The sequence below is a fragment of the Clavelina lepadiformis genome, chromosome 6, assembly GCF_947623445.1.
Source record: "Clavelina lepadiformis chromosome 6, kaClaLepa1.1, whole genome shotgun sequence".
NCBI classification, from domain to species: domain Eukaryota; kingdom Metazoa; phylum Chordata; class Ascidiacea; order Aplousobranchia; family Clavelinidae; genus Clavelina; species Clavelina lepadiformis.
Genome location: NC_135245.1, coordinates 1,307,724 through 1,583,933, shown reverse-complemented (window position 1 = coordinate 1,583,933; position 276,210 = coordinate 1,307,724). Strand labels below are relative to the sequence as shown.

Here is a 276,210-nt window from a genome sequence, read left to right as displayed (position 1 = left end):
TTCGACTTAGGAAATACCTTTAAATTACCTTTTAACTTTACAAGTCAAGTTGCCCAAATATATATCAGACAAAGACTACCTTGGAAAGATGTAGAGACTCGATTCATTTCCGAAATAAGATTTGATGCGTCTTGGCTTCTAGCCTACCGGTTACCCACAATTAAATATGTTCTTTTCCTTCTTATAATCTTTTCCGAGAGGAAAAATACTACTGGAGAAAATACTAAAGACTAGGCATTTGCCGAACCCGAACTCGAACGTCACCATTTTGATGTGTTCTCAAAAACCCGAGCTTTGCTTTTGGTTTTATCTGAACGCTTGGTTTATCGACCTAAGAGCAAAAAGTAATAACTTTTCCAATACTTGGGAATAGTTTCTATAACCTTGCTGTGCCCGCCATTAAGTTCCATAAGTTAGTGCATAATATGTCACACATATAGGCGGTGTCACTACAAAAATTTTTGTTCTTTTTATTAACGACGTAAGAGCAAATACGTTATACACACGATGTACACATACAGTAGTTTATAGCCTTGAAGAATATCATTTTGCAATCGTTTCAGTTATTGCTGCGCGTCAACTGCATAAGTTGTGCGTATATACCGAGGACATGTGCTTTGAATGTAGCCAACTACAGAAATCAGTTTCTTTGTTGTTTTATAATGACGTCAGGCACGAACTCAAGCTTTTTCATTTTTCCACAACCAGGCTAAAGACTGCTATCTGAAGCTGAAAGTTCAGTTGCCTTCAACTCCATGTAAATCTCAAGCAAAATAAAGCAGCGAACTACACCAGTTGCTCTTTTGTTGATCCCGACTGGAAGTCAATACACAGGCGCGTCTATTTATGCGCACTTGAAACCAAACCGCGACCCTTCCAAAGTCAATTATATTTGAGAGCAATTGTATCGACATCATCGACAGCATCGACAGCATCGACAGCATCGACAGCATCGACAGCATCGACAGCATCGACAGCAGTAGTTGGTGAAGTTAAAGATCAAGATGAAACCCTATAGTGCACATTTCAAATTCTTGTCCTATCTATTCAAGGAGTTATGATATGAAGTCGAATGGTTTGTTTCCTGTAAGTCTTTGTGCGCTTTGTGTTTAACACCCAATACGCAACACCTATTTGGTATAGAGGATAGTAACATTTCGTTTTTTACCGCGTGCTGGGTGACGTTATGGAAGAGGTTTTACATTTTAGGCGCAGAGTTACAGGACCCCAAACACTGGGAATATATTATCGCCAAACGGAAAGGGGAGCTTTTAAAACACTACCACAAGTGGGACGCCGTCCCACTATCGTGAAAAGATATATGTGTCATTGCATATCCATATTTTTTTGTTTAAACTTGTTTCTTGTTTTGGTTTGAACTCTTTTTCGTGATTTAAAGACTGTTTTTATCGTTTTTCATTTATTGTATTCTTTTAAATAACTTAGTTTAAATTTTTTTACAACACATTTGCATGCTCTTGCCGCCCGCCGGCTTGGACTTTGTCATGAATGACGTAACCTAACGCTTTGTTATGTTCGACGAGGGAAACACCTGTGTTTTCAAACAAAACACCAAGTAGGCCTACTGCTTTAACAGAGAAGTAAAAACAAAAGCAGTAAGGGAAGAAATAGTAATATTAAGTTTTTGATAACAATACCAAAGTTATCCCTTTAGAAACTAATACCAAGCCAAGAAGAAAAAACGAATAAAAAACTTCAATTTATATTCGTCGTCAAATGGTCAAGAATAAGCAAAAATGACAAGAAACCTAAACTGTATGAAATATTTGCAATAGCGAAGAATATGTTCTGTGGCGGTGCGTCCACTATCGCTTGTTGGCATTTTTTCCAACTCTACCTTTAACATTAGAACGGCCGATGCGGTCATTTTGACCGTTTTAGAATTTGAAAATACGATATATTTTTTTACGGAAATCGCATGATTGCAAAATTTCTTGAATTTTCCTAAGTACAGTAATAAGCAAGAATGCTCATGCTGAGTGTCAAGCGGAAGATTGTTTTCAGAAATATTTTAAAGGGTGGTTTACATCCTTTTTCCAGCCGTTTCCAACAAAAGTTAGTTTTAGATTCACCCAGCCAAACAAACCAGACAAATTTGGCCTAAAGTTCTGGCTGGCGGTTGATGTGGAATTGAAGTATATCCTAAATGCTATTCCATATCTGGGCAAAGACGAGTCGCGTCCACCCACCAAAAGGCTTAGTGTTAACGTCGTCATGAATCTCATGCAACCATTTATGGGTAAAGGCAGAAATGTTACAATCGACTACTTTTTCACGTCGTTTTTACTTGCCAAAGAGCTGAAAAAGAAGAAAACTAGACTTGTTGGAGCTATGAACAAGGTTAGACGTGAGCTGCCTGCATCTGCAAAATGCTCACAAGCAATGCTATTCTATAGTAAGCTCATGAAGGCAGGCGATGTGGCAACTCTGGCTGTGTATCAGTGTAAGCCCAAGAAAAGCGTTTGTATTCTTAATTATGTGCATCAGTCTGTTGAACGTGGTGCATCTGACAAAAAGAAACCGGAGATAGTGGAATTTTATAACAAGACCAAACGTGGTGTTGACGTGGCTGATCAAATGGCCAGTTAGTATTCAGTCAAAGCAGGCGCACATCGGTGGCCCGTTGCTGTTTTATATAACATTTTGGATTTGGCATCAATGCTTTTGTGCTGTATAAAAAACGAACAGCTGACAAGGTTTCAAGACGAGATTTCATCTTTAAGGTTGCTACAGAACTACGTGAAGATTACATCGTTGAAATATCAAGCAGAGACGCTGCGATTGCAAGACCTCACACATTGCCGAACGCTCGTGAAAACAGCAAAGTCAAGAAGCGTAAACAGTGTGAAATAGCTGCAAACTGCATGCAAAATAAATCCGAGCTTTTTGAATGTATTACATACGCGACAACGCAAATGTGAGAAATTTTCCAATTTCGTGTCCAAGTATTTGCCCATTATTTGAAATACTCTTTTTGGTGGATAGATTGATCGAGTTATGTGATTTGAATATTTTTTCAATAATTTTGCTGCAAACACACAACGCAATTCCTAGCAAAAACGAATTTTTGGAGAAGCGGTCGAAATGACCGCTAGTGGCTGCTGAGAGCTTATCGCAAATCCGGCCGTTCTAGTGTATAATTGATAGGCGGTTATGTTAGGAGAATGAGTACGCATAAAGCTAATTTAGGATTTAGGTTTTGTTTAGGATACTACGTTATAAAATTTAAGTTAAGGTAACAAAACCACGATAAATAAATTTGAATGCACGATTTTCTCGGGTGAAATAGTGACAGCTTTTTGCTTTTCTCAAATCTTACCACGGAACACCTTGTACCCTTGTACCCTTGTACCCTTGTACCCTTGTACCCTTGTACCCTTGTACCCACGCATAATTGTGAATGGATCGGGTAATTTCCTGTCTATTCAGGCAATTTATGTTTTTCCTACTTCCATTTAGTTAAAGGATTCTTTGAAAGCAAAAATACCACCCATTTTATTTTATCCCTAAATTTCCAGAACTTGGATTTCTCAATTTTCGTTAGCACAAAATTCCCAACGACACAGCTGACCCAAATATTTACAAATATCGTTATACTGCTTTCGTTGCACTGATCACAACTGTGTTGATTAAAGCATGAAATTAGGTAAACTTTGCAAGCGTAGGCGATGCAATGAGAAACGTAAAAAAATCAGCAGAAACGTTTCGTTTTCAAAAATTTCTGTAAGGTAGTTTCCCATGCAAGTTCCCATTGAAATGTTTGATTCTACGTTTCGTATCTTTCGAATCCGCTGTCAATTTGTTTGTTTCGGATACATTTAATCGTCTTTGTTCTGCAGTATAGGTTCTTAAACTGAGATACATTTATCTTTAGGAGTAAATTTTACATATCCTAGGGGTAAATACGCTAATTGAGTGGTCACAAATAACATATTCAACAATACAAATATCTTGAAAGTTTATATTGTATATTGGAAGTTCATATATACAGTACATTTAATTGTTTGTCATGCCGCAACAGCTTGAGTTATTTTATTGAATTTATCCGCTTGCAAGTATGTAATTTTGAAAAAAAAATTTACTAATCTTTGCTGTCGAAAAGTAGCGTAATAGGAGGAATAATGACAGAATATTAAAAAATCTGTTCTAAAATGTTGTTTGCATCCGTTTATGTATTTTGTAGCGTCCATCATATGCCCTTATTACGAATTTTGCCGCAACTTTTCTTGGATGCAACGTGACAAGAAATTGAGTTTATGTTTTGCTTTATAGCCCATTTTATGCAGAGACCGTCCGTTTTTTCGCAGTTATTGCCACAATTGCTGCAAAATCTTACGGTTTGCTTTCATTTACAGCTGCTTTGAAACTTGTACTTGGATTACAAAATGAAATTAGAGAAATTTTGCAAACGTAAGCTATTTTCGATTTGATAAAAGCCCCTCATAAATGTTGCGGTTTCAAAAATTTCCACCAGGAAGTTGATCCGTAAACATCCTTTCGAGATGTTGTTTATACGATTCACACGTTTAGAATCCGTTTTAAATTTGTGTGCTACATTTCCCTCTCATTGCTTTTGTTCGCCAGTTTCGTTGTTTGCATTGCTCTTGCACTTTCCTGAGTTTATCTTTCTTTCCTCCGTGGAAAGTCCGCCCCAGTACATTGTTTCGGTGATTACTTCCAAGAGCAAGTATCTTATTAGGAAGATATAACCCAACTTGGTGAGAAGTTGTTCTCACCAGAATGTTTCTTGGCAACAACATCCTGCTATTTTCGTATGTTAATTGTTTTGATGAGAAACATTGAACTTTATAAATATACATATGCCCCACTGTAAAGTTTATTCTGACGGCACAGCAAAGTAACACAGATTTTCAAGAACCTTGTTCACGAGACAACAGCAAACTTTGAACGGGACCCGATAGCAAAGAAAAATCGAAAATGGTGAGAGACATCTTTTTAAATCGTAAATTATTCTGCAGGACAAAATATAATAAGCGATTTGTAATTGCAGTGGCATTTGCTGATATTGACATATATTACAGTAACTTTTTAATTACAATACCGGTTGAGTTTGCCAGACTGACTTATTATATTTTGAGGAGTAAGCAATTTACTACGATGACGTTATTTGATGACGATGATGACGTTATTTACTATGACGGCGTCATACTCTGATTAGGAAAACCTACTAAATTAATGGCTTACTTTAAGACCTTCAACATTAAAATACCTTTCTTTTGAATATCTTGCCAATAACTTGAGACGTAAATTATAACTATATTTCTGTGCATATGATATAGGTATATATTTCAGCATTTTGAATTCTTTATTACAACTATACTTGAGGTTCTTACGGGTTACACAATTATATAATTTTGATGCATTTTTTACAAATATATTCATTCTTGAGATGATATTTTGCAGTCGTTGGAAACAAATTTCGTTGTATTGCAAAACAATAAAGTTTACATTTCAAATGAATAAATAAATCTATTTTTGTTAAATAATAATTAAACCAAGAAGTCGTATTCTATACAAATTTTTAATTAGAAACCTAACATTAGCACAAAAAAATTTCGAAATCAAATAGCCACTGTATAATCCTTTGTCTAGGTAAAATTAAGCGTTCTTTTTGCCGGATTGGTCACCATCTTTTTGTTTGTGGACGAAGCTTTGTCGATCAGATTGAATCTGGACAAGTAGGTCTTTTGTCAAGTATTGTAAACGTCAAACTACTTACCAAAAGATTTTGAAGGTGGAATTTTTCTGAAGTTCTTATTTCTTAGAAGTTCTAATTTCATTACAGCTAAGTTAATTGCTTTATTGACATTTGTATTTTTAACAAAAATCACTGTTTTTGTTTTAAATATGAAGCTGTAGACGATGCTCCTCAACAAGGGAAAGCGTAGATGTGGATTTTTACGTCCGACGCGTAAAAGTTCGCTGTCGAGGGATAAAACCTTTCAATGTTGCTGACTGCCGAGGAACTTGCATCAATATCCGCGGAAAAACGGTCCAACTCCGCCCCGTATGGCAGTCCGTGGAACTTCGCGCTTATGGCTACTTCAGAAAAATGTTCGATATTCCGGTCAGCTGTTACTGCCCAGTCAATGGGTTGGCAAAAATAACTTGTTAGAGAGAGTGTTTTTTTTGGGAGTTGCTTTAGTTTTTATTACTTCTCCTCTTCACTGTTTTGTCTTTTAAGACTCTGTTACCTTGCGTATTCTACACTTTGCATTCCTTGCTTTATTTGGCCTGCCCTTTGTAAATTATATTTATTTATATCGCAAGAGCAAACGAAAAAATAAAACTTTGAACAAACGTTGCAGCCCATACGCATGGAACAGCTAGGCTGAAAAGGAAAACCTTTACGCAACATTTTGCACTGAAACTACCGCCAGATATCGGACATTTTCGAGTCGCAGGATGATCTTTTCAGTTTTATCGTTATTTGATGTTTTGTTTAGACTTTGCAGTGTTGTCTTCATACACTTTGGTATTTGAGTTGCGGTTGGTGACCTAAGTAGGAATTTTCCTCGTAAATGTTTACACTAAAACTAAAACTTTTTTGACTTTCATTGTTTGTTTTCTTTGAGCTTTACTGTCTTGCTTATTACATGCATTTATCGTAAACTTATCACATGAATTACTTTTAGTAAAACATTTTACAGTATATAAATTTTTGCACAATCTGTGAACGCAAGCAACCAGTCTTCATGTAGCCTGACTTAAGATAAAACTCGTATCAGCTGGTCGTTTTCGAAACAGACCTTTACCCAAGTGAGAACTATTCTTTTGAATGGGAAACAAAACCTTTGTTTATAACCATACTGTAATACGTTCCCAATATATGGCTTTATTTCAGCCTACGACGGTAACCATGTTTCTTGAGTTTCCACCACATATTGTACACATTGAAATTTCACATCACTCAACTTTGAACGCTGTTTGTTGGTCTAGGACACGCTGGTAAAAGTGTAGGCGTTTAGAAGGCTCGGTAAAATATATTTAGATCCATCTAATTGAAACTTGAGTAATGCGTCAAACCAAAATGAACTATATACAAAAAATCACTTGATGTACTTTTGTAACACGCACGGGAATCGCAGTCAATCAACAATAAGTGTATATAGTATATATATAGTATATAGTGTATAGTGTATATATAGTGTAAGTGTATACTCATTAAAATTAAGCTTAATTGATTTATCTAGTTTAATCTTGAACTGGAAGGAGCGGACAACACGCAACTATTCATCGCAACATGTCGAGTTGATGTTGAATTTGTTGATTTGCAATTGCACTGTTGTCCCCCAGCCTCGGCCAAACCTGTAATAAAAGTTGTAACATCCTCTATTTTTGTTACCCAGGAGAATTCTTGTTGGATGTTTAGAAAATTTTTGGATGACGTAACATCATTTGAAAACGATTTTCTTTGGAAACAAGATGTTTGTGGCCAACAAGAGCTGTTTTTACAAAACCGGCAGAGGGCGCTGGCGATCAAACTTTCCTAGTAAGCACAAATGAAGAAAACTCAAAACCAACGTTTACAACCTAAAATTGTACCGGCAACGCGCGACACAAATAGCTTAGTGCGAAATACAAACTAAGTGGAAAATAATTTTGCCTTTTTATAACAGAAATCTACAATAATTTAATGACCAATTAATTATCAACACACATATAATCATTTGAAGTATTTATTTATTTAGTTTTATTAGTTGTAGTTATATATACTGTACCTATTCCGTCATACAAACAATCATAAAAGTATTAATGCATGGGTTTGTGAAGAGCAACGAACGTTAGATAAGTTTTTGGAAAAGACAAAGTTCAGTGTTGCCACTCAAAATAAGAAATTAACCCTACCAGCACAGCTAAAAAAACCCTACATCTCCCTACGCAGTTTAAACAAAAAAAAAAGAAATTTTGGCAGTTTTATGGCACTTAATAACTACTTTAGTTTCAGTTCAAAAGCACCAGAACTAAAGTAGTTTGATTGATCCTTTGATAATTGATCCTTCGATATAATTGCTTCACTGCCTCCCTATACCATTCCCTATATCTTTCCAAGAAACTTTCTTTCTGATGAGGTAGCAATTCGTTGATTGTGTCACTTGCCATCAAGCCTGGATAAACCTCTTGGATAGAAAGCCAGCGGGAGCTGCCGTCAACATTAAGATGGTGGATATGACTATCTTTGATATAAGATCGCTTCATAAAGTTCAAAGCAAACATTTTCATGACACGGACCACTTCGGGATAAAGATTGTGCAGCTGCATTGGATTGAAACAGACGATTCAACCCAGTGAGTTCATCTAAAACAAAGTTCATGAATTCAAAAGCGGCCCTCAGATAAGGTGCTTTTAGACCATTGAGCACTCTTTCAGCAGTTGCTGATTGATCCTCAAATACCTCTGCAGTAAAAAACAATTGCAGTGGTTTCCATTGTTCTACTATCCTTGAGGTGCACATTTGTAAAGAAAGCCACCGGGTTTGACACATTTTCAACATCTTGTGTGGTTCCGTTTTGCAAAAATGTTGAAATTCTTTCAATGACTCCTGTTTGCTGGATGAATTTTTAAAATAATTATAGATGTCTTGCACAAGTTGTTCAGCTGTTTTTGAAAGCTTTTTGCAAGCATGATTTGCCACTAGATGGATGCTGTGGCAATAACACTTCAATACAAAAATATCAGGAATCTTTTCTAACATCCGTGTTAAAAATGAATTACTACCACCTTGCATCAAATTTTCTCCATCTGAAGCATATCCAACCACTTGTTGCCATGTGAGTTTGTCTTTAACCAATGCTTCTTCCAAGGCAGCAAATAGAGCTTCTGCGTTTCCCCTTTTTAGCCTAATGAGTTGGTATAACTGTGTTCTTGGTGATCCATTGTATAAGTAGCGGACGTTTATACAAAAGATTTTATTCATTGATATATCTGATGCTTTATCACAGAGAATTGAAAAGCCTTTAGCTTCTTGTAGCTCTTGAATTAACCTTTCATGAGCATCAACAGCTAGACATTCTGTTAGTAGATATGTTGTTTTTGTCCGACCACAGGTCATATCTTTTATTGCTTTGGAATCACTAGCAATTTGCTTCAGGGTTGGTACCATGTATGCCATGAAATTGAAAGAAATATTGCGTCTTGCAATTAAGGCCACAGTATTTAATTCAGCTTTGATGCAGCCTTGACTACTTGTGATATATTGCTCCATCAATGTGCTACCAAGAACTTGTACAGCATTTTGACAATGTTGAGCAGTTTTTGCATGCCTCATTGGTTCTGATTTCCCAGCAAGAATGTTCTTGTCACAAAATTGACAAAATGCTTTTGATGCACCCTGAGACGAAACTTTTAACCATCCTTGTGCCCAGTTTTCCTTTTCCCTTTCCTTTCTGTAGCTTTGCGATCGAAACCTAGAATTTTTGGATCTCACCTCTTTGGGCATTACCGTTGTCAACTTGTCAACAACGAGAATTATTGTAATTTAATGATAAAAGTATCGTATTCAAGATCACTTGACTTGATCAAAACAAGATCACTTGATTCCTGTAATCCTGTCTGTTCAATCTGCTGATTCTGCTCATCTGCTGTTTCACTCTCCAGTCTCCACCTGCTGGGCTTCTCCAACTCTTTTTGCAATTTACAATTATTACTTATTAGTATAACCAACGATATAAAGAATCAGATAATCGTAAGATAAGAATCTTTATATCGTTGGTATAACCATAACCATGACTTAAAACTAGGTCAGCCCTGACGAACAGCTTCAATCTGACAATTTACTTAACTAAAGTGTCCAACTGTCTATTGTTACAACAAACAGTCCATTGTTACTACAGGAGATAGAACGCATTGTTTCATAATCTGATCAAACAACTCGTCTAGACCGGGAAAATGCATGTCTAATTCAACAATGCTAATTCATTAAAGAGCCGCATGCCGCAGTTTGGCCACCCCTGGCTTTGACTATGTTTTTGTCATTATTCAGTAAATTTATTATTTGAATTTATTTTTATTTTACTTTAAACAAAAGGAAATCTATGAATAAAGGTGAAAAACACGTAGGGTCACCCTACACCCTACAAGGGGCCAAAAAACCCTACCGTAGGGTAAAATCCCTACGAGTGGCAGCCTTATTGATAGGATATTATGAATAGGTATAATGTGACGTTTGCGTAGATGTCAAAGTTACACAAAATCAACAATACCAGCAATTATTACGTTTCGTACTTTTGAGTAAAAAGTGCTTCTATGTTGTGGTGCACAAAGAAAATAAATACACTATTCTGAAGGGGCGACACAATTCCGAATTTTCCGTGATCCACAGGCATCTAAGTTTTGGTGTTACTGTCAAACGATTGCGTAATAAACTTTTACTATATGGAAAATTTAAAAAAGTTGGAAATTTTTATCGGCTGTTAATCGGCCTCATTAAGGCTCTTGGTGCCTCATTAAGCAGCTGTAAGATAACAAAGATCTCTCGCAACTTTCTGCACTGCAACCTTGGACACTTGTGTTTGGTTTCGTTTACGTTGTTTGTCTTATCTTGATTTTGTTCTTGATTAGGTAATGGTATATATGTTGTTATTTAACCTAATACTTTAAACAAATTTTCAGTAAGTTTTCTTGCATGCACAAATCCTACACCTTTGCCAGCAACCTTCATAACTTGGAAGAAATCACGTATCAAGTGGTTGTGCTGGAAGAAAACCCCGCGCTCAAGTTTAAACTTTCTTTTTTCTGTGGAAATCAAAACGTTTATTTATAGAATAAACTACGCCCTGAGGACTTTTCTTTTCAACCTGTGAGCATGATCATGTTTTTTGAATTTCCACAGAATTGTGCTTATTACAACTTTACGCAACTCAACTTCTGATTCTGTTTGTATTTCTTTTCCACCCTGTAAAGGTTGTATGAGTTTAGATGTCTCAGTAAAATTTCTTGCTTTCGTTTATCTGATTGCAATCTAAGTAATGCGTCGTCAAACCGAAGTGAAATATCGAAAAAGCAGTGGCATTATAGGTATACTTCTACAACAATTACAGCCAGCAATTACAGTCAAGAAATACTACACACAAACATTATAAGCTTACTCGTACTCAAAACGCGTTGGCTGATACTTGTTATTATTGTAAACATAGAAAGCTTATAAATATTTTTCTCGCGCTTCAAACTGTTTTAAGATTTGGGTTCTTACAATTCCTTTTCGCACCAGTGATTTGGTTGTATTTTAATTTAAGGCGAGTCTCAGCAGCACGAAACAACAGGTTTGCGGTAAACAACTTCAACAGGCAGTCATACTCTAGATTCTAGAGTCTAGAATCTAGATGATATGCTTTTGCTGATAAATTAGAATTAAATGACGACAAGATTCAACTAACAGACAGATGTATTGCATAATATCAAGACAGACAAAGACCAACGAAAATCACAGGTTGCAGTAGATCACAGACAGTTATTTAAACCTGTTTGCTTTGTTGAGTTTGTAAAGGGAAAGGCAAAATGCATAACAAACTCTATTGGGCCGCACTGGGCTGCTGTATTTTGTCTGTCATCTTTATAATCCTCTCCCTTGCAACTTCAGACTGGATGAAGGTATAAGTTTTGATTAAAATGTGCAGTTCACTGCATTTTCAAACCACAGTTAGTATCAAAGGTGTATCTCGTTTGAATTACAGTCTCCAAATTGGTACCAGATGTGGTATATTCATTAAACACCAAATTTATTTTTCACAAGCACAACATTAGTAGTTAAATATTGGCAAAACAGTTTATTTCTTATCCCAACTGAAGTGGTCTGATGAAATGCCAGCAATTTATCGATGGGTTCTTGGGCAAGATGTTTATAGTTGGGGATACACTACAGTGTGTTTTAATAAATTAAAAATAAGCGTTTTTACGCAATCTAGGCGGCATACAGTTTAAGATTATGCTCACCTTTTAGCAATTTTTCGTTTCGTAAACTGTCTCTGTCGGACTGAAGCTGTAAGATCCATCAATGCGTTTGCTTTGTGCGGGCAAATTAATCTGTGCTTGATTGTTCAACACTCCACTTTTTACAGTTGAGCGGCAACAGAACTTAATAGTTATCGCTTCTCTATTGTTTAATTTATTTACGGTGTTCTTTGTGACTATAAGTTCAAAGAGGGGTTAGGTTTTTTCGGCAGAATTGAATTAAGTTTAACCGTACGAGTCAAGATTATGGGTACAAACACAGACCTTACAGACACAAGGGGTGACGTTTACTCATCAAACTCGTTCTAGAATTGAAACTAATTAATCTAACCCAGCGCTTCTGAATTTGAAAGGAGTTGTTGTCACCTCCTACTAAGGGTCTCTGAGTCAGGTTAAGGGTCGCTTTGTGACGTAATCACATTCTGTAGTATTTCAATGACGTACAACATCAAAACCATTTCTCAAACGAATACCTTACAAATTTATCAAACACCTGATTTCAATTTCATCAGTTGAAATTCAATAATTGAATCTCATTAAGATACTCCGGGTTGCTTCAACCCGAAACTTCATTTCTGTTTTTGAAGTAAAATATGTCATCTTACTACAGGCCTGCGCAAGTACTGCCAAGTTATTTGATTTACCCAAATCATCGGCTTTTGACAACTCGACTTACGACAAAAAGAAAATATGCTGGCACGTTGGTTTATTCGAGCAATCAGCAACCGCGTACCCTGACATTTCAGTCACCATTTCAATGAAAGGTTACTTGGAATTACTAAATACTTGGCGCTATGGATTGTTTAATAGAATTACTTGTTTTAGCAATTGCAAGATAAACTCTAAACAACGCTTTTGATCATTCCATTTGAGTTTTTCGTTTACTTCAGTTAAAGAAATTGGGAAGAAGTCTAAAAACTGTAGTTTTTCAATGTTTTGCTTTTCTTATTGCAGGAGACCCGTCTATTGACTCTCAAGAAGTAACTGCTGGGTTAATTAACTTGACCATTCCACTCTTACTCTTCGCCATCGGTCTGATTGGACTTGGTGTCCGCTCGCGTTCCAAAGGCAGCGTCTCAAGCCAAATTATAGCAAGAAAATATCATTTTTACGGCACAATGGTTATGGTGTTAGCAGGTAATAACCAGCAGTTAAACAAAACGATTTCTGTTTTTTTTTTTTATCAAATTTTAAGTAAATCTAAACTTTTGGAATAATTTATTTAAATTTTATTGTAACCGAAACTTCCTTAATACGTTGTGACGGTTGGACATTGATTTTGCAGCGTTTCTTGTGTCTTTGGCTGCGCTGATATACTATCTAACTCTAATGCCGGTAGTCGACAATAGCCTTTTTTTCTTGTATCGAACCAAACCCAGCTCACTTGAATGCTTGAAGAGAATGGAGACGAATAAGAACGTTTCATCACCGCCAGTGTCTGAATCTGCTTTTTACATGTTTTTGAACGAGATTAATTTTCGTTTTGTTCAATCCAATAAAAATCTTCCGACTACGCTGGGTCCAGAACGAACTCAAGTACTTGAACACATCAAACCAAGCTTCGGTTTTTCCTTGTATTCGCTCTGCTTTGCGTCTTTCATAGTCTTTCTGGGATTTATTGTGGCGATGCATGCATATTTTACTTCAATCGGGTTTTGGGATTTTCTCGTAACGCCTACGACCTAAACTTATACGCATGTGTTTATCTAACATCATATAATATAAATTTTTAGCGATTTCTTTTGCGTTGGCTTTGAAATTTTATTCCCATCCTGCCCAGTTGCATTATTTCTGTAAATTCTCTTGTTTATGCTTACATTGTACTGTACGTGCTGCCTGTTCCCACGACTTTTGCGCTTATAAAACGCAATTTGAAGATTTCATAAGTTTCTGGTTGCATTCGAAGCACAGAATATGGGTATGAGGTTGTGAAACCATCTACTTTTACAACAACTACTTTTACCATTTACGTTTACAAAACAGCTGTATCTATGCAATATGATTGTTTTTCTTGGTATCCAAACCCCTGAAGTATCCAAATACCGGCAATTACTCTTTGACAGAAGTGGCATAACTTGTTGTTGTAGACTTGTAGACACAGCTGTATTGGTTGTAAACGACTCGTTGCCTCGAAGAAAATGTTATCTGGAAAAAGTAGCCAAATGCCTTTTCAGAAACATAGTTCACTGTCATAAAACAACCAATCGCAATATTATGTTTGATTGACGAACAAGACGACACCTAAATCGCATTAAAATAATCCGTTTTGTGTTAAGCTAATGTTAATTGCTTTCATAGCATGGTTCGAGAAGCGTTTGTTAAGCATACTAAGCAAGTGTGATCTCTTTTCACATATTTGCGTAATTCGTTTTATACAGAATCGCTGTTAATGTTAGTTTTTGTGAGACTTTTTCACGTTTTAATGTAAATGCTGTTACTTTACTGCATATAATAGAATCTCTTGTATTTTTTCACTTTCCATGTTTTGGGTCTCTTTCGTCTGCGCAAGAATAATCTTGGGGTAATTTCTAATTCTTGTGTTTCCAACCATAGACCAGAGTTGAAATTCGGACCTTACAGTACACTAGACAATTTGTAATAAATTTGTCAAGAATTAGCTAAAGTTATTGGAATGATTGATTGGAATGCTGAAGTACGTTTTCCATGACAAATGTAAAAAGACTTTTGCTTATTAATCTCGCAGTCAACTGACACACGCAACATCCACGTAAAATGAACATATTAATCTCGGTCTCTACTGTATTTTCGTTTTACATATTTAGGGAAAAGATTCGATTGCCACCGACTAAACTTTTCCCTATAACTTTCTAAAGTCTAAATTGATATGTGCAACATACTTTTAGTGAAACGTTTTCTAAAACAATGAGCCAAAATTCCGATAGCTTTCTTCTGAGTTGCTTGAATATAACGATAAGTGTGACGTCAGGTTCTGACAAGTGATATCTGATATATTTCTATTGATGAAAACAAAAGAAGCGGTTACAATGACAGTTTGGTTTCGTATGTAAAGATATGAACGCGACCAAGACGAAAGCAACTTAACAAGCGTAACCAAATCTAATAGATTTTAATTTCAAACTTTTTTGTTTTGGACATATTTCTTTGTTTTTTTCTTTATTTTCGCTCTTTTCTTTGTTTTTATAAATTTTTACTTCACATTTTCTGATTTTAAAAATTGTTTAAACCTTGGATCTCGGTTCTCCAGTGACAAGTAATATGAGCTCAAACGCTCTGCTTAATGGAAAGCCCGTTCGAATACATACCCTCGGTTATTAATGGAGTAAGATACTTCATGTTCCTGAGGAAATTTGGTTGTTTCTATTCTGGAAATCTTTCACTTTATTCAATTTTCTAAAAATGAAAAAAAATTACGTCCTTATAGTTTCGAATCTTTCACGTGAATTGTTTCGATGAGAAGCAACGAAGTCTTTAAATACGGTTGCCATTCTGTAATATTTATTCAGAATCAAACAGTACTAGAGTGAAGAGTAACGGAAATTAGCGAGGAGAACCTTCAAAAGACAACAACGAACTTTGAAATTGAGAAAAACAAAAAAGTTGAAAATGGTGAGAGCTATTGTTAAATCATAAGTTTTTTTGAAATTCTGTAGAATATAACAATGTAGAATATACAACTTTATAATTTTTGTTTTCATCTGAATAAAACTCACTTTTATTTAAATTAAAATTTGCTTACAGCGATTTCGATTAAAATGACAATGTACTTATAAATAGTACAGGTTGAGTTTATTTAATCGACTTTTGTTTAAATTAATTTATTATCCTTATTTAATTTCATCAAGCAGCTTGTTTAACTTAAATCAATTTGAATTGAGCTCAAAACAGGTTGTACGAACAAGTTTTGAAGAACCTTTCACAAATTTATTTATACAGTAGCTGATTACTATACCTCCTTAAGGTGTCGCTGTTCAAAAACCTACAGTGCTGTGAAAACATTTATGATTAGTTGTTCTCTGAATTAGTGTTTCGATTAACAGAGGAATAACTAAAGAAAAAAAATGTTTATATAAAATTCTTACTTAAACATAACAATGGCAGACAGATCCGTCCACTATATCTGCTGTTATTGCCTATACTATCCTATTTACCGGATTGTTAACAACTAAAGAAGCCCTTGACTTGTGCGACCTGACTTGACTTTACGATAATTGAAAATAAGAATGATCCGGTATATAATTTCTACCTTAACAACAGGATGTAACTTGAACTATGATAAGATTAATTTTATATTTAGGTGAAGTTAAGCGCTCTTTTTGCCGGGATGGTCATTATTTTCGTTTTGGCTGTAAACCAAGCCTTGTCGATCAGACTGGACCTGGGCAAGTAGGTCTATATACCAAATAAATATAGCACTCAAATTGAAACCTCGTTATCAATACACAGTAGTATATTTTTTATCTGTTATTTTATGAAGTTTCTTGAATTTGAGTTTTAAATATGCAGATGCAGAAAAAGCTCCGAGACAACGGAAGACTCGAACATGGGCACTTGCTATCCACATGTAAAAGTTCGCTGTCGAGGGATAAAACCTTTCACTGCTGCTGATTGCCGAGGAACTTGCATCAGCATCTATGGAATAACGGTCCAACTCCGCCCCATATGGCAGTCCGTGGAACTTCGTACTTATAGGAAATTCAGAAAAGTGTTCCATATTCCGGTCAGCTGTTACTGCCCAGGCAATGGGTTGGCAAACCATGCATTCTAGAGTAAAACCTGTTATTTTGTCGATTGCGTGTTATTTCATAACGAAGCTTACTTATTTATTTTTTACTTAGTTAATATTTAAACTGGATTGTTTTTTTACACAGTCATTTTCTCTCCGTATAAACTGCGCGTTGGAAATTATATTTGTTTTCATTGCAATAGCAAACAAAGGATTTATCTTTGACCAGCAGTTATTGCTTAAGACGAAGGACAGCCAGAATGAAATAAAAACGTCCTCGCAACTTTTTACACTGAAACTAAAACAAGGGGGATTACCCTCTTTGAAACTTGTGTGACGTCACTATAATGATTATTATGTTTTCAGTGTTTCATAATTTCTAAGTTTCTAATTTGCCGTATGTTGTAATTGGAAAGTGATTCTAAACCTTAGCGCACTTGGAGCCATGTGGCGAAAGAGCCTTGATCACATAAAAAATCTCACCAATAGTCTTACCCCACGCAGATTTATTCCGCCTTATTTATTCAATGGGCGGCAAACTTCGATGACAGCAAGGTCTTTCGCCACCCCACCACACGCCACGCCACGCCACGCCACGCCACGCCACGCCACGCCAAGCAACTGTTAATTTTTGTTATTTGTTGTTTTTTCTTTAGTTGTCTTATTTATTTATTTATTTATTTATTATTTGATTGGGGAAAATAATTCTCTCTCTCTCCTCCCGCTTATTCGGAAAAAGCCATAAAATCTTATAAATAAAACATTCTTATGTCAAGTTGGCATTCAAATAAAAGCCACTTAAAGTGTGACGTCAGAATTGAGTCATCGAGTTACCAGCAAAAGCATTTAAGGTAAACATACGTCAAATGAGCTTGACGTGGTGCCTAAGTGCGATTGCATTTATATTATCCTGCTTATTATCGCTTAAGATGTGACTCGAGTCATGCAGAATCATTTAGCAAATGTGACTCGGGTCTCTCAAACCAGGACACACAGAAAGCACAACCTTCAAATATCATAATATCAATATATAATATCACATATTTCCTTCAAAGACTTTAATCAAGTAAAGCCGTTTAAGTAATTTTCTAGATAGGGTCACAGGCCAATTTAAATCATTGCAAAAACTGACTTAAGTCATTAGAATTCACTTTCTGGTATAATCTATGAGCTGCAAGCTTCTTTTCTGGTTATTATTGTGGCCACGCAGTCACATCTTTTTCAGTTTTTGAGAACAGTATCTCAAATTATGGCAACTTATAGCTAAAGACTTATAAACCAAAGGAACAAATACGAAGCGATTATGATGAAACGACGACGATACGTGCAGGATATTTCTAAATTTTGTTCATGGCTTTTCTTAATCGTGACGAATCGAGGGGAAATTAATTTTTTTCTCTCGTTTTTCTGCTAGCATCAAATTAGAATTTAAGCAACAACAAAAACCCGACTGAATTGATTGATGAGCCATTTATAGTTTATTCAAATGTGCTTGTAGGCTTAGACACTCAACAACCGGCAAAAACTAGAGAGTCAGAAGACACTTATATTTTCCAGAATAAAATGTCGTTTAGCTACAGATTTGTCATTTTTCTTTTTGCCGCACTGTTAAGCTGTACAACAGGTAAAAGCAACCGGTTTGATAATTTACGTGTTTATACTTTCACTGTGTTAAGATCTAAAACTGAATTAAAACTTATAAAAAAAATTATTTACTGTTATAGAAAATATATTACAAAAATAAATATACAATATATATATTTCAAAAAATATATAAACTATATAATGAAAAATCAAGCGAACGTTAGGCTAGAGAGGCTAAAACAAGACTGACGTTTTTCTCTGATTACTTGCAAGGCACCGCGCTGCAATGTCTGAAATGCCAGTCATGGACTAGCCGTAGTTCAGGTCCTGCTTTGCAATGCTACACCATGGAGAGCGACGAAGGTATTGCGAAAACAACTTGTTCCGCCAAGAAAGGGAGCCCGTACTGTGTGACGGAGATTAAATTAGCGGACGGTGAGCAGTAAATTGAAAGTTCAAAATCAAGACTGATTTAAGCTGTTTCGTTTTAGAATTGAGTTTCTGTATAGTAATGGTTGCAAGTCAATGATGATTGACAATGTACTAAGTGTTTAAATTGTGTTTTTTAATTTCATTTTATCGCTTTACAGGATTGATAACTTCAATAAAAAGAGGATGCGATTCAAGGCCAACAGCTGATCATTCTAACCTGGAAACCTGTTCAACAACGTTTTCGAAATATGTCAACACAGAGTCAACAACCTGCAAAATTTATTGCAATGAAAAAGACAATTGCAACATGATTTCTCCACGTGAGCTCAATTTTCCTAATCGACGTTTTACCAATATCTTATTAAATATGAATAATGATTAATGGCACAAGAAAATACGCACACACACACAAAACGTTTTCTACCAACGATCAAACAAAACACATAAACAATATTTAATCCAGATACACTCAAGCCTTGCTCTACAAGATGTCGCTATGGAGGTTGTGACTATTTAACTGGGAAATGTAAATGTCAAAACGGTTATTCTGGCGACGATTGCTCGGAAGGTAAGAGCCAATCTTATATTCTACTCAGTACAGCATTTGCTGTGACGATGTAAGAAGATAAGAGCATTGGTTTCGTGCTTTTGAGAACTTCAAATTAAAAACAAGACCGGAAATGAACAGTTGAAAATTAAATCGTGTTTTCTTAAATCGCATCGTTCTACTTTTGGGTTTGCGTCACGTTGTGTCACGTCTTTTGTCAATATGCTAAAACTGAAATTAGATTTAAATTCACTTAGAACGCTCGGCCCTTATCCGTGGTGCTTTAATAAGCAACTGCAGTTTAACATTACGAGTTACAATATGTCTATATTTACAGAGGGTGGGACAGACGCAAGCTCACCAGAAAACTTCCGAAGGTGTATACAATGCAACGGAGCTACGGATATTAATTGCAAAGACAAGACTACAGGCTCAGTTTGTACTGACTCCGCTAACCAATATTGCTCTGTAAGCAGGACTACTACCCTATCGCCAGGTATTTGCGCATAGCAATAACATAATTCAGCAAGATTGCCCCTGTGTGGTCGACTTTTGACCGGAGGGTTTAGATTTATAGCTAAATTATGTTGTATGCAGTAGAGTGAGATGGTTTTCAACATGAATTTTCTCAGACGAAACTGTCGTGGAAGGTTTCAATAAACATTAAAGTTATCGGGTATGAATAGGCCATCTTCTTCATTACAGACGGACAAATGTTAATGGAAAGCATCACACGAAGCTGCACACCGAAATATTTCGCCTTTGATGAATGTTTCATTTCCCGAGAAGATTACCGCAATATCCCGGGCTCAAACTTTCAATACACTTGCGTGAGGACTTGTGATACTGATAATTGCAACACAGGCCTGCGTAAGTCATCAAATAGCAATAGCCACAAACTGGAAAAGTGTTTTTTGTAGCCGATACTTTCCCCATAATACATGCAGGCTGCAAGCAGAACAGCACATAACACAACTCGAACAACTTAAGACCATCAATTAGAGAATTTCTCGAGCATGAACGATAAAAAATTATATATAACAACTGTTTTTCTTTACACTGCAGCGGGTAAAGCGATTCCCAACCCAAGTCCAACGAACCGCTTGCAGTGCATGGTCTGTAATGCTAACACTTGCTCCAGTCCATCAACTTACCGGGACGCAAGAACCTGTCCAGGGAAATCTACGCACTGCTTTTCTTCCGTCACATACGTCATCACTGATAAAAGCTATCTTCCAGTTAACTGTAAGCTAAGGGCCTATAACGCTTCTAGAAGACATTTGAGTGCCGTTACCATGGGATGGTGCTTGCTATAGTTTCATTACAATAAGTAATTATTTGCTGAACAATTGCTTTAAACATTACTCACGACGAAATATATTGAAATCAACAGCAACCTCTCCAGGCAATTATTACCTGCAAAATGTGGAAAGAAAATGCGTAAATTCCGCCGTTAATGCCGGTTGTACCACCGTCTCTATTGGATATGGCCTAAGCAGAGTCACGTGTGTAGAAACATGTCAGGGAAACTTGTGCAACATCGGATGGCGTAAGTTGACGTAGTGACACTTATAGCTGGATAATAACATTAAAATAGCTACCACGCAAACTAATTTCTTTGCTACGTTGCATTACGCTTGGTTTGCTAATTGTATGCAGTGGAATGATACCAAAGCACAGCACGTTCAGACTTGGTAGATATAGCCTACCTACTCTGGAATAATCTTACCAGACAATAGATAGTTTAGAAACAAATGAACAGTGAAAATGGTTGTAGTATCGGCCGACACGTCTGACTAATAAAGTATTTTCTACTATTTTGGCTCTTGTATTCATTCTACGTATGAGTCGTAGCTCACATTACTTTACTCATAAAAATTGAACTCTTATACTTTCAAATATTATGAGATTTTGGTTAGAGCTGGGGTAGGTACCCGTAGTTAGGGTTCGTACCACGTGGTTTAGATTCTTTCGGTTACCCCTCGTATATATGCCACTTAAGTGCAAACTCTGCAAGCTTCATATACAATACAACGATCGTTCGTGTGTACGCAGCCGCACGGCCCCGCTGTTCAAGTTGCAAGGCGAGACCGGGCAGTAGCTCGGATTTGTGCAAAAATAATCCACCTCTACCAAGAAAATGCCAATACCCATATCACGAGTATTGCATCATGGAGGAAACAAGTTATGTCTTCGACAAAGAAAGTCAGTTTTTATCTTATTGTAGGTTTATGTCATAAGTTTTACATTACTGTATTATTTGAAACAGATACCTATGATAACAACGACGCTCTTGCGTTAGCACGCGACAGCTTATATCCACAATGGTTGTAGAAATTCAGATAATACCAAGAACAGAGTTTGGTATAAACCTGGCAGAGTAATAAAAATGGCAGGGTGTAAAAACAGTATCTTTTAGCTTCCGACCGGCGTCAAATGAGCAGCATATCGAGGGGCTGCAGCCATCTCCCGTTGAGAAATGAATGCGTGAAGATCGTACAGGACGGGTTAACTTTGATGAACTGCACGAAGAGCTGCACGTCTAATTCTTGTAATCTTGGTAAGAGCAGCTAGCAATGTTTGCACTGATCATATTCAAGGTTATCTAAATATGCTTATATAGCCTATAATATAGTACTACCGGTTTTGGCTGCCAAAGTTGTTCCGGACATGGTGACAGAATTATGTCGCATGACTCAGCGTAAATTTTCAGAACAAAGGCTTTGTTTTCTCTTTAAGTTCGTAAGTTTTGTTTTCTTGTTTATAAGTTAAATTTCTTACTGTGTTGTTTTTTACTAAATTTCGACGGCAATCTTCAAGGTTTTTGAGAAGAAAACCTACGCTAAATCATGGCAAATTCCTTCGTCACAATGATAGGAACAAATTTAGCACGACGCCGGCTCAAACTATAACTAAATCATGCGAATAATGAAGCGTGATTTGTTTTCTTGTGCAGGACCTCTGACGTTTACTGGTTCTTCCGCATCACTTACGCAACCTTTCGTCAAACTGTATTTCTGGTGTGTATTCATCAACGCCATAGCTTTGACAATGAGCTTGGAAAAGTGTTTGTCTTAAAGCAAAGTTACACGGCATACAAAACAGCTTCTATGATGTAACTAAAACGTTTTCCTTGTGCAATAATGGAAAATCTCATGTGTTATACCATTTAAAGTCATTTTGACTGTTAATAAAGCATTAATACAAGTACACTGGTTTGTTTGGTTTATTCGTGAAGTCTTTTATGCCGAAGGAAACAATCAAGCAGATTGCACCACTATTTTCCTGAAAATATTTTACATCACCGAAAACTGCTCGTTACGCTTGGTAGTTAATATTTATGACGTCATAATAGTGTTGTCATTTTGTGGCAATTGGCTGCGTGACCTACTGTACTTACAGTGTAATAATAATTAATCACTCTTTCAAGTTGAAATGTTTCACATTGGTTTAACTACTGAGTGAAAATCTATGATTGCCGAAAATAACGAAAACAAATATTTCGATTGCTAAATCGACATCAAGGCTAGTTTCATTGGCTGTAATCAAAACATGCCCAAGGGCCAGGCTTTATTTTACTGCTTCAGAGACAGTAGCCTAGGTCACCTCTGAATACTTTAGCTTTAAAGCATCTGATGCTTCTTGCTTACAAGGGAGCCGTTCAATGTGGAATAATCGCGGTCCTGAATGGAAGAATCGATAGGCACTTGCACTGACAATTGTGCACGGTAGGCTAGGCTGCTTATCGCCTTTCCAACTGGTAGACTATATTATTAGTCTTAGGTTTTATTTCAGTTTGCTTATGAACATTTAAGCGCTAAGTGTATATCTGTTCTGTTTGGTTCTTTATTGTGTACCAAATTGTATTGACCATGAACAGCAAAACTGGCGTATTTTAGAAGATCGGTCAATATTATGATGGACGTTTCGTGAAGCTGTGACGTAGCCTACATTGCGTAATGCGTGTCAGTATTGGCCAACTTAGTAATCACTGTAATGCCTTGATTACGTAACTGTGCGATCTATATGACCGAGACATGCTGATCTGCTAAACTTCTCTCCTACAATCTGCCATAGCTAGCAGAGTATACAGTACATTTAAACTGTAGGGTAGGTGGTCCTTGCTGGTCGCTGGCGAGTAATAACTAAAGAGATGTGGGCATGTGGCCAACTTGCACTTCAAAGGTAGTAAGCAGCCTTGGGTTTATGAAGTGATGTTTGGAAATACTGTATAACTCTTTGTTTTGTCGTACCAATTACAGTATATAAGCCTAGTTGCAGCGACAAGTGGAGCGCTACAAAACAATACGTTGAAACGGTACCACTGTCACGAAAATCTCATGTTTGTCTATCACAATCTAGGCCTATATACTTTGTGTACGTTATGTATTACTTATAGCGTTTAGTCCTGTACCGCACAATTTTAGGTCTTTGTCATTTTCACGTTCGCTAAACAAACCTATTTGGAATTGGAATATGTGGCGTTATGTTTGTACAGCTAATTACAATCATATGTTTTAGGTTTTTTTTTCGGGTTTATATTATTATTTTTGAGCACTTTTGCAGACAGTATCAATTGCTTTGTATTTAATGTGTTTTGCTATGCACGAACTCAACCTAAATAGTTTTGTATTTTAGGGATTGTTTGCGATTGGCTTGTTACCCTTTTGTTGTTTTATATAGCTTTCATACATCTATACGGTCAGCTTTTTCCCTGGTATTCTTTAACTTCCCTCAAGGCAGAACACGCCGATCACAATTCTCTAATCTTGTGCCTTGGTCGCTTATTAGGCCGTGTTGATTCTTAGTCCAGGATGCATTCTACGTTGACGTTTGACCAGGATAGAATCTTGTTTACCGTGTTCTGATTCGGTGTCAAACTTGTTCAAGCGGTGATATTAAATTGATTTTATGGGGAATGTAGTTCGTGTTGCGACTTGCTGAGAAGACGGTTCCAGGCTCCTGACTAGCCGTTAAAGCGGAGATACCTGGGTAAAGAACTTGGCGGGACACCATAGTATAGCGTAGTGGACTTGCACTTTTAAAATCGTTATGAATGTTTCAGTCAGACAGCAAACGATTTTTTCTTGTAAACCTGGCAACGTCTTACTAATGCAGTCGATATAGATACTTCTTGCTTATTTTGCAACATTTTTAGTGAGGCGTGTGATTGTGAACATGTGTTAGATTAAAAATCCGTACTTAAGTAACATTTTTTATTAAAATAAATAAATAAAACCCCAGCGTTATAGCCTATAAATATAAATATCATTCAAAGCAGCCCAGACATTAGCAAAAAGTAGAGGTAGAAAAATATTATACAACGTATAAAATATAGCAGAGAAATTCAACGTGATAATGACCTGATCACGAACGATATACTTTAATAATTTTTTTCAGTTCAACCCTGCATATTGGGCAAAATTTTAGCGCGGAAGCACATTGCAGACAACAACACAAATGGTGACAGGGCGAAAACACGCATTCGCTATTGCGATCAAGGCACACTTTGCACAAAGCGTCCTTCTTGAGAGTTTCTAATCGTTCTTCTGTTTTATCAGAACTTTGATGAAAAGCTAAATTTTCTGTGTCCATTGGCCCTTCGTTTTTGTCATTGTCGTCTCTTCGTTCATTGTTACGATTTTCCAGTACAAACTGCTTTTTAGAACTGACTATATCTTGTTCTACTTGTTTGTTCTTCAATCCCTCATGAAGATTTCTTTCGTGTTCATCTTTTTGCAAATCTTCTACTAGACTAGTCAAGTTGGTATATTTGTCGCCAGAAGTATGAAGTTTCCTGTCAAATTCAATCAAAAAAGTATAAGGTGCTATGTTGCTAGCGAGAGCTTTTTTTCTTTGTCGTAGATGAAAAGTCACAATTTTACTCTATTCAAAAGTATTTTGATTACCTTTCTACGATTCTCCTTATAGATTCCATTTCAAACCCCATAAGAGAAGCAAGTTTTATTATCTCCGAGGACATTTCTTCTTCCACTCTCTCTACAAACGCTTCCTTGCGAGAATATGTGTCGGCTTCAGCCGGACGTGATGTATGGCAAGAACTAGTAGAGTCGCCAGAAGAGCAGCAAACGGCATTACTTGCCGATGGCCGAGATGGTCGCAGGGCAGGATTGTTTGTGTTTGGTCGGTTTAGATTGGGAAACCGACTTGCAACGCTTTGGACGTACTCTACTCCTTTTCGTCGAAGAAGATACTCGCAGCTGAAATAAGAAAGAAAAAAGTTATCGCTACGTACTAACGTTAACTTACGGAACCCTTTTAACTTGATGCAACCGATTATTTATTGCATTGTGCGAAGTCCAAATTATAAAACATGTTCTACTCACTTAGGGTACCATTTTGCGTGTTCGAACCAAGGCTCTTCGTTGTAACTCCAGAACTGGAGTCCCCCGTTGCAGTAAAAACATTTCGTGCGGTCTCCTTTATTCAAATAAATAAATCCTGCATCGGCGAGCTCTTGTTTCGTTGCACGTATGCGATCCGGCCAGTTGCTGAAAGTACGATATCGGGCGTCGAAAGTCGCCATGGCTGGTGTCCAGGGATTGAAACATGGAAACATCCTATTGCGTTGTTCTTGCACTCTGTCACGAACAAGTAGAGGGAATAGTTTAGAAAAGGTTGCGTCTTAAAAGCATCGGACCGGCGGCTCTGTAAATCAGTTATATCTTCTTACTTTTGCTCAGTGAAGTAGTCTTTTGGGAAAGATGGCAAAGATCTTTCAAAACTGCGAAAAAAATGTTTCTTTACGACGTTGTACTTGATAAATAGCAAAAGAGTGTGTACACGAAAGTTTACATTATACAAGATTTTTTAAAACTTTTCAAGTTAGACTAATGCATACCTTTGACAATTTTTTCCTGCAACAAAATGGTGCGTTGACTGATGGAAAGCCATTTACACAAGTGCACCCACTGGAATACGCGTTTCTTTTGTCGGCGTCAAAAGCTGTAACGCGCTGTTTTTATATTGATCTGTTTCGAAGGGAAGAACCCGAGGCACCAGCACCGACGCCATGAGTGATGACGCAATATCTGGATTTAATGAAAGCTTTTTCGTTTACAACAGATATCGTTTTAATAAACTGTTCCCCTTTCCATTTCCTTTGCTTACAAAACACTGAGTATGTCATTGCATTTTGTGTTGCACTACTGACTGTAACTTCACTATGTTCATAAAGTAATAAATCATAATATTTCCACAGAATGTACCGTAGGCGTTGCACAAGTATGTGAAAGTGGTTGCTTTATTACTGCAAGGCTGAATGCAGGCTATTTTAGGCTTCTGGCCGAGAAGTCAAGTTTTTAATTTTTGAATATTTTTGTCCCAGTCTCTCCCCGCCCGTCCAATCTGACAAATCATCATCATGTTGAAGTTGAAACATATGTCTCTACATTTTACTTACTGCCTTTAGGGAACTGACGCAGCTGTTACTGTGTACTGCAATAATTTTCAAATTTTAGAATAGACATAACATACATACTGAAATAGGGAAGTAGGACGTGTGTGCGTTTATTTTGTTGACAATTGTTCGTTTAAAATTTACTGTTTATACAGTACGCTTTCGCAATTGAACGTATGGCGAAATACATTTTCAAATTAATCTATAACCCAACGAAGTATATGCTCGTTATATCGTTGCTATGCATACTATTGTAACCAAGATTTTCCTTGGCCGGGAAACCTCCCGCTTTTACGGCTAGTCGATTAGCCGGTTTCTGTTCTCCTATCTTTTATGAGCATTATTTAATAAAAACAAAAGTCTTTCTTGTATTAAAACCAAATATAGACTGAAACAACTCTTCTCCAACAAACCACAGCGTAATCAATTTATTATCATTAGGGTGTGAGATTGGAAATTGCGGGCAGCGTAACATACCTCGGGGGGAGTTATGGGTAAACGAGTAAACCGTGTATGTGTGTAGAAAACTTACTAACAATAAAAGGCGTCACAAGTGGCAGATCGATGAATTACTAATACTACATAAACACGCAGTCACACATTATGGCCACAACAATACGGGTGGAATACATCTTAATATAAATCTAAAAACACATCGTGGAAAATACATCTAACTATACAACTAAATACATACCAATGTGCAGTGTCACACGCCTGTCAGCATGGTTAATATACAAAGAATTACCAAACGTGAAATTAGGTGACACTATCATCAGACACCTGGGACATTACCTGAGTGGCTTTCACAAACTCAAAATGTGTAACTTCTTTGTGGGTTTTAGTTACGCAAATAAAATCGCGCTTGGTAGTGTCATGTGAGATTTTTTCAATTCAAAAGTTCTCCCAGTGTCAATTTTCCGCATGCTTTAGAAACGTTAAAACCACACGATTGTGTTTTGTAATTAAAGTTCGTTCAACCCGTTGTTACGGTATGACTTGCCTAGCGGGTTAGTTTACTGTTTTGGGGCAACCCCCTTTAAGCCAGGAAGTCTTATATGCTACCTTTGTATTGTGTAATGTGATTAAATATCATGTAATCTTAATACAGAAAAAGTTAAAATCAATACCGTACAAGTTACAAACTGGCTCGCTTCATAAAAGTCAACGTATAACATTTTCTAACAATGCGTGTTCTTTCATCCTGGTTTGATAACGAGAATGGCTGATTGCGACACCAATAGCGAACTTGTATCTCACACGCGACGTGTCATCTGACCATAATTGTACGTAAATTACATTTGGGTTTTCTGGTTTTTATTACGCTTTATTATTACTTGGCGATGTTTGAAATTCTCGGTTTATCATTTCGGCTAAAATTTTATTCAAGACTGTATGAAAGTTGTTGAGACTATTTTTATTTGGGATTTTATCAGGTGTGTTTCTTCGCAATAAAAATAATGCTCTTCAGGAAAAACGAAATGTACTTTTTTACTTCCTGTCACTCGTATCTTTTAAACGCAGCTTGCTTGAAGTTAAAGAAGGTAAACAAAAAGTGAAACCATTTGTGGAACTGCGAAGGTGTTTATTTTTAGCAGAATGTTTTAGAACTGGTCCATCTTGGTTGCGCAATCCTCTGCAGTATCACGCGATTGAGTTTCGGCAAGAACCAGGGAATTCCCCTCGGACGCTGTTAGTAAATAGTGTTTACACAGACGTCATGATCTAAAGAAGGCTAAAGGCTAAATTTAAGAAGTCTTATACGAAAATAGAGAATACCGTTACACCGAAAATGGAAAGAGCATATTAACCCTCTTAAATAAGCTCTAAGAACTCATCAATACTAGCTTTAATTGTTACGCAAGTTTAGTTTCGCTCCTGTTTGCCATTTTTCGTTCTTAGAATAGGCCTGTTGTAGTGATTTTTCTACAGTCATTTGCACGTGATGTCCTGTACCATTATAAATACAGCCGCTGAAGATTGTATTCATTACTTCGCGTTTGGTTTCCCTGATAAAGCGTCCATATATATATGTTCCATAGCTATTCAATTATACTAGGTTCACTTTTATCCGCTGGCAATTATTCACCATCTGGTATTTGCGAGCTGCAATCCGTCAAGTTGATATTAACATTGTGATCTAAGATCTTATTCCACACAAAGCATTGACGAAACATAATGATATTGATAACAATAACGCCAACAGCATATTTAACGTACTAGCAAAGGGTAACTGTTCAAATATCCTTTCGTGGCATTGTACATTAACTGTGGTCAACCAGTCACGCTGTTCACGCACGGTTGCCATTGAAGTGATTTTGTTGCGTAATGGCAGTAGCCTTCCCGTTTTAAAGCATGTAAGCATTGTTATTGCGTAATTTTAATATTTGGTAATTCGATTTGTCTTGAAGAGTAAAGACCTACAATACTAAATTGAATAAATACTTATGTTGCGCCAAACCTTTAACAAGTGGAACCTGCTGATCAACGGTGCAAATGGTTGTGTGTTGACCTGTTTAGTGTTACAGCAGTAACTATCACTGATTTGTATATGTAATGCTTAGGGCTGTCGTTATAGTGTGGACATACGGACTTAAGATAGAAATGCTTACAGCAATGCTTCTTCCCGTTTCATAAGCTGTGTTTGATTTCTTTCTCACTTACCCAGGGGAAGTACCCGTCAGGACTTACCCGTAATCCGTACCGAGCCGGTTTTATAACAAGAAATGTTTTTCCTGCTCTAATGTACACTACAAATTGAATTTCTGTTTGGCAATGGACCATAATGCCATCTACAAAGTTTTACCATACTACATACTTACGTTTATTGTTTGAACTATTACGAATGTATAACGTACTTGAGTGATATGTATTCAAATAACGTATTCATACGATCTTCGCTATGGTTTTGCTTAAAAATATTCATAATTAATCAATATTGGTTATTTTTTTCATTAACTATCCGAAACAAAAAGTACGTAGGTAACCGTTGTAGTTCAATAAAAAGAAAACGCGATCACAAACCACTGCAATCAATGAACGAGCAAATGTGCTTTTTTGATTATGAATTTGATTGTTCAGGGTTGCTGATACCCACGGTCGCATTATCGCAAGTCAGCTTGTTGCGTTGATCAAAATCTGATTGTGTTTACTTGTGTAATTATTTCAACTTATTTTTAACCGTTTGCCGTAACAGTTCAGTTTAGCTTTGGGGTATTGATAGGTGAATTCCCAGATATATTGTGGTTAGAACTCGGCTTTATCAACCGCGACCGTCGCTTTGTAACCGATCTATTTGTCGATGGTAAATAAAGTTGCACCACCAAGACGGACCAATTTAACGGCTCTACAGCAACGTCGCAAGCGGCCCCAAGTGTTTAAAAATTGTTTTCAGATATCCACAATTGGAAGCTTTTTTTCCAAAAAAAATACGAACTACACACAAGACGTTAATGCAAATGGTAATCTAATGGTAATAGTAAGGTAACAGTATTAATTAATAGGTGGTGGTGGTGGTATTAGTCTAATGGTAATACTAAGGTAGTATAGTAATCTTATTAGTGACCTTAATGGTAATGAGTAGACATCTTTCCTTTCTGAAAAATTTGGCCTTTAGTCAACAGTGAATTTAAGTTTAAAACTAGTTCATGTTTTGATCGATTAAGAAACTTAGTAAGAAACGTACATATCATGAAACTTATACCCAAACCTAAAATAATTAAAACCAAGTTACTAGAATTTGCAGTTTAAATTTTTTTTATAAACATATTTGTATTTAAGCTGCTTCTGTTTTTTGTATTTGAAAATAGTTTTGCACCGGACAAGGAAAAATCTTACTCGATAAGTAACCGACATACACAATTTGTTCTGTAAAGGAAATTGAAAAACTTTTACCATGGTTGCACTCCCAATCTCATGAAGGTAAAGGGGCAAAAAGATCTCTTTTGGAGTTTCATTCATAATTATCATATAGAAAATATACGTAATTAAGTTCATGCAACATATTTGTCCTTCAGCGTCTTACTTACCGTACTTAATCATTCACTTATCGTTAAACGATATTAATTACGAGCAAGGTGCTGCATGAACCGTGTCATTTGCGATTCTTAAATATAAAGCACCCGTCGTTTCACCTAAACTCTAAAGTTTTGAAAAATGTTGTATCTAAACAATGTAAACATACGGCGTTGTGGGAAGGCCTTTTGTATTGGCAAATAGTCTTCCAACGTAAGATCTGGCAAGTTGAAGTGACAATGTAACGGGAATGTCGGTATTTATTCTGTCATGTATATGATACCAGTTATCACTTGTGCGCTACCACACCAACCACTGTGGGTAGAAAATCCGCCGAAAACCTTTATTGGCAACGATATACAGGGAACGTACAAGCGATCTTCCAAGAATAAGTTTATATACAGGCCTCTGGTGCGATGGAGGCAAAGAGTGGTGATAAGTGAATGAAGAGATTAAAACAGTTCAAATACAGTAGAATTAAAAGTTACAACAATTACAGTAATAGGATCCTGACGTCACAATTCGTGTGTGAAATGTATCAAGTAACCAAAAGCTTTACAGAGTTTAAAAACGGAGCAGAGGTAACAAATTTTTTGCCACAATGACGTAATCCTACTTCAAACGTTTCGACTAATAATAATTCACTGCAAGCGCAATGCAAATTCAAAAATAAACGACAATGGCGTAAAAAGAGAATAATGTCGTGAAAAGAGAATAATGTCGTGAAAAGAGAATAATGTCGTGAAAGACGTGAATAAAATTTGTTCACTCCGCTCCAGTCTATGTCCATTGCTAAAGCATGCCGTGGTCAACATCGCCTTGTGCGTTTCCGTGGATTCGTCGGTTGAAGCTTTTCATTTTTTTCTTGTATTTCTCCGAGCAAAATACCAGCAATCCTAGAACAACGTTGTATGTTCGTTGTTAATAGGTAGGAGATATTGTTACGGTATTTAACGATGCAGTAGGCTACAACCTAATAAGCTCATCAGCATGGCATACGCTAGCAACTACATCATCGTCCCATAATGGTTCGTTACTATGTATGTTCACGCAGAACCAGCAAAACAGCCAAACCTTGCTTATTTTGCTAATTGCTCCTAGCACCTGCAATTTTGTCCTTATCTTTATGTTTGAGTTTGCGGTTACTCTCAGCTAATATAAATTGAGCATCGTACAATGCCCTAGTCATCGACAACTTATAATTAACTCCATCTCACTAGAAATTGAAGAATTATGGTTTTCATATTTATGTTTGTAGTAACTGTCGAATCACAATCGCGTGAAATCTTACCTATGTTTATGAAGAAGCATAAAGGCAATAAGACCTGAAGTACATGAACTTGTAAATTTAGGCTTTGGTGTGTTCTCTGCGAAGTAAAATTAGATACTGTCAATGTTTCTCATAATTGTATGTATGGAAAATACTACCTACTGTTTTTTCCTTGAGTTTCTTACCTGGTTTTCTTCGTCGTGTTTTTTGAGAAATTTCTTAAATGTGTAAACTGCACAACAACATAAGATGAAACGTCACTTAGTGTCAAAACAGTGTTTAAGAAACAACAGCAAGCTGATAAATCAGCAAAGAGCGCCACAGTACTCACATTTGCATTTGTGGTAGCATAGGAAGTCTTTCTCGGGACAACTTGACGAACAGTCTCTGCAGCCACCAAGGAAAGGATCGTAGAAGCCGTGAGATTCAACCAAAGAACTCTTCCAATCACAGCGCGCGTCTTTCCAAATGTATCGCTGTCAACAACTTTGTGTTAAAACGTTTGTTCGAGATAACAAAGTGGTCAGTTACTATTTGTCCATACCTCGATTTCTTTGTATTGCATTTGTTCGATCTCGTCTCTACGTCTATCGAATTCCGAATTTACGATGTCTTTTATATTTTGCTTTTCGTTATCGTAGAATAAATCGTCGTACGTAGAATAATAGTCGTCATCGTTAGAGTCGTTTAACTTTTTAGTGGTTAGCGCTCTGTATAAAAGCAACATAAAATTATTAAGCAAATAACGTCTATACCTGACATATCGTTAAACTTTAAACTACTTTATTTTAAAGCTTACTTGGTGGTGTTTGTGTTATGATTTTCCAGGATATTGTTTTCTATAGCTATAGAGGATACCACTACGACAAAAAACAGACAAAAGAAAACAAACGGAACGAAAATGTGTAATATACCGGACATGGACATGATAACTATAAATGAAAACTATCGCTAAATAAAATATAACGTAAATAGGTTAACGTTACAATGTTTTTAAGCACAAACATTAATCAACCGGGGCCTCGTCTTGTTCGTTTAAACCGGTCACTGGATGAGCTAGCGATGGTTAACACTGAACTCTGCAACGCACTGTTAAGTTTTTTTTCAATTGTCTAGTTCCTTTACATTTTTTGATGCTTCTTATATTTGTTGTTTCAAAACCATTGTGTTTACACGCACTATCCTAACCTCTGGTTCTGAAAGCAGCTAATCCCAAAGATATAACATGATTGTTACAAATTCAACAGCTCTCTGCGCTCGCGACTGATCTGTTCACCGCTGCCATTATAATGAGACACTGCCACACGCTCATCTCGTCATTTGTATAGGCTGCCCCGGGCAAGTATATGCGGGATATTCCCTGCTAGGACTATATGATTACAGCGCTCAACAAATATTATACTAATCTTTGTTTGGTCTGTGCAAACACTAAGTTATTTGCGTAAGAACTGTTACAAAAGAATTGTTAAAGCGCATTTCTTATCAGGGGAATTCTTTTTTGCAATATTCTTAGCTTGGTAGAATTGACGCCGATAATAATATAGATACTTGTTTGTGTGATAAGTCCAAAGAAAATATGAATTAATGTACAAGGTTAAACTTGTTGCTTTTAGAGACTTTTAGCCGTGAGGAGCTTGTCAAAACACAGCTCCAATATTTGACAAAATTTAACATTAATGTTCAAGACATGAATCTTCTTACCGCACATTTCATCTGCAATTTTAAACGTCGTAGAGAGTCTAATGGACGAGCACGTCGCACGCTAGACTTGAATATTTCCTCATATACCCACAAATTGGCAAAAGTGGTACTACATCATTTTTGGACAGAGACTATAGCAGTGAAATATCAAAATAAATTTTAATTCCTTGGAAAGCATTAAACACGTCATGGATATGTTGCAATATTATTTGCAGTGTGCCTATATCAATATTCACAGATGATGAAGCGAATTCAAATATTTAACGTACTGACGCCCGGGGTAATTCCCTGGTTCTTTTGCGATTGAACTCGCTCGCGATTGAAATCGTGCGTAGAATGTTTCGCTGTTTCTCGTTCTCGTCTTGTTTTCACCTAAATTGAATGTTAAAGCATATAGTAACCTAAACCTTTGAATCGAAATCTACAGTAGCTTCTAAATTTAAATTTAATTGTAATTACACCATTAAATAGCTAAATTTAACTTTTCGCCTACCCTTTCTCCTAACCTAACCGTCGATCTCAAAGCTAACAACGAGCCACGTGACCTACTTTTGGTGAAATTGTCTCTTTCTTCATTATTATGACATAACGCCGGAAAACATTTGTTAAACTTCACATTACAACATAGTGGTTTAAAAGAGGATTTGAAGGTGTTTTTTTGACTTGATCGTTCTGAAAACATAACGATCTTATGCTGATAAGTGGTAATAACCTACTAACCAGTTACCAAGTACGATTGTCTAACCCGAGTAAGAAATTGATCTTTTTTCATGTTTGGGTTTTATTGTATTACGATGCACTATAGGAAATGTTTCAAATAATGACCGTCATTATATACAACGGACGGTCTATCCGATTGGTGGCGGTTGACGCAGTGGGTGTGATTAACCTTTTGAGTTGAATCGTCAGAAAATTGTCATTCTAATTATCAATCTATGGTGGAAGAACCCGCATTTTTTGGAAAGAGTTTATGAGGACTTTTATGAAGCGAGCTAATTTGAAAAGGTGAGGCGGGCCGGACAAATTAATCTTGCGGGTCGGATCTGGCCCGCGGGCCGTAGTTTGGTGATCCCTGGACTAGAGCATATAAGCGCAGAAATATGTGCCTTTACGCAGAATATGGCAAACAACCTAAAATTGAGTCAACGCATAAAGTTTTATACAAAATTTGTTTTGCGTTTTCACGGTTTGAGGATATAACCACGTCTCGGTAAGCCTAATTGGTTCATAGTGCGGCTAGATAAGGTAGGAAATTGCAATGCGGTTGTTTTAGTTAGTCTATTTTTTCGAGATTGCGACGATTCCTGTTACGGCCGTTACTGTATATATGAACGAACAACTAAGTCTTGTGTTGTTATTGGTGTGGTCGCTCAAAGAATTGATTAAGAAAATCTTCAGTTTAAAGTAGATCGTTCTGGGTTTAATCGTCCTTGGGTTGAAACGACCTGGAACCGACAACTAAAGAAATAAACTCCAGGAAATAATACGTGCGATGACTGCAATTGACCGGACCAAGCGAGTTTTGCTTTCTACTTCTGAAGTTTGAAAGCGATCTTTCTGTCCAAGCATATTCTGATTTTCTACTTTCTTAATTCATGCACATCTTCCTTATTACGCCACCGATTCAGTAACAGTGTAGGCCTACGCTAACTGAGCAATTGTTGTATGTTGTATTGATTACAATCCGTGTCAAGCAAAATTTGGTTTGGAGAGACCGGGGATGGATCGGACGGTTTTTTTGAAAATAGCCCGTATTTTTTCAAATTACGTTTGAAATCCATCAAAGCTTTTTCGCTGTAAACAATGAAGCTTTGTCGAAAATATGTAGCAGGGTCGTTTGTTTCAGGAAACCGAAAGTCCTTATAAAAAACCTTACCTGTTCATCCGTCAAGTGTCTGAAGTCGCCCCCGGTACCAAGTTAACTTCGTACATGCTTGGGATCGTCTCGGACAGTATAAGTTTTACAGAGATTTGGTATTTATTTAATGAATTAAAAAAATTAAAACCAGCGAAAAACGAAAAGCCTTTTGAAAAGCATTAGCACGTCAGCGCATGCTAGTGGGAAATCTTAGGACGGCCATTTGCCGTTTAGATGGTCTCACTTGTACAGGGTTTGGCAACGCCAAGACAATCCGTGTAACCCGCGGCATGGATATCTTCCACTTGCGGTTCAGTATATGAACTTTGGGGTTCTTTCTCTAAATTTAATGTCGAGATATTTTTCCTTAACTTCATCGTTGCAGTTTTCGAAGTAAACCACTTCCCCAATGTAGAAGACCGCTTTGTACAGGATACCGCGGACAGAATGGCCGAGCCATCGCCGACCATGTGCCAAAATGTAAATAAAACCAATATTGCCGCCTGACAAACTGCTGGTCAAATTTATCATTTGCTTATCAAAGTATTCCTATAACTACTTGCTCTAACTATTGCTAAAACTACACTCATCTAAGTATTGTATAACTACGGTCTTCAACAATAAAAATGCAAATTAATTTTGGGTAGTTGCACATGAACTACAGTATGATCTTACACGTGTAATTTTAAAAACTCAGTTTCACTAATAAATTTACTTTTTTCATTTTGCTGTTTTCAGCAAACCAGACATGCTTGCAAACTTTACACTGATTCGTAGTGGAGGTATAAAGTTTTAATAAAAATGATTTAACATTACTCCATTGTGACGTGGAACGCCTTATCCGAAGTATCGTGGTTCTCTCATACAAGCACCAAGGAAGCTAGGTTTAGGATATACCTGGTTGTGTTGCTTGCAAACATAAAAACTGAGCTTAAATAATGTGGAACGAAACGTATTGATGGCACTATTTTCAATAACGCAAAAACTGTTTTTCATAATATGCTGTGACTTAAGATGAGATCTTCATGAGCGTGATGTGATTCTAAACAACGGTTTATTTGTGATGCCAAGAAAACGTTGTTCTTATGACTCAAAAAGTAACTTGGAACAATATTAGGTAAAACTGCTCCAACAGTTTTAAAGTGAAGACATGTCACTATAGTAGGAGTTTAAACGTGTACTACTGAGAGACTTTATACATTTGCGGTAGTTTGTCATTTTAGACGGATTATGCATATACGTGCATTTACGCAACATGTGAAAAACATCCAATGTTAGAGTCATTGCATATACTTCCAACAGATAGAGCACGTTTGGCCGCTTGGTCTTTCCACACTACCACAACGTTTGCTGCTGTAGAACGTCATAAAATTTTAGTTTCTAAACGAAAGCAGAAAGTTCTCAGTGCAGCTGGTTTAGTCTTGTTGCGTTTTTGTAAAAATGCTACCTACTAAAAAAATACGCTTGGAGATTTTGTTTTTTATTGTTTTTTACCAAGGTGAGTACTTGTTTTTAAGATGAAAACTGTAAATAAGTTTGCTATTTACAGTTGTTGCATTATTATCAATGTCACGCTGTTGGCAAAAGCAGATTGTTCCCGCGATTACAAATTACAGACCACTTGAGTAGAGAGAGCAAAGTTTGATTACCAAAGAATGTGATGTAAAGTTTAGACTGAAACATGTTCATAGCAAACCTGGGTTCAAACATGGTCATGTAATGTCTATTTACATTCAGTTTGTGGCTACAACGAGGAGTTGCTGTACAGAGCATGCAGGCAAGAGGATGGCTTGTTTCTTTGCAAAGACGGATCAAAATGCATCTTGAGATCGGACGTGAGAGATGTCGATTATGATTGTGACGACAAAAGTGACGAGCATTTGGGTACGCCAAAAATCCGACAAAGTCTTGTGCTGTTACGGTTGTATCGCGAACTTATCGGAGCATTTAACGTATGTTGTAAATACAGGCTTACTGAACTGTACCGACAGCGAACTACGATGTCGCCTTTCTAACCAGTGCGTGCCTCATTCAAGAAAAATTAAAGAAAAAGGGTGTAAGCTTTACCGAATCATACTTCGCTGTATGTCGGAAAAGGGTGAGTGGAAGCGGATTGTTTGTCATACGGAAAATGATTCAGCTGTACTTCAAGCATTTAAATTTGCCGATTGTTAAACGGCCTTCTTTATTTTGCAATTAATTTTTCGTATGAAATGTCAGCAACTAATTAGATCTACACACACACTTACTAATTTTTTGTTTAGTCTTTTACTTGTTTATGAGCAGAGTTCACTTGCGCGAAAACAAAACTCTGCATTGAGAGATGGAAAGTAATGGATGGAAACGACGACTGTAGCAGCAACACCGTACGAGATACAAGCGATGAACAAACTATGTTGCCTTCATGTAACGATCTCGAATACGCTTGTGACGTAACCGGGAATCAACCACGTCGTTGTATTCCCAGAGATTGGGTCATGGACGGGGCACAAGACTGCTTGGCGGGCGATGACGAAAGAACGCCGTTTAGTGATTGTTTCAACGAGACCGAATTTCTTTGTCCGAAACAAGGCAGATGCATTCCAAGATACCGTGTCATGGACAAGTTTGAAGACTGCAACGACGGGGCAGATGAGCTTGGCCCGCTGCTGTGCAACTCGACACTGGAGTTTCGTTGCCAAGTGAACGGTCGTTGCATTTCCCGTTCTTGGCGCGGAAATAAACTGAACGACTGTTTTGACTGGAGCGATGAAGGAGATCTGTATTCTAACGAATCTTGTCAAACTCACGAATTCTTATGTCATAACAGGAAGAGATGTATACCAACGTCATATCTCTGTGACAGCATAGACCACTGCGGAGACTGCAGTGACGAGATTGAGAATTGTGAGGAACCTAGGATGTTTCGGTGTTCGGGAAATGAAACCGGAAAATGCATCAATCGGGAGTATTCGTGCGACCAATATCGCGATTGTTCAGATTTTTCGGACGACATTACTTCGATAACCGGATTTAAATGTGAATCTAAAGTAACTGCAGATTACAGTCGTTATTGTGTTATACCACAGTGGACCCTTGAGAGTTCATACTCATCTTGCAATGACAACTCAGATATTTGCTACAGAAACGACACGTTTCAGTGTGCCCGGTGTCTAAACAACAAAACTGTGATTGCACCGCGACAAATCTGCGATGGTGTCGTGGATTGCCCAGATCTAACGGACGAATGTCTTTGCTTTCAATATCAACACAAGCAAACTAACCAGGTCTGTGAACGAGTTTGTTATGGATTCGATTCCAACGAATGTTCGCAATGTGGACCCGGAGAACTGTTGTGTCCTGAAGATGAAGTTTGTTTATCTAAGAAGAAGATATGCGATGGTGTTATTGATTGTCCGCTGTCTGGACTGGATGAAAAAGCTTGCACAGATCAAAGAACTGCTGGGACTACGTCAATCGCTACTGACTTCCGCTGTCCGGATATTCAAACAAATGAAAAGGCACTTCTTGAGATCTTAAATCTGCCTGTACCTTTAACGATGTTAGGTCCCCGTGAAGCAATAAGGTAAAGTTTTTGATGTATTTGCGTTTCTTTTATCTTAAAACTTCAATGTGAACACTTCAATGGAAATGTCAATTAAATCTTTTATAAAATATTTCATCCAACCACTTATGCTTATTCGTTGAAATCTGCTATGAAATTGAAGATTATCTGCAATTGTTTGGTATCCATAATTGTTTGTCTTGTATGATTGTCTTACATGAACTTTTTTGCACCTGAAATGGACTTCCTTCCAATTAGACCTTTCGCACGCATTCTTTGTTTTGCATTAGATGCAACGGTATTGTTGAATGCGGCAAGTTTGAAGACGAATGCAGCGATGAAGCCAATTGCACTGACAAGCCGCGAGTTTGCAAGGAAATTCCTCTGAATGAAGTAAACATAGCTTTTTTTCTTGACGTTGTTAAAAGTTAAACAAAGCAATTCTTTTTTAAAGGACACTAATTAGCAACGTTTCGAAGAAAGTTTTTCAAGATGTAAAAATTTCTGTAATGTGAACGTTCTTTTTTTTCAAGACAAATATTCCCAATTTCAAATTTGGTTCTATCCCTTTGGAGTTCACTTCACGCAGATGTAAACATCTTCTTGAGGTTATATTTGGCTGGTCGGTCTGTAATGGCATTCTAGAATGTTTAGAGAGTGGTCTTGACGAAAAATACTGCCCGGATAGAATTAAATGTGATGCAGGAGATATACACTGGCCGCTAGGCAAGTGCAACTATTTGTCTTTCCTTAAAATTATGTTAATGAAATTTTAATGCTTTGATATATATTTTAACCAAGCTAACCAAATTGTAAATTTTTGCAAATTATGAATATGTAAATTTACATATGTAGGCTTGATGAATCATTTCTTACAGGTGGTCGAAGAAAATTAGTCAGCGTTTCAAAGGACAAAGAATGCGACTTGGTGGCTGATTGTCTCGATTACACTGATGAAAAGAACTGCAGCACAGACACACATTTTTATTGCGAAAATGGAAAACCGCTTTTTGTTCCGAGGACAAAAGTAGTCGACGGTAAACCGGACTGTGACGACCAGTCGGATGAGTGTCCTGAATCTTACTTCATACAAACCGGTATCTCGTCAAGAGAAGAACTCATCAAGCTGCTCGCGTTTCGAATTCTTATCTGGTTCATGGCGTTGTGCGCTCTCGTTGGTAACGCTCTTGTTGCAATTTGGACCATAAGGTCACTGGACTTTAAATCGTTCGGATCCTCAGGGAAGTCAAGTGTTGGAAATGTGAACAAACTACTGATTTTGAACCTGTCCATATCGGATTTTCTCATGGGCATCGCCCTGCTTATAATCGTTATTGAAACTGTGATATTTTCCGGTAAATATTGCTTGAACGATAAATCATGGCGGAGTGGACAAACCTGCCAGTTAATTGGAGTATTAGTCGCTTTATCAAGTGAAACTTCCGTGCTGACCTTGGTTTGTCTTGCTAGTTATCGTCTGTACATGATATACTGGCCTTACCAAAGTCGGTTTATAAGGCTACGCATGTTGGCAATCTGGTTGTTACTCGTCTGGTGTACTTCGCTTACGGTTGCAGTTTTGCCATTGGCCGCTTCACTGTCACGTGATATGATTACTAGTATGTGGATCGAAAACAACAAATTCTTTCTCACTGATATTCTTTCGTTTTCTGACTTGAAGAAATTTGCTCAAAGGATCACGATTTTGAAAGGAGCGAATTCATCAGAACATTTACCAAATGATTGGTATGGTTTGGCAGATTATCTAACCATAACTTTCCCGGACGAAGCGCCAAAAGTGAAAGGATATTTCGGTTATTACAGTTCAAGTGGTTTGTGTATTCCTAGGTTTTACAGAACCACAGGAGACACGTCTGATATCAACACTTTGTCATCGGTTGTGATCACTTTTAACTTTGTGGCGATGGTCTACATTGCTGCTTGCTACACAGCTGTGTTCAAGCGAACGACAAAACAGCGAGTTGACCAAAGCAACTCAGAAGCACAACAACGCAGACAACGGCACACACAACGAAAGATCACCGCTCTTATATTAACCGACATGTGTTGTTGGCTTCCTATTTGCATCATGACGTTTCTAAGCATGGCAGGTGTTTCATTGGAACCTGCAGCTTACGCCGCATCAGCCGTGATATTACTCCCGATCAACAGCTCAATCAACCCGATCATATACACGGATGTGATTCCTCGACTCGTGAAAGCGTTTAAAGCAAAGTGTGCCAGGGTCAAATACTCACAAAAGAAAAACCGAAAAAGATTGAAACAAGTTTCCCAAACTTCAAACCAGAGCGCACCAAACACGAAAACGGCCCAAGCCTCCTCTGTTTTGTGAAACCTTTCAACCTTTTCCACCGAAACAGGTTTTAGGTTAGCAAAACCTATTGTATATTGAATAACTGTTTTCATGGGCATCGCGTATTACTCCTACCTGGGTAGTAAGATTACGGGTTGCGCTTCACTCTTATATTTTATTCAGATATACTATTCCTTTTCTGTGTCATAAGCTTGTTTCATTTGTGGATTGTAATAAAGTATCTTTCGTCATAACGCACTTTGTGTTTTAACGTAGAAGTCTTTGGTGATACTTCCCTAATCAAAGTGATTTCTGAAGCTCTAATCCATGAAAAGTGTTTCGTGCTTTTATTGTGTAATTACATTTCACCTTTCAACATTTTAAAGATGTTTAGAACACAGCACACCAACCGCTTGGTGGTATATTTTTCTATCTAATATTAGATTTAACCAAATTTTATCAATTATTGTTTCACCGTATTAGTTTTTGTCAGTAATTTTAACAATAATATCCCATACTAAGTAACGTGAGCGGACCAAACATTGATCGAATTCGAACGAATAGTAACTGTTCCCCCTGGCAGTATTTAGGCATTAGAACTACAAAGGTGTAGAAATATTGACTACGATTTCAATGTAATACGTTGCTGTGCGTAGTTTTGGCGCATGACAATAATTCTTTAACGTCTTGTGATGCATTGCTAACGTACTTGAAAGTACTTTATAACAGCAGGTGTATTATAAGTGCATAGTCATACAGCTTATACCGAAGTTGCAAAAATATTCCAGATCTTCAAAGTTGTATCGTTTTTTGAAGTTTATTTCAATGTTCTGTCACCGCTAAACGTCATTTGCAGAGGAAACATCAACGTTGCCTTTTAACTGCTGCCTGTGAGGATACCCTGAATGACGTAAGCTTCAAGCATACATGATTTGAAAATATCATGTAATGACGCAAACGGGAAGTTCTGGCGAATGTTCAACCGGAACTTTCTAATTTACCTACGCGTCAATTGCTAGGGTTATTCTTACACTAAAAACAACAACGACCATACTGCTCTCTGATTAGTCTAAACAGATGTTTTGTGACCTGCTATACGTTAGAATGATTAGACTTTCAACAGTGCCATAGAAATCTTACTTATTGACACGCCTTCCACACACCGCCCTCGCTTTCAGTTATGTAGTGGATGATTCCTCGTTTTACACCCAGCGACTGCACGGGTCTGGACTTGGCATTTTATGGATTGGTAGATACCTAGATATGTATAGTTGTGGATATGGTATTGCACACAGAGGTAAATTAGAGTTACCCTACATGCCAGATTGCACACAAGAAAGTCAAGCTTTGCTACAGATGAAACGTGGACACCTGTAAAAGCAAAGCTGTTATGACCCGTTAAAACACTTTTGAAAATTTGAGTTTTACTCATCTTAAATTTAAAAGATATTTTCATTGTAAAGATTGTACTGTAGGCCAGGGTTTTTCAAACTTTTTAGTTCTGCGACTCCTTGATAGGTAGCCTACAAGTGAAAGATATTAAAACAATAAACTTCTAATTACAGACATCAAGTGGTGTTTTTGTCTCTGGCAAATTTACAAATGCACACAATCCAACAAAATACAGTAGCTGTAGTCTACCGTAATAAAAGAACCACGTAATGGCAATAGCAAAGCGAATACAATATTAACAAAATATAATTCAATTTATTAAAATTGAATGTGTTTCACGACCCTAAAATTACATCATGCGACACCAAACCGGGTCGCGCCCCAAAGTTTGGGAAACCCCGCAGTGTAGGCCATACTCACCCAAGTGTTTATTCTATACTTTTGTTTACCGCGCAACGCGTTTGCTGACTCACTTTGTTATTGTTGCTGTGCACAGTTTGCATTTTATCTCCCCGAAGCGTAAAGCGCTGCGTAAGATTGGATTTCGTAAGATTATCGATTATTTTGTTTACAAAAACTCGTCCACCCATGACGTTGGCTGCGAAGAGCGGTTTGCTTTGCTTGCGCTATTTTGGTGAACTGTTTTAAATAAAGTGTAGGCCGAAAATAACCTATGGTTTTATACAAGTTTCTTTGTAGAGTGTTCATTTCTTCTAAAACCAAAAAATGTATTTTTAATCGCGTTAGGGCCAAGGCACAGGAAATGTTAATTTTCATTTTGCAATCACAATATTAATTTCATAATGAATTCCTGTAAACCATTTTTTCGAAATGATTCCCTAAACGGTAAACTGAAGGCTCTCCTGAAATCACAAATAAAACAGATGTAGGCCGTATACTAACAGTAACAGCCTACTGGTAACGTCATATAGGCTGGCGCTGTTGGATTTCTTGTTGTACGATTGATACTTCTGTTGTCGCCGCGGATCAGCGTGATGCTTACAAAGAGCTATTATTAACGGTCTTTATAAATTATTGCAACATAACAAACTAATCGTTGCGAAAAAATACCAAAACTATAGAAAACATCAGTGGCCGCTTGTGCCCTGCTATTGTATCCACACTTGTCGATGTCTCGAATAAAACGCTTTAAGTGTGCCGTTGTTATTCATCGCCATCAAAACAAAGGCGATCGATAGGATTTACACGGGTTACGTTGCGGATTTATCAATCGATTACACACAGTAAGGACAAATAATTAATCAAAGCAATTGAAACATCTAACAAACAAACTTTGAAGTTGCGCAATCTTTTCGCAAGCACAGTTTTTTGAGGCGTGCTGTCCACACTTTCATTAACATCATATAAAAACAAAAGAATTAGTTTAATGAAGATCATGTCACAACGTGATTTGGGCATGATTTGTAGGGCGTGGATGCGCGTGGAAAGTTCCAGCTGGGGCAAATGAAAACTACCTTGGAGGATTCTTTTGTTATGTACTGTCTATGTCATCGAAAACGCCTCGTCGTAGCCAAGGGGATCTCCGTCCAAATTAGTCAATGGCACAAGCCGTTAAAAATAAACGTCCAAGATCGATTTACACAATAATAATAACACTCCATCTTATTAAACAAACTTTCCATTCGGTGCTGACTAAGGGAATATCATACCAGCTAATTATGCGAGAACGACATTCGCTCGTTCGGGGTGACAGCTGTGAAAGCGATGACGCAACAAGGGGAACCAATAACAATCGAATTACAACATCGCCAAACAAAGGCCTCCTGTGACTGGGCTCGTTCAGTCGCTCAAAAAGCGGGGAATCACCTACTTAAGAGCTACGAAAAAGCGAGGGCGTTGTGTATAAAAGCCTGGCAGTCACTGTTGGCAACAGTTACATAAACAGCAAGCTTACTGGAGAGCACAGGAAACTTCTGTTTTAATTCGAGTTTTTTTAAAGTTGTCTTCAGTTAGTCGTCGAATAATTATTATCAGTTGTATTCTATCGAACCTGACGATACAACATTTTCGTCATGAATATAATAGAAACATCCGGCAGAACTTCCTCTATCAACCAAGAGAGCGGCGGGTAAGGAAAAAACTAATAGTTAATTGTTTGTTAAGCTGCTGTTCGCAAAGTAGATTGAAAGTAATATCGGTTGTTTTCAAATTTAGCATATCTGTGGCGGGTTGTATATAAGTCACCACCAAAATGCATTTCGTATAAGCGAAGTTTTTGTTTTATGGTAAAGGTAAAAGGCCTAAAATAATCAACAAGCATTGCATCATTGCTTGCAGAAATGAAGAGCTCTTCCCGTGTTTCGACCCTTGCAGTCCGGCGATGTGCTCCATAGAGAGTCGATGTACTACTTTTCGTGAGTGGCCTAACCATATTTTGGCGTCACGAAGAGAGCTCGCCGAAGCTGGTTTCCTTTATTTGAGAGAAGGCGACAAAGTAAAGTGCTTCTACTGCAACGGAGTCCTGCACCGATGGAACCTAAACGAAGACCCGTGGATAGAACATGCAAAATGGTTTCCTAAGTAAGTAGGGAAAAATAAAGTACAGTAACTTGTGACGTGCACAGTGACAGCACGTGACGTGTTATGAATTTGCTGGAAAGTGTGATCTTAAAACAACGAATAAAAATCCGATATCCATGACATATCATTAACGCTAAACAGTAACGATTAGCCAGTCAAATGCATTAGGCTCGTTTAGTAAACTTCACTGTAGTAAAATCTCGTTGATCTGCAGTTGCGAATACGTTCTCCGACACAAAGGCATCACTTTTGTGGAAGACGTGGTGGCACAATTCCGAAATGCAGCCAGACCAGCCCACGCCAGGCAACGAAGAGTTCCGGTTGAACATTTGCCAGAACTTCCCCGTTCCCATCATCACGTGATATTTCACATCAAGTATGCTTACGTCATTCAGCGTACCCGCACAGACTGCAGTTTAAGTTAAAAGGACGACGTTGAAGCTTTCTCTGAAAATGACGTTTTGCGGCGACGAAAACATTGAAACAATTTTCAAAGAATTGACGCAACTTTGAAGTTGACTTGCATATGTTTGCGTGTCACTTCGGAATATGTTGCATGTAAATATAAGATATCTGCTGCTATTAATTTTAATTTTATCTTTAACGAAACGGTTCAACAGATGCTTTCGTCAGTGCAGGTTCACTGCTGGCTCGTGTTAATTCTCTTTTTATTCTTTTGTTTTTTTTTTGTATAAACTCATGTTTTACGTATAATTATTTGCATGTTGTATAATTACATTATCTTTTCTAATTTGAGTTGACCGTAATTTAACGCCACATAAAACATCGCCAAATTTCAAACAACTTCTAACTTTGCCTGTAACGAGGAAATGAATGACAAAGAAAGCAAATATCCATACCAAGGTATCGCCGAGTAACATAGTGAAAAGAAAACAAAACCAAACTGTTTTCATGGAATGAATAAAACAATTACAATGGCAACGAAGTGATCCCTGAAGATTACAACACGTTAAGTACCCAACGAGTGTAAGCGTTCGTCTTTTGCTGCTTCCCTAGAAAAGAATTTTGTAACAAAACCAAACAGTGATTCACGGCACTAAGGAAATTAGCTGCACGTTGACGTGGCTAAAACATTGAAAACATTTTCAAAGACGTGAAGCAACTTAAACGTTAACTGATGCATTCCTGTAACATATTGAATGTACTTGTACTACTAATGTACTACTCTGGAAATGGAACGATCGCGAAAGATTCGTGTGTTAAATACCCAACAAGTAATCTGATGATCGTTCGCGCCATGTTACAAGTTATAATTAATAAATGAAATGTAATACACAAATTGTTACAATAAAATGTTTCCGAACATAACATAAGTGACATTCAGACGGTATTTTAAACATAGTTGGGAGTAACGCGAGATGTTCACTAGAACAGTCATCGAATCTCAATTGGGTTCTTGCAAATCTGACTCTTCGCTAAACATTTAAAACTTCACAGAGGAGAAGAAACATGAGCTATGGATTCTTTAGATTGCACAGTTAATTTTGTGGTTTGAGAAACTTCGATCATTTTTCCTCGGTTATTTTTCCGTGAAACCTTGGCACACTTTGCTTTAAACGCTTTCACGAGTCGAGGAATCACATCCGTGTATATGATCGGGTTGATTGAGCTTTTGATCGGTAGTAATATCACGGCTGATGCGGCGTAAGCTGCAGGTTCCAATGACATACCCGCCATGCTTAGAAACGTCATGATGCAAATAGGAAGCCAACAACACATGTCGATTAATATAAGAGAAATTTTAGGGTCGTGAAACAAATTCAATTATTGAATTATCTGTTGTTAATTTTTTATTCGCTTTGCTATCGCCATTACGTGGTTCTTTTATTACGGTAGACTACAGCTACTGTATTTTGTTGGATTGTGTGCATTTGTATGATTTTGCCAGAAACAAAAACACCACTTGATGTCTGTAATTAGACGTTTATCTTTCACTTGTAGGCTACCTATCAAGGAGTCGCAGAACTAAAAAGTTTGAGAAGCCCTGGCTTACAGTACAATCTTTACAATGAAAATACCTTTTAAATTTAATACGAGTAAAACTCAAATTTTCAAAAGTGATGTAACGGGTCATAACACCTTTGCTTTTACAGGTTTCCACATTTCATCTGTAGCAAAGCTTGACTTTTCTGTGTGCAATCTGGCATGTAGGGTCTAATTTACCTCTGTGTGCAATACCATATCCACAACTATCTAGGGATCTACCAATCCATAAAATGCAAAGACCAGACCCGTGCAGTAGTTGGGTGTAAAACGAGGAATCATCCACAACAGAGCTGAAAGCGAGGGCGGTGTGTGGAAGGCGTGTCAATAAGTAACATTTCTATGGCACTGTTGAAAGTCTAATGCAGAGGTCGGCAACCCCCGTGCACGTTATATCACCTTAAGAAAATGTAGAAAATGCCTTACAAAATGTTTGGCACGCGAGTTGTTGATATTTTGACATTATTCATAAACTGGCACACTGCATACGAAAGGTTGCCGACTCCTGACTCTAATGTATAGCAGGTCACGAAACATCTGTTTAGACTAATCAGAGGGCAGTATGGTCGTTGTTGTTTTTAGTGTAAGAATAACCTTAGCAATTGGCGCGTAGATAAATTAGAAAGTTTCGGTTGAACATTCGCCAGAACTTCCCGTTTGCGTCATTACATGATATTTTCAAACATGTATGCTTAATGCTGACGTCATTCAGGGTATCCGTACAGACAGCAGTTAAAAGGCAACGTTGATGTTTCCTCTGCAAATGACGTTTAGCGGTGACAGAACATTGAAATAAATTTCAAAAAACGATACAACTTTGAAGTTCTGGAATATTTTTGCAACTTCGGTATAAGCTGTATGACTATGCACTTATAATACACCTGCTGTTATAAAGTACTAGGATTAGAGCTTAAGAAATCACTTTGATTACAATACACCTGCTGTTATAAAGTACTGTCAAGCACGTTAGCAACGCATCACAAGACGTTAAAGAATTATTGTCATGCGCCAAAACTATGCACAGCAACATATTACATTGAAATCGTAGTCAATATTTCTATACCTTTGTAGTTCTAATGCCTAAATACTGCTAGTAGGAACAGTTACTATTCCTTCAAATTCGATCAATGTTTGGTTCGCTCACGTTACTTAGTATGGGATATTATTGTTAAAATTACTGACAAAAAACTAATACGGTGATGCATTAATTGATAAAATTTGGTTAAATCTAATATTAGATAGAAAAAATATACCACCAAGCGGTTAGTGTGCTGTCTTCTAAACATCTTTAAAATGTTGAAAGGTGAAATGTAATTACACAATAAAAACACGAAACACTTTTGATGGATTAGAGCTTAAGAAATCACTTTGATTACGGAATTATCACCAAAGACTTCTACGTTAAAACACAAAGTGCGTTATGACAAAAGATACTTTATTACAATCCTCAAATGAAACAAGCTTATGACACACAAAACGAATAGTATATCTGAATAAAATATAGGAGTGAAGTGCAACCCATATTCTTACTACCCAGGTAGGAGTAATACGCGATGTCCGTGAAAACAGTTATTCAATGTACAATAGGCTTTGCTAACCTAAAACCTGTTTCGGTGAAAAAGGTTGAAAAGTTTCACAAAACAGAGGAGGCTTGGGCCGTTTTCGTGTTTGGTGCACTCTGGTTTGAAGTTTGGGAAACTTCTTTCAATCTTTTTCGGTTTTTCTTTTGTGAGTATTTGACCCTGGCACAATTTGCTTTAAACGCTTTCACGAGTCGAGGAATCACATCCGTGTATATGATCGGGTTGATTGAGCTGTTGATCGGGAGTAATATCACCGCCGATGCGGCATAAGCTGCAGGTTCCAATGACATACCCGCCATGCTTAGAAACGTCATGATGCAAATAGGAAGCCAACAACACATGTCGGTTAATATAAGAGCGGTGATCTTTCGTTGTGTGTGCCGTTGTCTGCGTTGTTGTGCTTCTGAGTTGCTTTGGCCAACTCGCTGTTTTGTCGTTCGCTTGAACACAGCTGTGTAGCAAGCAGCAATGTAGACCATCGCCACAAAGTTAAAAGTGATCACAACCGATGACAAAGTGTTGATATCAGACGTGTCTCCTGTGGTTCTGTAAAACCTAGGAATACACAAACCACTTGAACCGTAATAACCGAAATATGCTTTTACTTTTGGTGCTTCGTCCGGGAAAGTTATGGTTAGATAATCTACCAAACCATACCAATCATTCGGTAAATGTTGTGATGAATTCACTCCTTTCAAAATTGTGATCCTTTGAGCAAATTTCTTCAAGTCAGAAAACGAAAGAATATCAGTGAGAAAGAATTTGTTGTTTTCGATCCACATACTAGTAATCATATCACGTGACAGTGAAGCGGCCAATGGCAAAACTGCAACCGCAAGCGAAGTACACCAGACGATTAACAACCAGATTGCCAACACGCGTAGCCTTACAAACCGACTTTGGTAAGGCCAGTATATGGTGTACAGACGATAACTAGCAAGACAAACCAAGGTCAGCACGGAAGTTTCACTTGACAAAGCGACTAATACTCCAATTAACTGGCAGGTTTGTCCACTCCGCCAAGGTTTATCGTTCAAGCAATATTTACCAGAAAATATCACAGTTTCAATAACGATTATAAGCAGGGCGATGCCCATGAGAAAATCCGATACGGACAGGTTCAAAATCAGTAGTTTGTTCACTTTTCCAACACTTGACTTCCCTGAGGATCCGAACGATTTAAAGTCCAGTGACCTTATGGTCCAAATTGCAACAAGAGCGTTACCAACGAGAGCGCACAACGCCATGAACCAGATAAGAATTCGAAACGCGAGCAGCTTGATGAGTTCTTCCCTTGACGAGATACCGGTTTGCACGAAGTAAGATTCAGGACACTCATCCGACTGGTCGTCACAATCCGGTTTACCGTCGACTACTCTTGTCCTCGGAACAAAAAGCGGTTTTCCATTTTCGCAATAAAAATGTGTGTCTGTGCTGCAGTTCTTTTCATCAGCGTAATCGAGACAATCAGCCACCAAGTCGCATTCTTTGTCCTTTGAAACGCTAACTAATTTTCTTGTTTCACCTAGACCTGAAAATGATATTACAAGGTTAAAATTTTTTGTTTAAATTATTCATTTACTGATTTTTACGGTTTGTATATTACAAAACTTTGCAAGGTGTTAAATATCAACTTTAGCCCAACAATTTTAAAAATAATGTCTATATTCTTGATGTAAGTGACCAGTAGTACTTGCCTACTAGCCATTTTATTTCTCCTGCATCACATTTAATTCTATCCGGACAGTATTTTTCGTCCAGGCCACTCTCTAAACATTCTAGAATACCATTACAGACCGACCAACCAGCAATGATTTGACGAAAGTCGTTAGAACATCTGCGAGATGTGAACTCCAATGAAATTGATCCAAACGAGTAGTTGGGAGAAGACGTCTAAAAGATACAAGTGTGTGCACTTGGAATTTTTTTTACGATCGGAACTAAACATTGTTTTAGAAATATCACTGAAAAATGTTTGTACAAAAAATCGTCTTTTAACAACTTTAAACTTTTTTTTACCGGTATTAAAGATTGTAAGTTATGCCTACTTCTAGCGGAATTTCTTTGCAAACTCGCGGCTTGTCAGTGCAGTTGGCTTCATCGCTGCATTCGTCTTCAAAGAAAGCGCATTCTACGATGCCGTTGCATCTAATTAAAGCATAAGATTCCCGTGACAGGTTCGATACAATTTATTTGAGACAAAAAATGTTCATATTGCTTAACCAAGCAAGTTAAAAGTCGATCAATTATCGATTTTAAGATAACCTAAAATTTTTCAAAACGTCTGACGGTTAGACCTTGGATGAAGTATTTCGTGACAAATAACGACAACATCAAACACAACTTTACCTTATTGCTTCAAGGGGAACAAAAGTCGTTAAAGGTACAGGCAAGTTTAAGAATCCAAGAAGTGTTTTGTCTTTGGCAGATATATCCGGACAGCGGAAATCAGGAACAATTGACGTAGTCCCAGTAGTTCTTTGATCTGTGCAAGCTTTTTCATCCAGTCCAGACAGCGGACAATCAATAACACCGTTGCATATCTTATTCTTAGATAAACAAACTTTATCTTCAGGACACAACAGTTCTCCAGGTCCACATTGCGAACATTCGTTGGAATCGAATCCATAACAAACTCGTTCACAGACCTGATTAGTTTGCTTGTGTTGATATTGAAAGCAAAGGCATTCGTCCGTTAGATCTGGGCAATCCACGACACCGTCGCAGATTTGTCGCGGTGCAATTACAGTTTTGTTGTTTAGACACCGGGCACACTGAAACGTTTCGTTTCTGTAGCAAATATCTGAGTTGTCATTGCAAGATGAGTATGAACTCTCAAGGGTCCACTGTGGTATAACACAATAACGACTGTAATCTGCAGTTACTTTAGATTCACATTTAAATCCGGTTATCGAAGTAATGTCGTCCGAAAAATCTGAACAATCGCGATATTGGTCGCACGAATATTCCCAATTGATGCATTTTCCGGTTTCATTTCCCGAACACCGAAACATCCTAGGCTCCTCACAATTCTCAATCTCATCTGTGCAGTCTCCGCAGTGGTCTATGCCGTCACACAGGTATGATGTTGGTATACATCTCTTCATGTTATGACATAAGAATTCGTGAGTTTGACAAGATTCGTTAGAATACAGATCTTCTTCATCGCTCCAGTCAAAACAGTCGTTCAGTTTATTTCCGCGCCAAGAACGGGGAATGCAACGACCGTTCACTTGGCAACGAAACTCCAGTGTCGAGTTGCACAGCAGCGGGCCAAGCTCATCTGTCCCGTCGTTGCAGTCTTCAAACTTGTCCATGACACGGTATCTTGAAATGCATCTGCCTTGTTTCGGACAAAGAAATTCGGTCTCGTTGAAACAATCCATAAACGGCGTTCTTTCGTCATCGCCCGCCAAGCAGTCTTGTGCCCCGTCCATGACCCAATCTCTGGGAATACAACGACGTGGTTGATTCTCGGTTACGTCACAAGCGTATTCGAGATCGTTACATGAAGGCAACATAGTTTGTTCATCGCTTGTATCTCGTATGGTGTTGCTGCTACAGTCGTCGTTTCCATCCATTACTTTCCATCTCTCAATGCAGAGTTTTGTTTTCGCGCAAGTGAACTCTGCTCATAAACAAGTAAAAAACGTTATGGATAAATAAACGTTATAGCAGTCAAATATTTAAAATTCAGTGAAAACGTAACAAAATTTAGCAAGTATAATTTTCATATTATGATGGCATATAGTCCGTTGCTGACATTGTATAAAACTTGGTCGCTGTTTGGTAAAGAAATCTAAGTAAAAATTAACCAAAAGAAGATGCTTCAAATACAGTTATAGTTCCTACTCACCCTTATTCGAGAAACAGGGAATCATGAGTTGTTCAAGCCGACAATCCAATCCGTTATTCTTTTGTGTGCGGGCAGAACATTGTCCTGTGAATCGGCACTGCACTTCGTCGTCCGTACAGTTTAGCGATCCTGATCACAATAAACGTTGTAGATTCTTCGAGAAGGATATTTTGGATCGAACGTTGTTTTACTCGTTTCGTTATCCAACAATAATAACAACAGAAGGCTTTGTCAAATTCTTTATTTACCAAATAGCTCGTCACTTTTGTCGGCGCAGTGTGCCAAGACATCTTTCACATAGAACCTCTCCATGCATTGAGATCCATCTTTGCAAAGAAACAAGCCATCCTCTTGCCTGCATGCTCTATGCAGCAACTCCTCGTTGTATGCGCAAACTGAATGTAAAAAAACATTACAAAACCGCTTTATAACAATAGTCAACACAGCAGAGCGTAGCAATAACCAAAGTTACCGCACTTCGTGCAAACATTTGTTAAACTAACAGTTGTTCATGCGAGTACGAAATTCTTTGTATCACAAATGAACTTTGTACTAATGTACAAATGTATTCACCGTTATTGTCGAGATAGCAATAACTCACCTTGGTAAAAAGTCACAAAGAGAATCGCCGGGCTTATTTTAATAATAATATGTAGCATTTTTACAGAATTACAACTGAACTATAGTAGGCGATCTATTGACTTCCTGACTCAATTAGCTATTAAATCCATCACGACGACCTAGAGAACGTGGGGTTGTCAACAAGGGCAGAAAGGTTGAAACACTAAAAATTTTCTGCAGGTTGTCGTAGGCTACGGTAATTTTTTTAGATGTCACCCACAAGCAAGAAAACTCTTGCGTTCCGTCAGTTTAAAGTTAAAAGTAACTTTCTTGTTTGTTTCTTAATTGTGAGAAAAATATAATCATATGCGGCTGTGTCCAAACGTTTGTCGTTTAAACTTCAATTCCGTTGTTTTGTAAAATGAAAAAGGTTATATGCTTACAGAAGTGGTGTGCAACCTTTATTACAGCAGGACCAGATGAAAATAACCGGCTAAAACCACCCGGCCGCACCTTTATTTATAACATAAGCTTTTCACAAGTAGCTGACTTAAAAAACAATCTTTATTTTAGTTTTACGGCATAATTAAGGGATTGTCTCCTTACGAAAATAATTAATTAAGACGCATAAATTTCTTAAGATTACAAATTTCTGAAGAAAACTGCTATTCATATTTATTGTTACAAAGATAATGCAAAATTGGCATTTCTCCGCGGGCAGCAAAGTTTTTATTTGCGGGTCGCAGGTTACCCACCAATAGCTTACTGTGCAGTGTGCTTTCCAAGCTTTATACTTCACAGCATAATAATAAAAACTAATAAATAACTAGCGATGATTGAGCCGGCAATACAACACTAGCTAAAGTAAAACATTGATTATTAACATTTCACAAAATTTGCCAAAAGCTAGATACTTTCGCTAAATCTGTCGTTTGCTGTTTCTTTCACATAATTATAAAACCACAAAACCAAACGGTGAGTCACGGCATTAAGACACAAGCTGCATTGCCGACTTTATCCAAAAATTCAAAACTTCCGCTTACTTATGTATTGAATTTTTGACTGACCTGCACATCCCCTTGTCGTGAGTCTTTTTTTGATTTCTTGCCAAAGGGTTTTGGAAGAAAACAGCTAGAAAATAGAAAAGAGCTAGAGACAGACTCTGCTCAAAACATACGATGATTCACAACACGAATACGCACGTTATCTGTCGTGTATCAGGGTTTGATTTCGAGACTATAAAACCCTCGTGAAGGAAATGGGGGAAAACAGATTTTTCCTCAATGAGTCATTTCACCACCCAAAATTTATTTTTAAATCAATGTTTTTTTTTGTGACGATGTGTGACACGTGGTGACGCTGAAGAGCCTACTTGTAAGTGAAGACAATTATTGTATAGGCCTTAGAACAGTGGTTCTTAACCTTTTTTCCCCCAGCGCCCCTTTTCAGAGGTTTCCATAGTCTGCCGCCCACCATAATGAAAGGGCTGTGTTAAAAATTATAAATGTTTAGCGAAAAGACCGGCTTAATCACAAATCCGGTTGCCTTGTATTTGAGACAAGCGATATTATTTAATAAACAGAAATAATAAGAGAATGGTTGATACACAAAAATACACATTAATAAAGCAGGAAAAATGTATTTAATGACTACCTTGGGCCTGGTGATAACTTGCTTAACCAACTTAAGTATATCAGTTTCAATATTTGATAAAAAGAGTCTCAGATCACCCCTTTTACATATTTGCAATCTATTTCTCTGCTTAGTTAAGAGTTGCAAGACCGAACTGAATCCCTTCTCTACCAGGTATGATGAAGGAAATGCTAACAGTAATACTTTGATTTTTTCCCAAAGATGAGGATATTTAACTTGTTCCTTTGGCCAGAAAGCTTCATAGCCAATCTGCTGGAACAACACTTTACCTTCAAAGTCATTTTGCAAGTCTATAAGTTCTTCAACTAGATTTGGATCAGCATTGTTTGCATCAGCCTGGAATGGATTTACAACCCACTCTGGTATTTTTAATTCTTTGAGATCTTTAAATCTGATCAACAATTCTTCTTTCAATGCTTGAAGATGAGAGGAATAGCAGTCTAGATCAGTGTCTGATAAACATGAATCATCGGTTTGGTTTTCCTTTATGGCTTTTAGGCTAGGAAACTGATTTAAGTCTAGCCTTAGTAAACAATTTTTGTAGAAATCTAATTTGCTAATAAATGCCATTATTATTCCCTTTGCTTTGATGAGACACATTTTGGTTCCTTGCAATTTAATGTTGACCTCATTTAATTTCTTGAAAATATCAGACAAATAAGCAACGTCTGCTCTTCTGCTTTCCAAATCTGAACTCACTTTCTCATCCAATAATTGAAACTTAAAGAAATCAATAACAGAATCATAGAGGTCATGAAAGCGTTGTAGACATTTTCCTTTTGAAAGTCACCGGACTTCTGTATGTAGCATGAGCCGTTCAAATTCTTCTTCATTTTCATGACAAAGCTGGCGAAATATGCGGTCATTCAATGGATGGGCTTTAATCTTATTCACTGCTCTGATAACAGCTTGCAGGGTACTATGCAATCTGCCACTGAGATGCTTTGCAGCTAAATGCTGTCTGTGAATGACACAGTGGAATGTAAATATGTCCGGAACTTCTCTTTTAAGATGTGCCAGGAATCCACGATGGCGTCCAGTCATTGATGGTGCTCCATCGGTTGCACATGCAATAACATTCGAAAGTGGAATTCCTTTCCGTTTAAAGAATTGTTCAACTGCCTTATAAACCGTTGAATCTTTAGTGTCGACCTCTAATAGTTCAGCAAACAGAAACTCCTCAATAACTTTATGACTGGCATTTATATAGCGCACATAAGCCATTAGCAAAGCTTCATTGTCGCGTAGTGTTGTCTCGTCAAGCTGTAAAGAAAATTGTGTTGTTTTGAGTTCATCACAAAGTTTATTTTCAATGTCAATTGCCATTTCATCAATTCTGGAAGACACAGTACTATTGCTCAGTGGAATCGAAGGTGTTACATCTTTTTGAGTGGCCATCATAGTACTGTTGATTTCTTTCACAGCTGGTATAATAAGTTCTTCACCAATAGTGTGCGATTTTCCACGGGGCGTCAACAAAGCACATTTTAATGACTTCAAGCAGGTCACGGTTCACAAATCGTATAAATCATTATCACTCAGTCTTAAATCATATAATTTGAATAAACAACAATGCTGATTTGGACGTTACACCCTAAACTAGCCCAAGCAGAAGTTTAACTAACAGACTGACTGACTGACTACGTTTTGCAAATCAATTAAGCGTTTTGCGAATCAATTAAGCATCAGACCAGACAATGCGCATTATTATTAATTTGCAGTGAGGTTAATATCGTTACACCTTCTGAATATAGCGCCCCCCATAGCGCCCCCTGAGTATTTCCGCCCCTCTAAAAATCAAAAACGCCCCCTGGGGGGCGGTAGCGCCCACGTTAAGAACCACTGCCTTAGAACATGTCATTTCATGTTTGACGAGCAACCAAGTTAACGTTGTATGAAGAGCTAACAAGTGTGGGGACTGTTTGGTGGCTATTTGTTTACCATATAGCAGTGATGAGACCTGACGCGCATAAGAAGAAAAATAGTGCTCAGTACAAGAAGAAACAAGGATTGTCAAAAGGTACCATCAGACCGTAGGTTTTAAAATAATTTAGATGTCTTTTACTTTGGTTGTCCCAAGACTCCCAACATAGTATACATACACACTAAAACATGGTCCAACAGTCCTGTTACCCTGTTGGTTAAGTAGAACAAAAACAGAATTGAAAAATGCTAGCGTCATGGACTAATGGTCATCACCTAGAAGGCAAAATTTTAAATATTATTAACGTTTTTAACGATGGATTGCAACTTAGGTAAATAGACCCAGTATTGGCTTGGTTATTTTCAACATTATTTAAAGCACATAATATAACAATAATGAAAATGGGTTTCTTTACTACAGTAGTCGTTATGGTATCACAATCTGTATCCTCGGACTGAGGAAATCCTTTATACCAGTTAAACTTGGTGATGAGCCACAGCTACCAGCTTGTCTTAGTGCAAGGTCCGGTTGTCAAACATTTTTTGTTTGTTTTATTGTATTGCCCGAATTCGAAACTGTTTACCAGGACCATCGAACCGGAGCAAGAGTCATTAATACCTTGTCTAAGGACATTATCGCAATAGCGCCACTTGTTATCAAATTGTTTTGTATTTTTTCCAGCCAGGTGCTCTAACCGCTAGGCTAACGAGTTGACGCAGTTGTCATTGCACACAATATCAGCAAGTCATTTTGTGGCTGATTTGTTTAAATTTTGAAAACCTGCTACTACACTTTGCATATTAACACCTGTCACCTGGTCTCTTGCACATATTTACTTAAGTGTGTAGTTTGCGAACATATGAATGATGTGTAAACACTATTGTATGCTCTCAGGTTTCTCTTCTGATTAGCTTTAAAAAATGTCTAAATCATTTTGAGAATACATTGATAGTTGTTTGGCATATCCCAGTCTGAATCCATCCAATATCAGTATGATGCAAAAGCAATTTCATCATGCGAATTGATGGAAATGCTGTCTTGTTGTTAATCATTCTTTTTTTCATGAAACATGCTCAGGTGCTGGAAATATAAAATCAACTGAAACCAAAGAACATGACAATACCTGGGGGAACAAACCCAGTGAAAATTCTTCAAATGAGGTTCAAATTGTTATTGTTTTGTAGATACATTGAAATATATATAACTTTAAGTTCTTGTTTACTTTTTTAAAAATAGGCCTAGCTTGCAACATTTTTTTTCTAAATATCTTTTCAAAAAGCAAGTAAAATATTTGTAATAGACCTTTTCATGTAAAGTTTTCAGTTTTTTATTAGTTATGTAACATTTTTTGCTTGTAGGTCTCAAGAAGAGGAGTTGGCGAGCACAATGGTGGTGAAAATTTTTCGAGGCGTGTCATCGGGAGCAACTGGGATCGATACGATGAGCCGGAAGAAGTGTTGGAGGAGGAAACTGGATCTGATTTCAATGATCTTGTCACCGCTGCAGGTGTGTATTTATGTTTAAGTTGATTTTCAGCATTGCTGTGTAAAACTTTTATTCTCAATCAATTCTCTGTCCCTGACCTGTGTTCTAACATTACATCTGTTTTGCATTGCACAGATAGTTCTAATTGCTTAAATTATTAAGCGACCTACCATTTTCGTTACATGTAAACATGTTTTGCCTTCAAATTATTTATTAAAGCAACGCACAGATAAACATTACAGAAACATTTATGCTCGGGTTTTACACATGAAATTAAAAGAATGTAAAAAAATGAATGTGTAATGTGCTTAATTTGTAGTTTTAGTTAGTTATGATATACTTCCGAAAAAAATTTGTGGGTTAATTGTTTTATTGATAATTTCGTATCTTTTTTATCTACTATTTTTTATATATCCGATTTTATTTTGTGGGTATTCTTGAAAGTTTTGAGTATTGCGTATTAAATTCCTGTTTTCAAAAAATCCGTCTAACTTTGCTGTCACTTGTGTTGGAGTTATGTACATAGATTTCAAGATCCAATCCCAACATTTAAATTGCGACGATTTTTTGTTTCAGGTGGCTTTTACTCTCACATGAAGTTATCAACAGAAAAAGAATGGGAAACTGCACAGGTGTATAAGCTTGTTTTTATAACATTGTGTCACTGAAATTACCAATAAGTTTAGTTCCTGTCAGTATTGTTCTATTTGTGCAATACGCCTGGTATCTCAATAAGTACAATAAGTTCTTCAAACAGAACTTGGATGATATTTTGACCATCGACTTTCAAAAATTAGCCGGTTCACTCAGCCAGTTGTCATTTTTTGAAAGACTTGGATTGAATGAGAAAGAGTTTGAGGTGCTTTGGATTATCTGAAAAATTTCTCTAAATTAAATTAATACAAGATTTGATTCAACTGGAGTTTCAACTCAGACGTGTTAGTGATGTTGTCGCTACAAAAATTTCTCTCTATATATATATATACAGTAGAATCCGCATAATATGACCATTTGATACGGTCCCGAATTCTGCCAATTAGAATTTGTCATTTACTATGACCAGTCGTCGGATATTACAACCACTTTTTCAAGTTTTTTTATCAGTTTTTTTTGTGTCAATTATACAACTTGACACTGGCAATTGTGCCACATGTGTTATCAATTCATCTACTGTACTTACGGTCACTTTAATGTTAATGAAATAAATGATGAAGTTTTTGTCATTTTGAGCCTAATTATCAATTCTGGTGTGGTTAAAGAGTACTGTAGCAGTTTTGGTTATTGTGACCATTCGGAATTATGTCTAAAATGGTCTGGCCCCAGGGTGGTCATAATAAGCAGAGTCTACTGTATTATTTATGTATTGTTCATTGTTATTTTTTACAAACATGAAACTATTTTCAAAAATTTCTTTTATTTTTAGCCATCCCTTGTAGCTTTGCTGAATGGTGATGATGGTACCGTTGAAGATCAACGTACTGGCGTAAAAAGTGCTTTCAAATTTTCAAATTACAATTTTGACTTTTCAAACCCCAGCACTACAAGCACTCTCACCAGCAGTGACAATAATCAAACAAATTCAGTCATTAAAACAAAGAAGAAAGCAGCTCCGATGATTGAAGAGGGATTTGACATCGCCGAAAACCGTCTTGCCGTGGTAGAGTTTGAAGAAGTCATCACAGTTGAAAAAGAAAAGGAAGATTTTCCCGAAGTTGCGAAAAGCGCTTGTGATGACAAAAAACCTGACAGTGCTGCAGAAGATTTGGAAACTGAACTGGACGTCCTATTGTCTGGAACAGCCGCCCCCCAAGGTGATACAGAGTCTAGTACAAGTATGTTGTTCAGTGCACATCCGGATAACTCTTGTTACAGTTTTTTGCATAGCCACGGTAAATTATGGCTAACCTACTTTTAAAATCTTGGAAAATACACCCTGGACAATTTTTGTGATTGTTTTTTTATGAAAATCTTTACTTCTAGGTAAGAAAACTACTCTACAAGCAAAGCAAGGTATCGCAACCCAGATTGCATCGCCATTTACTGCTGCTACGAAAGGTGAATATTTAATGGATTCTTAACAGAAAGAATCTTAATAAAAGTCGTTGATATAGCTGTAATAGGAACACTTTCCATAGTAATCAAAAATAGACGGAATGAATTTGGTTTGCTGAATTTTTCAGAACGTGCAGATGAAAATGATGATTTAGAAGAATGGCTGGATTCAATAATATGAAGTTGGACCATGCTACAGCAAAGAATGCAATGGAACCAATTTGCCCAACTTCGCTTAGGAAAAGTCAGCGCTAGATGGCGCAGGAGAGCTGACCGCGGTTTCCAGGTAGTTTACTCAAACAATACGCAGCTGTTGCGTCATAATCAGTCCTGCTTGACGTCGTTGTCATGGATACGAAATGAAACCAGCGGTCGACCTCCTTTGTTTTGACCATCCGAATACTTTGTTTTTCTGTCCTCCGCATACAGCGCAATAAAACAAACCCAGCATGCAGTGTCTTGTGGGAGAATGACAACACAATGAAATAAAAATACAAAGACAATGCAGACAGGGAATTCTGACAGTTATACAACTCAACTGCTTACATTAGTTTGTCGTAATGGGAGACATTCAGTGTTATTAGGCGTTTTGTTTTCAAAAGCCTTAAACCTTTAAAAACTTTTCTTTGTCGTATTGCCTCGGCGGTATTGCTCTATTCATTTCGCTCATTGGAAGCCTTGTCCGCTTGGTTATGTCTTTCTGCAGTTAGCCGGTATAAATTTTTAATGCGGTTGCAATTTTCTTGGCATATTGAATTAAGTTTTTATGGAATTGGAGTACAAGCCTAAGTAGTTGTGAGAAATTGCTTAAGCGGGTTATCCACGAAACAGTCAGTAGCGATTGTCTACCACTAGCGTTCCATGCTTTTCTGAAGTTCTGGAAACTGGCAAGAACATCATTAGTCATTACAAGTGTTGCTTATAGGTTATAACCAGCTTGTTGGGAAAGAAAGGGGACTAAATTAAATTTGAAACCTTGCGTCGTAGAAAGGCAACAATTGTTTATCCGGTTGTCATGGTAATACTGCTCGACGTAATTGAAACGTTTTAAAAGTAATTGTTGGGAATTCTCGTTTTTTGAAGCTAATCATGGAGTATTTGGTAAGTTTTTTAACATTTTTTTCTATAAAAAAAGTGGAGAAAAACTTTTGCAATTTTAGTGTTGTCGGCAATAAAATGTCTTGTTTATTTGGAGGATTGTAGCCGGTCCGCAAGGAAGATAGATCCAGCTCGTACCATCCGGTACAGAAGGGCAGACCCCAGGTCAACCAATATCATCCTTGGATACGACAGAGACTTTTGGGAGACGACCAACCACGTAAGGTTTCGTGACTGACCAGGCTACGATTTAAATCAAAAATCTCTACTATAACCACATAGTGACCGCGGGTTAAACCAACGGATAAGTTAATAGTTTGAAGCCTTCAAGTTTTGGTTAGTCTTGAAGGGCGACTACTAAAAACTTTTTTTCTCTCCTGACTTCACCGTACAGAGAGTTCAGCACGAGGTAAAAAGAGGCTGCAAACATCTGGGAAAACTCGTTAAAGGCGAGAGAAGGATGACGTCAACAAGAAAGCGAGACATGCTGCAGTCTACCCTGTCGCTAGGCAACGCTGTGAATGACTGGAAAACCGAATCGAATGTAAGTGAATTTGAAACGACATAATTATGGACGAACCCGAGTACATGCAGCCTTGATGTCTCAACTGAAGTAATCGAATCACGTTTCGACAGCATTATCAAAGACACGACTTACGGTCTTGGGGCCCGCGTGCGTTGGTCCAGAAAGATTCCTACGCATGGACGGACGCCGACCGTCGGAAGCTAGCGGCGATGCGAGACGCGAAAAACTCGCAAGTGGCTCCTGTGCTTTCTCATTACGTAAAATTACCTCCGATTTACGCGAAAACATCAGGTGCTTACCCGAATGGTCACGTGACCGATTATCCGGCAAGTGTCGACCGCGATGAGGAAGAGTTGATGAAGCAACGAAGAGGAAGGAGTCGTCGCGTCAAGAAAGAAGATGAAGAGGATGATATTTGAGAAGACATGATACTGTGAAGACGTGCAGTATTTTTCGGCCGCAATTTAACTCGATCTTTTCCTACTCAATGCCGCGTGATGCGCAGCCGGTGTTGCTGTTTGGGGAAATTCTTTTCCATTTTGTGTTTAATGTGTTTGCTTGTTTAAAGATTTTTTTGTCACAATACTTTCAGAACATCTGTCATCTACTGTAACACCGGCTGATCAGGTTGTATATAAGTCACCAATATCGTTTACATGTCTAAAGCTGAAATAAACGACAAAAGCAATTAATTATGCATGGTAATGTTGTGTGCTAATCAGGTCATGAATAAATTATGAGTGAGGGAAAGAAATTTGAAGAAATCACCTAAAAAATAAAAGTTAAAAAGCTGTATTTTTCTCCGAAAAGTATCGTGCTTGAATCATATGAAAAGATGTTAACGAAGGAATTTCAAAGTCAATACATTTCTTGCAGGCTTGCGTGCATTAATATTAATCTCGCAATCTTATTGATTAATGTTACGAAGTGACTATTTCATCAAGTTATCTTTGTTATCTTGTACGAAGTGAGTATTTCAACGTATGTAGGTCACACAGCCTGTTGTTAAAGATAGGCGGTTAGATTGGGATAATGGGTATGCAAAAAGTTAACCTGAGCTATTTCAGGTTTTAGTGGAGTTTGATTTATATAAGAATGTAGATTTAGGTTAATATTATATAACAATTAAGTTACGTTAACAAGAAGCTGTGAAGAATAGCTTCGAAAGAACGATTTTTCCGGTGAAATAGCGGCAGGCTAAATATTAACCGTTTAAAAGCTGACACAAGTAAAGGTCATATCTGCTTGTGTTCTACCTAACTTTGTGAAATTAAGTCACCGCATCGCTTGCAGAGGAATGTTTTGTTGTTGTCAACGTGCATTGACCATTTTGTCAACTCTTTGCTTTCTAAAACTGAACACAATGCTATTTTTTAAAAATACATTCATTACTTGGTTGATGCTTGATTTTTTCGTTATAGTAATATACTTGGCGAAGCTTTCTGCTACAAAGCGCAGCCAGAATTTACGAACGAAACTCACGTTAAATTGGAAATTTGTTTGCCGTTTTTTTCCCATTCATTGATTGTCTGTGGGCAGGTTTGTTGTTATAAAGTTTTCTCTCTTCAGAATCGATCGCAAAAAATAAACGACACCATGTGCCAACTCGACTGTGCGTATACTGCTTGATATAGAAAATATTTAAAGCTACGTGTTCGACACCACTTCCCCGGTCGATAGAGAGAACGCATTGTGTGTTGTGGTGACTTACGCAATCCGGAAGTAGCCTACATAGAAATGGGACGCGTTCTGAACAAGGGCAAAAATAGAGCACAGTAAAAAAATAAAGAAAGCTATTCAATAGAGCGTTTAAAAGTAAAATATATAGCTAAAAATATTAAGCTATTGTTAGATCTGCACAAGCATTCCGTGGGAATAAGAGCTAATTATGACAATTAGCACAACGGAACAATCTTATAATAAGTTAATCTACTTCCTTATCATTTCATTCATCTGATAACATTTCGATGCTACTAGTGATGTATTTCGTTTATTTACTATCAAACGCTCTGCTATGTTTTTGGTCTCTATTTTAGAACGCGTCACGTTTTTATTGTATCTCCAGATTACGTAAGTTGTTACGACAACGCAAATACGTTCTCTCTAACGATCAGTTTACTTTCACGATGAAATTGAAAGCATCTGTTGAAACTGTTCTAAAAGCAGTATTCGTTTTTATATGAATCAATGCAACAACAACATCGTCAGCTTGGTTCACGTACTGTGGCCCTCAACTAACCTTTAGGAACGGTTTAGCGACTAAGTACAGCTTCGGAGCCAGATCAACGAACAACCAGTTAAACACTACGACCGCACCACAAGCTGGCCATTTTCTTGCTTGCGTTGGAAAAAAGTGTTTAGATGTTTAGAAAAAGTTTAAAAATGCCTGTTCTAACCTATGCAACCTATTTTGGCTTTGTGAATGTTACGGACGGTAACCCACGAAAATTGCAACGCAGTTTTCTGTCCCAAACCAATAATTGAGGAACACTGCTCTGCAGATTGAACAAAATGACTAGAAATATGCGGTTGATGTTGTGGTTAAGTTATCATTCTTAGCAAGTCACAATCAACTCAAAGTCTGTCATTTTGCAGGGTGAAACTTTTTTTTTTTTCATGGTTCAGCAATTATGAAATGGAAAATATGGCACTATTTATTTAGCGGTTTTTGATAACTTTTTATATGTTGTCTGCCCCATCTGGCATACAGCTTTCTAGAAGTAGCCATATTTATCTTTTCTTTTTTTGAATTGTAATAAGTGACCAGGCAGTAAACTACACGCAAAAATGCTGATTTTTAAAATCCCGGCAATTAAGCATGACAATTCCGTACTATTGGCTAGCTATCTTTACAAATATGCAATGAATTTTAATTACAGCAAGCAACATCAAAGTGTCGACAGCGCGCCTGCTGTTTGATAAATTGGTATGCATCGACCTTCCTGAAGGAAGAAATTAGTAAAACATGTGCCGCCGCCGTTTAAACACTCCAGTGAGCATGACCTTTGTACTCTATTGTGTAACAGGCTGTAATTTTTCTCAACACGCTACTGTCGCTACTTCATTGGGTTGCTGTTGGGAATCAAACAGTGTTATAAATGGTGTCGTTTATTTCAACGGCGAAAATTGTATGGTAGCGTATTTAGATTTGTATTTTAATGTAGTGGTGTAATTTTCTGGGCGCTTTCATAGCAGGCTGCCAGATATCTTTCTCAAACAATGTAATCTACAGCTGAAGTAGGCCTAGCCTAGTCCTTTTGACGTTTGGTTTCTAAGCTAACTGCATTTTCTCGTTCAACAATAAAATGATAGCGATAACCGTTAAGTTGTTGCAGGTGTTTTGATTTGAAGACAATGTTAGAAATTTTTTCATACTTACCGTATGCTAAGCACGTTTTATCAGTTCGGCTTAGTATTTATAGAATTGGCTAACTTTTTAAATATTAGGGTAATTAATTAACCATGGCATCTTTTAGCGGTAGCTGACTTGTTACGGTTTGCTTAGCTAGAATTTTACTGACTTAAAACTTTTTTTACTCATGCTGGAAACCGCTACTGGCCTACTGCCAGTATTAGCAATTTCCTGTTCCTTCAGGCTGGGAAAGTTTTTGCCATTTAATTGTGGTATGATGGACTAGGGTTGGGAAGCCGGTGTAAGAAAAATCTATATTGCTATTACTGAAAGTACAACAACAAAATTTATACCATCGCATGCAAAATTTCATTACATGCTAAATTGCATTGTTAGCTGAAAAATTTTCAAGTTAGTGTAACTTTTTTTTGCATTATACTCATTTTTTCCTGGAATGTAGCTAGTTAATGAAATTTTTGTCAGTGTACAAAAAAACAATTTATCAGTTTTAAACACTCATTTTGAGTTTGCCATTTTCTAATTGGTAGGTTTTTAAACATAGACATCAGATGTTTTCAGTATTAAATTTTTGGACGGTTGTTTGTTAGTAAATTCAGCCTTAATTTGCGAAACTATTCTTCAGACATCACCGCAAAGTGCCAGATAAACAAATTGTTACTATCATGCAGTGGTTGAAGACTTATTATATGATTCGTAGCAAATGGGAAAACCAATGGTACAACAGGAAGTTGTGAGATACTTCAAATAAACCAGACAAAATAATTGCGTCTAAGCAAAATTAGATAAACCAATGATGCGTGCGAGCCGACTGGACGAGCATGTTCTTCTGCCTGTTTCAATACTGGCAACTAAGCTATATTCGAAATGGAAAAGATTGTGGTCACGACATGGGCATATCGTCTCAATTATTTTTCAATACAAAGGTAGCTAGGAGCAGGGAGGTTGTTGTGCTCATGAAATGTTTCATTTTAATGTATATATATTTATATATATATGGTTTAAATCGGTATATAAATATCTTTTTTAATGCATCCGGTATCGTGACTCACTTTTCTGTAGACATCAAGTAACGTTAATTTGCTTTCGATAACAATGCATTATGCCATGGTCGATCTTTTTCGTACACTGGCTTCGCCACAAAATTTAGATCCAAGCAGAGAAAAGTAGTTAAAAAAGAAACTTGCAGAAAACATAGCTCCATAAAGAGTTTAAGAAATTTAATTAATTAATGTGCAAGTGTGTGATAAAAAGGCTCTCTAACTCGTCTCTTTCGTGAGATACAACTGGTTTTGCGCTGGACATCGAAATTCCATTTTTGGCTTGAAAATCAGGATTTTTAGAGGTGAGTGAGTTTGACACGAAAGAACTTACAAAGTATTGTATCTAGAACCTTGAAATTTGGTATGCAGTTAGAAGAGGGACCTGCAAAAACTCCATTAAATTGGACCAAAAATTATTATTAGAACAGTAATTTTTTGGTAAAATTCAAACAATGGGTATTCGAACATAGACTGGCTACCCAACCCTTTAGGCTGTTAACCGTAGTGGAAAGTGTGACATCTTCACGCACACGGTTCATCAACTTGTACGCCGATATATAATAAATAAACATAAGACAAATTGATTGTTTGATCACCAGTTTATAATAAATAAACAAAGAATTAGGGCTTCAGTGCATGCCATCTTGCCAAAATTTGCGTCCTTGAATAGTTACATGTATGAGTTTTCGTCAAAATCTGCTGTACTTTCCAGGCTAGGAGCAACTGTCGTCAGTGCGTTGTTTGAAAGCATTACACAGATAGCCCTACTGGGCAAGCCTAGCCCATTTTTTGACACACGAAAATCTGCTGCTCTTATTTTTATTTTAATGCTGAAATATTTTAGTGATTTCAACCAATGGCTAAAGAAGTCGGCTATAAAAGTATTGAACCCTAATTGTAAGCCGTTAACATGATTCAGTGGTTATGCAGATCCATGACAAGTACATCTTAAAAATTTTAAGGATGTGTTAGTTTCTGTTTAGTTTTTTGTCTGTAATGGTATTGTATTGGAATATTTATATTTGGACTTGAGAAAGTCTTTATACAACATAAATTTTGTGATAATTCAACAGTACACTTCCTGCTTATCATATTATCTATATGGTTGTTTCATTTGCGGTCTTGTCCAAATTGTAACTGTTCGTCGGGATCACTGAACTGGAGCAAGCATTTTATTGCTGATGTGATATAAAAAGTATGCATTGTGCAGCTGCTTGTGTTGCAATCATATCAGAAGTGTACTGCCATACCACTCACTATTAAAAGCAAGCAATTCAATGGACCTATTGTACATAGCTGCTAATCAAGAGAATATATTTATGTTGTATCTAAAGTATTAGTATCGTATATACTGCACACACAGTTTACAACTCAATCTTGATATGTAACGCTTTACAGAAAAAAGTGAAATTGATACCGGTTTACTGAAAATAGTGTTGCAGTCATATAAGGTTTCTTAAACTTAAGTAGAAATGTCAACCGGAAAAGCTTCAATTGGAAAGCCTGCTCCTCAGTTCACCGCGACAGCAGTTGTATGTGGTGATTTCAAGAATATCTCGCTGAGCAACTACTCGGGAAAATATGTCGTACTCTTCTTCTACCCGTTGGACTTCACTTTTGTTTGTCCGACCGAGATCATCGCATTTGCTGATCGTTTGAAGGAGTTCCAAGAGATTGGATGTGAACTCTTGGCTTGTTCAACTGATTCCGAGTTCAGTCATCACGCTTGGATGAACGTGCCTCGAAAGCGCGGTGGCATAGGCTCAATTCCATTGCCGTTGATTGCCGATAAAAATATGGCTATCTCACGTGATTACGGTGTTCTTGAAGAAGATTCGGGCGTCGCTTATAGAGGCCTCTTTATCATTGATGACAAGGGCATCTTGAGGCAGATTACTATCAATGACATGCCTGTTGGAAGGTCAGTCGATGAAACTCTGAGATTGGTCAAAGCTCTCCAATTCACGGATAAGCACGGCGAGGTCTGTCCTGCAGGTTGGAAGCCGGGCCAAGACACCATTAAACCTGATTTGGATGGAAGCAAGCAATTTTTTGAAAAGCAATAACTTAAACATTTGTGTGTAAATTCCAGTTTCCTTGTGAAGGAAGTGTCCTAAGTTTCATTCTTGTTTGTCATTCTTGAAAAGTTCGTTTCACTTGCATTAGAAGTTTAACCGGTAACCAAAGCAGATTTCGTCATGTTTATTGCCTTATGTCTATTTCAGATGAATCATTGGCGTCGTAGTTCGTGGTGATCGTGTGATATATGTGATGTGTCTGTGTCTTTCAATTACACAAATTACTTGGAAGTGATAGCGTTTGTTTCCATGTAGTAATACAGCGCAACCTACCTTGTAACATCTTCCGTTGTGTCACTGCTTCACGAGCTTTATACAGTGCTATCCTTATAACGTGTGCAGCTCCATGGGTATTTTTTTACAGCATTGGTTTCCAACATTATCAAGTTCTTGCCACCTTTTTCCTTTAAAGTGCGGAATAGTTCGGGCTCAATCATCTGAAGGCCGGCTATCAATGTGGTGGTTGTAAGTGTTGGTGGGCTTATGGTCAGCACTTTGTCTTTATGCGAAGCTTTGACCTTAAAACATTACACTGATGACACCGAGTATCGATTAAAGCATGATTACCTAGTTAGTACCTACCTCATCACTTCAACTTTGCATAACGGTAAATTCAAAAAAACGTTTTATAAAATCTGTAATCACGGTTTTTTGGCAATATAAATTAGTAGTGAAGTAAAAGATGTTTAGGTTACGCACCAATGTCAAGTTTACTTTCATTCTTAGTAAGAAAACGTTCTAATTTGACAACAGCTGTCCATCACTTTCATTTTAACCACTACAATATATATTGCAAAGTCTGCCTTAAAGTTTTATACGTTAGCGTCATCTAGCGAGTATAATAATTTGCATGTTTTGCCATTAACTGGCGCCCGTCAACCTAAAACAAATAAGTCTGGAATTTGTTTGCAGATAGGTAACAAAAAGTGAATGGTGACTTGTAATGGAATACTTTTGTAAATATTGTTTGAAACTATTAGACGTTAACCAACGTTCACATTGAGCTGAAATTGAATACTGAAAAGCACAAAGAAAAACTTACGTAATTTGACTACCTCGGTATAATTGTGCAGATGATTCCAAAGTTATTTTTAAAAAATTTAGAGGAAACTCTTGAAAAAGTTTGTCTTCGTGTGTGAGACATTAACAAGTTGATACCATTGCCCGGTATTAATCACTGGACTCGTGTGATCGAATTTCAGTATTAACAAAAGGCCTGCAGCAATAACGCCATCTTATGTGTGCTATTACAGCGGGCTTGGGGGAATCTTTCATCTTCGCTTGTGTTATTATATTTCGTAGGTTTTAAGCCGTTTTAATCATTAGCATGGTGATTGATTGAAATATGTAATTTAATATTTCCTATAAACTATCACTGAAATAGCAGAGAGTACCTAATGGGATGCGTTATTCTGCCGGCCAACTCAGCAAAAGCGGCCTGCAACAAGTCACTACAACGTTGTTATAGATTGCGGCACTTTCCTGAAACGTGATACTTGTGTAATAATCGACTAGTACCAGCAAAAGGGTTAGCAACGTGTTATGCTAACTTAGTCTTGCAAAGCGTTGACCGGTTCAAAAACGTTTTGGCACTTATATAGCGACTATAGTAACATTCATAAAGAATTGTACATGACCATAGTCCTATATCTACCACTGCAACCTCCAATAAGCTTACATAAGCGTATGGAAACTTGTAATATAAAGACTTCAAACCCGCCAGAAGTTTCTCGAGCGATGACTGATCGAGAATTATTGAGAAAAATACAACTTTCAGTTTCCATGGCAACCCGGGAATGAGTAAATGCGCGTACCTCTCATAATTTCAACACAATATCGCGCCAAGTCGCTGTCAACATTGTTGAGCATCGATCTGACACGTGCACGCAGGAAGAAGAATTGTGACGCGACAATCATCGAATGCAATACACAACAATCGAATTCAATACATTCATATACGAAAGAAAAAATACTACAGGGTTGTTTTTTTTGCCCTGTCGAAGCAGCGTGCATTACAATTCGAAACCATCAGCAATTTTTAACAGTCGATAAAGGTTCATTCTGCAGCCACTGGTTAGGTTAATTAGCGCAATTTCCTCTTGCGAGCTTGTCTATCCGTATAGTAGATCATGTGATCCGGATAGACTTTTTCTCGCGGTTTAGGTCGGCAGAATTGATAATGATCCAAATATTTTCGGAATCAGTTTATCCTCTCAGCTGAGCCTTGCTTGATGCGAATGAAGTTGCAGTAACTTTCGGATCGTTTTTATAAAAACCGTTGCGTCGTTTAGGGAGCGTGCTGTAAGGTTATACGAGAAAACATGAAATGATAACTGCAGTCATGTTCGGAATTAGAAAGTAACTCAGTAAAGATGCAAAAGAATAACTAAGTGACGTTTAATGTAGTAGAAGCTAGAAAAAATGAAAAAATTAAATGAAAAGTTAATTTTTTTATGAAATTGCGCAGTTTTTTGCTGCATCGAAACTCATAAGCGTTGACCAAAATTTTAGCAATAACGCTGCAGCTGTAAATATCGCAAAATATGCTTCTTTGTACGTTTAATAGTGATTTTGTTATGTCATTAAGAATTGCGGCATCAATTATATATTATTTACGCAAATTCTGAAAATTACGAAATTTAGCAAGGAAAGTCCAGTTACGTCAGAAGAGCGCAAGAAAGTCTAAATACCGTCCTTTATGGGTTTGACCGAAAAAGTTATTCAATTTGGTAAAACGGTATTAGGTTATAGTTAAGCAACGTTAAAGTATAAATAGCTATAAGTAAAGTATGCCAATGACGTAAGCATGCTTGAACGCACGATTCCACTTTTCACCAAACTCGGGTGTGCCATGACGCGGGGTTTTGCTTTTCCGGTGCTGGCAATGCTAATGATGTCAGTCTATGGTGAAAACGTAGAGTTTTGTTAAAAGTATTGAAAAACGGTTTATTTCTAAAAATAACTTCGACTGGGCACTGCAGTTTTTGCTGCATGTGCTGGGCGATAATTTATATTAACTTTGTTTGGGTGTTGCTTTTGTTTGTTTGCAGTTAAAAATACCATCAGGATAGTTAGTTCTAAAGATGGGGCTCACGTGTGTTTAAATTCTAAAAATAATTGATAGAATATAAAGATAGTGCTTAAACGTATATTTTATTTCATCTCATACGCGCCTATCTTTTGTGATGAAAATTGAATAATTTTTTTGCTTTGCTTTTTTGAGAACCTGTTTCAGGCGCTGTTTTACAAACCAGTAAAGGTAGTACAAAATGTTAAGCTTTTTTGAACAGAGCAAGCGATGCAACGCTAACTTCATCCAAAATTTAAGCTTAGTTTTTCACGTATTTAACCTTTTAACCTAAAACGTGGAAAAAATAGCTGGATCGTATTTGGTTGAGTCATTTTAAGGTGCATTGCACGTATGACGTAAACACATGGCGAGCTGTGATAATGAGATCAAAAGCCAACACTTTATATTGAGAAAAATCTTTTTTATATCTGTGCAGAAACCGGGCCAAATTGTATTAACGTTTTCCGGAAAAAGACTTTTGAATGTGAGAAGGAAAAAAACCTTTTCCACTTTCCCCAGTTTTAAATTAGCTATGACGTCGTTTGCCAATGCTCCGAAGAACGAAATCTTGCAACAGTTTATGACGTCATCAAACTTCCCAAACATCGATTGCTCTACGCAGCAGGAAAACGATTCGAACAATTTCAAACCTCAGACTGTTCTGCGGCTACCTCCCTTGGAAAAATCTTTTCTAAGCGTCGACAAGGAACCGTCGTTCGTTGCGAGTTCTGGATCGTTTAGCCGCGAGGTTGCCAACCTGATCAACGGGTGTTCCTCTGACTTCGAAGTAACGGGACCAACTGCGTCACAATATGAACAGAGATTTTCGCACCTGACATCTTTTGATCCTTATCAGCCTAATTCGGAGGACCACTCAAGCCATCCCGTAACTTACGACTGCGTACCTGCCGTCAGTAGCCTCGCGTTGACGAACAGCAGCCGCTACCCGCCGTGCTTTAACGTACCGGTTTCTGGCGATCAGCCCCTCATTACTCTCGGCGATTCGGGCCAGCATACTGATGTACCGTCGCGATCTGTTCTCTTATCCCTCGAGAGCTTGACATCTTCCATTTCGACCTCACCTATCTTGGATCCGGACTTTTTTACGACTCCAAAGGAGCGGAAACTGGTGGAGAAATCAATCAAGGGGAGTCGAACGAAGGGCGCGGGAACAAAACGGAGGCGGAACAAGGCGAGCAAGGAAAAGGATTCCGAAGCGGAACAGATCCCAAAAAATAATGTCATCTCTTTCAACGTAAACCAGAACAATATCAAACATGAGGCGTTGCCTTGCCAAAATACAATGTTCCCAGTCAGCGGGAACCCATCCGACCTAGCAATGAACCTGCCTCAAGCAGTTTTTCCGGGCCCAGTTGGGTCTCAGTGCGTGCAACCCCAGGGATCCCAGAGACACGGACCTTCAGACGACATTAACCAGGATCTTAATTTTTCCTTGATAATGTCGCACAGCGATGACGACACAGATATTGCCGCCATTCAGCCCACAGTTACCGCCCTTCACGTCACAGAGGAGCAAAATAGGTCAGCCTGGAACAGCGAAGCGATCATTTACACCGAACTCAATAAATTTACAAACACCAGCAGCAAAATGAGTAAGATATTTTTAAGTCCCTTGGTCTTAATACTTTTTGGCATAATTAGAACTTCAATTATTTGCTTGTAAGAACTATATTTTGTCGTTATAGAGAAAATTTGTAGGAGCAATTGCTAAAGGCAGTTGTACAATCTTGACGTTAATTGTTCTTGTATTAACTCATAAAATAATAATGTTGATTCGCATATTTTAGATAGCGCTGTCATACCGAAACAGTTAAGATTTTAGTAAGGTGTCTCGCGGAAGTAGTACACGCGGGGGCATGTTACTGTCAGAATATTTATGTTCGGAAAGTGAGAAAGTCTTTGTACGACTTGAACAAAGCAAAGGGCGAGTTCGAGTCCCGGAGTCCCAAACTTGTTTGCTAACTGTCCGAAACATTTGGCTTTTAAAGGTTTTAGTTTTTATGTAATGGTTTTGCCCGAGTTGTAAACTGCTAACCATAAGCCACCGAAAAGAAGCAAAAGTCTTGCCCATTACCATTGCTGCGATAGGTTAGTGCTGCCAACTTTCAAACTCTTCGGGAGGTTTAACCACGCACTATAGAACCGATAGCCGACCTTATCTCTAAGACATCCTAGTTTGTTTAGATCATTTTTAGTAGTAAGTTATATTTGAATCTAATGTTTTGGGTCATAGGCCAATTAGGACAAGAAAACCTTTTTAGTCAAAAAAAAAACAGTGCACCGAAATATAACAATGAGCTATTTTAACAAGGTCAAGCAATGGGTAAAGTTTAGTGACTATAGCTTTTACTGTGACCCATTATACGCTTCATTTTTTCAACCTCTTCTTATTTTTGCGCATTTTTGGTGATGATGCGTCCGACTTAAAAGGTCTATACTTGGTCCCGCACTTAACGCACAATGACTAATAATATCCGGTTTGATTTTTTACATGCAGCTCAACGCGGTCTATAGTTGAGTGAAAGTGCACCGCCTATGTGTAACGACGCTCTGTACTAGCCTCCAGTAAAAACTCTGCCTAGCAGATGACGGTCAGTTTTTCAGTGTCTTTTTATCTGACTTTTAAGTTGCCTACAACTTGGCCTTGAACATTCAACAAGAGAGTTTAGCATTAGCTGAATATTTGATCTTGCGATGTTAATGATAAAATCTTTTCTAACAACATGCTATTTGAAAGAAATCAAATAGTTAGAGCAGTAAATATGCAAACCAGGAAGATCTTTTTTTTGTCTGTCAGGTGATCTAAAAGTAAATGGAGAAAATTGAAAAAACGAAAGCAACTTAATATTTTTTATTGTAAATACTTTAACCTGCATATTTATGGCTTAAACCCTTTTTTGCTGTTTTGTTTGTTTGTTTGTTTGTTTGGTGGTGGCAAGCATTTGCTGGCCTTTGAACTAATCAAACGAGAAAATATGGCTTATTTGGCTTGTTTCAAATGGAACGTCTCGGAAAAATGAATTAATTCTTCTTTTTTTCACTGGATAGAACCGTAAAAAAACCTTTATTTCCCTCTATTAAAGCTCTTAAGTAAACAAACACCGTTGTGGCCTCGGATTAATGTGTTTTGAAATATCTTCGTTAAAAGGTTTCAACATCATTGAAATTTATAAAAATATTAAATGTACAACTGTTGTCAATTTTTTTTTGAAAATTAACGTGAAAGTTGAAATTGAATTGACAAATTGAACAAATTGAATTGACAAATTGAACAAATTGAATTGACAAATTGAATTTGAATCATTGAGATGGAGCCATTTTACTGAAGTTGACCCTCGCCTGAAATATCATTATATCTTGCCCATATCATTGACATTGTCTTAACGTATAATGTACTTAATAGCTTGCTGTTGCAGTGGAGTCACATTAGTGAACTTGCTGTAGTCCATCACGCAACTTTTTACTCTGCCTGCTTTTGTGAACGCCGAATACAGGAAGTCGTTCGTCATACCGATATCCACTGGTAGCCACGTTTTTTCGCTTTTTGCCCTTTAGTTGCCACTTTACGCTTTTCGTGAAAAAAACCCGAAAATTTTCTTGAAAAGTTAAAAATAACCTTGCAAGGACATATGAGTTTCCGTCGATTTCGTTTATCCCAAAACATGCGGCCATTTACGACTGGAGTTAGTTTCGCCTGGTCAGTTATACCAGCAGTTATTTCGGTTTGTTAACATTGTCAACTGAGCCTTGTTAAAGATAGCCGGAATCTGTTCACATTATTCAAAACGCCTTCGAAATGGAAAAATGTTCTCGATTAGTTACAAGTTAAACAGAAACAAGTTTTCTGTTAAAATATGTGAAAAAAAGGTCCACAAAAAGCACTATTCATTAAAACTAAAAATGTTCTAATAACTGTCATGCAGTTAAACAATGAATTAACGAGGAACGGGATAGTTGCCCGATTATGAACCTACGTTGCACGTGAACTACAGATACCGCTCGACAAGTATAGATGTTTAATGAATTCGTTTAAACAAATGTTCGTCAGCGTAATAAAAAATGATTAAGAAATGTGCGAAAACGCTTAAACTTTTACGAACCCAGAAATGTGATCATTTTTCAAATTTGCAAAAGCCAATTCAATTAAGTAGAGTCATTAATCATTATGCAGGAAAATCAATCCAAACTAAGCTATGTTCAAAGCCTTCTTGCTTACGCAAATCCACTGACGAAAGCGGATGGTAAACCTTCTTTCCTGCTGTGATGCAGTAATGTTAAAACTATTATTAAACTGAAAAAAAAAACTGGTCACGTTTTTTCAACTTTCCACGTTTGTCAGCGTCAATGTTTCACTTCTCAATCAAGACTGAGAGCCTAAGTTTGACACAACAACGTTTTTTTTTGCTTTGATTTAGAGATATTGTATAGCAGAACCTTAATTGTCAGTTTTATTGTGAATTTTAAGCCATTTTGTTTAAGACTCACTGTGGCATACAAAGCTGTGAAGCTGTTTCGGGATTTAGTTAAGTAATTGATTAAAAAGAGTTTTTCGTCCATAACTGAAGCAAAAAATGTATCATCCTACCAAACATGGTTTGTATACAACTATACTTTATTTCGATTAAATTTATATTATCAGCTTCGCGTATCGTGGCAAACGTGGCATAGCCTTGCAACACATATTGTGTTTGGCGGTTTTAAAACGGCGAGGTTGACAAAATAGGTTGCCATTTATGGGTGGTCGTGCTCTAAGTGCGGAATGTTTTGTTTTTATACAAGCCAGTTTACGATATAAATGTTAGGCATGTAAAACTAAACCAATAACAATGTTCAACAGGTCAATTGGCTGATTGCAGGCGATTTTGACCGAAGTTTTCAGCAAAAGTACGGCAATAATTTCAAGTCAGCTTTTTATGTTATATTTCAGACGGACACTGCCGTAATTCTTACACCTCCGCCCTGTCCAGTCCCGGATCAGACTCCGGCTATTCAGACCAGCAAATGGATCCTCACTGGTGCGGAACGAAGACCGACCAATCATTGCAGAGATTTTCTGCTCCCAAAAATGAATTTGACGTAAGTTGAACGAACACGTTTCTACAGCAAGCATTATAGAAGTTTTAAAAGGTTTATTGTTTTACGTGCAAAACAACTTGCTTGCAAAAAATCCAAAGACACATTTTTGAAAAACAAAACACATCATGAATCTTTGTGAGTATAAGTAACGTCATTCGAGGTTGACAGAATTATTTGTCCGTTTTCGCAATGTTTTCAAATATGAAGCTGACATTTATGTTATGAAGAAATGACATTGTCATTCGGTGAAGGGTTAATTATTCGGCTCCAATTACGCGCTGCTATTTGTCAGTCTATTTTAAAATACTGGCCACGTCACATTCACTTCCTCATCCAACCATGTCATTTCTGACAAGTTTCGGTGCTGACGTGGTCGCTTTTCTTTATTTGTTTTATTCGACCCAATCAAGGCAGGGCAGCCCGGATGCTGGAAACGCAGTAGTCGGCGCACATGTGGCGTCTAGTTACTATGCAGTGTAATAGCAATCAAGACATGGGTTTAGAAATTCTTGGGTTAGGCTTCGATTTTTTGTATTCTCTCTTGTTATACACGTATCCGCAGGCTTGTCCATGGGAAATGGCCCATGGGATGGGATGGGATGGGACAGCACGAATTGCAATTCCCATGGCATTGAAAATTTGCTAAATGAGCACAGTGACTCGGAATATGAGTACCAATGATAATAAATTGTCATAGATAGACAACTTTTCTGAACTTTAAAGTTAACAAAGTCAATAAATTTTGTCGTTTTGTATCTCTCTTTGTACATGTAGTCAATTCTAATAGACATTAGACTTAAATTTCCATAAATTTAATAACATTTATTGAATCGTATTTTGATGGGATGGCATGGGATGGGATGGGATGGGATGGGACAGGCATGAATTGCTATGGGATGGGATGGGATGGGATGGGATGGGACAGAAAAAAATGTCCCATGGACAAGCCTGCGTATCCGTATATGTAATAATCACAAGGATGTCTATTCCTATAGAAAAAATGTTTTAAACGACAAAAAAGTTTCTCTTATAAAAAGCTTTTTCTTGCTTTCAGCCACATCGCACTTGCCCATATTTTCTTTTGACCAAAAAGCTTTTAAGTTTGTTTTATTGAAAAGCTTTGTATAAAAATCATCGTTACTGTATAAAGACTAAAAATAATGATGAACATCAATAAACAGAAGTTAGGGGCGACTTTGGTCAATAAAGTGCTTCATAATATGAATTTATTTGCTGTGATAAACCCTTCGCACTTAAGTAGTTTTGTCCTTTAGCAACGGATTTTACTTTGTTATTTTCATTTTAAACGCAGGTTTCTAACAGCAAATGATCCTACCTACTAAAAATTTATTATATTTTCGCAGTTTCTTTGCCCGACTTCTGTCTCGGTTTATGCGCACAGAACCGCGGCGCAAGTTTCAAACCACAACAGTTTCTGTCACCATCCGCCGAATACATACATGGATCAGAGTAGGTCGCATTTGGAAGAACTCTACACCGACGGTCATTCATTAAGTCAAAGTCCTGGGGTCACAGCTTCTCCGCGCAGGTGTGTTTTCTATTGGAGGCTTTGCTCTTCTCTAATGATTGTTCATTGTTTATTATTTGTAATTTTTGATCAAGTATTTCGAGAATACTTTTACTTGTTTGTATAGTAGTGGATTTGCGCGTAAAATTAAAAAAATTGTTTCTTTTCCTGTACAAGGGCGTCTTCTGATCTGGAACTTACGAAATCTCAAATAAACTACAACGACAACAATCTTCTCGAGTACGCTAGCCAATCGTACACAAATCCGCCAGGAATTTACCCTTCAGCCCCCGCAGATTTTTTATCACCGTCTCGTACGCAACAATATTCCCATTGCAGCAAAAAGTCACTTGCGACTAACCAGATGACGTTTCATACCGAAAACATCCACCAAACTGCCTCTAGTTATTACCCCGGTTCCCCTTTCACAAGTCCCCAACAACAATGTACTTCGTACCGCCATCTAGCAGCAAACAATATTTCACGGCATCCTCCTTTGGAACCATCTCCCAGCCCGAAGTACTTCACTGGTGGCTGCTACTCAAGTTTCAACGAAGCTTGCTATTCCACTCCAAGCTACACGTCACGGCTTGATGATGTCACTGATCACATAGGCATACGTCATCACGAACCGTCAAAACGTGTGCAGGAAGCTATGGCAGTTAGTCCGATAATAAACATTCAGGATCTAACTGGATACACAGGTTAGTATACAAAGTAAACGAAACAACACAGCTAAGTGTGAAAGTAAATTAATATAACCAGTTAAAAAAGGTTTATGACGTGTTTCCTGTCTGGATATTCAGTATCCTGTTTTTCTTCAACCCACCGCTTCTTTTATCAACCTGTTTGTTGTTGGTTCATCACACACAGGTAATGGCCCAATTCAACTGTGGCAATTCCTACTCGAACTTCTGTGTGATCCTGGATGCAAGCATCTCATCAAATGGACCGGAGAGAACTGGCAGTTTAAGATGGAGGAGCCTGACGAAGTGGCAAAGTACAGTTTTATTAAAATATAACTCACTTAGACAATAGATAAAATTGTTACCTCACAAACAGAGATGTTGTAAAATATCTGTCGTAAGCAACTGATGATGCCACTTACTTATATTTAAAGCCTTTAAAACATTTACAAGCATTGACCGGGAGATTCAAAGCATATGCAAAAGTTGAACCTTATAATAAAATACTCTCTCATAAGTCATAAGTTAAAAGTTTATGACAAAAGTGTCGACTACGAACCACCGTAACCATTGCATGGTTCAACCGAAACCATTATTTCATCACATTTTCAAGTAGATATTAAGCAACATTCTTCATAGGATAACAGATGGTAAAAGATTTAACGAAGCTTTGTTGATTTAGACGCTGGGGATTACGGAAAAATAAACCGAAGATGACGTATGAAAAGTTGTCGAGAGGAATCCGCTATTACTACGACAAAAACATCATCGTGAAGTGCCCAGCAAGGTAAAGATCTTAGAATGTGTTTGAGCAGGTTATGAGACCCTGCTGAAGGTCGTATGGTTTGGTGACGCCCCAAAGTGTTATAGCCTACCGTTGAATCGTCATATGCCTACAATTAGTCAATTGACACGTCATTGTTAACAAGGTAACATGACCGTATTTTTCCTACTACGTAACATGTTAAATGATGCTGTCATCGTCGTACCATCGATCAAAGTTATACTGTATAACTAATCTGGGTTAATTAACCTTGGGCATTTCCCATCAATATTTAACTTCTTGTTGTCGCGTGATATCAATTTACAGAGTAATGAATACATATAAACTCCAGTTCATCTGCTTACCGCAAGTGTGGTGGCTCAACTACTGGTTACTCGAAGTTCATGTCATTGATGGATTGATTTTCTTTCCTTTCAGGCGCTACGTTTACAAGTACGTAAACGACCTTGAAAGCATATTGGGCTACTCTTCAAGGCAAATTCATAAAATGCTTGGGATCAAACCCCTTAGCCCGGGTTCCAACGATTTAAAAACGAATACGTCATTAAGTGGTGACGTCAAGGACAAAAAACGTAGCAAAGAAAATACCACGTCACCTACAAATTCAGGTAAAATCTTTCTCCTTCTCCTCTCGTTCTCTTTCTCTCCTTTTTTGATTAAGTTTTCAGTTCAATTTTCTTTAATCTCGTTCACATTATAAACTCATCACCAAATGAGTAAATACAAATATATTGACATTTGAAACCCAACAAAAGTCTGCGTTTTAACTCGGGCTCATATTGCAGATATCAAAGTGAGCAGTGGTAGAAAAGAGTTAGCTGCTGTAATGTTGGGCACTACAGCTCCCTCTTGCGACCGACAAAATCTTTCACCAGCAGGTCAAGATCTTACAAGCACGCAATCAAAAATGTCTACATCGGTTGTTTTGGGTCAAGAGCCGCCGTCGAGCTCGGAGTCGGCTTCCTTTGATCGTCTTTTGATGTTGGATGTCTCGGTGGAACATGACGAGTTAGGTAACGAAAAGTAATTGCAGTAAGAAATCTACATGCAAATTTTCTTCAAAAGGTTCAACTTCAATGAAGCCAAAATACTTTACTGTTACTTTTTCTGTTGCAAAGTACATTTGCCAAATACAGTAGCACCGCCACTAGAGCTGTAACCAAGTTATTTTTTCTGACTTGACTCGAGTCAAATCAAGTCAATTTGAGTTGTGACTCGCGTTTTCGAGTCAGTTAAAGTTGTGACTCGAGCCAAGTCAAGTCGGGAGTCATTTTAGACTTTGACTCGAGTCAAGGCTAGTCATGGCAAATGTGACTCGAAACATTACAACACTGACAGCCACGCTCAAAACATTTTGCAGATACTGAAAGGAAACGTTTTGAGATATCGAGCCATTCCAGCCTTTCCATGCCTAGCAATGATTCCAAGTTTCAAGCCTTTACACCTCCCATGCGACCTCAATCAGTGCCTGGTAGACCGAGTTCGGTTGCTTCAAGCAACAGTTTTGAAGCATCGTGTCCAGCTTTGCCAAACAATGCTTCTCGAACCTCTCCCAGGTCCACGAGCCTCTCTTCTTCTTTAGATGAAGTTCATGGTGATCATTACAAAAGCAATGATGTTGATCGTGTTGGCATTTTCACTCATGACGAAATTGAAAAGTCTCCGGAATGGGTACCACAGCTCCCGTACAATGAGATTTTATTTTGCACGTAAAACATGGGCCATTTTGTTCATTTATGGTGCCTCCAGTTTTGTCACTCATTACTCATCAAGAGTTTTGTTTCATCAGAAACACATTCTCATAGTCAAGTTCATAAAGTACAAAAAATCACTCCCTACTTCGTGCTTTCTTCATTTCAATAATATTATACGCTTCATGTTCAATTTCATCACATTCTAAGCGTTTAATTAATTTCTTTTTTGACTTAAATGGTACTACGGTTCCTCACTTCTGAGTAGATGTACTGCGTGTTTGTTTTATTATAATAATGCACCTTGTGATTATCATCTTACGGTACTCACGTATGTTGCAAATATACCGACATGTAAATCGACCTTTTTAATGGTGTTTGCCAAACAATTTTAATCGTTATATGTACACAAAGCGCTTTCTAGACTTTAGTTACCATGTAGTAATTGCTGTTTTACCAACGAAAGGCTTATGCCATCATTCATTTCACTTTTCTTAACTACTGTTATTGAGTAAAAATTTAAAAAGTGTGCTTATGTGAAGGCGTTTTTTGGCTGTATGTTTCCAAAAATGTTGCACGTACATGGTAGTATACAATAAATAACAGGTTTCAATTAACACGTAAAACTTCTAGCACAACGTAATATTACTTCAAAAGACGTTGGCGTGACGTATGTGAAGGTACAAAAGTAACTTTTAACCTTCAGATATAACCGTATTTTTTCAATACAAGTGTTGTTTTGTTGTGAAGGATTACAATCAAAGTTTTAAAAAGAATTGAAAGTGTTACTTTTGACAATATTTCAAAAATGCTTGTTTTCTTATGACCACCTTGCTGCAGTCTAAGTTAAACTTAAACGTAATCGTTACGTATAAATTCTATTATTCCAGAACTCAAAGTTAGATTGGTAATTCAAAAGTGTAATATTAATTTTAAGAAGTTAAAAAGTTAAGAACAAAAACAGCATTTCCAAGTCAAAGAAATTAAAATGTTCACCACGAAAAATTTATGCCACGTTTTTTAATTTCCAATTTCCATCACATCGAAATTTCATTTCAGTCGATTTAATTGGCTTCGAATCCAACCATTTGTTCCAAGTTATTCGACCAAATACACTTTCTGAGCCCCAGCGTCCGTTCAAATTGGAACTAAGACATTGCCGGTACCACCAACCTCCGTCTCCACCGAGATAATTTGCACAGTCGTGTCCCACTCTGCATATAATTCATCACAGGAAATAAATTTTGTGATAAGAGTCATTTGAACTTCGTCAAACCAAATGTCATCAAAATTTCAGGCGAAAGTGTAAAACGAAACACTGTTGCTCAGTGCTTTCAATCACTCAACCACCGCAACTGACAACTATATTGGAAGTATCAGAATACTTAAAGTTTAATTACGTCATCACGCAAGAAAGTAAACCTACGATGAATCGTTGTCCTGATCCCGGCTTGACAAAGCCTGATTTCTGTGGTAGCCCAAGGCGTTACCAGCTGTACCGTTGTATGCTCCGATGCGGAGACGAAAGAGGTTTTCTTCATCGTCAATTGAAAACCGACTACACAAAAATATTTTGCTTTGAAACACTCAGAGTTTCCAAAAAAGACTCTTATTCCATTGTTTGGTTGTTTTGTTATTGTTGCTAAGGCCCACGTCAAAACCAATCAACCTGTCGTGGACAATTCAATCAAACACAATCAACTCTGTTTCCTGTACACAAACTACTTTAATTACTATTAGTAATGTTAATGAACAATTGTTGAACTATGAGTTGAATTGGTGCGGAACCATTTTCCCTCATACAGTACATCGAAGAGTTTTATGATTATGGAATATTGCGCAATTGTACCCTACATGTAATCTGCGTAACCATAGTCATTATCAAAGCTCCAGAGTTCCACTCTTAATCTGCATCTGCCACTCTGTGTAAGTCGATGGACCTTGTCCAGGCCTGTTGAGATATAGAGCATAATCCATTGACACGTTGTGATACATACATATGTATGCAACTTCGAATAAAAGTAAAATATATAAATAATAGAAATGAAAACAGCACTACCCAGCCAAAATTCTCCGTTGATTTCACCGAATCCTGATCTATATTCATTCCAGTCCCTTTCAAAGCTGACACTTCCATCCACGCGTCTTTGGAAAACCTGATCGTAAAACGACTTATATGAATCATCCCAGAGCGCCAAGCTATTCTAGATCTTACAATAATAGCTTAACCCTAAGTAAGTCTATAAGATTCAACATAGGAAAAGTCTTACAGTCCATCCGTCTTCGCAATACACTTCCTCGCCACTTTGTAGAAGTTGAACGCCGTCGGTTAATGACGTATCGCATGACGGCGGGGAACACGCGTGCGTGTTGGTTGTAGTTGTGGCATTCAACAGTTTCTCGAGACCTAGGTCAACAACAACAGTATGTAGATTCTGGTTGAAGTTTAGTATGAACTGCTGTAACTTACGTGTGAGTTTGGCCATTATTTCATCCCCGTTAGCTTCGTTGATAGAAGATTGCAGCCATTGGATTAGGTCTTCATCACATATCTGATCAATATAACTCTTTTCCTTATAATGAGGAGGTCAGAGTTTTCTGATTTACATCAGTTGAAAGCTCACCTGTCTACATTGTTGCGCAGAAACCATCCAGCGACTGAATGTGATTAAGACCAAACAAATTGTCAGCTTCATAGCTTCGAGATTGTTAATTGTCTGCTTCGGAAAGTTAATTGAAGTCTATGTCAGTTCGTCTTCTAAACACCGTAGTCTAAGTTGCCTGGTTTATATAGCCAGCGTAATGTAGAAAAAGGTTTATTAAATTGTTTTTTACTTTTCTCGATGCGCAAATCCGATTACATTTATCAAAGCAAAACCGCGTTCGTCCAAAACCTGCAGCAAAACAACATTGGATCGTCAATCATAGCTTATTTTCGAAGCATGCTTGGCAAATATTTCAAGGACATATTTGTGTTATGTCAGTAACACATGTCTGTGGTGACATTTGTTATTAGTACCTTACAACGCATATACGTATCCTGTTTAGCACTTCATTGCCTCGCGCATGTTTTGCGCGGCACCATTTAGTTCACAGTTCTACTTCGTGTGGCTTCTGCTTCGGTTGTTTGGCAGTCTTCTCAGTAGCGCTACTAGATCTATTTAAGTGTTGTTATAGTAGTTGCAATGTATTCGCTTGCTAATTATTTATTTTGTTAATAGGACTGGTAAAATTTATTCTAATATAGTCCTCTTTGACTCTATATAGACCTGTACGGTTATGAAGCACGTCTCAATCTCCACTTTCGATAAATGAATTTCGAAAATTTATTTTCTGCCTGTGAGATAGTTCGTTTACTGAAAGGCTCATTTTTGTTGTTGCTCATGTTGTCACTCGCATATTGTTTCTTTACAAACTTAAGTGGATGCAATTGAGTTCAAAAAGTATTCAGAAATTAACAAAGACATTATAATTGCAAACATTTGTTTCGAAAAGGTTTACGCTTACATCTGCTTGGTTATTAGATACATTTTATATCACGTTACTCCGCGATCAACCCTTCAGTAATTGACGTCTTACGCTTATTATATCGCGCGATTTGTTCGAGATTGAATCTTGGATCTCGTTTGTTCCAATTGCTGTGTTGCGGGACCGAACCCCTTTAAAGTGCGTGTGAAGGGGTTAGTGGGTGAGTACTGAGTAGCCTACATAGGCTATAATAGAAAGTTTGGGCTTCATCACCTACTTTTAACAACATCGCCTAATAAATGTCAATTTTCCTTGTCCTAATGGCAATTAATTGTACTAACTGCCTATACTAATAAATTGCATAGCAATGTTCGTGACAAATAAACTTTCACCCTTTATTCAAGGGTGGATTTTTATCTTTTCTATTTTTATCGATTTTATAGCAAACTACAGAAGTTAATCATAACGCTGTTGACGTGTTTTATATGTAAATGTGTAAGTATATGTTATACGTATGTAAATGCAGTCAAATTACCAATAAATGCAATCAATATACAAAACATAGCAGTTCACGTAAAACTGGATATTTAATGGATACAACGTTAACAACACAATAGTTGTATGTAAATTGAAAACAACGTGAAACGGAAAACTTGACCGTAATTTAAAAAAAACGCCACATTTTTAAATTTATTTCTTTTGCTTTCGTACTGCGAATTGTTGGTTTTGAAGAGCAACAACCAGTTGCCTTCCCCCACAACCCTGGTGGAAGGGCACGTTTTTATTAAACAAGCTTTTACCAACGGGAAAAAGCATAACGACAATGAATAGGCTAAAAACTTCCACGAATGGTTTGCTGACAACAACAGGTTATGGTTAAGACGAGGCGGTGGCGTTCTAAAGACAGTTTCTTTGGATTTCTTTGGACAGAATCTTTGACAACTAAAAAAGTCGAATACACTTCTTGGTTTCAGCACAATTGGATTTGTGTGTCGAAACACGTGGTGTAAACTGTTTTGCTACGAGCTTGTTTATGTCATTGTTATTGTCCTCCAAGCCCTGAGGAGAGAATCGATCAACAATCTTCATTTAATGTCAAACAGTGGTTATATTAATAAATGATTTATGACGCAACATGCAGTGTGACGTGCGGTGCAGTGACGTGAAACTAAAAATACACCAACGGTATAAAAACTGTGAACAACATAATTTAGTGCAATTCTATACAAAAGCATGTTGTTGTCGTTCCATAGATTGAAGTGTGAATTTATGCACTGCACCAAAAGTTTTCTTCTCCACTGCAAAAATGCAAAATGTATCGATTAGAACAAAATTAAATAATTATTATTAAATTGACAAAATTAGAATTAGTAAGCCGGAATATTGAAGCCGATGAGAGTCCGCTATTAGGCCAAATATTATTTGTAGGTATGTATGACCTTTTGAAATCTAACTTTTAATTTTGCAAAATAAACGCTGAAAGCTTAGTGCATTTAGTGACAATAGTGATGGTTTCGTTTCATCGTTTCATTTCATAAAATTACCTGTAACCTGTAAATAACCGCCGCAATCGCGCAAAATGAAACAACTAAGTTGGGCCGACAATTAAGCAGTTGGGACCGGGGAAAAAGTTTTTAGATTTTAATCTAGAACAAAAGACAGACAACTCATGACCCTACCTCATCTAGTAAATGTTAGAAGGGCCAAGCTTGTTCAAACTATTCGATAATTCGCCTCGGATCTTCCAAACGTCACCTCAGGTACAACTGATGTATAACCGGGGTACCCGAAACAAAATTATCATCGCATTTGCTTTGACGCCCTCTACCGACGACAAACAATAAAAGAGAAAAGAAAAAAGAAGTAAAAAAACACACAAAAATACAAAACTTATATACGCTCATAAAAGCTATTTAGTCCGATTGATTTTCATTTCATTTTCCATAGACATCATAGATTACGGGTTTAAGCTCAAAATTACTCCTCAGCGCTAAACGCAGATAAATTTGGAAGGAAACCAGACTCTAATTAACGCGCGCCGCGCCGAATGCCAGGTGACGTCACAAACAAATAAAGAAACTCGTGGTCATTTTATTTTTACGGTGGCTGAGAAGGTCGCAGCTGTGAGAAGTTGTGCGTTGGCTTGGTTAGTTCAATATTACAGCGTAGAGTGAAAGCTTGCTCTGGTACGTTTGGTGAGTTGAACATTTAATATTTTGTTGATACTTGATAGTGATACAAATGCTTATGATAATGGTAAATTTTGTCCAAACTTTTTAGCTTGATCCTAACTTAATATATTGTAGCGCAGTTGTATTGTTGGCACCTTGCATGTTTTATAAAAGTTCGAGTTTTACCACTTTTTCGTTTTTGTTAATTGTGCGAGAGCATGTTCTTTATTGTGCTATGACTAAATGGCTGAAGATTATGAGAATGTCAGTTTTAAGTTTTGGTTTATTGAATAAATTTTTGGTTGACGTTTATATCTGTTATTTAAACTGGTTTATAGCTTGCTAGGTTATATAAGTACAAGTTAGCTATCTCAAACTGGTTTTGGCTTGTTATATTTTTGTAAACAATATGACAACATTTTTGATCAAATTTTGTAAGCTACTCTTATAGGCTTAAGTTTTTGTTGTAAAATATAATAAGTTTTTAACTTGAAAACTTTAGATGCAAAAAAGCGTAAACGATATCTTCAATCGAGCCATTATGTTTGTAGGTTCAAGCGGTGATTCTCGGATCAACAAGCCGCCAATGACGTACACTTTCTAGAAAGGTTCTGTCTTTCAGCGGAACAAAGTTTTCATTCTTATGCAGCTAATTCTCAGAATTAAGAGGCTGTAGCAAACTGTAGAACTGTTTATTACAGTTCACAAAATTAAACTGCGTTTTCTGTAATGGATCAGCTTTGTTCATGTGATTAGTGAAGTTCTCCAATCATAATGTATTCATGAAATTTCAACTATTTTTGGTGTTAATTTTTGAGCTGTCGCTATTTCAACGAAAACACCTTTCCATACCTCACGTTAAGTAAACTTCAATGTTTTATCATATACTGTTGATAACTAAACCTAACTATATATGTGTTCTAGACAAATCAAATACCCAGTAAAATCAAAGCAGCTTCGAAGACTGGCTGCGTGACCTATTTCGAGTTCGGATTTCCTTCGAAATTTCTACATCGGGAAGTCGGTGGCCTTGTCTTAACTTTTGAGCTAGCGTGCTTTCATGTGATAGGGTAGAGATTTGCAGCCAGTGCGCTCCATCACACTGCTGTTCCTGATCTAGCCACGTGACTCGTTAACTGCGTGGCAGACAGCGCCTATTAAGGTGTCAAACACCTAAAACTAAGATCTCTATGAATTTGTTGGACGTTCTACGTAGGGCTTTAAAAAACATGTTTAGACCAATCAGAAGGCAGCATGGTTGGTGTTGTTTTCTAGCCTGGGAATTACCCTAGCAGTTGGCGTGCTTCAATATCTCAGCTCGGGTACAGAATTTGGCTGAAACTTAGCATGAAAGTAGCTAAAACTGGGTTTTTTAGACCAAAAATTCTAGTGTTTATTTTGGGCCTCTGTTAAAAACGTTTGAACCATGGCTTTTTGATGGCATTTTACGGAATGGTAGTTCAACGCATACTAAATTGACATGCAAAATTTCAGAGAGCCCCATGGATGATTTTCGAGTAATCACTCGTTTAGTAAATTCACTGTATAATAAAAGAAACAAAGATTTTACGGCATTTTTTGGTGTTTGGCCTTAAAGCGTTTAACTTTCTCTTCTGTCACGTATGTGTAAGACTTTTCATTTACTAGGTTGTTTGCTTTCATTACGATTTCGTGGCGGATGTTCAGCATCGGTTGTTGGTGCTGATGACCATTGTAAACCTCCCGCATTTGTTTGCAAAATCATTCATGAGTGTAAGGCCGCTTGTCCACTTAGGCAAAGTTCTCTAAAATGTATCCTTTAGTTCTACACAAACTTTCGTGCCGTCACTTAAGTGTCTAATGCAGGCATGCACAACTCAAAACAGTACACGGGCCGTTTTAGGGAAAAAAAAATTTCGCGGGCCGCGTGCTAACGTTGTTGTAACTAACGTGTAGCCTACTTTATATAATGTGACCGATTAACCGTCGAATAAGAGATATCGTTGAGAAGATGGTTACTGTCAAGAGACGGTTGCCTCTCGCAGTACAGTATCTAGTTGTTTTTAACGCTTATCGGCGGTAAAGCATCGGATTCGTTGATTATGTAACTGTAACCGTGGAGAAAATGCCTGAATGAGCGAAATCACGGAATATCTCGTGGGCCGCACGAAAAGGTTTCGCGGGCCGCATGCGGCCCGCGGGCCGTATGTTGTGCATGCCTGGTCTAATGAGCACGATGGGTCGTGCTTGTTCTCGATACTTTTCTGGGTTAGTCTGATAGAGAAAATAAAGTCAATTGATGACCTGTTTCTATAAAGCCGTCTTATGATTCGGGATAAAAACTGTCTGCTAAGATTTATAAACGTTCAAATAGTACTCTGGCAATAACTTCGCCAACAACGCTCAGCAAAGAGATATCTCTACGGTTGTTACAATCTCCCTTACCAGCGCTTTTTTGTTACGATCTCGGCGTCCCTCATCCTTCCGTGTTCCAGCACTTGCACAGGACCGAGTGAAGAAATGGAACGATGTGTTTGACACATTTCGGGGGATCAACCGGGATGCCGTCCAAACAAGCTTTTCCAGTAGCTGTTGTTGCCACGGCACTTTTCAGCTCCTCGAGAGTTGTCAACTGTTTAAGTTCGTGCATCGGTGGAAAACTTTGTGTTTTGCCCCCGGCATGTTTTTGTTTGCTCATTAATTTCCACTGTTCCGTTTCATCACAGTGGTTATTTCAAAATTATTTGCAAAACAACGTCACACCTTTTGTTGATTTCATCCTGCCGTGCTCAGACATTCTTTAATTTCCTCAATGCTCCGCCTACTCCCCTTTTATAGATGTTAATGTGCAGTGGTGTTGCTATCGAAGTAGCCCTTTTAAGTTTTCTCTGGTCCAGTTAGTTTGAGGCTTTAGGCAGTCAACAACTTGTCCTTTTTATCGGGCTCGTAGACATATTAGGTTGAGGGGAAAAGGCAGTGCTGGCAGCCAAGATAGGTTCAGAGACATGTAGCCTACAGGCGTGCTAATTTTAGCCGACGTCTTCAATTAAGGTCGTAGCGACATCAGTAGAAACGGTGATCGGTGGATCCGCAAGATCGGTGTTTAGTTACGAAAGGACCTGTTAATCCAAGGCACCTCTTAGGTTAAGGTCGGCTGGACGGGATATATTTTATACAGCCATCTAGTGGACGCCTAAACATTTGTATCACTAAATGGCGCCATAAATAATTTTACTGCATCTGCTGCACTAGCTGGGTATCGAACCCGCTACCTCCATGCTAGCAGGCAAATTTTATCCAATAGGACACACACACAGGAATTTATTTTGCTTAAAATTTCAAATATATATATTTTTCGAAACCATTCAAATAAAAAAAACACTGTACACACACTGAATCATATCCTCTCGTCCCTCCCCATTTTTGCAGGACCTTCGAACTTCGGTCCTATACATTCTGTATGGTGGTTTTTCACCTTCCTGTATTGCATTCTTTTCTACCATGGCCGGGGATCGAACCTGCAACCTCTAGCACCGAGTACAGTGTCCAAGCACATGAGCTATGAAGTTGCACACGTATATGATGTGGTGTAACAAATATAACTAACGACGATGCATCAGTTGTTAAATTTTGAAAAGGGAAAGACACAGGTCATATGGCTCCACAGAGACCTGAACTCGGTAACTTTTGCTCAGATTTCTGTGATAAACGTCGCAAGCTACAACGCGTCTGGCCCGATCGATAATTATTAGCAAAGGTATCACCATCACATCAGTTAAAAAAAATAAGTTGAAATTTGTCGGGAATCAAAGCCAGAACCTTTGCACTGATGTCAATGACGGAAGGCGCAATCAGTTCTGTTAAGTATGCCTTGTTCCTGCTCTGCGTGCAACCCTTTGTTCGTCAGGATAACATTCATTTCAACTCACGGTCGATTCCACTCTGGTCAACTCAACCAACGTACGATGAAACCAAGGATAATTGAGCCCAAGGATTCCCACAGATGTTGGTTGGGTCATCCTGAGTTTAATTGTTCTAGAAGTATCTTCCTCGACTGTACAGAAATTGAATTGACCTGAAACCGTTCATCAGTATCATAACACTGAGATAAAAGGATAAGTGACTCCAACATGATTTGAACACGAAATCTTATGATCTGGAGCCAGACGCGTTACTGCTTAGCCACGGAGTCATCATGTTGACAAACGTTGTAGCAAGATAAATGATGACGTTAAAGGTATACATGTAATAATATCACACATTATGTCGTGATGTCAGAAAGCTAAGTTTATACGATCACGTTAAATACATATTTTCACTTTGCTGACTCAGTTCCAGTTTCGAAGATTATTATCAGTCGGAATTACGTTACACATGTGACCGTGGACCAGACTGCTTACGTTTTATTCAAGCATGAGTGGCTTAAGAGCTCAAGGCCGGAGATCGAACCTGGAACCTCTAGCACCGAGTGCAGGGTCGAGCCACACGAGCTACGAATTAACTCATGTAAACGATGTGGTGTAGCAAGTATGACCAATGTACATGCATCAGTTCGAAAAAATAAAGACACAACCATTCCACTGCAAGGGGATCTGAACCCAGGAACCTTCGCACCGAATCCTGCGATTCCTATCGCGAGCTACAAATCGTCTAGCGTGCGTCCTTAATCAACATTGATATCTTCAACAGGTGACAAAATTGAAAATAAATTAAGTTCAAGACTTTAAAAAATCGATTCCAGAACATTTGCACTGATGTAAACAACGACTTGTAGGTTGAGTCGTCCAGGAACCGTTCGTCAGTACCAAAAAACTGAGATGAAATATCAAGTGCCCGCATTAGATTTGAACACGCCACTTTCTGATTTGTAGTCAGTCGCGCTACCGTTGCGCCAAAGAGTCGTCATTTTTAAAAGGTAGTACCAGCACACTCGACGACAATGAAAGGTATACATGCAATAACAGCACATGCTATGTCGTGATGCAAGAAGGCAGAATTTGTACGACCCTGCATTCTTTTTGCCTTAAATTGTAAACACGTGTGTTTCGGAATATACGATCCAAAAAGTTCTCACCACTGCACCGCCCCATAACCCAATTGAACCCATCCTAGCAGGCGCATCAGTTCCAGGAACGTAGGTGGCTTGGGGCAGTTGACCAGATTTCTCCTCCCTGCATTGCGTTTTATTCACCCATGAGCTGACCGTCTATTCTATAGCATTGGGTCAGAGCACTGGTTTTGCTGAATCGCACCATTGTCTGTATTATTAAGCATTTTGCCTATAATGTGTAATCGTGCATTCATGGTTAAGTGAGCCAACAGATACATTCTTGAAGAATAAAAATACGCTTACAAGCAATTAGACACTACTGGCATATGTGACCCCTTGATGGGTAGCCTACACGTTAATGATATTAAAGCTTTCAAACGAAATATTTTAACTATTAAAATGAAACATGACTGCCAAGGAATCGAACTCCTAACCTATTGAACGATGAGGAGGTGTTTAAGGCCTGAGCTACAAGCCGGCTTCTGTCAATGCCGTTAATTTCAGTATCTAAATGGACAAAAACTATACCCAGACTGGAAGGGAATCGAACCCGAAACCTACTATTGGAAATCCCATTCAGACAGTGTGTGCTTGCACTACATTTTAGGGCTGTTGGGATCTGCTTTGACACGGTTGTTTTCTCTTTATATATGTTGTGACATTTGACTCATTCTAAGAAACCGATTCTTGAACAACATGTGACAAGGTTTTCTTCTTCACAATAAATTTCTCACTTTTTAAGCAGTCAAGTTGGAAACTTTTATTGTTGATTTTACAGCGAAATACACAAGTTAAACCATAACATTATCAATTAATATAACCCACACACAAAACTTACAAAATCTACACAGTAAATGTAAAGCTGAATACAATGAAACAGAAATTAGCGCAATAGATGTGAAATAAATATGATGACAACAGAAAACAGTATGACAAACTTAATTGTACCTTATTAATAAGCCGTGCCATTTATAAAGACGCGGGTTCCAATGTTTTATTAATAAAGCTTCCATCACTAAGCTGTTATACTCCCAAATTGCTAAATATTGTTATTTGTTTTCGATAGATATGTTTCCCAATTCGTTTTCTTTGATGCCAAAACCATTACTCACGAAGTGACGCGCAGTGTCACTGATGAAAGCTCGTTATCAACCAATCATCGGGCGGTTACGAAAATTTATTATTTATTTACTAGGTTTAAAACGTGCACGAATAATGGTATTATTTTGCGGACGATAGCGTTTAGTTGATGAGATGTTTGTTTCAGCGAAAATGCCAAATCACAAGTCATGGTTTCATCAGCATACCAGCAAATAATCATGGTCGAGAATCAAACGATTTGCTACAATTTGCTGCGATCAAACGATTTGCTACGATCGATTTTTTATATTTATATTGTTATTGTTACACAATTATATATTAGAATTTTACTACATTATATTTTAATATATTGAACCAATGATATTGTTTTGCGGCCACAAGTTCGGAAACACTTAATCCTTACGAGTATTTTTACGAGGTTATATATTATTGTGACAATCATTGGGAACACAGGAAAGATTTGGAAACGACCTTTAACTTGTTTCCAGCCATGTTTCCATTTCGATTGCGGTTTTTAACAAGTGACAAGTGTTACTTTGTTATGTATCATGTTGTTTGTTTCATTTATATTGCATTAGCATTATTAAAGAAATCAAGTTACCGTGAGGCTCTATTGGTTATGAGGATGGTCAACAAAACAGTGTTTCCCAGTGATATAATTCCAACCAATCATTTATATTTTTTTGTGCGGAAATATTTGGAAATGACTTTTAACCTGTTTCTCATCACCTATGAATTTCAATTTGTTAACAAGTAGTAATTTTTATTACATGCATTTGTTTAGTTCTTTATTTCTAGCATTTTGTATAAACTTCCTTATTTTGCAAATTTTGTGTATTTTATTGTTAGAATTAATTACTGTGATCTTTTAACCGATGGTAATGAGGGTAGTCTACAAGGTTAGCCAGAATCTATAACCATTAAGAGCCGAGAACCATCAGCAAGAAATTAAGACCATTTAGAATGGAACATGCAAGGATTTGCGACGTAATATGCAGTGACAAGATGTGAAACTAAAAACGCAGACGATATAAACGTTAATATATAACACTATAATATACTATAATAAGTTAATATAGAACACTTTTATAGAAAGTCATGTTGTCGTTGTTCCATCAGAGAAGCTTGAGCGAACGTTTTAGGCACAGGATCAAAAGATGACTTCTTTTGGCTGAAAAAAAAATAGAACAAAATCTTGATTAAAAGTACAAAGCCATAGAATTAAAGCTGATGTAGGCCTGCTATAACGCCAACGTTAAAAATTTGCAAAAAATCTAAACGATTAATGCTGGTAAAAGCTTAAATTGACTGCGTTTGGTGATGTTGCCAAAAAGTCGACTGCTCTTAGTTTTTGAAGCCGTTCCACCGCGTCAAGGTGGCAGTCGTCGGAACGGTTCTTTGGGAACGGAAAGAATCCCCCACTTCGCTACTGGTGGGTGTAGAGAAGCGGGATAAAGACCGTTGTTACAAGCCAAATGCCGAATTCTACTTTTGTATATATTATATATTTTATACTGTTTTAGTATAAGATTTGGTAGGTTACGATGCGACCACCTTCTCTTAAAGCCAGGGGGAGTCCGCCCAACCGTTGATCGTCGTTTCCTTTCATATAGTTACCTGTAACCTGTAAATAACCGCCGCAATCGCGCAAAATGAAACAACGGGGTTGGGCAGACAAGCATTTGGGGACCCAAGAAGAAATTTTTTACATTTTTTCTATGGAGGAAAAGGCAAAAACAAAACAACAACTCATGACCCTACCTCATCTATGAAATGTTGGAGGGACCTAGTCGGTATCGCGGTGTGGTGTGTTGTGAAAATTTTATACAAGGCAATAAGAGAAGGCAGATTGTCGCGTTGGATGTTGTGGCCTATTGCTGTTGTTTCAATTTTATTTGACTGAAAATGCAGTCAACAAACCCGAAGTGCGGTCAACCTAGGATTGTTTTACTCTGTAATACTTTACCTGATAACCTGAAAAAAGAAGTTAAAACCAACACCGGTAACTCAAACCGGCCATACAGTATGAGAATTACCTTTCTAAGATTGTGTTTATTTTAGGTTGTGTTGCGCGCGAAGGCACCGATCCAACCGCTGCATTAGGTTGGAGTGCCAGAATAAAGGAAAGTTTAGTCTTATGCCTAAAATAAGATACATATAAAAAATAGAAATATAACTGCACTGGAGTCGATGGACATAATGAGAATAACTAAAGAGAATTGTGTGGTTCCGAAAACAAAAACCCTAAAAGTTTGTTCGCAAAGTTGAAATAAAATAGTGCTGGATAACTTAAGCGAGCTACACCCTAGGAGCACTATTTTATCTGAGGACCCACAACAAATCCCATAACCGTCGAATTGTTTGTGTCTGTGGCTTAATGCCCCGTCGGACCTACTTGTTTCATTCAGTGCCGCCATCTAGGGGAGGCGCGAAATGTCGGAGGTCCCTACCCTATTCTACATGGCACTTTGTCCCCCTAGGATAGGGTTGTGAGGGTGCAGGCTAGTGTAGGGGCGCGAGGGCAAAATGTTCATAAATTGGGCCGGGGACACTGGATCGCTTTGGGCTTGGCGAACCCAGTGTTGCATCGGGTCCTGCACCCTCCCGACGATAAAACACAGTCAAAACACAACAATATAAGACAAGAAGAACTCACTGACTCCAACTATGAGAGAAATAAGACAAGCGATAAAACAATACACAACAACAATCCCACCAATTTTAAGAGATAGAGAAAGTCATTATGCCATCGACTCCAGCACCTGCACTACCTTATTGTATAGAAGGTAATCCCAGTAAATTTGTTACTGGTTTTAGATAACTGTCCTTTGGTTAAATTGCAAAACAGTTATATTGAAAAAATGTTTAAAAATTATCTTTGCATTTAAGGTAAAATGTAAATGTAACAGGTATCAAAATAAGCAATAGTTAATCTGCTCCATATTATTATTGCTATTATGTTAACACCCACAATTAATAGAAAAATTGTTGTAAAAATAATATCGTTGTAAACTATGCAACATATAAAGGGCCTAAGCAAACAAGATATTTGAAAATTCACCTCGGATCTTCCAAACTTTACTACTTGAGGTACATTTGGGATGTACCCTACCTGAAAAAAAATTACCATCGCATTTGCATTGACGCCCTCTACCGACGACAAAAATAATAGAAAAAGAGAAGGAAGGAAGTAGAAAAACACACTAAAATACGAAATTGAATTCTTATAGAAGTTATATTAGTCTGATAACATAACGTCCCATTGGTATAAAATGTCCCTTTTTGCTGCACTACAAGATTTATCATTTCTACACCAGGGGCGCAATGTGCGATGGTAATGCCGCCTGAACCGTAACCTACGATGCACTGGCGCGCCGGCAACTTGTCGTCGGAAGCTTCCTCTCTCTTCCGTGTTTGTCTCATCGCTACTTCTTCTCATCGTCCCTCGTTGGTTACCAGCGCGCTCCTAACATTATAATGCTCTGCCACTAAATATTGTTTTGGTTGGTTGGTTGAATGGTTGTTGGACTTCCATGAGATCTTAAAAAGTAACAGAACGGTCAACCCATGCTTACACAGCAAAGCCATCACCCATGATTAATAGCTTGACACCAGCAATTGATTAGATTAATTCAGGAAACTATAAGTTGCTCAAACGAGACCTACAGATGGCGAGTTATAGCTGGGTTGAGGCCACACCGCCAGTTGAGCTTTTAAAGCTATTGAAGCGAATTTGAATGTTGGCAAATATTCTGTGAAACAAAACAATATAACAAGCGATCGAATACACTTGCTAAAACTTTGAAGTAGCTTTTAATCGTAACTATGTGTCTAATAATTTCATTAATGTTTTGGTATAACCACCCACCACTGAATTGTTGTAGTGTTGAAGTCTTGTCTTGAAGCTTGTGTTTTAAGTTGTCACAGTGTTTGGGAAACGAGAAACGTGAAAATGTTTGGTTTGTAAGAGAAACTCAGGGAAATGACCTGCAAGAAATTAAAACGAGGAATGAAAATAAACATCACCGATTCTCGGTGAAAGCAATATTTAACATGGTAAGAATAAGGTATGGGTCCAAGAAAGACATTACAAATTACCACTTAATATGGGCGTAACCACTATTAGTTACTGGTTGTATGGAAGTAGACGAAAGTGACTAGAAGAAAAATTAGAACTTCAAAGTTGCCCATCTGATGGAAGAAATGTCCTGGGAAACGAGTATGAAAAAATATAAGTTTTATTTCAAGCGATAAAACAAACTCACCTGGACTATATAAATCACCGTATGAAGGTGACGACCCACAAAAGGGCGATGGAGAGGCCACAATCATTATCAAACTTGGCCTCCAATGACATCATAATTGTATTGTTGGCAATTATTAAGGCCCTGGAACTTTTATTAAATAGAAAAATTCCTAAAAATATTTTTAACATACCTTGCAAATATTAATGCCGTCGTAGAATAGACGTCATGTTTACACGTCACCACTTGCGTCATCTGAAAAAGGTGAACTTTTGGCAACGTGACCGTAATGTTAAATAAAGCTTAAAATACACCCCCAACACAATCTTACTGAACTGAACAAAGCCAACGCAGATTTCTAAGTTTCTATGCTGTCTACGTAGCCTATACTGTAGTTCTGGTACAAATCTTGACATGTTCAGTTCACAGCGAGAAATGTTCAGATTTGCAAATTCCAGATCAGCTTTGGGGAAACAAATTGTCCTGAAACACCAGATGCCAGATATCTCGACCTCAAATGTTGAACAGAATCCAGAGAAACTGAACATATTAAAACTGAAGGTCACTGCATGGCCAGGACAAAATAAATCAATGAACTCCAACAAAAAAAATCCATAAAAAATCCAAAAAAACCACCAATTTACAGGCTCCAAAAATACTCTTTAACAAAAACTGTACAAACGCCAAAGCGCAGAAACGCAACAACGAGACCATGACGCTAAAGCGCGCGCAGAGAGCAGTTGCAACAAAGCAGGGACAAAGGTTAACAACAAGAACATCGAAGTGTACAACAAAGGTCAAACAAATACCAAATTCAGCAACAAGCGCCAGCTGTGTTTCAGCATCAAACAAAATACAACTTGCAGCCCTGACCAAAACTTTATCGTTATTAAACAAGTCAGACAAACCGGCCAACAAATATGGGCCTTGAGCCAAGCAATGACGTTTCAATTCAGCATAGACAAGCTGTTACTTCAAACCAGTCACAAGGTCAAAAATATCTTACACTTCGCCTTTTTACTTACGACGCCAAACTGAACTCCGCTTTATTATTATAAATCCATTGTATTGCATCCATTGTATTGTTAATCCTAAACTACTCATAACCACCAACCAACCACCTCAACTACACGAGGTATAAGAATGAAATCATGGAACGAACACGCGCAGTGAAGATTCGAGAAATCTCGCGCAAATTCCTCAGCTGATGAAATAAGCGCGAAACTTGCTCCAAGGTTGACTCGAAGCAAAAAGGTGCCAGATTCTTGCTAGAAAACTTGCGACAAGCTGTCCTATTGCTTAACAATGCCACAGCCCTACACAATAATATAGTATATTGTTGTGAATTATATGATTCAACTGAAACGTTTGAAACTGGTTTGAGCGGAACAACGAAATGGTTTCCGAGTTTCCAAAGTATTGAAATACTCTTGCTAACATTAAATGAAAACCAATTTCGACAAATCATTTAAGCATCAGAATGACAATGCTTATATACATCGTATTTGCTAAAGAAAATGTCCGCTAGACGATGAAGCGGAGCTGCAAAAAAAGGCGCTGATTTATAAATGAGATAAAAGAATGACGGAGCAAAAGTTCCAGTTTTCGGTTTATTTGATTAAAATTAGCAGTTAACCTTTAAATTTTTTTTAAATATTTTAGCTTTCGCCGAAGTCAAACCTGATGCTCTGTCTTTGGCTGCTGCTTCATAATCATAGCTGTTACGTCATTAACGATCAGGCAATGTTTACAAATGTCATCAGCAACTGATGCGTACAAATCACATGACATTTGTTGGAAATAGCTCAGATTACTCTAAACCACTGTGACGTTTTCTTTGATGACGACTGATAAAGTCAAATTCCATTTTCACTCGGATCCGCACATGGCAACGCACAATGACGGAATAATCCATACATGCAAGATTCTTAACAACAAAATTCTCGAACCGGTATCTCTTGTGGAGTGGGATTATAACCTGGTGTTGTTGCTTTTACGCGTTCCCGTTGGTTTCCATCGCTTCCCAACTAAGCGCAAAAAGGATGATTGTGAATGGACTTTTTAGGTATGAACATCGAGGGTGGAAAATACAACAAAAGAAAATAGTACTTTTAAAATCTCTTTCATTTTAACCTGGTTACTTTTAACGTTACATTCCCGAAACTGTTTGCACTGGAGATAAACTCACTTTGTGCAATAAAGCTTAAGCGTAATATGCGAATGTTCCATTAATCAACCAATTTTCCAAAGCTGGTAATCACAAGCTTCTACATTTAAACAAATTGATTTTAATTTTTTCTGCTTGGACGACTGTTTATACTTATTATAGCCTACATCGTTTGTTGAGGATTCGAGTTAAAGGCACATTCAGTTAATAAATTAAATTATATCCATTAAAATGTTCTTTGTTTGTTCTTTTCATTACATTTTTTCGATTTTGCTTGTAGTGACGTCATTTTTTTCGTCTCGATGACGTCGTGACGTCTTACTTACATTAGCGGCGAGCACAGCATACGGATAAAAGCAAACGTTTATGTATTTGAACGAAAACTCAGAATAAACAAAGAATTGAGGCTTAAATGAACACCTTCATGCCAAAATTTGCGTCTCTTTACGCACGATTTCTCGTCGCAAAGTGCCCTACTATGCAGTCGATGGGTGATCAGGTGGATGGATGTAAGCAGAAAGCAGAAGCTAGCCTAGATCTCTGGGGTCTATTACACAAGTGCACAACCAGATGACGTCACAATTTGAGTAGCAGGGTTGTAGTATACAAAGGCATCCTGTGGTTGTGCACTTGTATACTAGACTCGATCTGTGGTGTATGCTTGGCGATTTAGCCTATACCTCTACTGGGTTTACCTGTAGAGCATAAGCTAAGCTATGATGATTAATGATACAAAGCAGAAATGAGATCGAACCAGCAAGGCTGGAAACCAACATAAGTAAAATAAACCTTCTCAGGGTAAGCTGAAGGCTAAAATCCTGTTTCAGGGTTCCCTCTATTTTATGCATGTGTAGTATTTTTGTGCTGTTTTTGATAGACTCTAACCTGACTCTTTCATTTTTGTTTTAGTGTTTGTGGTCTTAGCTTAATTTAGATTTGTTTACTTGGACAACAGAAGAGAAGCACAGACACATAAATACATACCTGAGGTTTTTGATATCACCAAAAAGTTATCAGAAGCATTCCTACACACTGATGAAAAAAATAGCATAATGGAAAATGTACCAAAGTATATTAACAACATTGTGGAACCCAACAATGTCCAGCAGGTATATACATAAAATTATGCTCAGGCCTTATTCATAAATATTCATATTATGCTATATTCATAAATACTGGTATTATTATTGATTTGTAGATTCTCTTGTACACGGATGACAGTGTGGAAATACTCTTTCAAGACTTATCGGTGCTGCAATTGTCACCATGTGGTGCCAATTATCACTACATAAGGTCTCGTGTTCATGCCCCTCTTAACAATGAAAGTAACAACATTATTCAACAGAGATGTTGCTTCGCTACCAGTGAAACCAAATGCAAAGTTAATTTTGCCTTAAATTGTAGGAACCATTTCTGTCAAAGACCATACGTTCCCTCTCAATGTGATGGCAGTACTGTGCTTTTGCATAAAGACATAGCCGGCTATCAATGGCCTTCTGTAGAAGATATTAAAGCAAACTCATTAGGAAATGTAGATGTATTAAGTGATGGCACTGTGGTGGTAAATGCCAATGATGACTACGCAAAACTTGTGCTCAGCAGCAACAAACAACATGTCTCTGTGGAGTATTTGGTCAAGATAAGTCAAAGCACAAGTCAAGCTTCAACTCCTTCAAACTCTCCAAGAGAAGAAAGATCAGTGTCAGCAGTCCCAAATCTGCTTGAAGATTCCCGTCAACTAACATTTGAAAAGCATACACGTCGTCAATATGTTTGGATTAAAAGCATATTTCCTGTAGGTTGTTGTCCTAGTTACTGGAAGTATCCAATGCTGTTGGCATTGCATATGTCGGGTGACAAAAGAGGTGATGCCTGTGCCGATATGTTATCTGAAACTCATGCCCCGAAGTCCTTAACTAGCGTTTGCAAGAAACAGTTCCGGCACAAATGGAGAGCAGAAAGGGAAGATGACAATGAAGACATGATATTACCAACTACGTTTGCCGTTGATGGTAAAAGCAGTTCTGAACACAAGCTGGTTAAAATGCTATGGAACAGTGGTATTACTTATTGGGTAACGCATTTTGGGTGCAATGAGGAAAAGCAGTCTTCCTCAGAGGCCGCGTACAGCTCTATGGAAGCTTGGTTACCGGATGGCTCCATCATCTATTCTACTCCGTCAACCAGTTATTACTTTACTCATCTGAAACCATCCGTTGTTAATGATGTGGGTGCAGCAAGCCAATCCACTAGGATGTACTCAGCCAACGCTCTTCCGATTGACTCAGAGTTAAAGACAATAATTTTACGATGCATTCGCTTTCGCTCATATACAGAACAGCAATTCAGCCTCCTTTCGGATACTTTGCATGCTCATGAGCCATGTTGGCATGGTTCTAGTATTCTTGATGTGATGCTAAAAAATGATGATCTCAATGAAGATGACAACAACTTAAACCCGGTCAATGATAAAGTACCCAGCTTGTTTGAAACGAGTGTAATCCCAAGCCTGGGTAAATTTTCTGCAGTTGGGGGGAGCGTCCAGGTTTCATTTGACGATGGAACCATGCTTAATATAGCAGTTAGTGAGAAGGTGGTTGAAAACTTATGCTCTTGTCCCGATGGATTAGCATTTGTATCCTGTCGAATCCTTTTCACAGATGGCAGTTACTCTATTTGCAACAACATTCTTTCTCCGGATCATAAAGCTTCAACCTACACCAAACCAGCCGCTGATTGGTTGCTTTGGTTGGCAAGACCGAAATCAGAAAGAATTGAGAACGATTTTTACTCCGACACAATATTTTCCAGGGAAAAAACACAAATGATTTCTCATGAGCTGGAAAAAATCAACCGGTTTAACGTATTGGCCAGTAATGACTCGATCTTGAATAAAAGCAGCGAGCTACAGATTGCCAAGGAGTTGTGTGAAGACCCAGTTTACATGGAACTTAACTTCTGTGGTCATGTACACACAGGATCGAATAAGATGACGTCAGAACTTCCTAATAAAAGCATTCCAACCCCCTTCACTGTTAAAAACGCTCTTCAAACCACATCTAAAGCAATTGACGACATCGACAATTTAATAAAATCTTTAAAAAGCGGAATATAAGTTGTTGATGGGCTTGATGTTCCTGGTTCGTAGTTCCTCATTGTTGCAGGGAGGTTTTAACTAATATTTATGTGTAGTTTTATAGTATTTAGCACTTGCATTGTATTTTGTGATTATGTGTTCATGTATACAGTAGAAGGTTGTAAGATCTAGTCAGTGTTTCCTGTATTATATGTCATAGTTTGCTTTGTGGTTGTTCAATGCGCACTTGATATTTTGTTTGATAATTGTGACTGAGTGGCTTTGGCACAAAAATATTCTTTTAAATGAGTTTACGGGACTTCTGTCATGTTCTCTTAAACGTGCGACATCTTTTTTGTTATAACTTGTTATTGGTATGGGGTCTAGTATAACTTTTAACTTGTAGCGGCCATTACGACATTATTCTCTTGACGTTGGCGGGCGCTATTAAGCTAGTTTGCGCTTGATGTAAATTGCAAAAGCTTCAAATTTTAAAGCTGCTCTTCGTATTTTAGCCCTTTCACGATTTTATCATTCTATGTTTCTGAGTTTTCTTGGGGCATGATTTGTCAATAAACTTCAATTCATAAGCAGCAACCTACGGACTAAGCATGAGACATATCCATACCACCCCGCTCATCACTACAACTATAATCGGTACCACAAACGAGAAATTATTTCTGATTGAGATCATTTCAAGAACACGTAGCTTCTTACAACCGTCAGAAACTCTCTGCCGTTCCTCATAACCAGCTTAATTTTCATCATGAAAAACGGCCGACAGAGTTCGGATGATTGACTTCAGAAGTGGAGTCGAGACACTGCTGGCACGGAAGAGTCCATTTGCGGTTACGTGTTCTTGGACAGTATTGAAGTGAACATGAATTACCAACCATCACGGCGTATCGTTTCTTAGGCCAGTAATCGTGGTGATACAAAAGCAGCTATTATGCTTATACCAAGTGTATTTTTGCGCGGTTATTAAGATGGTGGCGGTAACAGCATAAAGTGCGGCAGAAACCTTGAACATAAATTCTAAACTTTAATGCGCCGCTCCAAAACGACAGGGATAATTTTTAGGGGTTCGTTTCAATTTGTTTTGTTCGTAAGTTTTGTCAAAATATAATAAGCATCGAGAAGTTGAGCAACGCTTAGTAGTAATCTTAATGCTTGTAAACTTAGAAGTGGGGTCTTTCCATTGGTTTGCTTATTGGCTTTGATGCCTTTTTAATGTTGGTGATTTACTTCAGAATGAGTTTAAGCTAAAAGTTTAACAGAATTTCAGCTCGTCACACAAACTGATTTACCCAACACAAGCTTGCTGCTGTCCAGGCCAGCAAGCTTGCACAATGCAAATACAGACTATACAACAACAATAGCAGGAAGTTTTTGCCTCTGCTGCTCTACGCAATTATAGGCATAAACCCTATCCTAACCAGGCTCGCGAGTTTACTAAAAAACTAGGTCTGGCCGACCCCGCACACACATTTTCAATCGTTAATTACTAGAAAACTGTACGTCGTAAACTGATCGGATTTTTACAGGTTAGTAGAAAAATCATCTGGCTTCCTGTATACATCATAATTGTAACACTAAAGAAAGTGAATTTAGTGTAAATTAAGTATTTCTAAAAGTGACACATTTCTAGAAATTCTTCCTGTTACGCCGCGTCCCCGCTGTGCGGAAAACCAGCTGACCGCGAGAAGAGAACGAAAGAGAATAGTTAGTCGAGTTATTGGTGCGTAAGTGAGTAATACGCTTCAATGCGGAGAGCAGAGCAAAGCAGAGGAAAATTATGAAAATATCGCAATATCTTAAAAATTACAAAATCCAACTTTATCAAACAAGCATGGACAGATAGCTGAACATTTTTTAGGAAAAGTCACCAAATTTCAAGTTTCTACAGCAAACAATGCAACTGTACGCCACGTTTTGATATGACAGTGTGCGGGAGAAGCCAAGCCTAGTTAGAATAGGGTAAAGTTTATTGAAAACTAAGAGGTTATGAATAACCTCCGTGTGGGTTGGCTGGATTTATGAAAACACTGGCTCTATATTAAGGAAGTTGAGGAAATTATTTACCCTTAAATAGCAACAGGGACCAAAAATACCGCAAACCCACGCTGTTATATATATACGTCAATCAAATGAAAAACTTTGCACTGTAACTACCCTAAACCGATGAGTTAATAATTAAATAGATAAAAAAAGCTTTAAATATCATTCGCGGAGGCCAGAGTTGACAGTAAATGACAGAGTCTGGAGCGAAAAAGAAGTTTCTTTGAAAATGAAGTCGTTTTCTTGCGTCTTTCTCATGATGCTTGTCTGCTGCTGTCGTATCCGGGCTGGCCAAGTAAAGAACGATGGTGAAAGTGATACCGGGCAAAACCGCATCTCGAGCAGCATTCAGTCCGTGAATCTCATTAAACAGATGGCTTGTTATCAAGGAATGAGTTGGAACATTTTCGACCTTTTAAAACTTGGAACAAAATACATATCCTATGGATGCTACTGCGGGATTGGAGGCAAGGGAAAGCCAAAGGACTCCATTGACAGGTAATAATTTACGAAAAGATACATTATGCGTACATCTCAAAGTTCTATGCCTGCAATTATTGTGCAAAACATAACAAAAGTGCCTTTCCTAGGCTATATAGTTCGCTTGCGTTGTTAACTTTTCATTTATGTTATCTTATATGCGTAACTTTGCTGGATATTACGTAGGTGCTGTCAAGCACATGATAGATGTTTCGGCGGTGTTACAAAAGCATCAAACTCGCTCACAGAAGTCATGATATTTGAACCCTATGAATTTGTGTGCGCTCAAAATCAAAGGAAAACATTCTGTCGTTCTGGTAAGTCTATTGCTAAGTTTAAATGTGCAAAGTGACTTTGAATCAATAATTGTTGCTATATTTCACAAACATACACGGTGCTAATATTCGCAGACGTAGGCTATAAATTTGTCTAACGCACCTTTGAAAAAACACTAAAACTAACATTTCTTTTCTTATCGCAGCTGGCGTGACAACAGCTGGTAAGGGTTTATGTGAATGCGACAGGCGTCTATCCTATTGTGTTGCTCGTTATAAGAGGGTTTTCAACAACAATTACTCTGGTGGTCGGGTTCGCAGCACCTGCTGATGTACATTCTATCAGCGAAAGGAACTCTACCAAAAAATTTTAAACATTGTACAGTATAACATTGTACAGCATTTTTATGGGATGAATTGGAATAAAAGGTGTTATTAGTGAAATTAAAAGACTTCAAACGTCATCAAACGCCAAGGTAGCCGAGTATTGATTTGCAAATGGCTGACTACAAGCAAATTACAATTGCAAACATTTGTTTCGAAAAGGTTTACCATTTACATCTACTTGGTTATTGGATAAATTTTATATCACGTTACTCCTCGATCCCGAAGATCCTTCAGTAGTTGACGTCTGATACAAAATGCATTGTTCTTCAAGCACGCTCTAACAGGCATTTGAGTTTGTCATCTGTCTATTGTAGTAGGGTACCCGCACTTATCACCAATCACATTGATGTCAATGCATGATCAATTGATCATGCATTTTCAAAATTTGCTGTCGCCAATAAGTCATCTAAACTCTAAAGCACACATCCGCTACGTGGTAATGCAGAGCCACATAAATAGTAATTCCTTAGTCTTTTGGTAGAAGTGACTTGTGTCAAGTCGAGTCAACTGATATTCGAAACCAAGCCAAACAAAACGAAAAAACTTCCATTCTGTCAACTAGAGATGTTTGGGATAATTAGTTCAATTACAAAAGTGAAAAGTTGACACATTTCATACCAGGATGTGATGTTATTGCTTTCGGCAGATCGTCGCCTGTCATCATTTTGGCTTAGCGGCCAACAGCCCAAAAAGGCTGGAGACTCTCTGTAGACAAAACTAATGTCTTTTCATTTTTGAAAAAAAAAATGAAAAACACAACAAGTAAACCATTCGGTGTCAGTTTTTTTTCTGTTTTAAACCGTATGGTTAATGCAACACGAAGAAGGATAGTTCTTAGTTGCACATCCCAACCCAGTCGATCTACTGTGATCTATTGTGAGTTTAATCTTTTATGATGCTCCAAAGAATTGCTTGCCATTCACCAGAAGTTTATTGAATCGAAGCTGAGTGTAATAACCCGTCTCAGGAGACCGACTTGTCATCTCGTTTTCAATCGAAGGGCGTTGAAAATCCTCCACGTCAACCAGGACGTATCCAACCAGGCCAGACCCAAACAGATTGCTGACGCAGTCGTGGCAGGTGGCGTGGGACGATTTTAGGATTAAAATCCCATCAGATGTCTTTCGCTTTTGAGAGAGATGTATACCTTCTTGTTTCGGCTTGTTTTTGTGTGATGAACAATTTGATTCTTGCAAATATATAGAAAGTGATTCTTTCACATTAAACAAATCACTCTGTCCGTTGTTAAGGATAGACGGTTCGGAGAAATGGATACGCAAAGAGTTGATGTTTTATTATTGAAAGTTTAGTTAATGTACACTAAAGAACACGTCTTCGAAAACAAGAATAAGACAGGACAGGTTCATGAAACTGATGACCGTGAGATTTGGAACTACAATAATTTTCAAAAGAGTTGGTCGTTGCATGGATCCAAGTCTGGCAATCGAAGGTAGATTTAGATTAAAAGACAGAATTAAGTTAGCCTTATACGTTATAACGTTTAAGTTGAGACTTTAAGTTAATAGGAAACTGTAAAAATAAATTCTAACGTAGCCATGTTTTCAATGAAACAGTGACAGCCAATATTGTGGCCGTACATATGTCCAGTAGAAAAGCGTGCGGGCACTCTAAGTCGATCTGATAACCGGTAAAGGGCAGTGTTAAGCCCCGATACCACAAATACCGTCTTAAAATTGCCCAAGTGCTGCAAATGGATTTGTTTGCGGCTTTCTCAAAACACCAATTGTCACGCTTGAGTTGCTTTTACACAACATGTTCTCTCCTCAAGAGCTCATGACGTAATTGCTGAGTCAATACGCCAAGGATAAGTAGTTTTTTTTATTTAGGGACAGTGAGTGGGAACGGTTCGACACAAGCCAGCTTTTGAATTTTAACATAGAATAACATTTTGATCGACAGCGTTTGATAAACTGCGTTAGGCTGCGAAGACAATGCATTATTAATTTTATCAACTTTTTCGTAAATACTGTGCAACTAGTCCGGTCCCAGTGTCCACAAACTTTGAGCCCAATACACCCAGAAAATAAGGTTGTTGATTATTTTCATTAACCTACTTGACCATTGATTGCAGAGTTTATTCGTAAATTGTATAAACTATACAGTAAGTAGCAGGTAACAGGAGAGCCAATGTATCTTGTAATTAAACCGGTTAACGACTTTGTTGGAGACTTTTCAGACGATTTCCGCACGCGCGCTCAAAAAACTCTTTTAACAAAACAAGTCTTTTTCATGCAACCTGGCTCATTGTGGTCTGTCTTGTGACCTGCAATGAAATGATGAATGGCTTTTTGTTTAAAGAATTTCTTTGATATCGAAACCGCTTCCTCTAAAAATCCGCTTTTCGCTCCGTTAAATTCGAATGCGAAATTGGAAACCGGGCAACAGGCAGATTTTGTTGAATGTCAGGAGATCGCATTTACTGGAGCTGTAGCTGTTGATGGCTGGTTTTAAGTCGAAAAAGGTCATATGGTAAAATTAGTAAATACTTAAATCAAGAATGTTTTGTTTTCATAATCCCTTGAACACTGTTACTTTGATAGTTGTAAGAAAGTGCCACCAGTCTTATTAGAAAGTGCATTTTATGCAACCGATTACTTGAGCGTAGCCTATACGTCATATGCTAAAAATAACTTTTACTCATGATTACGTTGTTTATGTTGTACACGTGACACAACCCCCCAGAACAGTTTGTTACGTCACAAAAGGAAAATTGGTCGTTAGCAACTTTAACAATATGATAGAGGCTTTTGGCTGAAACAATGTCTTCGTTGTTTAGATTCGTGCGAAATGTCTTGTTCGTTAACACGGTTCACTCAACCACGTTAACGGCAAAGTACTCGCAAGTTTCTTTGTTTGTTGTTACTTTCAGTTTTAAGGCAAATCGTCGTTTTAAAAGACAACAATCAAACGACATGAGAGGCGAAATGCGCAGGAAGCAATTTCATATAATCGTCTGTTTTGTACTTGCCTTGCCTTGTAAATGCATGCAATAAAACGACATAGTTTCGTTTTAGATTTCGCTGAACTGCCCAATTAAATTTGAAAACGAGAGAACAGAGACAGGAATATACTTAAATTTGAAGGTTTTAACTGTTTGGAAAATTTCCGAATTCCTGCAGGTATGTAGTATAAAAAGAAACTGAATTAATAGTGTAACAGTATGACACTATGACAGGTTAACAGCGTCGTAAAAGTATTGAGTAAATTTCAAATTTGAAAGTCCGCCTGGTCAGAACGTGTCGAACGCTTTGCAACTGAGGTGTGTTATTTCAGCAAAACAAATGACGTCATTACTGTGTTGTGTCCACGCAATTTGATTGTGTACGGAGACAACTCGTAATTATGGTCCCATTACTGCCAGTCTGTCGGAGAAATAATCTTTCCATTGTGCTGTGTATTTTTCTGCAGTCAAAGTGCCTGCATTGAAGTCTGATATGTCGCTTTTTTCTTGTAACCTGCCTTATCGCTTTGCGCTGATAGATGTGGTGTTAGCTGTGACGTTTTAGATTACAGGTTCTGATTGTTGCTATAGTGTTGTAGATAGCCATCATTATAGAAGGGTTGTGGATGAGAACTGTACATATGTGAATAAGCTCAGTGATTTTTACGCAAAACCGCGCTTTTAATTCCTTGCTGGTCTTACTTGCTGAAAGCGATGGCTGTACACTGCGATCGGTTGGAATTGGATTAAGTCCATCTGTCATTGAGCAGCACGCAGCAGACGATAAATATGTCTTTAACATATATTATGTGCAACCACAGTGTAAGCCTACTGTATAGCAGATTCTGGTAACCGCTGTGAATTTGAATGGAAAGAAGTCTACGCTAGCCAAGCGTAGTTTTGAAGAGATTTTTTTGGTTAGGTTTGAAAGTATGAAGTAATGCCTTGTTGTTATGAAACGGTGAAGATAGGAAACTTGTCGCCTTCTATGATCTAGAAATGGCGTGGCATTGGCTTAATCACAAGGTTCCCACAGTTATGAAATGCCATTCGATAAGGTGGCAGCTCCCTATAGTATAGAGCAAGCACGTGCAAAGTTCGATTTCTTCTCAGGGCGTTGAAATCGTTTAAATCTTCCTGCAATAATAATCGCAAAGATTATACGTTTTAATCTACTGTAGAGATTATTTCGAGTGTTTGGACAAATATGAAAACAGAAGTGTTTTAGAGAGTCTTGTTAAAACACAGAATCAGCCAAAGCAAGCAGAATCAGTTCAAGTGTGGATATTGGCTAAAATCACAAGTTAGGCCGGAGACTGACTGAACACAAACAAAGGGCCGGTCTCATTGGTAACAGAACAATTCTCACTTTACAGAATAATTCGTCCTTTCTTAGGGGCCAAAGCAAGACTTAGTTAAGTTACATTTGCAAAACAGTGAAAGCAGACATTTCTAGCTGGTAACCATTCTCGGCATACTTTTCAATTTCAAGATTTTTGAGCGATGACTCGACTTTGAATCCATTGCTTCTCGTGCAGGCCACTTTCGGTCGATGGAAAATATTAAATTATCTGAAACCAATCGCAGACAAACGTCTTTAACAGGATCGTAAAGACGGTATCGGGTCGATAATTTGGCCGTTCGATGGGCGGTGTTTATTTTCACGGGGCCATCGCATTAAAATCAATGCGGACAAAATAATTTTCTTTTGCCTCCAGATACGAGGCCAGGTACTCGATATTTGAGAAATGGAAGCTTTCGTGAAGTGCCTAGATCGCGTTTGTATGACAGTTCCGCAAAGAACACGTCACCAATTGCTTTAAAACAGACAACTGAGAGGAAACGTGGCAATCAGAGGTGCAAAGGTTCTTTAACCTCTTGTCATTATGACGAAACATACGCTAATGTTATGCAAAACAATTGATTGGTTCCGCAGTACTGAAAATATCCACGAGGGATGGTCACTGTAAAGCAGTTTAAGATTCAATTGTTTCGTTTTAAGCGCTCGATGTAATGCGTTTATGTACGTAATGAAATCTCCTTTGGGACGCTCTAGTAGCTCGTCTGGAAACGCCGACTAGTTCTTTAGTCGTTCTACAATAGCCCTGGTTTTTTCGTACGTTGCCAGTGCACTACTTGACGTGACGCTCTGAGAGGAAGTTTGAGAGAGTGAAATATTTGGCATGTTTTCTATGAAGGAGAACCAGACAATGTGTATCCTATTTGGTGTTGGTGTTATGTTTATGGAATTCGACATGAAGGCAAAGGAACTCTCTCTCTCTCTCTTTTCAATCTAAGGCGAAACATCCATGAAACGTAACAAATTTTCCATTCTGCACGTTTAAATTTAGCCTATCAAAGAAAGTTGATGGGGCGGTCGTCTTGTTGAGTGAAATATGAGGCATTGCTTTTGCTGTTTCTTGCTATCACTGCAATGTTCAGTCTACTCGTCGGTTATCACTCGTTTACCAACTTTACTTGGTGTAGAACAACCTACAATGTGAGGTTCAGGATGGGAATGAGGTCGTTATATTTAGATAGGAAGTCGGCATTTTCCCGCCAACAAAGACGAAGATAACGCAGATGTCTTCCTATTCTTTTGCGTTTCCTTCTACCTATTTAGAGTCGATTGGCTTTAAGTGCGTTTTGCTTCTAGCTTAAAAGTCTTAATGTTATGTCTTTTAGAATAAAATGTTAGAAATGAGGTCGCTCCCTCGTATAAGAAAGTAGTTAAATGTCTTCTAAAAGCAATAGTGTGGTCAGAAAAAAGCCAAAACACTTTCGTTTTGAAGGTTGGTCAATATCATTTGATTGAGAACCGGTAAATACTATTCCTGACTCTGAAAAAATTTTACCTTACTTGCTTACTGCACGTCTAGTTCTGCAGTTCCGTGAATAAGTAACAATTATTCTCTAAAGTATGGGTATACCTAACTTGTACAATTAATTTGGCAGATCTGTGTAGCGGTGTTGATATAATTTACAGCTACTACGCACTTATCGCCAGTCAAAGAACATGAAGGGCGACATCAAGCCAACTGAAGAAACGGAACGTGACTCCCTCGTGAGGGCGATAGAGGACGATTTAGACCAATTGTTGTTAACCATCGAAGAAGTTGGAAGGTCTGCCACTGTCAGTCATAAAAAAGCTGTTCAACCTATCCCGAAAATACAAGATCAAATCTTCAAAGCTTGTGGTGATGCCAGAACAAAAGATAAACCGTAAGTTAAAACTAAGTGAAATTTGAAATTAGATTTGATTAAAACGCTTAATTTATTGTTTGTTTTGAGGGCTAAGTGGTTTCTCTTTAGGGTAACTACCAAAGCTGAGAATTGTTAGTTATGAAGCATATTATGAGGTAATAGTGACTTAACGTGATTGTATCAGCTGATCGTAGCTTGGCCTGTTGTTTTGCAAGCAATTAATAATTAACTTAAACGTAGAAAGAAAGCGTGTCTAACTGTCCATCAATCATTAGTCTGCCATTTTGTTATTGTTTAACGACTGACTGAAACGTTCGACCAGCTGTTCAAGTCTGTTATTGCCTTTAGTGGCAACAGTTTCAAAAGATTTTTATAGACTCTCATACGTTCTGCTTTCTGCAGCATATCGGTTGTAAGGCCAATAAAAATGTCCATTGTTTGACGCGATCTGTGTAAAAAGGTCACTCGACGGAGTGGAACAATACGTGAAAGTTATTCTATGTGCGTGGGATATGGAATAAGCTGGGTAACTTGTAAAAAGTGCATAGGCTAGCACTATTTTCTGGACCAGTTCAACAGCGTTGCAAATTCACGTGCAAATTAGTTTAAAATAAAGTTCTGTCGGTTCTGTTTGTGGTGTTTGGAACAGCACGGAACTAAGAATTTTGACACAACTACCTGTAAGTATCAATCTTTGCTAGGCACTTATTTCTGTGAGTCTAAGGCAAAATAAAATGGGGACCCAAATTACCGACGCACGATTTTTCTATTATTTTAATGAATTTTGTATGACGTAATGATCATATTTGATTAGTCTAAAATTAGACCCGTGGGTATCGCGAATCTATCACGTCTTGCAAGAACGCTCGACATAACTGAGGCCTAGATTTACAAGGCGATAAAAATACCACGATGGCAATCGACTGAAGAAAATGGCCCGAAGAGAGGTTTGAAAATGCTGTAAATGCCAGCGCGAGTTTAGATTCGTTTTTCTTGGTTTCCTTCGCTGTATCACCTCAAAAGAGACTATGTAGGGCGATCTGCGCCTGTGCGTCAGCGCAATATCAGCTGATTCATTTGTCGTGGAGGTGCTAGTCAGCTAGTGTAACTAGCCCAAAGTTTTTGTTGTAATGCGATTCGTAGCACGTGGGGTAAGGTTGTTCGTGTCAAGAACAACCGTCATTTAGTGAATGTAAGCATGTGTACAATTGTTAAGAACAGGAAGTAAAGAACACAATCTAGTTTTACTCACAGTAAAAATATCTGAAACTTAGAACTGAAAACGAAGCGAAAAGTGGCAGCGTACTCGCAGTGTAAGAATACCATAGTAGGCTACTATTGCTAATTGCTTGAGGATAGTATTATGGTCGTGGTACTACACATGTCGTTTGACGTCACCAACTCCTCTTTTATGAAATGTCTTAAATAATTAAACACTGGTAATTACTGATAGAATTTAAGTACAATAAATTTAAGTGTAACATTTTGCGTTATTTGTCGTTAGTCTTCACAATAGCTACCGTCTTAAGCTCATGTTAGCCACGTAGTCGGTACGAGCGTTTTGTGGCATACTTAGGCTGTGTTATGGTTAAGTGAGTTGTAAGTATGCATTTATAACGTACTTGTACCAATTCAGGCCGTGTTAAGTTTGGAACTGTATGATAGAGTCGTCTTGAAGATTTATGGTAATAATATATCATGGATATCAAATGTACAATTATGTTGTTAGACCTGCCGCTTTCATGTCATCAGTTTGTTACCGAACCATCTCACCCTATTAGACTTTGAGCAGCCGATAAGGCAAACATACAATTTGATTAATTATTCACTACCGTACTGTACCAAGGATGACAGGTAGAAATAACTTGCTGTTAGTTTTGTTTGAGTTACTGGCCGGTAACACAAAAGTGTTTAAACAGACATTTGGAGATCATTATCAAAGTTTGAAGAGTTATTTGGTAGCAATAAACATTTCCAACTTGGATATTTATGTTATTTCATTGCAAGTATACTTTAGAGTTTAGATAATATAAATAGATTCAAGAAGTAAATAGGTTCCATGTGTATCAAATCAATATGCGAAATTATTGTATGTAGGATTGTTGTAATTTCCAAATAAAGGATAAAAAGCGGTTTTAACCAAATGTGATGAATGCAAAGCACTTGTTCTCATAAGCTCTGTGTGATCATTTGTATTTTGCAATTGTTGTATTGTTTTATTGCTTAGTTTATTTCTTTTATTGCCCGAAAAGACTAATAAATCAAAATGTTTTTGATACCATGCCTAGATGTAATTTTAAAGCGATTAATCCCTGTACATAAATGTCTTAATCTGGCAGATTTCCTACCGTGATTGGTCATTGTGGATTTAATGAAACTTGCTGTGATTACGATAATTTAAATCCATTAATTGAGTTTGACAAGTTTGATTCAAGCAACCAAAAAACTAACGGTAAGTATGTTATGTTATAGCTGTATATTAATTACAATGAGGATTGAAACCTTGCACAATAAGTATAATAATTGGATCTATGGATGTCTTGTTTATGTGACAATTCCCAATCAAATGGAAAGGATTTGACATGTCTCATAGGAATAAATTTCTGTTTATTTGCTTGACTATTCTTATATTTTCATCTCTGATTTGAATTACTTTTTTCTCCTTAAGTGGTATGTGCCAATACTTTTAAAAAAATCAGTGGTTGCGATTTTCCTATTTTGCACTTATGTCCACTGTATTAACAGATCAACTTCAGGGGTTCAAAGTCTATTAGTTATAGATAGATTATAATAGATTACCTTTCCCATTAAGTATTTCCTGTGGTAGAATTTATTTCCCTCAATAGAAACAAAGCAAAATTGTTAGTCAACCAAATAAATGCAACAACTCAGTTGGTTTTTCATCCTTGGGTATTGGTTTTTGTAACATCAGCGGTTTCATTTCATTATTTATTTTTGCCTTCGGTTCCTTAGTTGAGGCAGTGGCATTCACTTAAGCCCTGATAAGTCTCCATAATCTAATAAGACATCATTAGACCTTATCTGAAGCTTTAAAAGATAATTTGTGCCCAGTTTAATCTTCCTGTTATCAGAAGTTACATCCTTAATGATAGATACAAGTCCTAAACTGAATAAGGTTAAACAGAGTCCTCTGTATGTTTCCAAGCAGAAAACATAACAGGTTTAAAACGCGATATTTTTGTCAATTGCCAAGTTCATTGTTCGAGTACAGGATGAAATTAAACATCTAATTCAAAGCTACGTAATGCCGAGATGACGTAAAACAATATAAGACTTAATCAAGGGTGAGATTATATGTTATGATGTATTTTAGTATTTTATTTCTTGCAGGCCGATTAAAGTCGGATAATTCTCAGTTTACCAAAGAAATCTTGACCGCTGCTATCCTACCAGCAGGAGCCAGAGAAATGACTAGTAACATTGCAGGAAGGAATAGTAAACCAATTCATGGACCGAAAGACTTCAATGTCCATCCACAATCATACACTCCGAACCTCGCACTGCCTGCGAAAAGCCCAGAATCTTCACCAAAACAAAACGGTTTTGTCACTAACGTAGAAGCAAGTCCAGACCGCCTGAGTGCGGCGACTGTTTCAACTTCTTCTACCATTTCACCGGTCGTACTTCGAAGTTCATTTGTGGAAATGAAAACTGCTGGTGTGTGTGCAAGCTACAGTGACAGGGAATCAGATTTCGAATTACAAAGGACTGCCGGTAGTGATCGAAGCGATTATTATCTAAGAAGTACAACTCACAGCCCTCACTATTTGACAACAATCGAACCAGAAGCAACTGGTAAGCGCACTGCGATTGTCAAAAGACTTGAAGTGGAATCTGTAAATATTTACAAAATTCCGTTGGTCAATGATAATGTTTTTGTACTTTAAGTGACTTATATGATGTCTTTGTACTTTAAGTAAAAGCTGCAATCTTGCGGGTTAAGCTAAGCATCATATAATGTCAGTGTATTGATTGAGTGTATTGTGTGTATAGTGTATTTATTGAGTGATTTGATTGAGTGTATTTATCAATATGTATTGATATACATATAACTTAAACAAACTTATAAACATGAAAGATCCCATTGAATCGCGAACCGTTTATAAGGCTAACTTAATGTTCCACTAGAATACTAGATATTCGTTTATAAAAAATCCGCTTTAATAAATGAATTTAATAAGATTCACACCACTTGTGGTGACTGGCATTTACGCTCAACAGAGATATGTTGATAAATTTCACACAATGCGGTCCAGACTTTCGCCATTTGATCAAGTCTTGCTTGAAAGAAAGATCGAAGATATTTTGGCAATTTCTGCATTCACAAAGTTGACAGTAATAAAGAACTTGTTGTTTCGTTTTACAGGACGTGACCAGAAAAAGCAACTGGTCATAACACCTTCTACATCAGACACAGGAATTAGTGAGACCTGTAGTTTATCGAACCCGGTCTCACCCCAGTCGGCAGTCAGTGAGAATTCAACGTCGCCAACTGTAAGTGTCTGCTGTCCACCGTATCGGCAATTTTAAATATTTCGGTTATTGATCAGCGTCGGCATAATTTATGTTATTTTAATCTTCTAATGCTTATTCACTATGCAAGTATGTACCGTATAATCAAGAGCAGAAATAATGCAGTAAGTGTTTATGTATTTAATAACGTAATAATCTTAACGTTTACTTTACGATAGACGAAGATTCTACGAAGTTTACCAAACAATTCCCAGAAACCAGTTATGACTCGTCCACCAAACGGGCTCATGAAGCCGCGCATGGTCCAAATCCAAACCAACGATCACCCCAACAATTTACCTCAACATTCTAAACAAGCAGAGAACGACAGCGCATCCGAAGCAGCTCTATCAAGGTGACATTAAATTCATTTCAAGGTGCTCTTATGAAAGGACGTCTCATGTTACATGTGGAGTGTAGCGGCCGGTTTTTAATGTAACTACACTACTCGTATTTGCCTGTGCAAAGTGTAAAGTGACTTGGATTTTAGACCACCCGCTGAGCCGTACAATACAACCTCGTCGGGGAATCCCCATTCGTCGTCATATAAAAACGCAAACGTAAGCAGATTAAATACCTTGTCTTGTTATAAGGTAAACTAATCCGGAGGTGTTTAAAGATCATTGTGACGTGTATTATGACGTGTGATTATGCACAGGCCACAAATTCCACGGCGTCTCTGTCTCGGTCAGCTAAGTCTTCCATTGCCATAGCAACAGAACAACTACGTCAGAAACACCAAGAACTTCTCGCTTTAAGAAGGGGGAAGTCGAAAGCCCGTTCACTTAGCGCACCATCCAGTCCAACCATGCCGCAAAAACTAAGTAAGGAAAATTTACGCTGTGGATCTACAATTCCTAATCCAAGCACACAGGTTTGAAAATTTCATTTTTCACAATTTCAGATATGTCAGGTTTGAAAACCACGGGCCGAGTAGGTCGAAGGCAGAAGAGATCGGGTTTTTCCTACGAGAGGACAGGGGACTCGAGCACCAGTATTGGGCGGGAACGAAGTTTGTCTCCGTCAAGGTTTGGAACCTCTTTAACCAAAGGCAACATTTGTTTTGTCTGTAAGTTCAATTAACTCGCAAATAACACACGGTCTACATTGACAGAAGCGAAATTGTGAATTCTGGAAGTAAACTGTACAGAAGAAGTTTGTCTTCGTCAACCTTGCCCGCAGATATCGAAGGAGGAATGAAAAAATGCCGTGAGTTAAGTTCGAAATTTGAACAAATCGATCAATGAAACCCGAATTAAATCACACTTACGAAGCATCAGGCGCCGCCTCCCACGATAAATACTTTTCCGAAAAACCGAGTAAACGCTTAAAAGAGAACTGTGGGTATTAATGCAATTTAGTTTTAAACGACTCATTTCCTTCCAGTGTCTGTTCGTTCACTCCGTGCGTATAATCGCGGAAGTTCCACTTCTCTCAACTCGCTCGAGTCCGAGATGTACGAGGAAGATCTGAGGGAGCTTCATGACCAAGCGGTCAGGTCCAGGATGATAGAGGAGGAGGCCGTGTCCGCCGTGAGTTAATTGAAATAGACATCTTATAACATCTGTTTGGCTTGTTGTCGTCAGCTAATTTTCGCTTTGAGCTGAAAGGTGATCCCCTAGTATGATCGCGTTCGTACTTGACATTGAGAAAGGTTTGTTGAAATTACGTCATAGAGCTTTGTTGTAAGCGTTCGATGATCTCACAGGAATGCTTTTGTGGTTTAAAGTGTGTCAGCTCAGGAATGCCGCAGTTTTACAGCAGATTTACAGCTCCGTCCTAATTACGTCAAGCTCGTAGCAGTAGCACAAATACATATTTACGTAAATTAACACAGTCGCTGGATGCTTGGAATCCTATTGTGACGACATAATCCGGTCAGTAGCCTGTGGCACTCAGCACCGATATTTCAAGTTAATAATAAATTCATCTGGTTATGGAGGGCGAGATTGATTGACAGCTGGCACGCCAGAACACAAGCAACAGAAACTGCTGCGAACGACGCTTTCATTTGAGACTTGTTGGATTTTATGCTCAAAAGATGTCCAGCGTTATGTGTATTTTTTAACGTTAAACGTATACAGAGCTTTCAATACTGCATATAAGCTTTACACCCAGCTAGAAGAGATGCAGAAGTTTGTTTTTATCGATAAATGACACGTTAAATTAAGCGAGTGACCTTGTTATGGAAATGCTTAACCAATCTTTATCTGGACGTACCAGAGTACAAACAACTACTTGAAATATTTTCCTAGTTAAATGCTATCTATATACATAGATATAGCGGAGGTCATTGTGATGGCTTTATCATCAACTTTCTTTGAACGCAGGAGAAGGCACGTTTGAAATCTATCTTGGATATGTGCGCCGACTTCTTAAATCATACGGAAGAGAAGAATGGGACCACCAATGAGAAGGCCAATAACGGTAATATAATTTGTCCAATATTTCTAGGCTGTTTAATAACTTTAATTTTTAATGATATATAGATACATTTTGATTATGTTTTGCTTCGCGTTTTATGACATAATGAAAAGTGACAAGCTTGAAAACTCGCATAAAAACCTTTCATGAGGTGCACATGTTTGGGCAAATAATGCAAACGACAAAACTTCATGTCGGGACGTTTAAAAGCTTTTTTCTGTACGAAATGCGAAATCAAAACGTTTTCCATTAAACTCGAAAAAATTAAATTACGATTCCGACGACTTCTCTTTTGGCAAGACAATTAGGCTTCAGCTTCGTGAATGCTCTGAGTGCTAATGGGTTTACAAGTCTTCAACTAATCCATTAATTTATGTACATTCTGCAACACTCCACCCTTTGGCGTGAATCTAACAGCGACTGAATCTATTTTGAACGACTGATGGGTCACGTTATTGGCGGTACGCCTTAAACTGACATTCGTTTAGTATCATTAATTTAACAGCGGCAATTATCACGTTTGGGAACGAAGCGTGTTTATTTGCACATGTGTTACGTATCAGTCAAAAGGTTTAGAAAGATTTAAATCTAAGCGTCAAATAACGTGACCATACATGCTGATTATGCTGATGTGGTTTATTGTAACAAACTTAGTAAACACTTTCATTTTAGTGTTTTTTTTCAAATGCGTTTTCGAAACCTATTTTTAAATCATAAATCGACTTTCAATTTATTTTTCAGAAGCGAAACTCGCGAAGAGCCCCGTGTCCCCGCGAAGCTCCAAGCCCCCAACCGGCAAATCAAACGCAGCGAAAACCGCGAATTATCGACGACTTGCATCTTTTGAAAACGAAATCTTGCGGCAACCAATTTCCTCCCGAAATCAATTTAGCTCCCACGCCACGGACGACCTTGGCACAGAACGAACCCTAAGAGCGCGCCAGGACATAGACAGAACTTTGCAACCGTTAGCTGGCGTTGCGGAGCAAGACAAAGCAACAGCTCGAGTGTTTCCCACGGTAAGTTCGCAATAGATTTTAGGCCAAGTCGAGTAATGAGATCTACAGGACACGACGAGGCGTTGTTGGTAGCTCTTGTATATTCTGTCGATTTAAAAATGCATGGTAGGCCAAACGTGTACCTGGTAGGCCAAACGTGTACCTGGTTGGCCAAACGTGTACCTGGTTGGCCAAACGTGTACCTGGTAGGCCAAACGTGTACCTGGTAGGCCAAACGTGTACCTGGTTTAGTTCCCATCCGGTATCAGTTCGACAACAGTTCGAATTTCATCGTCAGTGTTTGTTTCAAACCTAAATCACGTTGACCTCCTGTAACGCTGACCCCGTGGAAAGTGTTCATTGTGACTGGACAACAGGTATTTAAGCGGCCAGTGCTACAAAAGAAGTACGTTAACTGGACATCGACATGACAGTAGTTAAAGTTCCAAGGCTAGCTCAGGGTGCTTATAGGTCGTAGGCAAAGGCGGCTATTCTAAACGAAAGGAAATTCAAACATCTGAAAACGCTACATTTCTGAACAAATTTTGTGCCGAACAAAACTCTTTGTCATATGCACCATGCGGGTGATTGAGCTTGCGTTATATCATTCTGACTTATTCCAGGTAGATTTAACCCAGGGACAATATAACTGGGGCGATTAAACCCAACATGATCCAACCAACGTCTGTGGGTTGAATAGTTCGTGGGTTAAATTGACCGACTTCCCTTCTCACCAAATGTGTGAAAACTTTGATGTAGACCCAGCTCGGGTGGCACTGATTGTCTTAAAAAAGACTACGCGGGGACCGAGAAAAGGTTTCAGTGCGGTCCAGCTGCTTTTCAAGACAACACGTCGGCAAACTTTTCAGAATTATCCTATCTTTAGGGGGACGCTGCAGAGATCCGGAAACTACGTGAAGAAGGTCTGGAACGCATCGATGAGATACAACAGAAGATTTCTGATCTGGAAGGTCAACTCAGCGAAAGCGTTAGCGAGGTAACTTGGGGTTTGAATTTTTTATTAGATTTTCTGCAACCGTTCAGTTTGCAAACAACTGTTTGCTGTTTTCTCCAGATGTATTTTGTACAAGAAATGTATTTCTACTTTTCATATCTGCAAATGTGACTATAAAGTCGTCCTACCTCAAATGTACAAATGTTTACAAAATGTTTCTTGTAAAAATATTAGTAATTCCGATATCTAATTACTATATTTGATTGTGCTAAGTGCTATATAATACGTCAAGTAATGAGAATGGGATCGGGTTCGCTTCGTTTTTTTATTGCCGCGAAGGACAAAGGCATGTCGAACATATCTCGCTACACGCATGGTTAAAAATTTACTTTTAAACGTTGCTTATAACCATGAGCCGTTGTTGAACGTTTCTCCTGCCTTGCGGCGAAGATGACGATTAGCGTGGCTGACATCGCCAGTTTTATGACTATGTGCTCATTGTCAGAGAAAATTCACGCCACCTATTTAAAGCAGGTTTACGACATATTGCACTTTTAGAAAAGAAGCTGTGATTTTTAGCTGTCAGTGAACGTGTTAGCACTTTAGTGGAAAATGTTGTAGAAAACCTATAGGACATGGGCAATGTTGGTGTAGCTGAGTTATCGTACCGTCGTTGTCAGTGTTGACACTTTATCCTCAGTAGTTTGAAAGCTTTAACGGCTGGGTTAGACAATGGACAAAAACGGCATCGTCTAGCTGGCCAATAGTTTAGCGGAAACTACTTTAGACGAATAATAGTTGGCTGTGCCCCAACCCAGACTGTGCTATTTGTTCAGTTTTTCATGTAAACTACACCCTCGTTCATAGCGAATTGAAGCTGAATTGAATGTTTGTGGAGTTTTGTTTCGCCTTTGGCACAGCGGCAAATCTACTTTTTAAACTTTAACAGAATGTTGAATAGTTAAGATTAGGTTGACCGTAGCGATGGCGGAGTCTAGAGATTTTGTCAGCCAGTCGCGTACATTGATCATATATGCGCCTGTGTTTGTGGATAAACATAGTGTTTGCACAATGAGCCGTTGGTCGTTTTTAGCCTGACCCTTTGTTTAACTGCCGACTCGGTTTTCAAACGTTTCCTGAACAAACTCAAACGGTCGTAATTTTCTCACGAATAAGGTCATATTGGTCGTCATTCAAGTTCGCTGACGCAAAACGACAGATGGTCGATTTGTTATGTCTTACAGTCACAGTTCATTTGCCAAGACTCATAAGATGCTAGGTGTGCTATTTACCCGATCGTGCTGCGACAGCGCCCTGAGCGGTTTACTGTTGCGCTGACCAACCGATTTTAGAAGCTTTGAGTGATCTTCGTGATAAGTGATATACACAGAAAATGTTTATGCTTGTACTTATGCGGTGTTTCTGTTGAATTGAGATTTTCCGATGGTATTTGCATTATATGGTCAGTCGGTAGCTTTTAGCAAAGCTTTGTGGTGACCGTAGTAGCTCAGGCTTTTTATCAGTTGATGCAATGGACAATTTTGATAGGATACTGTCCATTTTTGGTCGTTGTCGCTTTATTGCTTTTTGCAGACAAATGTAGTTTGATTGAGACAAAACGTGATGCGGATTTCAAAAGGACCTGGAAATTGCTCTAATTGCATTATGTCGTTTCCTTTTGTCTTTCTTTGAAATTGAAACATTGTCTTTTTTGTATGAGATTCGATGCAGATTGTGCCGGTAGAATGATGCACAGATGTCTGGCGGAGCGACCAATTTCTTGAAGTGTTTTATGTATCTGGTATGTGAGTCATTGTAATTACACGTCGAGTGGTAAAGTCGAGACGCTTGAATCTTGCCGATATGACAGTTGAAACAGCGCACTTTAAAATGCTCATCGAGATCTACCAACTTGGTCTACGACATGTTTGTTGTTTAGTTCTGTTTCAAGTTTTACAGCTTTGTAAGTGGCTTTCAGTTGTGACGTTTCTCAGAAATAGCTCGTCGACAACGTTCAATTTACTCCTTCGTTTGTTTGGTTTTCACAAAAGACAGTTTGTTTGATACCTTTAGCAGCTCGCTCGTGAATTCACTCAACCGTGAGTCTGTCAAGTGCTCTTTTCCACTGACGTCATACTTTTTTATTTTTTCGATAACGCTCGATGAACCGTATAAGCATACACACCTGCTTTTGACCTTTTCAGAGGGGGTGGAGTCAACGAGAATATCGTCATCGTTAACAGTTGAAATTGAGTCTAGCACAACTTGCTGAATTCAGGAATTCAGGACCCTAAACTTCGTTTTATTATAGATGAGTTTATACAGATATGTAACTACATAGCCCGTAGAGCTGAGTGCTACAAATAAACGCAGGATAGCTCTTGTATTTTGCAAAGATTATTTTAATTATTGCAGCTTGAAATGGAGCGAGCCCTCATTGATGGCGAACTAGGGTCCGAGAGGAAACTGTTACAAGGCGAAGAGCATGAGTGTGAAAGGATTAAGGACCACATCATTCAGTTAGAGGAAGACTACGTCGTTCAACGTGAAAAGGTATCTCCTGATAATGTTATTATGTAACAATATATATGATGTCTATCATGCCTAACGTGCTTTTGCTCATCTGGTTTATGCTGTGATGCCACGTATGGCGCCTTAAGACGACGTCCTCACATATATCTTGTAAACCTTTGGCAGCATCAAGGTGTTGTTGAAAAGGAGAAAAAGAAGTTGACTGAACTCCAGTTGAAGATCACCGACACAAAGAACCAGATCGACAACTGCCCGGAGAGCATGAGAGGGTCCATCGAAGAGAGACTAAACAAGGTAAATGCGCGAACCCGTAAGTGTAGTCGTAAGTATAAAAGTATAAGTATTTAAGTATTTATAAGTATCAAAGTATTTATATATATAAATCGTGAGTATATAAGTACAATCGCTCCCTTTGCAGCGTTATAGACACAGTAGGAAGTCGTGAAGTCGCCTAGATCTTATCTATTGGCAATAGATGAGTGTTGGGCCTCGGGCAACTACCTAGCAGTCCTCGTTTAGCAAACAACTACCTAGCAGACTCATTCCTCGTTTAGCAAACCACATTAATATAAAGATGCCCTCTACTTGTCGGTGTTGAGTAACGTTTGGTGCCATTTCATAAATTTTTGATTCTCTTCTTCTCAGGAGCAGGAGGAATTGGAGCAAGAGGCGCGGAACTTTGAAGACACTGAGTTCCAAGCTCTTGAAACGGTGAGCCGTCTGGATGAGGAAAAAGAGCAGACGCAGAGGAAGCTGATTCGTCAAAAGAGGAAACTGGAGTTACAAATCGATGCAAGAAAGGTAACAGCTCTGAGCTGATGTCCTCAAAGATGCAGATGACTCGAGCGAAGTAAACTCACAATCACCAATCACGTTTTAGGCTCGAGTGGTCACGTTAGAGCGTCAACTGACGGAAGTACAATATCAACAGAAATTGGAAAATCAACGATTGAATAGCGAGCGCGACCAAGCAATCGGGGAATTACAAGCGGTAAAGATGCACGTTGCAAGACATAGATGCAGCTATTGTGTGTCCTGATTCTCAATCTCGTTCCTTATCTTCTAGCAAAGGGAAGAGACCACTCTTCTGGAGAAGAAGTATTACCAGCTCACTGGCGAACCTGCTCCCGCCATCAATTCCCCTGCATCAATTGCAAGATCGTATCGCAGGCTCAACTCCAGCGACGCGATGCTTGCATCACCAGAAGATCCATCCTTTGGATCTTCCTTCCTCAACCGACAGATAAGTGGAGGAAGTGGGATCTCTGGACAAAGATCGACTGAAAACGTCTCGTCGGTGAGTCAATGAATCCAATCGCAGTTTTCTCTTCCTCTTTAAAGGACGTCCCGGAAGACGCTTTTAAAATAATCTTGAATGCTTTTGACGTCCTCTTCGCATGCGCCCGAATCTTGCAGTTAGGCCAAGTTAGTGCAAGCTCCCAACCTTGTTCATTCCTAGAAATCCGTTGATGTCGTCTTGTTGTAACCCTCGATTCTACGAAAAGCATCTTTCTACTGAGAAAAATTAAATACTTTAGGATCCAAATAAATGCTTTTCCTAGGTTTTCCACCTGGGTTGGGAACCCCTGTTGTACTGACCGGGGTTTCAGTTGTCACATTTACCTTTTTACTTAAAATATCTTTCACGATATTCTTCACTTCGCAGTCCTTAGAAGCTTCAGATTTGCGACAGCATTCGCCTCCCATGGGGATGAACGAACCAGCACACAGTAACACACACCGGCGACAAGGTATGACGTAGTTAGCATTTGTTTTTGAACCGATCTTGGAACTGATCTTTGCTTGTCGGTAGACCTTTTTTTAACTTGGAGGCTAAGCGTAGTCGTAGTTGTACTTCCGCGTCTTGCTTACTCCTGTTTAATCCTGTGCATGATGCGTAACGAATTACTTTAGATCTTCTCAAAAGCTTTTCAATTTTCGTTGCTCTTGTTGCTTGCTCGTGTTTCTTTGTTTTATTTCTGCTTCTTTCCTGTACCATCACCTGCAGGAATAATGCATAAAGATGACGCCGTGCTTTCTTACCGGCCGCGAGCTGCGCCTTTTGCCGCCTCTAACAAAGCAGTCTCTCATTACAGTACGCTTAGAAAGAACGGCAACAAGCATAAGCAAGGTAGTGACGATGGTGATGTTAGGCTCATTTTTCTTTTCGTAATGCATGATGGCTTTTTGTGCCTCGTACGTTCTTTGAAATCGCACGCGGAATATTTTTTTCCTTGTTTATGTTGTTCCATTTTCGTCATATCAAACGAAACTCTGCATTGCATGCTTTCCTTTAACATGTTCAAATTTTTTATCTAATGCATTTGAATTGTCTTGGCGCTGTAGCAACCTTTTAACTAACCCGTCACTTCCTAATAGCAACACTGGCTTCATGACTCACCACACCCACGCAAAACATAATCAACACCACTTACCGTAAAACGTGGACACTGTAGCGCTTAAATGTACCGGAGCCCGACTTATATGTTCTTCTATGAAGGTTCGACTGGTTCCAGTACAACTATGTCGCCACGTTCACTGCATTCAGGGGTGGGGGTTACCGACGAGGAATTAAGCGCTTTACAGCAAAGAATCAAAGCCCTTGACACCCGACCATCGTCTGTCGCCTCTTCTGCTTCCCTGATGACCAGTCGCAACAAACTTAGTTCTGCAGCGCCATCTAGCTATGCAAGGTTTAATGGTAACAATGACCACGTGAGGACGCTGTCAAATTCAGGAAATGACGGTGAAGCTTCCAAGTATGTAGGAGAGTTGAGTGGAAATGTTATTAAGCTAAAGTCGTTACGCCCTGCTATAGTTGTGAACCCGTATTTTTTTTGTTTTTTTAGATGGCGTGCTATGGATAACATGAGTATTAGTTCCATGGACAGCATAGACACCACTGTATCAGCATGGTCTGTACGTCAGGCCGCAGACAAGTGGGTATAGCTACACGTAAGAATCATAATGTGTATATCGCTATCCGAATTAGGTGGTTGAAACATTAGCGGCGGAGTTACATTTTCAGGATCGGGAATACGTCACTTAACAGATAAAATGTTTCAACAGCCCGGACGTAGAGCGTTTGTTAGAGATGGAAAGATTGATTGCTGAAGCCAAGGCAGAGAAGAAACGACTCCTAGCGGACGTGGTGAGTGAATGACTAATAAGCGTCTAACTGCGTTTCACAAGCTACCGTACGTGAACTAATTGGTGCAAAAAAAATGCTGAAGCTTAACAAAGCGTCAACAATTGTCATTTACCAAGTTACTGCTTCCAGCACGGCCTCAACAGCAACCTGGCTAGAAAAACTTCTTTTGGAAGTAATAATGAGCTTTTGGGAGGCTCGTCGCTCGATGACGTAGAAAGCGTAACACAAGGGGTCAAACTACGTAACAACGCTGACAGGCGGCAGGTACTGAAAGACTTATGCGCTATTGTTGGCGAAAATACATCCAAATTGATGAGGCATTTGGCATTTTTATTCTTAAACCTCCGCTTCATGCGATGCTTTTCTGTGACTTAGGCTCGACCAATGACGCGTTACCTACCGGTTCGCTCTAGCGATTTCGACCTTCGCGAGCACATCGAGTCATGCGGGCATTCCCCTACCACGTGTCGTCATACAATAGTAAACACTACGTCATGCAGGTAAGTTCTGTGGGTGAGGGAGTTCCCGTTTTAAACAAGTGTAATTTTTTCCCTAATTTTTTGATAGGGGTTATCTCACAAAAATGGGCGGACGAATTAAGACGTGGAGAAAAAGATGGTTCGTTTTCGACAGATTAAAGAAAAACATCGCGTATTATAGCGGTGAGTACTTCGAATTGCTTCAAGAAAATCCACACAGAAACCTTCATTCTGCTAAAACTCTAGAAATACCACTATCGCCTTATGATTTGTATCATCCCAGTTAAGAACTCGGTTTAACGGGAGAGTTTTCAGTTTTCTTAACTTGATGCTCTGTTACAGACAAACACGAGACGAAAGTGAAAGGCATCATATATTTTCAAGCCATTGAAGATGTGTTCTTCGATCATTTGAAATCACAAAAGGTTTGTTATGTTTGGTAAAGACAGGAATATGTCTTTTTTATTCACGTTGCGTTTTGGCAATCTTTGATCTCTAAAAACGACGCAGATCAGTAACAATTAATAGATGACGAGCAATAAATAGCAGCAATTTTCAACTGAACTAAGTGACGTAATATTCCAGAGCCCAAACTCCGCCCTGACCTTCTGCGTCAAGTGTTACGACCGGGTCTATTATTTCGTCGCCCCTTCGTCAGAAGCGATGAGAATTTGGATGGACACGATCGTCACGGGAGCCGAGGGATATACGGAATACATGAAAACTCTAGAACAGTGACCCCGGAAAGATAACCGTAGTCTTAAATGGGTATGGTAGGGTTCGTCTTCAAAGGCCTTCGGTGAGAAATGTAAGTGGCAGCATGCATGGTAAAGCAAAGGCCACCACATGCCCAGGCCACACCTGTTATAAGTTTTGTTGCTGCTACGATTTTCGGCCTTCTAATTTCAACAGTGCAATCTTCATGTTACCTTTCAAGTGAATAAACAAGGTCTGCGGAGACCTTGTGCTTTGAAATCTTTTCAACACTTCGTGTCGTCACAGTCATAAAATACCCCGTTTATTTTACTTGTACTTCATGCAAAGCCAAATCGATTTTCACTTTCTAGCGAATATTTCTTTCAAACATGTTGTGATGTCTTTTCTGAACGTCAGCAATCATCCAGTTGCCCGTATCACTTCGGTTCGTTTTTATTAACAATATTGAATATATTATCGCTGGCTATCACTCTATAGCGCCCACGTACAAGAAAGATATGGAAGGAAGGTGGTAAGACATTTTAACCAGCGGATGAATATTAATATGACGAATTTGCCGAAAGGTTTAACTGTTTGCGACAAGGTTACCGTTTGTTTGTACGATTTTTACTTTTCTTGCAAATAAATTGCTATTTTTAAAATTTTGTACAATTTACATTATCCCAGCGATCTAAACTTTATTGATCAAAGGAAAAATTTATGAGATGAAGCTTTAAATTTTTCCTTCAGTAGTGAGGCCACTGTTATTTTATCAAAAATTATGTTATGACGCATACAATATCACCGACGACTACCTTACGTCGGCCACAGAAACCGATTTTGAGCTGTACCAGTTTGAAAATGTCACGCAACAGACATTAGGACCATTCTGGTCTCGTTGCATCAATGTTAATTTTAAGTCAAATTAATTCAAATCCATGAAATTTTAATTCCTAGGTGATGGTGTTCGTTCAACACCCAGGTTTTAAAATCTTTGAAATCACCAACAGCGGAAGAGTTTTTGCCGCAATTGCGGTGATTTTTCCGTGTTCAAATCCCGGCTTGGTTATATATGACGTCAGCTCGTCTTTTTTGCCTTGTGCAAACCGAATCGAGTGGAGCGTTGCGCGTCAGCGTACCCAAGTGTTGGATACAATTGCTTAAAGTTAACCACTAAACAACAAAAAACATTGTTATTAACCACTAAACAACATTCTTTCTCCGGTGCTTGTTCAGAAACCTTTTTGATTTAAGGTAAACTTGTTTTTGCACTTGCCCTCACTTTAAATATCGAACCGTCACAGGAACGCATGAGCACAATGCTTTAGAAGACGACTCAAGTTGACGCTATAAGATTGGCCTCATAACAGTTTGGGCATAATTTACTCGCTTGGATGATGAAAGGCGCTTCACTGCAGGTTCTTGGGGAAATATCACCATTTCATTCGGCATATTTATTTGCTGACGTAATATCCCGGTTATCCAAACGTCATCCATCCTGAGTGGCGTTAGTTGGAGGGAAACTTGGAAAAGTTGCCTCACTACACTCACACTGGTTGAATACATTCCTCCCAGACAATATTGCGGATAGTCTGGCCACTTGTACTCTTCCTTGGATACAAAATACTTGGATGACTTGTTCCGGATTGGTTTAGATTCCCTCACGACCTTATACATGCATATTATTGGATATTCTGGCCAACTTTCTTTTTCGACTTCACTCGCATAAACGTCTACTACTTCTTGCACTTTTCCAACATGGATGAGAAAGTCGTCGTCGGCGGATGAATACAAAAAATCTTCCGGAAGATTCTGGGAAGTCCATTGCATTCCTGCCAAGGTCTTGAGGGAAATGTTCCTGAATAACATTAACAATGTCGTTTCATAAAACTCTGCTAAAATATGTTAACTTGTTTTGCTTTTTTCAACTTACGTAGTTCGCAGAAAACATTTAGCAGAGGTGTCGTATCAATTTCGTAAGCGTTTACCTGCAGGCCCTGTACTACCGTCACCTATCCCACTACCTGTGTTTTTCACCTTCAGTGTGATAATAATAAATTACCTTTCCATCAAAAATAACTGTAAAACTTTTAATAACTGTATTATGCTTTATTAGAAATAATTGTGAATGTTTAATTCATTGTTTTACACTGACCTGTAAGATTCTGGCAGAGCAATTTGCAGTATGTCACCATACATTTCGGCTTCTGAATCGATTTCACTTTGAGAGAGGTTTTCTGAAGTTTGGCCCACGATAAAAATTGTGTAAAATCGTCCACCATTGATGTATCTCAACATCGCCCACGAGCGGCGAATTGCTTCTCATCTTTTGAAATTAGTCGCGGCAGACTTGACGAAGATTACCATGGTCCATCTAACTTCTAAAAACAACAAACATATTAAAGCGCAGAGCAAGCAATATTAGCAAATACTGTAACTGCATTTTCATCCCTTATAACCTACTTGATTCATACCAAAACTGTGCAACTGTTGTAAATCGTGCAAACTACCAGCACCTGAAGATTGGAAGCAGCCACTCTTGTCACAGGTATTATCCCACAGAAGACTTGGCGTCTTTAAATACGTCATGTTTTTGCGAAGCATTGGGCTTGTGTTGGTCGTTGCTCTACATTATTGATGTCGCCACAATCACAGTCGTATCACGTCACACACATCACAGACGGTGGTAACAATCTGTATTACCATATGATGAGTTATCTTAGGACTTAGGCAATAGCGGAATAGCCTAAAGGCAAAACATACACAGACGGGCCCAAACACCACGTATAACATTTTAACAATTGTTTTTCAAGTTAAAACGTTTACGCAACTTTGTCTGCATAGATATAAACATACTGAAAATCGCTCGGCTTATCCGGTGTGTTATACTGCTGCATAAAGGTTATGTCATATGGTGACAAATAGAATCTTGGCTTTAATCGCCTGTTTCACTATAAACCCATCATTATAAGCTGTTTTACGAGGCAGAACGTCACAAAATCAATCATTAATTTTACAAAATTAGGTTGCTCAAGACCACCAGCAATCTGTAAACTTGATCGAAAATTTAGCATGGCTCCTGTTGCTTATGGCTGTTTGAACGTTATAAAATATTGTGATTTAAGTAAAGAAAGCAAACAGACAGACAACGTTGCCATTACAATTTAAGTGTCTTTGGCAATATTTACTTCAGATAGTCGTAGCGTAATAAATCTTGTTATCATTTAACGCATTATACCACCAGTTTTTTCATTTCAACAACAACCATATAGCCTTGAGCTAGACTTTCATTTAAATTAATGGTCGACGCCGCACATTGCTGCTGCACTGGTAAGCTAAACGTTGAAAATCGAGCAAAGTAGAATGATGACAGTTTTATAAAGGCAATTTATTTTAAAGCAAGCAACTATGACTGTACGGATACGATCTGCCTTTGGTGTATTGCTGGGATTCACTATTATACTTTTATTTATTAATATGGAACAGTTGGTGGCAACAAGGTACAAGGTATTTCAGTGCTTGTAACTCTGAACATTGTGTTCTATCTTATGTGGGAAGATTAGAACCATAATGGTTGTCAAAGTTAGAATAAGTGTAGAACAACATGATGCATTTGCTAAAACGAATGCATTGTTGTTTTTCGTAGGCTATATATCGATGCATTATTAAATAATTTGACCTAGCTTGCTAGGATTATTGAGACTAAAAGTATTTGTGTTTTCAACTTTTAAGACGCTTAGCCAAGCAATTATTGAACACCAGACAAATGGCGCACCTATCACGTGATACGACTGTGATTGTGACGACATCAATAATGTCGAGCAACGATCAAATCAAGCCCGATTGCCCGATGCTTCGCGAAAACATGACGTATTTAAAGACGCCAAGTCTTCTGTGGAATAACACCTGTGACAAGAGTAGCTGCTTCCAATCTTCAGGTGCTGGTAGTTTGCACGATTTACAACAGTTGCACTCTTTTGGTATCAATCAAGTAGGTTATAAGGGATGAAAATGCAGTTACAGTATTTTCTAATATTGCTTGCTCTGCGCTTTAATATGTTTGTTGTTTTTAGAAGTTAGATGGACCATGGTAATCTTCGTCAAATCTGCCGCGACTAATTTTAAAAGACGAGAAGCAATTCGCCGCTCGTGGGGGATGTTGAGATACATTAATGGTGGACGATTTTACACAATTTTTATCGTGCGCCAAACTTCAGAAAACCTCTCACAAAGTGAAATCGATTCAGAAGCCGAAATGTATGGTGACATACTGCAAATTGCTATGCCAGAATCTTACAGGTCAGTATAATTATAATACTTTGAATTAACCATTCACAATTATTTCTAATAAAAGTCAGCTTTTACTTATACTGCAGACCACGTTTTGCGCCTCGTGTGGTCCATACTACACGTTTTGACATAAGACACTTTTGAGATTATCAACATGATTAGCACTACTAATAGCAGAAGGTTATCCATTGGGAAATTTTCTACCACTTTTCATCTCATGTGATTTCTATGAGCGGTCCTGAGCATAGCATAATATAATTCAAGATGTAGCGGGTAGTTATCTATGTTCACACCAAATACAAATAATGCAAACAATCTGTCCAGGATTCTGGTCTAGCATATCTATTAACTATGCACTGTACAACAATGGTTATTATCAGCGCCCAGAGAGGCTGTATTTCTCGTTACTGATTGTTTGTTTTTCCTGTCGACTTGTCTGTAATAATATTACGCAACAACCTAGCAGTCATCCGATTTTAGCCAAAATTTCTAGATTGCTTAGTTATGAAACAACAAAGAAGTGACTGAAGTTTTGAGATGATAAACCCAGCTGGGGACCAAGCTATGAGCACAAAAGCAGTCCAGCGTAGGACTTACCGCTCTCAACGGTATAAATTAGGGGAAAACCCTGCCCTAGCAGCCATTGAGAAAGAAGAAAAAGTACCTTTCAGATATCTGAATACATATATCGCGTCTGGTTTGTTGTACATTTTGTGGCTTTTCAAAGCAGGTTTGGTCAACTAAGACCGTTTGAATACTTTTGAGACCGAAAAATTGTAGAGTTCTACCTGAGTTCTCGCTTTAATGCTAAGTAGAGCTGTGGTACTTGAAAGAGAGCGTATATCAGCGTTTCTGCGATTTATCAAACATTCCGCAGCAACAATGCATTAGCATATATATAACCTTTAAAGTTGGTTAATAGTTCAAAACTTTATAGTTTTACTGTAGTTGTTATTAAAAATCCTATTGCAAGGTTTCATGGAGCACCGTGTATTTACCTCGATTGTAAGTAGTTTTCATAATGAACCGAATAGAAAAAAAGACAAAACAAAAATTGTTGGCTGCACCAAGTTTCCTGTAACTAAATAACAACTCAATTTGTAGAAATCATTATACCCTTATTTCACCAAAATTAGTTCTAGATGCTTGTTGACAAGAATGCGAAGGTATATATGGTGACTTGGAAAAATGAACTGTGGGTAAACTCATGAAAAAACTTTGGTTACTTAGGATTACCTGATTATGGTTATTGACAATGGTAAGCTATAAATGGCAGACGTTGAGGATACTTATAAAATAACCGATTGCGATATAACAACGTTGTTTTGTTGAAATGTAAGCCCATTTATGACGACGATAATATTTTCAGAAATATACCTTTTAAAACTTTGGCGGGAATGCAGTGGTCTTCCGAGAATCTTCCGGAAAATTATTTGTATTCATCCGCCGACGACGACGTTCTCATCGACTTTGAAATGGTTCAAAAGGTCGTGGACGCTAATTACGGACGGAAAGCTAAAAAGCAAATCTGGCAGGAATATCCAATAATATGCATGTATAAGGTCGTGAGGGAATCTAAACCAATCCGGAACAAGTCATCCAAGTATTTTGTATCCAAGGAAGAGTACAAGTGGCCAGACTATCCGCAATACTGTCTGGGAGGCATGTATTCAACCAGTGTGAGTGTAGTGAGGCAACTTTTCCAAGTTTCCCTCCAACAAACGCCACTCAGGATGGATGACGTTTGGATAACCGGGATATTACGTCAGCAAATAAATATGCCGAATGAAATGGTGATATTTCCCAAAGAACCTACAGTGAAGCGCCTTTCGACGTCTGGAGAAAATTTTGCCGAAAACGATTCGGGAAACGTATGGGAAAACACTTTGCGGCAGCGTACATCGTTAAAAAAAATCTGTTTATGCGAATATGTGCAGCGTCGAACTTAAGTTACTGTTTGTAGCTGGCCATGGGTTTTCATTTATTTATGCTTTGAATTCAGTGCAAAGCAAGTTGCCAATAGTTACGCGACTCTGTTAAAAAACTGTCACTCACTGTGGTTAGTGTTAAGTTTATTCGTTATCGTTATTCGTTCGTTATTATATCCTTGTCGTTTGTTACGTACTGTAAGTTCACAACCCACATCCACTTTACCGTGTTTGTAGCCTACCTTAACTGCATTAAGGAATGTTCAAGTAGTTAGTGCATAGTTTTGCAGTATATGCAATGGAATGCGTTTTAATACTTCAGTTCCGACACTTGTTTGCGTGCATCCTTTATAGAGGATCCTACTATCCTGATTCTATCGTTTCTCTCTGCTCTGCTTCATCGAGAACTACTATAAGGTTCACAGAGGTTCATTTGCAAGCTATTTCGCTCATCACTGAATTGGACTTGAGCAAGAACCTGGAAAAGTTAAAAACAACAAATTTAGAAATATTAGAGAAAGCAAATCAAATTTGACCTGCCATTGGTAATTCTAATACTATTTTAATGGTATTTTACAAACCCTTTGTAATATATGAACAAGATGAAAGCGCTCGTTTTCACAGTTGCCATATTTTTTTCTTTCACTTTTTTGGAATATCGAAGAGGTTAATTCTGACCTCCACCACACAAAAGAAACTAAGCGAGTCCAAATCACATGCACAAAAATGTCTTTTTACAATCGACTTGCCAATGTCAATAAACGGGACCAATGTTGTGAATGAAAAATAGCAAACTCACGTATCAACAATTTTGTCATCTTTTGATTGTTTTAACACAAGTTGCACTGAAGCAAAACTGTTTTTTATATTTCGATAACTCAAAATTTAGTTTTAAATCGTAGCCTAATATAGCCGCAAGGTCACTACCATCATGACTTATTCAAAGGAAAAATACAACTATAGCTTACGGCTACATTGACCTCGCAATTTGGTTTTTATCACAGTACATGAGTGAGCTGCGGTTACGCGACTCACATGTCTGTTAAATGTGCGATTGCTTGCGCGTTATGACTTGAGTTGCTCATATGAAATGGGCCAGCTAGGTTTCAGGTTTACGAAATGAATAGGTTTTAGGTTAGTCAGCTAGGTTTCAGGTTAATGAAATAAAATTGTAAGCTGTCCGGCTTGTTTGGCACATAAGGCCCAAATAAGAATAACATGTGAAGGAATTTGCCTTGTTTAGATGCAAGCGCGAAGAATAACGCATTTTAGGAAGCTTGTGCTGTAAATATCGGAGATGGTGATTATGCAGTCAGGCTTGGTCGAGAGATAGAACTTCTGCGATTAAATTTACTGACTCAAGTAAAAATATTCTTAATCATCAAAGAGTATACTCCACTACAAATGCTTGTATGTTTAAGCAAAATGCTAATACGACAATACATTCAACTCAAGTAAGTTACTTTGGCCTACTTTCAAGTTAGAGCAGTTACTTAGTTAGTTACTTAGTTAGCAGTTAGTTACTTTCAAGTTAGAGCAGTATTGGCCACTATCTGAGAGAAGTGCTTCGCAAAGTGTGGTGACAAGGTGACGGTACATAGCTAACTTATTTTTCAATATTTTTCGGTGTCCTGCTTAATTTCTTCAGTGTTTAGTAAAAACTTTTATTTGGTTTCTATAAAAATATCTATGAGTGCTGTATTTGACAAGTCTTACGCGCAAAAGCAATCGACCAGCGTAACCATAGCGACAAAGTAATATCGTAGACCCGTAAACTTTACACGGACCACGCAAAAGAGAATTGCAGAGAAAGTTTGTTCGATTGAGCGACATCAGCAGCTCAAGCGCTGAGCTGTTGTACAATTATAGTCAATAATAATCTGCAGTCTCTACAGAACATTTATTTTTCTTTTCTCGAGAACTTCTGGCGGCAGTTTTAAGGCTGACAAAAGGTTGTTCGAGTATTTACGTGAGTAGTTAACGGTCAGAATGTGTTCGGAACATCATACATGACCAAGTAAAAAGTGTGCATTCCTTCAAACTTGCACCAAAACTAGTGCTAGGTAAGGGAAGCTCGAGCGATGAGGAAATATCGACGAGCTTAAGTCGTGCAGAGACTTTCATCAATCCGAGGATAAAGATTGCGGTACAACACCAATGCATAATTACCCATAAAGAAAATAAAAAGTAGCGTTTTATAACACTTCATAAGAATAGAAAGTAACTACTTTAACCTAACTCACAACGGACTGCGATACGCACTCTCTATAAAGCATTAGGACATAGGCATGTTGATACAACGGTCCGTTAGCTAGAATATTGTGATCAAAGTAACCTCACAGCGTTAACAGAAAATAAAAATCGATTTCAATTGTTCATGGCAGGAGGCAAACAAATTTTGTGCGCAGCGAAGCTGTAAGAAGCGTCCTTTACAAAAGAAACCTATTTGGTGAAACAAACATGAGATTTACGATGCAATAATAACAGTCGTTCACGCGTTGATCAGCTGTTTAGCATGCAGTATTTTGTTTCCCCGTGGAGGGCTTTTGTTGATTGTTGGCGGTTTTTAAGTGGCAAAATTGTTAGTTAGAAGTGTTTGTACAAGTCGTTGACGATAGAAAAGCGTTGGACAATACGTTGCATGTTTTCAACAGCGCTAAGTAACTAGCAATTTGACTGAATAAGTTGTTAAGACCGAGAGCATGACTAAGTTTATTACTGAACAGTTTAGTTAGAAACTGTAAATCAGTAACAGAAATGGCGGGTTTCCATTTGTTTACGCAGGGTTGAAGTCCAATTTAATTACACTTCGTGCTTAGTGACAGCCAGGCGTGTTATTAGAAATTGACCGAATCTTTTTCTTTCTTAAGTCCCGAAGCTTCAGTGTAAATGTAGGCCAGTGCAATGCAGTGTTGAAAGAAGAACTGCTGTGCAGAACAGGAAATGAAGGCAATTCGTCTTACGTTCGCCCTTTCTCCCCTTCATACCATCACTAATGGGCAATGGCCAAATGATTGTGCTACTATCAAGTGCTGTACACAATCAATGATTTACTGATCGATAAGTAAGCGCATGGTTTTGTACCACGGAGAGCGTTGCTAGCTTATTACTACAGTATATGTATATATATGCGGAAGCATTGATGTAAGTAAGCGGTCAACGTGGTCAGGAAGTGAGGCATTGGCAGTTGGTTTCTGTGCCGTTTATTTATGTTTAGCAAGCCTGCATTTTGAGCTGGTTAAATAACAACATTTGCATATTTTATCATTCCGATTTTTACTGGAAGCCAGTTTTCCAGACAGGGTTCTTCAAGCAAGCAAACAAGTATGTGCAGTTTATGTACAGTGTTCGACGATACAAGAGATATCTATAACACGTAGATATCAGGAAGCAATTTGGGGCACATGTCAACTTGCAGGAACAAGTCCAAATATTAAAGGCTGTGGTGCGGAAAGCGGTAGAGCTGTCATAGTTTTTATTCTTCATTGTCGATAGAAGTACACCTCAGATTGTGTAGTTTTGTACTTAGTTTGTACATTTAGTTTGTGAGTTTAAAACCCGATAACTAAAATTAGCACAATCTTCCATTTACAAAAAAAAGCGGAAAAGAGGTATATCCTACCAGCTGTTTTTCAAGAGAACCGAAGAAGCAAAACGTTATTTCTTGTTTCTTTAGCCTGGGTTACGTGATAAGTCTCATGAAATATATAGAATATTTAACCCGTGATGTAAGGCAAGCTTTACGTGACAGCGTATGATAAAGTTCCTAATGTAAACAGACAGCGGGTAACTGCGGCAAACCAGTTTGATAGTGATGATAGTTAACAAACGAACTTTCTCTTCAACTAAATTGACGCTAAACCAAATTTGCAAAGTAATATTTTATTAAGTAGATTATGCAACGCATTGTTATACAAAATAGGCGCTTTCAATTTACGTTATTTAGGGTTTGATTGATTGAAGGACGATTTAGGTTAGGTTAAGGTTACTCTATTATAACATTCAACTTATCGGTTAACTAGAAACTATGAAAAATAGTTTTAAACTTACCATTTTCCCGTGAAATTGTGACAGTCTTAAATTAGTATCCAATCGACAATTTAGATATATGGCAGTGTACATGACAAAGGGCAACATCTTGGGTTTATTTGCAGTCAAGTCGAAACATTCTACTTAAAGTTTGTACAAGAATAACAACCTAATGCCATAGATTGGGCACAGATGTACACTAGCCTGCGTAAATGAGAATTGATCCATATTTTTGTATTCCCCCAAGATTATCTTTCCTTTTCCACTGCTTCATATCTTGCGTCTGTGCGTGTTCTACAGACTTACATGCACAGTATGTCTATACCAGTTAGTTAGTAGGAAGTACTTTGTTCACTGGTAAGTTATAATAAATATGAGTTGCTTAATTGTGGCCTGAACAGCTTTCGCAGATATATATTAGCATTGGATTTGGAACCTGTCAGAAATTGGTGGCAAAAGTGACAAGTTTGTATTTTTCCAACCTACTCGATCTAAAGTAGAAAATGTATCCTTCAGCAGTTTTACAAGCCACATACACATTACGTGTAGTGTTTGAAGTAGATTAGTGGTTGGCGGCTTTGTTTTGCATTCGATTTGTTAAAGAAGTAAATGTTGTTTTTTCTGAGTAATCTGCGTACTAAGTTATTCTAAGAAAGCGGCTACTAACAACATAATAATGTACTTTCCTTCAAATCACTCCTTGCGTAATCTTTTTGAAGATACTGTAGCCTCGGGCTTTCGACTTTTCCTTTAGTAATGAATGACTCGTGTGTTTCGTATAACGCGGTTTCGCACACAGGAGAACTATAACTTTATACTGATTTTTGATTATTACAATAATGCTTGAGTATATCGTGTGAAATAACTGTTTTTAGCCGGTAAACTTTGACTAGATAAAACCCTTAGGATTATGGGTTTTAAATAGGTACGGTATCAGACAATGTTGTTGTGTCTTGTGACGTTAATTACGTTTTAGTTTCAGATAAAATCGCCGGGTCATAGTGCACATGACGTATTATGTTTCTATTTTTTTGATAGACAGTAGTTGCTGGAGCCAGTTTTAACCAAAATGAGCTTTGTTGCCAGTGCGAATGCAGTGTTGTAGGTTAAATTAAGTATATGCAACAGTTGTGTATAATATTATGGTGAAATGGCGTAATTATGCACACTGCATTTTTATTCTGTTATGTATATGGAGCTTTATTGCTGCATGGTGTTTTGTCACGGTGGTGAAACGTACAATGGCTGACAGGTAAACTTTATGAAAACAAAGGGTATTTGCATATACAGTACATGCGTTAAAATTCGTTTCGTATTTTCTAAAGATGTTGATTTGCGGATGATTTAGGCTAGATATGTTTTATTGAACCGAAAACATCATAAATGTTTTATAGACTGTGGTTTCCACAACCTCATTCATGTCATGGAAGATGAATCGTGATTGTTAAGAATACAAAATTAAGATACAGTATTAAACCTAACCAGATAGGCTGAATAAACTTTCACGATATATCTACAGTCGTCCGAAGAGCCCGTACAGTTGCGTGGTGTTGGAGAGGGAAGACGTCAGGAGAAGGATACCTGGGTATCAATTTGAGTCCGCAAATTCCTCCTCGGTCACAAACCGAACTGTTCCACAACCTCCGATAAGTCCGGATAACTTATGCGGCGATATTGTGATGAGAAGATTGAAGTATTTAAAGGAACCCATCTTCGAAGAATGCTTCGTTGCATCACGTAAGAATATGATGCGGCTGTTATCAGAAAGTCTGCAACCTTATTGCTATCGCGGCTTTTACTACAGTACAAATAAGATATAACCGCAACCAATGTTCCCTCTAAGCTGCGCGCGTGCGCAAATGCGCACTGCCTACACGGTCTCTGCGCACAGAAATCTGTGCTGCCCACAAGAAAAAAATCCAACCTGAATTAAAGATAAAATAAACGCATAATAATGGCCACAGTGCGCACGTGGCACGTCTGATGTTGCTCACGGTGGTCCAAGGGACCGCTCAGGGAGTTAGTGTGTTTGCTCAGACTCGTGAAAAATTAGAGGGAACGTTGACCGCAACTCTCTGTAGTTAAGTATAGCGCTGTAGTCGTGAACTCATCATCAGTAGCCTGTTGCGTATTCCACGGCACATTTATGAACGAACGCTGTTGTCATTCAGAGATCAAGTGGAGCAACATGATATTTGTAAAATCAGCGGCGGGAAACACTGCTCGTCGCGAATGGATTCGACGGACATGGGGCTCGATAAAATACCTTGAAGGGATCAGGTTCGACACTGTCTTTGTCGTAGGGCGACCTGAAGGTGTCACCAAGGCCTTGGTTGAGGAAGAATACGAAAGAAACCACGATATGTTATTACTAGATGAACCTGACAACTACAGGTACGGTCCCGATACAATACTGATCTATGTGACCCTGCCCGAAACCGGATTGAGGGACTTACCTCCGCAAATTTTCCGGAATTCCGGCTCAAAACAGTTCAGTACTAAACTACACTTAATACCGGGGACGTACAAGGGGACGTACTTGACATATTTGCTTCCATAAAATGTTTCCCGGGCAACGACCTTGGTACCTACACTGCGAGCACAAAAGATCTAGCATAAGAAAATGTCAAGCAAGTTGCCTGTGTCACTGCGCTTAAGGTCGTGTCGTATCGCTGATAAATAAGCTTCAGCGGCCTGCTTTGTGGTCATGTAATCCTGCCTTGTCGCTTGTGCGTGCATTTACACACTCCAGGCAAGAGCTGCGTTGATAAGAATTTAACTTGATTAAAGAAATACAGTTCTTGCGTTAATTAAAGTTTTATAACATTTGTTGCCTGGACGAAAAATAGGATTTTTTGAATTATTTGTTTATTTAGTCTACAATTGCAGTGAGTATCAAACTAAAGATTTTCTTTTCTGTTCAGGAATATTTCTCTGAAGACTTTGGCGTCAATGCAATGGGCTTCCGAGAATCTTCCGGACGATTATTTCTACACATCCGCAGACGACGACTTCCTCGTGTACATGGACAGAGTACGCGATGCCATCGAACAATATGAAGAGAAAATGGCAGAAGCAAAGTGGCCGGAGTTTCCTATCGTCTGCATGTACGCCTTGGCGGCAGAATCACGTCCAATCAGGGACCCCGACAGCAAATACTATGTCTCCAAGGAGACTTACAGGTGGCCGAACTGGCCCAAATTTTGCCTGGGGGGAATGTACACCACCAGCGTGAGCGTTGCTAGGCAACTGCTCGATCAAGCGAAGACGGCAAAACGCATCGAAATGGACGACGTTTGGGTGACTGGGATCTTACGCCAGGGGCTTGGCATGCCGAATGAAATGGTAGTAGATTTGAAAGACGCCCCCGCGGCCGAACACATGTACGGATTTGCAGGCCGTCAAACGGACAGCGTACGTGCATTCATGCAGAGAGAGTGGGGAAAAGTTTATAAAAACCTACGGTTTAAGACTGTGTGTGCATGTTAGCTCAGGCTGGTCGCCCAAGTAGCCTGAGTCGTTACAATACCTCCTTCACAATCCGAGACAATTTTCAAAAAATACGATGTTTTGAAAGGCTGCAAATCGGGAACAAATTATTACACAGAACACATCATTTGAAACACAAACACGTAATTACTAAACATTGACCAAATTAAACAATCATAGACATCACATTTACTATATTACCACTCGCTGGCGAGTGCAAAGTTCTTCTTCGTATTAATGTTGGTTTGTCTTTAATACAACGTACTATTCTTCTTTGTGTTGTAACATACGAATCGAGCTGTTCGTTTCGTCAGCAGCTTGTAGGAATAACAGGACCCCCTTCACGGGAGTAGGACACACAGTGTTAGGAACCTTTCAGACAGGCCTTTAAAGAACTTGGCAGACAATATATAACGCAAAGGCAGGGAAACAATGCACTTACTACAAGCAGTAACCGGATTTAAAATCTAATAAAATTTCAATAAATCTTAAGGAAACCTTTGGCGAGCGCACACCCGTTAAAGTCAGAACAACCTATCACGGTCCATCGACGGACCAGGACGTTCTATCTAGGTGAGCAATCTCTGAGGCTGAGTGAGGTCGTTGTCATGGCAACAGCGTCATTGCGCAGTACTGGACACGCTCTTGATGTCGACTTGAAGTCCATGATTTCGTAAAGTCTGATGGAGGATCAGATTTTCCTGCTTCTTTTCCTCCAACTGTAAATTGTAAGTTAGCGGTGAGTGAAAGCACGACCTTAAGATATTATTATAGCGGTACCCCTTAGTCAGCTTTAAATGGCTGACAGTCTGTTAAAGTTAGTGTCAGTCTTACACATCCAACTACAAGCAAAAAGCTTTTCTAATAGATTTTAGACTGCCTAGAAAAAGCTAGTCCAATAAGTGGACAAGCATCCTGCACGTCGTAAAACATCCTCTGTGACGTCGAATTGTGCATTGCAAAATATTGGGAGTTGCGACTTATACGTGAAATGACAATACTACTGTTTCTGCTCTTGTATGCATTCTACATGTAAGATTATTATCATCGTTCTATCATAGATGGATAGTTGCAATGTCAAGGCCTGTGATATCAGCATCGTAGACCTGAATTCTGATCATTTCGTGGTCAAGTTGCATTCGTTCCATCTCCTTCAGGCTGTCTTCATATTGCTGATTGAGCTGTTGTAGTTCTGATATGTACTCACAAGTCTTTGCCAGGATCCCTCCCTTGCTCTAAAACACGGCATATTACTTGGAGACGACAAGTGTTTCGGTAAATGTAGTAGAATGTATATGTAGTGCAATTGGAGTAATATTTAATTGTGGTATATGTAGCTGTAAATTGTAATACATTCTACACACGTTTAATCTAAAAACCACGGTGCTTAATAAAAGTTCAAGCTTTGAGTCCTTATCATACCTGGCCTTGTTTACTGTGGTCTCCTTGACAATCTGGGACCAGTTTAGAGAGTTTCATGATCCAGTTGTTAATTTTATCCCTCCGCCTTCTTTCAACTGTGATGTCATAAAGATAATACAGTCAGTAGGTCATGTGATAGCACAAGGCACTATCCGAAAGGTCACAGTTGGTATTTCTAATTATTAGAGAATAGACGGCACAGTGTGATGACTGATGACACAGCATATCAAAGCAAATTACAACACCAGGAAGCCACGTAAACAATATTTCAAAACCACTGACAACGGCAGAACATGTACCATGAATATTACAGCGCCTTAAAATGTCAGTGATGTGCAAGTTATTATTAATTAATTACGTGTTATTTTACGTTAATTTTACTGCTTTTTTTACCTATTACAACTGACAACGCCTTTATTGGCGAAATATATATTTCTAAATAAAACATTATTTTGATAGATTCGAGAGCTTTGCTGATTTTTCGATATTTATATTACCTTCGTTGTGCTGCACTCGTCTGGTGGTATCCCTTACTACTACCCCGCCTCGGGTGGGGTCCATTTTCCTATAAAAATATACTTTGAATGTTGTCTTTATTTTATTTGAATTTAACTTGAAAATAAAATGTTTGCGGCAGTACGGCTACCATTAACATACGTTTTCAAACATCAAATAATGCATATAAATGCAGCCTACCAACGGTCAATAATTTCCATAAGCATTATAAAGATGACCACAAACAATCTGCAAAGGAACACTCACTGCACAAACTGACTTCTTGGGGCAAGGGGGTGCTTGGATGATTGGGTTGTCTGGAGCATATCTTGTGGGGACATCATCACATAAAACTGTCCTGTGTTTAAAGAACAAATAACGTAACCACGATAAGGAAGAAAATGTTCTGGTATTTTCAGTCTTAGCTAATTGTACTGGTCGGAACATTATTGCCAAACACCGTTCACATGTTTCAGAGATCAGTGCATGAATTGATACCCTGCCAAAAGGCAACATAGAACAAGGAAGTAAAATATTCTAAGAAGTCCCAACAAGTTGTAAATTAACTCTGCTCCGATGTTTAGAATCTATTCCATACTTTGAGATATCTACACTACTCTGACCAGCTTCGTTTCACATTACCAGCAATGACATTAACACAACATGTACGGGTTCATGTCCACCTAGCAGCAGACCTACCTTGAGCTACACCCTGCTGCTCAGCAGAGTCACCTTGTGAGGAGAGTTCTTGTGAGCTGGATGCTCCACCCGATGATGGAAAATACGCAAACTTTGCGCCTTGTGTGTCTGAGACTGTGTTTGACGAAGAGCTCTCTCCTGTCTCGTTAAAAGGATTTGTCACTATTGCTACCTGCCACATAAAAATATGGATATAATAATTATCTTATATAAAATCAATTTGTTCACTATAGTTATTATATAGATCACATTTCGCTTCAAGTGGTGTAGAAGAAACCAGGTGGAGCTTTTTTGTCGCTTACTTGGGGAGTTCCGGTAGCGCCTGGTGTTAATATGTTCTGTATGCCGTTAGTGCTGACTATGCTCAGTGTCGCTTGTTGGTTTTCATCTGATCCTCCCACTTGGACAACTCTGTATGTTACCTACAAAATAAGTTATATGTATTGTATACAGTTAACCTATAAAAGTCGGTGTTTTTATACATAAGTGTATAACATGCAAGCTGAACACAAAGCCAATTGCAATCAGAAATTGGAACACAAAGTAATCGGTCAAAAAACTTGTGATCACACTTCACAAACCTGACTATTATCGCCAGAACGGAACTGGTAGGTTTGTAATCCACTTTGTTGTCCACTAACGTCACCAGCTAACTGCTGCTGTTCTTCATGACTTAGGCCGTCACCAACATGTACTTCTAAAGAGTAAATGCAACATGAATAAATCAACGACCAGTGATAGATTAAATTATTTTAAACTGATGTGATGAAATAAGTTTATCTATTACAAAAACAGTAGCGACAAAAATAGTTCGGAGAGTGGTGATATGTACTCAAGTATGCACATCAGTTTACTCAGCCCAATTCTTATACATACCGATGTTCATAAACAATTATATATATAGACCATAGAATGTCATTAGTACGTGCCTTGCATTAAATCATTCGAACCATCGTCTTCTAAGCTGTCCTGGTGCTTGTCGCTAAAAAAAATCACCTCAATTAATAAAAAAAATTAGAAAACACATTTTATCAAAAAAATTTTAAGCATTCACTAGTACTTTGGAAAAAACAACCCATTGTTCCGTTTCAAAAGAAAAGAGCAAGCCCACTCCTTAATGACCCGTGATGCACCTACCGTTTGTTTGTATACTTCATATATTAAGGTACTGCTGTTCAGGAATGCTAATTAACATAAATGAAAAAACTATTTTCAGTGAATTTTTGACAGTCCACAAAAAGCATGAAGACAGTTCAAGACTTTAAGCAAGTCTTGATATTAGCATTAGCATTCATGATTTCAGGATGCTCCTACAGCTCACTTATGTGAAGTTTTCGGTGAAGTAAATATTGAAGTTTTGACAAAAGTAAAACAGATTTCTATATACATAAATGTATTATTATATATGTATGATACTGTAACATTTACATAAAGAAAAGTTAAAAACTATCAATTGAATTGTTGAACCATGCGGAAACTTACTGGAACAAAGTGTTGATATTTCAATTAAAAATAAATAGTTGATTCTGAAAGAAAAGTATGGCAGTAATCAACAAGAAATCAAGTATGCAAAGACAGAAATTTTGGCAAGACGGTGTGCACTGAGGCTTCAATCTTTAGTTGGTTTAATATAAATTGGCATTCAAACAACCAAATTTGCATGGTTTGTTTATCTTAAATCCAAGTAAAGATGAAAACTTTCACACGCACGTTGCTGAGTTTGAAGTGTGTGTGTGTGTGCGCCACAATGTCTACCATATGAGATGATCATATTAAGATCACGTACCATTTCATTTCATGAAGGATAACTTAAACTGCTTTCTGTGAGACAACAACATATGTATAGGTATATACCAGATGGGAACGTCTACTGTTTTTTGGGTGAGAAATCTCCCATACAAGATGAAATAATAGCCATTATATATGCAATTAATTTTGATCCCCTGCGCACTTGGCAAACACTCTAATCAGTGGCATACACTGGTAATGGTACATCAGCTTGGAGAATATTTGCAAACTGTGCAAGGTTTTTTATTCCGCGATTTTTTCCCAAAACAGCAAAGTTCTTTAATTAGGTCAGTACGTGTACAAAAGCAGATAGAATATAGCCCAGCGCTGGCTTGCCACAAATGTGCAACATAACAGGAATCATATTGTCTAAACAATCATAGTCACACTAAACAAAGCAACCTCTTATTTAATTACACAACAATCAATAGCAACGGGTTTTCGATCTACATAGACCTAACTGTTCCTAAGCTGGTGCACCGGTTTTAGGTAGCGGAATTACACAACAACTTAGCCTATAGCTTAGGCCTACACCAGTCGAAAAAGCAGACAACTTGAGACAAGGCTCATATCAAAACAAATTCGGGTGTAGTGCAGAAGTGCACAACCACAGGATGCATTTGTATTCTTGACATGTATTTTAAACACTGTATTCTAGATGCAATTGTATTCAAATTGGTTGAGTAGCTGTGTCTAGAATACAAATGTACGTCATTTGGTCGTGCACTTCTGCACTAGGCTTGCACAAATTCTTTACCATGGACCAGTAGACAATAACAGTAGACCGTAGTCAGTCTAATCGTAAGGGTTAATTTTTATCAGATAAGACATAACCAAGGTAGTCTATAACTCGCATAAAATCACATAGTTTCAACATACCTGTTATCCAAAGCTTGGTCTAAGGTAATATCCATTGATGGTCTTTAGGCATTTAAATTCTACGCAAGAAATCACGAGTTCTGGTCACGGGAACAAACAAAATCATGTGATACGGGACCAAAATGGCCAGATCTTGATTGTTGGAGCAAAATATTCATCCATCAACCAGGCGATTAACAAAACTACGCCTAACTGTCATCGATAATCTTTAAAATTTTACTTAAAACGTTACAATTAAACTTTTAAAGAAATTTTAAAAACATTTTGTAAAATATCTCCCTCTAAAATTTGTTTTTTAAGAAATAAAAATATAGTTTTAATACTGTTCCGCAATATAAGTGCACTGGTGCGTAACGTAAATCGGCAGAGCGTGATATTTCTTGTGGAGTGCGGTGTCACTCGGGGTGAAGTGCAATTCGATTGGGTAATTAGAAAGGAAAGGCGTTTGCCAGTCGTCCTATATCTCCTATGACTGTCTTGAAGGTAAAGATAGATTATAGAGCATACAGGATACATTTTCAAGCACAAAATGCCGAATGTTCCAATAAATCTTACTTTTTAATCAGAAAAAATTGTCATAGCTCTCTAACAGAAAGTAACGTTTTGACAAACAACATTTTATAGCAATGTATGTTTATGTTTCGTAAACATGAGTGTTTTTCAGGCCTCAAAGAGATCCGGGCTAGGATACGAGCGTTGCGACCTCGCTACTTTGCACCAAAACAAAAATAACAATTTAGTTTTTATTTTGCGCAAAATTCAGTGTTATTTTTCAATTTTGTGTGTAAGATTATTTGAAATCCTTAGCTGCTATTAATTGACGATTTAACAAATAAATGTCCAGCGTGACTTGTAATTATAAGCCTTTCTTGACAAATAGCCTACTAAGATTAAACACTTCCTTCGTAAAACAGCAAAATAGGACAGCACGAAAACATTAGGCTGCTATGGTGGGCTCATACATAAAAATTTACGATCAAAAATATGAACAATAAAAAAACTGATTAAGTACTGTTTATACATAATACTTATCTTTAATTCTGAGATAATTATGAGAAAGAATTAATTGTGATATTATCAAGAAACCATTACGCTTACTGCATCTAATTCTAAGAGTCTCAAGTGTATATAAGCTACTAGCAAGCTTCGAGAAAACAGTATTAAAAGTATTTAAGACATAAACGTTCAAATAAAAACTTCGGCTTACCCAATATTCACTGGTGGTAAATTATATGCTCGGTAAGTGTTTAGCAGTTTTATAAACTTGGCCCACCTAATGTCTTTGCATTATTTACAAGACGTTCTGTAAATTGTTTGAATTAAATAATGGCACACACATTGCGTTTAACTGAAAATTAATAACTGTGGTTCTACAAATATAAATCAAAATCGGTAAGATTAAAAAAAAATTATGCTAAATTTTTATTTAGGAAACCCTTTATAAAACAATCAGTAGAGATCTTTTTTTCCAGAAAGTTAAAAATTCTAGTATCAGACAACTCAAAGATGAGAATTATTCTTGTTCATATAAGCTCAATAAACTTTTTGTCGTGCTGATTTTGAATGCAACATGCATAAAATTGTACAACAATATTCACAGTTCCAGAAGTAAAGTCCGATTCCATTGTTAATTTGAGTAAAAAAAAGTTAATTTTGCATTTTTCAGTAAACTTTAGTTTAAAAGACGAAGTTCGTGTCTAGATAAATTAAGAAACTCTGTAAGAAAATTATAGCCTACTGTTAGTAAAATGTGTGACCAAGCTTAAGACACTTAGAGCCGAGTTACTAGAAACTTCACCTCAATGTTGTTTTGAAAAAGAATCGAACGTAGCCTACAGTGATCACTTTTAAACGTCGTTAAACGATATGACATAGACATCATATCATATGACATAGACATCAATAGAATCTCAGCTATGTCATTGGGCACATGGGGTTATTGGCCTGTAGGTTATTGTGATACTAAAACAATTGTGTTTACCAATAGAAGAATTCGTTGCGAATCAAAGTTAAGCATACGTCATATCCTACACGTTTTTTAAATCGGTTGCGTCATATTGACTGCTTTCTTAGTTTGCGTGACTTAGGTATCACATGAGATAACGATATAGTTTCTTAGTAATGCCCACAGGGTACACATTTATAAAAACAAATATTTCTTCCAGCAGTATAAGTACGTCTAGTTCTTTGTACTGGAATCTAATTGTAAATGGTTCACTGTCAGTGTAGCCATGAACCAGTTAGCTGATAAGACAGTCAATAAATGTTTTCTTATCATTTACTTCAGGTAAAAGCGTAGCATAAAGGTTCAATACTACTGGGAACTAATTGGCTCAGCTTGTAAGGGGGCAGGCTATTAGTATAGGAACTTATAAAGATTACAATGTTGTTTGGATTATATTGAAAAATAGCCTATTATACGAAGTCAGTTGTTCACTTACAAAGCTAGAGTAGAATTTAGTTACCGATAAATCATTATAGATATATACATTACTACACATATGTGGTGTAGGCCTTCATCCTATAGATATGAGGTTTAACTCCTGCTCGATCTTTACTTTTGATTGTCAGTTGTTGTTGACAATATCATATCAATATCCAATTTACCTTAGCTTTGCCATACTTCAATTATACAGGATGTAACAGAAAAATATTTACGTTCGACGATGAAAGACCTCGTCGTGAATCATAGATTTGTGCGTCATGCAAATTTGTAAACTTTTCGGTGTATTTCTGTTGCATGACTCATGTATCACGAGAGATGACTGTACTTTCCGGAAATGGTTGCAGGTTACTCCCACGTTTTTGAAATAATTTATTTCCTGTTAAAACGTTAGCTCTTAATGCTGCCGCTAGACTATGGTTGTAATCGTTATCTGATACTATAGTATGGCTTAGCTATAATTAACTAGAGTCCTAGAGTGTAAATGGTTACTATGGTTACTATGGTTACTACAAAATATTTTGACACATATAATCTAAACATTTCAAGTCAGGTACTGATAAATTATAATATCTCTGTACTACCTGCTACTGTACAACTACAAATTTATTAATAACCCCTGTTAATATTCGACTATAAGTTCCATAAGGTAAGATGTATGCAAAAATTAACACACTTTTTAACTTTAAAAATCTCTATTTTTATAGGGTTTTGTGGCGTGAATTATTAACAGATTAATTATGAAGACGTTTTGTATTGTCATCGCAATTTGCACAATTTTGTTGCCTTTATGTAAGTATTTACTTATATTTGCTGAAAGTTTATGACTGTGGTTGTTAATTTACTTCAACTTTTCATAAAGCAAATATTCACTTACCATTAGATAATGTTATTTTTCTAATTGCAAAACGAAAAAATAATGTATATAACTCACCTTATTTCGGTGTAGGTAACTCTTTGAGGTGTTATAAATGCACAACCCTCTCGGCCCAATAAATCAACGTCACTTGCAGTGACGGTGACATCACGCAATGCCCAGACGGCCAGAACTTTTGCTTCGTGAGGGCATCTTATTCAGGTAAATTGCTTCGTTGTATTACTTCACATTAGTTTAGATAAGTTTTGATCTGATGTCTTGTTTGTTCTTCAATTAAATCAAATCTAAAAACGCTCAAGTTTTCATCTTTTTTTCAATGCTTCAGCAACTACCGGTTACCAAGGAACAACTATTTCTCGTGGATGTAGCGCCACGCGAGGACAAAATATCTGCCCTATAATACCACAGGGTCAAAGCATCGCAACCTCATGCACCCAGACCTGTACCACAGGTAAAATCGTTAGACTTTGGTACATCTATATGTAAATCGTTTATACTTAAAAGTTAAAAAATAACAGATTGTTTCGGGCCCAATATATTTAAGTGAAATGTTTTATAGATATTTGTTTTTTAAATTTAACATAACTCTAAAATCTATTCATTGAATTATAGACGAATGCAATAAAACGGACGGCAAAGGATCTGCAAACGTGCACAAGTCTAACATTCTTTTCTTTTCGGCGTTTTCGCTATTTTCTTTGATTGTTCTTCGAAACGATCTGTAAATGAACTGGCATTTTTAGCTAAAATGGTTTTTGAGATTAGGAATAATTTCTTTTGGCTTTTTATTGTTGAATGATTAAATTTTGTTTACTTGTCATTTGAGAGTTAATTCAGCCTTATTGTTGTGAAAAGACAAAAACGTTCGCACCAAGCTAGTTTTGTAACAACAATGGCTAATAAATAATGTGCGTTATACAATTCTATAGTTATACTGTGTATATACTGTACACGTATTTTTATTTTTAAAATATATTCGCCTGCATTTTTATAAGAGCATAGGCAATTTATAAACTTTGTTAGTTTTAAGTTTTATGGATTAGTTGCAACCGTATGATATTTGTAAAAAGTTTAGATTTGCATTAACTCGATCATAATAAAAATTATATTTCCAGTTTTTAAGATTGTTTTGTTCCTGTTACTGCTTAATTGTCGATACAAGTCGTAAACTAACGTTTGCTACCACAAATCAAAAACCGAACCATTTTAGCGATGACGCACAGGTGTTTGGCAACGATAATAAAACTAACTCTCTGTTTTAAAAACCATCGGCACAAGGTTTCGTTAAACGTTGCAAAATACCTTTCGCTTGGTTAATCATAGGCAATTTAACACTTGATCAAGCAAGTGTGGTGGGAAGCTGCCCACGCAAGTTATGTTTAAGAATAACGCCCCATTCGTACACTTCGAAGAACATCAGCAGCAGCCTTGAAGACAACATCTTGGTTGCAGTCAGGTCAAAGGAATGCGCAAAACGGAACAATGCCTGATCGGATCTGCAGCGTTTAGTAATATTTTTATGAAAGCGGAAAGGTAGAAAGTAAAGCAGTTTGGTTTGAGAACAATTTACGCAAAGGGACTTACAGTTCATGATCAAATCTATGGGTACTGAATAGAGCTCAGCACAGTACTGAATAGAAATTGCCTTACAGGGTTCAACAGGATTTGTAAACAATAATTGTCTAATGGTTAACAAAACAAATTTCCATCAGAAGTTATAAACTTCATCTATGTAGAACAATTTATTATGTCGTTCAACAATTTATTACTGGCAACATCATTATGTCGGACTTGTACTTTAACCTATATCTTCGTATATTAAAGCGAGAGAATTGTTAAGTCAATGTAGTTGGAACGGATGATTTCGTTTCTGGGCTAATTTTTTCTCTGCTGTTTAGTCCAAGTTTCAAGTGAGATTTTCAAAAGATGACAAGTTTCGCAAAAATCCCAACATGTCACGTTTTTATAAAAAGAAATAGTTTCTTGAAAAATAAAAAGTACAGACATGGATCAAGAGATTTTTACATACTTTAAATTCAAGTTCTATGAACTTTGGCTTTGTTCTATATGAAACTGATGTATCTACTATAGAGCAGTTTGTTTGTGCAGGTATAATATCACGTATGAATGAGTAAAATATTTTATTTTTATTATAGTTTTAGAAACCTAAATCTTATAAAAGTTGACTAACGCGGTATTTTTAGTGTAATCATGAAAACCTTTCAAATTGCCATCACACTTTTCACACTTTTTATGCCTTTGTGTAAGTATACGATTAGTATATTCTTGCACTTGTTTAATTTCTGTCGTTGTAAACTGTATCGTTATCAGCTATTTACAAACATGCTTAAAAAAATGAAGCAATTAGATTGCATTACTGGTAGCTTTGGTCTTGTATAAATAAACATTTATCTTGATTACTAATATCCTGGCGTATATAGGTAGCTCATTGAGGTGTTATAGTTGCACAATCCTCAATGCCCAAAACATTAGCATAGCTTGTAGCGAAAGCGAAATCGCGCAATGTTCAGACGGCCTAAACTACTGCTTTGTGAGCGCAGCTTATTTAGGTAAGTTGTCTCGCTGTATTATACTTTAGTTGGCAAATGTTTTCATGAGATATTTTGTTTATTACCCTTCTATAACAAATCTAAAAGCGTTTAAGTTTTCATCTTTTTTTCAATGTTTCAGCAACTACCGGTTACCAAGGAACAACTATTTCTCGTGGATGTAGGGCCACGCGAGGACAAAATATCTGCCCAATAATACCACAGGGTGAAAGCATCGCAACCTTATGCACCCAGACCTGTACAACAGGTAAAATTGTTCGGTGTATCAATTAACCGTTTGTAGTTTTAAGTGTTTTTGAAATGTACTCTATTGTATTATACTCTGAAATCAATGCATTGAATTACAGACGAATGCAACAAAACGGATGGAAATGGTTCTATAGCTATGCATCAAGCTAACATCCTCCTTTTCCTGTCGTTTACTCTGCTTTCTGTGATGATTATTTGCAACTAACGGCGTGTTAATGAAATAGACTTCATAAAATGAATTAATGATTTCTGAAACATTTTGATAACATCATAATCTAAGCTCTATGCTTTTTCCTAATTCGGAATGGTCTTCACTTAACGTATATTATATAATCCCAGTCATGTAGGGCCTATATAGTTGTCACTTTAATAAATTTTTGCAAACACATTCATGACAGCATTTTAGTTTATGAATATTGTTAGTTTTAGGCCAATCCCAATCAAAGCTTGCGATGATACGTGACCCACAAATTTATGTTTAGAAAAAAAATTGAGTCATAAACATTTGCTGGTACATCTGCTGCTGTTCTATAGCTCCATCTATCCTGAGTTACTGGGTGGTTCACGCTGTCATAAAAGCAAATTTCAAGCATCAGGTGGAAAAATAAATAAGACAAACTACAAGCACAGGCAGCTTTGTCAGTTGAAAGTGTTAACCCAAACAAAAAGTTATTAAAAAATGGATTTTTCAGCTATAACCAACACGTAATATACCAAACAATATTCAATTATGGTTGGAGTTGGTTTGTATGGTGTTGGTTAAGATATTTCTCAAAAAATGAAGCTTATTCTTAAAACTACTCTGGCCAGCCATTACACTCAAAATTATAGTAAACAGTAGCATAAATCTTTAGTTATAACTTTAAAATCAACCTTTTCGATAATCTCCAACTTCAAATATACCAGTAATAACTAATGGTAGCAAAATAATAACTTAAATTTTTAGGTATTTTTCTGTTAACCTAAACGCCTTTTCCAGCACTGTGCTTGATGATTTTCTTGTAGCAAGCAAATGATGAAATTGCCAAACTGTCGCACAAAGCTCTCAAAAGAACCGCACGTGGCTTGAAGGCCGCACTTTACCCGCTCGCCTTCCTTTGCCTGGAGACAACAAAAAGGCTACCGCAGTACAATTGTGTTTACGAATAAAAAAATTAAATATGTCTTTTTTTAACTCGTTCGCTGTATCTGCTGAGTGCCTGTTTTTCTCAACATTCCGGGTCATTGCAAACTTATCGGGTGGATTTAGTATCAATTTAATTAATTAGTTTTTACCACTGTACTCGTAAAAGCAGGTATGCAAAGACACAGTTAAAAATCGACCTTAGAACGCCGGGATTGAATTATATTTGCTTCATGCTCAGCTTAGTATAGGCCTCGTTTGGCCTCGAAAAACGAAAGATATATGTGGTAAGAATATGAAGCCGTTTAGGTAATCATACCGGCTCAATTTATCATCTTTCACGACTTATTAATCGGTGAGAAGGGCTCGCAGATTTACTATTCCACAACAATATTTCTATCACAAGCTTGTGCAATATTAAACAGTGGCAGAAAAATAAGAAGAACCAAGACAAGGATTTTTTACAGAAGCTCATAATTCCGTCTTAACAAGTTACTTGATTCGACGCTGGGCTTCGATTCAACCCACGGACAGTTCAACCCAGAACGACCCAGCCAACATCTGTGGGTTGAATCATCCTGGGTTTACTGGTCCTGAGCTGAATCGTCAGTGGGTTGAATTGAGTTCGCAAACCAGTTTATATTAAACCTTCCAACGAGTTACAACTCATTATACACTTACACTTCAGTGAAAATCGGAATCCGCCCAAGCTAAAAATTGGACATTTATGTTGTTTGTCAGAACAGTATTTGATCGTGATTTTTTAAACGTGCGCTAAATCGACAACTCATTTCTCCCTTGTAACTTTCCTCGTTTGGCTTATATATGACGTCACAGAAGTTTCCGTAAAATCCAATTCGTTTAATTTTATGGAAACTATCTGTACAGTGGGAAGCAGCGAGTTTACCACTTTAGTTTGAAAAATTATACCATAAATATTGTTTGAATGAAATCTATTGAAATAAACGTTTGCCGATGACAAACAGATGATGACTAAACGAAGCCTGGTTATGACTAATTGAAACGTATAAACCACTATAACAGGTTATGTCGTTAAGTAAGGCTATAACATAACTCAAAATAGGGAAGCTATTAAACTTGTTTTTTGGATTTTTTTGAAACGAATTCTATATAAACGCAATGACTTCTATACGACAACAACAGTATAGTTATACGCGGAGGCGATCACTATAAGAAATAGATTGACGAGCCAAGTTAGTTCAAGGTGAGAATCATTCCCTGAAGAAATATTAATATTGTATTCTTTCTTTTTGTATCTAGATTTTATAAGTCGCAAATCATTTTAAGAACATCGACCGTTTGGTTTTGCTCACTGATCATGAAGACCTTTCATTTTGCCACCATCCTTGTTACCCTCCTGCTACCTTTGTGTAAGTATATAACCGTTGTATTTTGATCGAGTTTCATAACGATATTTACTCAAGTGAGGGGCGAGTCCAAAAACAAGTTGACCTAAAGTCCTAAACCTTAAAGCTGTCAATAAGTGGTCTTAGCTGTACTAAAACACGTAACGATCGTCGCCTGCATTCCAGTTGAAGCATTTGCTTGTGAATGTTAGGTGCTAAGCTATAGCCTACTATAGCTTACAATTTTCTGCAGTCAGTCTTTGTCGTTGTCGTTAGCCTAGTCCGGTACCGGTAATGCTTCACTGGTAGGCCTACATGCACTGCCATAATTCTATGCTGAAAATAAGCATCGAGTGTAACTATAATCGCCTATCCATCGAAAAGTGAGGTATTCACTGTCTTTGCGCTAGGTATTCACTTTAAGTTTTTGTAACACTGTAGTTAAAATATATATTGACTTGACGTAGTCAGCTTGTTATTTGTTACAAAACGAAACCTTTTTGTCCCTACTGATTAGGTAGTTCACTGAGGTGTTATCAGTGCGGAATCATCAACGCAGATTCTATTACAAGTTCTTGCACTGAAGACAAAATTGAAGATTGTCCGAATGGCCAGGACTACTGCTTTGTGAGCGCAGCTTATTCAGGTGAAATTGCTGTGGTTTTAAAAGATATTCGAAGGGCTGAAATCTTTTATCCTTCTGTTTTATAATCCAGCAACTACCGGTTACCAAGGAACAACTATTATTCGTGGATGCAGGGCTTCACCAGGACAAAATATCTGCCCAATAATACCACAGGGTCAAAGCATCGCAGCTTCATGTACCCAGACTTGTACAACAGGTAAACAAATCCAATATGTTTGCGTCGTTCTTAAGCTATAAACGTTGTTACGGGACCAATAAATTTACGTCACTTGTTTGTATATAAGTTATTTTTATTCTGCTTTATTTCTTGTTAAAATGTTTATTTCCTCAAAATCATTATTTTACGTCACAGATGAATGCAACATAACAGATGGCAAAGGATCCGCAAATATACACAAGTCTAGCATTCTCCTCTTTTCAGCGTTTTCGTTACTTTCTCTCATAATTTTTTGCAACTAATGACGTATTTACTCACCACATTAACCCCGATCGTAACCGCAATTATTTATGAGATTAGAAATCATCTCCTTTTCATACCTTTGAATGTTTTCTGTTTATTGCACTTGCTAATATTTGGATGTACATAGCCATAAGAATATTGTGTTCAAAATTCCTAATTAAAGTAAATATAAATTTAATTTGTGAATGCACTTTACAACCGCATGGCAGCGTTACAACCATAGATATCTTATAAACCTGTGTTTTACAGCATATATGTGGTTCTATGTTTACAACTCAAAAATTTAGATTTGCAAAATAGCAGAATTTTTGAAGTAAATCTTTGAATTTTTTTCAGTTTTCTAAGATAAGCAACTTGCACGTGCAAAAACACAACTGATAATTAATTAATTTGTTTCAAAATTTTATGAGTTTAAGTTTAAGTCCCCACGGCGGTAGAGACAAAAAATTAAAGATGAAACGATGATTGTCTTAATTCCCAACTCGCATAAAAAAGCGATTTAGTGTAAAAGCGGTCATTGCATCATAATTACTTTTAAAACATTCACTTTATATAAAGGTTTTAACTGACACGACGCGGTAGTCTGCTTTCAAAGACAGAAAACACTTTTTCGTTTCTTCTCTTTTATTCTTTATCACATGTTTTTTTGTACCAGAGATTGTTTTGCTTCATTGTCTGCTAAGTCGTGTTTCATAAGATGGTTCTAGATATTTTTTGGTAATTTAAATTTTCTTATTGTTATGTTGCTCGTTTTTAAATATCAACACGTGAGCGCTTCATTGTTATGACAAAATTTACAAGACAATGAAAATACAGCAATAAGATTAATAACAATGATGATAACTTTGATACATTTCGATAAATTGCAGCATTATGTTTTGTGCGTGTTAGTTCCTTTCCAAGACCAATGACTTCGTCATAGAAACATGATTCATTCATTGTTTCATTACCGCTGGATGTCCTCACAGCATGCAAAGAAGAACTATAACAACATTGACCATAGCAAAGTGGCTGACTCGCACTTGCCTGGCGGCGCCACCGCCACCTCCTTGGGTTCCTGTGTCAGAAGCGATTGTAGCTTCCTGTATTATGCCTTCGAGACTGTTGCAACCATCTGTTATTGCGATAATTTTGCTTGTTTGGTTATTCTGCATTTTTTAAGCATGATGCATGATAGGTGGACAGTAAGTTATTGCAAGATTATTTTCTCCTACCTGCAGAGCAATGTTCGATACATGTCATTACTTGGCCTAAGGTCGAACATGACGGCGTGATTATGTTTTCTCGACAAGTTCGGGTCACCGAATGAACACCGGCTTAAAACAATGTTTGGAATGAAAGTTAAGCGAATTTTTACCAAAGTTCAAAGCTATTATAATTTATTCTTACGTTCAGTTGAAGTGATTATGACGCAGTAGTTGTCCGCTGAAACAGGGCAAGGAAGTGGGGAAGCCCCTGTACACTCATCAAGAGGAAACGGCAAAGCATCGATATTCACAACCGAGCATTGGAAACAGCTCAGTTCGCTGCTACCTATTGTCAACGTCACAAACGCTGTTTGTTTGCTAGTTTTTAGAGTTTAACTGGATTAAGCATAAGTGATGTCTGTAAGTGTAGAGTTAAAAAATGTCACAAACACAACACGAAAATTAGTTACTAAATTTAAAGCGGAATACTGTACACCTAAGTAGGCCTATCAGCTTTTGACAGCAGTAACTCTTTGCACAAACCTATAATGTTGCCATGCGCTAAGCAAACACTATCAAATAACCATGTGGAGCATTCTAAATGCAAACACCCGCAGACTCGTTGTAAAAATTACTTTCGGGTCCAAGTCCCGTTGGATTTTGAGTAGGGATTTTGTCGGTTCCGGCTGAACGCTCTATCCCTCCTGTCCCTGACGGCGGTTGCGTCCCTATGATAGGGGCGGTTGTTGTATTCTGTATGCCTTCGAGACCGTTGCAACCATCTGTTGTTATCATATGTTTGCTTAGGTTAGTTATATTGCTATTGTTAGTTATATTATATTTGTTAGTTATATCGCAGTCAACAATCTATCTCGATATATGAAGCTGACTCACTATAATAATCAATGTATAGTATAATAAAAAGGCAGGATAGCACTGTAGGGTTAAATTTAATTTTCAATTTCTCTACAATAGAACTAAAAGTTAATTTACTGAAATAAAAACTAAAATTACCCTAGATTGCTTGCTATCCTGATTTTTTATTTTACTATATTCTGAATATATGAAATGTTACGTGTTTTTTGTTTGTTACCTGTAGAGCAGTATTCGGCGCATATTGTTACTTCGCCTACCATCGAACATGACGTAATGGAAATATTCGCTTCACAAGCCCGTACCACCGAATGAATACCGGCTGTTAATAAACAACTAGTTAGATTTGAGTAAAATTTGTGCGTCATACTTCAAAGCTATAATTCTACTTATTCTTACGTTCAGTTGAATTGAATATGACGCAGTAGTTGTCGGCTGATGCAGGGCAAGGACGCGGGGAAGCCCCTGCACATTCATCAAGAGAAAACGGCAAAGTATCAACATTCACAATAGAGCATTGGAAACAGCTCAGTTCGCCGACATCTGTTATCAATATATCAACATCGTTGTTTGTTTGTATGCTCGCTGGATTAAGCACTAAGCAAATGCAGCCTAGATAAGTGGAGAGTCACACACGGAACAAAAAACAACCCGATGGTTGATTACAAAATTTACAGCTGGATATTTGAAAGCCGCTGCTTTGATGCCTTGAAAGGAGACAAAGTGTTTGACCTATGAGTTCTCAATCAAACTCACAAAACGTTGTCAAAAGTATAAGCACTTTATCTACAATGCAAACACGAACACGTTACAAATATTACTTTCGGGTTCAAGTCCCGGGGTAGGTGATATTCTTGGCGGGGGTAACACTCCTGGCGGAGTTGGAAGAGAAATGATATCGGTTCCAGTTGGGAGTTGGATTTCTCCTGTCCCTGGTGGTGGTGGTATGAGTCGCGGTGGTATCAGCGGCACAAAACCTTGTGGTGGCAATAATGGCAGCAGCGGCGCAGATGGTATTGCTGGCGGAAGCTGTGACTCCGCCAACAAGGGAGAGTTACAACCATCTGTTATTTTAACACGTTTGTGATTAGTTTGAAAAGTATTTATGGAAAACATTTAACAAAACTCGTACAACCCTGTGTTACCTGTAGCGCAGAAAGAGTTGCAAACAAGTCCAACGCCATCGTTTGCACATACTTGGGACGCATCGCCGCTGTGACAGCCTCGAGCTTCCACAAAAGAATCAGCTGTTTACGATAAAACAAAAACTTGACTTGGACCTTGCAACTAAAAACGGATCAGTCTTACGTCACCGGCGCACTACATTTCAGTTGTGACGTACAGTCTTATGACATTTAGGCTACCGGTTGAGGCTGCATTAGCAGACAAACTTACGCAACGCTGAGGTATTTGTAAAGCATAAGCTGGCTTCGTCCGGGCAGGACGTGGCATTTTGTCCGATGCACGTATCAAAAATTGACAGTTGCCTGAAGCCTATTTCGCATTGGAAACAACGTAACGCGTCACCTGCGACAAAGAGGGCCGTCAATAATATTACTGCCATGTCTTTGGTTTTACAACACACAAACATAGGCCTAAATGTAGCCTAATTGCAGCCTAACTGTCGACTAAATGTAGCCTAACTGCGCTTGGTGAGCAAGACCGAGGCTGAAAATTCCAAATTTTACTTGTAAATTAATATTACACATTGTGGGAAAAAGTTTCATCGACATCTTTAAGTGGTTAATCAGTATGAACTATTAAGACAGCCTCATATAGACCCAGATAGTCCATGTGACAACTACAGTATACTCCCACGTCAACATGCTCAGTTTCACAGGAGTGCTGAAAAAGATGCTTTTTCTATCGACTTCAAGATTACTTTGATAAATTTTGTAAGGCCTACACTTCTGCTAATTTACTGGCAGTAGCAAATTCCTTTTGAACAAGAATTTGACGATCGACATTAAAATTTAAGGAAATCTTCAAAAAGTATAGGCCATTTGTTATATGGAAATCGATAAATTCAAACAAATTTATTGTTTAACCAGTTGTTAGGTCGCAAAATACATGTACAAAAAATAAAACCATCCATGACACGTTTTCCTTACACATAACAGAGTTTTCCAAGACGAGAACCGGTGTTTAGGAAATAACTCCTGTGCCAACAAGCTCTTTGGCTCGCGACCCCGGAAAAGTATATTAATGCGTTAGTGGCGTATTTACCGTATAATACTATTTTTACAAATAGTATTGCTAGCAACGAACACATCGGTTGCTATGAAATGTGAATAAAGAACTTTATGCAACTTACATATGAAAGCAGTTGAAGCTATGAGAATAGTTCCAAATGCGAGGAGCTTCATCGCTGAAGACAAAGAACGCCCTTATACAGTAAATGTTATCAAACAATAAGATAAAAACATCAAATGTCAAACAATAATAGATAACTCAAGCAGATATAAACTGTTAATTACTTTAACAATAGCCACGTAAGCTGGTTTCTGAGACTTATACTTTTTTGAAGAGATAAATACGTTTAATTTAGCATTTCTTCAAATAATAACTAACTAATAGTAATAACTAATAATAATAACTAACCAACCAGATGTTATGCCTACACAACAGGATTGATCCTATTGTCTGCTACTAAGAAAAGTTTCCAGTAAGCCTAATTGGAAAGGTTTAATAGTTATTCGTTTACATAGAAAAACTGTTTTCAAAATTATTGAATAGCTACTGGGAAGTTACTGCTACACACGTTTAAATAGCACCGAAAAGCATTTCCTGAGTAAGATTTAGCAAAAACGTGTTTATTAGTGATTTGGTCATCACGCAACATTTTTGAAAAATTTATTTGCACAAGATCGTGTATGAAGTGATCTTTTGCACAGAAGCTTTTAGGAAGTGAAGCTGTTTCCAGTAAATATTTATTTTAATCCACCTAAGTCACGCACATCGCTGCGTTCTTTATAAGGAATTACTTCTGTGTTCCGAAAGTGAAATGAAACAGCTAAATTTTTTAAAATACATCTTCTTCTAAACTTTTGCTTTTAGTCTGGAAACATTCTCCTACTTAATAATGATAGCACTATTATACTACATTTTTATCATTGTTCTAATCTTAAACACAAAAGATCTATGACATCACAATGCTCTTGGGTCTTTGCGAGCACGTTTGTACAGCGCCGTGTTTACAATTACATCGAAAGAAAGGCTAAAATGTTTTGACAACAGGGTCTAAAACAGAGGCGGCCAATATACGACCCGCTGGCCAGAACGCGGCACGCGGTACCTACTTATGTGGTTCGCCTCCCGCACAGACTTCATCAAGTAGGAAATTATTTCTTTTAAATAGTAAACTTTTTTTAAATCTTCTAAATATCTTTTAAAACGTTTTAAATATTTAATCAAACACTTTTAACTGTTGTCTGGCCCGACCAGCATCGTTACATTTGTACGTTGTGGCCCACTACGAAAAATAGCTGCCCCCCCCCCCCCCCCCCCTCCTCAATAGAGTAACATATGCGCTCGCTTCAACCAACATTTCGTTTTTACTATGTTTAAAAACCGATTAAAAACGTCTCGAAGTGAAACGTATTCTCATATTTGTCCGTACAGCGAACTTCATCAAATCATTTTCTTTCACCAAATTGCGATGAAGGCGATGAAATACATTCCAGTATTGACATGTTGCTCACCACCGTGTTCATGTTCATGTTCATGTTCATGATAACTTGTGGTTGATAACAGAGAGCAGATATAGCAGAGTAGGCCTATCTGTTTGCACCGATGAGAAAATTACTGGAGAAATGTGTGTCGGACGTTTCAAGAAAATTAGCGGATTAAAAATCCGAAAGCCGTGGATTGGAGCCGTCACCACCATCGACATCTCATATTCTAGCCCCAGGCATGGAATGTCACAGACAACCTTTCTAGCCGGTCAAAATCCCCAATTCCGTGTTGACATTTTCCAATTTCGTTTCTGCGAACTCCATCGATGCTCAGTTGTTTCACTACAGAACGTGCAAGAGCAAACGTTAAAAGTCATCCGAACTTGTGGCAAAGCTTGAAGAGAGATTCTGAACTGTTAGACAGACAGACAGACAGATAGACAGATGATGACAGCATGATAGACAGACTGCACGACGAAAAGATCTCTCACGTCTTTCCAAGGAAAATTTGTTTTCGTCCAACAATAACTCAAGGCAGGCAATACGCCGAAGCGAGGTAACATATAGGCTCCAATACAGCTCATACTTCAAGCTATGAAGTCTTGATGAAGGTTTTGGCAATTTTTAGTCTTGTAGAAACAATTGCTGTTCCAGCCTCTAGCGTTGTTTTAACAACACGTCGAACATTGCAATAAAAATGCACTGATTCATTTTTCATTCCGTTTTCAATAATGCAAAATCTAGGCGTGATAGAAAAACCTAGTAGCAGATTTGGATTCGGTACCTAAAAGACACCCAAAATCGTTTATTAGATTATTAACCAGAAACGTTTCGTTCGAGAGTGAGTTTAAAAGTGAGTGAGTTTGTAGGTAAAAAAGCTAAAACTGCACCGACTTCTTATAATTAATCCATTGACTGTAACCTTGTCTTGCACGTGGAAAGCCGATGTGAAACACTTACATTTATTCAACTCACTTTAAAAACCTTCAGAACGTACGAGAAAACGTATTGAAACGTATGAGCCAACATCGAAAAACGCGAAACAAAAACGCCAACAAGTTTAGCGTTGGGCGATCAGCGTTTAATAGAAATTTAAACTATTTGTTAACCTTTAAGTTTAAGCTGACGTATCGTGAGTAACTCGAAGCTCTGATTTCCAAGCTTTTGCCCAGGTTGAACTTGACACTTCCGCCTAAACCTTCGACCCGCACAATTCTTCCGCGTGGATCGTTGCCTTCTTGAAAGCTTGAAAAATTTGCGTTGACTGAAGTAGCAGGACTGCCTGTGTACGGTTCGGTTTGGGTGGACGCTTCATCATTTTGCCCGGACTCCAAAAGATTTCGCATAGCTGAGAGCTTGGTCGATGTAAGGCTGTGCTTTTCACAAATCGAGGCGTTTTTCTTCTCAGCAAGGTTGTTTTGTAGCTTGAAGTTTTCGATCATTGAATTCTTTTCTTCGCAAAGTTTCTCCAACTTTATATGTTCGTCTTCAAGTTGGCTTGTTTCTTCTTTTATCTTCAAATTTAGATTCTTTGAATCGTTTAAATCTTCTAACAAATCCTTTTCTTTTACTTTGAGATTTTCAATGTCGTCAAATATTTTCTTCATCGCCTCATTAGCCTCTTTTCCTGCAATTTCTTCCTTCTTCCAACAACTGTTATTACGCTCCAGTTTTCGTTGTTTTTCGCTTAAAGTTTTCCTGGCGTTTTTCACTTTTTCGTCGACGCTTTCGTTTCGTTGTTTTAATGACGTAATCTGCGATTCCAGGTCCGATATTTTGATCTCAGTTCTCATCATCGACTCTGTTGCTTCAGTTATTTGTTGCTCTTGTTTCATGGCTTCCTTTTCACATTGTTTCATCTTTTTCGCATGACCACGGATGCGGTTGTTAGAGGCTGCCAAGTCTTTTTGCAACTGGATGTTGAAAGCTTGAAGATCGCCGACCGCTTTTTGCGCATTGTGCTTGGCTGTGTAACGAGTTATGTGGAGCTGTCTTGCCAGTTGTTTGTTTTCGAACTTTAAGTTCTGAACCTCGTTTTGAAGAACGTCGATCGCTGTATCTTTGGATGCGTTTGCCGCGGAGTTTATCGACGACATATTCTAAATGCTAAGCACACAGTTGCCTGCAGTTGGAATATTTCGCACTGAATAATGCAGCACATTAACTTAATCCGCGCAGGTGCTTCTTCAGCACAAAGTCATAAATATTTCAGCAACTACATGTTTGCAATTGATGAAGCAATAAACTCGACGAGAAACTGACCGACAGATCTATTGTTTTTGTAAAATCATGACACCAACTGCATTGGTACAATTGCCATTGCACCGAATATTGTGATACATTCTGCTCTAAACAATCGCATCAGGACAAATTAATTATTTTGTCGGTATTTTTATTCTCTTTGTATACACAATAGTAAGATCTTTTACAGTTTTTACAGTTTCCTCATTTAGGCTTCATTGATCAGCAAACACGATAGACCAATAATAATTTATGAAACAGAAGGACGTCAAGATAAGCAAGATGAAGGATGGAGTGAGTGGATGCCCAACATCTGATGCGGAATTCGGCCGGTTGCAGCCATCTAGGAAAATTGCACGAACGTATTGGAGGCGCACGTAAAGAATTTTTAGCTAATTTTTGTAGAGAACATTTAGGGCAGCATGGAACGCTATTTAAATTATGTTTCCAATTACATTTAGAACTACCTTTTCCTTAAAACTATAGAATCTGAGAAACCACTCACCAGTATCACACGTTGAACTACATTCTTTGAAAGCTTCCGTTGTAACACATTTGTTGTCTGTGGGTTTCAAGGCGCACTTTCGTTCAACAGCAAACGGTTCATGACCTGTGACCATGTAGAATACAGAAAATTTGACCATTAAGCTTGATCGTCTTATTGGACGTCACACGGTTGCTATAAGTGAGTAGTCCTTTATACCTGGTACTTACAGAAGCTTTGAATTTATGTAGAAATGGCAAGCAAGGTGTAATTGGCAGTGTTATGTCTTAATGATATTTTGTAGCTCTTTAAGAGCCCATATTTAATGTCAAAAATTTCAAACAATTTTAAGCCAAAATCGAAATATAAACACTGAATGCTGCATAAAAACAAATTTTCGGGAGCGTTTAATCTTTGTGGATCACATCTTCTTACATGACCTGTTTAATATTTCTTTACGATTGTCTACACAGCAACAGAATGGACTATATTTGTCATTCACATACCTACAAAGAGAGAAGTGGTCAAGCAGTAATTAAAGTCTTCTGGGCAATCTTTGGCGCCCATTTTCATGCAATCACCGTCAACACCGTCGCCTCCCGACACACACTTATAACATTTTATAGCGCAACCTGTTACGTCATAAAATGAGTCAGTCAGTTTAGAATTCACTGTAGATAGTTAATTAGACGATTATTATTAGTATCAGTATTAACGTGGAATGAATTAGCCATTTGAAGATTTCGTAACTATAGCTAATTGATAAGTTAGCATTGTAGTTACTGTATAGTATACATTCCGTGGTATAAGTCTGTTCAAAAGAGTACAATGAAAGAACAGATGAACCTGTAACTTCGTTTTAAAGAAATTTATTTTAAAGAAGTTAACTTTTCACTCTCTGTGAAACATGCGACATACTTTTATCAATGCTAAGTTATCATTAATAGGCAAATCCGACAGATTTCAAACGACCTTGTTCTACCTTTAGAACCCACCTTTCAAAGTGAACAAAGCAACCGCTGCAAACGTTGCTAAAACTATTTTGCTCTTCATAGATGTTTTGCATTTGAAGCTCAAACACAGTTTTGTGCTCTAAATAAGTAACTCTTACCATACCTGAAAGGCCGTTGATTGCAATGAGTTTGCGGCAACGGTAAAATACCTTTTCTATTTTAAAGATTAATTAAGCGCCTGTTTGATGACTAATGACCCACATATGCGTCACTTGCAAACGCGTGACGTTTGCTGTTCGATGATGACATTGATGGGAACATTCAAGACAGACCACTGACGAATCAACTTTGCCATATACTAACAAACTGTTAACATATTAACTATTAACAAGACATATTAAGATTAAGACATGTTAACTCACTTTAGCTTACTTATAATCTACACGGATATCCGTTTCAGCAATACCGGTTTCCACTGTGAAGATTCACATCTGCGCAACTCTAATACAATGCCTTGAATAAAAAACGGAAATGATTGTGATTAATTAAACGTGATCGGAAGAACGCAGGATTACGCATTCCAAACCTAAATGACGATTTGTGTCCTATGTACATCTCCATGAGTTGACAATCTCCTTCTGTTCTCGCAGAAATTTAGGTCTGTATTATTTTAACTCTTGTCTTCATTCTAATGGGGAATTATCTTAAGATAAGCGGGAATGCATGACTTAAGTATAAATATGGCCAAGTAGGTTATAATTACAGTATCTTTAGATTTCGCTCCAGGAAATAAAAATGGCGAAAGAACTATATTATACTATAAGATGAGAGACACAGACAAAAGTAAAGAAGAAGAATATAATCACGATTGGTGATAATATGATGTTTCTATGGCATAGATATAGCAGCGATCTTGATGGAGCAACCTTTTGGAATTTTCCTATTTTCGAAGATAAAAAACAACTTGACATCGCAAAAAAAAACAAATTAATCAACTGCAAAAGTTGTTTGTGTTCAAAGGAATCTCTGAACGCACAGATCGAACAAATCGCTTTATGACGTGGCCGTAAAAGTAGATTTTGCATCACGAAAACTTTTAGAGCATTCTCTTGATAAAACATGTAACTGTTATGACTTATGACCCGACTGCTGTCTGTGATATGACAAAAATGCTAGTCTTATTTCTTTTATTATTTGTCGTTTGTTGCGTCAGAATGACGTTTTCCAATAATTAATGGATAAGTTGTTTGTTATATCAAAGATGATTTGAGAATATTTTTGAAACTTCTTGTTTAATTTTATGTTGTTTGCTTTTTAAAGACAATGATCACATTATTAATCTATGATGTTCAAGTTAACAATGCTATGAAAACAATAATATTCAAGGTGCAGTAATATTGGTAAAGATAATGATAATAATATTATAACAAATTAATAATAGTAATACAGTAGCTGTAATAACAGCAATATAATAGCAGGAATTTTATAGTTACAACAAAGAAAAAACTCCGATACACATATAGCTTATAATTAGCACTGATTACATGACTGGCACTCTGATATATAACTCATAACAAGACACAGCCGCAGATTTTGTTTACAATAGTTTTTTAGAGGAGCGATGGCTTTGTAGTGGAAACGTATTTAATTCATTGTTGCGATACAGTTGGATGTCGTCATGATAGGCAAAGGAGAGCAAAGACAACACTGAGCAAAACTATGTGGTGGACTTGCACTTGCCTGGCGGCGCCACCGCCACCACCGCCGCCGCCACCGTCACCACCGCCACCACCGACACCGCCTTGCGTTCCAGCATCAGAGACAGTTGTGGCTTCTTGTATTATGCCTTCGAGACTGTTGCAACCATCTGTTATTCCGATAATTTTGTTTTGGTTATTTATTGTGTGCTTTGTAAGTTATCGTGAATTAAATGGAAGCAAAGACACGACTTTTACCTGTAGAGCAGTATTCGGAACATACTCTTCCTTGGCCTACGGTCGTACATGACGTAATGGAAATATTCGCAACACATGCTCGTATCACCGAACGAAAACCAGCTGTTAATAAAGATTTAGTTATAGAAGACTTGGAATCGAAGCTATGAGATTTTTGTGTCAAAGTTCAAAACTATAATTGTTTATTCTTACGTTCAGTTGAAGTGATTATGGCGCAGTTGTTGTCTTCTGTAGCAGGGCAAGGACGCGGGGAAGCCCCTTCGCATTCATCAAGAGGAAACGGCAAAGTATCAACATTCAAGGTAGTGCATAGGAAACAGCTAAGTTCTCCGACATCTGTTATCAATATATCACAAACTATGTTATCTAGTTTATTCATAAGAAGTCGGGTGATTGAGCACAAAGCAGTAGATATGCCTAAGCGGCCCATAGAGTCCCACTGGGCAGGAGAAAACAAGAAAGTTTGTTACCAAGTTTACGGCTTGATTCATGCAAGTTGCGGGACGAGGTTTTGAAAACGTTGCCGCTATTTAAACGTTTGATTTGAAATAAAGGACGCAAAAATTTATCGCACATAAATATCTACATTGCAAACACATAGAAAGACATATAACATACTGTCTGGTTCAATTCCTGGCGTAGGTGGTGGAGGAGGTTCAAGTTCCGGAGGAATTTCCACTTCCGGTGGAATTTGAGAAGGAATTATATCAGTTCCAGGAGGAGGCCTTATATCACCTGTATCTGGTGATGGCGGTGGAAAAAATGGCGGTAACGAAGGCGGAATGGCCGGAATTGGTGGAGCGATATCAGGCCCTGGCGAAAGAAATTCTCCATCCGTCGGATATGGGGAGTTGCAACCATCTGTTATTGTGACGTAGTTGCGATTAGTTTAAGTACCTGCAGAAAACGTTTAAGACAACTCATGTCCTGTCACCTGTGTCGCAGATAACACTGCAATGCAACTCATCATCACCAGCAAGTACGCAATCTTGGAACGAATTATTGCCGATGTGACAGCCTAGAATATCCGAGGTTGACGCAACTGTCCACAATAAAACAATTTCGTTGAAGAAAACGTTTCTTGGACTTTGCATCAATCGAATACAGACCAGTCCCATATGTTTGCTATCGCTTTAACATTCAGTTGTGACGTGTAGCCTTGCAATATATCTACTGGTAGCTGGTTACTTACTTGACGCTGAGGTATTTGTAATGCAAAAGTTGGCTTCCTCGGGACATGTTGTTGCATTTTGTCCGTTGCATGTATCAACAAGAAAATCCAGACTAGATCGTATTTCGCATTGGAAACAACGTAACGCGTCACCTGGTACAAGGAAGGCCGTCAATAATATCACTGCTATGTATTTAATTGGTTTCATATAATTTAAGCATTAAGTTATAACTCTATAATCGTATAATATATAAAGTATATAATGAACCTTTCAATTATTATATAGAATATTAGACAGGCGAGGAATCTAAGCAAACGTTTTTATACAACTTACATGAAACAGCTGTTGTGACGATGAAAATGATTCCAAAAATGTGACGTTTCATCGTTGAGGATAGTTCGATGTGTTACTTCCAAATCTTATCAAGAAAATCCAAAAAAAATCACATCTAAAATACCAAATACCACAAAACCTAAACAAAATATAAAATATAAACATAAAATGATAGATATAATTATGCAAGTATAAATAACTATAATTATAACTTGGCGAGTTGGTAGTTGAAAGTTTTTTGAAAAAAAACATATGCATATGTATCATATGTGCTGATTTTGCTTTTATTGAAATACAGTAATAACTAACTGAATAACTAACTAAGAAGATGTTATACTGTACAGCAAGGCTGGTCTTATGGGCTGACACTTCAAAACTTTTTCAGTAAACCTAATTACTCACGTTTAGCAATCAGTCCAAAAAAGAAAAATAGTTTTCAAAATTATAAAATGAGTTCTAAAGATTGACTACTAGACACGTTTAAGAAACATTTTCAGAAAAGTATTTCATTACAAAAGTATTTCAAGTATTTCAGCCGAAAAGCATTTTCTGAGAACGATTTATGAACAACATCTTTACTAGCACAGTTGTGAGGTTCTGACGCAAATTTGTGAAAACTTTTGTTGGGCAAAATCGTGTTTTAAGTATTGCGCACGTAGTATTGTATGTGTCAAATGTAGATTAAAATACTATCCACTGGAAATGACGTCACTTCCTTATATTAAACTCCGTGCAAAGGCGCTGAAAAGCTGAATTAAAGGGACGCGTTTTGTCTTTTCAAAGCATTTCCCACAATCGTGAAATGTATATACGGGATTTTTGCACGAAACATTGCCATATATAAATGTGCATCAAGCAATGCTTTATGGCTTCCGCAAGCCATATCACGTGTGACATACGAGTCAGGCCACGGATAAACCATGAATGCTGACATAGGAACGTTCGGCTGTGATTGAGTATAGCACCTATAACGACTTGGTTGGTTTTTTAATTTACCGGCTAACCAGCAGACCAATTTGTTAGTTTTACCAATGTCTTTTTATGTATTTTTGTATTAAGCCTACGTGATTATTATTTAGTGCTTTATAATTTGTGTGTTAACTTAATACGGACGTGTAGTAAGGGTAAGCTAGGCAAAGTCTTAATTTGAAAGTTATAATCATCGTAAAATAAACTTTATCAGCATAAACATAGTTCATTTTTCTTGGCTTTTTAATTAGTTGTGCCATGCTTGCTAACAGTGCTTAAATTGTTTCTGTACTTATGATGGCGTTCACATCCACAAAACACTCTTATTGTGGCCCGGAAGTGCTTGTTGTTGAGTCGAAGTGGCTCAGCAACAAAAAGTTTGCCCACACCTGTTGCAAAGAGACACTACTCATACCGCAAAGATCAGTGAAATGTAAAGGGAAAGTAGCACAAGAAATGGCAGAACATGATAAAATTAGTTAATTATGAATGACAGCTTGTATAACTACTTTGTGTAGCGGACATCAGGACAACCATGTTTGAAGTTCCAGCAATAACTTGCCATCATGTGTTGGTCTCACGTTACTAGGCAACTTTCTTTCATGATACTTGTAGCCTGGTGAAGCCTGTCAACTTTCTCTTTGCAAATAAATTACCCAGCTTTTCAGTAAATCTACCGAAGTGGCTGTGAAGGAAACGTACTTTGATGTTCATATTTTCCCCCAGTTCTTGGAAGTTGTCCAGCTTACAATATGCTAATTCAACATAGATTTTTTGTTGTTTCGCAAGACGTTATTTACTACAATGACATAACTGGCCGAACAGCAAGCTTGGTATCGATATAATATTTCTGGTGACATTTGAGTCTACTATGAGTTTGGGAATGTTTGGCCATCAAAACTGTATGCTAAAAATTTTTCAGTGTTCAAACCAGGAAAACAATAGCAGTGGTATTTGACTAAGTCCTCCTTGAGTGAATGGTAGGCTATAAAAGTTGAAAACCTTTTGTCATGATCGTTGCAACTACCACCGTTGGCTTCCCTACATTACTTCTCATGTGGTTCTTCAGTTTTTGATTCTTAAAAATTTGACAGTTATGCCACGACAGGACCAGGAATGCCTTCAGAGTGCAGCGGTCACCTCAGTCACGCCAAGCCAAGATACTCTCCTTTGTTCTTGTTACATTTGAAATCTGTCAACATCCCTATGCAATAATAACAGTCATCGTGGTGATTTTGTGGCTCTCTCCACCATACCCCAAAATTCATGTTTTTTTATTTCCATTTTTACATCGACATCAGCGCTTCTACACAGGTTTTGCATACCTTGTGGAGCAAAACGTACCTTGTAGAGCAAAACGTACCTTGTAGAGCAAAACGTGAATGAAGTATGGAAGGACGCATGTTCGACAAATTTCGTGATGAATTTTTTTTGCTTTTGTATTATATTTTCACCACAGATGTAACAAATTTAGTCAAAATTTCTGCTGCTGTTACCCTCTAGCCGATGAGGATTCGTAAACTGACTTGGCTAATCACAAGTTATCAAACCTTTGTCAAGCACATAACCTACCGTAGCGTTGCTAGCAAGAACAGTGTGATCCAGAGTACAAGTAGTTGGAATGGAGAATTTATCGACTTTTCTTTGAATTGTCATGCTGTAAGAAATTAATCAGTCTAAAAAGCGTCTGTTGTTGTTATAATAACTATATCTGCGTGATAAAATATGACAAGGTGTATAGTTTTCTTATCAAAATGAGGTTTATCCTGTTTTTGGAATAGTTTTATATCAACTCTATCACAATATTGTGAATTTACTATACTCCATAACAAGCCAATATAAGCGGTTAGCATCATATTAAATGAAAATAGTAAAAGATGAATATTGAAAAAGTAAAGCCAATTCGGTAAAGCCAATGCCCTTTTCAGACTCAGCGCCCTGAAAATAGTCTACAACTGTTGAAAAATGTTCGACACCAGAAAGAAATTTTTTGTTTGGTTGTGTAATAAGTGCATAACATAGTAGCAGCGATAACAACAATATAATAGCAGGAATGTTATAGTTACAACTAAGAAAAAACTCCGATACCCATATAGCTTACAATTAGCACTGATTACATGACTGACACTCTGATACATAACTCATAACAAGACACAGGCGCAGATTTTGTTCACAACAGTTTCTTTATAAGACCGATGACTTTGTTGAACAAACTTGCTTCATTAGTTGTTTCACTACCGCCAGATGTCCTCGTGGCATGATCCAAAACAATATTGAGCAGAGAAAAATGGCTAATTTGCACCTTCTTGGCGGCGCAACCATCACCGCCACCTTCACCGCCTTGCATTCCAGCATCAGAGACGGTTGTAGCTTCTTGTATTATGCCTTCCAGACTGTTGCAACCACCTGTTATTGCGATAATTTTGCTTTGGTTATTTATTGTGTGCTTTGTATGTTATCGTGAATTAAATGGAAGCAAAGACACGACTTTTACCTGTAGAGCAGTATTCGGCACATGTTCTTACTTGGCCTACGGTCGAACATGACGTAATGGAAGTATTCGCATCACAAGCTCGTACCACCGAACTTATACCGGCTGTTAATAAAGATTTAGTTATAGGAGGCTTCAAATCGAAGCTATGAGATTTCTTGTGTCAAAGTTCAAAACTATAATTGTTCATTGTTACGTTCAGTTGTAGTGATTATGACGCAGTAGTTGTCTTCTGTAGCAGGGCAAGGACGCGGGAAAGCCCCTTCGCATTCATCAAGAGGAAACGGCAAAGTATCGAAGTTCAAAATAGAGCATTGGAAACAGCTAAGTTCTCCGACAGCTGTTATTAATATATCAAAATTGCTGTTAACTAGTTTATTCATAAGAAGTCGGGTGATTAAGCACAAAGCAGTAGATATGCCTAAGCAGCCCATAGAGTCCCACTGGGCAGGAGAAAACAAGAAAGTTTGTTATCAAGTTTAAGGCTTGATTCATGCAAGTTGCGGGTCCAGCTTTTAAAAAAAGTTGCAACTTTTTAAACAATTTTGATTTGTTAATGAAGGACGTAAAATGATATGACACATAAATACTTATATTGCCAACACATATAACATAGAAAGACATATAACAAGTACCTCTTTCGAGTTCGATTCCTGCTGTGGTTTGAGGTTGAGGTGCAACTCCCGGTGAGGTTTGAGGAGGAATTATATCAGTTCCTAGTAGGAACCCTATGTCACCTGTATCTGGCTGTGGCTGGGGTTGAAACGATGGCACGACTCCTGGTGGTATTACGTTAGTTGGTCCAATCGGCGAGGTTTGCACATCCGTCGAAAATGGCGGTAACGATGGCGGAATGCGCGGAATTGGTGGAACGATATCAGGCCCTAGCGGAGGAACTTCTTCATACGTCGGATATGGCGAGTTGCAACCATCTGTTATTGTGACGTAGTTGCAATTAGTTTAAGTATCTGCAGAAAACATTTAAGACAACTCATGTCCTGTCACCTGTGTCGCAGGTAACACTGCAATGAACCTCATCATCACCAGCTAACCTGCAATCTTGGAACGAATTATTGCCGATGTGACATCCTAGAATATCCGAGGTTGACGCAACTGTCCACAATAAAACAACCACGTTGAAGAAAACGTTTCTTGGACTTTGCATCAATCGAATACAGACCAGTCCCATATGTTTAACATTCAGCTGTGACGTATAGCCTTGCAATATATCTACTGGTAGCTGGTAACTTACTTGACGCTGAGGTATTTGTAATGCAAAATTTGGCTTCCTCGGGACATGTCGTTGCATTTTGTCCGATGCATGTATCAACAGGAGAATCCAGACTAAAGCGTATTTCGCATTGGAAACAACGTAACGCGTCACCTGGTACAAAGAAGGCCATCAATAATATTTCTGCTATGTCTTTAATTGGTTTCATAACCTTTAAGAATTAGGATATAACTTTTCAATCGTATAGTATATAGTATATAACATATAATATATGTATAGTATATAATGAATCTTTCAATCATTACAGACAGGCAAGGAATCTAAGCCAACGTTTTTATACAACTTACATGAAACAGCTGTTGTGGCGATGAAAATGATTCCAAAAATGTGACGTTTCATCGCTGAGGATAGTTCGATGTGTTACTTTCAAATCTTATCAAGAAAATCAAACGAAAAAACATCAAGAAATATGAAATATCACCCAACCTAAACAAAATATAAAATTAATCGAGATATTTAACTATGTAAGTCGGTTGTTGAGAGTTCTATGAAGAAACATATTTATACGTAGCCTATACACTGATTTTGCATTTAATTAAATGCAGTAATAAGTAATAACTAATTAACCAGATGTTATTCTGTACAGCAGAGCTGGTCTTATAGTCTGTCATACACAGCACACACTACACCGCTTATAATACTGTGATTTATCAACAACATCTTTATTAGCACAGTAGTTAGGTACTGGCGCAAAGTCACGGAAAACTTTAGCTGAGCAAAATCGTGTATTAAGTATAAACAACTTAGGGTTGTACGTGCTAAAGATAGATTAAAATACCATCCGCTGGAAATGACACTATTTCCTATATTAACGTTAAAAAGCTGACTTTAAGGACGTGTTTTGTTTTTTACAAAACATTGCCCACAATCGTGATATGTATGTACAGGATTTTATATTCAGGATTTTGCACAATTATCATAGTTTATCACAATTGGAACTACTGTATAATCTGTAACTGCCAATGCATATCACACCAAGTTCGTTCCCTGCAAAGTTTTCTTGCAAACTAGGTGCCTGTCTCACGTGCCATATTCGTTAGGCCACGAATAAACGATGGATGCCGACATAGGAATGTTGGTCTGTGAGTGAGCAAATTACTTTTAACGACATGATTTGTTTTTAGTTTGCAGGCTGACCATCAAACACGTTTGTTGCTATTATGAATGATTTTTCATGTATTTGTGTATTTAACCTACGTGATTAGTATATCGTGCTTTTGATTTGAGGTGATAACTCAACTCTCTAAGTTATTCAATTTCTGTTCAATGAGATTAAAGACTATTTAAAACAATGTCGATGTGCTGCAGTTTTATGATTAATTTCAGCACAACACGTAATGTGGTTTCAGTTTTGGACCTCGGTGCACTATGACTATAGGACTTACTTAATTATCGTTGCTTCATCAAAATAAGAGTAAGGAGTTGGTAGCATTGCTGTAGTCATTGACTTTGGTAGAAATAATACTTGAGACTAATTCATAAAACTCTGATTATAATAATTTTCCAAGCAACCAAAGTCGAGATATTTTAGAGCCGCGCCATTCTAGATCAAAAGTTATTACTCAAATTTGTTATAACTTAATCAGTAAATTCGGTAAAATGTAATAACAATCAAAAGTATAACATGTATGCTGCTATAAGTTCTCTGCATATCTGAGTACAGGCCGCTTTCATATCAGCAGCTTACATTCAAACCCACGTTATCAAGGAATTAACACTGCGCTTAGTGGAAGGTGAAAGGAGTAGCAAAATTGAGAATCAGGCAAAAAGAAAACTTCAATCAGATTGATTAAGACTTGACTAATGAACGAAACAGATCAATTCAATAAACAGAAAATGACACTTTGCAAGGCTGCAAGTTCCTTGATAGTTTCTCGACCATTACAAGTTGTTTATTCGATAAAATCTTCTAAACGATCTTCAGAGATAAAAGAAGAGCGATCAACGTCATGGGAGTAAGAAACAAAAGTGACACCCTTGGCAGGCAAGCGTCTGATCCGAGACCGTCGCCAGTGTTGCAAAGATCTGGACGACAAAAAGAATATAAAGCAAGTCGTACATTTGCACGGTCTATAACTACAACATACTTCTTATCTTTGACTGTGTCCAGTGCTTCTTTATCAACAAACGCGTAGAATTTACTTTAGAACTACAATCAATCCTTTTTAGAATATGTTCCCAGTCCGTAGAACAAAGCATATTTAATTAACGGCTTTAACACTGCAATTTCCAAGCATTACGACGACCGAAGTCTTTCAATCGGTCACAATTGCAAAACTTTTCAACTTAGAAAATACAGGCTCCTATCTTTTTCGTTTTAGTACGTCAGCCGCCTGTTATACTTGCGACTACTATTCATTGAACGCTCATTATCTTGCGAAATTCTTACCTCTAGTGCAGAATGAATTGCAGGTCGTGTGGAATGCCCCTTTGGCGCATCCTTTTCCATCGGCATTTGACGAACATCGTCGAGAAAACCCGTAATAGCCACTGAACAATGCCGACGCTCCAAGACCTATTACGTCAGTTAAGTAAAGCACAGAAAAAGTTTAAATTCTTTTAAGTTCATGCTCATTTATTGGGCAGAGGAATAAAGGCATCGAAGTATTTAGGTGCGCTATTATAACAGAGCTGGAAGTTAGGCCCAGCGTTTTGGGTTGGGGTAGTTTGCGAAATAATTCCACTCGACCTTGGCATCTTCCACCTTTAGTTTATTATAGGAAGGTCATATTTTCACCAGCGTTGGTGTGTCATTTAGCAACACTATTCGAAATATCGGGGAAGGTTTTTAACAACTCACAAGATAGCTTTGCGATGGCTGATGCACATGGAAAGCATCAAGATTACTCACCTCCTGTACGGTTGAAAACTTGACAGTAATTCTCATTCGAAGCACACTCAATGATGCTCACATTTAAGTTCACTTTACTCAAACTTTGCTTCAGATATTTGCAGTCTGAGTTCGGTCTAGCAGCTGTATCTTCGCATTCATAACAACGCAAAGATGCGCCTGTGGGTTGAATAAATTCGTTATACGTTCAGCCGAGGTTATGTTTATTAAATTAAATAGTATGACTTACCTTGTTTTAGGAAAAGACACACCAACAGTACTTTGATCGGGAGATGGCGCATATTGAATTTTCGAGCACATACAACTGTACCTGTGTCTAAAATAAAACTGAAAAAGTAAAATTTTGCAATAAAATTCAACGGTTTGAAAACCAGGTTGACCAAAAGCGGCCAAGCAAATATCGCGAGGTTGTGAAGAGTGTTGCAAAACTTCTGAGACATCACTCACTGCTTTTAACCCTCACAGTTTTCCACAAGGATTCGAATAGTTCGACTCTAAGCTAAGAACTGTTGGCTTGTTCAAGCACTTTGCACTGGCACAGAAGCTATGTCTCCTAATTCCAACTTCTGGAAGACGATGTGAGGGAAATGATGACTCAACATTCTATTGAAACCTTCCGGACTCCAGATGACGTTTGTAACGACGTTATTGTCATATATCTGATGACGTCGCTTTCGGAAACGGAAGAGGTTAGAGCGCCGTAATGTTCAATACCTAGTGGCGCTACCGCTGTGACGTCCTTGGATAAAGCATCAACGATGCCTGCTGCTGTTCAGTGGACAGTTGAACAGTTCCTGATGAATGATGATGAACCTGATGAACAGTTCCAAACTCGGTCAACAAAAAATAAAAAAACAACAAGTAAAAAATGCGTGTTTCGATCGCAATTTGCACAAAAGCGAGCTCGATAACCGAAGCATCAGCAAGTTTGTCGTGCAAATTCCTACTTTCCGAGGTGAGGGTTTTCACATCATACCATTTACTTTCTAAAAATCATGTCATTCGAGAAGACAACTTGTGTGCAAAAGCATTTATTTGAAATTTCACACTTCACAGCACCATAAAAAAGGTAACAAAGTCAGGCTCGTATATGAAGTGTGAAGCACCAACGATACTCGTTTCATCACCAACTACAATGACTTAAATTGCAACAATATTTCAAACGTATGCCGCACTATAAGGTAAGATTTGACCAAAATGCTGCCTATTTGTAGGAGGCGGAACACAGAAATAGAAAAACGAAACTTGGACCAAAAGAACGAGCAGCTGAAAAAATACTGCTGACAAAATACGGGACAAAATGGCTCCGACACAAGCAATACTAATACAAGGGAAAAAATTAATTTAATTCGAACGAAAAAATAAGTCAAAAGCGCAATGAAAACTTCACGGCCCGGCGTTAGCTGAGCAAGAATACGACGGAAAAAAATTCTAAACAAGAACAAATATTTCAATTTCTAAAAAACAAAGCAAATGAAATAAAAACTCATCGGTTTCCAATGGCAACGTCGTGACCTCGTCATGCAAGAGTGGCGACGACTTCACGAATGAGTGAAGTAATTTCATGCCAAATTTCAACTAGTTGTGTGTTGCGACCTTAGGTGAATGTGGAATTGTTTATGCGTACGTGCTACCATGACAACGCAAATGCTGCTTCTGTGGATCAGATGCAAGACGCTGGTTTTAAATCTGATCAAATCTTCCCATGGTTAATGACCTATTATGACGACATCAGGACGCAACAAATGAAACTTCACTTGATTCGAAAGATACAAAAATACTGCTCGCTTGAAACAAGTTTAAGAAAAATAGAAAAAGGGCAAAAAGGGTAAATCCACGCAGAAAATTCATCCGTTCACGATGAGGTATTTCATTGAAAGAAAAAACGAAAACGCAATAACAGTGCAATATCTAGATAAAGCTGATCTAATCTGACGTCGTTTCCGCATTTTGAAGTCTATTACCGACGTCATCGGCACTTTCGGTGACGTCACTACTTCTGGAACTCGTAACGACATTTGAACAAGGTCTCTCATCACCGATGTCACTCGAAGACGATTCGTTTGCGGAACCATGTTCTGTGGCGTCATCAGCGTCGGTTACATTAAGGGTGACGTCATCAACGTCGGCTACGTTGAGGGTGACGTCATTGTCGTTCAACGTGCATTCCACGACGTGGCTGTCGTGGGCGCGCGTTATAAGGAGTTCACTGCAGGCGGGGGATTCCCGGGACTGAGCATCGTCGGGGGCCGATTCCTCGATCGCCTTCTGCCGGGGCTTGGCATCGTGGGGTATGATGTGACAAAATTCCCCGTCCGTACCCCTGACCCACCACAACGGAGCGATCCCAGCGGCGGCACAGCACTGCAACTGCCTGCCATCGCACACCATCGCATACATGGGGCTTCCCGCACCCCGCGAATAGGGCAACCCCCCGTTACCGGGCAGGATTGTGTGGGAGACGGAGGTGCGGTTCGAATGCATGCAATCCGTCATCAAGCCGCACGATTCGTTGATGTGGGGGGGCGAATTGGCCCCACTGTAACAAGCGCACTGGGGAGGGGTAACGGGGGTACATTGACCCCTACTACCATCCTTCTCGTCCGTGCAACAAAGTTGACCCGTGATCTTTGACCGGAGGGCAGATTTCCGTTGACCTTTTGAACTGCAGACAGAAAGAAAAGACAAGCAATTAGCGTTGACGCATTAAGGCGATTAAGCGCGGATGACAAAATAAAAGAATTTTGACAAAAAAAGACGTTAAGGTTTCTTCCGCTTAATCCGATTGATCCAAATTGGCATTTAAAATAAAATAAACTTTTCGTCGTGGGTGGCGGAAGATCTTAGATTTCCAACCATTATATCGATTATTGCACGCACTCAATACTTCAATACACATCAGTATAGACTATAGAGGGAGAATTTCGAAGAAATAGGCTCACTTTTATTGCTGGGAGTCGGAAGAGTTTATTAAGCTGTTAACGCCGATCAATAAAGGTTTTTAAAAAGAGACAAGTTTATTAACCTTTCATTCCCGACTCCGGGATGAAAACACATTTACAGTGCCAAGGTCAAAATTCAGCCAATTCGCCGCCATCTGTCATAAAACGTTCGTTTTTCAAGGGCCCTGATTATTTATTTTGCCTCATACTATAAATAATACGGACGCCATAACGGCGACAAAACTTTTCGAGTGACGACGAGCAATTAACGTATTAACGGCGATGGTGATATTTGTTATCGCCTTAGTGTACAAAATCCGACTGTTCATCGTAGATACCTACACGATTCTTCGTCAAATACGGGCTGAAAATCAGCAACATTGACCGCAACGTAACGCCTGATACGCTTACAACAGTTCATTTCACCGGAGGACACGACTAATTGATATGCGCGATTTGCAGCCCGTGTTTGAGCTTCAAATTAAGTCTGTACGACGTCCTATCATCGGCTTTTGAACATCGGAATGTGAAAGCCCGTCCGCAGTAATAGCCGATATGGCACAAAAACATAGGCTGTGCTTTTGTGTTTAGATTAAGCGGCTTGGATGTCACATTTCTAACGACCTTCGTTTATCATAAGTAGCTTTCCAACGATCACCACTTACTCGTTTTGTTTTGACTCCGTTTGTGTCTGTCCACTTCGCAGTGAGAATTTCTTGTGGTATATGATAGCGGATGCGGCCAGAATTATAACAACAAAGCCCAGTGCTCCACCAGCGATTAAAATAGCTGTATCCCTCTGGGAGGAGCGGGTGCGGGCGTTATTGTTCACTTCGGTGTCTCTGTCTTCGTTCCAACCATCTGTAACGCACAACATAAGTAATGTATCAATAATTAAACGATGGCCTGGATTGACATTGTGATGTCACCTTACACAAGCTGCGGTCGTACATCAAGTACATTAGCGAATGCACGCGGTAAGCTGACGGTTTATCGTTGATAAGTTTTATGATTCAGAAAATGCAGACAACACGAGTCAATTGGGAATGATGACGTCACAAAGGGAACACATTGCTTCCTAAATTACGCAACTCTTTATAGAAATTGTAACAGCGATGTTCTAAATTTGGGACACTGGGAGAATGACTTGTACGTGAAAAGAAAGCCGACTTGTACGATGAATGTCATTTGTCGCTAATTTTAACAAAAGTATTGAGGAAATTTCGTAACTGACGAAATAACCTTAACAGACGATGTAAGACGCCCGTTCGGTACAGGATGAAAAGCGACCTAAATAAAGGTATCAATTTACGATAATAGCGAGCAATGAGGCGTGCGTAATAGCTCCTGAGTCAAGAGAAAATGGCAAAAGTGTTTACGCCGAACACTGGGACACGTCTGAAAGGTCGGACTCGTATAGCTGAGGCTCGCTATAATGAGAGTTTGCTCGCTAATTTTTTAAAACGCTCTTTGGCCGACTCATTATGCGTGTGCCCCGCCTTGTGAAGTTTTTAATTTGTTGCCGCGCTATTTAGCTGGATTGAGATCACAGAAAATTAATAAAAACCCGAAAAAGATCCGTACGCGTTCGGTGCTTGTTCAAATTTCTCGATGTGGAACCGACTCGCCATCATCTGTCAGCAACTGGTAAAGAAAATCGTTGGCCCACAAACTATATTGGAATCAATTTGACAGATTTAATCTTTTTCCGGGAAACGCCTTTTTAGATCAGGTGGTTGTATAGAGTCAAAGTTCTCCGAGTCGACTGAATGTTGGCAAACTCATTTCCGGCAATAGGCTAAAACGAGAACTTTCTATGTCGTCTCAACTACACGCCGGCTCTCTAATCACATGCAAGAAACAGGTGTTTACTTCGTACGATGATTTCGTTTACCCCTTGGGCAATGAGCTATTACGTCGATGGTTGGCATTTTTCGTTGCTTTAGAGAGAAAATTTGGGGAGTTTAATTTGAGATATAAAAATGCAAGAAGCTTAACCGAACCCGGTCACAGCCGAAATCACTTTTAAGGGTTCGAATAAAATCACGGAATTCACGGCTCGATATGATGTACTTATGCGTTACTTTTCAACACCAGCGATAAGACCGAAGCCAACACCACTGCGACCGCGAACCTCAAAAATAAGATCGATGAACTTCAGGACTGAGTAGCTTATGCGCCGAACGACCCAACAAAAATATGCGAATTCGACTCTAAGTGTTATCTGTTGCTGAAATTTTAGTTTTTGGGACGAAATTTTTGATAATAATACCGTTATCATTTTCGATCTAAATCCACCGCCAGCGTTTCACCGCTAACTAAATAGCAGAAACCAATTGCTTATACAATAAACGTTAGGTGCAAAGTCAATTCAAAACAGCCTCTAATTGAAACAACAGAACTCACCGATTAACGACGGGTCCGGATGATAGAGATCAGGTTCCAGATCAAAGAGGAATTCCACTTCATCGTCCTCCACCAGGACCTCGTTGGACAGCGGTGACGGTCCATGGGCGTTGAAGGCCTACAACAACATTGCTGCGTCTTGAATGAATGGTCGCTACGCGTCTATTAACAGCTGTGGGTATTCACAGGGCTGCTATGGTCCTTTCGCCACAGCATGTGACTCAGCGACCGAACCAGCTGGACTTCTATAGTCAGCGGCACTTATAACAAGGCATTATCGGGTTTCAGTGGAAATTCAATGCGATTAAGCAAAATGGTTTTATGCCTAACTCAGCATTTATCACATTTGGAAATCGTCTGTAGCCGATTAGATGTGGCCGATGTGGACGTCTGTACCATCGACAAAACACATTTCACGCCACAGTATATCTTTTTAAGCTCCAACAGCAGCATCTTTACGCATCCAGCCGGATCGTTGTATCAAAACACTTTAATAAAGTTAAGTCGAAGTGTTTGCGAATTATACCTGCAGCCTAATCGAATAACTCGAGCCCCCCTTGAGATTGTGCAAGGTGTAAGAAGAAACCGACGGATTCTTGATTCGCCTTTTCTTGTGTTTTTTCCGGTTCAAAACGTAATTGAGGTAAAAGCCTTTGAAATTGTAGGAGTCCGGTCCATCGTACTATGGAAGAAAGTATAAGGTAGCTAAATGGGACTGTTTCATACACTACCGTCCACCTTATTTACTTAATATGGGAATATGAAGTTGGAAATAGCGGGAATAGACAGTCGTACGGCCGCGCACTTTTTTCGTATTTTCATGTGCGATGAGTATTTACAGTTATAACCTCAATGCGGCTGCATGTTGCGAACATAATATGCAAAGTGACATGATGCAGAGAAAAATAATGGGTTAAAATAACTTCCAAAAACCATGGTTCAAAGACAGCTCAGGGGAGGGATAAGTTCGTTCACACAATAATTAATTCTAATTAACAAACAGTTTAAATAATCGATTACTTGCGACTGGTAATTACACAACATCTGCTGAAATCTGGTCACTTATAACTCACCCTCCACTGTAGATAGAGACTCCCGTTAGCTATGGTTGCGTTTGTGATTTCGGGGGCTGTGGTCAGCACGATAGGGGGTAGGGGCTCATGGGAGGAAGCGGACGAGGGGGTCGATTCACCCACTTTGTTTATGGCGATCACGCGGAATTTATACGAAGTCCCTTTGCAACGTAAAAGTTGTTGGTTATAATAAGCAATGAGTAACAATAACTAACACACAACAACAAAACAGTAACTGCCAACATTAACACACAATTAAGTGATTAACAATCCACTTTGTTTACAACAAAAAGAGTGATGACAAAAAACATTCCAGAAATTAACACTCATTCGTATCAAACTGTTGGTTTCCTGATTGAATTAAATTCCAGTGTTTTTATCAAGAGCAAGTTCAACGTAGACTTAGTAATAGACGAATGACGTTTGAATTTGAGAAAAACATTTCGATTTCATAAGGTGGTGGTTAACGTCTCGATAAAGTGGTGCTTGAAAATGAAGAGTCTTCACTTGAGAAATTTTACGTGGAAAGCACGAAAGCAATCTGAAACTAACTGATTAAAACAAAAAGTATCCGAATACGGCAAGATGAATGATAGCCACGACAGCTCTAAAAGCGCTACTGCCGCGAGCTTACTGTTGCAGAAAATCACTAAATTCTTTCGCGCAGTGACGGCTGTTTGTTCAAATGACTCAATGCCTATTAGCTTTTATTATTCTTCGGGCACTGGTATTTAATTAGTTAATGAAAGCGTCCCAAGATGGGACAAAAAACGAGAGACTGTGGTCCGTGTTGATGACATTGATTCATACCTTACCCGGCCTGACCTTTACGCGCTAGCGGAGACGTATTTTGGCATGAAGCTTTCGTGGCGAATAAACTTACCCCTTTTCAAGCCCATTATGGGGTAGGTCCTGGTGTCGGCCGATGATATCTTGGTGACGTTCTTCCAACCACTTTTCTGCCGTTTCATCGCTCTCAATTGTATCTGGAACAGAACTCGTAAATCCAAGTCCAAGGTTATCGACAACAATCGGTCATTATCTCCGTGATATCTCATTAGAAATCAAATTGGCTTGAATACTCGGCTCCGGGCGTAAACAGTGCAGTGAAATCAAGTCGAAATAGGTTGTTGAGATCATTTTAGGTAAACATGTAAACATTGTCTCGCCTACCTTGTAGCCTATGATGGGTGAACCCCCGTTCGATCGGGGCCCCCACGTTAGGGTAACCGAACTCGGTGACGTCACAGTAACGTGGGGGGATTCGGGTGCATCTGGGACTTTCGGACCGGACGAAGTTGTACCTTTAAAGTAAAATTGACTAATTTAAACCTAACCTTAGTAATAACGGCATGTTATAAATGTCACTCATTCCAACGATTTTAAGCAGAAATCAACGATGTTATTTCAGATGGCCAAAGGTTAAATGACAAATGTACAGATGGTCTTCAGTTTCATGTAAACACTTGGGCACGAACAAAAAGCTACTTTGGCCGGTAATTATAGCCACAAACGCACCTGATCTGTCTGTGCAATTCGGCAAGAGTTTGTGCAATTTACGTCGGCGATTACAGCCGTGTTCCGACGGCAATTTCGGTTGATGTGGCGCCAGAGAAGCGCCACCATGAGCTGTTGATGATAAAGAAATAATTTAAGGCATGGGAAAGATATATTGCAAGGTAACGGCAAAAATGGAACCCGTTCGCGGCGTGCACCGATACCCTACAAGTTCAGTTCGTTGTATACGGTTTAAAATTGTAGAGCAGTCAAGTATTTCAAGGCGGTGATAGATGGATGGTGATACGAGACAGTAATCCACACCAGGCTGCTCACCCTTTCCTGTTCGAAACGACGACATAGCAGGGTGACTGGTGCGCTTATCAAGAAGAATCTTAACCATTTCAACCTGATACACGCTCGATCCATCAAGGCCGCTTAGCTGAAGCGATGTTCCATTTGCAGGGACTGATACGTACTTCCATTCTTTGGATGAAACCTGCGTTAAAATGAGAGCGAGCGCTTTCGTTATAAATGATCCTTCGAAAAACCAGGAACGTATTAATCACAGTACGGTAAATAAACAATGAAAACAGGTGCGCTATAGAAAGGGGATGGAAAGTATGAATGGAGCTTTATTAAAATTTATTTTCATAACGATGTAAAATCGCAGTCCAGAACATTGCAGCGTTTGTCGTGGAGCGGTAACCTTTGAATCGCTTTAGGGCAGAAATTAAAGCCCTCTATGCTGCTTTAACGAGCAGCCGGATCAATACGCCAAATACAAAGCATTATAGTTAAAAAAACGCAAGTGCCTGGACGGCAGCGACCGAGCATCACAAGAATTCATTCCTGCCATCAATCACCGGGCAAACTGACTCAAGACAAAGTTTCGGAGATTTCCCCGCAAAGACGGGCCCTTGTTTTGATGGACGAGGCTCTCTGTTGACAGTGAAAACAATGGCAGGGACCACAAAATAAACCACGGCTATGCATCAACTGTGCTGTGATGCATGTCGAGAAAACGTATTGACAACAGCAGTTCCCCGAGCGTACGTGAGGAATAGTTTGGGATACACAAACCATAATAGCGTCTAGCTTGTCAACATAAGACACAACGTGGTTACATTGTTTATCGTTGCAAGACACACGTAAGCCTGGAATATATGCTGCAAGTGGCCATAAAACAGTGTAGCATGGGTTTTTGCACGAATAAATCTGCTTGTTGGATGTGTATAGGAATGCTACTTGAATATCAGCAGCGTGTTACGTGAGGATGTCATTAAGTGTGAAACATTACAAGGGAGGTTTTCATTGAAGCCGCACATAAGTTTTTCTAGCACGTGCATAAGTGCTTCATGGTTGGTTGGAAGACTGTAATTTAAATTGTTGGACAAACTTTGAAACCAGTGCTTAAATTAAATAAACTGACACTTAAGGATTATCAGACAAGGTCATAGAAGAAACCATTTCGCTTAGGCGACGAACAAATTATCAGTTGCTACCTTGAAGAACAGAGTTAATGAGCTTTTAAGTATGCCTGCAGGCAAGCATCCTGTAGCATACGTCTGTGAGCAATGCTAATCATTGCAGGCCCATCCAAATTTTCCAGGCCTAGTTGGAATGTTGATGGCCTAATGATGCCTAAAGGAAGTCTAGAACATAATTTTCCAATTTGCGCCTTTACAAAACCTTCTCATGGCACCAAGCTGCCAATTTTTATTTTCATTCATTTCATTACCCCTTCAAACAACAAAGTCCTTTATTCACAGTGCTGGTACCGAGTAAGGGAAAAAGAAAACCAACCAAGTAGGACTTGATGAGCGAGAACAACACAAAATAAATAAACAAAACCTTAATATGTATTTAGTTAAGTGCACAAACAGCAAACATATTGAAAAACAACCTTATACAAGGGCCAGAGTCAATACATCATTATTTCAAACGCAAAGTTTACATACCTTTTTATATCTGATATAGAAGGCTTGAATTGCAGCTATGCTCGCTTCAGATGTCCATGATAAAAGATAAGTGTCTGATTTCGACGTACGCCCTAAACTCGTAATGACAGGAGCATTGGGGAGATCCTACAGTATCATATATATGACATTAATATACTTTGATCATTATTAACTAAGCATATAGTTATAAGCGGTTGTATATCATCTGAGTGACAGTTTATTTGAGTGACAGCTCATTTGAGTGACATAATTATAGTTCATTTGAGTGACACATTGATAACTACTGTTTAATTCATTTGAGTGACACATTGATAAGGACTGTGTAATTCATTTCAGTGACAGATTGACATTTTTTGTTTAAGTTGCAGTTGCTGTTAATTAGAAAGTGCACAGATGACAACACACACAAGACAAAGTTTAGAGTACTATCTACAAAAAAACAACTGTGCCATGTTGTGTGAAATGCAACAGATAAGATAAGAGCCATGTTTTCTATTGCGTTGGTGTGATGTTGTGCAAAATGCAACAGATAACATGGTTTCCATTGTATTTGTGTGAAGAGCAATGGAAGCCATGTTATCTGTTACATTTATATCATATGTGCCACTCATTTCTCAACCATTACTGTAGTTTGAAAATTGAACAGTACTCACCAATGTGTCACTCAAATGAACTGTCACTCAGTTGAGCATGAATTATTTGTCACTCAAATGAACGTTAAAAAAATGTGTCACTCAAATGAGCTGTCACTCAAATGAAATGTCACTCAGTTGATCAACTACCGTTATAAGCAATTAATGTAAGTTAACAATTTGACAAACACGTAATTAAAAACTTACCACATGTGGGAATGAAAATGCTAATATTTTTATGCAACAAATGTATATTTCATTACATATATACATACAAAATTTTTATCATATTCTACAAATAAGAAAACATAGTTACCTCTAAATTGTTTGAAGGGAAATAGTCAAAATATTTACTGGCTTTGCCATCGAAAAGTGGGTCTTGTGGCAGAGATACATCTAATAAAAAAGTACAAAAATTAAAAGCACAGTAAAACTTTGGGAAAATGCTCTTATTGCAGTGTGGGTTGAAGCTTGACAAACGTTGCAGCGAATCAGTTCACAAACCATTAAACATGTGATGGAAAAGTCTGCTGGTTACACACAAACAATTAGCTGCACAAATAAGCAAAAGACTTTGCCGTCACTTCATTCATGTTTGCTAACCCTTAGCAGTAAGTTGATATGTTAACGATTTACAACTGAGACAACTCAAGTGTGGAGGCAAATCCAAGCAAAGTAGCTTATATTTCCCTCAACATTTCTCGGTACATCCATCACCACTAAGAGCCATTCAACATTCAATTGGCCAAGTGACAACAAAAACAAGTCACGAAGAATTTCTTGTTTTCCCACTGAAGTATTAACTCGCACAACTCAAACCCCAAGACACACTGTCACACCTGACAGAATGCATAAGTGCTTTGGAACAGAACAAGGAAAATTTCAGCGTCAAATATTCAACCAATGATGCAAAAAAATTGAAGAATATCCTGTGCTTTTGGATGAACAAGATTACACCATTAATGTGATGATATGCCATGCAGTAAGTATTGATGGGGAAGTGAAGTCATTTTGAATTTATTTTCTAAAAATGGATAAAAATCTGCTGATTACAAAAATGTAAACGAAATTTCTCTTTATTCTTTCGTGTTATTGACAAATCCGTTTTCAAAAAACTACGTGTGACATCACCTAAACAAAAAACGGACGATGTGACATCACCTAGTTGGTTAGTTTTCAAACATGGTTCAAGAGCATATCAGATTAATGAGTAGCTGCTGTTGGAAAACTCCTTTCGTCAAATGTAGCGAGCACGATGGTCAGTCATTTTAATAAGTCTTCAGTAATGGATGATTAACTAATTAATTACAAGAGGAGTTTTTAATTAGAAAATAAGTTGAAAATGACTTCAGTTCTCCTTTAATAAAGAAAAATCTGAAAGTTAATAAATTTTGAAATAGGTCTAAGAACTACAGATTGCAGCCTTTCACTTGTTAAGTTCCCCACTGAAAATGATCCAAAATAGCGGGTTCTTTGTTTTTAGAAAATTTAAATAACTTTAATAAACTCAGCCATTGTTTAAATATGTCATCCAAATCATAATTGTTATCCAGCAAAAATACATCTTGTTGCTTGCTATTCCTAACATGAAGAGATTATCATGAAAATGAAAGAAATTTCATAACATGATAGATAACAGTCAAGAGCTAGAGTGCCATATAATAATGTACATAATTACACATTGCATGCTCATATATGTTTCATAAACACAGCCTACGGATAAATATAAGAAAATTTTGCATTTAAGCTAGAAATAAGATAAAAAAATGCATTTAAGCTAGAAATTATAAAGAACTTAAAATTTACAAACCTTTTCCTGAGCATGTCGTACAACAATAAAGAAATAAAATCCATAATAAATATGCAGAGTGCAGTGAAATGAGATGCATGCTACGGCAAACCTTGGCAGCTCTGGGGTAGAACTTTGTGAACGCAAGTTACATTATTCACATGAAATGCCACTCACCTAACTACCTACCCTGTGTGCACAAGTTCATCATAAAATCACCTTGTTAAGCAATAAACCATGTTATATCTGCAGTAAAATAGCTAAAGCTTGTTCCGATAGTTTGCTATATATACCATTTGGGGCATATTGCCACCATCACCTACAGCAAATGACACAACCAGTTTGGGGCAACTACCACTTAACATACTGCATACTGGTACTGTGGAGTAACATAATACATAACAAAAATGTTTCAAACGCGGCAATACCTTTGCCTTGTTCACAACATAAACTATAACTTTGATAGCACACAACTATTATTATATATAGTTATATATAATATATATAGTTCACTGTCTTCCAAGTCAAGTGGGCAAGCAAAGTTTAGCGAACAGTTAAATTTCTGCATTGCTATCAGATATCAAACTTTCTAACAGGGCTGCAGCCCATTTGGTGTTGTTGAAAGAAGCCAAGATTCCACTCTGTCCACATTCAACTATGTTCATATGTTATATCACTACCGGCTACAAAATGGACTAGTTTTACTACAAGATACACAAACAGGCTTATAAACATAGTTGTATCTTGCCTAAACACAGCTTTCTGCGTAAGTGTACACATTAATTAATTACCTTTGCACTTTCAAGTAAAGGTCTAAATGGAAAGTACTTGTGATGTAACAAATCCTTAATATTTGATCCAGATTAAGAGTGCAAAAGTAAACGAAAACCAAATATTTTTCAATGTGAAATTACATAAAATATCACCAATTGTGTGTATACATATACAGATTACTCGCTCTTCACAAAGATCACTGCAGTAAAATAATTCAAAGTTATACACAATATATATAATGTAGTAGTTTTTCACTTTCCATAATTTTGTAAATTAGGGTTTTCTTGAAAGCTGAATCTGTAGATCATACTGGAAAGCATGGCAACTGCCCCATCAAGGTTTTTCAAGACTGTGCTTGCTCCACTCAAACCTGAACTTCAGTGGAAAAAATTGCTTTTCTGTTTTTCTTTCAGATTTTAAACAAAAAAAGTACAATGTCTTCTGTTTTAGGAAGATTACATTTGCCCGGCCCGCAAGTTTTTCATTTAACCTAAGTTGCCTCACCTTCATTGCAGACTGGAAAATGCACCTGGTACACCATTTTATTTCCCACTCCGATTTTGATCATCCTACACCCTCGAGATCTTGTGAAAAAATTCCATGCTTTCTAGTCTAGTCTGTAGATGAGCAAGACTGCAAAGCTGCCACATAATTGGCTCGGTGGCAAAACAGATCTAGGCTAAAAGTGCTTGGCTTGTAAAAATGCAAAGCGAAGTCTATTTCCAGTTGTACTCAGGGTGCATTCCATGTCAGTTACACCGAAGATCTTCGACCTAACCTTCAGTCAAGCGGCGTAAATTTGACCTTGACATTGCACGAAGCAGGTACCGGTCTTGGTGTAAACACATTGAAACAATGGAAAATTTGCAAACTCACTTTGCCTTCATTTTTCTCTTGTTTAAACGAAAAAGACTGCAACTTTTTTTTAAATTCATAGTTGGCATAACGTACATATTAGTAATGTATGCCAAACAGATTTTCGTTCTGCACATCACACGAAATGCACCCTGAAGTTGTGCTATTTGTGTTGTCGTGTGGTTATGCGTTTAATTACCCAGTTTTTCTTTGTTTATATCGTATACCATAAATCACCATGAAGATAGAAAGCTTGACGTACGCGTTAATGAATCTCATGCGTACAGGTGCCACACTTTCCACTATGGGCCAGACTGCAGAGTATAAGGATCGCCAAGATCTCGGAAGGTGCAGAAGTAAAATTGCGATGTATTTCCATGGTGCATTCCACATGAGTTACACCAGACTTTTGGCGTGAGCAAGGGTTAAGTGACATAAACTCCGTTTGGCCTTGGCGTGACACGAAACCAATCCACGTCTTGGTGCAACCTGATGACTGCAAATTCACTTTGCTAGACCAAAAAGAGCACATTGAGCACTGACTTGGGTTTTTTTTTAGAAATCGCAGTTGGCATGACGTCTTCGGGCCTTGGGGTATTTGTAATTTTCACCAAACTGACTTTCGGCGTACACATCGCATGAAATGCTTCCTAGCCTTGCTTCTTTATTTTTCTTTTATAAATTAGCCAAACAAGTAATCAGATTTTGTAAAAATTACCTTGCTTGTTCGTTATGAACAGGCATGAATGTGAACAAGTTTGGCAAATTAATGAGTCTCATGTGTGTGTGCGCCAGGTTGGAAAGTTTGCTAGGACAGCCTAGGATGCCTTTTGCACGGGGATACAAGTTAATTGCACGCACAATGGCAATTGTAGTATTGTTTCATCTTTATTGTACGAAGGATTTCTTAACTAAAACAGCTAACTTTCCAACCTGGTGCGTGTGCACACTTTCTTCTACTGACGGGACTTTACGTCTTAACTTAATTGTTTTACTGCCTGGCACCTGCAGACTGGCAAAGTAAGGGCAGGTGTATTAATTCAGTAATTAGGCTATATATTGATCTATACCGTATACTGTACTGATTATTAATTGCTGGCCAATTGACCAGCAACGATGAAACTGATATTAGCCTAAAGCGAGATACCGTCATTGCATGGTACAAGCTATACAGGATACAGTATCTATCCATACTTTAAAATCTTGGCTTCGAGTCTGTACTTTATGTGCAAAATGGCAAGCACATTACCTATCAAGCCTAGGCTACCTTACAAAGTCCTTAACTGACAGCTAGCCCAGATTAAAACACAGGTTGACGAGCAGCAAAACACCAAACAAAAGGAAAAAAGCAGCAGTGTTCTCAAGTGATTTTTTATAATCCGCTGAACGCAAAAGCGCATTTTTGTATATTTCGCTTTCACATTCACCTACTAACGGCTATTAATAATAATAGTAGTGGGAAACAGAATCGGCCTAATCTAATCTTGGATTATAATAATCTTTAAAAAACTCATTGGCTGCATTCGATTCGAAGATCCTTGGATAGTGACTTTAATGTTCTTGTCAATTTGAGGGTGCAATGAAAATATGCAGCAAATGCTGTGGTGACTCACAGCCGAGAACAAGGATCGATTTATAATAAAGTCGTTTGGTTCAGCTAAACAACTTAGAGTTGCCCCACTTAAACTGGGTTAAATAATTTTATATAGAATCTAGAATGACATATTACACTTCCAACTTAGATGGCGAAGCACATGATTATCAGTTTCAGTGTTTCATGTTTTACTTGATGTCTTGTCAACAATGAGCTATTCGTGGTGAAACGGACAGTCTCTACAAGTTATAGGTTAACCAAAAAGTAACAAAAAATATAAAACGTCACCAATTTAATAACCCACATATTTTGAGATTTTGTAAAAATAGCTTACTTTCCTTATTAGTTTGGCATGCATAGCTATCTGCCAAAACGCCCTCGTGTGTGCTGAAACTGAAAATTTTTGACGAGCCGATTAATCAATTAATAAGATTAATTGATGATTTTGGACCCTTGAGTTCAAACATCTCTGCAGGGATATTTCCACTTCACAAGGGAGACAATTGCAAAAATTTGAATTTGTTGACGATGATAATACTTTACATAATATTGGATACCCTTCGTAATTGCATTGTTGTCTTAAGGAGTATCACGACAGTAAATCTGCCATCACTATAAAGCGCCGTAAACAGTGGGTGACGTTAAGTAACTACAGAAAAGAGTAGTGAGGTAACGGTGTATCTTTACTAACTAGAATAACATTAACAAACAACATCAACGCGAACAAACAAGTTAATTGATCGCTTGGCTTTGCCAAAGCAATTAAGATTACATTCTACACTCGGTGAATCAACGCTCGCCACAGCATCAAGGTAAGGCGGTTTGTCTTTCTTTTTCATCTTTTGTCTAAACTATAATTTAAACCAAGGCAATGATCCCTGCGACCGCATTGGTTTTCCTAATGTTTGCAATAGTAGCACATGTTGATGATTTAAAGCCTATATCGTTGTAGCCATAATTTTTCAAGTCCAAAAGAACTTGCTTGCTATCATGTTCCAAAAACCGTTAACTGAGCGCGGACATGGTCGCAAATATTTGCTTCATTTGCCTACAAGATGGTTTGTTGTGTGAAGCGGGTGGTGGTTGGAAGAAAAGGTTATTTGTTTTGCCATTATTATACGCCCCCTTCGACCACTGACAATTTGTAAAAAGATTCAAACAGAATCAATAAACTACATTTTAAGACCCAGGGTACGCATCGTATAAGCGTTAGGTTATCTTCTGTAATCGTCTTATCTCGTTTTAATGAGCATTACAGCAGTAAATCCGCTATCAGTATAATGTACCTCAAACAATGGGTGACGTATAGTAACCACAGCCAAGATATAATCAATATAAGGAGGTTTGTCTTTCGTTTTTCATTCTTTGTCTAAACTATAATTCAAACCAAAGCAATGATCCCTGCGACCACATTGGATTCCCTAATGTTTGCAATAGTAGCATATGTCGATGATTTAAAGCCTACATCGTTGCAGCCATAATTTTTTAAGTCCAAAAGAACTTGTTTGCTATCACGTACCAAAAACCGTTAACTGAGCTCGGATGTGGTCGCAAATATTTACTTCATTTGCCTACTAGATGTTTTGTTGCGTGAAGCGGGTGGTGGTGGGAAGAAAAAAAGACGTGGAGGAACTGCGGGTTTATAGTAACTTCGTAAATCAAAGCATAGTCATAATGTACTGGATGTTTGCAAGAGCTCTCCCACGAGGCTAAAGTATTATGGGCGATCATCATTTTAACAGGATTCCAAGTTATAAAGTAAACGAAAGGGCGCTGATTAAGTTTAGATTGTTTGATTAAGCTGTAATAAGCTGCTTGAATTTAAAAATACGTTTCATAAAACGCATATCTAAGAGAGTTTCAACCTTGAAGGCAGTTATAACGCGGAAAAATACGCACTATCCTGAGCAATCAACGCAATAAAAACTGGTTTTTCAAGACGTTCTTCAATTTTTCAGATCTAAGAAAAACGAGTGTTAAAAAGTAAATAGATAACATGCAACTCAAAGTAGCCCTTTCGGTGGAAATCATTCTGACATTGACTGTCTTAATCTTGACAATCGTAAGCGAAGCAACGTCATCTTGGGTTGTAAGTGGTTCTGGCGTTGGCGAGACGTCGTTGGGTTTATGGCAATCTTGTGCCAACGGTAGATGTTTCGCCATCACAGACGCCCCTCCTTTCTTTGAAGCTGTTAGGGCGATGAGCATACTGGCCATTATAAGCCAAGCTCTGGCCCTCTTCGCAATTGGCTACGCTTTTAAGGACCCAAAGTATCACCCTAAGATGTGCACCAGTTTTCTTTCAATGGCAGGTAAAATGTTGATATATAGACACTGTTTATAGAACCTCTTGTTTTGATAACTTAACATACTTTGTAATAACGGATAAGTTTAATATAAGCATAAAACCAAACTAAATAAATTATCTACAGAAGAATTAATTGTAATTCATATACAGTACTTCTACGTCTATGTGGAAAAAATGGAGGAATACTTTTAACTTGAAATGCAAAATTGATTGTTTTTGCAGGTTTGTTCATGGTCATAGCAATGGCTGTATTCACCGGGAAGGCCAGGCTTTCTTCTTACGGCTACTCGTATGTTCTGGGATGGGTGTCAGCCGTCGCAAATGGTTTAGTGTCTATAGTCGTAGGTTGCCTCCATAGATAAGAATGAAAATGCAGGTGTCGACATATCTTTTGCTTTAATTTTTAATCTGGAGTTTCAGCAATAGATGCGCTCAATAAATTTTTGTGATTATTGCCAACAATTTTTGATTATAAGGTGCACAAGATTGATTTTCCGAATGATGAAGATTTTTTTCTAACGTAAAAATAAAAAGTATTGGCGTCGAATACAATTACGTGACTTCGAAACTTTTAACAGAATCTAGTGTGTACTGAGTGGCCTTGATTTCGTATTGCTGTTAATATCTGTTACCTACTTGGCGCTTCAATCAAGACACGTGTTGGCATCTAAACAATTTTATTAATTGTTGACAAATAATGGTATAATGTAAGATTTATATAACCAAAATCGTACTTGTAAACTAATACATGAGTCAAAATCAAAGGCAATCGTCTGTTTCTTTCACAAAATAAATTGCAAAAACTGGAATGCGCGTTTAATTTCAACCCACGGCAGCCATATTACTAGCTTCGTGTGCTTTTTCTTACTACAACTATATTGTATTAAATTGCCGACTTTAATTACCTAACGTTTTGTTTGAAGCAGGGATGAATCGAAACCTGCTCGTAATGATTACGATTTACGATTATGACGTAATCGAATGATCGGTAGTGGCATGACCGTTTTTAAGTGTTTGCACAATCCCAATCTTCACTTTCGGGTTTACTCGTACGTTAACCTTTTGGGCGATATATTCTTATTGCATTTTATCATTTTTATTGCTTCGACCAATTTAGGTGGGCTAGTTTAGTTTTCCGTAACCGCAGCCACGAAAATATTTTTATTTAATTAAATTTCAACTTATAATCAAGTTGTTTTTATCTTATGCTAATAGTGGTTGCCCTGCCAACGTAAATACATTCTTTAAGCAAGATTTCATTCCTACCATTGCTCAAACGAAAACGTGCGGTGTGTAAAGGAATTAATCAACCAACAACTATATGGAAATATAAGAGAAAGTATAAGTGACGTAATAATTTATTGTTCAATCGATAACACTGGCCTGCATTTTTCAACTTCAAAATTTTTTTTTCACTAAAAACATGCAAACATAGCTAATTTTGGGGCGCTGATTCCGAATCTGTGGTCCTTTTTATTCTAGCACATCAGGTTTTTGAGATAACTGTTACACGTGATATAGCGTTTTTGGTGAATAATCGCAAATAACGTAAGGTGTACAACAAGCTTGACTCGAAAAAATTCACAGTTTGCACAGAATTGTTACACATCTTTGTCTTCTTATGATAAAACAATAAAGATTTTTGAAATATGACAGCAATAGCCATGCAATCCAGTAAAATGATTATTATTGAAAGCACAGCGGTTCACTACCTCGGTATCTATTTTATTGAAAATGCGTGTCTACCTGATTTTCTCACATATTTAGTAGAGTCTTCTCTTTTAAGACACCAGCAGTAGTCAGCAATCATGCTGACATTCCACTTACCCTGATAGCGTTCCTCTATCACCATTTTCGCGCGGTGAAAACGTTCACCTTGTTCCTCACTAAACGTCCCACAGTTATTTGGGAAGTAGTCTAGGTGGGAGGGTAAAAAGTGCATTTTGATGCTCATCCTACCCCAAGTTTTTGAAAGGCATCGAGCATATCTGTAACAAGCTGTTTGTAATTGGAGGCTCTGTTATTTCCATGGAACTGCTGGATAAAAGCTTTTAACCCCTTCCAGGCTTGCAATTCCGTTATAGACTTTTTTTTCGAAATCTTCATCCTTCAACAGTTCTCTGATTTGAGGTCCAGTGAAAATACCTGCTTGCAGCTTAGCTTCGGATAAAGACGAAAACTTTTCTTGCAGGTACCTAAATCCTTCTCCGTATTTGTCCATATCTTTCACAAAGTTTTTCATGCACTCAAACTTGATGTGCAAGGGCGGTAAAAAAACTTTTGCTGGAGCAACAAGAGGATGTGCCTTTACATTCTTAGATCCTGGCAGAAACTCATCTCTTGCTGGCCACTATTTCCGAGTAAAGTGGGAAGTATCCGCCCTACTGTCCCAGAGATAAAGAAAACAGGGAAATTTAGTGTAGTATAGTATGAGAGCTACAACTTTTAAATCACCACATATCAACCAGTTATGCTCTTGGTACTTTATCATTTGCAAAAGAGTTTCTGTGTTTTCATACGTTTCTGGCATATCAGTAGAATGTGCAACAGGTACTGATGGCACAGTTTGCCCATTGTACCACAACACAGCTTTCATGCTCGTCTTCCAAGAATCTATGAACAGTCTCCAATATTCTGCTGAATATGATATCCCAAATGTTTCAACTAAACCCTGAACATTCTTCCAATAAACCAGAGTATTTTCTTTACTAAAAAATTCTGTAAATTTTTTCTCTCTGTGGCGGTACCACGCAAAACTTGTACCCTTTTCTAGAAGATTCTTTTTCTTTAATCTTGACACTAGAAGTTGTGCACATACTTTTGAAAGATATAACTCTCTTGTGAGATCATTCAGCTGAGTTTGTGAACACAGCTCTGGAGAGTCATCGTTTATTCCTTCCTGATAGTGCTCTCCATCACCTGCACTTCTTTCAGATTCTGAGGAGCTTTGCATCTCTGTTAGAGGATTCGGCACAGGAATTTTATCACAATGTGGTACAGACCTCAATGCTGACTTTAAATTAGGGTACTTGATATTGGATTTGTTTCTTCTGTTAAACCCTTTAATACACCATACAAAAATAACAGTCATTTCGATAGTTTTTTTGCTCCCTACATACCGTATAGGGACGCCAAAGGGAAGGCTCTTGAGTTTTTTCTGGTACCACATACGTAGCTTTGATGCACATACGTAGCTCGTTGTGATAACAAAATTTATCTTGACAAATTATATCCTTTTGACAAAAAAGTGGGTAGTAAAACGTAAAAGCGAAAAATTATGCGGTTTTTCGACCGTAACTTTAAAACCTGATGTGACAGGCCAAAAAGGATGGCATTTTTTAAATCAGCGCACCAAAATTAGCTAGAAAACGTTGGCATCATACAGAATAAAATTTTCATGCAGACCAGAGTAATCGATATTCAACGCGCAGTCAAAGGTTTCGAATTTCATTTTACCGCTATAGCAAATGACTGCGTTTCGTTAACGCTAGTTATAGTGTTTCAAGAAATGGGATCAACCCTCAATGCATGTCAATCAATTTTGAATTGACAGTTTCAATCAATCGTATACATTTGTTAAGGTATTGCTTGTAAGTATACCAGCGTTGAAAGCTTTTATGTCTCTAAGATTGGTTATTGAGCATTTTGGTATCGCATTTTTTCACATGTTGCACTTTTTCAGTTGAATACAGAAACCATCTAAGTATAAACCCAAATCATGTAACTCAAAGTAGTTCTTCCAGTGGAGATGCTTCTCACACTGGATGTCTTAAACATTACTGATGTAATCACATCGACTCCACACTAGGTTGTACATAGATTATAGATAGGTCTTAGAACCTTCTCTGAATCGACTGGTTTACGTAAAGTCTGTAACAACAGTGTAGGCTAGATGCCAAATATTTGACATTCTATCTGAATAGGGTAAGTTTGTCAGAGACTTTAGTACCGATAATTCTTATTGACCCACTCATTCGCCTATGCATTGGCGGTGAGTACCATCAGGCACACACACACACGAACACCATTACAAAATAAAATCTTCTTCTGGAAGAAGGAAGTTTGGAGAGCGATGGTTATTATAAGCCAAAGTCTTGCCTTTTGCGATTGTCTTTGCTTTCAGAAACCCGAAAGATTTGCATCATGGCAGTTTTCTGATGCTAGTACACAAAGTTATACAAGAATAGTTTGTAAAAGTCCTTATGTTATGATATCTTGTTCCCTTAGCTGAAGACACAAACATTTTGTTTATCTATATACTTGGAATAGGCTGTTATACTGTATGCTAATAGCCTATAATCACTTAATCTGAGGCAGACAAGCTGATAAAACACATAGGCCTATATTTTATTTTTTGATAATTTTTAACAACAATTTCCAAATGTTTTAATTGCGACCTGAAATAAACTATTATCCGTTTTTGTTATACGCAAGCTGGCTATACAAACAAGCTTTAATTAGCCTGGCGTAAATACATCCTGCATATTCGGTTAAATATTAACTTCAAACAACTTTGCTGTATACCGGTTACGGATAGTAAAGTACTTTAAAACGTCAAGAAAAAATGTCAGCATAAAACCAGATGAGGTGTAAAGCTACGTTCATTCTTCAATTGAGCCAAGTTAGTTTTGTGCTTATGCAGTAAAGGGGATTTAAAGTTCACGTTATATGTTTATTTACTCTTATTATTTAGTGCTTTTTTAAAATAAATCAAAGAGCATTTAAACCAGGTAAAGTTTGGGTGAAAAGTTGATTTATTTAATTTCCTATAGGTTGTGTAGGACACGGAATTTCTTAAATTAATATCAAAGCACTGCGTTTGAAATGAATCCGACCCAACAGCTTCAAGTAACAGTTGTTCTGATTTCCGTTTCCCTCATCCTAGCTATCGTTTCCCAAGCAACAGCAGCTTGGGCGCATTCCTCTTACGACAACTCTTCAATTGGTCTGTGGCAACTTTGTCTCAGTAATATATGTCGCTCATTCTGGGACCTGGGGCTCAAAGAAGCAGCTTATGTCGACGCTGTCCGAGCCTTTAGTATAATGTCCATGATATTCCAATGCACAGCCTTGGCCCTCACTCTCATGGCATTTAAGAACCAGTCCGGTAACCACCGCAGAAACACATCGTCCGTTATGATGTCAGCAGGTAGCCCATTCTTAAACTCGTGATTTTAAATTTGATTTTTGACGCAAACTCTTAAATTTATTTGTGACGACATACCTACATAGTGACTACTTAGTGACCTACTTTACATCACCTATAAAAGGTCATTTCCAATAGCAGTCACCCATTTGCAGAAGTTTCGAGTTAACATATAGCTTAGGCTGCCACTGTTTCACCGGAAAAAATCGTACGTTCGAAGTTATTTTTCACAGTTTCTTGTTAACCTAATTCAAATGTTATAACATAGTAACCTAAACCTAACTTAAATTCACCTTCTAATGTATAGATCACAGTAGATCACACCCAAATATAACCTTAAACAGCTAAAGTCAACTTTTTGCATACCCATTCTCCTCACCTAAGCGCCTATCTTTAACAACAGGCTACGCGTGGTCTACTTACGATAAAACGCTCACTTTGTAAAACTAATAATATTTATATTTAATTATTTAAGTATATTTAAGTTACAATTGCATGTAAGTATATTATTGACTGGTGTATACTGTATACTTTTTTCAGGTGTCTTTATGTTCATCGCAATGATCGTTTTTTCCACCAAATACCACTTGTCTTTCTCCGTCAGTTTCGGTTATTCCTTCTACTTGGGGTGGATCAACTTCGCTTTTTCTTTTTTGATCGCTGGGTTCATTTATTGTTTCAAGGAACGAAACCCACCCGTATATCCTGTCCCTGAATAGATTGAAAGTTCTATTTGTGTGTAGACAGATAGTATTATGTTTCCACAGTAATTAAAACGACGTTAAAGAATTATGTAAATAATTCCATGAATCGTTCAATAAAACCTATTATGTTCAAACAAATTGGTGTTCAGCAGATGGAAAACCACTACATCCAAGCACAGATTGTTACAGCAAAGTTATATTGTTCCGTTGTTTATACAACTCGTTTGCGTTAGCTGCGTTGTTGAGAATATTATCAAAGCTTTACTTGGTGGTAAATGATTAACGTGGATGTCGCTCAATGTATTCAAGTATTGTATAAATCAAATAGATTGCAACCAGCCCAATGCATTTATACAAACCAAGGAGCATTATGCACAGGTTGGTTGCGTTAGAGTGAAAGTAATGTGGCAGTTTTGTTGTATTCAACAGGCCGCTGCTTGTGTAAGATAGCTGTAAGATTCGAATCGGTTTTCTTCTAAAACTTTTAAATAATAACTAAACTGTTGTTATTCAACATTTTATTAAAAAATCATCACAACGAAACAAGCAGCGGAACAGTTTATTCATGCAGCAACAAGCATTATATCATACATCAGCATTATAGAGCTAACTATAGCTTATTCCGCAACAAGTTGTTCCATGAATGGAACAGTATATACAAGTCAACTGCCATATTGCCATCATCATCATCAAAGGTTTGTCGGTTAGAAAGTTACGACTCATAAACAAAGACTAAGTGAAAGTGTTTTCAGAAAAGTGAAACTGTTGTGTTTTCAATGGAGAAATAGATATTTTTCGATGGAAACTTTATCAGTCTAAGCATGATGAAGTGCAGGTGCGGCCAGCTTTTACAGTGCAGCAAACAAAGCAAATTTATGGGCAATTTAGCAATTTATGTAATTTATTAAAAGTTTTTGATAGTTGTTTTGTCTTCATCCAGCATTTCGGGATTTTGTTAAATGGGTCATTGTGCACTTTTCCTTTAAACATGAATCAAAATTTTCTACTCTCCTTTGAGATATTTTTCATCACGTGCTCTGTGACACTCTCACTCGTCTCTTTCGTCACGACTGACTGGATTCATAAATCACATGACAAGATGTCACAAGGTTTATGGGAAGTTTGCGTCAGCCATCTTTGCAGGTCGTTTTCAACAATTGGAATCAAAGAACCTCCTTATATTCAAGCAGTCCGGGCTTTCATTATAATGTCGATGGTGGGCCAAGCGATGTCGACTTGTTCGATAATTTACGCTTTTTCCAACAAAAGTTATCATCGAAAACTTACCACGGCTCTGCTGCTATGGTCAGGTCAGAGCTAAAACCACGTCAGGAGAAAAAAATTACGGTTTTTTTTACATAAATATCTTTCTTTGACAAATGCCGTTTGCTGCTAGGTGTTATAGGCCTATATGTGTTATATACCCTATATAGTGAGATGCCCCTATATATTTACTGTATGTCCCCAGTTTCGGGATGTTTTAATCAAAGTCTAATTTTAAAATGTTTCATTCCACAGGAATCTGCACCTTGGTTGCCATGGCAGCGTACATCATAAACATGACGTCATCCGAATCAGGATTCGAGTTTGGTTTTTCTTTTATTCTGGGCTGGTTGCCGGCTGGCCTGTGCTTTGCCCTGGCTGTCTTCACTGCAATAGCTCATCGACCACAGAGGGAAGATTTACTTATTGGCGCTTACACGTGACTTGAACCAATGTACCAGTGATGTAACAGTGTCATTTATTGCGTTTATGGTTATAGCAAATTGTCTGAAAGTTTTTTTCGTTGGAAACAGCTTGCCACATACTGTAAAGTTGAAGTTTTTATTACAATGTCTTATATGATAATAATGATGGCCGCCTCTCAGTACACCTGTCGAAGCAAGCGTCATCTTATATCTTGCATTTTTATTACTGAAAATAATAATGATACTTGTTACAATGTAGCAAGTTTTGAAAATGAAACAATTTCAAATATGAATATTTCAAATTTTTTGATCATGTAATATTTCAAAAGTGTAAGATCTGTTCTTATCTGTCATATAGCTTATAAAATATATCAGCTATATTGCTGTGTATATTTTTGTCATTACAAAACGAACGTGTTATCATCTTTGTATACATATTGATGTTTTGAAAAGTCAAATAGATTCAATATTTGGCTTAAGATATCGAGCACAAAACATTGCCGAAACTTTTGTAATCTTAAATCGGTGAACAAAATGTTTGCAAAATTAATTTTCGTCAAAATTTATCAGTTGAAAAATGTTTGTACTTATTCTATAAAGTGGGCAACGCATCGCAATGGTCTCAAGTTGTCGCAGCGTCTCCAGCAAGCAAATGGTGAAGTTTATAAAATATGTTGATGATTTTCATGTGTTTGTTTGCCACAATTTTAACGTCAAAAACCGGAATGCAACTAAAAATAATTTTAAATTTGTGTACGGAAGCATTGAACCCTTTAAACGGACATTGTTGTTCTAAAATAACTTTTGAACTTTGCAACTGTTGATTTATTTGTATACGTAAGCTATGACATCAGTTTAAATTTCGACCCAGATACAGTTCTTTTATGGCTGCATTTAATTCAAATTACATGTTTTTATATCGGCTACGAGATATGGCTGAGTCATTGTCAACTAAAGTATTAGAACAGACGTTTCTCTTAGCAAAATTACGGAATAGTTACGACAAAAATGACAGGAATATTCATATTTGCCGTTAAGCCGAAGCGAGTGGAAAAATAATTCGAAGAACTCCGACTTTAAAGGCAATAAATTCGACGGATAAAAATTTCTAAAGGTTAAAATAAAAATGGAAAATTTTAGAAAAAATTTTCTTGCGCGCATTTGATATCAACTCATAAGGCTTTCGATATCCTAATTACAGTATAGAAGAGCAACTGCTGCAACTGTTTCACCGGGAAAACATTGTGCATTCGAAACTATTTTTAACCGTTTTTTGTTAGCCTAAGTTAAATGTTACAAAATAGTATCGTAAACGAAACCTAAATCCACCTTTTAATCTAAATATAACTCTAATAAAGCCTTATACAGGTTCAGCCAACTTTTTGCACACCCATTCTCCTAACCGCCTATCTTTAACGACAGGCTGCGTGACCTACACACGGTGAAATAGTCACTTCGTAGAAGATAGCAAAGTCATACTTGGGAATCTAACAGAAGCCACATAACATGGAAATTATAAACTTGAACGAACTCAAATCAGCAAATCGTAAAGAGAGCGACAGAGTGTTATAGAGCTTAGAGTAAAGTGTATTTGACGTAAACCTAGTCGAGTCACCACGTTTCGCGTCGTTGCGTAAAGTCCTCGCTCCACTGAATCAAGTCGAGTTATAGGAGAAAACGACAACTTGCCCGGCCTTATACTTAATTTAGTTTCTTGTTATTGTGGTTCATATTTTTAGTTGTGTGCGAGGAAATAATCACCAAAGCAGAAGCGATAAGTCACTTTTAAAAAATAATCTGATTTTAAATCGTGCGTCATCTGTTTTGGTACGTCCCGATTTTACAACTATGCTTTGAATGGCGCTTTTATTTACATTATGACGCATTTAAGACTCGTCTAGTTGCAAAGTGTGAGCACTGAAAAGGAAAAAAGGAGAACATGAAGTCAACGCGCTTCGATAAAATTACTCAATTTCTCTCAATTTCTCAATTTTTCCATGAAACTTTCCCAGTTACTGGTCGATTTCCAGTGACATGATGAAAATTTGCAATAACAATAAGACACAGCACATGTTTTTTTCTGTTGCTAACTTTAATAATAGCCCCAGTTTGACAGCAAGTGCAAAAATAGGTAAAAGGATCAATAATGTCGAAGTGCAAGAGGCGGGTTAAACACTTTGCGATTACTTCAGAAAACGTAAATACGCAAAAGTTTAATAAAACTTTAAGATAAATCAGATCGCGTAGAAGATGTTAAAAAAGAAAAAAGTCATCTTCGACATTCCATTTGGCTTCGAGGCTTCAAGTTTGACTTCAAGGTAAAGAAGTAAAATCGGCAAAATATACTCCCAAATGTTATTTACAATTTTTATTTGTTTGCGTAGGAGCTTTTTCTCTCTTTTTTCACCACCTCCTAATCCACATCAACCGCCACCATCGCCGCCACATTCACCTCCTCCTCCTCCGCACGCTCCTCCTCCTCCACCCCCGCCATCACATCCTCCCGATCCACCGAAATCTCCACCTCCATAACCGCCGCCACCACCATAACCGCCACCACCACCATAACCGCCACGACTGTAAGGACGTACACTTCCGGTTGAAGCAGACTTCCTGTTTAAAGACATCACTGTCCAGAGAGATACGAAAAAACTGAGCCCGGCCGAAACCCAGCCAATGTAGAATGAATAACCGGCCCCTCCTTCCCCTATCTTGCCAAACATGTGCCCGGTAAAGATAAACACTCCGATAAGCTGTAGGAAGCCTGCAAATAAGACAGAGTATATAGATGTGATTAAAGTTACATAAAACCAGTTCTACAAATCGGTAAAATCTAGATGTATTACTTTGACCCAGTCAAGACTGGCTGTTAGTATTTTGTACAAGGGTATCGACCTGCTGACAAAAACACCCAACTAAAAGCTTTGTAATGGTTCCATATCGGCAGTAATCCTGATGCAACGAGGAAGGGAATTACTGAGGTTAAAATCCATCGAGTAGCTTCTATTATTGCTGGAGATTTTGGACCATCTGCGTCATGAACGAGATCATTCCAATCCGGGGATGGAAAGTCGTAGCAGTTTGAGATGTTGCTTTCCTTCAGGCATATTTTCCACAAACCCAAAGTGGCTTTAACGATATTTTCTGAATCTTTTTCATATTTTATATCCAAATAGGCCCATTCTGGTGTCGCCAAAGATATTACTTCCAAAGTCAAGATGACAAAGATTGTGGGGAGAAAAAATATAATTTTAGATTTGTCTTTCATGATGAATCAAAAAAATTTATTCACTTGCAAGATCTGTGAAATAAAACAAATAAAAGTGTCTAAGAAGCAGAAAATCGTTAAAGCAAGATACCTTTACCAACCTTATCTACACTCTGTGTGGCCCACCCCGCACACAATCACAGCAAAACGTGGCCTACAGTTGCACTGATTGCTGTAGAAACTTGAAATTTGGTGACTTTTCCTAAAAAAGGTTCAGTTATCTTTCCAGGTTTGTTTTATAAAGTTTGATTTTGTAATTTTTGAAATATTGTCATATTTTCATAATTTTGCTCTCTCTCCGCATTGAAGCGTTTCGTTTTTGTTTACTCATTTACGCACCACTAACTCGACTAACTATTTTCTTGCGTTCTCTTCTCGCGGTCAGCTGGTTTTCCGCGCAGCGTGACGCGGCGTAACAAGAAAAACTTCTAGAAATGTATCACTTGTAGAAATACTTAATTTACACTGAATGTACTTTCTTTAGTTTTACAATTATGATGTATACAGGAAGCAAGATGTTTTTGCTACTAACCTGTAAAAATCCGATTAGTTTACAATATAGGATATTGTAAACAACATACAACATAGGATAATATAGTTTTCGAGTAATTACCGATTGAAAATTTGTGCGCAGTGTCGGCCACACATAGTTAAAATAGTAATGTCGCGCACCCGGTTTAGATAGGGTAGCGTCAATCATATAGAATACATTGCCAGCAGTATTTAGATCCATAGTTTACAACTGACTGTCCGTTACTTTCCATCCTTCTTAGCTGTATCATCTGACACAAGCTTCACTTACTGGGTCTAACTTTTCACTCGTCACTTTCAGACGCGAACTTTTCACAGCGAGAAAAATATAATGATAAGCAGAATGCGATGAGTCACTTCCACTTTACTTCGTTTACAACCTTCGTGTCTTTACCTATTTTCGACACATGTGAATGTTGTTTTGACACTAGGCAAGTATTCGCTTTGTGACGTATCTCACTCGCTAAATTGGCCGCGTCAATATTAGTAGCGCAAAAAGGTAGCACAAATGACGTCACTGTGTTTTGACGTAGTCGAAACATTTGTTTACGATGTTTTCCGTTTCAGTAGTCGTAAGTCAGAGTTATTTCTCTCAGTGAGTTTACTTTTAGTCCAGGCTTAAACAACAGTCCTATACATTATTGATCATCTTTCAGTCTACTCTGACTGGTAGATTTGAAACTTTTGTTGAATTTTATTCAATTATACCGAGATATATAGATCACCACACTCGCCCTTTACTTCTGCATCTCACAGTTCTACTGCATTTAAGTATAATTTTTCGTTTAGAAATATAAATTTAATAAACCTCTCCCCAGAGTGGGCCCAAAATGGCACATACAGTTGCATCGTTTCCATTCTTGTCTTTAACAATGAGTTTATGGAAATACCAAAAAATTATATAACAGAGGCCAGTTACAGAAACCTATAACCCCTGTTTTTGTTGATAGAGATTCTAGGTTCTTCCAGCTTCATAGACAACAAATTTAAATAACTAACAAAATTCAGCATCCACCGAGATATTTAAATAAATTCTCCTTAAGGATCTACTTGAAGGAAAGCAGCTGAAAGGGTTTGAACACTTTCACAGTTTATTTAAGATAAATAAGCAAATCTCAATTGTTCATTAAACAAAAATTACCAGTCTTACAACAACCGGATTTTCATAAGGTGGCAGAAAAATGCTTTGTCATTCGATTCGGATAAAAATATGTACGTGATGAGACCTACTATTTTGCGAGAAAACTAATTTTAATTACATCATATATATCGTGAACGTTTTATAAACCGTTTCCAAATCATGGCAAGCAAGGACAGAATAGAAGATACACTTGCGCAGCATGCAAAGCTACAATAACGCACAATACATATGGACGCATTAACAGAACTTAGGTTGTTGTTTTGTTTTTTCACAGTGGTTTGAATTCGCAATATCTATTCACTATTGCAAGACGCACAATACATATTTTGGCGGGTCGATATATTTGCTGAATCTCTTCATTACGTCACAGGCACGAAGAAGAATGCTAAAGTTTTTGTTCATAACACCAGTCCGAGAAGCATCTGTAATCAATCAATAAACTTTTTCTTGTTTCTTGCAAGTTTTGTTACATTCCACCACCTCCTCCGCCATCTCCCCCACACCCTCCTCCTCCTCCTCCTCCACCACCACCACCTCCTCCTCCACCACCACCACCATCTCCTCCTCCTCCTCCTCCACCACCACCATCTCCTCCTCCTCCTCCTCCACCACCACATCCTCCTCCAGTACCACCATCTCCTCCACCACCATGACCTCCTCCAAAACCTTCACCACCACGACCTACTCCTCCTCCACAACCGTCACCTTCGCCTCCAGCTCCTTCGATATTAGCGTAAGCACTTCCCATCTCGTGTTCTTCTTCTGTGCATTGAGCATCGCTTTCTTCCTCATTTCCACTTCTCTTTAATCTCATACTACGATCACGATCATCTATATCTTGTGCTGCTCGGTTCACAAAAGTGCTTCCTCCAGGCCGATGGAGGTTGTAGACCCCAGCACTTTCTCCACTTCTAGCGTAGGATCTCTCGCGCGCCAAATTTGCATCGTCTTGTCTGCTATAAAGAAATAGTCCGGCAACGCCACCGAAATAACTGAGCAATACAGAGACCCAACCGAGGAAATAGGAATAACCAAGATCGTTGTTGAAAATCCCAATCGCATAAATAGCAAGACCAACCATTTCCAAGGCTCCTGCATAATAAGTTAAAATGAAAATCAGCAAGTTTTAAGTTAAAGAGGAAAATCTTTCCGGGCGTCTACGTCGATTGATTTAAAAATCATAACCTAATCACAAAACATAAGGACGCAGAGTCAGTTAATTCGATACTGTACTAACCTGATATAACAAGAATGACGCCAGAAACTCGGAAACGTTTTGTCAAAGCGAGGACGGCGGATATTACCTGACAAATTATCCCAACAAAAAGAAATGATCTTACTATTTGTATTAAGGGTGTCGCATCCAAATCCATACAAGAATTATTTTCACAAGTTTGCCAAAGTCCTGAATACACATCACTTCTGGCATACCAGGACGGTGTTGCTATGGAGACCACGCTTAAAACCAGGCAAACAGTAACTAAGCAGAAATAGCCCAACCGTTTGGTGTTGTCGTCCATTTTTAAGCTTTAACAGAAAAAGAAATCTAATAAAAGCATTTCAGCAGGTCTACATCAAAGCAAGACTCCTTGGGGTCTAACTAACACTGCATCCTGATTCATCTCAACTGCAGTAAATACAATTTATTTCAACGCTATACGAGTTAACCGTAACAGCAGAGTCTACGCTACTATACAGTATGGACGACACGCAATTGTACGACAGGGATAGGCCATTTAGGGAACTTGAAACCATCCTGTGTTGGGGAACACTTTTATTTTGCCGGCGTCGTCAACAAAAGAGTTTGAAACCTTATACTCGATACAAATCAAATTCTCTGTAAAAAGCTGTTAGGGGTAAGAAGCTAATACAGCTACAATACATTGGCATGATCCAGTAATTGCAACTAATTCACTCAGTGCAACTACAAACGTTTGGTATAGAAAAAAAACGTTTTCAATAAAAAATCTCCTAAATCGAAACCTGTAATCTTCGAGACAGTAGCAAAAAGTTGATAGGTGATGTCATGTTAATCGAATATAATCGTCTTTATTTATAAATCAGAGGAAGACCTTAAATTTAATTTGATATTGTTCGGGTTTATTTTTTTCCAACATTTGACATCATATAAATTCTTTTTTATGTATTTTCTTGATATTTGTAATAGGTTGACAGCAGATGTGTTGACTTAATCGCATATGTCGGCATGAAACGGAGGGGATTCAACCTGCAAGTCCCGTGATTGTCAAACCAAAGATTCATGATGTTCAATGTGTTAATAATTAATCAGTCAAACAAATATTGCTAGCAAATGCGCAGAACTATAGCTTACCATAGTTTTGTTGAGAAACTTTGTCGCGAAAGCCGCGAAGTGAGTAGGCTAATATTCCCTCACCAAGGTGGCAGAGCTAAGATAATGGGTCAACTTGGAGTAAAAAAATACGAACAACAACAGGAAAGCTTCTTATAGAGAAAAGTTCTAGGCTTGGGGTGTGGATCATGATCCAGCCTATTTCACATGAAGCTGCCTACTTAACCTAGCCTACTTCACATGATGCTTTTGAAAAGAATATGTTGTCGTTAGAGAGTCGCTGTTCTTCTCACTTGCACATTCTACAGGAGCCAGCGTTCCCATTAACATAGGGCCAAAAACGGGTAAAAAATTTACAAAAAAAAACAAGATGGATGAGAAGACGGTTTTGCACAGCGGGCTGTTTTTAATTACTTGCTTGCTGGCGTTGACTATTGCATCTTTGGCAACAGAAGATTGGAAACACGACGAAGAGATGTCAGTCGGACTTTGGGAAATTTGCGACAAAATTGAATGCTCTTCGCACTCGCAAAGTGGATTCGAAGTAACCGGTCTCCTTGAGGCTGTTAGAGCTTTACTAATTATTTCAGTAATTTTCCAAGTCATCTCCTGGTTGGCTCTGTTTCGTAATCTCAATGAACCAAGTCTTAGTCAACGTTTAACTACTTTCTGTCTTGCCATTGCGGGTAAGTTATATTTAGGATAAGTTGTCTTGTAGCTTTCACTAGCTGAACAAAGCTTTGATGAAAATGCGTTTCAGACTAGATTCTAATGCCTCCGTGTGTTTAGGTTGTTGTACTGGGTTAGCAATGATCATTTTCACAATCGGATTTCAATGGAAATCTCCTTCGGATTACGGATTTTCATATATTTTAGGATGGTTTTCACCAATTCTTAGCTACGGTGTTGCCACTTTTCTGACTTACTATTTACGGCTTCATATTCGACAGAATTATGAAGCTATGTAAATTGTGTGCTGTATATTTTAAATATATTGCTTTGTGTTATATTTATTTATATTTGTATTTTTTGATGACTTTAACCCGTATAAGAATCGTTATGGCATATGATTATGAATAAGAGGGACAGATCTATGACAAAAAGTTTCTAATGACTTTGTGATATTTGTCCAATAAAAACCTTTTCAATTAATTAGGTCTATTCTGTAGCGCCTCGAGCGCTGGTCGCCACAAGTCATAGACACCTTAAATAGAAGGACTGGTAACTTCTATGCTCGGTATCTGGAACTTGGGTCCCAAGTTGGAACTTGGGTCCCATCATAATTTGTGTCAAATACATGGTAAAACCTTCATTCTGGTGTCTCTTGGGGGGTTTTGAAGGGTGAGGAATTACTTTTTCATACTTTTAACCTTCTACAAGGTCATCTGAAGGTCATCTAAAGGTCAAATCACGAAAAAATAGTCCAAAATCACTCAAAATATTGCATATTTTCCCACTTAAACAACTGAAACACACAGTATGTTCCCCTGTGACTGAATTAAAATGTATTCATGGACAGTTTAGCCTGAATATTTCAACACGAACAATGAAATTTGTGAAACAACAATGAAAAACAACAACAAACAACAATGAAATTTGTGAAACAACTATGAAAAACAACAACAAACAACAATGAAATTTGTAGAAATGAGTAATCAAAATACTTGTTGGCATACTAAAGATACTTGTTCAGTTTTTAGTAGAGAGTTTTTCTTTTCTTCTCAAACAGCCGAGTTGTCTTTCTTTGTCACTGTTGTCAAGCACAAATGCTTTCAAAAGAATGTTTGATAAAGTAAGACATGCTCCTTGAATTACAACCATTGGACTATCAATACGACGCAAAGCATGGCTGAGATGAGCTCGGCAGCAATGCAAGTTGCACTTACCAAACAGTTTATAGGCTGAGTGTACAAAATGTACTGTTGAGAGTAGAGGTACAGTTAGTCCACCTCTATTTAAGTTTGTGAGAAACTCCGAATTAATCCGATGGTCGTCATCATTTTCAGTTTCGATACACAAGATATTAGCTGGATATTTGTGTTCCAAATATCCAGCTAGAAAAATACATTTATGCTTGACACTGTCATTAGATTGCACTAGGTCTTCAGTGTCAGCAATGGTGATGTCAAATTGATCATCATCAATGCAAATGTTAGAGGTGCAAGGCACATCATGAGACTCGCACGGAGTTGACTCATATTTTAAAAGTGCATGGAGATTTTTGGTTTTTGCAGCTGCCTTGATATCTACAATGTCAATATAGAAATTACCTCCACTGCGTTGTCTGGCTTGACCAAAGAACTTTTCAAGGGCCTCATCAGCAAACACACCAGGTAGAACGTAGATGAAGTTGTGCTGAGTCAGTAGCAACTCTGCGGCTTCGATGTTGGCTCTTGTAGACACTACAAATGCTTCTGCAGTTTGATTAGTAAGCTTCTGCGTCCGACCTCGACCACCTGACCATGCACAAGAGGATATAATGTCACAAGTTTCATTAAGTTTCTTGAAACTAGTGCAGTTCTTGGTCCATGGTTGACGACACTCATCTTTACTTCATCGAGCGAGACGAGCTTTACTTCATCAAAAAGAATGTTGACGAGACACTGCTGAGGTTGAAGCTTTTGGAAAAGTTGCTCTAAGTTTTCATCATGGAAACTACAGGAGAGTAGTTTTTTCAACAGTTCCACTCTCGGTAAAACAATTGAACCGGACTTTCGTACCATTTTATATGCAGCTGGAGAAATGTTATGAAGTTCGGCAGCAAGAATATAAAGATTTTTGTCAAAACGTCGACCTTCTGGAGGAGTGAGCAGTAACTGTAACTGAGCATAAATAAACTGGAAATGAGGCGAATCAGAACAGCTCATGCTATTCAATTCCTCTACAGCACTTTTTAGATAGTCTGTATCTTTGAACTCATACTCAGTAATGCATGACAGAATTTTGTCTAACTGTGACCACTTACTAAGAAGGCTATTCTTTTGCAGACAACCAGCTTTGAAAAAATATGTTTTAGGTATGTCCTTTCCATTTTTCTCAACACATTTAAGATGCAAAAATCCAAATGACGATTGAACGCGTTGAAAATGAAGAAATTGAATAACAGAACGTCCTTTTGCATCAGTTTTAGAAATGTAAATGTCATCACTATCACAAAAAAAAAGATGATCCTTTGAGAAATGCTGCTTGATTTCATTACAAAAAGAAGAAAAGTCAGCTATCTTATCCAGGCCTTCAGTACGGAATCGTTCCTTTTCAGCTCTCGCCTCTGCTGAAGCAGTTCTAGGCCTAGTTCTGGGTGCTGAGGAGACCTGCTTTAAGCATGACTTTAAAACTCCAGGGAAAATGGACGGTGGTTGGCTTGGTCTTTTTCCACCTTTAACTGAAATCCATTTACAGTCAAAATGATTAGCACAAGCATAGATCTGCTTAAGCTGTAGCAAACTAGAACGTTCATTTGGCATGGCATCAATCCAGCGGTTTCGTTCTACTTCATCAGTTGGAAATGATACCACTTTAGAGTACGGTTCCTCCCTGTAATTGCCTCGACAACCATATACATTACATTTCTTAGGCATTGTGTGTTATTAACAGAGACCCCTGAAAAAACTTTGTTCCGATTATGAAATAGAAAAAAAGAAAAGTTGCTTTAAAAAATTACCCTACTCTATCGGCATTGCCATAGCCTATAATTGGTTTCATCGTCACATGTGCTTATTTATCAGCTATTGAAGCAGTTAGAAAGCTTTAAAGTCACATATGCTTGTCTGCATGCCTTATTTTAAATATTTATACAGTTCTTTTCCAAAATTCAAAAGATTCGCGGCACACCTGAGAATCTGTGACGGCGCACTAGTATCTGTGATTGGGACCCAAGTTCCGTAACCCGAGAGTGCGAGTTACTAGTCCTTCTATTTAAGGTGTCTATGCCACAAGTATATGATTGGTAACACAAAGGAAAATTTACTCCGAAAGCGCACTTCATAAACGCAAGTTTTTTTTTTGATGAGTCGGCCACATCCCTTTAGTTATAATAGCTAGCCAAAACTATAACAAAGCAGCCATTTCCGATTGCAAACTGTTAAAGGATTCATAGATAATTGACATGAAATCAGAAAATTAGCTGTAAAAATTTATCTCTTAGACAAGAGAAAGAAAGTGAGCTGAGGAAAACTTGTCCTGAGGTTTAGTGGCCGTGCTAGTAGTCATCAGCCAGTCAATAGGCCTGTCATCCACATTTTCAAGCACATTTTAAGCTTTCTAGACTTTATCATACGTGTTATTAACAACTAGCACTGTTTATTCGTCCTATAGTGAAAAATAAACTGATTGATTGATTGATTGGTTTTCGCTGAAAATTCTGATGATTAATATCTTTATTTCATATAATTAAAAATGTTTTTAAAAACAATCAAACATTTCACTATGTTTTACAATTAAACCAAAAAATATAAATTAACTATAAAATATTTTTAATAGTTTGTTAAAACTTTAGCTCTTATTTCTGCTTCTTAGCGTTCTTTTAATAATTTGTTTTTCTTTTAATTATATGATTTATTTTAAACTTTAACGGAGCAACAGAAAGCGATAAGAGAGCTTCGTATCCAACAACCCAACGCCGAGGACCATTTTGTAAGCATAAGCTAGTTTGGAAAGTACGGCATGTAATCATGTAACAGATATGCAGACCCACGTAACCAACCAGTTGTTTAACTGAAACTGATGCAAAGAAGCTCGCTTGAATTTTTTTATTGTAAACGTTGTCGAACGAATTGTCTTTGACGGTTTTCGTCGTTGGAATGGCGGATTTTTCAAGATATCGCACTGATTATTACAAGAAATCGTTCGACTCAACCGATAGAATATTAGACGAAATTGATGCCAAACTCACAAGAGTGACAAGCTCAGTAACGCAGTAAGTAACTCATAATTGCATTTGTTGCTACCCGATAATCTAAAAGTTTTAAGTTACATGTCTTTCACTGCGACCAGACTGCAGAGTTTGGCATAGCCGCACTTAATACTGCTTTTCATGAGCTTCAATGCCGCACTCGTGGTGCGTTATTTTGCACTTAATATCTTGGACACAACTTCTGTGCACTCAATTTTCAATTGATTTAAAGATTGAATAAGTCAAACTGTGTACATTAGCCTGCTGTGTAATTGTGTCTGAGCATTTTTGCACACCGCACTTTTCATTTTTAGTTTTCCAGTCTTTGCACGACTTTTAGCTAGGCGATGGCTCATTCGACTGAAGAAAGCCTTGAAGCACGACTGTTAGCTTGAAGTTTTGTAGCCGTTAATTTAGTAATTGTTGCTTATAAGTCAAACAACTTACGCTAAACTCGAGACTGCAAAATTTGAACCAAAGTTGTAACATAAGTTATAACACCTTATCTTTTGTAAATATATACTGTACTTCAGAAATTATGGGTAATATGTTTACATTTATACCACATGCATATATGTGCCATTTTATCAAATGTTGTACTCCCACATCTGCATTAAGTGTTGTAGACTTCTTATGTCATAACTTCTTTTCTATCATCATCATCATCACATCATCATTTTTTTTCATTGAAGCCTCTATGTGCAAAAGCAATGAGCCTAGAGACCCAAAATATTTTCCAAAAATTTAATATGATGTTTCTGCAACTGGAATTATCATTTTGCCAATTCTCAAAAGTATTAGCAATGAAGGAATAATTCTTTTTCTATTTTCAGTCATGATTACACCGATGTGAACGACGATCCTGGAACAGATGTGGAGAGCATCAACATTCTACGAAAGTATCTCGACTTTCCTCGCACAAAGTCTCCTCCTGAAGAGAAAACAGCGAATATCGGAAGAAAAGAACCCTCCGAGAAACCCACACTTCAACTCACCCACAATTCATCCTTTGGTAGGTTTAAATTTACCTTCATTACTCTCAGTTGTTGTCATTTCACTCTTTCATGGGTTGAGGCAGAGTTTCCCAGGAGCTGGTTCACAGGATCCAAAATGGGTCACAAAGTGATTTTGATGGGTTGCCATGCATAGAAGCAAAGGATTCCTAAATTATATTCCATGAGTTAGATTGAGGTTAAGTGATTCATTGCATGAAGCACAATAGTTTGAAGAAGTAAAGAAAAAAGTGTCAGTGTTTGCACCACTTCGTTTTTCTTGTCACTTACTTATTCAGTAATATAAGTCAAGTGTCCCACATGATATTTGTACGTAACAAAATAATAACAGGCTGCCAAACGAAAGCCAAATCATTCTTGCAAAATAAAGCAACAGCATGACATCACAAAGCCAGCAGCAAAATGCAGTTTACGAGCCGGTGACCACTGATAACAAAATTGTTTGTTTGTTATCTTATATATCGCCATGATGCACATTTTAGCTGCTGGGATCTAGCCACATTTTCCTGCCCTAGTTTACCATGCTTCATCATTGCTGTTATGTTTCATCAATCATCAGGGCTAGCATGGTTTATGGCAAAGGAAAAAAATGAATTGATAAATAGTTTGTTTACCAGGACATCAAACACATAACTTGTTACTATCTAAATTACACAAAACAATTGAACTAAAGGCGCTGTGAGGAAGATACCCAGCGTTCCAACATTGGTGCCTAAAAATGGACTTAAAAACTCAAAATTTATCAGCAAAGGTTCAAAATTGTTAAAGGAATTTTTAAGTTTTGTTGTAAGTTGAATCATCCAGATTTTGAATGCTTAAAGTTTGGGTTGGGACGAGAAAGGTTGAAAAGCACTAGATCAAGCCATCAATAACCTGTTTCAAAGTAACTTAATGGTATTTTTGTGTTTGCAGAAGCAATTCCTGAAAAGGAGCCTCAAGAAAAGAAGACCTACCACGCAAAACGAACAGATCTTCTGCAACTTTACGATGATGACATCAACCAACTCCGCCGTATGTTGAAAGAGGTAAGACATGTTATGTTGACCTGTACCAAACACTTTTATATACTGTATAGTGTATATACTAGATAACACCGGAAATAAAACAGATCCACAGGTGTGTAACATATACATCTATAATATTCCAAAAGATCTCAATTAATAGAAAATAAACTGGGATATTAATTTGGAATAATCTTTGAAAGGTTAATATTTCCATATGTCCAAAAACTGGGTGTCCTTTCATATGACCCTTGCTCGAGTATTACTTAGCAGTTTTGATTATCCTATTCTTCTGTCGGTGGAATCCAGATCATATTACACGTATTACATTATTTTCTACCAAGACACGTGTCATATTTACACAAACAATAGGAGTAATGTCAGCTATGTAACCTGATCATGCAGTGCTAGAATATGAAAGGAATGTTTATCATGTAGCTTACCCTTCAAAGGCCGTTTTGGTATGGGCTTGGCTACTGCATTTCTTCATAGTTTCTAGTTATTTGTCCTTATCTAATGTTCTATTGGCTTGAAGAAAGGTTGACTTGTGTTGTGCAGAATGGAAGTGATGTCAAACCAAATGAAGACAATACAGAAGAATCACAGAACACAACATTAAACAAATCTAACCCCGGTCTACCAACCCCAGTTTTGGAAGAGAAAACTGTCAAATGGTTTGAAAGTGGCACAATTTTGTTGATAGCGTTTAACTTGCACATATCCTATGGAATACGTTACATGCAGCAGTACTGTGTCTGATTCACATACTATTGTGTGCGTGAAGCATCCGTTATATTGAAACAAACCTATGAATATTTTCAAATAAGTTATTTTCCAAGTTTAATTGCTTACTGCGAGGAAATATGTTTAACATCGGTATTGCACGACAGTCCAGAGCCGGAGGTTGAGAACCAATCCTTCTGTGAAGTGGAGGAAGTGAACCTGACCATAGACGATGGGGCAGATGACACCCAGTGCTTCTGTGGATTCGAGGAAGAGGTGATCTGCATCTTCACTGATAACAATATTACTTATGAGATTATTCCTTCATATACTCTCTGTTATGGGTTAGTAACTACAATTTAGTTGGAAGATCTTGCATAAGCGATTATTAGACCAGCTGATGCACCAAGAAATCATTTATATACATGGAAATATTTAATAAAACTGAAAGAATTTCTTTACTTTGTGTCTTTTAAAACCTTCGTTTTACAATAATGCAATAATACCACAATAAGTTGGAGAAAGTCATCAAGGAAAGAGATGAATTGAAAGCTCGCATAAGAAGAGGAGAGGCATCTCGTACAAGCATCCAGGAGCGACAAGAGCTGGAAAGAGCTCTTCACTCATCCAAAACAGCGCTCTTTCAGCAAAGAAAAAAATCTCGACAACAACTTGAGGACATAGAAGAGGTGAGGACAGATGAAATTTTCGCATATTTTTCGTTGAAAAGTTGATTTTTTCTACCGATGGTGATTTGAGAGAAACGTTTGTCCTGTTTAGAAACTGGAAGAAGCCCAACATTATTATGATGAAAAACTGGCAGAAAAAGACGAAATTATAGAAAGCTTAAAAGTAAAGGTATGTACCTCGTAGCTTTTGCAGTCAAAATCATTTCCTTTTTGGCTGCAATTGAAATAATTTACGGCAATCAGATTGAGCCGCTACATGGTAAAGAACCTGGTGTTAAGCAAATCTTGGCTACTGAAGAAAAGACTCTAAAGCAACAGAACGCTCTGGAAGAAGAATTAAGAAAGAAAGAAATTGAAATAAAGCAGCTTAACGACATCTCATCAAGGTATGGCACCATTCTCATGGCACGGAGACGACTGTCATAAAACACTAACTGCAATGTCAAAATACTACAATACAGGCAGCGAAGAGAGATTGAAGATTTGAAGCTGAAGCTTGAAGAAGAAATAAAGCAAGCAAATCAAACTGTGAGTTGACAGAGAATAAACTGTAATGAACTAACTAAACATGAACACAATTCACATGATTTTACTTATTTAAAAACTATATCATTGCAATAAATTATTAATATGTAGGTATACGGTTTAGTAAACGAGTATCTTTTTCCACCAATTCTGATGATCTGTAGGCGGAGGAGAACCTTGTGAGAGCAAGAAAGAATTGGGATGAGAAGATGAAGGTAGTTGATGAAATATCTCGGAGAACAGGCGAAGAAAAAGAAGATCAGCAAAACACAATAAATGTGCTTGTGGAGGAAAATAAAAAATTGTACAACGATGTTCTTTCGCTCACCCAGGTAAGCCCCGATTTCCTGAAACAAAACACCCTCTCCGTCTCTCTCTCTCTCATTTCTCTCTCTCCGTCTCTTTCTCCCTCTCCGTCTCTCTCTCTCATTTCGAAACCGGCTCAGAAGGGTTGTGGAGGCTGCAGCTCTAGGTGCTCCCTTGAAGCAGAGCATTCAAAAGCTATTTAACTGATAAAAACTTGCTTGTTCACGCGCCGGTGTATAATGCTATCTGCCAGAAATATGCAAGAAAAGTTAATATTTTTGTCTCTCGTGCTTCGTTTCATCAGAAATTACAAGATTTCAACGATGAGCTTGATGTCAAGGAGAAAGAGAGGTTGATGGAACAGATGAAAATCCAGAACGACAACAAATCAACCACCGAACTTCTCAAGAGCAAGATTGAAAACCTGAAGGAGGAGTTATCTCAAGCCTTTGCAAAGGTGGTGTTATTATGTGTGAATCTTAGAATAAACATTATGACGTACCTTATATATTATCCATAATTGTTTCCGCCAAAATGATACATTACACAACACGTGCTTAATATTTAGGCATAGTTTCAATGTAGCTTTGGCATTTGCATATATTTTCTACCTTATTGTAATCATCACTGTCTACCCCAGACGGAAATAAGTCATCCATTATGAATCTGTGTAAAATTTTGCTTATGTAACCTCTTCAATTTAATCATAAATCTCTCTTGCTTTAGAATTCTCAGTTGGAGCTCGACGCAAGAAAAAGGGAAAATGAGATCAACGATACTCATAAGAAGAGAGAAAATGACCTGAGCGCAAGAAACCGTGACCTTGAAGAAAAGATTGGGGAACTCGAATCTGAACTTGCAATCATTGTGTCAAAGGTCGGCCTCTAACTGTGTGCTGTAAAAGCAAACATGTTACTTTAAATTTATTATCGCTTTAGCATTTTGACCTGTTACAGTACATGGTGTTGCTTACAGTTAAAAGACTACAAAGCTGACACAGATCACAAGGACCAATGCATTTCTTCTTCAATCTCCGATGAATGCCATAAGCTTTCACTCATCCTGCATTCAATTCAACCGCTATACAACAAAGCTCGAAACTCATTTACAGCGCAAAGGTATTTCATAAACGTGTGATTCTACTTCAATTGGTGTAGTATCAATTTTGCAATAGGTCGTCGTCTCCTTCAAATGGATCACGTTGACTTATTAAGGCTTTGGACTGCCTTAATAGGCATACAGCCTCACACATACACTCAAGCACTTGGCTACCTTCTAACACGTTGCTGATGCACAATTGCCAGTGATATTGTCTTCTTATGCATTCGCAGCCAACTTAGTATAAAGAAGTCAATATGTGAGCTGCAAGATACAGTCGAATTGGTTTGTCGTTCGTCGAATGAAATGACCTGTGAGGTCACCAGGCTACGACGTGACGTCAAGAAACGACCGGATTATATCTCAACTTTGCGGAGCAATAGTGACGTCAGCATCGCATCAGAAGAAGCGAAAATGCTAAGGTTGGCGCTGTGAGAACTCGCTGTATATCAATCTCAACACAATAGAGTTTTGAACGCGGGAATGTTTGAGTAGGAACTAGACAGCGTTGTGATAATGCTCACACGTTAATATTTAATGATGTTCTAAGGTTCTATTGTTAAGTGCGGCTCATTCTTGAAAAGTATTCCATTTCTGACAAGATTATTCCAACAATGAGACGTTTTCCATCATTCCAACTAATCGATTTTTATGTGTTTGTCATAAAGATGACAATAAGAGAAAGAGAGTCACTATGACCATGCACAATATCGTACAAAAATATCTCACACAGAAACCGATTCTTAATTAGCTGTTGCCATTTATAGACATCCTGAAAGCAGCACAAAGTTACTAGCACTTCGAAACTCTAAGTGTGTTTAAATTATTAATTGCAGGGAAAAATTGAAAGAAAAAGACGATGAGTTGCAACAGCTACAGCTTAATATGAATGAGTGGAAGGACCTCACTGCTGAGAGGTTGGCTGAAAAATTTCAACAAGAGCTTCAACTCCAAGTAGAGAGGTCTGTGGTTCAAAATAACAATGGGCTTAATTGTGTTTCAACATGAAGGGAATTTTTCAAGTTGGGTTTATAGGGTATTAGAATAACAATCCAACCCCCATTGTGATTACAAAGCGACACTGGTGCTTCATTTTAAAACCTTTTGTTACTTGACTTTCCTATGAACTCATCTTTATGTGTTTTAGGAAGTTGTCCCAGCATAGAACCGAGCAACTGGTAAAACATTCCCACAGCCAACAGGTAGGCTTTCTAGCTTTCCAATGACACAGTAAGTATTTTTCTCATTCTGTAGCTCCACTCAACTTTTACAATTCCAGGAACCGGACAGATACTGCAACGGCACAGGCGCCGCGACAACACATACCTCGCACCAAACCCAGCACACGAACGATACTAGCACGGTCAAACTTCTTTGTCATTTGCAGGGAAGGGTGAAACAGCTAAGAACTGAAAATGACGTAAGTAGAATCCCTGTTTTTAACATCTTTGTTGTAAACTTCAATTCTAACCGAATCTTTCTGTTGGTTTCAGCTTCTCCGTTCGAGTAGCTTCATAAAGGGATTGAATAATCACGTGTAGACGAACTTTGAAACGAAATCTATGACTTTAGAACACTCGCGCTCTCCTTCTACTGTGCAGGCTACGATTCTGTGCCTTCTTCTGCGGATGCAAATACTGCGGTTTTTTATGGATCTTCTCAAAACCAAGAAAAGTGTTTTGAAGGTTATTATCGACTTTGCGATGTCTTTGGGTACTTTTGTGTGTGCTTCACTAAAAAAATGATTTTTACCTGGTTTTATCTTTAAAAATATTCAAAAAATTACCGCGAAAACTTTTTTATGCAATTATTATTTCTTGTTTGTGCACACATTTTCTGTTTACATATTTCAGTATTTTTTGCAAAGATTTTCTGCACTTTGTAGACCCATTTACACCTAAATCACGTATTAACTGTACAGTCCTGTATCACGTATCACCACATCGGCGCGAGCATTACAGCAATAGAGTTTTTTGCTTGCGTCGTATTTCGCGCTTACAATGTCGCCACCGTTAAATAGTGTAAAAACATCATTTTTCATTTTGGTAATAAAATTTACCCGAATTTATTTCCCGTTCCGCATGAATGATCTTAGTCTGCTACTAAAGTTTTGCAGTCAGTTTTATAATGGGCTCGGAAGCGGAGTTGCTAGAGCACTGGGCTCGCAATAAATACGGCTTATGTTCTATACCTGGTAGAGCTACCGCTGTAATGCGTTTGGGAAAGTGATTATCGATGTTTGCTCCTGTTCAGTGGACCTGGTAAACAGTTAAGTTCAGGCAACATAAAATACAAAATGTGTGTCAAACGGAACCCGCACAAAAGCTAGCTCGGTGACCGGAGCTCGAGAGATGAGGAATCATCGCCGGGTTAAACTCGTGCAAAGACTTTCCTCCAGTCCGAAGATAAAGATTAACATAACAAAATCGCGTAGCAAATATGTTTTTTACAAAAGGTCAAATATAAAACAAACCCTATAGCTCCAGCTAGTGGTAAGCGCTGTCCATCGAAGGTGAACTGAAGATTAATGAAAACCACTCTAATATTATTTTGATGGAACTTTAATTTCACGATGAGTAGGTCACGTAGCTAGTCGGTTAGTAAGAAAATATAGCTAGCTAGTGGTCGGAATATAGTTCGTCCAGTCAAACTGCATTATATAGTATGAAGTAGTTGGTATTAGTGAGTGTAGGTCATACTGAGCGTTAGAACAAGGCTTCAGTTCAAAACAAACAAGTAGAATGATGAACTATACAGCAAGGCAGGAAACGACTGCGGACGACTTGAGTGCAGAGAAAAGTAACAACGCACCAGCTCGTCAAATCAGAATATAGACTGAGCGTCATCCAAGCAATAGTAATTAAGCAAGTGCTTATTAACGCACAGTTGAGTCATATATAAACCCCGACAAGTATTTTATCTTATTGCCAAGCGTCTTCTAAAACGGCAAAAATTTGCTTTGATGGTTAGTAACAGTAATGGTTACACGAGCTAATCTATGAAGTCTCCAAGAAACCAAGATATTTGGTTCCAGTGGAGCAACGTTGCTCGGTCTTCTCAGCCAGCAGAAACCCAATTGGTTTAAAACCAATATATTAGAAGTGATAAACAATAAAGGTCATGATGACGTTTAAAACGGTTAAAAATTTAAATGAACTTACGAACAATACAACTGATAATAACTAAAAACGGAACTGAATAATTGTGAGTCAAACTGCTAAAATTTCTTGTTTTAATTAGTGATCAAATCAACAAAACAAAGGTTTTTCAGGTGAAATAGCTTCAGCCTTACTGAGCTCTTCAACCTTTGACGCTCAAAGAGGAAATGTGCACGGTTTAATCACATCAATCGATCCTGGAAGATCTTTACTGGATGAAGAAGACATGTCAAGAGAATCCGGGAACTCTTGGATCATAGTTGATGAAGAGAATCGCAACTGTGTTCCCGATATTCCTCCTTTCCTCTCAGATCCACGACACGGAACACAGATCCTAAAAACCTTCCAGCACTCTGCCCGAAAGTCAGCATCACGGATGTAGTAGATCGGGAAGTTACAAAGGCTGTTGAAGACGAGAAACATGATCGCAACCAACTCCAGAGAAGCTAACATGGCAGCGTTCTCCACAACCAAAGAGAAGGGATCGCTAAATTCGATCCCATCGGTGAAGTAGGATCCTGCGGCTGCAATGCATCCAATGATGAGGTTGATGGTGAAGACGCCGACCATAACGTTGAGGGTGTACGTCTTTCGAAGCTCCTCCTTCAGCTGGGAGTGTACCGATCCCTCCGTTCCATCCTTGACAATCTGTTCTCTCCTCATCCGCGAACAGCAACAGGTCGCCATGGAAACGGCCCACATGACAAGGATTGGGAGGAAGAATGCGAAAAGGTAGATGTAGATCGCGGAGGGTCCGGATGCGAGAACCATGACGGATGCGATGAGAGTGTATTCATCCACGAAGAAGGGAATGATGGAGATGACGATCGCAACCGACCAGACGCAAGTCACCGATATAAGGGCCGCTCTCTTCTGGTGCTCTTTGGAAGAACGGAGCGAGATGCGAACATACTCGAATCTATCCACACAAGCTGTAAAAAGTGTGTAGATGGTCACCGTGAGATACATGGAGGTGAAAAAACCTACAAACTTCAAGTAAGGCCCATCCAGATGAGCCCATACATTCCCCCCCGGTAAATGGGGTACCGAATCGAACGTTCCATTTTGGATGTTTTGTCTCTGGTTATATGCTGGCCCCATGGACTCCCTGCTTGCTGTTATTTTGGCCAAATTGTTAGCAAAAGTGGGGTAAATAATAGCCCCAGCAATAAGATCAGCAAACGCTAGCGAAATCCTGTATACACCCTGGCTGCATCTCAGCTTCTTGGATCGAAACATCACCACTAGCACGGTAAGATTCATTATGACGTTGACAATAGCAAGTATTCCACAAAATGCCATTACCACTGTAACGTTGGTCTGACATCTAAATACAAAATACATAATTTATGCAACAGCAAATAATTTCTAATTTTAACTAAATTTTGATTATTATAAAATATTTTCAAAAATGAAAATGATAATAATAATAATAATAAATCTGAAATTAGAACTGAGTTCACTTGACAATAAAGAAAACGGATCACTACAGACAAGAATCAAATAAATGGAATTAAAGTATAGATTCAAACAGAGGCATCGTCGAGCACCAACCAGCTGCTGCAGAAACTGAGAAACATTGCACACAGACATGACAAGTATCAAACCAGCCATTATACAATTGCACCGGGCAAGAAGTTTTGGCATAACCTACATGTTCCTACAATTAGCCTACCTGTGTGTCATGCAGGTTCTGGCGGAGATGGTCCTCTCGTGAACGCTTCTGGCGTCGACGCCACACCAGACGATCCCACAAAACGGAAGGAAAACTCTTTTCATCTCGTGGAAGTATCCGAACCCGCTCCCCCTTTCCTGCGTGATTGCGTCATAAAGCCCAACCTGAACGCAAGGTTCGGAAAGTTCGGATTCGGTAAAGTGAACTGACCGGAGAAGAGTCGGACTGTAAGCGGAGGCGTTCTCAATCCCCCGCCTCTTGAGAACTTCTTTTGTTGATTCCAAACAGCGACCAAGGAAGACATTCCTGTCGCACGCGCGTTCGTAGACGAGATCTGTGAAAGAATTAAACCCGAAAGTACGATTCGCGCACTCCGAGGCAAATTGGGCGCAATCCCAGATTCTCAAAGTTTCCAAGAATTCTGTCAAGTAATCCGATTCGTCGTGCCACGTTTCAGCGAATCTCTCAAATACTAAATTGCAGCAAAGATTCGATTCCGTCCTATTTGAAATAGTTCTTCCGCGGTGGAGATTGCAGTCGTCAGGTGGCGTGCTTGCATCTATTAAAAGTAACAGGAATAGTTCAAAATCAAACAAAGCACATTTGTGACACAACAAACAACGGAAAACTAAATAAAAATATTAAGTAAAGAAACTTATCCTTGTTTGAAAACTTGAACTCTAAGTCAGAAGCGGAAAATATTAGTTACAGTAGACTAGTTATGGTAATGCAAAAAAAACTATTAACTGGAGGGGATCAACGTAGTTCTCTAACCTACAAGTATAAAATGCACCGATGTGGTATAACTATGTATAGGCAAGCTGGACAACATAGCGCTCGCCTTCTTTCATGAAAATATATAGACATTATGACGTCATGTGTAAAATCTACAGTCAAACATGACCTAGCGACACGACCATGAAGATCTTGCAATGCATGGATCTGCATCCAAACAGAGTATGTCTGTGATGGGCGACAATCCAATGCGTTTCTCACAGTAGGTAGAAGTCCAGTAGACAGTAGTGTGGGTGGATATGAGTAGGTGACATCTTCTTCTTGCGTACTGCGTATAAGCTCATCAAATGTTCTTGATCAGATATTGGAGCCTGCTCTTCATCTCCTTGTCTAGAATCGTGAGGCTTCGCGCAGTGTTGGTAGAGCCAATAATAATGCCACAGTCAAATAGTACATGGTCCGCGGTCTGGGACACTGCTCCACACTCGCATGCTGCTGTTGATGTCAGTCCTAGATTTTGCGCGCCAGAGTTGTCTCATAATCGATACCGTGCACAGAGTTGCAACTCGGACCGGACTTTTTGGGTCGGGTTTGTGTTAAAAATATAAAACCCTATTACAAATTCGCCCACAGCAACACACGTAAATGGAGTTTTCCGCTTTATTCCCGCACAAAAGGTTTCGGGTTGGATAGAAAAAGCTCATAGATATACTGTTAAGTGATTTAGAATTTCGTAATCGTGCTTTATGCAGTAGATTTACTAACATCCAAATAGCAATTGACAACGTGTCACATATACAAGTCGTTGCAGAAACTGGGCGCGTATAGGTAAGATCAGTTCAGCATTTGCTGAACCTTTTTCATAGTGAGTGAGCTGGAATGCAAAATCTATCACAACGACGCTCGAGTTTTGTCACCAAATTCTTAGCGTGTTTGATTTTTAGAAACGGAAGGGCCAGGCCCTCCCAGTAAAAGGCCGATTAAACTATCAATCAATTCTCTACTGTATTCACTGAAACAACGCATAAACGCTGACACAGCTGGTTCACCCACAATCAATTAAACAAAACCGGATGCGCAACCGTGCCAGGAATTGTAAATAAAATTTATGTTTTGCCTATTTTCCACGTTTAGGGTTTATCAACAGCCAAATAGTTGTTTACGAGACAAAAAATCCTAAAATTTGTCCTATCCTAAATTGTATTTGGCCTCTCGTTCTATTCGTTGCCACATTGCGCCTCGATGATGATAATAACAGGAAGTTAGCTGTCGTAATACGGAAAGATTCATCAAAATCGATCTATTGTTATACTCCGATATTCTATCTTTGGAAATTAAGTATTTTAGCCCATATAGTTCTATGCAAATTGTGATTTAACTATAAACTATCGAGTTCTATCTGGAATGGTTATCATTACGATCACGTGACCATCACGGTCTAATTATATAAGATAACGGTAAATGGGCTGGAGCGTAATGACTAATGACTAATGAGACTTCGCACATGTATACTCACACCGAAATAATATAATACACAAAGGATGGCGTTGGACAGCTGTCTCAGGCTTGAATTAGTTACGCAGATAAACCTCTACATTCTACAAAATGCAATAAAATTTGACGGTTTATTGGGCATTGACGTACGCAATGATATATTGTCATTATAGTGTTACATTGTTTTAACATTAAATGTTTGACCTTGCATAACCGTCTCTATGGAAATTGTCTGCTCAAGCCAACGTTCGTGAGCATGGCCTTCCTTTCTAGAACTGTGTTGTTTGCTGCAAGCACGAAGGTGTTTGAAAATGTAGGCTACTAGTCGAGTGATTTAACCATGTCACGTATGTTGCTTGAACTTTTACTAAAGGTAGGCTGACCGGGTCTATTATACAAGTGCACAGCCAGATGACGTCACATATTAGATTGCTGCGGTCTGGTACTCTAGTATAGAAAGGTATCCTGTGGTTGTGCGCTTCTACACTAGATCACAAGCTAGAATTCTATACTGTACTAGCTTGTGCGCTTGTATACTGACCCGGCTGACCAATAACCATGTTGTCAGCCTTGAAATCGCATACTTTTCGTAATCTCTGAAATCGAGATATCACTTGACCTTTCGTATAACAAGATACGCTTTGACGAGAGACGAGTAACCGTATTTGATTGAAAAATGTGGAATTGGACGTACTGTGCTGATGCAACGGTAGCCTGACTTAACCAACGATTAAATTATCTGACTCTGCTAAAGATATCATTCATTTTTTATGACTATAGGCCTAGACACACAAAGAACATAAACATACCGGTAGATGCAATTGGAAGTGGGTTTGGTTGATTCGAAGGTTGTGTTGTGCTCACAGTTTGTTCCAAACTCACAGGCCAGATGAGCAGTAAAACCACAGATACTGTAGATAACCACAGCTTCATGCTGCAATGGCAGATTAAATCATTAACTTTTTTGGCTAATTTGAAAGGCTAAAAAAGAAAGTCCTGTCACTATCAGGTTTTTTGTTACGATTTTAGCTTTCATGTAAGTGTCTGATTTACGCTGCTATGTTGTGCAATATATATGTTAGGCTTTGTCAAAAAAACTGCAAAGAACTCGCCTAAACCACAATAAACAACCTGTACTAAGAACTCACAGTAAACTATTCTCAGCACAAGCAACAAAACAATCTTCGGTAAGGCATACCGAGCCGTGGGCGTCTATTGTTTGTAAACGCGCCCGAGGCTAAAATGCGCCTATTAAATAGACGCTTAGACATCCGCCAATTAAACATGAGTAAATGTTGGTCGGAGGAATTAATTCTTAGCTTTCCGCAGTGAGCCTTTTAAGGAAATACAACTCAATATAGTTGCTGCATGATTGTAGGTTTTATGCTTCGGTTGACCTGATTCCACTTATTTTGCCACGGTTGTTTGACTGTGTACTTGTAAATGTGAACTCGCTTGCTGCTCAGATGATAAGACCATGCTGCACACACTTGCTGCTGCTGCTCTGACCTTCCACTGAATACAACCGATTGAAATGCAAAAGTTGCATGTCTTGTAATAGCATATAGAGCGGTTTACAATCGGAACTTGGTCGAAGCGAGTCGCAACAGAAAAGCGAAATTCGATAGAAAAGTCTACTGGTACTTCATAAGTAGCAAGGCGGTTAGACTAAAAAGTCACAAAAAGTCTGCAGACACCTCGGACGGGGCATACTTTCGGCTGTTTTAGTTGGAATGCTAGTGAATGGTTCTTAAAACGACAGGCTAGTAGGCACAATTGTAAAAAACATCTTAACTAATACAGGGCATTGATTAGGAAGGCTGGCCATTTAATTACAGCTTGTTTTCAAAGAAAAGGAAATTAAGTTTAACAGCTTATTTCACAGGATTTAATGATAGCTGGGCAAAGAAGCTTGAAAGTGTTACGAAGCGAAAACCGACGTTAAGTGTAATAATTGTTCCTACAACTAAGGCAAAATATAATACTGCAGGCTTCAGCCACGGTTACACAAAGTATGTACAAATAGAAAACAAAAGCAAGAACAAGTGACAATACAAAATATGCTGTAATTTTTCGTGTGGTGTGCGCAAGCGTACAATTTATACATGGGCTGACAATAAACGAACGATCGTTGCTTACAGGAATATTTTGCAAAATCTTCCCATTTATTATATTAGTGATATGAATTTCCCTAATCTAGAACACCACCGTTCCAACACGGATGTTAAGCCGTTAAAACGACAAGAGATCAGTCTTAAACGGGAATGGCCGAAGCCATAATTTGACTGGAGGTCGGGCCGTCCTGGTTGAGATCTTAATAATCTCCGACGATGATCTTCACGTTCAAGCGGACTTCATCCGAGATTGCCTCTTTGATCACTTCGCTGTCCAGGGAGACGCGATGCAGAGCCTCACTCTCCAACGTCGACGATGCTTTCAATTGGATGCTGTACTCCGCTGATTCCATGATGACTTTCTCTGCGAATGCGCGCTTGGTAAAGTGGAGGACACTGACGTCATCTTCGTGTTTCATCTTGAAGAGCTTCTCCTCGTTTCCAGTGACGATCTCGTAGCGAGCGTTGTTCCGGAGTTGCTTGAGCGATGGACGAAGATCAAGGAGCTCGGTGTGATGATTGAGATTCTGACTACTCATGAAGATTTCAATCGGGTACGAGGTGTTGAGACGAGCCATGCCTTCGTGGTCGCGGATCTCGATGAATCTTCCTTCAGTTTCGTCGTCCGCTGATCGACGTTGTCGCCTTCTTACGTCACCACCAGGCATACAGTTGTAACAGACGGTGTCGCGGCTTGGAAGGGGCATTGCCCTCGGTTGCTGCATGCCCATCCCGCCTCCCATTCCGCCGCCCCCTCCGCACGGAGGACCGTTCGGGACACCGCATGGTGACATCCCTCCGTATCCGGGGAACATCGGATAATGAGGAATCCTCTGTTGGAAGCCTCCGGAGCCTCTCATGCAATGTCTGCAAGAAAATGACAGGTTTAGGACAAGACCTTAGAGATGGTGATTTGTGTGGGTGTGAGTGATTCTGCCGGACACTGCAGAAGCATCCAGGATTCAGGACACCCACCCAGATCCGATCCTGAAGAATCCTCTCGGGCAAGAGCAGGAGAATCCTCCGTAAGTGTTCTGGCATCTGAAGTTGCAACTTCCACCTCCCATCTGGCATTCATCAACATCACCGCAACCTCCGGAAGTCTTGGCGAGCCCACTGCAACAAGATCAATCACGTCGGTTAAAGTCACTACGTACTGGTTTGAGGCGTCATTAAAGCAATCTTTAGAGGAATTTCTCGAAAATACCATCAAGAAATTGTAGGACCAAATACTATTAAAGTGGATAAACAAGTGGAATAACAGAAGAGAGAATCATAAGAAAAGAGAAGACGAGTTCGAAAGCTAAATGTCATGGCTAACAAAATCCTTATGAAATATTTACCGTGAGCATCCGCACTGGAAGGAGCCGACGGTGTTAGTGCAGCCTTGCCCAAGACCGCACGGATTATGTACGCACTCGTCCACATCTTGGCAACCACGGCCGTAGAGGTTGGATCGGTAACCGCGTCCGCAGAAGCATCTGAAGGATCCGGGAACGTTCTGGCATCCTCCTCCACAGGAAGATCTTGCTCCTCCGCATTCGTCAACATCTGTGAATAGAAAATCAATTTTGCGGTTTTGCATTCACTTTTACGCGTTTTCCTACTAACGTTGGCACCCGGCCGCCGACGAGGAAAATATTTCAAAATAACTGCTTTAATGTGCGCGAAACAGGAGCTACATACCGATACAGTACTTTCCGCCGCTGTCACGGCGGTAGCCCCTCGGACATTCGCAGCGGTAACCGCCCGGTTCATTCCTGCAGATTCCACGTGGCCCACAGATACCAGCCATCTCCATGCACTCGTTCTTATCAACGCATGCGCTGCCCTACAAAGACAAACATAAGGTTATTGAGGTCTTGACAAAAAAGCTTTGGATGCAGCGACGGCCTAGTCCAGTTCAAAGCTGTTAAGTTCAAGCTGATGGTGATGGATAGATAAAGGTTTACGCACTTCTTGTACAAAGCCGTGAGGACATTCGCATTTGTAAGAGCCAACGGTATTGATGCAGAGATATTGACAATTGTGTCTCTTCGTTGAACACTCATCCACATCTGAAGACAAAACAAGACTTAACGCCAAGTAGCGGAGAGTTTTCTGCGCTGTTTCACGCTCGCAAAAGCTCTGCGACAAATTTACCAGCTGAACAACTCACCAACGCAGCCGCGTCCGCTTCCGTCGGTCTGGTACCCCTTCGGGCAGACACACTCGTAGCTGCCGTCCGTGTTTCTGCAGTCGAAGCTGCAAGGCGACGGCGAGGCCAAGCATTCATTGACATCTGATAGTGATAAGAAACCGGTTATTGAACAGGTTGTATAGGTACGTAACACACGCACCGTGCGGTACCCAGTTTGGGTGTCGTAGGTGCGCATGCACTGGCACCTAGCACTGACCTCGGCAAGCTTTTCCTGACGTCGATCTCTCGTAACCATGTTGGCAAGCGCATCTGTAGCTACCCAAGGTGTTGATGCAGGTTCCATGCGCGCACAATCCCGGCAGCACCTTGCAGTCATCAATGTCGTCTCCGTTCGGTTTGAATCCCATTCCGTGCGGGCAGAGCACCAAGAAGTCCTCTGTTTGTAACAATCAAGCATTATGACGTAATAATCAAAGCGATAAGAACATCATAAAGGTAAGCTAGTTGGTCAATAAATATGATAGACAGACAGAACAGACATAAATTAAAGGAATCGTAAAACAACAATGTAAAAAAGTTAATTTAAATACAAATAATAAGCATAAGAAATACAAACTCAAAGGTGGTATTTGCTCATTATTATATCTCAAGTCGCACGTCATCTATAAAAAACGCAGCAAGATCAACTGAATTTTCTCACCCGTTCCAGGGTGCGGGCATTCCTCGCATTCCTCTCCCCAGCCCTTGCCTCTGTTGCAGCAGCACTCTGGCTTCGTGAACAGCAGCCCTGTGGTTGACGTCACTTCGCACATGCGTTGATGGACCGCGGCGTAGCAGACACCTTGTCTGTTGTCTGTGATAGAAAATTGGTGGATCAATTAGCAAGGCGGATGTTACGTTATAAACCGGATGTTACGTTTCTGATGACTGAGGCATTTGTGTGTTATAAATATTAAAGGTTTTTATGATACAAGGCAAGATTATTCTAAAAAATTGTCTTGATATGACGTGTTTCTTTGTCCAAGTATCAGCTATTTTCCTCACCAAGGCACAGCTTGTTTTCCTCGTCATAATCGTAACCTTCGTTGCACTCGCACGCGAACGTTCCCTCCTGGTTCACGCACTCGCCGTTCGTGCAGATTCTCGTCTGTTCGCATTCGTTCACATCTACCGCCATAAAATTTCGCTTATTAAATAATAAAACAATGTTTGATGTCTATTGCGACAGCCCTCGAACATTATCGTATTCGGGGAAGAACCTACCAATGCATGAATCGGCGGTTCCGATTCTTCTGTACCCAGGCGGGCACAGGCAGGTGTAGTAACCAATCAGGTTCTTACACGTCATTCCCTTCGCAGTGCAGTCGTTCAAGTTGTCGGAAGCGCATTCATTGACATCTGAAATGAAAGTGTGACAAAGGTTAAAATCAAGTAAAGAGACAGAAAGAACAAAATGAAATAAAATTTTATTTTTTTCGCCTCTATACCGCCAAATAGCGGTAGCACACGACGAGCAGCAATAAAGAAAGGTGTTAAAATATTCAAGATAAAGCGCGTGTTAAATAAACCGAGAGCTTAAAAAGAAATTCATCGACAACATTACCTTCACACATCCTGCCATCTGATCTGAGCTGGAATCCTTGGGGACATGCGCAGTGGAAGCTTCCTTCGGTATTTTCGCATTTAAACCCGCAGTGGTTCAGGCCAAGGTCTTCCCTGCACTCGTCCACATCTGAATATGATTTACAATTATACACGTTTAAATGCCTTACACACCGGCCCTGATTGAAACGGTTACAAAATGTATGTCGACCTGCTGTAACTTGGTGATGGTCCAGTCTTGTTGTATCAAAACTGTTGCAATTAACACAACAAATACAGAACTATTCATGATGTAGCTGCATAACTGCACTCTGGGTACCTCACCAGCACATTGTGCTTGTATATAATTTTTTAATATGTTTACCGTTGCAAATTTGCAATGAAAAGTCCCATATGCCTTTGCCTTAGCATTGCTTCCGTAACACACTAACTTACCCAGGCAAGCCATAGTGGGACCGCTGTAGAACCCTTCGTCGCATTCACATTCGAAGCTGCCTTGTGTGTTCGTGCACGTTCCGTGCCCGCACGCGTCCCTGTCGCACTCATTCACGTCTGGAAGAAGAAACAATATCTAAATCATACCAGCGCTAGTATTTTTAGACATCCCACTAGTGTAGGTGGACTCTGGGATTCCCCGGTAATGATACAGCTGCCTACGCTACTAAAACGGTTGCGGTTGTCATCACTGTCGCAAGTAAAAAAGGGTCTTACCAACACATCGGACACCGCTTTCATCCAGTGTGAAGCCAGTCATGCAGATGCATCTAAAGCTACCGACCACGTTCATGCATTTTCCATTGACGCAGGGATTGTTTCGGCATTCGTTGATGTCTGGAAAAGAAAAGTCGGGGATAACAGAAGCACTGTTATCATATAAAACATACCATATCATATATCATGAGCGGCTCGTAACAACCGAGGCAACATTCAACAACTGTCGGCTATTTTACACTTAAGCTTCTCATTGTTTCGGCTCTAAGGGTAAAGGACCGTAGTAGCGTGAAAATTTCAAGGATCTTACCGACACCGATCGGCGAATATCCGCATCCGTTCGGACATGTTTCGTTGAACTCTGCGGTTCCTTCAGCTGGACACTCTTCGCATTCATTCGCGGCCAATCCCCACCCGGCGTTGGAGCATTGACAGCAGCAAACACCCTTTGTGACGTCAACAATGCCAGTGTTGGCGCAAACTCCTTCGGCGTACTCGGCGTAACACTTTCCTTCGCGCATGTCTGTGGTAGGAGAAGGTATAATTGGTTGAACGATTGAGTGTTGTTACTCAAGACACAAATGTTGAGCATGTTGAAGCTTACTGAGGTTAGTACGAGCTTATTCTTTGCTTTTTATAAAATTGCGCCACTGTACAATAAGAATGTGATTCCCTGGATGTTGGACCATGCAAAATAACTTCTTACCAATGCAGTATTTCTTGTTGCCGCTCAGTTGATATCCATCAGGACAGATGCATCGGAAACTACCAGGTGTGTTCTCACAATCTCCGAACCTGCAGAAGTCTCCCAAGTCGCATTCATCGACATCTGTGGTGAATAAAGTGTGAGGTTAAATTTTGGTTATCTTCCTCGGTTTAAAAAAACGATCAAGAAATATTCTTGCAAAATTGGAAATTCTGGATTTTAATTTTAGTTCTAGGTGCTCACCGTCGCACGATTTCTCATCTGGACTTGAATAGCCGTCCGGACAGAAGCACTTGAATGACCCGTCCATATTCTGACACGAGCCGACACCGCATATGAGAGGATCGTCCGAGCATTCGTTTGCATCTGTTTGAAAATAACAAAAGGGTAGAAATGCGCGCTGGGTGCACGTGTACAGCCGCTGTGAGTTAGCACTGACCGAGACAGTTGCGACCATCGGGTGTGACTTTGTATCCCTCCGGACATTGACAGACGAAACCCCCGGGGAGATTTTGGCAAGTCCCCTTCCCACACTGGCTGTGTTCCTCGCACTCGTTAGTATCTGGATAAAATGGAGACATGGGTTAAAATAGCTAGAACGTCTTTAAAAATATAGGAAATGGTTTTTACAACAATATTTCTCAAACTTCTACAATATATAAAAGTTCACTTATAGTGATAATTGTACGTTATTGTGCCAAAATTTTCGTAGCTACTTAATCTATTTCTGGTTAAAATATTTACATGAGCGCAATGCTTTATGTGTAACCTTGAAGCAGTTTTTACTCACCGACGCAATCTCCGTTGTCTGAAAGCCGGAAACCAATCTCGCAGGTACAAGTGAAACTTCCGAACACGTTCTGACACGTGCCACGTCCGCACGGTTCCCGGTCGCATTCATTGACATCTTGTAAAGGTTAAATTAGACATCTTATAAAATAGTATTCATAAGCTATGATTTTGAAGGATCTAAAATATTGCTTTTGCTATTTTTTCTGTATTTCTGCAGAGGATATTCAGTGTTTTGGTGATTCCTAAAATCGCCTTAAACTTATCAGTGTTATCACGGATTTTTAAATAGTTTTTTGAAACTTACCTTCACAAGCTTTTGCGTCGTTCACCTCATTAAATCCATTGTTGCATGAGCACTCGAAGCCACCTCTCGTGTTCTTACAATCGCCGTTCGCGCAAGTTCCGCTTTCCTCACACTCATTGATGTCTGCCGGAAGTGACGTAAAGAATAGTTAAAAATAATTCCTTTGTGGTCATTCGCAAACTAGCTTTGTTTGTTGCTTAGTCTTGCGTTTTTTTATTCAAACCCGTTGTATAAAGACAGTCTATAATACGACACAGCCACAATTTATGAGACAATAGTGATGTATTGCGTGTTGTAGAAAGAAAATGAAAGACAAAGCGCCACTCACCAACACAATTTTCCATCTCATCAAGTCTAAACCCGTCCATACACGCGCATCTGAACGTTCCAGGCTGGTTGACGCATTGAGCATCGTCGGTGCAGATTTCTTCGTCTTCGCATTCATTCTCGTCTGCAAACAAGTGGTGTTATACAGGGGATTTCCGCTCGTGATTTTATCAACGAATCGATAACTTCGCCATCGTTCTTCACAATAGTCTCATATGCGTCAAACTGACGTCACCTACGCGTTACAACGTCATAGAATTTTCTTCAAATGACGTCATTAAAACTTCAATAAGGAAAACTGACAATTCTATGAATACGAGTGATGACGAGTTTTCCTGCCCACCTTGATGGAAAAGTCGCTTAAAGAGCTATTTTATCAAAGTCACCTTCACAGATTAGCAAATCCTGGTTGAAATTGTAACCAAGTGGACATTGGCATTCGAAACCATCGTCGAGTTGCACGCACATACCGTCCTCACATAGATGCTCGTTTATATCGCAAAGATGGTCCGAGCCAAGGAACTCATTCGAGCCGCACAACTCGAAGAAATCGGACGATTCTGGTTGCGGGCATCGCTGAATAAAGAAATAATACCTGAGTTGTCCGGTTTTAGAGTTACATTTCGCTACTGACGCTGCCGGAAATTAGCATTTGCCATAGGACGAGCGCTGCGTGAGTTATAATACCTCGCATGGCGTGTTCCAGCCCTGGCCTATACCCTCGTAACAACAGCAGAGTTTCCTGGTGTCTTTGAAAACGTTCGCCGAGCATTCTTCGGAAGTTTCATTGAAGTATCTGTGGCATGACTCGATGCGAATGTCTACGTAACGACAATATTTGAAGCTGATGAAATTCATATTTTCAATAAAAAAAATCCACAATTTTACAAAGAAATACGAAATACTCAGGATTTAAAAAATCTGTCAGACGTGAACAACGCAATGATGTAAAAATTGCACATCTCCTGGTGATTCGGTTTACCTTCGCACTTTTTGCCTCCCATTATCGATCTGAAACCCTCTGGGCATGCGCAGTTGTATCCTCCGACCGTGTTCCTGCATTCTCCCGCCGCCCCGCATACGTCATTACCTTCCTCGCACTCATCGACATCTTATAATTGCACAAAATTTAATTAAAAAATTAATTTCCAATATTTTAGTGTTTTTGAAATCAATTGTCTCGTTGATAAAAATGTTATTTTATTAAAAATTTTACTTTCTCTTGCCAAGAAAGTGTTTAAGAAAACTTTTGCAAAAAATTTAATTTTTCTCGTCCATGGAACTCTCACCCTCGCACGTTCTTGTCTCCTCGTTCATTTGATACCCAACGTTGCATTCGCAGATGTACGATCCGAACACGTTGATGCATCTTCCACCCTGGCAAAGTCCTGGAAGAGTTCGGCATTCGTCGATGTCTTCGAGAAGAACCGTGATCGGGTTCGGCATGAATCCTATGCCGCCCGGACACAAGATGTCGTACTAGAGTGAGATATGATAGGTTCAAGCTGGTGCGTTTTTACAAGGTATCAAGAACTTCCATAACGCAACAAACAGTGAAATATTGTCAGCCTATAGACGCTTAACGTAGCGTTTTATCGAAATCACAGGACTGTGGTCAAAAAACGAATCAATTCATAAAGAAAATTTCACCGCTTTCGTAGGAAGCTTCGCACTTAACTTTAATTATTGAAATAGCCGGTTCCGACAATAGACTTAGCTTCAACTTTTTGAAATTTAATTGTGCCACACAAACATTCACCTCTGTGGTATTGGGTTGAGGGCAGATCTCACAGGGGTTTCCCCAGCCGCCGACGTGACTGCAGCAGCAGGTCGCCTTGGTAACGGCTCTGCCGACAGCGTTTGTACAGATTGGAGCGTACTCGTCGCCTTCTTGGTTTAAGAAGCAGTCGCCGATGCGATTGTCTTGGTAAAAGTGAAAGTGAAAATTTAAGATTTTGTAAACACACAGATATTACTACTAATTTTTTCCAGCAAAATCGTCAAAAATGTTTGTTTTTTTTTGTCGTAAAATGGCACGATTTTTGATGCATTGATATAACAACAACTAAATACAACGTCACAAAAATCCAATAAGAAAAAATAACTCTTGCAATTACCAACACATCCAATTCCGGTCGGATTCTTCTCAAATCCTTCCGGACAACGGCAATCGTATTTCCCTTCGCTGTTTTCGCACTGTCCGTTCACGCAATTACCCACGTCAATACACTCGTCTACGTCAGTACAGTTGGCGCCCTGTTCGTCTTTCTCGTATCTTGTTTAAAAAGAAAAAACGTTGATTATTTGGTATCGTTAGCATTGACAATAGTGTATCGTATGATATAACTCCAGAGCAGAGTCAAAAAGGTCCTATATTGCTCATAAAATGAACGAACCCGTCCAGGCAGGAGCAGCTGAATTCTCCGGGCACGTTGTGACACCGGCCATTGACGCACACTTGTTCAAACGCGCATTCGTCGATATCTGGCGAGAATATAAAGTTTCGATTGTGCTGACTTGGTCATTACGATAATACTATGGTTATTACAACGTTGGTTGTTGTTAGTTCTAATGTACACCTAAACTAGTTAAAACAGAACAAGATAATCGGAAATTACATCAACTTTCGCAATAACCACCAGTGACGAAGTTTCCGGTTTACAATGCGTCTGAGTTCAAATGGGTTCCCCATAAAATGTTAAAAAACTTTCAGCCCTTACCTTTGCAGGCTTTCCTGTCGGTGGTAGTGACAAATCCAACCTGACATTCACACTCAAAGCTTCCGTCGACGTTAATGCACTGACCGTACGGTCCGCACAGTCCCTCGTTCTCCATGCAATCGTCATCATCTGTAAGCACGTGCCCGATGAGAATGTTATATAACCAGGTATAATGAATATAGACTCAAGAACTTAACCACGTGTTCTCTACCAGCGAGTTAAAAACCGCCAGCTCTTGTCATCTGTTTATTCGCGCAATAAAATTACTGCTACGAGTTATCACGCTACCACACGCGGCGCTACACCCACCGGAGCAAGAGAAGCCGTCGCCATGGTAACCTTCGTCGCAGGTACAGTCGTAGGTGCCGAGCTTGTTGACGCATGTTGCGTGTTCGTGGCAAAGATCACTGCCAAGCGCACACTCGTCGTCGTCTGTAACAAACATTCATTGTTGATGACGTCATTAGACTTGTGACGTAATATGAAGATTTATCTTATGAAAATTTGCTCGAAGTTTGTATTCACTGCACTCGATCTATTTATCGATACGGTGCCGGCACTGTTCGGACCGAACAGTCCGGGTTCGGTAAAATCCGGTACTAACCGTGGCACATGAATCCGTCTCCGTTGAAGCCATTTATACAGGTGCACTCGTACCCGCCCTCGGTGTTGGTACAGTCGGCGTTAACGTGGCAGTTGTGTTTGGACATCTCACACTCGTCCTCATCTGCGTGGCGTGTGGCAAGACACGTTAGCAAAATTCCCTCGCACACAGAAATCCTATTAACGCAAAGGGGCACTCACCGACACAAATCATCTGTCCCTGGGGCACGCAGAATCCATCGTCGCAGTTGCAGGTGTACGAGCCACGCGTGTTGTGGCATCTTCCGTTGACGCAAACATTCGGGTTCATGGCGCATTCATCGATATCCTCGCAGAAGCTGAATGAAAAGAAACATTGCATTGAATTGGTTTGATCTTGGATTCGTGAATTTTGCGCAACAAAACTTTATGTGCTACCTAGTTAGAAAACGTGATGAAAATTTGTTTTTACTTTTTAAATCAGCCTACGATCGGTTACAACGTTTAGTCCAATATAAACCGCATTTATAGGACCAGAAGCAGAACAAAACCAAATCAAGTGGCGAAAAACCGCAACTCACGTCAAACCTTCCTCTGACATGAAACCATCGAAGCAGTAACATCTGAAGCTTCCAAGAGTGTTTTCACACCTGCCACCGTCACATCGGTTCATGTTTTCCATGCATTCGTCACGATCTAGGCGCCATTAAGACAGGTGAAGTTAGACTCTGAGTAGAGTGAGACTAGGAGATCAAACGAGAGTGAGGAAGGGAGTGACTCACCGGCGCACGTGTGTCCATCAAAAGAGAGAACAAATCCCTCGTCGCAACTGCACTCGTAGGATCCGATGGTGTTTGTGCACCCCATACGGCAGCCCCCGTTGTTGGTCATGCATTCATCAATGTCTAAAGCGGCGGCACGGTCAAATAGAGTTCAAGTTCAAATAGATCAAAGCGAGCACACTTACCAACGCAGTCCTGTCCGTCGTCGGTGGCAACGTAGCCTACGTCACAGATGCACATGTAGTATCCGAGCATGTTCTCGCAACGGCCGTTAGGAGCGCAATAATCGGGGTGTAAAGCGCACTCATCGACATCTAAAAAGAATTTTTTTAAATTTTATTCCGGGATTTAGCGTTTGTCTTTGTTTTTGGGTTCAATATATTTAGTTTAAGTCAACTTTACTCAATTTTTAAATCATAATTGCAAGGATTGGGGAACGACAAAGAAAAAATTTGTATATTTTGCCTCAAAACTTACCAACGCAACTGGATCGATCATCACTAAGGGATCTTCCATCGGGACACAGGCACTGGTAGCTCCCTTCTGTGTTGATGCAGGTGCCTCCCCCCGTGCAGTATCCAGGCAAAGAGCACTCGTCGATGTCTGTAAATGGGATGTTTCAAAGCGATACAAGAACGTGCAAACTCGAATAATTCAGTTTCAAAATCTTTTTGCTTTGTTAGCTGCCGTGAACAACTTGGGTCTAAACAAGCTTAATTATCGGTGACTCACCGATGCACACTTTCATGGCTTTAGAAGCTTCAAAACCTTCATCACAGTTGCATACGAAGTCGCCAGGTACGTTCTCGCAAACACCGTTCCCGCATAAGCCGGGGCTAAGATGAAAATTTAAAAATCGTTTGCAAAGCGTCGATAAACAAAGGGACGGGTGTCGAAATAGGCCTATATTGTTTATTTGGTTTAAATTGATCGCTTGATAAAACTTCAATTATCTTGTTAAATAACTGCAAGACAAACTAACGCCCCGTAATTGGCGTTAAGATCGGTAGAAAGTCCAGCTGTCCAATACGTACCTGATCGCACACTCGTCAATGTCTCCGCAGTTCATATGATCGTCCTCAAGAGTGAAACCACGGTTACACACGCATTGGAAGCTGTTGTCCGTGTTCTTGCATAAACCATTCACACACATGTCCGGGAACAAAATACACTCGTTCATGCCTGACGGGAAACAAAAGTAATTTCTTAAACAGGAAGCCTATAGCTTGAGATCTAAATTATTTCTAGAATCGTCTTAGAATTTTATACTTTTGCACTTAACAAGATTTCCTCAGGCTTTAGGTATTAGATTTAAGTGATAAGGGTATCATTGTTTGCTAAGACGTTGATTAAGGTATATGTAGTTGTTAAGGTCATCAAGCGCAGCCCAAACAAGGGAAGAAATCATCAAACTTACGAATGGCGCTTGGCTGGCGGCATAAATCGGTTAAAGCAGCTGAACCAGGCGGCGGACAATGCTGGCAGTCGTCGCCCCATGCCCTACCCACAGAGCAACAGCAATTGACCCGGCTCATCATGAAGGACCCCACCGAGACCCCCTCGCAGCCCCCGGAAAAGTCAAGGCCAAGGTGGCAGGTACCAATTCGGAGATCTGTGACGTAATAATAGAAAACTTACCGTGAGACAAACAAACTAGGTTAAATGAACTAGCGCACAGTTTCTGTGGCAAACAATTACATTGAGTTGCACATAAGTGGTTCAAATCAATAACTCACCGGGGCATCTTCGTCCGTCAGCGCTGAGAGTGAGGCCAGGAGGACAAACACAAACGAATGACCCGACGGTCTCCCGGCAGGTGGCAGGCGGCTCGCAATATCCAAGACCACATTCATGGATGTCGACGCACTCGTTACGTTCAATATCAAATTTGAAACCTTTCTTGCACTTGGACGCTGTATGGGGAATAAAATCGTTGACATAACGACGATCTTGAAACTTTTTGAGCTTTATACACAAGTTACTTAATCTATCTTGCTGTCTGATTGAAATGTAGAAACGACCTATAGTATTATGCTCTTTGTCGTTCTTATACAGGCAACTATCACGCTTAGATCTATTAATTGCTAATCGAAGTCTTGTTACATTCGTGTGTGTCGCTCTCAAAATACTTACGTAACTCGCTGCACGGTGTACAGTCGGCGCTACCCCATGCGACTCCAATGGAATTACAACATTCGTCGATAGTGAGTAGGCGGTTTCCGACATTGCCCATGCATTCTCCGTCCTCATGGTGGAGCCAGCAACGTCCAACTCTGACGTCTGATGAAAACATCATTGGGTCAAATGTCAACGATTATTTGGGTAAACAAGACGATTTACACAAACAATTTAATGCCCGATGGCTTTCTTTATCATCTTAACATTTTGTGATCTCAATGTATCAGCGAATTCGTGCTTTACCGTGACACACGTGACCAGATATATCTAGAGCTGAGCCGTCCTCGCAAACGCATCTGTAGTTTCCAGGCTCGTTTATGCACCTTCCGCCAGTGCATGGGTTCGACAAGCATTCGTTGATATCTGTCAAGAGATTAAGATCAGTCTTGTTGTAGGTTACATGAACCATAAGCAAATGGTCCGCGTATGTTTGAATCGTTAAAGTGCGAACGCTAGATCATGTATTCGCCAAGCAGATTGTAAATACCTTCACAAACGTCACCATTGAGCAAGTATCCCTCGTCGCAAGTGCACTCATATGACCCGGGAGTGTTCGTGCAAACTCCGTTACTGCAGAGGTTTTGTGAGCACTCGTCGTAGTCTGAAAACGTATAAAGCCATCTGCTAAATAACCTGGTATACATAGTTTATACGACTGTCTGTCGGGGCGGGTAATTTAGCGGAGTGCTCCGGAATAGCGATGGCTTACCTCTGCAAGATTTCTGGTCTTCAGACACCAGAAATCCAGGATTACATGCGCATCTGTACTGGTTGTTCGCCATGTTAATGCAGTCTCCGTTCTCGCATGGACGATCGACTAAAGCGCACATGTTGGGGATTTCGTGGCCGGCACACAATATTGCAAACTCGGCTGCAGACAAGAAAATAATCCGATCACATAATACGAAATATCAGTGTACATCAGGGTTGGCTTTGGCGACCGCAAAGAAATTTTCAAGAGACAGCGACTTTTAAAGACAAACTGCTAGTTGCAGGCTTGCAGCAATATAAATTTTGAGAGACCGTTGGAGAAGTTTAAGAGAATATATCGGTCCTTGAAAACACCTTAAAAAACACCGCATTGTAGCTCCGCGTAAAGAAAGCACGCTAAGCTGAAGATTAAATTTTGACTTTTAAGTTTAAGTTTGAACAAATTGGCTGCTGAGTGACACCACTAACAGCAAACGTCGATAACTTACGATCCTGCCTTTCGGGACACGGTTCACAGACAACACCCCACGCACTGGTACCACCGGGTTCGGCACAGCAGCAGTCGGCACGAGTCGATGTGACTGGAAGAGCGTTGAAGTTCCGGCATTGGCCGTTCATCACGTCACGGAAGCATTGAGCCTCTGTACTATCTGCAAAGAAAATGAAACAGTTTTTGTTAAACAAACTACCTACGTTTGATGTATTAACCGCAGATAGTGATTGTCTTTTTGCGGGGGATTAGAGAAAGGTTTTGAGCTGCTTGGAGTGTGGAAAAGTGCTAATATAATTCAATCAATGAAATCTTTTACCGTTAAAGACTGTATATACAGATACCAACTAGTAAATTGTGAAAAGTATTTGAGGGTAAAGCCATTACATCTAAAATCGTGTCACAAATTCAATTCATGTTCATGCTTGATTGGCGGTGATAATGACGTCAAAACGTAAAACCACTAAACGTGACCATTGTGTGTTTTAGGAAAATTCCTGGTTGATTACGCTAACCCCATGACTTTCTTCGAATTGAGGTGTACTTGAATTAGCAATGATTCCACGATCCAAGCCGTTTTTACGCCTAACACGTTACGTCGTACAATGACGGCATGAAGGTGTACTTAAGTGGTTGTATACAGATAATATCATATGGTTTAAAACAGAAACTTGCTTTATATGATTTATCTTACCCAATACGCATCGCATTCCAGACTCGTCAAGAACCTTGAACCTGTGGCAATCGCAGACGAAGCTTCCGATCGTATTACGGCATCTTCCGTCAAAGCACGGATTGTTGAGGCATTCGTTGATGTCTGAGCAACTTTCGCCGTTTGGCTGCGAAGAAGAAAATCGTGGGTTTGTTATATACAATGTATTCACTGTGATCGTAACGATAAAGGCGGTCAAAAAATCGTGCAAGATTGTCGTGAAACGCAATCGGGCCGTCGTACTGTTAAGAGGTACATCTGGGCCCGGTCCAGAAGAAAGCGACATAAAACACTATGTTAGTAATAAAGTCACGTTTATGGTCAAACCGCTTACGATAAAGCGTGTACAAAAGGCGACATACATCTATAAAGCAGGCATTGTGCAAAGCCTTAAAGTGCATTATAGCCGGGGGGCATAACGGAATGATCTTGCTGATAACGAAACTATTCGATGAGTATAGTTACCAATAAGGCAAATCCGGGGTTGCAGACGCACTTGAACTTCCCGTCCATATTAACACACATGCCATTAGCGCACATATTGTCTCGCGCACATTCATTCTTGTCTGCGAGAAAATACAAAAACGTGAGACTAAAGACGGCAATCATAATCCAACTTGGTAAAAACGTTAAACTTTCTTCAGACGTATCTTTCCAACTTCTAGAAGCTTTTTAAACGGGGTCGCATATTTATGTACGTTTAAAATGAAACAGATGTAGCCTAACTGTTTAAAAATAACGTCGATTCCAAACCTTTCACAAACTTCAACACTTACGTTACCGGTGATTTCGAAAGGTGCAAAATCGTATACTAGTAAGAATCATATTAAAAAATGAAAATTTGGCAAAACAGAACTCACCAATACACTCCTTGTGGTCAGGTGAAGAGAAATAGCCAGGGTTGCAGACGCATCGGTAATCACCCTTCACATTGATACAACGACCGTGCTCGCATAGGCCGCCAGTCTCGCTACATTCATCGATATCTAATAAAATAATATTTAAACATCGAAATCTTAAGCAAAGAGTAATAGCATCATTGATTGACCACAAAGTCAAGCACCCTGAGGCCATGCAAGCATTTAACCGTTTTCCGAATCTCTAGCGAAAGATAAGTTGTTCGGTGGCGGAAAGCTTTTCGTTTTTCTTTCATCAATGTCAGACACAATAATATCGTCCGAAATGGTTAAAACAATAACGCACTTACTGATAGACGTAAATGGCTTGTTAAAGTTCAGAAGCGAAATTGTTCTAGATGCACTCGTGTCAAGAACACATGTTAATCGCCGTTTGCGACAAAACAAACTCCGGGACGAGAATGAATGCAATTTAGGTCGAACGAAGCCCTAAAAAGGCGATGACGGGCTTTGACTCATTTGGCACGGGCGCAAAAATCCGGCAGTTCGTCGGCATCTAACTAAACGCACGAAGTTTCACCATATTTAACAACTATATAACAGAGGGTTGGGTGTCGAAAAAGGCTTTGCTGGGTTCCGTTCTCGGCAGCCGAAGCGCATCGCAAGACTGAAGTATAATGCCGCATTGAAAACTGACATAAAGCGATTGTATGGCCAACTGCTTCCGCTTTATCATAAATTAGAACAACAAAAGAATCGGGTTCGTCGCGGCACGCGCCTTGAACTAGCCCACAGGTCTCCAGATGATAATGGTATGGACGAAAATACACCGAACAAGCTCGGCGATTGCTTTGTTATTTCCTGTTCCACAAAGCAATCAGAGAAGGTATTGCGCTATCTATTGAGAGCGTTTGGTTTCGTCAAGAACTTACCTTGGCACTGCTGTTGAGCGGCAGAGGCCCGGTATCCGTCGTTGCAGTTACAGACGAAGCTTCCTTTCGTGTTGACACAAACCCCGTTCTCGCACAAACCGTCTCCTTGACACTCGTCGATGTCTACAAATAATCTCAGTTACAAAATTGCTGACCAAGCCAGGTTAAAAAGGTTAGCTTTCCTCAAACGGTTCCTTTGCTTTCGCAGAACCTCATTCAGATTACGGTCAAACAACTGTGTCCTGAAGAAATTTCAGACCACAGTACACTTTAAATAGAGGTCAATAGATCGGTTATGTCACAATAGTTATTATTACGTCATACCAATGCAGTGATTGTTGTCTCCGGGTGGATTTTCAAAACCTCTCTGGCAGTGGCATCGATAGCTACCGTCAGTGTTGACGCAGGTACCGTAGCTCCCACAAATACTGATGCCCAGGTTCGGGTCGCATTCGTTCCGGTCTGAATGTATATTTTGGTATTCAAAATTATATGCAGGTAAAATTTTCGCTTTTCTAGCAGTTATTCTTTTCAATTTAAGGCACTGGCAAATCAACACAGCCTGTAACTACAAGTTCAGTGAAGATAGCGTTGGCTAACTGTAAATTGTACAAAAATGTTAGCCGAAACGTGCGCATTACCAACGCAATCCTTCCCGTCGGCCGATGGTTCGTAGCCGTCGTCGCATTGGCAAAAGTATTCGTTTGTTTCCGGTTGATCAACACAAAAACCATGACTACAGACAGCGTCTCCCATGATAGAGCAAAGCCCAGTAAAGTCGTCATGACCGCCACAGTCCTGAGCGTATTCGGCTGAAATTGAGATTGTGAGTCACGGTTAAGAAAATAACATTGATAGAGATCGGATGTGAGATTGTATTATGTCTGTTCTATTTCGACCACTTACGCGTGCCAATGGTCGCACACCTTTCGGGGAATTGCCCAACGGCGGCAAAGCATTTGCCCAGGGTTTCCTGGCCGTTCTGTACGCAGCAGCACATCGTTCTTCTCACAAGGTTGCTGAGCGGGCTGGCGCACATTCCGCTCTCAATGGCGGTGTAACAGCGTCCGGGTACATCGGCTAAAAATGAAAAAGAACTCGTTGAGACCCTCAATAATTTCTAATAATCATTAATTATTGTATTTGCTGAAAGTTGCGACTGAACAAGTTTAAAAACTTAAGACAAAATATCGGGCTAGCTTTGACCATGTCAACAAGCTTCAGACGACGCTAGATCGAATATAATTTTAAACTTCGTTTTATGAGCCTGTAAAGTTAAAATTGTACATGTGGCCGACGACACATAACGAGAATACTTACGAATGCAGTAGGTGCCGTCCCGTGAAAGCTTTGTGTTGGACGGACACTCACAAATGAAGCCTCCCTCGGTGTTCACGCACTCACCGCCAGAACACACGACTGTTTCGGAGCATTCGTCGATATCTGCAATCAACAGAGCACCGAGATTAGAGGTCATGTTCACGGTTTATTGCGAAAGATCAGCTGGCTGCTGATAGGAGCTTCAACCAAAGCACAGGCTTTGATAATTTTCCAATGTCGATTGAAGAATTGAATTCGATGGCAAGGTCTGTTCCGGTTAGAAGCAGGCATTGAAGTCAAATAACAAACGAAAACGCGCTTTCCGCGACGACAGCCGTCCCGTAATTAAAGCATACATCGAAATTCAAGGTGTTCGTCTACTGATACCAGCTGAGATGGTGAATGCAAAAAGCAGACGTTCTTACCGATGCATTGATGGGTGACAGGATTGTATCTGAATCCTTTCGGGCATTCGCATCTGAATGAACCGTCCGTATTTACACAAGTACCGCCTTCACACAATCCACGCATAATCTCACATTCGTTGATGTCTGAAACGAGACATTATTACGTAATAATTGCAACATATGCTTTATTTTATGCTTCAGTTAGAATTATATGTCTAGTTTGTGTCAGGTTATAATTTAGGGACTATGCCGGCCTCCTCACCTGTGCAATGCGGCGGTAAACGTCCTTTGGTGCAGTTTCCAACGCGGGCTGGGCATTCTTCGCACGGGTGGCCCCAACCTTCGCCAACCGTTGCACAGCAGTACAGTTTGGTGCACATGACACCAGACAGTTCGTTGGTACAAGTGTTATTTGCTCGGGTCAAGAAGCACGGACCTTTGCGGTAATCTGAAGATAAAGTTGGAGGTCAAAAGTTCGTGTTCCTTTTAAAGCAAACACTTATTAGGGGTGTCTTGTAACCGAGTTTAGCTAAAACAGCTCGTGAAATCTTTGAGCAATTACTGCGGTTATCTATATTTAAAAATCAGAAGTACCTAGCTAGGTTAGCATAATCTTATTAACGCATTATGAGCTCAACAATGCCAATAAATAGTACCGTAAACGAGCAGTGATTGTGATACATGGTTAAAATGCTAACGTTACAAGGTACAGCATCGTCGGTAGCCAAGATTCAATTACCATAAACTCCTTTTAATTCAATTTTTTCGCTAGCACACCCCAATAAATAGGCTGCTTGTTCAACCATGCAAAGACACTAACATAACATTACCTCTCTCGCATCTTTTTCCAGTGAAGCCGTAAACGCAAGCACATCTGCCAGGAGCTATGCACCGTCCGCCATTCAGACAACCGAGTCCACAAATCGCTACAACGAAAAAGGGTTGGTGAATAAAAATATTTTTTTAAAATAGGTTGGGGTTCATGCACGAACGAAAACAAGACACAAATAGTACGTGCGAATTTCGCGTTATCACGACTCATCGCGTATAAACGTCAAAATAGACTTTCTCAGGAGCAATTGGCTGCAATAACAAGCAATACAAAATTTCAGAGACATTTGTTCTCGTCACCAGCAAAATTAGTTCAAAACAGCAATTGCGTTATGAGTTTCGAGCACAAAAAGTTGATACGACGGTCACTCAGCAGACACTTACCCTGTCCGCAGTAAGGCCCAGTATAACCATATGTACATCTACATTGATTTGATCTGCACTCTCCACCATTCATGCAACGCATATTGCACCTTTGGTCTGCAAGAAACGAACTTGGTTATTGACTGGTTTTAAGCATTTTACAAAAATTCCTAAATAGTCATTTTTTTCATTTTTTTCTTTTAATGTCAGTTTAATCAACTAGAAATTGTATCAAAGAAAAAAACAAAACCATTTAAAACATTGACCAATTGGAAAAGTATTTCAACTCACCGGCGGGTTCTTCGGGCTCACAACGTGGTCTTAGTTGACCATCGGTACATAGGCACAAATTGGGTTTTCGACAAATTCCTTGGCCGCAGGCTCCGGCCTCGCACGTTGCTGCAAAAGACACAACATTTAGAAGTAAAAATACAAAGAGGATGAAATCTTGGATGATAAGTAGGCTTGTTCTGTCTCCATATTTTTAACGATTTTATATTTCGACAAATGAAATAATTGCACGTCTTAAAAGCCAAAAGAGATATCTGTACGTTCCGATGTGGGTTTTCGTTGCGCTGGATTAGACTTAACATTTTTTTAAACCTCGCAAGAACTGGTGGTATATTCATTTGATCGAGATTAAAACTTTGCATTGCGCCGTGCGGATTACCAAAACAAAGCGTGTACTGTCTGACACGGGAGAAGATCAGCTTAATCTCAAAGGTTATGCTCGTTTCATACACAATCTGTTATATGAGTTCAGCTTAAGATGCTCCTGGCTTGTTTACATAAGAACAGATTAAGGGAAAAATAGGTCAGACCGCCTGCAAAAAATGTGATTTTCGTGCTGAGTTAAAAGTAGGCAAAAAGTTGGACATACGTTTGTTGCACATCTTCCCGTTCAGAGAGACGGACCATCCGAGACAGCAAAATGTCGAACCCTTTTCATGGCAAACGTTTTGGCCGGACAAACTAAAAACAACGGAACCGGTTACATTCTATGTAAATCAACATCAATTATGTGGAGATCCAAGACAAGGCGGCCAACATTTCACGGTGGGCCTTTCACTTAAACTGCTCTAATGGATGAATCTCGATACTTTTCAAACAGATAAAACCAATTTCGTACAACATCTAGTCTTATTGGTTAATCCAGGTGTCAGTGGTTTACTTTTATTGGAAACGGTAATGCAACCAAGCTGTAGCACTCGGGCATTGAATAACATAACGACAAATTGCCAATTGCTGAAGCGGAAACTTCTTAGTTATTTTGCGGCCACTTACGTGACTCCCATACGACGAATACGGCTCCCTCCTTTACGTGATGGGTGTTGTCCGCCATGATGTTGCTGTTGCTGGAGGTACTGTCTCCTTGACATATATGGCCTCCATTGACCGACCACAAGGGTTGTCAATACGGCAAAAACAAAACAGCTTAAAACGACTTTCATGTTTGATTGAAAGCTTTACTACAGTCCTCGGATGCGCAGCACCAAGTCGTGCTTTAACACAATAAAGACCTCACTGCACTTGAAGATCGCTTCACTGCAGTGAACGCCACGAAACTCTTCGCCCTTGACTTGTTAGCAAGCAGCTAACTAAAAACAATGCAAGAAGCCTTACAGACCTAAAAATACAAAGCAAAAATTGTACAATTGTACAACAGCAAGTAGAATTGCTATAGACTACCAATACTTTGCGCAGGCGATCAACGATATACGATAGCAAGCGATTAATTTTGCAAAACAAGTGTCCTACAAAAGTACGACACGCGCATCGGTCAATTGATTCGCGTTTTTAACACGAGAAAAGACGTTGTTTACTTGTCGACGACAGAGCGCTAAAGCCACAGAGGTTGTGGGATAACAGTGTGGTGAGAATAATAGGCTGCATGATCGACTGCCATCTCTTTCTAAATCTCAAAGTAATTGTCTGCGTAACTTCTTCAAGTCTTTCCAATTTTTCGGACTCGATGCGAACCCGTCCACTTTTGCAGCAGAAAAGTAATGATCAGCCCAAAGCAGTGATTTAGTCTTTAGGTGCGGCATTTTAGCTTTTTTCTTCCGCCAGACATAGGCCTTGGGCAAGTAGAGTTACTTTTACTTATGTTCGCATAATTCGAAGCACTATCCGGCCAGAAATCTCACTTGATTCTCAAACCTGACCGCCAGAGGCGTACAATTTCGAGGAAAACGACCCATAGCAAAAAGGAGATACTTCTTATTTGGTTTGTTTTTGACTCGTTTTTCTTTGAGACAGTGGAACCTGCAAACTTGGTGCTACGTAATTGTCACCGACCTATGGCCAAGTTTTGGACCACTTACGTGCACAAAATGTTCAAGCCACAATGCTCTTTTGAGAAACGGAAAGTTTTGCTAATTTATATCAAAAAGGACGCTAAAAAGGATTTGTCTAGACTGCTATACGTAAATCAGCTTGTAACTGGCAATCATAACTAAGTTAACGGTTCCCTTTAGTGGTTACAAATCAGTTATAGGATGGGCGCTACCTCAATTACGAAGTATGGAGTGTTTTTCTCTATAATGGAAGCTTATTAATGCTATAATACTTACTCGATAACAGATATTTTTTGTCGCGGCTTTCACAGCGCACTATTGTGACGTCAAAAGGAGAAAAAGCATTTGATCCAAGTATCGTGAACATGTGTTTGCAAAACTACAAATTATGTAAGAATATTACCGGTTATGAGTAGCATGAAAATAAACTAAATTTCACAGAAAATGTTTTGTAAAAAGAAAAGCTAAAAGTAAAGTGGTTGAGTAGTTTATTCCTATAAATCGATGAGTTTTTTCTTATTCGTTTTTTCCTTAATTTGCTGTCATTCAGGCTATACCTCATTTTCTTTCGAATTACATAACTGACTGAAAGTTAACAGAAAAAAAATTATTAACATCTCTGGCGCATACCGTCTTTAAATAAATAGACTTCCTCGTCATTTTGTTTTCTTAGAAACGGTTAATCCTAAATGACTCTGCGCGCACTAAGTTCGCTGCCCGTAGTCAGACCTGAGTGCCAGCCGCGCAGAGAGCTTTATTTCCATTACAGGTCGTTTTTTTCTTAAAACACGAACGCTGTGGACCGCAGAAGATGAAGCAGAATGCACAGGAAACCGACATTGTCGAGGAATGTCAGGTGGGCGACGAATAAATTGGCCTTTCTTTTTTACTTCGCCATCAGCAGAGTGTTTCTGCATCAATTCTGTGTGGCCCATTGCATTAAAAGCATCATAATTGTGATTTACGATAGCATTTCTGGCTAAAATTGTAGAAAAATGTTAACTCGAGCATTCGAGGAATCAAATCCAGAAGTTATTCGAAACCAGTTGGTGTTTCCTCAATATGTAAAAACTTTCTTATCCTGCTGATATTACTTTGCATTTTTGAAATGGAAAACGATTTTCTCATGACCGTTGTAGCATCAAAGAATCGTACACTTTATTGCTGAATTACTTAGGCCTGTAACAATTGCAACTCATTTTATAGAGTTTTCATTTGACAAAAATCATTTTAATACAGAATCCTTGCAATATCTGAAGAAGCAGAATATTAATTGTGTATTTCCAGCACGCGCACAGCGATTGTTAATCGTTGCTTTTAACACAAAAGCAAATAATCAAAAATAATCATCAAAGACATTAAGTTTTACGGCAGTCTGCGGGTTTTCATTTCATTGCTTTATCCCAAACTTGAGGCATGATTAAGCGCAAGATACTAGATAAGTAAAACGAAGTAATAACATAAAATATCGCCGTGAAAATTGATAAACTAATCTTTTAGCAAATCGGACGGTCCACTGGGGTATGACGTTTATGACGTCACAAGTCTGATAAATTTCTTGCAAAGCATTGCGCGCCGAATTGTGTGCGAAGAGCTTCCATTCGAATCTTCAATGACGACATATTTATCATTATGAAATTAGACAGGTAGTTAAGCAAAATTCATCTTAATTTTAGTAGTTTAAGTTGCGATTTTAGAAACTGAAAATTGAAGTATATTAGTATTGATAGAAAATTAACGGAAAGTTTGGAAAAATTAACCGACATCTTAAAAGCTTCGCGATCCACGCGTGTGTATTTGTGCTTTGAGGTTAATCTAACTGATTACATCTCAAAGCAGGAAACCCAAAGCTTGACCGCAGCTGAAAGAGAGACAACCAAAAAATTTAAGCGCCTTTTCGCTCCGATATTGACTCATGTTCTTTTTTATGACTTATAGCAACGGAAGAGGACGTGATGGCCGGCCATGGTAAAGCATGTTTGTTATCTGTCGCAGAATTATAAAGCAAGCTTTCCTGGATAGGCCATTTTAGCTTTTAAACTTTAATGTTGTAATAGCAAAGCCGGAAGGTAAAATATGTTGTCAATATAGCATTTGGACGATTAACTAACTGTACATGACATCATCAACGTTTCACAAACAGACGTTGCAATTGTAAATACATAATCCAAACACATTACCTTACATCAGAAAAGAATTTACCAAAAAAATTTCTGACAAATTCAATTGAAGCAGGAAAGTTAAGTTGTATGACAAGCTGTCAAAATTAATGACGTAAAATGTCTGGAAATCTCAGAATTGTTGTCAACCCAAACTTCTATGAAGACTTAATCGAAGCTGTGTGATGTGCAGGTAAAATCCAACCTCACCATAACCATTTTAGGCTACAAAGTTTGCATTTTGTTAAACTGCTTGTTGCTGCACCTAGGCTATGAGTCACGTTTGCATCGAAGCGTAGCGGGAAGCCAACCGATGATCCATTTAGTAGCCTACTCTGTTATCTTAAACGAGCAAACCTTACACCAAAAGTCAGCTGTTTTCATTTTCAATTGACCCTGCTAGGCCGAAAAGTCAACAATTCGCCTGTAAAGCGTTACCACGTGACTTAACTTCGCACGGTTGACTGCACACAAAGAATAGCAACGGCTTTCTTCTGACAAAACGAGTTTTTCCTAGACAAGCACCCTGTTTGATATATATTACTTGACAAGTTGGCAAAACCTTATAAAATTTAGGGCTTCTTTCTTCCTGGATATAAAGACTTACGATCGTCAGTTGCTGAGTATGAGAACTACAACATCCATTTGTCGTAAATCATTTTGTCCACCAGCCTACTTTTATTATGTAACAATTCCTGTTTTCGGAAAAGCAAAGTTCCTTAACAGTGCCCTTTTCTAAAAAAAAACAGTCGAATCGAACCTTGCATTGTTTCAATGAAGACAGTCTGAAAACAAACCTTGCAAATAAAAACGATAGAAATGTACATTGTAGGAACAATCGAAGTTAATATTATGTGGGAAAACATGAAAATAAAACGACAAATAAAAGATAAATTATACATTAAAGGTCAAGCATTTTCTTTGAAATAAAGTAGAAAAAACTAAGGCAATAACATAGGATAGATCAATTCTATCCTTGCATAGAGAGGCATAAGGAATGAAGAACATTTGGCACCAAAATTAAAGCCACACAATGCTTATAATAAGATAATCACACTTTCAAGACGTTTATTTGAAAAAAAGACATCGTCTAAGTAGAGTTAAAAAGCCAGAAAACTAAGGTTTCCTGTGCATTGCATTCCTTTGCCTGTGCATGGCTGAGAACTCGCGCACAGATACCAAAATGCGGTAGTTGGTAAAGATCAAACGAACGAAACCGAGACATCGTTTTAAAGATTGAAAATACTCAGTGAGCTCGGGTAACTCGAGATTCTACAAGCGCATTTACTCTGTTAATCCAAGATGTGATTGATTAACTGATGCGTTTGATTTGGCCGGGACCATATGCTTGTGAAGGGTTCAGTGGGTAGGTAATGTGATCGGCGTTTGTCAGTCTTACATTAAATTTACTGGAAAAGCGGCACAGAGCTACAAAAATTACTCTTCACCATTGCATGCAGTAACCAAAAAAGGAGAGAGAAATTAAGAAAAGTCTTTGTCCTACCGTTGTGTAGAAAAGCTAGGAATATATGCCCGGTGCTTTGCGTTTGCTTGTCACCGCGCTACAAGCTCTTTTGTGTCCTTGAAACTTGAGAGCGCTGTTGTGGACTGGCCAATCAACAGCGACATCTTGTTGAAAGGGATACTTTGTCTGGGGCTGCTGGGTCAAAACAGTCCCGATTATACCGTTGGTTAAAGGAAAAGAAACTCCACTGGATCTCTCTTTATCGCCGTAGGCTTTCAGGCCCACTCTAACCCCTTTCGAAAAAGAATTTCCAAATCTAGTTTGCCCATTTGTCCCTCCGCTGTGTTCCCGCTCCAATTTCCGGCAGTACAAACCGGGAGCAAAGGCTAGAGGTTTAGGGGAAAACCCCGTTCTGCCCCCGAGACTTCCAGAGTTATTTTTGGCGCACAAATTAGTGACGATTCTGTCCCCTGGATGCTGTTCACCGGACCCGGTGCGAATAGTGATCCGATTCACTGATTCAGTAGCAAGTTGCTTCCCGTTATATGAAGTAACTGGATACAGGTTGGAGGCGAGAGCCGTCTTGCCGCTGTACATGTGGATCGGGTTACGGTGCAGAGGAACAACCACCGCATTGTTGTGGCCGCGAAACGTCGAATTAATGACAATAGGCGGGATGACATCGTCAGTCCTTGGAATGAGTTGCTTTTGGAGTTCCAGGTTATGCCTGACCTTGTCGAATTCCTAAATCGGAAAAAACGAGTTTTTATTAAGTTGCAATGACGAAAAACACGAAACGTGGTTGGAACAAAACCTCACTAAGAAGTCAGGTTGCATCGTTTATCAACTTTCAACAGTCCACACCAAATTAGGGAACATACATTGCCACGACTGCCAGACATGTTTATTTATTTATCAGTGCACAACAACATAGTAGTAGGTGATAGGCGGCCACAAAGCGACAACACCGACAATAATTGGCCGAGGCCGAGATTGCCGATACTTTATCTATAAATTTACGAGGTTTTAAAATTCAGCAAAAATAAAGATAAAAATCAGCGGTTATTTTGACAAGGCACGCATTGTAGCGACGGCCTGAAAGCGATTAACGCAGCGAAGCGGTAAATAATTTCGCGGTCTCTTGGGGCAAATTTTGCCGCTAAAACCGTTTGCAAAGTGAGCTCCTGATCTTATCTCTCTCGCGCTCGAAAAGGACCTGATCACTCAGTTTATTTCGTAGCTCTTCTGCGGCCTTGCTAGTTGGCATGTTGAAGTAACGAGCCGCGCCATAACCCGACACGCCAGACGCTGTATTTGGTTTTTTTCTGCCCAGCCTATACTGGACTGAAAGACTGTCTTTCTTTAACCTAATAAAGCTGTTTGGCGCCGACAGTGGATGACTGGACGCTGCAGTTGATGATGTCTTTCTTAAACAGTTGTTTCCGTCACTCGCTGGCCTGTGGCTTGCTGAAATGGTCCGATGCCACGCCAAACTTAAGTTTGCCGGAAAATCGCAAGAGTCACCTGTATGTGTCTGGCGCTTGCAGTCAAAATCTCTGCGCCAGTTGAATTGCGAACAAGTTCCAGGTTCCTTGGTGTAAGCTGTATCTATCACTTTACTTTTCTGCCTACAAACAGAGAGCGAAATTCTCTCCGATTTCTTTGCGTTTTCTCTCGCTCTGGCATCTTTGACAAACCACGTTTTGCTTTTGCTTCCGTGGCAGGACAGCAGCGCTGTACCGAATACGTGGGAACTTCTTTTATGAGAGACCTCGTGCACTGGTATCGACATACTGGTGATGTTACACACTCCCATAGATAGGCCTGAGTAATAGGGATTGCTCTGCAGAAATATAAGTATGGTTTTGCATCTATTGTAGGTGTACCTGCGTGCCCTTGCATCGAGCTTAAATATGAGCTGAAAACATTCTTCGCTTGAAATAATACTACCTTGTTGTAAATCGCGAATTACTGCGATCATAGTCGTCTATCTTCTATACTTTTTTACTAACTGTTAAAGTCTTTGTTTAAACTTGAGTATTTTGCCGGGTCATAAAAAAATGTCTTTGAATTCTTTCCGCTACATTATTTAAAATTCAGGGAAAACTCCCTTAATTAGTTATTTTGATGACGTCATGAAATCTGTCCCGATCACGTCACGCATGACCAAACATGCAAATCTTTACCTGAGGGAGGACGCTCTTCGTGATGCCGGTTGTACCGGGAGTGCAGTGGAGGAGACGATGGACTTGCTCCACGACGCCCAAGCTCCGGATCAAGGAGTCTCTCTGGAGCAGTCCGCTGATTCTCTCCAGCTCTTCATCTTCGCTGATCTCGACTGGTTTCGATGTGTCGATCGACGCGCCAAGCTCCGGACTGATCTGCCGAGTCAGAGTCTGCGGAGGAGGAAAGAAGAAGTGATTGATCTTGGGGTGATGACCTCTTTAGAGGAAGTACAGCAAGTTGTTATCAACATTCATCGAGCACCGCAAGAGCTTTTCTCTTTACGTGCACCACAGACCGCCAGGTGTTTGAGTCAGGCAAAAGACTTGACATTTTTGTGATAAAGAATGTTTTGAAAGTTTTCTTTTTGTGGAAAACTAAGACCAAACTGGTGACACTTTTGATAATTTTTAGCAACGAATGAAACGTTACTAGCAATTTAAAATCGAAATCAGTTTGAAGAACAATTTAAAAAAATTTTTGAAACTAGCGATTGGTTAAACGGCACCGCCCAATCAAATGACGAAGGAATTTTCGACAAACCCGGTCGCCGCCATTCACAAAACTCCTGTCATACACTGAGGAAATCTTAAAATGTTGTGATTAGCGCACTCAGTGTAGATAAGTAATAAGTTAAGGTTCAGGCAAGCAAGTGTCAGATATTCAATGAACGCGAAACGGGTTGTGCCACGAAAGGGTTTTCCTCACAGTGCTCTAGCAATGAATAAAATTTAGCAATTCGAAATATTTCAAAATTGTGGTAAACAACATTTCACATCGAGGTGGGCAGATTTCGGTCGTCATTTTCAAATGAAGAAAACATGCGCAGTGGGGGGTATTTAATTGGCTCGACTTAGTCCACTTACCATAACGTACAATTTTATTTTTAAGTCTATCTTGAGAAGCATTTCAGTTACCGTGTACTTCGACCGCTGCAGAACTACGCTAAGTTTGTTAAGGAGAACTTATCAAGCTTAACCTTAAAACTTGATCCGTTAATAAACAGAGGAGAGCCTAACATTTTGGGATTTAATTGGCGTACCACTTTGCCTCTAGTCTGCAATCTGTGCTTTAAAAGCGTTTAATTGTTATTTACCCTGCAAATATCGCGCGTCTAGTAGATAGTTTAAAATTATAGACATGAAAATAAACACGGTCGATAAACGTAATGCCAATCGCACCAAGTTAACTGTAACGATAAATACAAATAAATTCTAAATAATTGAGAATTTTATTACTTTAAAACAGCATACATTATGTACGTTAGCTCAAATTTATTTTTGGGTTGTTTAGCTCGGAAAATATAATTTAATACGTCACTGACTGTGAGCTGTCTCGTGACGGGCCGATGGCGGAAAGGTACAATGCCGGATTGAAGTTTCCGTTCTCCGCCGGATTCGCCCGCTTCTTTCTTGAGATCCGGCCGGTATGGACGCCCCTTCAACATTGCTTCTCTCTTCTCTTGTTTCATTCTGATCTCTTCCCTTTGTGCCCTGGAAGATTTTTGAGGGATTTGTCAGAAAATGGAAAGATCTTAAGAAGGAAATTTCGCCGTTCATTCTCTTTTGTTGAAGGTGACCTCAGCCATCAGCGGTTTTCACAAATTATTTTACACGCATTGTTACGTCACGGTGTTTCCCATAACATGTGTAGACAGGTCTGGTATGTTGTGCAGTTGTTGTCTGGAAAACTGACCAAGACATGTCTCACGAAATGGCCATAATACATCATCCCGCATTGACTGGAGTCCACAAAGACTTGATTGTTGTGAAAGAAGCTACATTATGACGTAAATGATCGGCTTACGGGCACTTACATATGGTAAGTGCAAATATGTGCATAAAACGTTAACCAGGCGATAAAAAATTTGAGATTTCCGAGATAACCTTCAAAAGGTCAAGAGAGACTAAGAAAGACTTCTGCTAAAATGCTAAATGAATCCAGGTTCGAGGTTAAATGGCGGCTTTGAGCTTCATCGATCTAACTGACTCCCGGCATTATTCGATATTCGCTTTACAGGCAGCGTAAGACTAGATTTAGTAACTGTGCAAACTGTTGAACTTGTGTAAAAATAATAACATCGCTTAGTTATACACCAAGTCCATACACAAATGCCATCAGCAGCTCGAAATCATCATAATAAACTTTGTGATGTCATAATTAACTTACTTAGCGGCTTCTTCGCGGGCTTTCGCGGCGGCGGTCATTTGGAAAAGGGAGCAACTATTCTCGAAGTACTGGTTGTACTTTTCATACCCCGGTGCAGGGTAAATTCGTCGGAACCCTCCCAGATGATCATTCTCGTATTTTTCAAGAGACTCTTGATACTGTTGCTGAGATGTCTTTATCTCTTCAAGTCTAGTTCAAGCAAAACATTAAGTCGATCTAATTTTACGGAGTGAATACAGTGAAAGTAGGTTACGCAGCTCGTTGTTACTTGGAGGTTACTTATCGTTTTTATCAGTTTTCTATGAAGCTTCTTGGAGCGGTTTTTAATCCGGTATTGAGCGCTATAGAAATACTTAGTATTATCATTATTATTAATCTGGCTACCCTTAACTACAAATAGTTTTACCTTGATTCTCTCGACTTTGGTTTTGAAATCAGTCTCTCCTTCACCCGTCTACGGTCCTCCTCCAAGCACTTCTTCCGATCAACGGATCGCAAATCTAGGAGGTTGAGCGTGTCCAGGAGGAGTCCTTCTTTCACCTCCTTGTCGAGTTTTGCATCCGTATGGAAGGATGGAGAGTGGTTGACCTACAGAGGAGGAGATGAACCAATTAACTGGAGTTTTATCTCATTTTTTTTCAAAAAGCGTTGTCAATTGTTTGATTGCATGTGGGAAAGGAAACGTTGAGTATTTTCAATGTTTATTGCGACCGGTTTCTACTGAAGTTATGAACAAGGCGCTTGGAAGACGCAATCACTTTGTACAGTATATGACTTGGTTAGGCTTTTAAAGCAAACAGCAAACATTGCTCTGTTTTTGTGGAACTCCATGAGCCGTACTCGACGGCAAATATTTTTTCATAAAACAGGCAGGAATATAGGGATATAGTGGTTACTTTTTGTTGGACTACTGTTATAACAAAACTTCCGGTAACAATATTTGAATATAATATCGGCTTCAACGCGGTTGTATTGTTAAAGTCACGAAAGTAACAATAAAACATCGCTAAATCAGTGAACACATTGCAGCAACTGCCCATATCATGTAAACAATTGATACAGAACAGTGAGGTCAAATTACAAACGCACAATGGAGAGAAAGGAAGAAATTCGATTTGTTTCAAAACCAACCAGAAAAGGTCGCCCGTGTTTTCTCTGTTTTGTCGAAGAATAAACTTCCCATCGTGGATCAATAGCCAAGAAATACACAACTAAGTATACAACTGACCTCCAGTACCCAAGCCTTCATCTTCTTATCAAGCATTACATCAAAGCCAAGAATTTCAAAACAGGCGCTTCCACGAACGTGATTTGGGAAGCAGGTTCGATAGTTGTGTTTTAGGATTGGATGAGCTGATATCAAAGTCTTAATAACCACGTCCTGGCAAATATAAAAATATATGTGAGGTTTTTATGTTTGTAAACATTTTAGGCCTTTCATCATCTGGTCTTGTAAAAAGGCGCTTTAGCTATCTGATTCAAAATAACAACTACAGTGCGATGAAATTAGTAAATTATTGGTAAATACTGAAGTCAAACTGAAGAAATACTACAAACGCAAACAGTTATCAATATATGTCTGAGGTTTTCATGTTTGCAGACACTTCAAGTATCCCAACAACTTTAATCATAAAAGTGTCATCCTGTCTAATTGCTTCAAGCACCTCAGTTATACTTGTGTCCTGGTGCAATGTGTGAATACTGAAGGCCTGCTCAGTTTATTGGACTGTATTGGACAAATATAGTAATATCATACAACAAAATAACACCTGTCAGCAATCTAAATTGTCTTTGGTGTGAAAACAGAGCTTTATTGAAGCTACAACATGTCACGTGTGTCTTGTGGTAAGTACTATCTACTTCCATATCTACACCGATGACATTTCTCAGGCAACTACCATGTGACGTGATGAACTGTGTATACTTCAAGCCCTTGTATACTGGTATATACAATATAAGTAACCGACACCTACCATGTACATATAAGTATGTCATAATAAAGTCTGTGTTACCTCAATGCTGGCCCACATCTTTGGCACGTCATAGCCATGTTCATCTAACCATTGACACACGGTGGCAATTTTTCGTTTACTTCCGGAAACATCGTCGCGAATAAAGTCGTCGCTGTTTTTGTTGATTGCGTAATTGGTCAGGTGCATGCAAACTTCATCCTAATGAAATAGTTTCACAATCGAATTTAGAAAAACACAGCTTAAGATATTGCAATATTCTGTTTTGAGGTAGGTAGGAAGTGCAAGGTATCTGTATGTTAATCACCAAGTTATGATTGGTCGGTTCGCAATATTTCTTAGTTGCAAATCTGCCAAGACCCTCCTTGTACATGAAGATTCTAAGAGGGTCACACGAAGTCACCAGAACATATAAACGGAAGTCGAACTTAAAACCATCAATGGTCAAACACTGGAATAATAAGAAATTTAAAGACTCCACCAAGCATGAACCAAGAAAACCATTGATCAAGTAGTTATTGATAAGACTACATAACACAGAGATAATGCGTTACCCATCAATATCAGTAATATTGTATGTGGGTTGTAATGCATGACTGTGTGAATTGTACATTTCTTAGCGCTAACGTTTCACCAAACCTTGTTGACATACTGCTGACATATCATGTGTTCACCCGGCTTGATGTCTTTCGCATTTTTGGTCAAGAATATTCCTCGTCCTTGGCAGCCACTTTCTGGCTTGCAGATGAACGTCTTATTCTTCTTTGACCGACAATAAGCTTGAAAATCGCTGAAACTAGAAGAGAAAATTTAATTAAAGTTGAGAAAATGCGAATGAATCATCTTTAAATGTTAAATCTAGTCACATCTATTTAGTTCATGGTGTAAGTGGCAACGTACTAGTGAACAGCAAACTTGTTTTGCATCAAGATTTCTTCACGAAAAGCAGCGAAAAAAGTTGTTAATCAGCATAAGTTTTGCTATGTAAGTGGTCAAATATTTACTTACTCTGCTGGAAAGCACCAAGTTTTAGGAAAACAATTGTACTCCTTCGGAAACAACTTATGAAGTCGATTAAGATTACGAGCGAGAAAATCTTTTCGACAAATCTCGTTCATTCCAGGAAAATGATTGATTTTCTGAAATATTAGACGCCGTAACATGAGTACTATGCCAATCTTTTCATCCATTTGCACAACTGTTAAATCTGTTTATCTAACCTACCACACAAAGTACAAATTGACTATTATTATTGGAACTAAGTCTAAAGTAAACATGGATAAGTTGAAGTTTATAAGGTCGTACGATGATAATGGGTTCTAGAGAAACCTATTCTTTGATGGTACAAAAGCTTTTCCTTTAATGGCACCATTCAAAAAGAGATTTGAAAGATATGTTTGCTTAACACACAATAAGACTCAAACAAAAACATGAGCAACAACAGAAAAAGGTGGGCCATTAATTTGCTCTTTACACAGAAAAACTCAAATACATGTGAAAGCAAAAAAATGTAAATAAACTCTGTTTGTCACAGTTATAAAATTTGAAAACTCATTTAAATCCAATTTGAAGACTTGTAGAGTGTTAGCTAAGCCATTAATTATACAAAAAAGCCTTCATTACAGTCAGCTGAACAACTTTCCAGTGACTAGGTAAATATCATAAAAGCAATAATATGTTTACTCCTTTTCCAAGCTTTACTGTTACTATTGTAAAATTAGTAGAATGTGCATTTAAGTGACTGGGACAAAAGTAAAATGACAACAGTGTTTACCTGGAAACGCTTCATTTCCATGACTCGATCCAACGAAACGGAATAATCAGTCCAAAATATGGCCCATTCCTCATCCTCACCGACTTCTTTCATGCCATATCTTCTACTCATTCTACGAACTATGGAAAAATAGTTGATACATTATCATAAGCAAATTTTCTTTGATGATTTCTTTTTAACAATCATTTCATTGCAGCATTATGAACTTTATATAGCATTTTTAAAATACACAACTTACCACTGTCATACTTGCAATTTGTCGTACAAATACCAATCCATCTACGAAAAAGTTTTTAAAAAAATCAGAAAGTTTGTGATTAAATAAATTCATGTAAATAAAGTACAAATTTTAACAAAAAATAAAAAAAAAACATTTTATGAACATACTCACAAAGTAGTGACAGTACATTTACATGGTCTTGGATAACTCACTTTTTCTTTTTCTTCTTCTTCTTTCTGGATGGACTGGAACAGGTGATGGATGCTGCTTCATCACTCTTCTTCACATCGGATGAAAGGTCTTCACCAAGCACTTCACCGTTAACTTCCAGTATGCCTTCCGCCATCGCTTTTGAGCGAGAGGTGTTGCAATCATTTTCATCATCTTCCCCTTCAGCTTCCACTTCAATTACAATTACTTCAATTCAATTGCAAATTTTGCAAAACAGGCAAACACAACCACACAGTCAGTATGTGGTACGAATGCTAACTCATTATTTGCACAAATTATATTTGGTGTAGAGATTGCTTGTATATCTACATACGTGTATATTATGGTTATGTGACAATTCAAACCCGGACAATTGAAACCTGACAGTTCTAACCCTCTTAACCTCTAACCTTCCAACACTCTAACTCTGCAACTTGAAAATTCTGGGTTAGAATTGTGGCTATATTGTATATAATACGTGTAGAAAACAAACATACAGTTGCTGATAATTTCGTCTTCTGTGCATAATAAGTCCGAAGCAATTTTGGGCGAGGGTGGAGAAGTTGCACTGGATGAACTTTCAACAATTGAGTCCTTTGAATTTCTCTTTGTTGTTTGATACATCAATAATGACGAACTGATGATAGATGAAGTGTCCACAATCGAGGATCTACTAATTTGAGAGTCAGCGGCTTTTAACTTTGGCATCTGTTCCGAAGGGGAAGTGTCAGCCGGCAAGGCTGAATCCAATTTTAAATATAACTTTGAAGTTACAATGTTATTGTTTTTAGAGTCCGGATGAACGTCATCAATTTTAAGATCTTTGAGCCCAATGCTCAAAGAATTTTCCATTGTTTGAACTTCAGTCAGAGTCATATGAATTCCGAAGAAATAAATAATAACACTTATGATATAAATCAACTTTCCTCGTCTTTAGCTTTTAAAAAGCAAATTCATCATGAATTAAAAAGTGAAATATACTGGTAGTCCTTTGCATGATTTAAAACAAGAATAAAATTCTGCTACATCTAGCTCATACCACAAAGTAGCCTATAGGCCTGTACAATTTTTCTACGTGACAAAAATGTTATTAAATGTCAAATCTTTCGTATCAACTGGCTACACTAATGACAAATAACCTATGAATTTCTATTTCCAGGTAAAATACTGTCAATTTCTTTAAATAGCCTACCGGTACTTCAACCAATCAATCAATATATTTTTTTTATTATTGGCATGGTGGGTACAAAAATTTAGAAGTAGTTGTTAACATGCGCTAATGCACGGAAAAAGTGACAAAGCCGAAAAGGCTTGTAGGGTAGTGTGCCTGAAAATACTGATGACAGTACTTCTTTGATAACAACTAGCACGGCCACTAAACCCAACCCACTTGAGCTTCGCATGACAAATCTGTCAATTGAAAACGGCGTCAAGTGGCAAGGTAATAATCTTTGTAAAATAGACTAATAGTCCTACAGTTTGACTGTAATATTACAGTAGCTATAAATATTAAAATGCTAAAATGAAAAGCTAGACAAGCCATTATTAAGTACATGGTCTATCATGCAACTACCAAGTTGGCCAACAATAACTTTACGGCGCCAGCAACACTTCACGTTTTTCAAATCTGTCTGAACACTGCACTAAAGCGAACGTAGGCTATGTACTTCAAATCAGACACTTCAAACACTTTCGCCAAGTGAGAGCTCTGTCAATAGTTGGCTGCTTTAGTTGCTAGGTTACTTTACAGCAGAGTTTATTGTATGAATGTTATGAAATGGACTTTCATGTTGCACAAATCAAAAAAATAATTTTTCCGTACATTTTGCATAACAAAGTTTAAAAATTTTAATTTTTATTTATCTCAAGATAAAAAAATTTTAATTTTTGCAAAATATGAGTAGATAGATATTTAAATATCAATATATTTTCAAATATTGACCAACTTTAAAAAATGAACGGAAACACAAATTTTTCCTCAAAAGCTGTAGACATCTTATACAAAACCTCTAGAATATTTGTGATACAAATTCTAGCAAATGATGCAAGGTGTGCTTTTCGTACAACAGTTAATATATGGGAATGTAATTGCACAGATGTTTTCGTAACCAAAAACATTTTCTTTCAAAAAACAGCAAACCATGAATTGCAATATGTGTTTGATTTTATCCATGAAAAAAATTGATTTTCAATAAAATATTTTCTGTGCAGTAGTTTAATCAAGTAGTAATGTATCGCTGCTTATGTATCAAATCGGAAAATCAATCAGGTTACAAAGGAATGTTTCTTTCTATACTTCTAATTTTCAGTTGAAGGTAGGTTAAAAACATTGTAATGAAAGTGGTATATTGGTACCTTTGCCTGAAAGGTTTACCCACTTACACTACAAAGTCTGTTTCCTTGTGTATATCTTAACAGTGAACTTTGATAGACTTCAGCAGTAATGACACAGGAATGACTACTGTATAATCTGATTATATTTGAAGCTTCTTTGAACGAATACATCAAGATAGAACATTATAACAGCAACAGCACAGAGACATGTTGCGGCGTTGAACGTACGACTGAAAAAAGACTGAGTAAAACAAAATGCACGGACAAGGGAACAATCGATTACGTCACGCAGTGTTATGCTTCACTGATTCCATAGATGAGAATTCTATGCAGTACACAATTTTATATTACATTAATTGATATATTTATCACATAACCTCCCCCCAGAAAATCGCGTTAAAATGTAATTTTAAAGCAATTTTCTAATCATGATAGAAACAATTCTCGATAAGCAATAATTAAAACAATAGTGTTGATAACAAAAGTCAATATAACACGTTAAATGTAGATCACATAACAATAAACGTTGAAACATAGTTACAATACAATTCATATTGGCAATACATTCGCAAAAAGATAGTAATATGTTTTCTGTAAGTCATACAGCAAAATTAGTATACAAAACAAACAATGATGACATTTATGTCACGACTTTAAATAGAAAACAGAACACAGGATGTCATTTGACACACAATGCATTAGCTTCTATGAGCATATTCGCAAAATTAGGAAATCGTCAGCAAATTTTTCATCTCACGTTTCTTCACGCCGTTTCCGTAAACAACGTATGGTATGAAATTTTTGTATGCTCACGCGTTCTGATCAACATAAGAGAAATTTGCACTAGGCATTTTCAAACATAAGACCATTCAATCATATTACAGCGTCTGGTTTTCCCAGTGTAGCTGCGTGAATATTTCACTTGGAAATACGCGTTTTGCAAAACATATATATAAAATTAGTCAAATACGTTTTGTAATTGACATTCAACATAGTGTATCGGTGTTAGCCTTGGGCATTTGTTTAACCTTCGAAAACAACCGCTATGTTTTAAAGCATAACAAAATAACACAAAGAAATATTTCTCCACGGCATGACTTAAACCGTTTAGAGATTATGGCCACTAAGCCACCATCATTTAAGGTAAACTACACAATAACGCTATAATATATATCACATAGAGAAAAAACAAACAAAAAATCATTACTGAATGTCCAAATACCGACAAAGTGTTTTCACTGGAGTGCTTTGTTCGTCGGTCATTCTTGCATTCGAAGTTGGTCGAAGTCCAGGCGATTCTTCGTCACCGTCGTTGTAGTTGATTTGTTCGAATATCATATTGTCGAGATGTCTGTCGGCTAGATCCAATGAGTGTTGTATGGGTTGTGGATGAGACATATCTTCTAGTCTGAGATCACTAGACTTCTCTCAACCTCAAATTTAATTGTTCATAGGTTGTTCCCCAAAGAAAAGCGTAGTTCTCAGCGATTTCGGCTCCACCACACTTGTAATGGAAATGTCTTCTTTTATCGTCAATTCGTCCTCACTCGGCTGCACCAGTTTGTAGTGAAAGTGGTATATTGGTACCTTTGCCTGAAAGGTTTACCCACTTACACTACAAAGTCTGTTTCCTTGTGTATATCTTAACAGTGAACTTTGATAGACTTCAGCAGTAATGACACAGGAATGACTACTGTATAATCTGATTATATTTGAAGCTTCTTTGAACGAATACATCAAGATAGAACATTATAACAGCAACAGCACAGAGACATGTTGCGGCGTTGAACGTACGACTGAAAAAAGACTGAGTAAAACAAAATGCACGGACAAGGGAACAATCGATTACGTCACGCAGTGTTATGCTTCACTGATTCCATAGATGAGAATTCTATGCAGTACACAATTTTATATTACATTAATTGATATATTTATCACAACATATTTTAGAAAATGTTTTCAAAAACAGAAATTCTTTGACAAGTTAAAAAAATGAACGCTGCACAGGTTTTGTATCGGTATGCGTTTTGTTGCAGCATGGTATTCTTTGTAATATGCTGTAGTAGGCTGGCCTTCCCCCGGGGTTTATTCTTTTATTTGTTTGACATTGCAAGAAAAACTATCTTTAGAACATTTTAGAAGATTTTGTTCTTTTCCGGCCAAATTTCGAAACAACGGTCGGTGTTAATTAAGCTACTTTGTGGTCTTCACCAAACATTTCCTGAACTTCGAAACAAAATCCTGATGTCATAATGTTTAACGTTATAATAGTTTTTACAGTATTTAAATATAGCAATTTCGACACAAACGCACTTGACTACGCTTTTACATTGCAGCCAGGGTGTCGTACCGGATTTAAAACTGGTCTATTTCCGGTTCAGGTTTCACAAAATTTCATTTCACCAATTCCACTCCGGTTCGGGTTTGTATTGAATGCACAGTTACACTTGGTTCCAGGTTCAGGTCCTGTTAACTTGCACAAATGAAGTTTGGCAGGTCTCAATTTTATGCCTGGTAATTTCCGTAATTAGGCTATTCTCGTCAGATGCATTGCCCAAGTAACACTGTTTTTAACTTAACAAACTTTATTACAAGTGAATAGGCTTAATTTTGGGCATGTAGACAATTAAAAAAGTGCAGTAATAATAATAACAAAAAACACGTTTTTAATAACTTTAGGTTGCAGTTAACGTACTTAACAAGTGCTAACTGTAGATTACCAAAAAAGTTGACTCCAGTTCGGGTTTTTGCTTCGTTGTCTTTAATGGTTCAGAAAATTTAACAAAGGTCTACCGGTATAGGGTCCTAGTTGGTTTCTCAAAAACATCCGCTCAAATAAGCGCTTTAAAACTTAGGGATTGGTTTGACACTCTGGTAAGCGGAAGAAATAATATTTAAGACCCGGTATCCATGCGTGACCGAGACAATGGGCATTCTCCAGCTGGTCTGCTACGTTTTAGCATTGGTTTTAGTGTCTACTGGCTTTAATATGCTTGCAACATAAACAGCAACTGATCCTGGTTCGGACTGCCAGTTGTTGTTTTAATGAAAACCGTTATGAGGTATCGTACCGTCGTTTTTCTATGATAAAAATGTGTCGGGCAGATCGGTGTCGCAAATTTGTCAACGAAAGTAGACAGAGTTACGCGATTTATTTAGAGTGGGACAAAAAATTTTGGGTAATCGATAATGACGTAACAATACCCTGTGATGAAAATAATTTCCGGAGCCGAATAAAAAAGTTTTCAAACCCAACTGGATTGAAAACTCCCGGAATTCTGGGCTGTACAAAAAGCATTGGAAGATCCTGTGGCGCATATCAAATTTCTTTGTCTACTATCCAGTAACTGTTTGGCGATTATAAAAAACTATTAAATTAAGAAAGGTGAATAATAATATAAATAAGGTAATAACGCCGGCCAAATCTAAAAACATCCCAAATCAAAGAGTAGAAAAATGTTTAAGTTAATTCATTAAAAACATAACGTTGCAAAAGTGCAACCTTCATACACACAAAACTCCATAAACATCTGTAAGCTATCCATAAACAATAAGCGAAGTCATTAGGGTTCGTTGAACGAAACCACGGACACCAACCGCATCCACAGCCGTGGTGCTGTTACGTCTGCTGTGAGACTAATCTGACGAGCTAAGATTGATTCAACTTCCTAATGCGATTACTTCCCAGTATTGAAATACCTCGTTAGGTCAACGCGCGACAACATGGTGACGTCATTTGATTTCTCTCTATCGAAGAATACATGAACAGGGATGGAATAAATTGTCGATGCGCAACCTGGGAATGAACAATGGAGTTTATTTGCAGATTTTGCGTTAAAATACACTTAACAAAAATCGACTTTAAATGTCTATTCAAAGATTTTTGGAGAATTAAGCAAGCCTGTTGCATTTAATCTTATGGAACTTTTGCGCTGTTGAACGTTGCAGCTACTATGGACGATGAGTTGCAAAGAAGAGTGCGGCGGTATTAGGATAAAACGTACAAAAAGACCAATTTAATTGGAAGTAAAAAAAAACGCAAAAAGACGTCCCGGCGAGCACAGGGTGTGCATTGCGTACATTAGAAACATGTGTTTACAATACACAAGGCCTGTAACAAAGCACTTTGTCACGTACGATGACATGTCATTGGATAAATTGAAAGAAATCTATCTGCTAAACTACATAGAGGTCTAAGTGAGAGCAATTGCAAATAAAAGATCTCAAAGCCACATACCCAGACCGTTGACGAGGCTATTTTGTCCGGATAGCAGCATATTAATTATAGGAACAAGGCTAATATAATTAGGCTACAATGAACGTCGGAACAGGTTTAGTACAAAACAACAAACAAAAACATAAACTGTGTGCACTTAGCCATTATAGCTAGGTTCGACTTGTTCATTTCATACAAGTAAAAATATAACAAGAAGCAATGTAAAAAAATTTTAGGCGTCCTCATGAGCCCCGCTGTCGTCGTCTCCATAATCCTCGTTGTCGTCTTCCTCGTCGTCATAATCGTACTCGTCGTTGAGCCCGTAATCGTCATCATCACCGTCATCATAAAATATATCGGTAATGTCTTGGGATGCGTTAGAGTCTTTGCTCGACAACCGGGTCTTTATACAGTATTCGGACACGGTCAGCGGCACAACAACGCCGTCCTTCTCCGCATCTTTTCTTGAGTCCTCTACTTGCTTTCTGCCATTGAAGAGAAAACAATTTGAGCGGCTTGTTGCGACGTGGTAACTGCTGTTGTGATGACGCAATCGCGAAAGGCCAGGTTAAAATATGGCAGGTCAATAGTAGGGCCGAATGTTTATGCCTTTGTGTGAGATATTAATTCCAGAGATGCACGATTTAGTCTACTTTGAATTGGTCCCTTACAAAAAAGTTCATGCGCTTGTTTAACTTCCGTAACTACTTCTTTACTTCCAGAGACATCACGTCAAGAAAATATATTTAGTAACGCTACGTTGATGAACAAGCCAGCACAATTAACCTCTCTTTAACGTCTTAGATTTTGTATTTTAGTGCTAAATGTTGGTTTTCCAGCAAAATAATGAATCAGTGAAACTGAATAAAACATTTATAACCAAATCAATATATCAAAATTGCCAATACTGAGTTAAACGAGTGTCAGTTAAATTTTATTAAATATAAGCAACTGCGGAGAATGTAAACTACTATAGACATAAGATAAACAATTGGTAAACTTCAGCAGTTATTCTGGTTATGAACAAAATGAATGAGCTTTGTTTGAATGTTTCGCGTTTCGCTGATCTTTTGAAGCCCAAGTTGAATGTTTAAGCAGTTTAACGTTCACGGCCCAATTAAATTAAAAGATAATAACACTTTGAATGCAACAATTTTAAATGGATGGAAAAGATATTGGACATTCACAATACCTGCTGAATCAACGTTTAATGACTTTCAATTTGCTTATGACAGCACTCATGTAAAGTACCCAGTTCAGTACACGGTCTATTCTATAACCTACATGTACAATGCTTTGCATCTTAAAAAGCACAATGTTTAACGTATGTATTTAAGTGTTACACAATCCACACCACTAAGCACAAATTGCCCAACCTAAGTCAATATATGTTTACTTAATTGTATAATACATAATTAATCTATGGTTTGTGTCTAGATAAAACTTTTGAAAATAGTAACTATGATTGATGTTAGATTACTGAGTAACAAAAAATTTTCAATCACTTGAAACATGATAAGTTTTTGGTGGAAATGGTCATATAAAGCAGGTGGTCATATTAAGCGGATTCTACTGTACAAGCATAAGTCAGTGTTTCTTGTTATAGTGAGGAAATACCCTGTCTATGAGCTTCATGCACCCACGAATATCATCAAAATATTTTTAATAATTTACAACCAATAAAAAAGCGACGATACCAATACCTGATAATTTCTTCGTACTCTTTGTCACGTCCTTTTGACTCCTTCCATCTTCTATACATCACTGATGCATCAACGTTTGCAGGTGAGTAGGTGTTTGGCTCATTTAGAAGAGAAATGACACTCAGAAGAATAGTTCTACATGATATACATCGACATCAAATAAATTTAAAATGATTAATCGAAGCCAATTTTGCTGAAGTTGCTGAATATGCATAAATAAATCTTTTGTTGAATAACAAAGCCATTACGCAATTTGCTTTTGCACAACGTACCTAACAGACTGGGTTGGGTTCCATCTTTCAGAAGGGAGTTCCCCACTTTGTGGGTCATTTACTGGTGAATGTAAAATTGAAATACAGACTTCACCATTCTGAAAATTATTGATAATATTTGCGTAAAATGCTTCAAGTAATGGGATTTTAAAGTGAAATTACACTGAAAAAACAAACCTAAAAAATTAATGGCACTACATATATATCAATAAAAACATTTTTTAACCGTATTTTAACTTGGTTTGTCTGCACTGGTAGGTTTAGTCAATTTTATTTACATAAGGTATTTGGTGAAGTATTTATGATACAACGATAAAACTAGCTATAGAGCAAATATCGAAAACTAGAAAATGTGACAAACCAGAAAGTCAGAAGCCAAGTCAGGATGAGAGCATTTTACATACCAGTAAAAGTAAACATATTTTCAAGTGTATAGCCCTATTAGCCAATGTTAAAACATCATCGCTGAAGTAGCTTATGTGCACGTAAACAGTGTGTGTTGTGGAATATTCCACCTTTATTTAACATAGAAATCATTCGACTGTTTGCATGTTTCCACCAATGCTACGAAAGTTCACTCTTAACCGCATCAACCTGACATTTTAGTATTGCCAAAAGAATTAAATTATTGTGTAGTTCATGTTACTCCCTATTTACTATGAAGAAGAACTTGTAAATGAACAGCACACATCTCATATTTACCTCATAAATGTTGGAATGGAACATTTTCGTGATGAAACGAAAAGTTGGTGGAGAATAAGGGTAATCATGGGAAAACTTCATGATTGCCTGAAATTTCATCAAAACAATAACAATGCTATGACTATGCTAAAATTAAGAGCCACTTGCTAAAATAATCATAAGATTATGAGCTATTTTATACACTTTAGCTCCAAGAACAAAGTCGCTTTAGCATGGATTTACATTAAACATGAACGTAGTTTAGTAAATACAAATGACTACAATCATGCAGAACCAACCATACCCTAAAATAACCTCCAGCATACAAAGTATCTGGTGGCCCATAAAGTCCAACTTTCCATTGAAAAATATCGCTATCATCCACCAGGCCAATAGTGAAGCCTTCCACTGGTTGCTGTTGAAGCTTTTTAAATTCAGTTTGAAGAATTTTACTACTACTAGCGCTCATAGTCGTAGTCATAAACTGTATAAAAATAAAATCACTATTTTAATTCGACCACAAGGGGAATAATGTCATAGTTGTGTAATGAAAAGTCTGACTTCTTCTTGTACAGAATATGAATTATTTTTTTCTCAATAAAAACACAAATGAATTTGGTAACGGGCATTGTAAAAAAAAAGAGATTAGTTGGATATCTAGTGATAGAAAAAAATATGCTATTCCACTATTACGGTGCATAGAGTTAAATCCATGTGACAACGGTATTAGAAATTATCTTCACGTACAGTAGAATGCTGCCAACATAGCAAAGACTCCAACAGTACTTGTATCGAAGTTGTTTAAAGTTTATTCTGCTTGAGCAATCTATTAAATCACCGCAACTTCTTCGTAGACACCCAATTTTAAAACCACGCAAATCAATTAAAAATTGAAATAATCTTACGCAAAATTATGTTGAAATATTTATTTGAAGTTAGTGCAATGAAATTAAAACAAACCTTCGCCATTACTTCATATAAAACCACATCAAAAAGACACCAATGATGTAATGGTAACACACTTTGTTCTTTTCAGGTCAGTTTATTTGATGGTTTATTCAAAACATCTATAAAGGAAAGCAGTGGTATCCGTGCATTACCGCGAAACGTTCTTGTTGTAGCAGACACAGTTATGAGAAACGATACAACTATTAATAATTAATTAATGAAGCTTGGCAAAACTGCAATAATTTCCATTATTCCCTGATTTCATACGTCTTAAAACTTTTCTATATTTATCCTTGATGCTAACAGAATCTTTATCTTAAGACTGTAATTCAAAGAAATAAAAATTAATTATTATATATTGTTTGAAGTATAACGTTATGTATGTGCACATGAATTGACCGTTATATCAGAAAAGAGAATACACATGGTTGTCATTTATTAGTAGTAGTTTAAATGTTCCATGAATTATGACAAGTATCAAAGATTTAAATTTGTTGATGAGATGTTTGTGTATGGGAGTCGGTTAACAATTCCATATTCAATTTTAATGGGCAAGAGCTTAAAACATGCATATCAACATATGAAACATCAACACCAGGCCAACCATGTCTTCAAATGATAATCACATATACAAATTTTATAATGCATTTTCGGAGGTTTTTGTTCTAGTGGTAAATTAGATGAAACCTGGGGGCTGCGATCTTTATGTTCTGCCTTTCCATATATGTTAAAATTTTATTGCAATAACTTATTGTCTCGGCTTCAAAATATAAAAGGTCAACACCAAGCCAACAAAGTTAGGCTTCACCAACATTGAAAATTTTATCACAATAGATCTGGTAGTTAATATAATTCTAGTTTCTTTTAATAGACTGTCAACACAAAAGTGCACTAAGCTAACCCAAGTGCTATAGACTGTAACTTTAGTTTTATAAGTGTGTGCGGAATATCAAATTGACAGATATTATAACCAAATGGTGCAACACAGCAATAACGTGACACACACGAAACAGCTTCCACAATACAAGGCTAGCTGTTCTGATGCTATACATTCAGTGAAAACAAATAATTCCAAAAAAGATTGTTATCACAAAACTATGGCATATTCATCCAAAACCACCTTTTCCATCCCCAGAAATGTCTCGGACATTATGGTATATTTAGGCTACTTCAACGAACTCTAATAAAACTCACAATAATAATAATTGGCATCTATAAGGCAATGAGGTAATACTTCTGTAAAATGGAATAACTTTGATTGATTTCACAAGTTTCTGGCTAGTGATAGCTCTATAACCGGATATTTAATTATTACAGTTCTCAAGAATGGCACACTAGGTGGCATTACTAAGCGCAAAACAATCACGGTGATGTCATTGGTGACTTTTCTCAGCTTTACATTGCTAATTAGCATAGCCCTAGCAACACTGATTGGTTTTTAAAGATACAAACTGGACAGTGGACATGTCCATTTTGACCATCAGAGGTCAAGTTTGCACTACTCGACAGCAGTGTAGGCGTATTACCTGTAACCACAACAACACTTGCGTCTAATTTTGAATTTCTACCCAGGGCAATAGTGGAATGTAAGGCAGAAATGTTTGAGACTCAACAACGTGCATGCCAAACTCTTTCAAACTCCTGTAGATTTATGATGAACCAACAAAGCAAATTTGGTTGTTTGAAAGCCACATTATAATAAATAAACAAGGAATTAAAGGTTCAGTGCAAACCCCGACCCAAGCCCAAACTTGTGTTATCACAAGCCAGCAAGCACTATTTCTCAACGAAAACTGTCACACTTTTTAGTCAAGACCATAGGCTAGTGGAAACTGTGGCACCTGCTCGTATGAGTGTCATTCATAGTGGAGAGTGTGACAGTTGCACACACGGGATTCATCAACATGAACACCGTACTTTTTTATCTTCGACCAATTTATCATAAACAAACAAAAAACTGTTTGTTTGAACGTCAATTTATAATAAACAAGCAAAGAATTGAGAGTTTGTTATATGCCAACATGCCAAATATCGCGTTTTTGCATGCAAGTTTTCTCGTCGAAAACAACCATACTTTCCAGTCTGGAGATTTATTAATCTGAATGGCTAACTTTTTCGTTTCGTGCCAATGTATTATCTATAATGAAAAATAACAAGGCAAGTTGGGTTGATTGAGCGCTAGGTCTAATTTATAATACCAAAACAAAGAATTGAAACTTCACTACAGGCCACCATGCCGAAAACTTTATATTTTGCGCACAATTTCCATTCAAAAACAGCTATAGCCTACTTTCCAGTGGGGAGTAAGTGTTAATAAAAGCACAGAATAAAAAACTAGGCCTGTACTAACTAGATTAAAAAGCTGAATTATTAGAACACAAACAATTATGTTTTGATGTGGCAGTATGTTGTTTGACTGTTTGCTTGAGCTGAAACTGCGGTACGCTATGCATCTGAAGTTTTCCCAGCAAAATACCGGTACATATGCCTATCTGTATAATATATCTAGCCTATCCCACCTATCGAAAATGCCCCACTGACGTTAGTGACACTAATCTAAATCTAACAGACTATAGGCTTGCCTATCAAATAAAACTACTATACGCTTGGCCTTTAGTCATTTTTATCAGAAAAGCAAAAGCTACAGAATACCACTCTCCAGATTACTTTGCCGGATGCTTCTTTCTGGATGCAAGCAAGGTGAACAGGCAAAACTGTCTTCTAAGAAACAAATTTACCTCCTAATTTTGCATTCTGCCTTTTACAACAATCTTCCGCCCTTGAAATCTTGAGAACAGACTAAGAGTAGGCCTGGTCACAAAAAGCGACAACAAACATCCTTATTGTTGTGACTTCTACTTTCACACTTAGTCACATTGACGCACATAATTTGGTAATTTCACACCTTGAATAACTGTGAATACTTTTGGACAAAGACAATCGAATTGACAATCGTATCGTTTATGTTTTGCCATAAACTGCGCGAAGCGAAATTCGCGATGTTAACTGTTACGAAAAATGTAAAAAATTTTAGATCTTTAAA

The 276,210-nt window shown here is 38.3% G+C and overlaps 40 protein-coding genes and 2 long non-coding RNA genes across 55 annotated transcripts; 23 read left to right on the top strand and 19 right to left on the bottom strand.

Moving 5' to 3' along the window:
* Positions 1-11,318: 11,318 nt before the first annotated feature.
* Positions 11,319-14,504, top strand: LOC143462479 (uncharacterized). Its single transcript, XM_076960671.1, has 4 exons — positions 11,319-11,631; positions 12,602-12,755; positions 12,946-13,128; positions 13,277-14,504. Exons 1-4 carry the CDS (start codon positions 11,539-11,541, stop codon positions 13,675-13,677), a joined length of 831 nt encoding a protein of 276 aa, XP_076816786.1. The 5' UTR covers positions 11,319-11,538; the 3' UTR covers positions 13,678-14,504.
* Positions 14,505-15,478: 974 nt separating this feature from the next.
* Positions 15,479-17,492, top strand: LOC143462725 (uncharacterized). The gene is made up of 3 exons (XM_076960978.1): positions 15,479-15,579; positions 16,268-16,356; positions 16,477-17,492. Exons 1-3 carry the CDS (start codon positions 15,577-15,579, stop codon positions 16,736-16,738), a joined length of 354 nt encoding a protein of 117 aa, XP_076817093.1. The 5' UTR covers positions 15,479-15,576; the 3' UTR covers positions 16,739-17,492.
* A 668-nt stretch (positions 17,493-18,160) lies between these two features.
* Positions 18,161-22,469, top strand: LOC143463049 (uncharacterized). Its single transcript, XM_076961407.1, has 11 exons — positions 18,161-18,320; positions 18,554-18,715; positions 18,871-19,032; positions 19,176-19,280; positions 19,597-19,755; positions 19,965-20,129; positions 20,325-20,504; positions 20,653-20,808; positions 21,315-21,464; positions 21,679-21,819; positions 22,216-22,469. The coding sequence occupies exons 1-11, from the start codon at positions 18,260-18,262 to the stop codon at positions 22,335-22,337; spliced, it is 1,563 nt and encodes a 520-aa protein (XP_076817522.1). The 5' UTR covers positions 18,161-18,259; the 3' UTR covers positions 22,338-22,469.
* A 1,992-nt stretch (positions 22,470-24,461) lies between these two features.
* On the bottom strand, positions 24,462-26,580 carry LOC143463050 (baculoviral IAP repeat-containing protein 8-like). Its single transcript, XM_076961408.1, has 5 exons — positions 26,122-26,580; positions 25,954-26,004; positions 25,607-25,861; positions 25,169-25,480; positions 24,462-25,056 (listed from the first exon to the last, which is right to left on the bottom strand). Exons 1-5 carry the CDS (start codon positions 26,172-26,174, stop codon positions 24,627-24,629), a joined length of 1,101 nt encoding a protein of 366 aa, XP_076817523.1. The 5' UTR covers positions 26,175-26,580; the 3' UTR covers positions 24,462-24,626.
* Positions 26,581-31,014: 4,434 nt separating this feature from the next.
* On the bottom strand, positions 31,015-33,223 carry LOC143462348 (uncharacterized). 2 transcript variants are annotated; one of them, XM_076960477.1, is made up of 7 exons: positions 32,760-33,223; positions 32,505-32,670; positions 32,292-32,436; positions 32,146-32,192; positions 31,982-32,057; positions 31,437-31,586; positions 31,015-31,381 (listed from the first exon to the last, which is right to left on the bottom strand). In XM_076960477.1, the coding sequence occupies exons 1-6, from the start codon at positions 32,885-32,887 to the stop codon at positions 31,483-31,485; spliced, it is 666 nt and encodes a 221-aa protein (XP_076816592.1). In that variant the 5' UTR covers positions 32,888-33,223; the 3' UTR covers positions 31,015-31,381; positions 31,437-31,482. The 2 variants fall into 2 exon arrangements, with proteins under 2 accessions (XP_076816592.1, XP_076816591.1); XM_076960476.1 differs by having other exon boundaries at positions 31,015-31,586.
* Positions 33,224-36,816: 3,593 nt separating this feature from the next.
* LOC143463285 (uncharacterized) lies at positions 36,817-41,808 on the top strand. The gene is made up of 7 exons (XM_076961727.1): positions 36,817-37,017; positions 37,257-37,403; positions 37,489-37,617; positions 37,806-39,084; positions 39,354-39,456; positions 39,597-39,789; positions 39,942-41,808. Exons 1-7 carry the CDS (start codon positions 36,960-36,962, stop codon positions 41,414-41,416), a joined length of 3,384 nt encoding a protein of 1,127 aa, XP_076817842.1. The 5' UTR covers positions 36,817-36,959; the 3' UTR covers positions 41,417-41,808.
* Positions 41,809-44,658: 2,850 nt separating this feature from the next.
* On the top strand, positions 44,659-47,054 carry LOC143462948 (inhibitor of apoptosis protein-like). The gene is made up of 3 exons (XM_076961266.1): positions 44,659-44,858; positions 45,068-45,310; positions 45,525-47,054. Exons 1-3 carry the CDS (start codon positions 44,803-44,805, stop codon positions 45,733-45,735), a joined length of 510 nt encoding a protein of 169 aa, XP_076817381.1. The 5' UTR covers positions 44,659-44,802; the 3' UTR covers positions 45,736-47,054.
* Positions 47,055-48,732: 1,678 nt separating this feature from the next.
* Positions 48,733-53,503, bottom strand: LOC143462947 (uncharacterized). The gene is made up of 7 exons (XM_076961264.1): positions 53,355-53,503; positions 53,002-53,148; positions 52,754-52,882; positions 51,247-52,525; positions 50,946-51,045; positions 50,595-50,790; positions 48,733-50,428 (listed from the first exon to the last, which is right to left on the bottom strand). Exons 1-7 carry the CDS (start codon positions 53,410-53,412, stop codon positions 48,948-48,950), a joined length of 3,390 nt encoding a protein of 1,129 aa, XP_076817379.1. The 5' UTR covers positions 53,413-53,503; the 3' UTR covers positions 48,733-48,947.
* A 3,318-nt stretch (positions 53,504-56,821) lies between these two features.
* Positions 56,822-60,882, top strand: LOC143463156 (uncharacterized). 2 transcript variants are annotated; one of them, XM_076961557.1, is made up of 8 exons: positions 56,822-56,987; positions 57,969-58,051; positions 58,250-58,397; positions 58,953-59,008; positions 59,134-59,235; positions 59,800-60,187; positions 60,357-60,431; positions 60,557-60,882. In XM_076961557.1, the coding sequence occupies exons 1-8, from the start codon at positions 56,921-56,923 to the stop codon at positions 60,607-60,609; spliced, it is 972 nt and encodes a 323-aa protein (XP_076817672.1). In that variant the 5' UTR covers positions 56,822-56,920; the 3' UTR covers positions 60,610-60,882. The 2 variants fall into 2 exon arrangements, with proteins under 2 accessions (XP_076817672.1, XP_076817671.1); XM_076961556.1 differs by having other exon boundaries at positions 59,800-60,208.
* Positions 60,883-61,025: 143 nt separating this feature from the next.
* On the top strand, positions 61,026-62,707 carry LOC143463157 (uncharacterized). Its single transcript, XM_076961558.1, has 4 exons — positions 61,026-61,529; positions 61,624-61,746; positions 61,921-62,070; positions 62,163-62,707. The coding sequence occupies exons 1-4, from the start codon at positions 61,518-61,520 to the stop codon at positions 62,469-62,471; spliced, it is 594 nt and encodes a 197-aa protein (XP_076817673.1). The 5' UTR covers positions 61,026-61,517; the 3' UTR covers positions 62,472-62,707.
* A 5,129-nt stretch (positions 62,708-67,836) lies between these two features.
* On the top strand, positions 67,837-68,823 carry LOC143462935 (peroxiredoxin-like). The gene has a single exon (XM_076961249.1). The coding sequence runs from the start codon at positions 67,938-67,940 to the stop codon at positions 68,529-68,531; it is 594 nt and encodes a 197-aa protein (XP_076817364.1). The 5' UTR covers positions 67,837-67,937; the 3' UTR covers positions 68,532-68,823.
* A 3,230-nt stretch (positions 68,824-72,053) lies between these two features.
* Positions 72,054-82,162, top strand: LOC143462988 (uncharacterized). The gene is made up of 9 exons (XM_076961329.1): positions 72,054-73,226; positions 76,562-76,710; positions 78,075-78,259; positions 78,416-78,942; positions 79,112-79,238; positions 79,607-79,711; positions 80,126-80,316; positions 80,494-80,721; positions 81,069-82,162. Exons 1-9 carry the CDS (start codon positions 72,146-72,148, stop codon positions 81,419-81,421), a joined length of 2,946 nt encoding a protein of 981 aa, XP_076817444.1. The 5' UTR covers positions 72,054-72,145; the 3' UTR covers positions 81,422-82,162.
* Positions 82,163-82,261: 99 nt separating this feature from the next.
* LOC143462989 (fibrinogen-like protein A) lies at positions 82,262-84,184 on the bottom strand. Its single transcript, XM_076961330.1, has 7 exons — positions 84,024-84,184; positions 83,870-83,951; positions 83,670-83,806; positions 83,459-83,555; positions 83,254-83,350; positions 82,826-82,957; positions 82,262-82,613 (listed from the first exon to the last, which is right to left on the bottom strand). Exons 1-7 carry the CDS (start codon positions 84,093-84,095, stop codon positions 82,406-82,408), a joined length of 825 nt encoding a protein of 274 aa, XP_076817445.1. The 5' UTR covers positions 84,096-84,184; the 3' UTR covers positions 82,262-82,405.
* A 2,762-nt stretch (positions 84,185-86,946) lies between these two features.
* On the top strand, positions 86,947-88,002 carry LOC143462493 (uncharacterized). The gene is made up of 2 exons (XR_013118173.1): positions 86,947-87,062; positions 87,590-88,002. It is a non-coding gene; the product is annotated as an uncharacterized LOC143462493 (long non-coding RNA).
* A 12,469-nt stretch (positions 88,003-100,471) lies between these two features.
* Positions 100,472-103,248, top strand: LOC143463085 (uncharacterized protein C5orf34 homolog). Its single transcript, XM_076961455.1, has 2 exons — positions 100,472-100,688; positions 100,778-103,248. The coding sequence occupies exons 1-2, from the start codon at positions 100,632-100,634 to the stop codon at positions 102,692-102,694; spliced, it is 1,974 nt and encodes a 657-aa protein (XP_076817570.1). The 5' UTR covers positions 100,472-100,631; the 3' UTR covers positions 102,695-103,248.
* Positions 103,249-104,520: 1,272 nt separating this feature from the next.
* Positions 104,521-105,926, top strand: LOC143462323 (acidic phospholipase A2 CM-II-like). Its single transcript, XM_076960441.1, has 3 exons — positions 104,521-105,211; positions 105,380-105,510; positions 105,675-105,926. Exons 1-3 carry the CDS (start codon positions 104,943-104,945, stop codon positions 105,797-105,799), a joined length of 525 nt encoding a protein of 174 aa, XP_076816556.1. The 5' UTR covers positions 104,521-104,942; the 3' UTR covers positions 105,800-105,926.
* A 5,592-nt stretch (positions 105,927-111,518) lies between these two features.
* LOC143462376 (uncharacterized) lies at positions 111,519-128,451 on the top strand. Of its 2 annotated transcripts, XM_076960510.1 has the most exons (29): positions 111,519-111,609; positions 111,804-112,039; positions 114,361-114,473; positions 115,373-115,837; positions 116,409-116,536; positions 116,734-116,909; positions 117,045-117,114; positions 117,213-117,378; positions 117,459-117,582; positions 117,669-117,763; positions 117,941-118,086; positions 118,885-118,981; positions 119,720-119,997; positions 120,863-120,973; positions 123,347-123,484; positions 123,629-123,757; positions 124,109-124,264; positions 124,344-124,454; positions 124,530-124,760; positions 125,130-125,214; positions 125,472-125,594; positions 125,964-126,222; positions 126,313-126,402; positions 126,533-126,614; positions 126,744-126,878; positions 126,990-127,114; positions 127,182-127,276; positions 127,436-127,518; positions 127,679-128,451. In XM_076960510.1, exons 2-29 carry the CDS (start codon positions 111,834-111,836, stop codon positions 127,829-127,831), a joined length of 4,170 nt encoding a protein of 1,389 aa, XP_076816625.1. In that variant the 5' UTR covers positions 111,519-111,609; positions 111,804-111,833; the 3' UTR covers positions 127,832-128,451. The 2 variants fall into 2 exon arrangements, with proteins under 2 accessions (XP_076816625.1, XP_076816626.1); XM_076960511.1 differs by lacking the exons at positions 111,519-111,609; positions 125,472-125,594 and having other exon boundaries at positions 111,763-112,039.
* Positions 128,452-128,552: 101 nt separating this feature from the next.
* Positions 128,553-130,606, bottom strand: LOC143462381 (beta-1,3-galactosyltransferase 5-like). Of its 2 annotated transcripts, none has more exons than XM_076960518.1 (3): positions 130,306-130,606; positions 129,945-130,170; positions 128,553-129,647 (listed from the first exon to the last, which is right to left on the bottom strand). In XM_076960518.1, the coding sequence occupies exons 2-3, from the start codon at positions 130,085-130,087 to the stop codon at positions 129,137-129,139; spliced, it is 654 nt and encodes a 217-aa protein (XP_076816633.1). In that variant the 5' UTR covers positions 130,088-130,170; positions 130,306-130,606; the 3' UTR covers positions 128,553-129,136. The 2 variants fall into 2 exon arrangements, with proteins under 2 accessions (XP_076816633.1, XP_076816634.1); XM_076960519.1 differs by having other exon boundaries at positions 129,945-130,167.
* A 61-nt stretch (positions 130,607-130,667) lies between these two features.
* LOC143462378 (beta-1,3-galactosyltransferase 5-like) lies at positions 130,668-134,379 on the top strand. Of its 4 annotated transcripts, none has more exons than XM_076960513.1 (5): positions 130,673-131,119; positions 131,189-131,289; positions 131,522-131,727; positions 131,863-132,088; positions 133,449-134,379. In XM_076960513.1, exons 2-5 carry the CDS (start codon positions 131,198-131,200, stop codon positions 134,026-134,028), a joined length of 1,104 nt encoding a protein of 367 aa, XP_076816628.1. In that variant the 5' UTR covers positions 130,673-131,119; positions 131,189-131,197; the 3' UTR covers positions 134,029-134,379. The 4 variants fall into 4 exon arrangements, with proteins under 4 accessions (XP_076816629.1, XP_076816628.1, XP_076816631.1 ...); XM_076960516.1 differs by having other exon boundaries at positions 130,678-131,119; positions 131,189-131,296; XM_076960514.1 differs by having other exon boundaries at positions 130,668-131,289; positions 131,866-132,088.
* A 4,044-nt stretch (positions 134,380-138,423) lies between these two features.
* On the top strand, positions 138,424-141,797 carry LOC143462377 (beta-1,3-galactosyltransferase 5-like). Its single transcript, XM_076960512.1, has 4 exons — positions 138,424-139,288; positions 139,556-139,773; positions 140,208-140,430; positions 140,961-141,797. The coding sequence occupies exons 1-4, from the start codon at positions 139,179-139,181 to the stop codon at positions 141,523-141,525; spliced, it is 1,116 nt and encodes a 371-aa protein (XP_076816627.1). The 5' UTR covers positions 138,424-139,178; the 3' UTR covers positions 141,526-141,797.
* Positions 141,584-146,958, bottom strand: LOC143462380 (upstream stimulatory factor 2-like). The gene is made up of 10 exons (XM_076960517.1): positions 146,809-146,958; positions 145,071-145,123; positions 144,723-144,838; positions 144,444-144,563; positions 144,142-144,313; positions 143,710-143,800; positions 143,445-143,512; positions 142,948-143,042; positions 142,632-142,760; positions 141,584-142,244 (listed from the first exon to the last, which is right to left on the bottom strand). Exons 1-10 carry the CDS (start codon positions 146,841-146,843, stop codon positions 142,146-142,148), a joined length of 978 nt encoding a protein of 325 aa, XP_076816632.1. The 5' UTR covers positions 146,844-146,958; the 3' UTR covers positions 141,584-142,145.
* Positions 146,959-148,967: 2,009 nt separating this feature from the next.
* On the top strand, positions 148,968-151,245 carry LOC143462382 (uncharacterized). Of its 2 annotated transcripts, XR_013118166.1 has the most exons (5): positions 148,968-149,598; positions 149,959-150,043; positions 150,201-150,329; positions 150,454-150,579; positions 150,741-151,245. It is a non-coding gene; the product is annotated as an uncharacterized LOC143462382 (long non-coding RNA). The 2 variants fall into 2 exon arrangements; XR_013118165.1 differs by lacking the exon at positions 148,968-149,598 and having other exon boundaries at positions 149,627-150,043.
* A 291-nt stretch (positions 151,246-151,536) lies between these two features.
* On the top strand, positions 151,537-153,335 carry LOC143462421 (uncharacterized). Its single transcript, XM_076960585.1, has 4 exons — positions 151,537-152,391; positions 152,570-152,698; positions 152,820-152,945; positions 153,046-153,335. Exons 1-4 carry the CDS (start codon positions 152,340-152,342, stop codon positions 153,150-153,152), a joined length of 414 nt encoding a protein of 137 aa, XP_076816700.1. The 5' UTR covers positions 151,537-152,339; the 3' UTR covers positions 153,153-153,335.
* Positions 153,336-153,953: 618 nt separating this feature from the next.
* LOC143462986 (uncharacterized) lies at positions 153,954-156,794 on the top strand. Its single transcript, XM_076961328.1, has 5 exons — positions 153,954-154,065; positions 155,352-155,461; positions 155,955-156,083; positions 156,154-156,279; positions 156,436-156,794. The coding sequence occupies exons 2-5, from the start codon at positions 155,410-155,412 to the stop codon at positions 156,540-156,542; spliced, it is 414 nt and encodes a 137-aa protein (XP_076817443.1). The 5' UTR covers positions 153,954-154,065; positions 155,352-155,409; the 3' UTR covers positions 156,543-156,794.
* Positions 156,795-157,149: 355 nt separating this feature from the next.
* On the bottom strand, positions 157,150-161,360 carry LOC143462985 (uncharacterized). 4 transcript variants are annotated; one of them, XM_076961324.1, is made up of 11 exons: positions 161,209-161,356; positions 160,918-160,989; positions 159,999-160,130; positions 159,749-159,850; positions 159,425-159,667; positions 159,003-159,146; positions 158,824-158,925; positions 158,366-158,512; positions 157,933-158,076; positions 157,758-157,859; positions 157,150-157,657 (listed from the first exon to the last, which is right to left on the bottom strand). In XM_076961324.1, exons 2-11 carry the CDS (start codon positions 160,967-160,969, stop codon positions 157,506-157,508), a joined length of 1,320 nt encoding a protein of 439 aa, XP_076817439.1. In that variant the 5' UTR covers positions 160,970-160,989; positions 161,209-161,356; the 3' UTR covers positions 157,150-157,505. The 4 variants fall into 4 exon arrangements, with proteins under 4 accessions (XP_076817439.1, XP_076817440.1, XP_076817441.1 ...); XM_076961325.1 differs by having other exon boundaries at positions 160,918-160,971; XM_076961326.1 differs by having other exon boundaries at positions 160,918-160,971; positions 161,205-161,351.
* Positions 161,361-163,225: 1,865 nt separating this feature from the next.
* LOC143462107 (uncharacterized) lies at positions 163,226-164,373 on the bottom strand. Its single transcript, XM_076960150.1, has one exon. The coding sequence runs from the start codon at positions 164,371-164,373 to the stop codon at positions 163,375-163,377; it is 999 nt and encodes a 332-aa protein (XP_076816265.1). The 3' UTR covers positions 163,226-163,374.
* Positions 164,374-164,658: 285 nt separating this feature from the next.
* Positions 164,659-166,427, bottom strand: LOC143463306 (U-scoloptoxin(05)-Sm1a-like). The gene is made up of 4 exons (XM_076961766.1): positions 165,998-166,427; positions 165,509-165,634; positions 165,024-165,128; positions 164,659-164,861 (listed from the first exon to the last, which is right to left on the bottom strand). Exons 1-4 carry the CDS (start codon positions 166,053-166,055, stop codon positions 164,734-164,736), a joined length of 417 nt encoding a protein of 138 aa, XP_076817881.1. The 5' UTR covers positions 166,056-166,427; the 3' UTR covers positions 164,659-164,733.
* Positions 166,428-167,128: 701 nt separating this feature from the next.
* On the bottom strand, positions 167,129-169,550 carry LOC143463305 (uncharacterized). Its single transcript, XM_076961765.1, has 7 exons — positions 169,416-169,550; positions 169,103-169,234; positions 168,845-168,952; positions 168,529-168,771; positions 168,103-168,246; positions 167,911-168,012; positions 167,129-167,822 (listed from the first exon to the last, which is right to left on the bottom strand). The coding sequence occupies exons 1-7, from the start codon at positions 169,465-169,467 to the stop codon at positions 167,632-167,634; spliced, it is 972 nt and encodes a 323-aa protein (XP_076817880.1). The 5' UTR covers positions 169,468-169,550; the 3' UTR covers positions 167,129-167,631.
* Positions 169,551-172,364: 2,814 nt separating this feature from the next.
* LOC143463338 (uncharacterized) lies at positions 172,365-174,612 on the bottom strand. The gene is made up of 7 exons (XM_076961805.1): positions 174,454-174,612; positions 174,128-174,259; positions 173,881-173,988; positions 173,511-173,807; positions 173,072-173,215; positions 172,879-172,980; positions 172,365-172,790 (listed from the first exon to the last, which is right to left on the bottom strand). Exons 1-7 carry the CDS (start codon positions 174,503-174,505, stop codon positions 172,555-172,557), a joined length of 1,071 nt encoding a protein of 356 aa, XP_076817920.1. The 5' UTR covers positions 174,506-174,612; the 3' UTR covers positions 172,365-172,554.
* A 1,029-nt stretch (positions 174,613-175,641) lies between these two features.
* LOC143461730 (uncharacterized) lies at positions 175,642-177,755 on the bottom strand. Its single transcript, XM_076959569.1, has 4 exons — positions 177,247-177,755; positions 177,018-177,176; positions 176,556-176,681; positions 175,642-176,191 (listed from the first exon to the last, which is right to left on the bottom strand). The coding sequence occupies exons 1-4, from the start codon at positions 177,455-177,457 to the stop codon at positions 176,076-176,078; spliced, it is 612 nt and encodes a 203-aa protein (XP_076815684.1). The 5' UTR covers positions 177,458-177,755; the 3' UTR covers positions 175,642-176,075.
* Positions 177,756-178,032: 277 nt separating this feature from the next.
* Positions 178,033-192,226, bottom strand: LOC143461729 (brother of CDO-like). The gene is made up of 12 exons (XM_076959568.1): positions 189,339-192,226; positions 187,845-187,924; positions 186,897-187,022; positions 185,272-185,434; positions 184,957-185,067; positions 184,612-184,742; positions 184,322-184,424; positions 183,439-183,599; positions 182,892-183,047; positions 182,366-182,483; positions 180,625-180,820; positions 178,033-179,682 (listed from the first exon to the last, which is right to left on the bottom strand). The coding sequence occupies exons 1-12, from the start codon at positions 189,415-189,417 to the stop codon at positions 178,944-178,946; spliced, it is 2,163 nt and encodes a 720-aa protein (XP_076815683.1). The 5' UTR covers positions 189,418-192,226; the 3' UTR covers positions 178,033-178,943.
* Positions 192,227-194,498: 2,272 nt separating this feature from the next.
* On the top strand, positions 194,499-195,400 carry LOC143463082 (lens fiber membrane intrinsic protein-like). The gene is made up of 2 exons (XM_076961452.1): positions 194,499-194,852; positions 195,071-195,400. Exons 1-2 carry the CDS (start codon positions 194,537-194,539, stop codon positions 195,208-195,210), a joined length of 456 nt encoding a protein of 151 aa, XP_076817567.1. The 5' UTR covers positions 194,499-194,536; the 3' UTR covers positions 195,211-195,400.
* A 139-nt stretch (positions 195,401-195,539) lies between these two features.
* Positions 195,540-200,830, top strand: LOC143463081 (epithelial membrane protein 1-like). The gene is made up of 2 exons (XM_076961451.1): positions 195,540-199,997; positions 200,535-200,830. The coding sequence occupies exons 1-2, from the start codon at positions 199,673-199,675 to the stop codon at positions 200,711-200,713; spliced, it is 504 nt and encodes a 167-aa protein (XP_076817566.1). The 5' UTR covers positions 195,540-199,672; the 3' UTR covers positions 200,714-200,830.
* Positions 200,831-201,196: 366 nt separating this feature from the next.
* On the top strand, positions 201,197-203,315 carry LOC143462397 (epithelial membrane protein 1-like). The gene is made up of 2 exons (XM_076960551.1): positions 201,197-202,008; positions 202,217-203,315. Exons 1-2 carry the CDS (start codon positions 201,687-201,689, stop codon positions 202,402-202,404), a joined length of 510 nt encoding a protein of 169 aa, XP_076816666.1. The 5' UTR covers positions 201,197-201,686; the 3' UTR covers positions 202,405-203,315.
* An 80-nt stretch (positions 203,316-203,395) lies between these two features.
* LOC143463487 (uncharacterized) lies at positions 203,396-206,470 on the bottom strand. The gene is made up of 2 exons (XM_076961969.1): positions 205,282-206,470; positions 203,396-205,150 (listed from the first exon to the last, which is right to left on the bottom strand). Exons 1-2 carry the CDS (start codon positions 205,652-205,654, stop codon positions 204,810-204,812), a joined length of 714 nt encoding a protein of 237 aa, XP_076818084.1. The 5' UTR covers positions 205,655-206,470; the 3' UTR covers positions 203,396-204,809.
* A 1,322-nt stretch (positions 206,471-207,792) lies between these two features.
* Positions 207,793-209,076, bottom strand: LOC143462106 (uncharacterized). Its single transcript, XM_076960149.1, has 2 exons — positions 208,564-209,076; positions 207,793-208,418 (listed from the first exon to the last, which is right to left on the bottom strand). The coding sequence occupies exons 1-2, from the start codon at positions 208,844-208,846 to the stop codon at positions 207,793-207,795; spliced, it is 909 nt and encodes a 302-aa protein (XP_076816264.1). The 5' UTR covers positions 208,847-209,076.
* Positions 209,077-209,504: 428 nt separating this feature from the next.
* Positions 209,505-210,789, top strand: LOC143461971 (peripheral myelin protein 22-like). Its single transcript, XM_076959938.1, has 2 exons — positions 209,505-210,323; positions 210,427-210,789. Exons 1-2 carry the CDS (start codon positions 210,008-210,010, stop codon positions 210,603-210,605), a joined length of 495 nt encoding a protein of 164 aa, XP_076816053.1. The 5' UTR covers positions 209,505-210,007; the 3' UTR covers positions 210,606-210,789.
* Positions 210,790-214,177: 3,388 nt separating this feature from the next.
* Positions 214,178-221,946, top strand: LOC143461970 (uncharacterized). Its single transcript, XM_076959937.1, has 18 exons — positions 214,178-214,552; positions 215,362-215,540; positions 216,454-216,566; positions 217,101-217,216; positions 217,433-217,541; positions 217,781-217,954; positions 218,046-218,123; positions 218,198-218,340; positions 218,416-218,482; positions 218,644-218,811; positions 219,090-219,242; positions 219,512-219,661; positions 219,761-219,903; positions 220,117-220,305; positions 220,720-220,845; positions 221,031-221,085; positions 221,163-221,303; positions 221,377-221,946. The coding sequence occupies exons 1-18, from the start codon at positions 214,437-214,439 to the stop codon at positions 221,422-221,424; spliced, it is 2,268 nt and encodes a 755-aa protein (XP_076816052.1). The 5' UTR covers positions 214,178-214,436; the 3' UTR covers positions 221,425-221,946.
* A 482-nt stretch (positions 221,947-222,428) lies between these two features.
* LOC143462958 (uncharacterized) lies at positions 222,429-227,980 on the bottom strand. Its single transcript, XM_076961285.1, has 3 exons — positions 227,755-227,980; positions 224,717-225,275; positions 222,429-224,368 (listed from the first exon to the last, which is right to left on the bottom strand). The coding sequence occupies exons 1-3, from the start codon at positions 227,876-227,878 to the stop codon at positions 223,198-223,200; spliced, it is 1,854 nt and encodes a 617-aa protein (XP_076817400.1). The 5' UTR covers positions 227,879-227,980; the 3' UTR covers positions 222,429-223,197.
* Positions 227,981-228,474: 494 nt separating this feature from the next.
* On the bottom strand, positions 228,475-250,151 carry LOC143463505 (fibrillin-1-like). The gene is made up of 59 exons (XM_076961999.1): positions 249,811-250,151; positions 249,407-249,498; positions 248,818-248,925; positions 248,548-248,643; positions 248,163-248,258; positions 247,595-247,780; positions 247,351-247,476; positions 246,926-247,048; positions 246,512-246,685; positions 246,247-246,417; positions 245,930-246,067; positions 245,606-245,728; positions 244,677-244,802; positions 244,282-244,382; positions 243,799-243,943; positions 243,103-243,264; positions 242,613-242,774; positions 242,391-242,504; positions 242,147-242,266; positions 241,859-242,005; positions 241,462-241,638; positions 241,143-241,337; positions 240,760-240,907; positions 240,458-240,561; positions 240,203-240,328; positions 239,911-240,039; positions 239,726-239,848; positions 239,525-239,639; positions 239,166-239,302; positions 238,966-239,088; positions 238,671-238,793; positions 238,362-238,490; positions 238,038-238,125; positions 237,759-237,916; positions 237,401-237,564; positions 236,931-237,120; positions 236,624-236,752; positions 236,329-236,462; positions 236,028-236,217; positions 235,643-235,765; positions 235,315-235,437; positions 235,009-235,125; positions 234,658-234,780; positions 234,462-234,584; positions 234,219-234,341; positions 233,823-234,035; positions 233,513-233,632; positions 233,237-233,353; positions 232,803-232,931; positions 232,463-232,597; positions 232,244-232,366; positions 231,900-232,052; positions 231,456-231,635; positions 231,218-231,340; positions 231,016-231,116; positions 230,746-230,890; positions 230,403-230,610; positions 230,035-230,175; positions 228,475-229,926 (listed from the first exon to the last, which is right to left on the bottom strand). The coding sequence occupies exons 1-59, from the start codon at positions 249,975-249,977 to the stop codon at positions 229,260-229,262; spliced, it is 8,646 nt and encodes a 2,881-aa protein (XP_076818114.1). The 5' UTR covers positions 249,978-250,151; the 3' UTR covers positions 228,475-229,259.
* A 3,587-nt stretch (positions 250,152-253,738) lies between these two features.
* Positions 253,739-264,011, bottom strand: LOC143463080 (tubulin polyglutamylase ttll6-like). 2 transcript variants are annotated; one of them, XM_076961449.1, is made up of 14 exons: positions 263,511-264,003; positions 263,016-263,205; positions 262,822-262,862; positions 262,584-262,702; positions 261,818-261,948; positions 261,449-261,605; positions 261,117-261,260; positions 260,852-261,010; positions 260,068-260,220; positions 259,246-259,427; positions 258,840-259,028; positions 257,995-258,163; positions 256,634-256,843; positions 253,739-255,191 (listed from the first exon to the last, which is right to left on the bottom strand). In XM_076961449.1, the coding sequence occupies exons 1-14, from the start codon at positions 263,887-263,889 to the stop codon at positions 254,502-254,504; spliced, it is 2,913 nt and encodes a 970-aa protein (XP_076817564.1). In that variant the 5' UTR covers positions 263,890-264,003; the 3' UTR covers positions 253,739-254,501. The 2 variants fall into 2 exon arrangements, with proteins under 2 accessions (XP_076817564.1, XP_076817565.1); XM_076961450.1 differs by lacking the exon at positions 253,739-255,191 and adding an exon at positions 255,203-256,290 and having other exon boundaries at positions 263,511-264,011.
* A 5,133-nt stretch (positions 264,012-269,144) lies between these two features.
* Positions 269,145-275,954, bottom strand: LOC143462396 (ubiquitin-conjugating enzyme E2 R2-like). 2 transcript variants are annotated; one of them, XM_076960550.1, is made up of 6 exons: positions 275,820-275,954; positions 272,524-272,703; positions 272,241-272,327; positions 271,539-271,636; positions 271,267-271,401; positions 269,145-270,048 (listed from the first exon to the last, which is right to left on the bottom strand). In XM_076960550.1, exons 2-6 carry the CDS (start codon positions 272,698-272,700, stop codon positions 269,796-269,798), a joined length of 750 nt encoding a protein of 249 aa, XP_076816665.1. In that variant the 5' UTR covers positions 272,701-272,703; positions 275,820-275,954; the 3' UTR covers positions 269,145-269,795. The 2 variants fall into 2 exon arrangements, with proteins under 2 accessions (XP_076816665.1, XP_076816664.1); XM_076960549.1 differs by lacking the exon at positions 275,820-275,954 and adding an exon at positions 273,180-275,756.
* Positions 275,955-276,210: the final 256 nt, after the last annotated feature.

Coding starts and splice junctions, on each gene's coding strand:
- LOC143462380 (XM_076960517.1), bottom strand. CDS start 146,843: ATGGATATTACCTTAGACCAAGCTTTGGATAACAG. Junction 145,124..146,808: donor GACCAAGCTTTGGATAACAG/GTATGTTGAAAC, acceptor GATTTTTTTTAG/CGACAAGCACCAGGACAGCT. Junction 144,564..144,722: donor GTTCTGGCGATAATAGTCAG/GTTTGTGAAGTG, acceptor CTTATTTTGTAG/GTAACATACAGAGTTGTCCA.
- LOC143461971 (XM_076959938.1), top strand. CDS start 210,008: ATGGATGAGAAGACGGTTTTGCACAGCGGGCTGTTTTTAATTACTTGC. Junction 210,324..210,426: donor TTTCTGTCTTGCCATTGCGG/GTAAGTTATATT, acceptor CCGTGTGTTTAG/GTTGTTGTACTGGGTTAGCA.
- LOC143462947 (XM_076961264.1), bottom strand. CDS start 53,412: ATGCTACATATTATTATTAAAATAAGCCCGGCGATTCTCTTTGTGACT. Junction 50,791..50,945: donor GCAAAGAAATTCCGCTAGAA/GTAGGCATAACT, acceptor TGTATCTTTTAG/ACGTCTTCTCCCAACTACTC. Junction 50,429..50,594: donor AGAAATAAAATGGCTAGTAG/GCAAGTACTACT, acceptor TATCATTTTCAG/GTCTAGGTGAAACAAGAAAA.
- LOC143463157 (XM_076961558.1), top strand. Junction 61,747..61,920: donor TTTGGGAGACGACCAACCAC/GTAAGGTTTCGT, acceptor TTCACCGTACAG/AGAGTTCAGCACGAGGTAAA. Junction 62,071..62,162: donor ACTGGAAAACCGAATCGAAT/GTAAGTGAATTT, acceptor ACGTTTCGACAG/CATTATCAAAGACACGACTT.
- LOC143462989 (XM_076961330.1), bottom strand. CDS start 84,095: ATGAAGCTGACAATTTGTTTGGTCTTAATCACATTCAGTCGCTGGATG. Junction 83,807..83,869: donor AATAATGGCCAAACTCACAC/GTAAGTTACAGC, acceptor TTGTTGACCTAG/GTCTCGAGAAACTGTTGAAT. Junction 82,614..82,825: donor GATCAGGACAACGATTCATC/GTAGGTTTACTT, acceptor AATTATATGCAG/AGTGGGACACGACTGTGCAA.
- LOC143463082 (XM_076961452.1), top strand. CDS start 194,537: ATGCAACTCAAAGTAGCCCTTTCGGTGGAAATCATTCTGACATTGACT. Junction 194,853..195,070: donor CAGTTTTCTTTCAATGGCAG/GTAAAATGTTGA, acceptor TTGTTTTTGCAG/GTTTGTTCATGGTCATAGCA.
- LOC143463305 (XM_076961765.1), bottom strand. CDS start 169,467: ATGAAACGTCACATTTTTGGAATCATTTTCATCGTCACAACAGCTGTT. Junction 168,772..168,844: donor CAGTGTTATCTGCGACACAG/GTGACAGGACAT, acceptor TCACAATAACAG/ATGGTTGCAACTCCCCATAT. Junction 168,013..168,102: donor CATAATCACTTCAACTGAAC/GTAAGAATAAAC, acceptor CTTTATTAACAG/CTGGTTTTCGTTCGGTGATA.
- LOC143462958 (XM_076961285.1), bottom strand. CDS start 227,878: ATGAAGCTGTGGTTATCTACAGTATCTGTGGTTTTACTGCTCATCTGG. Junction 225,276..227,754: donor ACTTCCAATTGCATCTACCG/GTATGTTTATGT, acceptor TACTTTTAATAG/ATGCAAGCACGCCACCTGAC. Junction 224,369..224,716: donor AGAACCTGCATGACACACAG/GTAGGCTAATTG, acceptor TTTTGTATTTAG/ATGTCAGACCAACGTTACAG.
- LOC143462935 (XM_076961249.1), top strand. CDS start 67,938: ATGTCAACCGGAAAAGCTTCAATTGGAAAGCCTGCTCCTCAGTTCACC.
- LOC143463338 (XM_076961805.1), bottom strand. CDS start 174,505: ATGAAACGTCACATTTTTGGAATCATTTTCATCGCCACAACAGCTGTT. Junction 173,808..173,880: donor CAGTGTTACCTGCGACACAG/GTGACAGGACAT, acceptor TCACAATAACAG/ATGGTTGCAACTCGCCATAT. Junction 172,981..173,071: donor CATAATCACTACAACTGAAC/GTAACAATGAAC, acceptor CTTTATTAACAG/CCGGTATAAGTTCGGTGGTA.
- LOC143463049 (XM_076961407.1), top strand. CDS start 18,260: ATGTCGTTTAGCTACAGATTTGTCATTTTTCTTTTTGCCGCACTGTTA. Junction 20,130..20,324: donor TAATTGCAACACAGGCCTGC/GTAAGTCATCAA, acceptor TTTACACTGCAG/CGGGTAAAGCGATTCCCAAC. Junction 21,820..22,215: donor GTCTAATTCTTGTAATCTTG/GTAAGAGCAGCT, acceptor TTTCTTGTGCAG/GACCTCTGACGTTTACTGGT.
- LOC143462323 (XM_076960441.1), top strand. CDS start 104,943: ATGAAGTCGTTTTCTTGCGTCTTTCTCATGATGCTTGTCTGCTGCTGT. Junction 105,212..105,379: donor CCAAAGGACTCCATTGACAG/GTAATAATTTAC, acceptor GATATTACGTAG/GTGCTGTCAAGCACATGATA. Junction 105,511..105,674: donor GAAAACATTCTGTCGTTCTG/GTAAGTCTATTG, acceptor TTCTTATCGCAG/CTGGCGTGACAACAGCTGGT.
- LOC143463080 (XM_076961449.1), bottom strand. CDS start 263,889: ATGACTCTGACTGAAGTTCAAACAATGGAAAATTCTTTGAGCATTGGG. Junction 262,703..262,821: donor AAATTGCAAGTATGACAGTG/GTAAGTTGTGTA, acceptor ATTTTTCCATAG/TTCGTAGAATGAGTAGAAGA. Junction 261,949..262,583: donor TGGAAATGAAGCGTTTCCAG/GTAAACACTGTT, acceptor CTAATATTTCAG/AAAATCAATCATTTTCCTGG.
- LOC143462986 (XM_076961328.1), top strand. CDS start 155,410: ATGAAGACCTTTCATTTTGCCACCATCCTTGTTACCCTCCTGCTACCT. Junction 156,084..156,153: donor TGTGAGCGCAGCTTATTCAG/GTGAAATTGCTG, acceptor TTTATAATCCAG/CAACTACCGGTTACCAAGGA. Junction 156,280..156,435: donor TACCCAGACTTGTACAACAG/GTAAACAAATCC, acceptor TTTACGTCACAG/ATGAATGCAACATAACAGAT.
- LOC143463505 (XM_076961999.1), bottom strand. CDS start 249,977: ATGAAAGTCGTTTTAAGCTGTTTTGTTTTTGCCGTATTGACAACCCTT. Junction 237,565..237,758: donor GACCGGAATTGGATGTGTTG/GTAATTGCAAGA, acceptor ACTTTTACCAAG/ACAATCGCATCGGCGACTGC. Junction 235,438..235,642: donor TGAGATGGAAAATTGTGTTG/GTGAGTGGCGCT, acceptor CACTTCCGGCAG/ACATCAATGAGTGTGAGGAA.
- LOC143462377 (XM_076960512.1), top strand. CDS start 139,179: ATGGTGAAATGGCGTAATTATGCACACTGCATTTTTATTCTGTTATGT. Junction 139,289..139,555: donor AAACGTACAATGGCTGACAG/GTAAACTTTATG, acceptor ATATATCTACAG/TCGTCCGAAGAGCCCGTACA. Junction 139,774..140,207: donor AGAATGCTTCGTTGCATCAC/GTAAGAATATGA, acceptor GTTGTCATTCAG/AGATCAAGTGGAGCAACATG.
- LOC143463156 (XM_076961556.1), top strand. CDS start 56,921: ATGAGACCTGACGCGCATAAGAAGAAAAATAGTGCTCAGTACAAGAAG. Junction 56,988..57,968: donor GAAACAAGGATTGTCAAAAG/GTACCATCAGAC, acceptor AAACATGCTCAG/GTGCTGGAAATATAAAATCA. Junction 58,052..58,249: donor GTGAAAATTCTTCAAATGAG/GTTCAAATTGTT, acceptor TTTTGCTTGTAG/GTCTCAAGAAGAGGAGTTGG.
- LOC143462988 (XM_076961329.1), top strand. CDS start 72,146: ATGACGTCGTTTGCCAATGCTCCGAAGAACGAAATCTTGCAACAGTTT. Junction 78,260..78,415: donor GTCACAGCTTCTCCGCGCAG/GTGTGTTTTCTA, acceptor TTCCTGTACAAG/GGCGTCTTCTGATCTGGAAC. Junction 79,239..79,606: donor GAGCCTGACGAAGTGGCAAA/GTACAGTTTTAT, acceptor TTGTTGATTTAG/ACGCTGGGGATTACGGAAAA.
- LOC143463285 (XM_076961727.1), top strand. CDS start 36,960: ATGCTACCTACTAAAAAAATACGCTTGGAGATTTTGTTTTTTATTGTT. Junction 37,404..37,488: donor CAAAAGTGACGAGCATTTGG/GTACGCCAAAAA, acceptor TTGTAAATACAG/GCTTACTGAACTGTACCGAC. Junction 39,085..39,353: donor GGTCCCCGTGAAGCAATAAG/GTAAAGTTTTTG, acceptor GTTTTGCATTAG/ATGCAACGGTATTGTTGAAT.
- LOC143463306 (XM_076961766.1), bottom strand. CDS start 166,055: ATGAAGAGCAAAATAGTTTTAGCAACGTTTGCAGCGGTTGCTTTGTTC. Junction 165,635..165,997: donor TGCTTTGTTCACTTTGAAAG/GTGGGTTCTAAA, acceptor ATGACGTAACAG/GTTGCGCTATAAAATGTTAT. Junction 165,129..165,508: donor GACCACTTCTCTCTTTGTAG/GTATGTGAATGA, acceptor ACATGGTCACAG/GTCATGAACCGTTTGCTGTT.
- LOC143463487 (XM_076961969.1), bottom strand. CDS start 205,654: ATGAAAGACAAATCTAAAATTATATTTTTTCTCCCCACAATCTTTGTC. Junction 205,151..205,281: donor TTGGGTGTTTTTGTCAGCAG/GTCGATACCCTT, acceptor TCTTATTTGCAG/GCTTCCTACAGCTTATCGGA.
- LOC143462107 (XM_076960150.1), bottom strand. CDS start 164,373: ATGTCGTCGATAAACTCCGCGGCAAACGCATCCAAAGATACAGCGATC.
- LOC143461729 (XM_076959568.1), bottom strand. CDS start 189,417: ATGCATCTCATTTCACTGCACTCTGCATATTTATTATGGATTTTATTT. Junction 185,435..186,896: donor TCTATATCAGATATAAAAAG/GTATGTAAACTT, acceptor ATTTTAACGCAG/GTTTCATCCAAAGAATGGAA. Junction 184,425..184,611: donor CACCCATCATAGGCTACAAG/GTAGGCGAGACA, acceptor GTTCTGTTCCAG/ATACAATTGAGAGCGATGAA.
- LOC143463081 (XM_076961451.1), top strand. CDS start 199,673: ATGAATCCGACCCAACAGCTTCAAGTAACAGTTGTTCTGATTTCCGTT. Junction 199,998..200,534: donor GTCCGTTATGATGTCAGCAG/GTAGCCCATTCT, acceptor TACTTTTTTCAG/GTGTCTTTATGTTCATCGCA.
- LOC143462348 (XM_076960476.1), bottom strand. CDS start 32,887: ATGTCCATGTCCGGTATATTACACATTTTCGTTCCGTTTGTTTTCTTT. Junction 32,437..32,504: donor TGCAATACAAAGAAATCGAG/GTATGGACAAAT, acceptor AGTTGTTGACAG/CGATACATTTGGAAAGACGC. Junction 32,058..32,145: donor AACACGACGAAGAAAACCAG/GTAAGAAACTCA, acceptor TTTACTTCGCAG/AGAACACACCAAAGCCTAAA.
- LOC143462985 (XM_076961324.1), bottom strand. CDS start 160,969: ATGAAGCTCCTCGCATTTGGAACTATTCTCATAGCTTCAACTGCTTTC. Junction 157,860..157,932: donor CATAATCACTTCAACTGAAC/GTAAGAATAAAT, acceptor CATTGTTTTAAG/CCGGTGTTCATTCGGTGACC. Junction 157,658..157,757: donor TATCGAACATTGCTCTGCAG/GTAGGAGAAAAT, acceptor TCGCAATAACAG/ATGGTTGCAACAGTCTCGAA.
- LOC143462948 (XM_076961266.1), top strand. CDS start 44,803: ATGAATATAATAGAAACATCCGGCAGAACTTCCTCTATCAACCAAGAG. Junction 44,859..45,067: donor ATCAACCAAGAGAGCGGCGG/GTAAGGAAAAAA, acceptor CATTGCTTGCAG/AAATGAAGAGCTCTTCCCGT. Junction 45,311..45,524: donor CATGCAAAATGGTTTCCTAA/GTAAGTAGGGAA, acceptor GTTGATCTGCAG/TTGCGAATACGTTCTCCGAC.
- LOC143461970 (XM_076959937.1), top strand. CDS start 214,437: ATGGCGGATTTTTCAAGATATCGCACTGATTATTACAAGAAATCGTTC. Junction 217,217..217,432: donor GAAGAGAAAACTGTCAAATG/GTTTGAAAGTGG, acceptor ATTGCACGACAG/TCCAGAGCCGGAGGTTGAGA. Junction 221,304..221,376: donor AGCTAAGAACTGAAAATGAC/GTAAGTAGAATC, acceptor TGTTGGTTTCAG/CTTCTCCGTTCGAGTAGCTT.
- LOC143463085 (XM_076961455.1), top strand. CDS start 100,632: ATGGAAAATGTACCAAAGTATATTAACAACATTGTGGAACCCAACAAT. Junction 100,689..100,777: donor AACCCAACAATGTCCAGCAG/GTATATACATAA, acceptor ATTGATTTGTAG/ATTCTCTTGTACACGGATGA.
- LOC143462378 (XM_076960513.1), top strand. CDS start 131,198: ATGACTGTACGGATACGATCTGCCTTTGGTGTATTGCTGGGATTCACT. Junction 131,728..131,862: donor TAGCTGCTTCCAATCTTCAG/GTGCTGGTAGTT, acceptor TGTTGTTTTTAG/AAGTTAGATGGACCATGGTA. Junction 132,089..133,448: donor GCTATGCCAGAATCTTACAG/GTCAGTATAATT, acceptor TAATATTTTCAG/AAATATACCTTTTAAAACTT.
- LOC143462381 (XM_076960518.1), bottom strand. CDS start 130,087: ATGTTGAGATACATCAATGGTGGACGATTTTACACAATTTTTATCGTG. Junction 129,648..129,944: donor GCTCTGCCAGAATCTTACAG/GTCAGTGTAAAA, acceptor AATGTTATTCAG/GAACATTTCCCTCAAGACCT.
- LOC143462397 (XM_076960551.1), top strand. CDS start 201,687: ATGAATCAAAATTTTCTACTCTCCTTTGAGATATTTTTCATCACGTGC. Junction 202,009..202,216: donor GGCTCTGCTGCTATGGTCAG/GTCAGAGCTAAA, acceptor TTCATTCCACAG/GAATCTGCACCTTGGTTGCC.
- LOC143462376 (XM_076960510.1), top strand. CDS start 111,834: ATGAAGGGCGACATCAAGCCAACTGAAGAAACGGAACGTGACTCCCTC. Junction 117,379..117,458: donor AACCATGCCGCAAAAACTAA/GTAAGGAAAATT, acceptor TCACAATTTCAG/ATATGTCAGGTTTGAAAACC. Junction 126,403..126,532: donor GTACGTCAGGCCGCAGACAA/GTGGGTATAGCT, acceptor ATGTTTCAACAG/CCCGGACGTAGAGCGTTTGT.
- LOC143462421 (XM_076960585.1), top strand. CDS start 152,340: ATGAAAACCTTTCAAATTGCCATCACACTTTTCACACTTTTTATGCCT. Junction 152,699..152,819: donor TGTGAGCGCAGCTTATTTAG/GTAAGTTGTCTC, acceptor TCAATGTTTCAG/CAACTACCGGTTACCAAGGA. Junction 152,946..153,045: donor CACCCAGACCTGTACAACAG/GTAAAATTGTTC, acceptor ATTGAATTACAG/ACGAATGCAACAAAACGGAT.
- LOC143462396 (XM_076960549.1), bottom strand. Junction 272,328..272,523: donor ATGCTGGAGGTTATTTTAGG/GTATGGTTGGTT, acceptor ATGAAATTTCAG/GCAATCATGAAGTTTTCCCA. Junction 271,637..272,240: donor TCCATTCCAACATTTATGAG/GTAAATATGAGA, acceptor AATAATTTTCAG/AATGGTGAAGTCTGTATTTC.
- LOC143461730 (XM_076959569.1), bottom strand. CDS start 177,457: ATGTCTCAGAAGTTTTGCAACACTCTTCACAACCTCGCGATATTTGCT. Junction 176,682..177,017: donor AGTTTTCAACCGTACAGGAG/GTGAGTAATCTT, acceptor CTGACGTAATAG/GTCTTGGAGCGTCGGCATTG. Junction 176,192..176,555: donor CAATTCATTCTGCACTAGAG/GTAAGAATTTCG, acceptor TTTGTCGTCCAG/ATCTTTGCAACACTGGCGAC.
- LOC143462106 (XM_076960149.1), bottom strand. CDS start 208,846: ATGGACGACAACACCAAACGGTTGGGCTATTTCTGCTTAGTTACTGTT. Junction 208,419..208,563: donor CGTCATTCTTGTTATATCAG/GTTAGTACAGTA, acceptor CTTATTATGCAG/GAGCCTTGGAAATGGTTGGT.
- LOC143463050 (XM_076961408.1), bottom strand. CDS start 26,174: ATGGCTTTCCATCAGTCAACGCACCATTTTGTTGCAGGAAAAAATTGT. Junction 25,481..25,606: donor CACGCAAAATGGTACCCTAA/GTGAGTAGAACA, acceptor TTCTTATTTCAG/CTGCGAGTATCTTCTTCGAC. Junction 25,057..25,168: donor ATAAGGAGAATCGTAGAAAG/GTAATCAAAATA, acceptor TGAATTTGACAG/GAAACTTCATACTTCTGGCG.
- LOC143462479 (XM_076960671.1), top strand. CDS start 11,539: ATGCATAACAAACTCTATTGGGCCGCACTGGGCTGCTGTATTTTGTCT. Junction 11,632..12,601: donor CAACTTCAGACTGGATGAAG/GTATAAGTTTTG, acceptor ATCTTACTACAG/GCCTGCGCAAGTACTGCCAA. Junction 13,129..13,276: donor AATGGTTATGGTGTTAGCAG/GTAATAACCAGC, acceptor TTGATTTTGCAG/CGTTTCTTGTGTCTTTGGCT.
- LOC143462725 (XM_076960978.1), top strand. Junction 16,357..16,476: donor ATCAGACTGGACCTGGGCAA/GTAGGTCTATAT, acceptor TTAAATATGCAG/ATGCAGAAAAAGCTCCGAGA.